Source organism: Papio anubis, chromosome 13 (assembly GCF_008728515.1).
Source record: "Papio anubis isolate 15944 chromosome 13, Panubis1.0, whole genome shotgun sequence".
Classification (NCBI taxonomy): Eukaryota; Metazoa; Chordata; class Mammalia; order Primates; family Cercopithecidae; genus Papio; species Papio anubis.
In genome coordinates, this window is record NC_044988.1 from 101,595,498 (window position 1) to 101,883,855 (window position 288,358).

The 288,358-nt window shown below is 44.9% G+C and overlaps 1 protein-coding gene across 6 annotated transcripts; it reads right to left on the bottom strand.

Annotated features, from left to right (window-relative positions):
* Nucleotides 1-9,906: 9,906 nt before the first annotated feature.
* MED27 (mediator complex subunit 27) lies at nt 9,907-227,884 on the bottom strand. 6 transcript variants are annotated; one of them, XM_003911162.4, is made up of 8 exons: nt 227,634-227,883; nt 225,413-225,557; nt 161,095-161,225; nt 85,905-85,998; nt 43,887-43,994; nt 34,133-34,174; nt 12,847-12,924; nt 9,907-10,492 (listed from the first exon to the last, which is right to left on the bottom strand). In XM_003911162.4, the coding sequence occupies exons 1-8, from the start codon at nt 227,834-227,836 to the stop codon at nt 10,358-10,360; spliced, it is 936 nt and encodes a 311-aa protein (XP_003911211.1). In that variant the 5' UTR covers nt 227,837-227,883; the 3' UTR covers nt 9,907-10,357. The 6 variants fall into 6 exon arrangements, with proteins under 6 accessions (XP_003911211.1, XP_021782790.1, XP_009186230.1 ...); XM_021927098.2 differs by lacking the exon at nt 12,847-12,924 and having other exon boundaries at nt 227,634-227,884; XM_009187966.4 differs by lacking the exons at nt 9,907-10,492; nt 12,847-12,924 and adding an exon at nt 28,966-29,913 and having other exon boundaries at nt 227,634-227,884.
* Nucleotides 227,885-288,358: the final 60,474 nt, after the last annotated feature.

The window sequence follows — 288,358 nt, forward strand, 5'->3', positions numbered from 1 at the left end:
ACAGGCTCACAATTGCCCCTTCTTCTATGGCCCCAGAGTTTGAAAAACTTTAGAACTACCTGTCTGCTTCCGAATGAGATCCCTACTCTTTTATGCTCAGAAGTTTTCCTGAACTTTGCTGGTTTGCAAACTAATGGAATGAAACAGAAAGGAGAGCAAATTAACTATGGCCTTTTGGCGATCATTAATTTGACCAACTACCCTTTGGAAAGGAAAGGCCAGTGCCTATTAGCTTTAGGGGCATCGTGTGCAAAGTCAAATATCAAAAGGCCATGGCAAAAAAGGGACTGCGTTCTAATCAAGGCAGGAAGATGCAACGTGTTCACAGAAATGCAGAGAGGCCCACGAAAACGGGGCAGTGCCATGATTCTACCACCGTCTCAGACACTTGCCTTTTTTTTTTTTTTTTTTTTTTGAGACAGGATCTTGCTCTGACACCCAGGCTGGAGTGCAGTGGTGCGATCTCAGCTCGCTGCATGCAACCTGCACCTCCCAGTGAGACCCCTGCACTTTCTAAGTGGCATTGTAAGGCCCTGTGCTGAGGACAGGTCACGACCCACACCTGAAGATGTCTCGCGTCTGCAGCGAGGAAGCCCTCATGGGATTCCCATACACCTCCTGGACTCCTTTCTTTCTTTTATTTTTTCCTTTTTTTTTTTTTTTTTTTTTTGAGACAGGGTCTCGCTTTGTTGCCCAGGCTGGAGTGCAGTGGTGCAATCATGGCTCACTGTAGCCTCGACCTCCTGGGCTCAAGCGATCCTCCCATCTCAGCCTCCCAAGTAGCTGGGACTGCAGGTGTGTGCCACCATGGCTGTCTAATGTTTAAATTTTTTGTAGAGATGAGGTCTCACTATGTTGTCCAGGCTGGTCTCGAATTCCTGGGCTCAAGAGATTCTCCCACCCTGGCCTCTCTAAGTGCTGGGATTACAGGCGTGAGCCACTGTACCCAGCTTGGATTCCTTTCTCTGAATCCTTTCCTCAGAGTAAGCAGGGAGACATGAGGAGTCTCCCCGTTTCACGGAAGATGGAGCAGGTCCCACGTGAATGAGCACTTCCCTATGGCATCCACACTTCTGCCTGTGCACACAAGGTGGGCTTCGCTCTCTGATCCTCTGCTCGTCTGACACGTGAACTTAACCCCGGCACCCAGCACCTGTACACAGTGGCCGTGCAATACGCATTTGGTGTTCAGGACTTCCACACCAGAGGGCTAGACTCACTGGCCAAATTCACAGCTGTAGAATCCATGCTTAGAGGGATCAAGTTACCGGCCCAAGGCCACCAGTTTAGTAGCGGAGCAGAAACCTGGGCCTGGCATTCTTACTCCATGCCAGTCGGCAGGTATTCATTGAACACCTGCTGTGTGCGAGGGCCTAGAGCAGCATCCAAGACAGATGCTGCCCCTGCCCTGTGGAACCTGACACTTGTGGGGCAGACAGATGACAAGAGAGTTAGCAGCAGTGTGCGGGGAGCTCAGAAGGACGGGGCGGAGCTGGGGGAGGAAGGGACGGGGCGTGCACACTTTTATTCTGAGTGGTCAGGGACAGCCCAGCTAGAAAGGTCGCTTCCTGGAGGAAGTCAGAGAATGAGCCGCGTGGCTTTCTGGAGGCAGAATGTTCCAGGTGGAGAAAGCAGCCCAGAGGCCAGGAGATTGAACACGTGGGGAAGGGCTGGGCGATCTGCTGACTCAGCAGCTTCTTGCACCCGACCATCAAGGTGCCCTCTCCTGCCCTTCCCAGGGCAGATCCAACCGCAGCAGCTGCCCGTGACAGGGCATGGCGAGGCATCCCTGGCACCCTTCACTCCTGACTGAGGCTCTTCCGCTGAGCACCACGACCTGGGCCTGGGGTCAGGTTGTGGAAAGCAGGATGCTGTCGCCAACGTTTTCTTTCCTTCACCTGTGTGGTTGCAGGGTCCACTTCATCTTGACACTGAAGGTCAAGTGTTACCCTGAGACGGTTTTGGGGATGTGAAATCATGTTGACCAAGGGGGGTTTGGTTCTTGCCTTCATGCTGTCACACCCCTGCTGGGTGAGCCAAGCACGTCTCCAGGCCTTGGATATGACTGCTGTCAAATGCACGGATGAACTAGAAGGTATCCAAAGTTCCTGCTGAATGCGTGGGGTGGCGGGGAGGAGAGAGCGACCACGTCCTTCCAGCAGAACACCACTCACCACTCACTGAACCCAACATGCTACACCTGACAGCAAAGCACCAGCCATAAAAGGGAAAATGGATAAACTGGACCTTGTTAGAACTGAACACGTCTGCTCTGTGAAAGACCCTGTTAAGAGGAGGAAAAGGCAAGCCAAGGACTGGAAGAAAATATTTGCAAATCACAAAACTGACAAAGGACTTACATCTCAAAGATGGGAAGCGCTCTCAAAATTCAACACAAAAAAAATCAATTAGAAAATAGGCAAATGGCTGGGCGCAGTGGCTCACGCTGGTAATCCCAGCACTTTGGGAGGCCAAGGTGGGTGGATCACTTGAGGTCAGGAGTTCGAGACCAGCCTGGCGAACATGGTGAAACCCTGTCTCTACTAAAAATATGAAAAATTAGCTGGGCGTGGTGGCGCATGCCTGTAGTCCCAGTTACTTGGAAGGCTGAGGCAGGAGAATCGCTTGAATACGGGAGGCGGAGGTTGCAGTGAGCTGAGATGGCGCCACTGTACTCCAGCCTGGTGACAGAGCGAGACTCCGTCTCAAAAAAAAAAAAAAAAAAAAAAAAAAGGCAAAAGACATGCAGAGACATTTTGCTTAAGACACCAGATGGTAAATAAGCACACAAAAAGATCTTCAACATTATTAGCCAATAGAGAAATGCAAATAAAAGACGCAAGACATCACTACACACCTATCGGAATGGCTAACGTAAGAAATACTGACAACGCCAAACGCTGGTGATGCTGCAGAGAAACTGGATCACTCACACTGCTGGCAGGAACAGAAAGGACTGCAGCCACTCTGGAAAATAGTTTGTTCCTTAAAACTAAAAATGGACTTACCATATACCCAGCAACAAGATTCAAAGGCATATATATAAAGGCACAGAAATGAAACTGATTTTCATGCAGTGCCTTGTACGCAAATGCTCGGAGTAGCTTTGTAATAGCCCCAAGCTGGAAACCACCCAAATGTCCTCCAGTGGGTAAGTGGTTAAGCAAAGTGTGGTACATGTACACCGTGGCACATTACTCAGCCAGGAAAAGGAGTGGACTGTACATACTGGTATGTGGAACAACTTGAATGACTCTTAAGGAAATGATGGTAAGTAAAAAAAGCCAATCTCAGAAGGACACATACTGCGTGATTCCATGTATATAACACTGGTGAACTAAAATAATCACAGAGATAGAGAACAGATGGGTGGCTGCCAGCGGTTGGGGGTGGGAAGAGGGGGCGTGTGTGGCTAGAAAGGGGTACGATGGGGAGTCATAAGGATGGTACCGTTAGTCATCTTGGTTGTGGTGGTGATGGTTTCACAGAGCTACACATGTGATGTAATTGTACAGAGCACCAGCCTGGGCAACATGGCAAGACCTGGTCTCTACAAAAAATGCAAAAATTAGCTGGGCATAGTGGTGTGCGCCTATAGTCCCAGCTATTTGGGAGGCTGAGGTAGGAGGATCACTTGAGACTGGGAGGTTGAGGCTGCAGTCAGCCGTGATTGCACCATTGCACTCCATCCTGGGTGACAGGAGAGCATCTCAAAAAAATAAAAACCACTATATATATATATATATTTTGCATAGAGCCGTACACTCACATACACACACACACACGAGTGCATGTCTAGCTGGTAAAATTGGAATAACCTCTGCATCACCCTGATGTCAGTCCCCTGGTTTTGATACTGTACTTTAGTTACGCAAGATGTTAACACAGGAGGAAGCTGGATGAGGGGTACATGGAGCCTCCCTATATGTTTCTTTGCAACTTCCTGTGAATCTATAATGATTTCAAAATAAAAAGTTAAAAAAAAATCAAATATAAGTATGGCATGCATTATGGTGTGCAACCAAATAGAGGAATTCCCTTGTAACATAAAACCCAAGGATGGACACAACCAAGAAATAAACAAGCTGCTAAGGTCAGCACCACTGATCCACGCTCCCTGAGACTGAAAGAGGCTCAGCACGTGTTGTGCGGTGGGGGCTGCCGTTCATCCATCAGAAAGGGTTCTCCCCTTGGCCAGAGTGAGGGTCGCAGCTGGCTCCACAGCTGCCCAGTTACAGACTGCATTTCCCGGCAGCCCTGGCAGCTGGGAATGCTGCGTGATGAAGTTTCTGCTAATGAAATTCAAGAGGAACTGACGTGGGCCAGTGCTTGGTCCGGGGCTTAACACACTGGCACGTGCTCCCCACGTGCCTTCCCCTTTCTGCAGACTTGGAAGGTGCCTGTGACAATATCCTAAGACAGGAAAGCAGGATCCCCAGATGACTGCATGGAGCACAGCTGTCCACTCCCTGGTGGGGATCTTAAGTGGAGGAGAAACGTGTCTGCTGTCTTTAAGCCACTGTATTTTTGGACCTCTGTGCGATAGAACCTTAGCCTTTGCTAAATGGGAAAAAGATTTCAAAACAGTACAGTCTGATCTCATCTTTGTTCTGAAAAACAAAACAAAACAAAAAACAAAAAAACAAACACATGTCCATAGGAGGGTCTGGAAAGGTGTGCACTGAAGTGCTCCAGGGATGAGCTCCTGCGTGTGGGAATCACAGGTATTATTTGCTTTGCTTATTCGCATTACCTCATTTTCTACAAAAGGAACATATGGATTCCTTTTGTGATTAAGAAAGCAAGCCTATGATGGAGATGAGAGCCAAGGCTGAGATGAGTAACGCATTAAATAACAGTCCATTCTACCCGAGCGCAGGGTGTGAGCACGGCGGGTGCTGACAATCGCTTGCTGCTGTCCCGGGCTGGCTCTCCAGCTTGTGGTCTCAGTTTCCTCTCCCTGTCCCCCTGGCCTCAGCCCCTCCCTTGTCCCTTCTTCCCTGGAGGCACAGGTCATTGTCTCTATCAAGCCTGGGAGGAGCACGCTGCAGATGAAGCCGCTGCCAGCAGGACCTGCCTGTTCCCTTAGCGCCAAACTGCAGCTCACACCGAGGATAGTCAATCTGCAGCTGAAATTTCAAACTCAATTAGCGCCAAGACAGGCTGGAGCTGCTCCCAAGTAACTAATCATCGCAGAGCTGCCAAGTGCTCTACCTGGGATGTGCTGTGAACCTCAAGGTTTACCTCTTCAAGTACTAATAACAGGGCACAGGCAGCCTGCAATTTAAAATTCAACTTGAAAGTGAGTTTCTGAAGTTCCTTTCCCCGGATGTAAGGACCTGGCTGGGAAGGAGAGTGGGGGAGGGATGGCAGAGACTGGGGAAAAAGGGCCCCTGCGTGTCCTAGAGAGTGAAGCCTAATTATCCACTGCCTCTCGTCCACGGTTTCGGACGTGCAGATCATTCGGCCTTGAGTGGACTCAGCAGGTGAGCAGGTGGAATGGGGCCGGCCCACTGTGTCCTGTCAGGCCCAGAACCATGAGGCTCCCCATCATCTGCCACATGCTGCTGGAGATGTGGAGGCTGGGGGCACAGATTAGAAGGGCGCCTTGTCCTTTTCTGTCTTCTACCCACAGACCTGATGGCCGAACAGTGCCTCCCGTCAGGTTTGCAGGGGCTCCAGATCTTGTGAGAATCCTGGTGTCGTCCCTGCCCCTCCCAACTTCAGTGCCCTTAAAAGGCTCTCGATTTAGCAGCAGGCCCACACTCCGACACCCTAAATGCAATGGTGAGTTTGCACATTAACACGGAAAGATCAGCCTGTCGTGCAGTCAGTGGTGTGAAGTGGAAAAACATCACTCCGTACCAAAAGGCCAATTCCCAATTTAGTTCAGAAAAAAAAAAAAAAATCTGGACCACCTTTCATAGACCTCCTCGCTCCATTCTGTCAGTTCCTACTGGGCACCCAGGGGATTCACTGTCACCCGGCCAGCAGACAGCGTGGGGTAACGCCGTCCCGGCCTCTGGTGGCCACGGGAAGCACTGGCAAGACAGAGGAGTCAAGTTCTGGCTCAGGCCACGCCCAATGCAGCACGGCGGGGCCAGTCCCTTGCTGCTGAGGAGCCACGGAGCCCGGCTGTGGCCACCCTGGCAGCCAGCCCCTCCGTGTGCCACTGCGTGAGCCCCTCTGCTTGGTTTCTCATCTATAAAACAGGGAAAACACGCACCCCCCAGCCCGGGGTTAAATTAGCCAACAGTGTAGTGCGCCTGGCAAGCAGAGGTGCTGCACTGTAGGAGCCCTAATTAAGTCACATAAAATACCTTGTAGGTCAGGCCTAGAGGTCATTCTTGGATAGTCTATTTCTAATTGAAAAAAAAAAATTCTTTTGTAGAGATGGGGTCTTGCTATGTTGCCCAGGCTAGTCCTGAACTCCTGGATTCAAGCCGTTCTCCCACCTCAGCCTCCCAGAGTGCTGGGGTTATAGGTGTGAGCTGCTGCACCTGGCCCATCCTTGGACAATCGAGCTCATGTTCTGCTCCTGGTGACCCAGCACCCATCGATGGCCACCTTCCTTTCAGTGACAGGCACCAAAGGATGGCTCTGAGGCCTGGTGACCATCCTCACAGCGGCGGCATCTCTGGCTTCCCTTGCAGTCCACCATCTTGGAACTGACCTCAACCCACCTTGGTCACCATTTGTGTCAACTTCAGGTCAGTGCATTCTGTTTCAGTGGGAGACACACAAAGCCGGCCTCCTTCACGTTCATCTCCCGGAGTACCCAGCCTTTGAGGGTTTGGCAAATGAACCCATCACCCTTCCAGTCCCTCTCTCCTTTCTGGATCTCAAATATACTCCCGTTCATCCTTGATTGAAGGTGGAGAATGTCAGAGATGGGAAGGCCTTAAAGGCTAGCTGCTCAGGCTCTTGTTTTCCTCCAACCTTCCGTTTTTTTGGGGGTGGGGGGCAGGGGATGAGATCTCACTCTGTCACCCAGGCTGGAGTGCAGTGGTGCAATCTTGGCTCACTGCAACCTCCGCCTCCTGGGTTCAAGCAGTTCTCCTGCCTCAGCCTCCTGAATACCTGGGACTACTGGCACAGGCCACCATGCCCGGCTTTTTTTTTTTTTTTTAGTACAGACAGGGTTTCACCATGTTGGTCAGTCTGGCCTCGAACTCCTGATCTTAAGTGATCCACCCACCCTGGCCTTCCAAAGTGCTGGGATTACAGGAGTGAGTGAGCCACCGTGCCCGGCCTCAATCTCCCTCTTTAATTAGGGAGTGTTAAAAAGCAGGAAAACAGAACAGCAGGCAGCATGTGTGCCCCCACTGTGGAGCCTCCCCATGACCAACGCACGGCCGATCTGTTCCATCTCCAAGCCCCCAGCCCCTCCACCATGGCTCAATCACCAGCCTCGCATCTCACAGATGAGGGCATGGGGTTCTCAGATGAAGCCACTTCTCTAGGCTCCTGCCACTGCTAGCAGAAGGCTGGGGTGCAGGCCTGGGCAGTGCGTCCGCCCCCCGCCACCTGCCTACATCCTTCACACTTTCTGTCACAGCCACGCTCTTTCTGTGCTATTATTTAATGTTTTTCTTTAATAGTCACACTTTTTCACCTAAATAAATTTATTTTAAATGGACACTTTGTATCACTCCTGTAAATGGGAAACCGGCATCATTTGCGATAAACAGGTTTCTCTGAGGACGACACAGAGAAGACAAAACCAGTGCCATTTAGTTCCAAGTAGAAACGGCACCTGCCCCTGACTGTGACCTCAAGGCTCTTCTCTCTTTTGAAAACAGAGACTGGCGGGAATTGGAGCGACCTTTAGTGCCAATGGGGACGTTCTCAGACTCGCTGCAAATCGGGAGGATTCAAACAGTTACAAACCCAGATCGCTTTCTCACAATGAGATTTACCAGGACCACAAATCCATCAATCCTCAGATACATGCTTTTCCACATTTGAACGTCTCTGGCGTGTGCCGTCTGCCAGCTGGCAGTCACGACGTGCGTGTCACTATCTGCACATGCTCCAGCTTGGTCATAGCTGGTCATACTGTCGTCACTTCGCATGAGCTATGCACATCGTTCCTACCGCTCGGGGTCAGTTTACTTGCCTTTTAAATGTCTCCGGAAAGATGTGCGGCACTGAGACAAAGTGTTATTGTGTACCCGATATCCTCAATTCCATCTTTTCTTGCAATGCAACAAAGAAACAAGTGTCTTACAAGACCAAAGAAAGGAGGACAGGGCAAGTCAATGAAGCTGTGTGTTGGTCTGTTACTGGGAGTGGTGTAAACGGATCGCCTAAACAACAAGACTGAAGGCAGGAGAAATGACTACTCCCTTGGAATAGATGAAAGAAAACATCAAAGCAATGAAAGGCTGGTGCGACGGATTCACGTGTCACACAGGATTATCATTAAGACCAGGGTTTAATTGGCAGCATGGTTTTATTAGTGGTTCGTAATCATGTATCTTAGGAGCACTGGCATCTTGAATTTGACAAAGTAGGTGTGGGATTTAATCTACGGCCACCCCTGGGATTTAATCCAGCCCTACCCCGTGTGCTCCTCCCACTTCCCCGAGTGCCCCTCCCACTTCCCCAAGTGCCCCCCCACTTCCCCACGTGCCCCTCCCACTTCCCCGTGTGCCCCTCCCACTTCCCCGAGTGCCCCTCCCACTTCCCCGAGTGCCCCTCCCACTTCCCCGAGTGGACCATCAAAGCATGGCCATTTCTCCTGGGCAGAGGCCTTAGGTGCCAGTGCACGTGACAGTCACCTGGAGGTAGATAAAGATCAGGTTGCTGGACCCCACCCTGGAGCATGTGTAATTCTTTCTTTTTTTTTGAGATCGGGTCTTGCTCCGTCTCCCAGGCTGGAGTGTAGAGGGGTAGCCTCGACCTCCCGTGCTCAAGCGATCTTCCCACCTCAGCCTCCCGGGTAGCTGGGGCTACAGTCGCACACCACCACGCCTGGCTAATTTTTTTCGGTATTTTTTGTAGACGTGGGGTTTTGCCATGTTGCCCAGGCTGGTCTTACACTCCTGGGCTCAAGTAATCCACCTGTCTTGGCCTCCCAAGTGCTGGGATTACAGGTGTGAGCCACCGCGCCCCACCTGGGGATGTGTATTTCTAATAAGCTCCCACGGTGGCAGTGCTGCAGGTGGGACGCCATGTGGGCAGGCAGTGTCCTAGAGCCCTCAGCAGTAAACCCTCTCCATTCTCTGGCTCTTTTCGGCTAGGGGTGGGGGGAAGGCTGGGTGGTACCAGAAGCCAAGGAGGACCCACTGGTTTTTCTGGACATCTCAGAAGGCGTCATCTCTCTTGACGCTTTGTTCATGGCAAAGAGAACATTGTTCTAGCATGGGCCTGGCCAGGCGGGCTCTGGGCGATGCCACCACCCTCCTCAAGCCCTTTACCAGGTCAACGATCTTCACAGAAGCAGGCCATGGCTTTAAAAGTTGGCGCTGAAGCACTGAACAAAGTCGGGAGATGGGGCTGGGATCAAGTCACAGTAATATTGAGGACAAAACCTGGCGCCCACAAGCCGACACCCCAGCGAGTGCTGCTCATGCGCGTCTGGCCGGCTAACCCGGGCGGGTTCCTTTCCCTCTGGGGTGTACATGTGACTGGTTTAGTAAAAGAAACTTCTGCATGCTCTTTTTCTCAAAAAGAATCATCCATTTTTCAAGCCATCACAGTGTCTCTGAAATAGAGGATCTGCCAGCACTGCCCTCTCCCCGGCAAGCAGGACACAGGGCAGTACATGCTCAAAAAGAACCACCCTGTGAACATGGAATGTGCTGGTTTCTGTTTCCTCAAAGGGCCCAGGTGCATTATGGGTTCATGAACTGAATGTGTAGTTCTTATAAGGTGCCATAAGAAACAGGAGACAAAGCCTTGTCCAGGGTACAAAAGGTTTATTGCTTATAAAAATAAGTTACCAAACCCAAAACCCCACAAAACACAAGAACCCTGCATGACGATCGCCATGAACACAAGGGCTCATTCCAGTAACAGCTCACGGAAACGACAGACAGGCATGGCGGCCGGAGGTCAGCTCACCAGCACTGCCGACACGCGGACGAGGAGCATGCTGCACAGCTTCCTTCTACGAGCTTCCAGAAAAGTCTTTTTTGCCTTCGGTCTACTGGCTAGTGGCAGTGATCAGTCCCATCGGCCACAGAGGGGGCCTGCTCTTCGAGAGTGGCCTCAGCACACATGGCGCTGTTTTATGAAAGGGAGGAGCGGCGGTACCCATCTGGGCAGTGAGGAACCAGCTGAGCCTTCTGTGGGCTTCCTGCGTGTCTGGGAAGGTGCCGGGTGGGGTCTGAGGCTGGGGCTAGCGTGGGGGCTACTGCCGGCAGGTGTCATGGAAGGCTTCGAGGGTTCGGAAATCCCTCCACGTCGGGGGAAGGCCGTCCTGCAGAAACTTCCCGCAGCGCTGGCACGGGGCCTGGAACAGCTTTATGTAACTTCTTAACCAGGTCTAAAAAGAGAAACGAGGAGAGAAGTGAAAGAATGGGATACGGGTGCTCCCAAAGTCCTCCTTCCTATCAAGCCTAATGGCCCAGACAACTTAAGTTGGCTTTGGCCCCAGAAGACGCCCTGTGATTTCACAGGGAGCAGCAGGCGGAACCCACAAGGTCACCTGACTGCTGATGTTCACTTGTGATGCTTGCTTGCCCCTCCCAACCGAGGGGGTTTTGAAAATAGAAACCCCTACTCTCAAAAGCAGGAAGGCCTCTCTGGAGTCCCCGGGAACCACCGAGCAGCCTGGCGTCTGGGGGCCAGCACCCCGCTTTCACTTTCTGGGTCTCGTGTCTTCTGAATGTCAGTATCCATCCTCTTCTCCTTGCCCACCACTAAGAGCGGGCTGTGGGTGTGTGCTAAGGAAGCCTTGGAACCGAGGACAATTTCAGATTTCTCCGAGGAGGTCAACATGCCTTCTAGCTAATCTGATTTCAGAGGTCGTCACTCACTGTCACAGTGTGGCCTGACACACTGGGGGGGTGGGTGGGGACAGCTCTGGTGCCACTAAATAACATCATAAGCAGCAAATCCACACTTGAGTGGTTCAGAGTGCAGAGCTTTCTTGGGCGTCATACATAAGGATGAGCCTCCCGTAACTCAATTCTCAAACCCAAGGAGATTCACGATCAAAGAAAAAAATACCCAAACCCCAAACGGAAGGCAAGCAAGTTCTCGCTGTGAAAGGGGCACACGAATCTTGTCATTTCATGTCCTCCTGAATTATGTCTATAAGAGAAAACTGTTACTCGAAGAGGTCGGCCAAGCTTATTGATACAAATTCTTCCATCTCCATCTCCACCACAGCTGCCTTTATGGTGACAGGGCATGGCCCATCAGTCCTGTCCCCCTTTCCAAAGGCCAGATGTTTGGGGGTTTTGGCAATAAACACGAGGTCACGAGGTCATTCAGTTAAACTACTTATTCTTCCCTAACTAGCAGAAGTTCTGTCTCTGCCACAAATAGTACTCATGTCTGTGCCTCAAATCAATCAATCAACAGATTGGTATTAATTGGCTGGTGTGGGCTGAGCACAGTGCTGAGTGCTGTGACAGATGAAAAGGGTTCTTTTTTTTTTTTTTTTAAGAGGCCAGACCTCACTCTGACACCCAGGCTGGAGTGCAGTGGTGCAATCGATCATAGCTCACTGTAACCTGGAACTCCTGGGCTCAAGCGATCCTCCTGCTTCAGCCTCCTGAGTGGAGTCACTGGGAATCAAATCTTCCCTGAATCCCAAAGTCAGTTACCAAAGGGAAAGGGGGCATTACAACGTGTTAGGCTCAAAAGCAAGTCTTTGCAGCTATCTGAAATTGGAGCAGGGGAACCGTTCCCTGGACATACAGAAGGACCACTCCGTGAGGAGCTCTGAGCACCTGGCCGTGTTGTGCCCAGTCTGCCACCATCAGGAAGCCAATCAACGCGCCAGGGATGTGTCTTCCGACGAATGAACTCCAGGCTCTCTGAGCAGTGGGACTGTTGATGCCCATGTGATGGGATGAACATTGATTTGGCCTTGCTAACAGGTGAGTCTCTGGAGTCAGTTCTCTAACCGGCAGACTTTCTAGGGAGTCCCGGCAGCGGTGGACGCTGAGGTCTGCCGGCGTAAGAGCATGCGGCCGTGTGAGCATGACGGTGCAACAACTGGCTACGTCTGTCAAGGATGCGGGGGACATGGTGTTAGCCCTGCTTAGGCCAACTGGTGGCCGTGTGATAAATGCTGATCAACTGGCCCTGGGGTCGGGGAAAGTCCTGATTTGCAGTGTTTGCTGATTTCCGTGGGGTCCACACTCCCACCAAGTTTGATTTCAAACTAGTAGTGGCTGAAGAACCAGCTCGCAAGACACTGAACAGGCACTGGCAGGAGCCGGCTGCAGCACACCACAGGAATGGCTGCTTTGCGGCTGCTTCCATCTCCAGCTCCAACTCTGAAAATCGAAGGAGTAAACGTCTTGGAGAACTGCGCGATTTAATTCACTGCGACATGTGCTGTGCCAGCCACAGGGCCTGGCCCAGATTAGGAGCTCAATGAAATATCTGTGGACTAAGTCAATGCTGGGAACTATTTTGGAAGATCATTTCTGAAAACACCGCATTTTCAGCAAGTAGAAGAAAGCACTAGTGAATGAAGCTGGAAGTGGTTTCTCCCAGATCCCTTCCCAGTTTAAGGAAAGTAGCAGTTTTAAACTGGCAGCCCCATCTCCCACTGGGAGGCCCTCAAAGTCTGAAGATGCAACGGCTGCCCTTCAAGCTCCCTGTTCTCACTTGAAGGGAGCCAAGGTTTAAACAAGAGACCTGACTCCTGAAGCCACTTACCATGAAGGATCGGACCACGACATCCGGCATCTGGGGCAGCTGATAGTGGAGCAGGGCAGTGGTGGCGTGGTCTGTTACCTGAGAGTGCGGGACAAAGACTAGTCAGCGACCACTCCCAGCCGGCATGGAGAAAACAAGCAGGACAAAGGCACGCCTTCTGTGTGAAAACAGATCTGAGTATTTCGTGGAGGAAAGGGCATCTAAAATAGAATCTCTGTAGAAAAACTCATTAGGAGAGTTGGGGAGTCAGAGGGGGAGAAGGGGCATGCTGTCGGCAGAAAGGATGCGGGCCTGGAGGCAGGGGGAGTGTGGACGATTCCAGCAACTGAAAGCCTGGCCAGGCTGGAGCACTGGCAGAGGGAGCAGCCAGAGGCCAGTGGGGGCAGATCCGGGAAAGGATCCCAGGCCTCCCTGCTCAGCGAGGCGCGGCACACACAGGACATAGGCCAAGGAGCACTTCCGCCTGGTACACACACTTCCTCTTCCTCCTGGGACGTTTTTCCCAACAGGGCAACTCTTTCTGTTTCCTTGAATTCTCATTCTGTCACCATTTGTAGCCACACAGGATTTATGATGGTGAGCCTGGAAGTTTCTAAGGCTGTTCTGCTGGGCCTCACCACTGCTAGGAGGGCCCTTCGCAGGAGCCGGGCGCGCCTGGTGTGGTACCCTCACCAGCTCCCTGAAGGCTGTGGCCTATGGTCAGCACCCTAGGGGTCTGCACCCACTGTCTCCCGACTCCTCAGGGGAAGTTTATCAGCAAGGCCAAGGGCAAGGCTGCTTGAGGTCCACTGAAGGCATCAGGTGACCAGATGGAAAGAGCACAGGGTTAAGCTCCGGCACCACCCCCTGACCTTGATCCAGCTACTTATCCTCTCTGCGTCTCCATGCTGCTTCCGAGAAGCAAAGGGGCTGGCCTGAGAACCCTGGTGGTTCTGAAACTGTATGACACTGTGAATTGTTAATGCCTGCCATCAATCAGCAAATGAGCAGATTATACCTAATTTGATAGTCATGTTCAAAGTAATGGTTTACATGATTGTCCTCATTAGGGATTCTTGACATCGCACATGTCATCATTAAAAACAAAACAAGCCGGGCGTGGTGTCTCATGCCTGTAATCCCAGACCTTTGGGAGGCTGAGTCGGGGGGATCACTTGAGCCCAGGAGTTCAAGACTAGCCTGGGCAATAGAGCAAGACCCTGCCTCTATAAAAAATACAAAAAATTAGCTGGCTGTGATGCCACACACCTATAGTCCCAGCTACTTATGAGGCTGAGGTGGGAGGATCATTTGAGCCTGGGAAGTTGAAGCTACAGTGAGCTGCGATTGTGCCACTGCACTCCAGCCTGGGCGACAGAGACCCTGTCTCAAACAAAACAAAATGAAAAAACCACACCTAAACCAAAAACCCAAAAAACTCCAGAGAAAGTCCTTAGCTTTGAGAACAAGAATGAACACAGGTCTCACTTGTGCAGACGTGGCCATTTTCTAGCCCCCAATGAACGCTATGTACGCGGCTGAACCCATGCAGGGGTAGAGCAAGCTGGGCAGGTGGAGACCAGGGTCTGGGCCCCGCACGGCAACATGTGTCCACACCTGCAGCTGGAGAGGCTGCCCCACGAAGTGTGAGGACACTGGCTGTGCAGCCAGGCAAGCCGGGGCCTGGCCCCCTGGCCTCTTATGGGGCCTCTCTATAGCCTCAGTTTCCCCCTCCATAAAATGGAGATTGTCTTACATATTGAGTAAGGCTGGTGAGAGAACAGCATGAAGCCAGTCGTGGGAAGCACTCACTCTCTGGCAATGCCACCAGCCCCGCCTGCCTGGTCTCCTCTTCTGTTCTGCCTGGGCCCTGGACTTGCCCTATTTCCCAGTGGACTTTCACAGCCTGCCCGATGGCTGGTGAGCCCCACCAGACAGACGGTCAGCTCCACGGGGCAGGAATCATGTCTGCCTGGTTCATACTGCATCCCCGAGGCCTAGGATATCACCCTGCATACAGCAGGTGCCCAATACATATTTGTTGAATAAAGAAATAAACTTAAAAACGCCCACTCACCAAAGGCCATGGACCATAAACACCTGCACTTTCTCGCAAATCCATCAACAGTTCATGTAGCCAACACTGCTGAGAAATTCTTACCCAAGTGGCTTTCAAGATAAATGGTACTTATTCCTTCGAGTGCCAAGACTGCTTTTATTTTAAGCATTTTTGACAGACAGCTTTCTAAAATGAGCAATGCTTTTTTTTTTTCTTTTAAACAGTAGTAATGATAACTTTGCAAAATGACTGGTGGTAATTGGTGGGGGGAAATTAATGGCTACAAAACACAGCAAAGCAAACTGGGCTCGAACGGTCCGTGAACTTGAACGCTTGGTTCTTGCCCATCTAGCTCCCTTGCTAAGAAAACCCGTGAAAGTGCCATTTTACGGGCTGACAAGATGTTTTTGGCAATTATACTTGCCATTACAGAAGAACCAAAGTTTCTGGAGAATTCTTTCTTCTCACCCCATTTATTTTTAAAATGTCTCCAGTGTAGCTCCTGTTGGAACAGCCGAGGCAGCTGGGCTGGTTTTGTTTGCTCCGGCCCTGCTGTTCTGTAGCTCCGGTGTGACACCTTCCCCGCCATGGGAACGTCGGTCCCTGGGAGGCCCCTGGGGTGAGACCGCCTCTGTCCACTTCGGCCTTGCAACCACGTGCAGGCGGAGAGGCTCTGTCTGGCTGCACTTTTCTTTCTTTTGTTTTCACATTTTTAAACACAAATGACCAACACTTAAAATTCGGGAAACTTCACTTAACCATGGTGCCCAGCTCCTCTTGAAGCATTGGAGAATCTGAGGACTGTCTCACAGGCTACTGTGACGTTTAAACAGGGCCCAGCTTCTCCTCATCTGTGTGTGTGACCCTGGCACTGCCACGTGGCCACCAGCTGCAGCAGCTGAGGGGCGGTGACATGTGCAGTTTGCCTGAGCACTCTAGGGTCTTAGATCCAGCCTGCTCCACTCATCAGGGGACCTGGCTGGCCCCTGTGGCCTTTGGAGTTTACAGCCTCTAACCAAACCAACAAGAGCCTGCACCCCCAGGATTCCCCAAACCCTCCCCAGCCTGCTGTTCCCTGGGCACCTGGCCTGGCTTCCTGATCTTTATTTGAGCTCATCTTCCCTGGCCTGACAGATCTGTGCCCATCTCCTCCTCCCTTCCTCAGCTGACCTCTGGACTTGACCTCCTCTGGCTGAACTTGAGTTCTCCAAGCCAAGTTCCAAGACAACTTAGTTTTGATAACCGCAAGGTGCTCTCTCCAGGCAAGGCATCATGTGAATTACAGGAACATCTTGAGTGGTCTTCCGGACCTGCACCTCCTCCAGCATTTTTGCTAAATGGCCTTTCACCCAGAGGCCCGAGCCAGAAACCTGGGCCCCGCCCTGTCACCTGTCTTCCCCCTGCCTCATACATGGTTCCAAGTTATTTATCTCAAATCCTTCTACTTCTTCCCACCTTGCCTGCCTCATCACGGCTCAGAGGGAATATTCTGTAGCAAAGAGGGAAAGGGCATGGGCTCCATCCATTCCAGCAGTGACGCCTTGGGCGAGGCACTTCATCTTTCTTCGCTGCAGTTTTCCCATCTGGAAAATGGGGATAATGACAAAGAGTGCCTACCACAGGGGATGACTGTGAGGATGAAGTAGTGGGCAGAAGTGTGTGCTGGTCAGAAAACATGAGTGATTGCCATCGTTCAACTAGAAACCCAACTATGTCTATCCCCTAAAACCCTCTTATGGCTTTCCCTGAACTCAGGATGAAATGCGAACTGTGAACGTCCATGTGAAACCCTGCAGCACCCGGTGTCCGCCTCCTTTCCTTGGGTCCCTCAGCTCCTCAAATGCCCATCTCTGTCCTCCCTGAGTCCTCCCCTTGGCGTGGGCCTCTCTCCCTTCCCTCCCCTCCTTCGTGTGTTGAGGGAAGCCCCCCAGGCTCTCCTGATGGGGCTTGTCTCCTTGCCTGGCTCTCTTCTCCCACCTCAGTCCTCATATCTGAACTTGGTATTTTTTGCCATGTATGTTTAGTGTCAATTTCCCTACCTTGAGCCCATGTCCATCTAGTGCCTGACATGGAGGTCCTCAGTACATGTGTGCAGATGGAGAGAAGGGTCCCCATCTAACTCTCTGCGGGGAGAGTGGCTCAGATGAGGTGGGTGGTGCCAGGGGCCTGGAAGGAGTGGGGACTGCAGGACAGGAGCTAGGACCTGGGCTCTGGTCTGCCTCTAAGGTGCTGGGGCATCTTGGACTTGCCCTCTGCGGTCACTCGTCCTTGAGTGACACAGCCCTGTCAAAACTCAGGATGGGGATGTAATGTGAGGAAGAAATGAGCTTGAGGCGTGCAGGACTACAGCAGGTTTGTCCCTTGGCATCCTCCTCCTCTCTCCAGACCAATCTGCCTCCTTGGATATTCACTGCACATCTAGAAAATGGGCCATAGTGTTGGCCAGGCCTCCCGATCCCGTTACAGTGGTGGCACAACAAGTTCAAGCTGCGGCCAAGGAACTTTCCCTTTGAGAATGGTGCTGCTTGAAATGTTTGGGGACCAGCGGCGCTGGCACCATCTGGGAGTTGGTTAGAAATCTGCCTTCTTGGGCCCCTCTCTCGCCACAGCATTGGAATCTCCAGGGTGGGGCCCAGACACTATGTCAGCCCCTCCAGGCTATTCCTAGGGATGCTAAAATGGGTGAGAACGCAAGGCTTGTGAGCGCCCAATCACCAATCACCGGGGGTCTTGTCAGATTTTCATCTAGGAACTTGGGGAGGGGCGGAGCATCGGCACTGCCAGCCGACTCCCAGGGGTGCCCATGCTGCTGGTTAGGGACTGGGCTTTGAGTGGCAAGGCTGGGGCATATCCCAGGCACTACAGGAGAATGGCCCCCAGAGGGTTACGCATTTGATTCTGGGCCATGAAACAAAGAAATACAAATCAGAATGACAGTCTGTCTTTCTCATGAATCAAAATGAATGGCACCCCCCGAGTTTCACGATGGGCACTGTGGGGTGCCAGGGTAGAAGGTTTTCATAACAGGTGCCTGTAGAGTGGGGGGTTTCCTTATTTCTGAAAAGTGCTTTTTTTTAAAGACCCATCAGATATTTTATTAACTTATAGTAGCTATTATTAATAACACCTTATTATGTGCCAAGCCCTGTGTGCCCCTCTCATTTAATTCCCACAGTAACTTGGAGATAGGTGCTTTTCTTTTTCTTTTTTCTTCTGAGACAGAGAGGGTATTGCTCTGTCGCCTAGGCTGGAGGGCAGTGGCACGATCTTAGTTCAGTGCAGCCTTGACCTCCTGGGCTCAAGCAATCTTCCCACCTCAGCCTCCTGAATCGCTGGGACTATAGGCTCATGCCACCCCACCCAGCTAATTTTTTATTTTTGTAGAATCAGGGTCTTGCTATATTGCCCAGGCTGGTCTTGAACTCCTGGCTTACGTCATTAGCCTGACAAAGTGCTGGGGTTACAGGCGTGAGCCACTGCACCTGGCCCACTATTCTTTTTTTTTTTTTTTTTTTTTTTTTTTTTTGAGACAGAGTCTCGCTCTGTCGCCCAGGCTGGAGGGCAGTGGTGCACTCACTGCAAGCTCCACTTCCCGGGTTCACGCCATTCTCCTGCCTCAGCCTCCCACCCCCTATTCTTATTTACATTTGATAGAGGAGGATTGAGGATGTCCAGAAGCTGGGAAGATGCACATAGTGGGTGAGGGTAGCACTGTGGGAGCCCAAACACTGGGAGGCCCAGGCCTCTGCCCACCTCCCACCCACTGACTCCCATCCCTGGCTCTCCCAGTTTGCAGATAAAGGTGCAGGCCCAGGGCTGTGGCCAGCAGCTGCCCACCATCTCCCAGGACGGATAAGTCTTTGGGAAGCTAGAGTTCCGATGCCAGGCACAGGTTGGGAGATTCACAAATGCACCTGCTGTAGCACAGGCTGCTCAAGGGTAGCACGAACTGAATTCACTAGAAAGTGTCCTCTTCAGAGGCGGCGGGAGCCATGCGCCACAGCCCTGCTGGGCGTCTGGCTCACAGGCAAGGCACCTAATTAGTTTTTCCATTGCTGGTCGGCAATCTGGCCAAACTCAGCCTCTTTTTCAAAAGGTCCAGTATAAAGTATTCTCTTCCATTGCCAAGTGGTGGCAGCTTTTTCCAACACTGATGCAATCACTCGATTTCTTCAATTTCCCACCGCCAATTACAGAAATATTTTAACAGAAGGAAACAAAGCTGATTAACTTGGTATGTTTTCCCTCTTGTCCTCCCCAAGTCCTCCACTGCTGGTTTTCGAATTCCTGTGGATGGTTGTGGAACACAGGAGAACTTCACCTACAATGATCTTCCTTCTTGTCAAAGCATTCCACCTTCAACATTTTTTTGTTTTACATTTTTTCAACAACAAAGTTGTTTTTTTGCTCAGCATCCAAGATGTGGAAAAAACAGGCCGGGGGCAAAAAAAAAAAAAAAAAAAATCTGCTATTAGCTAATTTAAATCCACTCTGTGGCAGCCGAGGTTCGGTCCCATTGTGTGGCAAAGCTAATGAGATTCCACTGGGAGATAAAAGCCGCCCTCCCTCTTGGCGGAGGCCAGGAAGGGCACTAATGCTCCCAATGAGAGGGAGGCGACTCACCCCACCAGTGAGTGCTGGTTTGAAAAAAGGCTTGTAAAAAGATCAAAGGGATGCGAGCCCAAGGAAAGGGAGGGAGGAGGAGGCAGGAGGGTAACAATAAGCCAGTAAGATGGGCCCTTGAAGCAAGAGGAACGCGCGGGGATGGGGAGACAGGCCTCACAAAGGGGCAGAGGGCGACACAGGGGAGGGGCTTCGCTGGGAGGTGCCCTGCTCAACCCAAGGCAGAGAAGCCTCAGATGCCTCCTTTGGGGTGTGCCCCCTGTCTCAGTGGTGACCTGCAGTGATTTACTGTGAGAAGGGTGACATCTCCATTGCCTGCCAACAGATCCAGTTCACTTGATCAATGTTCCTTTCAGTTTTCCCTACCCTCTCTCAGCATATCCAAACCCAGAGAGAACGGAACTCAGGGAGGGAGTAGGGACTCTTTCAAGAGACCTTGAAACAGCTGCCAGTCAGCGCGCTGGAAAAGGAGATGCCAGTCAAAACAGTCTCCCAAAGCTCCTCTGCCATATTGTGTGCACGGAGCTCCTGACGGCCCCCCTCCTACAATCAGAGCTGGAGGGTGCTTCGGAGATCATGAGTTATTTTAGCTAAACCCAAAGTGGCACTGCCTGCAATAACAGCAACAACCCACATTGCCATTTACTGAGCACTAACCCTGTGCGAGAGCTGGTCTACACTGCACAGCCCGGGTGTGTGGCTCCTCCAACAGGAGCCCAGCCTCTGGATCTGTCCCTTGTGAGCTGTGTGATCTTGGGCGAGGGTTAAATGGGCCAGTGCAGGGACAGTGCACTGACAAACAGATCTCAAGTGTCCGACGCATGGCAAGTGCCCGCCAAATGTGTCCCCTCGCAGTTTTAGCCCACTGAATCCCCACAACAACCCGACAACCTTATGACAGAGGTACTCTCACATTTGACACTTCTAAGTCAGAGGGTTAAGTCACAGGGAAGTTAAGTGACTTGCCCAAGCCAAGGAGCTGCTAGGTGCAGAGCAGGAGTTTGTTCTGACCTTCTGAACCCCAGCTTGAGTGCCCAGACTCTACGCCTCAAGCCTGATGGGACCCCACTCCAGGCCTCTTGGGGTGGACAGAGGTTGTAGGGCGATGAAGAAAGGTGCCATTTCCAGGCCCTCTCTTCCCCAGAGGGACTGGACCTCAGCACTTTTAGGGTAGAGCTGGGATTGGATAACAAGTCTCCTCACTTACACCCCAGTTCCTGTCACCGATACAATGTTCCTTCCACCTCTCAGCCAGAAGCTTCAACCTGTCTGGCTCCCTGCTATGTGCTGGCCCCAACCCTCCAAACGGTCTGACAGAAACACCAGTGGGCCCTCAAGAAGACCTCCAGATTGAATGAGCCTCCCTGCCGTGGACAAAGAGGGGGAAATGGGGCAAATACAACGCGGCTGCATCAGGTGGGCGCGTACACACATTCACCGAGGAAATGAAAGTGCAGTGGGAGGAAAGGGGCAGGGCGGGGAGAGTGGGATGGCCTTACTGTGGACCCGGGATTCAGTGTGCATCCTACTGTGTGCCTGGGATTCAGTGTGCATCCTACTGTGGACCCCAGATTCAGTGTGCATCCTACTGTGTGCCCGGGATTCGGTGTGCATCCTACTGTGTGCCCGGGATTCGGTGTGCATCCTACTTTGAGCCCTGGATTCAGGTGTGCGTCCTGCTGTATGTATTCAGGTGCGTGTCCTGCTTTACGCCCCGGATTCGGTGCTCACCCCACTGTACATCCCAGATTGGGTATGCAGCACCCACACGCTTTTTCCTACTCAGGCCCTCTCCCGCTGTGGGGGCAGAGATAACAGGTTTAGGCCTAGCAAGCTGATTTCTCGCTGAAGCTTAACCCCCAGAGCCCAGGTTTTATGTTGACCAGATGGAGGTTTGTTCTATGGCAGTAAGGGAAGAATAAAGGACACTGTGATGACACAGAAAGGACTGGGGAGAAAAACCCTCTTAATACACTATTGTTCCTCAGCAGTTTCCTCTTTAAAAAGCAAGGGTCTGTTGGGCTCCTTGATGGGGTAATGTTGAGAAGATGACAATGCTAGTCGCCAGCCTGGCACAGGAACAACAGCGTCATCCACAGCAAGACCCTTGTCCTTTGTTTCAGGGGTGAACTTGTACTTGTCACCCAGGCTGGAGTGCGGTGGTCTGATCACAGTGCACCGCAGCCTCGAACTCCTGGGCTCAAGTGATCCTCCTGCCTCAGTCTCTCAAATAGCTGGGATGACAGACACACACACCCATGCCTGGCTAATTTTTTTATTTTTAGTAAAGATGAGGTCTTGCCACGTTGTCCTAGCTGGTCTTGAACTCCTGGGCTCAAATGATCCTCCCACCTTGCAAAGTGCTGGGGTTATGGGCATGAGCCACCACACCCGACCCAACCTTGCACCTCTTTCCTATCTTTTTTCCTCTGAATTTTCTGAATACTTTCAACTTGGGATATTTGATTTGATTTGATTTCAATGGAAACTTACAGTTTCTGCCAGGAGTTCTAAAACAGGGGCCCTTGTATTTCTCAGTGATCCAGGAATTGAGTGCCCGAAGGTCACGAGCACCAGCTGGCCCCAGGGGGCATGCTTCTGGGCCAGAGTGGAGGCTGCCGGCCGGCATGCAGGTAAGCAACAGACTCTGGAGGCTGACTGTTGGGAACCGTCTTCCAGCTCCTGGTTGGTGGAGCAGGCTGGGGACCAGGACCCAGGAGTTCACAGGCTCCCTCAGATGATTCTGGGTGCAGGTGCAAGGGCCGCTGCGGGCCACTGCCTGCTTCCCACCACCAGGGGACAGGACTGTGGCTGAGTAGCGCCGGGAGAACTAAGCTTGAACAGGGATGCTCTTCCCAATGCACCTGCTGAGGGCATTATCTGCCGGCACACAGCCCACGAAGCCAAGCGAGGAGAGTGGGCGCCTCTCATTATTCCAAGTATTTCCCCACAAGATTAGTAAATAGGGAAAGTTAAGTACTCAAGCGTTTAGAAGTTGCTTATTTAAAAGAAAAGCCTGGTAGGGACCCAGACTGTGGCTCCCCTCCAGCCAATATGGGCTTCTATATACTGTGAAGAGAAGATTCCCTTAGACCTGGGTGAAAGTGACAAAAAGGCAGAGGGGAACCGTCAGGAGACCGGGGTTCGACCCTAGCTTAGTGATGAATGGCCTGGGGGGCCTCTTCCCTGCTGGCCCTTGGTAGAAGAGCGTGGTGAGGCTGGGGTGGGGCTGGGTAATTCTGCAGGCCCCTCGAGGTCTAGGTTTTCAGTGGATGCTGCTGCAGAGCCGGAGCTGCCCTAGTTACCACATGGCAGCATGGACACGCTGTGCCCTGAAGTTCCTGCCCTAATCCAGGAACCCACCTGCTGCCCTGATGTGAAGGCACTCTCAGGTGGGCCTCAGATTCTAGGCCAGTTCAAAGAGCTTGAGAATTCAGCTTGGAACCAGGGAGACCACCTGCACAGCACTGTTCTCTGTGTGGGAAGCCTCTGTGCCACTCAACCAAACTCTGGAGCACTCCAGTAGCAGGCAGCAAAGCCAAACGTGTGCTAGGCACAGGTGCCCAGGCGGTTCCCATGATGCAGAGATCAGAATGGGCTTTCACTGGGTGGATGTATTTTAATGTTACACAAGGAGATTAGCCCAAGAGTTTGGGTCTCCACGAAGAGTTTCGCCAAGGACAGAGCCACCCGTAAGGAGAGGGACAGCAGGAATCTCTTGGAAGGAGAAAACTCTTTGTGGGTCCTGTGGGCAAAGACATGAACCAAGTGTGTTAAATGTTTAAAAAGACAGCAATCCCTGCCAGCAGTGTTGCTCTGAGGATGTGTGCTGGTTTGATGAAGAATATTTAAAACAGTCCCAGAAGTGCTCATTCCATGAAAAGAGGAGCCGTCATTATTTCAAAACTGGAATGCTATGAAGTCAGCCCTGACAGTGATGTTGGGGGGCGATGGGGAGTGCGCAGAGACGAGCTTCTCAAATGGGGATGAAAGTACGGTAGAGCGGAAGCAGGGGATTTATTTTTTATTATGCAGCTCTCGTCTCTAATCTGTACCTCGGATTTGTATGCCACGGGTTCAGCGGGCCTAGCAGCCTGGAGAGGAAACATCGAAGCCCTCAGGGACTTGGGATTACTTGGATGGGATCAATATTTCCTCCTCTGCTTGATGAAGGAGCCATTTTCATGGGCTCTGAAGGGCTTATAACTGTCCACCAGAGCCAGGCATGCTGCTCTGGGATGAGACCAGAGGCAAGGCTGCCTGAGCTGGAACTGGAGAGGTGAAGGCAGACATTGCTGCTCCATCTTGCTGGAAATCCCTGCTGACACTTTGGAGATCAAGCTCTGTGTCTGAGAGGGGCAAGTCTGTGGATGTCCTTGGTAAGATCTCTGGCACACACCAGGGCCTCTACAAATGAGATGTGGTTTGCTTTGGGGGTTCTAACCTCATCCTCTTTGAAGTCCCAGCCAGGGTGCCACTGATGCCTGAGAGGGAAGCCCCCAACTCCTTGGACCCTTGAGTGCAGACTGGTCGCAGACAGCCTTTAGGGGTGATGCGCCCCCGCTGGCCACTCCACAGCCACCTACGGGATCCTTCTGAAAGCCCTGGAGGAGCAAAGGAGGCCTTGCAGACCTGGGTCTCAGCCGCATTTCCCTTCAGTCCCCACCTTCCATGGCAGCAATGCCGGCTCCTGGAGGAATCCGCCTCCCGCCCCAACACGTTTTCCTGGCTGCACATCTGTGCTCAAGTGGCCCCTCTGCCTGGAATGTTCCTGTCAGGTTAAGCCCTTCTCACCCCTCAGGACTCAGCTCAGGGTCTTCCCCATCCCAGCCCACCCCCCCGCTGGGGGAAGGTCCCTTGCCTGTACTCTCAGCAGCATCCTCTGCACACCCCCACCGGGCACTTGCCTGACCTGTGACCAGATGCCCCTGCCCCCCAAGCCATGCTCTCCTTGAGGTCACACCTGCCACATCTCCATCCTCCCTGGGCCTAGCTCAGGGTCTCCAAGAGGACTGTGGCTCAGCACTGGGTGCGGCTCACCTAGCAGGAGCCTGAGTGAATGGGAGAGAAAGTGGACAGGAGTGTACGTATTGATTTTCAGCCACTGGGGAAAGGGGAGTGGAGTGACAGGGAAGGGATGGGGTAGAGAAGCAGAGGTGGGCACTGCTTGGGAGTTGGGGCCTGGGCGAACAGGGGAGCCCCAGGGTACACACGAGGGAACTTTCCAGGGTCCTGACCACCTTCCATGTCTGCCAAAGGCCCTGTGAGAGGCTGCGCTTTCCAGGGTCCTGACCGCCTTCCATGTCTGCCGAAGGCCCTGTGCAAGGCTGCGAGGAGACGCACAGGGTCTTTGACATTTCTCAGGATTAAGGAATTAAGGCTTTTTATTTAGATGAAAAGAAAAAAGTTCAGTGCTTTCCAGATGGCAAAACGTCAGTTTCTGTCCCTGGCTGCCAGGAAAGTCCAAGCCCAAAGACACCTGAATTGTTCTGCACCCACTTGGTGTGATATTATTTTCTGCAGGAACAGCCTTGCAGGCAGAGAAACATCCAAAGACATCTGGGCTCCCAGGAAACACAGACAATACCACCTACTTCTCCATCAAACTTGAGGTAATGACCGAAGAAGAATGCAGACTGCAGAGCTGGGAGAGAGACCTGCCAAGACGCAGCTCAGCCGCCAAGGCGCCGGCCCCCCAGCCACCCCTGCTCAGTGGGGGAAACGGTAAATTGGGGCACAACATCTCAATCTCGGGTGCCTTCCGGAGATCACCGGTTGTGCCACTGGCCCTCCCAGGACCCTAGGGACTGATCCAGGTCCTGGACCCAGGATGTCGTCTACATCAGCATGTCAGGGCTGCACAAAGGGCACTGCTGCGTGGCCGTAACTGTGGTGTCTCACAGGCTCTTCAGCTCACTTTGTGACCAGAAGCACAGATAACATGCCTGAAAAAACGGGAAGGCGGACAATGCTTTGGTGGGAGTGGGTGGGTCTGTCATAGCAGCTGGGTCTTGGGTTGACTTTACACATGACAGCTGGGCGCAAACCCAGGTCTGTCTGACTCCAGCCTATACCCTTAGCCACCGTGTCCACTGCGGAGATATGGGAAGCACAGACGGAAGGGGTGGTCGCTGAGGAAGAGGCCTGTGGGAGGAAGCCTGCCCACAGGGGATGGAGGGATAGCTTTCTCAGGAGAAGAGAGTGTCACCATTGACAGACTCTTCAGAGAAGTCGGCCAGGTGGTGGACAAGAAATTCACCTTACACTTCATACCTATGAATTCAACTTCACGCCAAGTTTGTGGGGCAGGTACTCTCATGGCTCACTGCAGCCTTAACCTCCCACACCCAAACCATCCTCCCACCTCGGCCTCCTGAGTAGCTGGGACCGCAGGCACATGCCACCACACCCAGCTAATTTTTATTTTTGGGGAAGATGGGGTTTTGCCATGTTGCTGTTCTCAAACTCCTAGGCTCGTGATCCCCTGCCTCGGCCTCCCAGAGTGCTGGGATTACAGGCATGACCCACACGCCTAGCTACATCTCTGTTTTACAGATGAGGAAACTGAGGCGAGTGAATCCACACAGGAAATAGGTGGGGGAGCCGGGACCTGATGACATGGCAAATGGCTCTTAGCCACTGTGCTATATGGCCTCTCTCTGGGATGGTCGCTCTGGGGAACATGGTGGGAGGTCAGCCTGGGCTTAGAGAGCAGATGGGCGGGGGCTGTCCTGCTATGCTGGCAGCCCATGCATGGAGTTTACAGCCCTATGGGCTGAGGACGGAGGCCTGGGGAATGGGAAGGTGGGTGTTCTTCCCAGAAGCAGTTTTCAGATTTTGACCTGAGTACACTGCAGCCCTCACAACCCTTCAGGAAGAAATAAGCTATAGAGATGACAGATGACTACTCTGTGACTCCTCTAATGGCGGAAAGCCACAGACCACTTCCAGGGCAACACAGCGCGCCCTAAGAAAGTCAACAGGATGGCCCAGGCTTTTCTGGTTCAATTTTAGCCATAAAACTGGGTCCATGTGAGCTCCCGGGCCATGCCCACACTCAGCAGGGGCTGAGGGAGCCTTGTGCAGGAAAGGTACTGGGGCGGCATAAGAGGAAAACAAATGATCAAATCTGTCCGGGGTTTAGATGCTTATGAATATTCAAACAAGACCATTAAGAGAGAAGGTGGCGGTAAAAGGGTTTTCGGCTGTCGAATTGAGCCTGACGCCCCTCCCTGCAGCTCTCAGCTCCCAGGGCCCCGTGCTAATGCTTCTGCGTGGTGACCTGGTCAATACAGTCCAGCTGTCAGCTGAGGGAACGGCTGCCCTCAGGGACGCCCTGGGACTGTCTGCCGCCGCTCCTTCCCTGAAGCCCGTCGCCAGCCCACTAGCGGGCTCACACACACATCTCTTGGGCACACCACTCATCGGAGTCATGGATAGGACTCTGTCTTGCTACATGAAGCGGCCCATTTCCCTTCGCAAGGGTGAAAGCTGTCCCCTCAGTTCTATCTGTTTGAAACACACTTGTGAGGCAGCAACAGAACGCACAGAAACAGATGAAAATGACACCACATTCTGTCCTTACAACATAAGCTCTCCCTGTTGGAAAAAGTTAATCACCATATAAGAGGCGGGCGGATGGTCAGAGGGCTGAGATCTGTAAAAGGCAGAAGGGCCTTCAACGACTCTGGGAGGCTGCTCCCGGCTGTGGAGTCCCTCTGAGTGTGGGGGTCTCACCTGTGCAGGGTGCTGAACAGGGAACAGGACTGAGATCTGGCCTGAGGTTTTAGAACTTTCATCACAACCATGGCCTCTTCCAGGCCTTCATCTGTGGCATTTGAAGAGAGGCTTTTGGAAGGAAATGCAGAGGAGGCTGGTAGGAGGAAATGTTAGAGATTGAAAATAACGTGGCTGGGCGTAATGGCTCATGCCTGTAATTCCAGCACTTTGGGAGGCTGAGGCAGGTGGATCATTTGAGGTCAGGAGTTCAAGACCAGCCTGTCCAACATGGTAAAAACCTGTCTCTACTAAAAATACCAAAAAAAAAAAAAAAAAAAAAAATTTTAGTTGGGTGTAGTGGTGCACACCTGTAATCTCAGCTACTCGAGAGGCTGAGGCAGGAGAATTGCTTGAACTTGGGAGGTGGAAGTTGCAGTGAGCCAAGACCATGGCACTGCACTCCAGTCTGGACGACAGAGTGGCACCCCGTTTCAAATAAATAAATAAAATAACGTAATGACTGTTGATGGGGCCTCTTAGTGGTGTGAAATGCTGCAGCGGCTCCACACACCCGAGTGAGGTGTGCAGCACAGCCTGACTCAGGGGAGGGTGATGGGTCCCATCCCTGGGGAATGATCCCATGTTGAAACAGTTTCCTTCCCTAGGAGGTGGAATGAGAGATAGGTGAGGACTTTTGAATACTATTGGGGTTGGTAGTCAGCTAGGTTCTCCGTGTACCCACCAATGCAATATCAGGTGTTCACCCACTTTTCAGAGAACTGAGTCTTCTAGGGCTGACTCAATCTCTTTTACTGAAAAGCACCAGGTGGCCACCAAGTAAACAGACCTTGATCAAGTCTGCCTCAGTTAGGGGCTAGTCTTGCATATTAAAAAGAATGAACAAGCCGGGTGTGGTGGCTCATGCCTGTAATCCCAATAGTTTGGGAGGCCGAGGCAGGTGGATTACCTGAGGTCAGGAGTTCAAGACCAGCCTGGCCAACACGGTGAAACCCCGTCTCTACAAAAATACAAAAATTAGCTGGGCATGGTAGCGCATGCCTGTAATCCCAACTACTTAGAGGCTGAGGCAGGAGAATCACTTGAACCTGGGAAGTGGAGGTTGCAGTGAGCTGAGATTACACCACTGCACTCTAGCCTGGCCAACAGCATGAGACTCCATTATAAAAAATAAAATAAAAAAATAAAAAAATAAAAATAATCAACTAATAAATGAACAAAGGAATGAAGAAGCAAATGGCACTCTGCCCAGAACATGACCCACCATGGACAATCCATTTGCTCACAGCTAAAAGTTCAGATGGTGCAGAACTGAAAGGGTTACTCATCTTTCTGCAATGACTGTGGACTGAGAGCTGGACATCTGCGGGCTACTTTCATGCTGTCCCTTACCTCTGATGAGAAAGCTGTAAAGTGTGTGCAGGTCCCTTTGGGCCTCTCTCTCGATGTCCCCTGCCTACCTGGGCGGTACACACACTCTACCTCTCTCTCCAGCCACCCCAGCAGGACTTAATGCAGTGAGTAGCTGTCAGTCTGCTCTCACTCTCCCTAAATTGCTGGATGAAAATGCACACTGTTTTGAAATGAAGGGGTTAAAGATCAAAATAGTGGCTGCCCCTGCAGAGTTTAAATGTCAGAAAAATATGAACACGCCTGAAACCTTTCCTAGCTCTTTGTGATTCTGCCCTTTCAGATGGTCACCCCCCACCCGCCCCACCCATTTCTAAGTCCCATTCTCTGAGTCTACTCTGCTGGAGACTTGCTGGCTATAAAAAGCTTCTTCATCCTAGGACCAAGTGCAAGGAGCCTCCAGGGACCACAGTAAATGATGGGAACCTGTTAGCAGCCACAGACCCACAGCAAGCTGTCCCCAGCCCTCTGCTACTTCCACACTTGGGTAAGGGGTCTAACGAGGAAGAGCGAAAAGGGCTTGCTGACGGCGTGAACATCTGCAGACAAAAGGAAGGCAGAATTTTGCTTCCTGTGGTGGGATTTGCTGCAGAAGCTCAGGTGCTCAGGCTGTAAGCCAGCGGGTCAGGCACGGGCCTGAGAGAATGTGACAGGGACAAGCTTCCATTCTCCTACCTCCTGACATTGTTTGCCAGAAATAAAAAGGTGAGTGTTAGCTTGGTTTGGCTCTGCAAGGCAATCCCCCTCCCCTGTCACATTGAAGGAGGGACCTCGGCGGGGCTTCCTGCTTTCCCAGTTCTGCTTTCCCTCGTTCTGGGCTGGCCACGGCTGCTTCTTGTGGGCAAGAAAACAGACCCAACACAGTGACTGCAACCACATGGTGAAGGCCTAGGAGAGGGAGCTCTCGGGGTTCTACCTCAGCTAGGGCAGGAGGAGAATTCCACCATTCATGCCATGTGAGCTGCTGCTGGTGGCCCAGAACTCCCATCTCAGAGGAGGGCACAGCTCTGGTACCTCCCACCACTGTCAGGACATATCTTCACCCTGAGCAATCTCCTCTTCTTGATGACCAAGGAGCCTCCTCCAGCATGTCACGCCGCTCCCCAGTGCACTTCACGCCACTGCTGCAGGCTGAGCTTTTCTGGATGGTGCTGGGCACTAATGCCACCCTGGCCAGTCGACTTGGCTGGATGTAAACAGGCAGAGCAGGTGGAAGATGTCTGCCGCAGTGCTCCCAAACAGCGTCTTTCTGGGAAACACTAAAAGCAACATCGATCGTGACACCCCATGTATAAGTGGGTGGACAGGAGGAAAATAGAATCTTGAGAAATAGCAAATCCTAAAAAGCGGAGTTTAGAAATGCTGCCACCGAATCCTTCTCTTTTGGTGATTTAGGTTTGAAATACTTAACGTCACCCCATAAACTGTGCCAGGTCTCTGAATCTGCAAAGGACAACGTGGTCCCACCTCTGCATATGGTGCAGGGCCTGGTGGTGGCACAGGGAGGTCTACCTGCTGGCCACTAAGAGGAACACGATGAAACACGCACGGCAGTCACTTCCCTGGGATGGAGACTACACCATGCATGCTTTGTGCTTTCTACCGCCATCTCCCACAAGCTCAGTGATACAGAAAGACATTTTTGTTTTTTACAAGATCCCAACTCATTCCATGTGATGATGATTAGTTGAAGACTTTATTGATAAAGGATTAAGCTTAATTCTGTATATTATTTTCCAATACGCTTCCTTCATTTGACAGCAAATGGAAGACATTTTAGTAGGCAAGAGAGAGGACTCACTAATTTAATTCTTACTTGTCCCTGAAAAAAAAGGCTTCAACGTTATCTGCCTTTAGTTGTAATCAGAAGGCACTACCACCTCTCCCAACTGTGTTTCTTTAATCTGCTACAGGTCAATATCAGAGGTTAAGTCCACTTAGTTAATAATAGGTGAAAAGAGAGATGATAAAGGAATCTCAGAAAGGCTTCTGCACAAATACACATGATATGCCACTCACCAGTGACATAAAATTCCTATTCCTTAGAATTCATCAATTTTTACTACTTGAAACGTGTTACACAGACTGGAAGGAAGGAATTGGCGGATGCTCCTAAATCTCTCCAACTAGACTAATATCAAATTTTAAACACTTCTGCTTCAGAGTGTGTTTGTAATTTTAAACAAATACAAAGAGTGCCTGGCAGGTTATTTTCAAGGGAGGTAGGATAAAAATATAGCACTGTCTTTCTAAATCTGCTTCACGAAATCTGTGTTTCACACATCTTACAACTTCCTAATACACTTTCTGCTTGCATTAAAAAATACAAGAACATTAAAAACAAACAGGCGAAAGTGAGCATGTGCAAGCCCCTCCCTCATTAAGGGTATTGGAATGGAAATGGACCATTGTTAAAGACCAAGTTATGAGCTGCAATGCTGGCGGCCCTCGAGAAGTCATCATTCAGCCCTCGAGAAGTCATCATTCACCTTTTGTGGAGCCAGGAGAGGGAACTCATTGCAATACCACAGAGGACATGAAGATAAGGACCAGGTTGAGGGGAAAAACCAACCATTTTAATGTTCTTCACTATTAAAGCAAAGCAAGATACAGATAATGAGCAGTGTTCTTTCTCCTCAGAATATTTTTCAGCCAGCCACTGGGGGAAAAATGACAAGGACAGTCAGCAGGGAAAATGTTAGCATTGAAGGCTGAGACCTTTTGCATGCGAAACAAGTAAATACCTCCAGTATGGTGACTTAGATAAGAACACTAAGATGAGAAATGTAGTTCCCTGCACTCAAGCCTGTGCATAACCACACCCTTCCTTCTTTTATGTTCCAGATCCAGGGACCAGGGAGGAAGACAGGGTGGGAAGGAGGCAGGAAGGGAGGGAGGCTATTTTCTCCACTACATTTCCAGGGAGCTCAGTTGGGTAAAGGGGTGTTAGAAGAGTAAAGCTATGATTTTCTTTGTTAAAACTTTATTTTAGAGCAGTTTTAGATTTACAGAAAAGCTGCAGAGATGCAACAGACAGTTCCCATGTCCCTCACCCTGTTGCCCCACTGTTAACATCTTCCATTACTATGGCACATCTGTCACGATGAAGAAACCAACACTGGTTACTCACTCATAACTGAACTCCAACCTTTATTTGGATTTCACCAGTTTTTCCATTAGTAACCCCTTCCTCCCTCCCCTACGACTTCTTTTTTTTTTTTTTTTTTTTTTTTTTTATGTAGTCTTGCTCTGTCACCCAGGCTGGAGTACAGTGGCTCACTGCAACCTCCTGCGTAGCTGGGATTACAGGCACCCGCCACCAAGGCTGGCTGATTTTTGTATTTCTAGTAGAGACAGGGTTTCACCATGTTGGCCAGGCTGGTCTCAAACTCCTGACCTCGTAATCCACCCACCTAAGCCTCCCAAAGTGCTGGGATTACAGGCATGAGCCACTGTGTCTGGCCCCAGTAGTAACCTCTTTCTGTTTCAGGATCCAGTCCAGGGTAGTACATTGCATTTAGCTGTGATTAGATCATGAATCTATAACACTAATATAGGTTCCCTAAATGTGTGGTTTTCAGCCTCAGACTACTCCCCTAATCCTAGGCACCCGTCCTCTGCCTAGCCCTTATCACCAAAAAGGGGCCCGGGGGCGCTGTGGATTGACGTACAGTAAACACCACTAGAGGGTGGTCCATGACGCCCCTCTGATACTAAGTCCTATACTGACTGCTTAATGCACACCAGATTTTCTTCCGGGCTGAGGAAATGTTTTAGAACCAGCCAGAGGTAGTGAATGTACACTATTGTGAATGCACTTAAAGCCAAGGAGCACTCACTTTAAAACGGTTAATTTCATGTTATGTGAATTTCACCTCAATCTACAAAAGAGTCCTGTGCTTCCTGGCACATGGTGGACACAACCATTCTCCATCGTGGGGATAACTCGGACCAAGCTTTCAAAATCACGTCCCCCTGTGTCAATCCCGTCAGTGGTTTCTCACTGAATTAAGGATAAAATCCGAATTCTGCACCAGGGCCTAGAGGTACCTCCCTGACCTGAACCCTGCCTTCTACCTCCACTTTGTCCCCCCTTCGCATGGCTGGCTCCTCCTTCTCACACTGCCTGCCTCAGTTTCCCCTACAAAGGCTTCCTCTGACTAGCCTAATCGGAAGGAGGCCCCCCTGTGGTTCCTGGCCACAACCCCCGGTTAATCACCTGGAGTTATTTGTTAGGCTTCCTTGCCTGTTGGGAGTTTCCTCTGTGGCCCTGGCATCTAACAGTGCCTGGCACATGGCAAAGGGGCTCAGTGGATACCGTTTTTTTTTTGTTTTTTTTTTTTTCTGAGACGGAGTCTCACTCTGTCATCCAGGCTGGAGTGCAACGGCACAATCTTGGCTCACTGTAACCTCTGTCTCCCAGGTTTAAGCAATTCTTCTGCCTCAGCCTCCCGAATAGCTAGGATTATAGGTGCCCGCCACCATGCCCGGCTAATTTTATATTTTTAGTACAGACAGGGTTTTGCCATGTTGGCCAGGCTGGTCTTGAACTTCTGACCTCAGGTGATCCGCCCACCTTGGCCTCCCAAAGTGCTGGGGAGTGGATACCTCTTGTTGAGCTGGATGAGGGAACAAATGAGATGATGGCCAACTCTCTTATTTCACTACTGGATGAGACCAGAGACGGAAGATGGATGAGAACAGAAGAAGCGGGCTGCTGCCCTGCAGGGAGCTGGCCCTGAGTACTGTGGGGACTGGTGGGAGTGTGGCGGGGGGCACAGAACCCTCACCAGCCACAGGGCCTGAATTGGTCCAGGGAAGGGGCCCTGCACTGTCAGGAGCTGGGGAAATGAATTTTCTCTGGTCACTTTTCATTTTGTCTGACATTTCCCATAACAGTTTTTCATAAGGAAGCCCAATATCTGAAAAAGATACAGTGTCCCCAGAGCACAAAGTGGGGAAGGGGCTGGGTGAGGGACTGCCAGCCTGCCTCCCTTGGTCCATCCCTTGGGCACCGGTGGAAACCGCTAGGGCTCTGAGAAATCGAGTTTTAAAACTAGGTTTTTCAGAATCCAGTTTTTGGAACATCTCAAAAACCTACGGTTTTCCTAAGGTATAATTTACATACAATAAGACTGCCCCTTTGTAGTAATATAGTTGTGAGTTTTGACAAACATGTACAGTTGTGTAACAACACCACAATTAAGATACAGAATATTCCCACCACCCCACGTTCCCTTGTGCCCCTTTGGGGTCAGTTCCCTGTACCCTCCCCTAGGCAACCACTGATCTGATTTCTGTCCCTAAGGTTTTGTTTTTTCCAGAATGTCATACATATGGAATCAGACAGTGAGCATCCTTTTCTGTCTGGCTTTTTTCACTTTTTCAAAAGCCTCTGTTTTGAGACCAATGTTTAAATCTCAAAGCATTCAGGTTTTCTCAATGCCACTTGAGTAAGAAGCAAAAAATAAAACTTACCTTCTGGAATACTTGATAGTTGGATTTGGACCATATATCAAGCTGAGGGGAAAGGAGAGAAGGATCATCAGCATCGGTCTTAGAATTCGGGACTTCAAGAAATCATATTGTAACTACTGTTAACCCTTCTTAAACTTGAAAAAAAAATATGATTATAGAATAATAGGATCTCAGGGTTGAAAAGGATCTTAACTGTCCAACTTAATTTCTTCTTTATCCATTTGTAGGTAAGTTAAGAAAAGCAAATGGAGGAATACAGGAAGTCACCTTGAGGGACCTGCTGCTTCCAGGGCTCCTGCAGGCTGAGCCCCTGTCTCACTTGCAACTTTGATTCTCACCACGGCTCTTGCATTTCTCAATGCCAAGGTCAATGCTGCTTCAGGCCCTTTGCACTTGCTGTGCCCTCTGCCTGAACTGTTTTTCCCATAAACCCCTGTGTGGCTTTTCTTATACCCCCTTTAGCTCAAATGTCACCTCATCAGAGAGGCATTTCCCAGTTACCCTATCAAAACATTTTTTCTGGTACCTGTTACCTTGATTCTCTTTGTTTTTTTGAGGTGGAGTCTGGCTCTGTCACCCAGGCTGCAGTGCAGTGGTGTGATCTCAGCTCACTGAAACCCGCAGCTCCCAGGTTCAAGCCACCCAAGTGGCTGGGACTATAGGCGTGCGCCACCATGCCTGGTTAATTTTCATATTTTTAGTAGAGCTGGGGTTTCCCTGTGTTGGCTAGGCTGGTCTCAAACTCCTGACCTCAGGTGATCTGCCCTCCTTGGACTCCCAAAGTACTGGGATTACAGGCATGAGCCACTATGCTGGGACCTCTTTACCATTTCAAAATTTAAAGTTTTCGTAACATTTAACTGCCTGAAGCTCGATTATTCCTTTATTTACTTGTTTCCTGCCTGACTTGCCCACAGGATGGAAGTTCGGTGAGGACAGGAGGCTTGCCTTCCTTCCCGCTGCCTCCCCCGGTCCACAAATGGGGTCTGGCATGTTGTGGGCATCAGCAGGTCTTTTCTGAGTGGAGGAAAGCTGGCAGCGTCCAGCTGCTGGGCACCTGTTCCATGCCAGGCACCGCACTAGGCCCTCCACACACACTCGTGTAATTCCCAGAACTGGCCCATGTGGCTGGTCCCATGAACAGTCTTCCTCTCCAGATGGGGAAACAACAGCTCAGAGCCGTTCACGAGCCCAAGACTGTCTGGCGAGGCATCTTACAGATGGCCTCATCTGGTGGTGCTCAAATCCTGGCTGGGCATCAGAAGCCCCTGGGGGAAGGTTTTTGTTTTTTAATATACAGATTGCTCAGTTCCTCCCCTAGAGTATGGAATCAGTGGCTGGAGCGGGCCCAAGAGCCTGTTCCATTGTTTGTTTTGTAGCGCTGCTCCCAAGGGTAACTGACGCCTGGCCGGTCAAGAGCCCTGCTCTAGGGCGCCCCTACTTGACGAATGAAGAAGCTGGAGGAGGTGTGAGTTGGCATGTGGGTAGGGCTCACAGTAAACACAGTCCAGTCCTCCTCTGGCCACACTTGGTCACACACAGGGTACTTCAGTAGCTCATTCTAACCAAAACCATTTTGGTTTTTACTGGTTTGCATGATATACCAGATCAATGCCTTCTGTTTCAAGAGTTTAGAACAAATTAAGTACAGCAAAAATAGAACTACCCACAATACAGTGCTGACAGAGACGGTTCAAGGGCAATGAGGAAATGAGAAAGCCATCACTGTGTCCCATAGGTGCTAAAAAGTTGACTTTAATATATGAGTTCAAGAGCTGAGTGAATGGAACACCTGGTCAATGAGCCTCTGGGAACCTGCCTTTGGGGTTGGCCAGTGGTCAGGTAGAACCCTGGGCCATGGTGTTTTAGGCCTGTGTGGTGTGTGATTGATTTTGGAGCACCAGAAAGCATTGGGAAGCCACTGGACAGAAAAAGTCCTTTAAGAAGACAGGACAGGATGTGCTGCACTTGACCCAGAACACTTAGGAGCCCTGTGTCTATTCTGTGGACGACACTAAAACCTGGCTTTCTGAAAACAGTGCTTGGAAATTAAAAGCAGGGCTGTGAACAGGCATATACATTTAGTTCTCCTGGCTTTTCCCTGTTCACAATTAGTTTCATGAAAATTTCACTGTGTTTGAAGACTTTTAGGACAGCAGAGAAGGTTAAGATGATTCTGAGGAGGCCACTCTACTTCTGCAGGACAGGGCAGAGGTTTAGTTCATCGCACTCCATGACAAATCATGGAGGAGCTTTCACTGATCCAGCATTCATTCATTCAATCGGAAAAATGAACCTCAAGTTCACCCATCTCTCCCTACCCCCACTGCCTGCACCGATCATCTCCTTCTTGGATTGCCACAAAAACCCTCAACAGATCACCCTCTTTCTACTCTGGCTAAACTGCTCTTCAGAAAGGTGGTGTCAATTGCCAGTCAGTGCCCCCAACTTAAACCACTGGATGGAGTAAGAATTTTAAAGATCTTCCAGCGCTGGAATTATAATGTGACAGCTCAACAATTTGCAAGGGGAAAAGTGACATGTTACCTCCAGATAACTCTGAGGGAAACCTCAAAAGAAACATACGAAATTAATTCCCCACGTTATCAATTCTGTTGAAGAAAACTACTGTTGGGCAGCTGGTCATATTTGGGAGGATAAATCAGGTTCGTATTACTTTCTTAGTGCAGCAGTGCAGCCCAGGGCTTAACAAATGCAGCATTTAAAGATGATTCAGGGGTTGCAGGATGAATAAGAATGACTTTTGCATCTTTTAGTTGTACCCAAATCACTGCCAAGATGACAGGGAGAATCCAAAGATGCTAAATCTCAATTTTAGGAAGAGGAACACCGATGTCTGAACTTGGAACTAATACAGTTCTCCTTCCATTTTGAGCCCACAGCTGTTTCTTCTGAACTTCTTCACTGTTTACCCTTCCTGCCTGCTTACATCATACATAAGCAGACCAGGACACAAACACAGAGCCAAGAAAAACAGAAAAGAAGAATCTGCTAGGTTAAAAAGTTATAGCTTTTATCTTAAAGATAAACATATTTAAAAATCCTTCAGTATCTGCAAAATGTTTTAATTTTAAAAAACCTAGAGAAAACTATGCATAGGTTTAGTGAAAACGTGGCTTCTCCAGCCTCATTGTGGATTCTCCACACACACCACATTTATTCAAAGTGAGGATGATGCTCTTTTTAAAAGGTTTAAATATATTATTCAGGACCCTAGGGAAAAGCTCCTACCATCTGGGACAGAAGGACCTTAGACAATACGGTCTATTTACCTGGCGCGCATGGGTGGAAAAGAACCTCTGAACAATAGGGCCCTCTTTTGCTAGGAGTGCACAGCAGGTGGTTCGGACTTGATTTTCTGCTAGATTTATGCCAAAGAAAGCCAATGAAATGAGCATGCTGGAGTCAATGCCCTGCCTCTCCTCAGGGCCAGGAAGATTTCAGAAATTCATTTCAGGGAGCCAGGACTGATCCAAGTGAGTATTTATTAGCTTCAGCTTATTTGCTACAGAGGCAGACATGGCTACCAATTCTTTGCTGGCTGCAATATTCAAAAAAGGAGCATTCTGGAAGCTGCAGACCTTCAGCCTGATGAACAAGAAATTATTCTGAACTATAGTGCCAGGAAAAAGAAAGCAAAGCACCCTTCAGTACTGTGAGCATTAGAAAGATCTGAAAACACAAAAGTCAACCTTGCGGTAATTGGTGGCTGAGTCTGCAGTCTCAGAGCAGCCTCCTGGCCTCTGGGGATTGGAGTAAGTATTTTAAGGGTGGGTGGGGTGTGGTCTGTTCTCAGGTGAAATGAAAACAAACCCTGCAGATGACCAACTGCTTTAGCACAGACACATCTATTCTTAGGGGCAAACACCAAGATATCAAAAGACCTCTTGATACACAGGAAGAACTGGTGAAAATGGTGACAAATCAAATTTATTCACTGACAAGAACAATCAGAGCGACCTGATATCAGCAGGCAGGTGATTCTGTCTGCAATGCTGACCACCACCACCACCACCACCTCCATCACAACCAGCAAGGGCAGATGCCATTTACTGATGAAGATGATGCATTCGGCCTACCCTTTACCTGCATTATCTTTTAAAATTCCTTTGGTGATAACATGAGGTTGATAAAATCCTTTCCGATTCACAGATGAGGACACTGAGGCTCAGAGAAGTTAGGCAACTTGTCCACCATTGCATAGTCAATGCGAGGTGGGGAATTTGAAACCAGGTCTGTGTGCAGAGGCCCAGCTCTTCCCCTGGGAGGAAGAGACTGCCTTCCAGCTAGATGGCAGGCGGGATGCTGGGGCTGCACGCTCCCTAAGCTGTCACTTGCGCAGCTCTTCCGGGAGCACAGTTCTGCTTTGAGGCCTGCTGCTGTGACAACCACTGCCGCTAAAATTCATTTAACAGCACGTGAACATTTTGGCAGCTTATCAGAAAGTTATCAATTCTTTACTTCGTTTCAAAAAACAGTGGAATAGATTCAAAATTATCTAAATAAAACTCATAAGCCACACAAGGTTCCAACTTTTAGAACCTTTATTTAGTAGCTTCATCTTGCAAGGTGAATAGGTGATAGGCCTATCGGTTTGGGTAGAATGCTGTAAACCAGCTATGGTGACGGAGCTCTCCATGGTTACCCACGTTTTCAAAACCATAAACTTCTATGTGGTCACCCTCCCAAATCCGCCCACCCTCCCCAGAGAATACAAGAGTGAACAAGAGCCTCACCCAAGAACACAGTGTTACAGGTCTATTATTCTTCAACTTTTCACTTTCAAGCAGGACATGCATTTGTTACTAAAAAACTGCTGAAAGCTCAATTTCAGGGCATCCTCTGCATATGAATTAAACTGGATTCCCCTTTCCCTGGCTTTCACCCTTCCCCCTAGAAGTAACAAGAGGCCATTTTTCTGAAGGTCGTCTGAACAATTTCAAAGGCTATAACAAATCAAAATGTTCCCTGCATCTGATATCAAACAGGGCTGATGCCAACACTTATTAGAGAAATCAGATTCAGCTCCCCACCCCCTCGACCCACATGCACACACACAGCCAACTTTGAAGTGGGAAGAATGCGGGGATCAGAAATTACCCTGGAGACAGCTCTGGTTGTCTTTGAAGGTTTCCTTTGATACCACCATTTCTTTTCCTCTCTTATGCTTGGAGGCTAAAAGCTGCCTTTTTTTTATTGATATGGGGTAATTAATGAAGCTATAGCATTAACATAACCTAAATCCCCTAATAAGATAAATTCAACCGAGACACATATTTTTTCAGTTAAGTCTGACTGGTATAAAATCAGGACAATGGCCAGGTATTCATCTTCAATCCTGCCTTTTAACATGCTGAGTCATGGCTCTTGCTACTCCCTGATTACAATGAATAAGTGGTTGGTAAGTCCGAAAGCATTTTTGTTTTATTAGAGGAATCAGGCTATTGGTCCTTGGTATCAAAAATATGCATTGCAGGTAAAGAGACAGGAGGCTTGGGTCATGGTGGTGGTTGTTACGCAAAGTAATAGCCTTGCTGGGCTGGATTCTGATGGGGAAAAAACCTGCAAGCTCTGGAAATTAGGGGTGGTGCTGGGCCACTACAGCAGCAATAAGGATAATGAAACTTTCGAATGTGCTGGCTGCTTCGGGCTTGGAGGACACAGACAACCGCAGAGGCAGAAGTTAAGCCCATAGGAGGCTTCCTGAGCCACACCCAGGCCTCTGTGGCTGTGCTCCAGGAGACTGCAGCAAAACAGCCCCCTGCAGCCACCTAGGCACCAACTCAGCAAATGCAGGGCTGCGTCCCGGGAGCAGCGACGTCTCCAGCAACAACGTGCTCTTGCAGAACACATGTCAGGCCCCAGTGGCTCCTTCCAGACACCACATTTCATTTGGGATGTGCCAGACAATTCAACACGTTAATTGCACTAATGCCTAGATTGTATATAAATAAAGTACACACAGAGTACTCAAAATAGAGCACTAATAATGTCTGCATGGTTTATTTTTATCATTTGTGAAGTGCTCTGAAAAAAAGGGGCTAATCAAATTGGCTAGGATGAGATTCTGGGTGGAGCAGTCATTTTGAGAGCTTCTCTGCCAAATATGGTCAGTGTGTCCTTAAAGTACAAAGGGGCCTGGTTCTGTCAGTCTTGCAATTTCCAGTTTTAGGGTCTCTGCTTACTGCTTGGGCCAATGCATACAGTTGTAAAGGGGGACACAAGGCTTCCTGTCCCACCACATTTCTGATGTCAACCAGGGCCCCAAATGCACAGCCATTTTCCTTAGGAGGAAGAGAGAAGCTGGGCTAATCTCTCCTCAGGAGGGCCCGAGGTCTCCCTTTACTCGTGTGTCTGTTTTTATCCTTTGACTTATTTACGACTTCAATTCCTGGCGCTCCTTTTAGTCCCCATTTCTCATTTTTGATTCTCCACTTTGCATTCCAGCTTGAGCATTTTCATATCCCAAGTAGGCTTTTTCATCATCTCCTCCCAGACAGGACTGGGCTCCTACCATGCTCCTGGCACAGAAGTGCACCCTAGGGACAAAGAGTCACACGATGGAGCCTGTGCCCTTGAGGAGCTCCTGGCAGATGCAGGATTGAGATCCAGCCCTGTGTGGCGGTGGGCAACTTTAACATTCTAGGTCTCAGTCTCTCCATGTGTAAAATGAATCTAAGAGCAGCCCCTACGTCATGATGCTGTGAGTAGGATTCAACAGTCACTGTGGGCAAAGTTCGCTTTGTGCAGCGCCTACCTGACCACTGTGTGTTAGTATTGTTAGTACTTTTATTAATTGCAAGATGGACATGCAAATAATCATGATGCACTAATTTTAGTACTAGTAAAAGATTGTTCTGAATTCTGTGGGTGTGTGGATAATGATGATTACTCTGTGCTGTAAGGAGAGGCAAACCAGGTCGGCCATCTCTAGAGCCCATGCTCGTAAGCAAAGAGGCTCTTGGGAAAATGGAGACAGGATGGGAAGGAAGATGGCATTCAGCCAGTGTAAAGGGAAGAGTAAAACTTTGTCAGGTGGACTAGGAGGGATCCCAGGGCAAAAAGCACAGAACGTGCAAATATGTGAAAGAGTCTGGCATGTCCTGGGAGCTACAGGGAGCACATGAGGCTGGAGATAAGATGAGGTGTGTGTAGAGAATGATGCCAGATGAGGTCAGAAAGGAAGGCAGGGGCTACGCCATGAGGCCTTGCAGAGGAGTCTGGATTTTATTCTACAAGCCAGAGTTTTCAGAAGTATGTTCTACAAAATGGCAATGTCACAATATGTTCTAAGAAAAAAGGAAGACAAAAGAATTTGGTGGTCAAATAAGTTAGGAAAATATTGCATACTCTCTACTCCCTTAAGATATTCATAAGGCACATCAGCAAACTGGTTTCCACAGTAAAGAAACCCACTGAACTTTCTCTAACCCAGAGTTTCTCCAACTTGTTTGACCATGCATTGCTTTCTGCCTAACATCTATTAATAGCCTACTTTCCTACTTTGGGGAAGACTGCTTTGGGCAAGGGGGAGATGGCGAAAAGAAAGAGAATCATCCGCTCGCATGTGTATTTTAGGAAGACAGCTCTGGAAGCCAAGTGAAGGACAGACTGTGAGGGAAGCAAGACTGGAGACTAGAAGTGAGGCGGTGCGTGCATTCTTCAGTGCAGAGATAATGAGAACCGGAGAGGAGCGAGAGGGGTGGAGAGGGATGGGGGGCCCAGTTTGAGAGTTACTTAAGAGGGAGAACTGCCAGTAATCACTGACAGCCTAGACCAGCGGGATGAAGGGAAGAAAGGTTTAACCAGTTAGGTGGTGGTACTGTTAAACAAGATAAGGAAAAGAGGAGGGAAACTGAGTTTAGGGAGAGAGATGATGAGTTTTGTTTTGGACAGGCTAAACTTGAGGAACATGGGAAGAAGTCTGATCTAGAAACAAATCATGAGTGATCCTTGTGTGGGTGACATGGATGGGAATGGCCAAAGAGAATGTGCAGAGGGAGAAAAAACTCTGGGAAACTGGGAAGTCAAGGGTGAAGACAAGAAAGAAGGAAGTAACTGGAGCAGCTGAGGAGGGGCGATCAGAGGCATTTTGGAAGCACCATACCTATGAGACTCTATACTCCAAGACCATTGTTTTAAGTGTAGAATAAAAATAATACCAGTTATAATTTACTGAGTATCGACTAGATGGCAAAGTGCCAAGTGCTTTATGTGTATTATTTCGCACACTTTCAGGAAGGGGCAATTAAATAGAATGTGAAAGTCACCATGCAAAGTAGGTAAATTTCCACTCCTCCTTACGATCTCAATTCAGAGCATGCTTCATTTGCACCCTAAGTTTGGTAACTCTAGTAGCACGGTCCTGATTATGACTCACCTTTCTACGTATTTGTTCTCCATCTCTCCAATTCGCTTCTAAGTCCTTGGCAAGCAAGGGTTATGTTTTGTACCAGGCGTGACTATGAAGTTGTCAACTTTGAAAAAACCCAACAAGAATGGCATCTCAAAATGCCACTGCCCATGGTCTCTGCGAGGGTATACACTACCCTCAGTACTGCCTCTGCTGCTGACCGACAGTGTGGAACCTTCTGGAGCAGCTGTCAGAGTTTACAAATCAGACGCACAGACCATACCTGACTGATTACTCACTTTACACGCGTGCTCCAAAGACATTTGGTTTTTCCAAAAAGAAAAAGTAAATCTCCCTTCAATGAATGATATGGTATCAACGAGGAAATTTACGAGAACTGGGCACAGTCCTTGGAGCAGGAGTAGCATCCCATGTAGACAACACTTGTGTGGAATGTGGAAATGCTGGGTTACTTGTTCAAAACACACATCTCATTATATCACGGGCCATGCTTCTTATGGAACACCCTGCTATGTGCTAAGCCACAGTTACCACCTTTTTTTGAAGAACATTCTATTCTCATTATAATGTGGCTGTTGGGTGGTGAGTACCAGTATTCATGCTAACAAACTTTTACGTTTTAATGAGTCATGAGGGAAGGAAAGGCTCCTGATGGGGTGGGGAGACCAGGCTCCGCGCTGAGAGTGGCCTGGCAGAGTGTGGGGCATCTCAGGTGGGGTGCTCATTACACTCCGGTGCAAACACAAATGAAGGCTGTCAGCTCCCATCAGCATCCTCCGACGCTCTCTGTGGAGCCATATGGAGACTGTGCAGTCAAAAGGAATTAGGGGTACACCTGGGTGAACTTTCCATGAAAGAAGTCACCCGTGGAAATAACACGTCTTTTTCAATAGCAGTATTCAATATATGCTGCTGTGCACAGCAACTTCCTAAGGGTGACTTGTTAGTTTTGTGGAAAAAGAGTGTCATCAGGTTGTGTCAAATGAACAGGAATTTTCCTCATGGTTCTAGGAAAAGCAAAATGCTGACCCCTGGGCTATTGAGGAGCTGTTTGACTTGGGGAAAAAAAATTCGTTTCCTCAGAAGACACATTTAATGAGGCAACGGGGGTCTAAGGTGATAAATTAGAAATTCAACTAAGGGCATCAGGCTTAGAGGAAAAAGCAGAAGCTTGGTGAAAAATGCAAGCAGAGAGAACGAAATGTTTTTTCATAAAGTGTTCACCCTCACCCGGACAAATCTACGTTTGTTGATCATTTCCGCTGATTGCTCGTTTTTAATGCCATTCATCTGAGACTCGACTACATTTGTTCTGGGATACAGAACATCAAGGAACACACAAGACTCCAGAATGCTTACCTTGCCATCTTCGGTGTAGACATTCTCGTTATATCCCTTTACTATTGTTCGATCAATGAACAGGCTCCGCATGACGACGATCACTTTCAACACCTTTCCCAAGGTCACCTGCCAAACACATGTAAGTTGACACTTGAGCACGCAAATCACACAACGTTGGGCAGGAGTGTGAGAAGAAATGACCACCTGGCTGATCCAGTGAGACTGGATTCATGGTGCTGGCCCTGTGGATCCTCCAGCACTGGAAAACGAACTCTCAGTAACAGCAAGTTCTTTCTGTAATCACTGAAAAATGTTTTGGGCCTCAACTTGTCTAACTTCCCTAAATTTATTTATATTTTTGGCTTACAAACTCAGGACAAGTTTTACATGTTTACTATCTGCTGGAAAAAGTAAAATCCTTTCCCTTCCCATTTTAAGATTTTCTTTTTCAAAGGTGAGGATCCTACAGTTCTGGCAATTATAGGATTTAGTGAGCGTGTTGTTTCGTACTATGTCGTGGCCCTATGCAGACCTATGCAATATGTACAGAGTACAATATACAGAGCAAAGGCAGGTACCAAATGCCTCTTGGTTGAACTATTTATTTAAAGTAACTGGTAAAAGTGGAAAAGCAATACCAAATAAAGTCAGGAGGTAAAAGGAAAGTAGCTGAATTTTATCTCCAAAAAGGAAACATGATCCTGGAAATACATTTAAAGTGCTTTTACTCTCAGAACCTAAGCACATATTATACATTAAAAAAAAAAAAAAATCCTAAAAAAAGTGCAGTTTCATGTATGCCAGGGTAAAAGGAACCTGCTGTGCTTGCTGGAATAGGCTCAGCACCAAGAATAGAAACAGCACCTTCCTTTCTTTAGGGACACTATGGTGTGGATATGGCTGTTTCCCCCCCACCAAAACTCACGTTGAAATTTTATCCCCAGTGTGGTGCTGGGTGGAGGGGCCTAGTCGGGGGTGTTCGGGTCAAGGAGGTGGATCCCTCAGAAATGGCTGGGTCCCTTCTTGAGGTACTGTGTCCCTGCTCTGGCGAGACTGGATCAGCACCCTAGAGAGTGGGCTGTTATAAAGCCAGGACACCCCTTGGGTTTTGTCCTTCACATGTGTCGCCTCCCCTTAGACCTTCCACCATGTTGTGATGTTTGTGATCAGTGCAACACAAAAGCCCTCACCAGCCGGTGAAGCAGATACGGGCTTCATGCTTCTTAAACTTCCAACCGGCAGAACTGTGAGCTTAATCTCTTTTCTTATAAATTACCCAGCTTCGGGTATTCTATTATAGCAACAATAAACAATATACGGATGAAGACAAGAGGCTCACGTAACTCTTCTAAAACGCTGCTAAAGCTTTTAATGTCGTATATGAGACCCTGGACGCAGACCCCAGCCCGGGACCCTCCCGCCCATAGTCCGAGTTGCTCTGATGAGGCTTTGATGTCACAGAATTTGCTGAAGGAAAGCCCTGCTGAGCTGCACAAGGTAAGAGCCTTAGCCCCAGACAGCAATCCTGATCCTTCAACTCCAACCTGCCATCAGTTTCTGGGGATGCCACCTCCAATCACCCCTTCCTCATGTCCCCATTCCTTGCAGTTTCCAACTGATCGTCCCCAATAACAACCTTCTGCTTTCCTTGATTAGCCCTGGGTATCAGTGAACACCTCCAACATTTGATTCCTTCAATAATTTCAAGTGTTAGGTTGATAGCTCTATTTCTGTATACTTTAAATAGTACTGAATGCAAACGTGGTAAGAAAAAACAGGTATTTACATTTAAGGGAACGCTAATAAAGACATCCCATTTCTGCATAACACTTTTAAATATTGTCACACCATGTAATGTTCAGTGGGTCTCTTTATTTTTTTATCATCCTATGTCCAATCAATGGGTCATTTTTTTGTGGAACTGAAAATCCCTATCTAAGGATGCCAATAAAACATGGAGGTAGAGTGAGTAACTCTTGTCTTTAGTTAACATGGAGCCTATTGGAAGAAAGGGAGGGAGGGAGAGCAACTGAGTTATAGTTTGTGTGTGTGTGTGTGTGTGTGTGTGTGTGTGTGTGTTTTGAGACGAAGTCTTGCTCTTTCACCCAGGCTGGAGTGCAGTGGTATGATCTCGGCTCACTGCAACGTCCATCTCCCGGGTTCAAGCGATTCTCCTGCTTCAGCCTTCCGAGTAGCTGGGATTATAGGCGAACACAACCACGTCTGGCTAATTTTTTTGTATTTTTAGTAGAGACGGGGTTTCACCATGTTGGCCAGGCTGGTCTCAAACTCTTGACCTCAAGTGATCCGTCTGCCTTGGCCTCCCAAAGTGCTAGGATTATAGGCGTGAGCCACCACGCCCGGCCGAGTTTTGTAGTTACAGGCACTGAAATCAGTACCTTCTCACTAGGCTAAAGTGAATGTAGGCCCAACACATTCTCCACAGGTCTCCTCTGGAAGGGCCACTGTTCGCAACTGCACGTTTTAACTTTCTTTGCTAATAAGCCTAGGTGACTAAGCAATTGTTTCCCGAAACACCAAAACCTGGCTGACATTAATTAAATGATAAATTGCCTTTGTAATTTAAGTTTCTTAAGATGGATTTTAGAAATACACACTAGGCCGGGCGCGGTGGCTCAAGCCTGTAATCCCAGCACTTTGGGAGGCCGAGACGGGCGGATCACGAGGTCAGGATATCGAGACTATCCTGGCTGACACACACGGTGAAACCCCCGGCTCTCTACTAAAAAAAATACTTAAAACTTAGTCAAGCAGGTATGGCCTGTAGTCCCAGCTACTTGGGAGGCTGAGGCAGGAGAATGCATGAACCCGGAGGTGGAGCTTGCAGTGAGCCGAGATCTGGCCACTGCACTCCAGCCTGGGCGACAGAGCAAGACTCTGTCTCAAAAAAAAAAAAAAAAAAAATACACACTAATAACACTAGAAATTTTATATGCAACTTTTTTTGTATTAAAAGTTAATTTTGATATTTTAAAGTTAACTAATACTTTAAAAAGTTAAAAATATAAACATTTATTATGGAAAAATCTAAATGTAGAGAACAAAGGTTCTTCCTATCTTCTTGATAGTTGTTTCCGGTCTTGCGATAGAAAGATAATCACTATTAACATTTTGGGGTACTTCCTTTCAATCTTTTTATTATCAAAGGCTTATGGTTTTTGAATTTCTAACATTGTTATAATGAAACTATATATGTATATATATATATTTTTTCTGAAACAGAGTCTCACTCTGTTGCCCAGGCTGGAGTGCAGTGGCGCCATCTCAGCTCACTGCAACTTCTGCCTCCCGGGTTCAAGCGATTCTCCTGCCTCAGCCTCCTGAGTAGCTGGGATTACAGGCGTGTGCCACCACGCCCAGCTAATTTTTGTACTTTTAGTAGAGATGGGATTTCACCATGTTGGCCAGGCTGGTTTTGAACTCCTGACCTCATGATCTGCCCTCCTTAGCCTCCCAAAGTGTTGGGATTACTGGTGCGAGCCACCACGCCCAGCCATGTATATTTTCAAATCAAATTTTCCCTTAAAACTATGACAAGTATTGTTCCATACTGCTATATAGTCTTCAAAATCAGTGTTGCATTGCTGCACGACATTCTATTGAGAGGATATCCTATAATTTCTTTAACCATTCTCTTATTGGTGGACATTCAGGTTATTTCCAAGTTGCCCCTAATATAAATATGGCTGCAGTGTATACTTTTGTTCACAAAGTTTTCACCACATTTGGAATTATTTCCCTAGATGTGCAAAGTCGTAATTACTGTGGCAAACAATACAAATATTTTAAGGCTTTTGATATAATCTGCCAAACTGCTAACCACAAGGGTTATGCCAACCAGAAAGCTATGAACACACCTATTTCATTCTGCTCTTGTCAGCGACGGGCACTACTAAATCAAAACAAAACGAAGTAAAATCCAACAAACCCCTTCCCTGCCCAAAGTACCAACTTAATTGATTTTTAAAAACTTCTTATTATGGAAGATTTAAAAACATATACACGAGTAAATGAAATAGTACAAAGAACCCCATGAACCCATCTCAACTTCAACAATGACCAACTCTTGGCCAGTCTTGTCACCTCCACCTCCACCTCCTTTTCCCTCCCTAAGTTACTCTTCTGAAACAAATAACAGCATGGTACCACTTCATCTGTAAATATTTCAGTACATATTTCTCGAAGGGTTCCAAAAGCACAAAAGCAGAACCATGACACCCACATCTATAGTAACGCTCCAATATTATCAAGCAGCCAGTTCAGTGTTCAGATTTCCAACAGCCTCATAAATGCCACTTTATTACAAGTCTGCTTGTATCAGAATCCAGATATGGCCCACACAGTGTGGCTGCCTGACACATCTCATAAGTCTTTCCCAAACTAAAGAGATGCCCTCCCAACCCCATGCCCCCATTTTATCTGTTGAAGAAACTGGGTTATCTCCTACGGAGTTTTCCACAGTCTGGATTTTGCTGATGGCATCCCAGTGGTATACTTTAACATGCTCCTCCTTCCTCTGTATTGCCTGCAAATTGATAATAAGATGAGGTGAAGGCTTGATTTTTTTTTTTTTTGCAAGATGACTTCTGGGGCTGTAGTAGTTTATGGATAGTCAGTATGAAAAGTCTTGCACTGGCTTACTTTTAGGATCGTCTGAATCCATAAAGCTCTATGAAGTTTGTCAATTCTCATTTATTTATTTATTTTTTTTGAGATGGAGTCTCGCTCTGTCACCCAGGCTGGAGTGCAGTGGCGTGATCTTGGCTCATTGCAACCTCCACCTCCTGGGTTCAAGTGATTCTCCTGCCTCAGCCTCCCAAGTAGCTAGAACTACAGGCACATGCCACCATGCCCGGCTAACTTTTGTATTTTTTTAGGGTTTTGCCATGTTGACCAGGCTGGTCTTGAACTCCTGATCTCAGGTGATCCACCTGCCTCGGCCTCCCAAAGTGCTGGAATTACAGGCATGAGCCATTGCACCCGGCCAATTCTTATTTTTTATAGAGCCAAAAAAGATCCTGGTGCTCATCTAAGTTGAACAGGCATAGAATTATGGCTTGATGGATTTTTTTTTTTTGAGACAGTCTTGCTGTCTCCCAGGTTGAAGTGCAGCGGCACCATCTTGTCTAGTGCAACCTCTGCCTTCCAGGTTCAAGTGATTTCTCCTGCCTCAGCCTCTCTAGTTGCTGGGATTACAGGTGTGTGCCACCATGCCCAGCTAATTTTCGTAGTTTTAGTAGAGATGGAGTTTCACTATGTTGGCCAGGTTGGTTTTGAACTCCTGACCTCAAATGATCCTCCCACCTCGGCCTCCCAAAGTGCTGGGATTATAGGCATGAGCCACTGCGCCTGGCCTGGATTTTTAACATGGTCATAATATACCCAATTTTGGAGCCTAACATTTTGAGGCTTTGGAATCAGGTCTCGGCTCTGCTGTTGGAAAGCCTGGCCTAGCTACCTACCTACTCTGAACATCTAAATGGAGATAATGGCATTCCCATCTCAGATGACTGTGAGGAGTCAGTGAGACAATGCACAGGTGAAGAGGACAGCACAGGGAGTGCTCAGTGGCAGCTACTGTTACTTGGCCCAAACCCCTGTTTGGACTCAATGGAGGTGAAATAGTTTGAAGCCAGTTAACATCAAAGCTGGAACCAGAACTGCTGCTTTAGCCAAGTCAGTGAACTGACTGACCTGGCCCTTATGTTAATTTCCCTTCCTGCTGTCACTCCTGGGGCTACAGCAAGCTGAGAGGGGGTGACAGCTGTGCTGGACTTGAAGGATGAATAAGACTGTGGGGTCTGCTGAGTGACCACTGAGCAGAAAGTGCCTGCAAGCCTGAGGGTCGGGCAGCCAGACCTCCTGGCGGTGGCCATTTGGTGTGCAGGTCAATTGCTCCTCCTCTCCAGCACTGGGCTTCAGGCCCTCATTCTCCACTTGCAGGCAGTGTGACCCAGGGCAACTCAGACAACCTCTGGTGCCTGTTTACTCAGCTGTGAAATGTGGTGGGACCTTTTGAGGAAACTGAAGGAGGCGAGACCATGGAAAACTTGGGCCCTTGGTGCACAGCAAAGCTCAATGGCTGGTAGCATCCTTTCTCTTCGGAGTGTGGTGCGGCAGGAAGGGTAACATAACAGTAGCCCTCCTGGCTCTGCCATCGAGATGGAGCCTGGTGTGCGCTCTCCAGCAGTCCTCCCAGCCCTCACATCGCTCTACGAGGATTCCGATTCTCATGTATCTGGCGTGTGCCGGTTTCTAACGTATCTGGATGCACCAGGTTGTAGTGACCTTGAACTTTTTGATAGACTGATAAGGCGATGCGGCACATACAGGCCGATGGGCATCTTTCCACAAACTAGCCAACGCTGGTCACAGTCAGCAGCAAAACGCCCACCGACGGGGCTACAGGTCGGCTCTTGGCAACTGCTATAGGATACCACTAATAAAAGCTAATGCCATCTGGTAATGAAGCGAGCTTGCTGTTGCCAAGGTAACACTTTTCTATACCAAGCAGCACATTTCCAAAGAGCTTGCTCACTACTCATGGTAGAGAGTCAGGGAGGCACTATGTTTCCTGTGCAGGCATCAAGGTGCACTTGAAGAGGAAGCCCAGCCCGCCTCCCATCTGGCCATCGCCTCCCCGAAGTGTATTTAGAAAAGCTGCCCCTGCCTAGCCCCTCATCAGGTCAGCTGCACTCTGGGCAGCGGGGGCTGAAACTGGTGGTCTTCTCTATCTGCTTTTCCAGCGATCGCCTGCCAAGCTGTATTCCATGAAGAGAATTTCTAGTCCACTGTGGCAAGGCAAGTCACAAGACAGGAAAGGAAAAGTGGGAGGAAAGTAGAAAAAGTATTTAGTTCGGCTCTGCCAACTGATGTCTAACGAAAACCGAACAAATCTGGTGGTGGAAATGATAGCTCTACCGCCTAACCATGTGAGCTGAGAAGGTGAGAGGTCACTTAAAACGTTCTTCCCCTAGAACTCGTGTAGGGGAGCTTTGAAACTGAGTGGTATCTGTGTCTAGTATCAGGGGAGGTGAGCTGACCAAAAGCTTACCTGCACGAGGAACCCGGGCCCAGGTGGCATCCCCAACCTGGCAGAAAGCACGTATGTGGGGGGTGAAGGGGGGTAGTTCAGGGGTTTGTCAGTTAGACAAATGGTGGCATGTCTAAGCCCTGCTTTGGGGAGGGGAGTGTGTTATTAAAATTAAAAAGAAGCCAACTATTTCTGTAAAACCATCCATGAATGTTATTTTCTGTATACAAAATAAAAGTCTGATATGTAAGTGCCCTTAAGGGGTCTGCTGTAATTTAAATGATGTTTTTCCAAGTATAGCAGAAAGAAAGAGGGAGAGGGAGAGAGAGGGAGGGAGAGAAAAAAAGGGTAAGAGAGAAGGAGGGAGGGAGAGAGAAGAGAGACACAGAGGAGGAGAGGGGAGACACAAGGAGAGAGGGGGAGAGAGAGGTGAGAGAGACAGAGGAAGAGATGGGGAGAGATGAGGAGAGACAGGAGAGATGAGGAGAGACAGGAGAGATGGGGAGAGAGAATGGGGGAGGGAAGGAGGGGAGAGAAGGAGGAAGGGTGGAAAGGAGGGGCAGGCGGGCACTCCTAAAGGAGATTTAGGAAGCGTTTTCCTTCATACAGTTTCCTTCTTTGTACTAATTCCAAACAAAGAACAGGCTAAGGTGAGTGAGTGCCATGAGCAGTGTCCTGCTGAAGAAATGTCTGTACTGTGTGCAACACTGGGCAAGGACACTGCTTCACAGAGTCACAGAACTGCAGGGCTGGAAAGGATGTAAACAATCATTATCTCTAGCTCTCCCATTTCTAAAGAAGTAAACTGAGGCCTAGGGAGGTTAAGAAGTATCAAATATGGCTCCTACCTTAAAGAAGGTGACAAAGCCGACATATGCCTGGAGTCACTGGAGGGCACCTGAAGTGCTCTGCCACCTGGAGCTCACAGTGTGCTTGAGGAACGAAGGGAGGAGGGCACTGCCTCACTGAGCTGTCTGGCACAACCAGAAAATGCCTGGTTCAGCGCCTGCCCAGTGCGCTGCACATTTTGAAAGGGTAGAGTTGGCTGTATAGATGAGCAGTTCCCAAATGGGGTTCCAAATGGGGATCTCCTCTAAGGGGTGTTTTTAGATGTGGTCTGTAAAAACTGATCAGTGCCCCTACACTTTTCCTGGGGGTCCTTCCTCCGTATCATGCAGATTTACCCCTTGGCTCTGGAACAAGGGCAGGTGCATGCACACAGGGCAGGCAACTTCCTCCTCTGTCTGCCTAACAACCCCGGGATTCAGCCCAGGCAGGTGTCTCATTCCCATTCTTAATAGAAGGAAGCTGAAGTTTTGAAAGATTTGAGTCCAAGGTCACTGGTTTTCTGTGAAGGGCCAGAAGCTGCCTCTTGCTGTTTCCCTACCTCATGCCTGGCCCATGACCCCACCACATCCGTGTCTATAAATCACAAGCAACGGTGACCAAAGAGCCTTGAGTCATGGACTCCTCCAGCCACCCAGCAATCCTCCTCCAGGGCTCTGTTAAGGGGCTCAAAGCCTTGCCAATCGAGACTCCTGGCTTCCCTCACAAATGACTTCATACACACAAAGCTGACCCCATCTCTAAGACGCTAATAAACTACTTGCTCCTCTAATTTTAGCTTTTTTTAAAAAGCTAGCACTCTGAATTCTGCACAGCTGCTAGGTATGTGTAGCCCTGACAGAGTCGTGCTGGGCGGAATTGTTCTCTTAACAGCAGGCTCGAGAGCTGCAGCAGCAAGGGGGATGAGGGAAACTGGCTGTTGCTTCTTTCTAGGAAAACTGTAAAATTGGATACAGTCAAAAGAAAACAGAGACAGACCAACTCGGAAAGGCTGAAACTCTGGCAGAGCTGGGGCAGACAAGATAAACTGTCATGCCACGGAAGAGGGGGCCACCAGGACTGTATTGTGCAGGACAGTAACTGAATCATAAAAAGAAAACAGAGCGATGTGACTTGGAAACCAAGAGGTCAGACTGAGGGACTGTCAAAGCTAAAATGATGTTCTTCCATGCTGAAGGTCACTCATTTTGCTCTGCAAAACCAAACCAGTTGTGCCTCCAATGATAAAACACAACGCAATATAATGTGATACAGGAAAGGAGAAATGGCCCTGGGGCGGCTGCCACATACGGACTAGACTCCAGATACAAAGTTGTTACAACCCTAAGAGGTGAATTGTATTTTTCCTCTGACAAGGACCCAGCAAAAACGAGGCAGGCAAACTGAATGTAGGGTCTGTTTGCCAACAAGTCAGAAACCAACTTGCCAGCAAGATGGGAGAGCACAGCAGCTACAGTTCTGGGCGCTGGGAGGAAGACAGACCTGCATTTGTGTCTTGGCTCTGCTCCCTCCTGGCTGTGTGACCTTGAGCAAGTCACTTGACCTCTTTAGGCCTCGGTTTTCTTGCCTGTCAACCCTGGAAGGAATGACACCATGCATGTGAAGTGCTCAGCACCACGTCTGAACCATGGCAAGGGCTGGGTCAGTCAGTGGTGGCCACAGGGTGTATTAGTCCATTTTCACAGTGCTGATAAAGACACACCCGACACTGGGCAATGTACAAAAGAAAGAGGTTTGTTGGACTTACAGTTCCACATGGCTGGGGAGGCCTCACAATCATGGCAGAAGGCAAGGAGGAACAAGTCACGTCTTATGTAGATGGCAGCAGGCAAAGAGAGAGCTTGTGCAGAGAAACTCCTGTTTTTAAAACCATCAGATCTTGTGAGACCCACTCACTATCATGAGAATGGCATGGGAAAGACCCGCCCCCATGATTCGATCATCTTCTACCGGGTTCCTCCCACAACACACGGGAATTATGGGAGCTACAAGATGAGATTTGGGTGGGGACACAGTCAAACCATATGACGGGGTTACCCCATTAGTCCCCTCAGCACAGGGATAGGCAGTGTGGGATGAGCGCCAGGGGTTTGGAGCCTGAGACCCAGGTTCAGATACTGCCTCTGCCACGTACAGAGCAGAGTGGCCCTGGGAAAGGCAGCCCACATGCACTTTGACTTTCTTACTTCTAACATGGAGCCCTCTCTAAGGTCTGCACAGCTGATGCTATTGGACGTCCAGGAGAGCTACTGTTGGGACACTGTACTCAGTGGGCACTCCTTGCATCATGGCAAAATATTATCACTGTTGTCATTATTATTTTTGAGACAGGGTCTCACTCTGTTGCCCAGGTTAGAGTGCAGAGGCGTGATCTTAGCTCACTGCAACCTCTATCTCCCAGGCTTAAGTGATCCTCCTGCCTCAGCCTCCCAAGTAGTTGGGACTACAGGCATGTGCCACCAGACACAGCTAATTTTTTTTTTTTAGATGGAGTCTCACTCTGTCGCCTAGGCTGGAGTGCAGTGGCGTGATCTCGGCTCACTGCAACCTCTGCCTCCTGGGTTCAAGTGATTCTCCTGCCTCAGCCTCCTGAGTAGCTGGGATTACAGGCGAGCACCACCACACTGGCTAATTTTTGTATTTTTAGTAGAGACGGGAGTTTCACCATGTTGGTCAGGCTGGTCTCAAACTCCTGACCTCGTGATCTGCCTGCCTTGGCCTCCCAAAGTGCTGGGATTACAGGTGTGAGCTGCTGCGCCCAGCCCAGCTAATTTTTTGTAGAGACGGGGTTTCGCCATGTTGTCCCGGCTGGTCTTGGACTCCTGGACTCAAACAATCCATCTGCCTCGGCCTTCCAAAGTGCTGGGATTACAGGCGTGAGCCACTGCAGCTGATCTGTTATCATTATTTTTAAAAATTATTAAACACCCTGCCTAATAAGACGTGTTTTATTTTTATATTTTTATTATTTTTTAGAGACAGGGTCTTGCTCCGTTACCCAGGCTGGAGAACAGTGGCATGATCATAGCTCACTGCAGCCTGGAACTTCTGGACTAATTTTTCTTTTTTCTTTCTTTTAAATAGAGATGGTGGGCGGGGGGTGTCTCACTATGTTGCCCAGGCTGGCCTTGAACTCCCGGCCTCAAGCAGTCTTCCTGCCTTGACCACCCAAAGTGCTGGGATTATAGGTGTGAGTCATTCCACCTGGCTAACAAGTTTTTATATGAGGTAGCTTATTCCACTCATGAGTGAACTGGGGTCATTTGCTAAAGAGCCATCAATGTTAACAATTTGGGCAGCACTTTCAATTTTCCTTAGCTCTTCTCTATTCCCCTCTCTTCCAAATTCAGAAGTATCCTGGTTGGAGGGGAATTTCAACACAGTGGACTAATCCATTTGCCACGTGTCATAAAAGGTTTTCAGGCCTGGGAAGGGTTATGAAGTAGTGTTCCATCTCATACTGTAAATATAAAATTCTTCATAATCTTCCTATCTCACCTCGTCTCCCCTTCAATAACAACAACACAAGTTCCCATAAAATGTAAAGAAACAAAGATAGAATAGAGAATTGTGCTTTCCAATCTTGGTTTCATGCTACCTCTGGGCTTCCCTTGCAGTCTTGGGAAAAATCCCCCCAAACTATCAAAATTAGCTCATTTAATTTATAAAACATATATTCAAATATATAAAATATAGCCCTTCCAGGGAAAGCGAATACAGAATTAATGCCAATGCCTGTATAAAAATAGGGCCTCCAATCCAAAAAGATTCTATGTGAATCAAGTGGGATACAGGTTACCTGACAAAATGGGAAGCTACCGTTTTCTTGAACATACTGAAAATGTCAAGGTGCTCCTAACAGATGTGAAGAGGAATCCTCGACAGCACACGTCCTTTATCTGTATGTGAAACTGAACATGACAGTAATGAAGCCCGCCTCACACTGTGTTCCTGTCTCACTGAAACTACCTGCCATCCAAGGAAGCTGCTGTTTTCTGTGCGGGGTGGAACCAGCTGGTCCAGGAGGCACCCTACACGGTGGCCTGGTAGAGAAGGCTCTGCCTCATACTGGTTAGGCCAATAAAACTGCCCCTTCCAGGACCAGGCACGGTGGTTCATACCTGTAATCCCAGCACTTTGGGAGGCCAGGGTGGGAGAATTTCTTGACTCCGGGAGGTTGAGGCTACAGTGAACTGTGATCAAGCCATTGCTCTCCAGCTTGGGTGACAGAGCAAGACCTTGTCAAAAAAAAAAAAGAAAAGAAAAAGAAAAAACCAACCTGCCTCCTTCCAGAATATGGACTGCAGAACATGGAGAAGAACCTAGAGCTGCCTTGGATTGCAAATTGCTTGTTCTTCCAGTTCCTTCTTCCTCCTATCTACCCAACAAATATCTGTTAAATACATATTATGTGCAGGCCAGGCATTAGGCACCCAGAGTGAGAAATGAAATAGACGTTCACAAAGCTAAGAGTCTAGTGAAGGAGATAGGCAACGAAGAAGGGTATAAATACAGAAATAGAAATTACGAAGAGTTATGAAAGAAATGAACAAAACGGGGATAGCTTAAAGAGAGATTATTCAGGTAATATCTACATGTGAAAAAATGACATGTAGAACAGATCACTCAATTATTCACTTGCTCATTCATTTGCTCAAATACTTACTAAGTACCCACCAGGTGCCATGCATTGTTCTAAGGACTGGAGACCGAGCAGGGAATGAAACAACATGTGATCTCAGGCTTGTACATCCTTGGATGGGGGAGGGGGTTGTGGGCAGATAACAAACAAAAAATACTTGGTCTGTATGGGGCTATGAAGATAATAAAGCTGGACAAGGGGGTTGGTTCAAGTTTGGTTGAAACCTACTGGGTAAGACAAGGTCATCCATGCCCAGTGCCAGAGCAGAGCGGCACAGGCCGAGAGGGCAGCACCTGCAAACGCCTGGTGTCCTAGGAACAGAAAGGAGGTCAGACAGGTGGGCAAGAGTGTGACTGGCCTTTGACGCTCTGATGAGGAGCTGAGTTTTGTCTGGGTGAAATGGAAAGCAACTGTAGGGCATTCAGCAGAGGAGTGGCATGTCTGGTGTGTGCTTTTAAAGGAACACCTTCCTGCTGCTTTGTGGAGGCATCAAGAGAAGAAATGGAAAGACCAGGAGAGGGAATAATGGTGTTACTGAAAAGGGGTCCGGATCCAGACCCCAAGAGAGGGTTCTTGGATCTTGCTCAAGAAAGAATTTGAGGCAAATCCATAAAGTGACAGCAAATGTATTAGGAAAGTAAAGGAATAAAAGAATGGCTACTCCGTAGACAGGCTGCTCAACTGATCATACTTACAGTTACTTCTTGATTATATGCTAAACAAGGAGCGGATTATTCATGAGTTTTCCAGGAAAGAGGTGGGCATTTCCTAGAACTAAGGGTTCCACTCCTTTTTAGACTATATAGGTTAACTTCCTGACATTGCCAGGGCATTTGTAAACTGTCACGGTGCTGGTGGGACAGGTGCTTTTCAAATGCTAATGCATTATAATGAGCATATGAGTAGTAAGGACGATCAACGGTCACTTTTCCTGCCATCTTGGTTTTGGCTGACTTCTTTACCACAACCTGTTTCATCAGCCAGGTGTTTGTGACCTCTATCTTGTACTGACCTCCTATCTCATCCTGTGACTAAGAATGCCTAACCTCCTGGGAATGCAGCCCAGAAGGTCTCAGCCTCATTTTACCCACCCTCTATTCAAGATGGAGTTGCTCTAGTTCAAATACCTCTGACAATGGCGGCTTCAACTAGGACGGTGGCAGTAGAGAAGTGAGAAGCCAATGGATTTAGGAACTGATATGATTTGCTGTTGGACTGGATATGAGGAGTGAGAAAAAAGGGGAAACTAAGTAAGGAAACCTGCAGGCTTCTGGTTTGAGCACCAGGTAATGACTTTGCTATTTATTGAGAAGAAGAAGGGAAAAAACCTGAAGGGAAATAGCACTTCCTTTTCACCAAGTTTAGGATACTTCAGAAATATGTAAGTGAAGAGATGTCAAATGGGCAGGCCAGGCACAGCTGAGGCCTGAGCTAGAGATAGTTCAATTTTACGAACAATAATAACAGGCCCTCTTTTTCAAGGTGGCCTGGGTGAATCTCAGATGAGCTGATGCTCATCCTAAACCCACTCCTGTGAACAGCATTAGTTTGGACTCTGAGGGGCTCAAGGGGGCTCTTCCCCAAAAGTGGTGGGCCCCGGACTTAAACAGGACTCTCCTCTTGATAAGGCAGATTCAAGTCCAGGTGAAGGTGGTCCCCACACAGACTTGCCACTTGCATTAGAAGGGTACCACAGTGCCCTCTGTGGCAAATTTGGCCCTGTTAAATCTCCGCTTCTTCTGCTGATACCCCGTTAGGCAGCGCTTGGCTTTTTAATATTTTGTCTGTAGGATATATGCCAACTTGACCTTGATGAAGAAAATTTTAATACAAATCAATATGTGGACAAGGTCACTTTAAAAATCCAATTAATATGAATGGAAAAATATGTCCCACAATTCTGTGAGCTGAAAGTGGAACAGCTGCAAGTTAACAACAAAAGAGGCAACCATACAACACTGTTTGGGTTCTTGTGTGTCTGAGAATGCAGCTCTCTGTGTCCTTAGATACATGAGGTAGTTAGAATACTGAAAACTTTTTTATTTTACTTCTATTTAGGGTAGCTTAAAATTAAATTGTAGTTTGTTTGAAGAAAAACATAAGATGTACTGAAAGCTGTGAATTCCTATAACCTAATTTTAAATAAATTAAACTCTGGACTTCAACTCACCCAGGAATCCCTAGAGAAATCTAAGGCTTTTACAAGATTTGAATAGCAGCAGTTTGCATTCACGTAGAATTCATTTACAAAACTGTTTGCAATGATCACCATGATAGAAGGGGAAACCGAGGCGCTGGTATTTAAGAGTCTTGTTTATTCCTACAAGCATTATTCAACCAGAGCTCTAGACACTTCCTTCTCAGATTTACCACCTCTACCCCTACATTTCACTCCTGATTAATGAGAAAATTTTATTTTACGCCAAGAATTACAGAAGCACACAATAAATTATAGGAATGTATTAGGTATTACTATTATTATTGGATTCTTCCATATTGTTCTATTTTCCTTGTTACATTATATCCCATTTGGAATCTCAGCTTTTCTACCCTTAAACCAGGTTATAAGAGAATATAAATGATTAAGCATGTACCTAAAGACAAAACTACCTTGTAACTTCAGGGAACACCAGCAAATTACATAAAATCAGAATGTGATATTAGGGGTGCCAGTGAAATAACATAAACCTGTTTCTCAATTCATTTACGTTTGGATTTTTTTTTTAAAGGGCTACTGAAGGGCCCAGAGCTGAGTGATACAGGAAAGTCCCACACTTTGCATGGCTTTTTCAGCACCCTAGGGAATCCTCACAGATTTGAAGAGCAGATGTCCTGCTATGCAGGGCTGAAAAGAAAGCTTCCATCTAAACAACACCGGCTAAGGTCACAGACAATTGTGTGAGTGTGTCTGCTCACCTCCACAGATTACACTGCAGCAACAAATTGAAAGGCGCCCAACTCTTTGCAGCCAAAGGACAAGCTGCTGCCTTGCATAATGTCTGCTCTGTCCTCCCTCCTGGACCAGTGCGGAGGATAGTTTTGCATGCTCCTTCGCTCGAAAATAATACAAATCAGCAGACTTCCCATCTATCCCTCCCCATCCCCAGCAACCTCCAGTTACCTCATCTGCCACTAGTATTAATGCTCTTCACACACTCATTATTCTTTAATGATGCCTGTTTGTAAATAGCAAGATGGGATGCAATTAAACCATGAGAGGCTAAATAAACACACATACTAATTAGGATCTTTACAAGAGATTTTTTTTTTCATGTATAGACTGGAATTTACCTTTCATTAATCTAACTTAATTGCAATAGTGCACCAATAAAGAGTCAACACAAATTAAGTGCTCTAAATGATTTCCCCATATTAAGGATGAGCAAGTGATCCTTCCTTTGGGTAACAAGCCATAGTGTGCAGGAGGAGGGGACTAAATGGGAAAACAGTACCACTAAACATTAGGAGAAAGATTTTGGCACTAAGATAGGTATTGACACCATTATCAGAATGCTGGTGCTTCAGATGCCTGAAGTTAATGAGGTCAAGGTCACAGGTTCAAACTGCAGCTTCACCCCTCTTGCGAGTCAACTAGCTTTGCTTGGTTCCACGGTAGCAGACATCACCCCTTACATGTGTCAGCTGTCACTGGTTCCAAGAGAGACCAAATAAGGGTTTGGAACAATGGGTTCAAATCCATTCCCACTCCTAGAATAATAATGGCCAGGAACATTTGCTTCGTGGCAAGGCAGTAGATATTTCTGTATGGAAAGAACATCTGTTATTTGCAGGAAAAGAAAAGTTCTCATGTTTTAACCTTTGATTCTAGAAGGTGTGAAAGATTATACACATTTGGCAACTAACTTGAAGCAAGAATATGATGGTATATCAACATTAGATATAGTCTTTTAGCAAAGACGCAGAGTACCTAGCAACGTATTCATTAAACAGGTGCTGACTGAGCCCTGCCTAGATAGCAGGTGCTGTGCACGGTCAGGAATCTAAAAAAATGTCACTCATCCAGAGCACTCTCCATCCTTTACATATTTTACTTTTCCTTCCCTAATCACTGCTGTTAACCATCTATCGCCTTTCTCTCCTGGTCAAACACAGACATGCATGGAGATGCAGTGGCCCCAACTTCCCTCCTGCCCCACAGCTGAGCCAGTGGTACCACTGTCTTAGAACTGGCAAATCTTAAAAAGCCAGGGCCTGAAAAGTCCAGAAAGGCAAGAGGTCTGAGCCAACCACCCCGAGGAACTGAGACTCTACATTAAACTATATGACCAAGAGACCAATTAGATTCCGGAGTTCCTAATTTAAAAAGAAGTATTTGGGAAGCTCTCCTTGACATTTTCCTAAGTCTATTTCATGAAAAGGGGTCTGTGGTCAAGCATGTCCAGGAAACAATATGCTCCTCTTGAAGATTCACAGTGTGTATGAATTAAAGGCTCTGAAAAGGACTGCAGCTAAGGAAAGTGCTTAGCCTTCTTTAACCAGTGAGTGCTTCCTAAACTTACTGCCCACATGAACTTCCTTAAGAATTAGTGTTCCAAGAAACCCACTTTGGGAAACAGTGTTACATTAGTATCAGGAAAAAAATAACTTGCTAGTTAACCAGGCACTGGTAGCCTGGATCCTAGTTTTGCAATTTGATACCACACGTCACTTCACTCACTCCCATGTCACTCCCTGCAGGTAAAAACGCGACAGCAATGCTGCTCCCCACTCCTTTACCCCAGAGTCTGGAACCCACTGAACCTGACTTCACTGTGTAACAGACCAACAGAGGCTCCAAGGATAGGAAATGGCTCCCTGACAGACTGTGGATAAAAATCTATCAACTTGGCTGGGCGTGGTGGCTCACGCCTGTAATCCCAGCACTTTGGGAGGATCACCTGAGGTCAGGAGTTCGAGACCAGCCTCAACACGAAGAAACCCCATCTCTACTAAAAATACAAAATTAGCCAGGTGTGATGCTGCGTGCCTGTAATTCCAGCTACTTGGAAGACTGAGGCAGGTGAATTGCTTGAACCTGGGAGGCGGAGGTTGTGGTGAGCCGAGATCATGCCATTGCACTCTAGCCTGGGCAACAAGAGTGAAACTCTGTCTCGGGGAGGGAAAAAAAATCTATAAACTCTAAGACGTTTAATCGCTCCCAGTTCAAGAACTTTCAAAGATCCACTCTTAAATTCCTTTTTATGGTTACATTATAAGTCTCTGAAAACCCAGTCTTGTAACAGCATCACCAACAGCCCTCACTTAATCACTCTGGTAGATCATATATAAAAACAAAACAGAGCTAAAAAAATCATTCCATGTTAGCGAGCAGATGTCTAGCCCATTTGCAATTAATACGACCCACTTCCATACAATCAGACTGCTTAAAATTCCTGGAACAAGATGTAAAAGTTAAGATGCAAATGTTCTGATTTTAATGAGAATGAATGGAAACTATAAAATCCTCTCTCCCTTTGAGGGTAGGTACAATCTACATATAAGTCCCAACTGCACACTAAATTTATCAACAAAACAATCATTTGATAAAGGCTGTGTGAAGGAAGAAAATAGAACTGGGAAAGTCAGAAGTATTTTCAGAAAGCACTGCCTACCAAAATTACATTTGATCAAAACCATTATTCTTTTAAAAAAAACTTCACTCATTTCAATACATTTCCCCTAGTCACCTACATGCACTAGGAGCTTCCTGTATTTCTTTGAATCTCTGTGACCTTTTCACGGATAGCAGCAGAGGTTGATAAAGAAAGACCAGGACTTGGGCGTTTCATGGATCTCACTTCAAATCCCAGCTGTACCACTTAATGTGACCTTGAACAAGTTACTGAACCTTCTGAGTCTCAGTGTTCTCATCTATAAACCAGTGATAACATCTTTGGCTGAGGAGTGAGTGTGAACATCAAATAAATAATCATAAGCATATAGTAAGGGGTGAAATAGAGTCCTGAGCACACAGTAGGCATATTAAGTGGTAGCAGTGATCAGAATAATATTCACAGTGGCAGGGACATACTCTGTTAGGATCAAAAGGCACATCTCACTGTTGTGAGATAACACTGTAACATGGTGCATTCCTATCATGAATGGTTATTGGGAATTCAGCAAAAGCCAGGTGCTATTGTATATGAGGGATACAACAGCGTTGTACACTGAGGATACAGCAGTGACCAAAACAGTCTCTATCCTCACAGAGCTCTCATTCTAGTGGGGGAGCCTGGAAAAAAGAAACAGAGAACATGGGGAAGAGATGGGTCATGTAGGGACTTAGAGATCACGGTAAGGATGTGTCTTGGTGCAACGGGAAGCCTGTGGAGTCTCCTGAGCAGAACAGTGACACCACACAAGTGGCACTCTAGCTGCTGTACAGATTACATGGGTGCAAGGGTGGAGACAGAGAGGCCAGTTGGGAGAATGTGGAGAAAGATGGCAGCCTGAACTGGGTGGCACTGGGGAAAGGTGAGTAAATTCTGGATATGCTTCTCAGGAAGAACCCATGGAATTTACCAATGGATTGATTGTGAAGTATGGGAGAAAGAAGAGGCAAGGACAACTCCAAGAATTCTGGCCTGGGCAACAGGAAGAATCTCAAGCAGCAAGTATGGAAGTCAAATGGCGACATGAACAGGCAGATGAATCTGAGGCTGAAGTCCAGGGAAAGGCCAAGACTAAGGATGTCAACTTGGGTGCCACCAGCAAATAGAACCATTTAAAGCCATGAGATGCATGAGATTATCTAGGGAGTAGGAGTAGACAGAGAGGGGGCTTGACGAAAAGCTGAGCTCCCAGATACGTCGATGTTTTGGGGAGATGAGCAGCAATCTATAAAGGAGACCAAGAAGGGATAGCCAGTGACAGGGGAGGCAAACCTGAATAAACAGTAGCTAGTATTATGATAGCTTATTCTAAGGCAAAAACTAACAAAACATCTACTCCAAAATTCCATTTGGCAAGCCTCACACATCTTTGTAATTGAAAGAAGTGGACATAGATGGATGTGCAGTGAAATAAGCATGATCAATAATGAGTCACCTTAAAAGCAGACACAAGAACTGCCGCCATGGAATCTTAACTAAAAACGTCACTCAAGGTGGGGAGGGGGAAAGACAAGAATTTTCACTCTAGGTTTGATTGAAGGACCCAGATTATTTACAAAGGATTTTTGAATGGGAACAACGGCACTTTTTAATAATCACAGTGTTTAGGATCAACAGTTGCTGTGGTAATTAAGTGCGTGAACACGGCCTACAACATTTCATGATCTTCAACAAGTGTCTAGTGGAAACCACTGTGCTCCCACTCCCACTCCCACTGCCCACTGGCACAGCTGTGAGCAATGCTATCTGAATTAAACAGGCAATTTTCATGGCAACCCCAAAAATGAAGGCTTCAATTAGCTCCACTTTACAGAGGAGCAAATGATGGCACAGCGACTGACTACTCAAACTCACATGACTAGAAATGGCCAGGCAAGGATTTGAACCCCAAGCTGCCTGGCTCCAGAGGCTGTCTGCTAATTACAATTTGCTTACAAGTCAGGTTAATGATGATGATGATGAGAATGATGACTACTATTCCTGTAACTACATGTAGTACAATTAGTTCAATTAATTTTTATTAAGATCCAATATAATACAATTTATATAATCAATAATACCATAGACCATATTAGTGTAAATGCAGACTAATTTTTTAATTCAATTGCCAACAGAAACGAATTGTGCATGTCGTTTTTATTAAAATCGAGCAACTGTTTTATCTCAATGTATAAACACCATGAAAAGATTAACTGGAGAAAAAAAATCAACTGTGTAGACTGATATTAAGAAACAAAGTAAAATATCAAGATAAACTGCTTTTAAAATCAGTTGAAGATTTAATATAGCCCTGGAAGGTTTCAATTATTTACATGCTTGGTCTATACAGTGTAAATCCAAGTTAATGAGATTCAATTGCTGTATATAAATTTGAATCAGGACAACCCGATTGTCTACAAGAAAATAGCAGCTTGGGCTTCTGTGTTAATAATTCTTCAAAACGAAGCTTACGGGTCAGGAACAGAAACATCATTTTTGCGGCACGTTATTGACTGCAGTGGGTGTGGAGAGAAATGGCTCCATTTGGTAAAATACAAACCCTAAGACAAGTTGCAAGGGATCCACAGTCTATTGATCAATACCATTGTTCTTCTAACAACGAGGCCAACACTAATACTTTACATTGTCTCTTTGTCCTATAGAAATTATGAAGTCCCAAGAGAACCCTTCTTTGTGACGTTCCCTGTATCTAGTACCAAGGGCTCTGGCGTGCTATGTCACAAGGCGGAACACAGCAGACGTTAACAGGGCACTGGCCAGCTCCCAGCACTTCCCTGTTACCCTCTTCCTAAAGGCACTGCACACAGCAATATATGATACTGTGGGCACCATCAAACGGCATTCTACAGCAAAGCGATCCATGTAAGATCAACCCATGATCCCTCTTTGCACACAGCACACCCCTTCAATACAGGCATAAATGGGATTCTAGGGGCATAAAGGAAGGTGAGGCTATCTCGGCCTGGAAATAAGGGTAGGCATTTGAAAGATGACATTAGAACCCAATCTCAAATAATGCACAGTCGTTTTGCCAGAAGGGGCAACAGGTGGAGAAGGGTGCCATGGGCAGAAATGTAGGTACAAAGCTTAAAAGCACCAGGCATGGCAATCTTGTTCCTAAGGAGCCCCTGGAAACGGGAAGGTATTTTTGCTTGTCACAGTATAAGTCGGGGAGCTACTGGCAGTCAGCAGATTGGACCCAGGAATGCTAAACCTTCTGCAATACACTGGCCAGTTCCACACACTGGAACTGAAATTGTTCCATCCCAAATGCCAACCGTGCCTCTACTGAGAAACATTAGAGAATACTGAGGATACCCAGGGAAGGGAGGAGAGAGGGAAGAAGAGGAGAAAGGTCAACTGAGGCCGGGTTATACAGACCATGTACCCTAACTATCCTAGAAAGGGGGGCTTTATCCTGCCAGCGACAGGAGCCAACAGGGTAGCGGACTGGCGTCTCTGGAATCATGAGTCCAGTGTGGAAGATGAGGGGAGGCAGACTGTTTGGAAGCAGGTAGACCAGGAGACCAATGAGACGGCTGGGGCAAGAGTTCAGACGACAGGAGACGAGAGCAGTGCAGATGGGGCTGGGGCTGGTGTGCAGGGACGAGGCATGCTGACAGCACATCAGGAAGAATGCATGTGGCATTGTGGGTGACAATGGAGATGCCACCTGCAATGTAATCAGTGCTAGATATTACAGTTTGGGGTTATCTTTCACACAGTATTTGATCAATAAGCATTTGTTACAAGAATGAAGACAAGTACTGGAACAGAAAAACGTCAAATTGGAGACAAGTTGCAAGGGATCCAAAGGGTGTAGGATAAGCATAAGACAAGTAGTCTGGCCTGAAAACATCCAACATTTATCACTGACTAAAACTAAATTAGACAACCTTAAAAAAAAAAAAATAAATAAAGGTAGTGGTAGTACCATGCATTCACTCAAACCGCTTTTCTAAATTTTAAAAAGAGTTTCACCCTGTCTCAAAAAGGCCAGTGCCACCTCTTTCTACCTGGCATTAATTTCACATATTCAAAATATTTTAAAAGTAAAATCCAACAAAATTCCCTTGGAGGTGGAATTGCCTTCTCCAACATTTAAATTCACTATTGTAAATGCCAGTCATTGAAATATATCTGTTAGGGATGGAGGAATATGCTTTCCACCTCTTTGGGACAAATGCAGTTGAAATGTGTGGAAGGAAACCAGAGATCTGAATTATGGGCTTTCAAACGTTATCTTTAGAAATTATGAGCCTGATGATTTGGGCATATTAGCATTTTTGGAAAAGCGGGACAATCTAGATTGCCTAACTAGGCTATTGCTAATGTAGACTAAATATTTTTGTGGAATCTTAGGGAAACTGTCAGTTACCCTTAAGTCCTAAACATACATTCACTGGACAGATATAAGTGCACCACTGCCTCTGGGAATGACTGTGCTGTAGAAATTAACTAAACAGACAATGTATACCTAGTAAGTAGCATTTGTCAAGCAAACAAACAACTCCCTGAAATTAGTTCTAAGAAAAAAATATTTATCTCTAAATTTGACTTAGTGTGTTTTTGTCACAAAATAAAAACTATGTAACATAAAGTGTTTTCTTTCTGTATGACTTAGCTGTCAGAAAATTGAAAAACAGGTTTAATGCCCAAGCATTTTTTTTCAAGCTGCTCCACTCTGGTGCCTGAAAGCATCAACTCCTTCTGCTTCCTTTACATGGCCATTTTCGTCAACAATAGGATCTCTCCCACTGTGCTTTAATGTGCAAGCCACCAAAAATTCACCCGGAAATGAAACACACATGTTCCAGCGTACCGAGTATGAAACAAGAGTTCAGAGAATAGAAGCTGGACCTGTAGGTCAGCAGAAAGCCTACGAACGGCCTCCGAGCTCTAGCTGAGGTCTACAGCCAGTGTCCTTAACCTGCTTTGGGAATGAGCCTCCCATTCTAATGAAAGTCACAGACCCTCTCCCTCAGGAGGCGGCACAGAAGGACATCCACTCATAGAAAACTGCGGGGTTCAGAGGTTTCCTGAAACCCATCCACTACCTCCCGGGAGTTCATGGACCCAAGGTTAAAAGCCCTGAGATAAAGACAATAGCAATTTCAAATGAGTAGGGAGGAGGAGGATAGGGAACTCCCACAAAATGACATTACTAGATTTTAAACAGAATGCCGTATTTACACGGAACTTGAAATCGTTTGCCTCCAAAAGATAAATAGCCAAGTACAGTTTTGGCATACATATTTAAGATGGAAGCACAGCACATATTTTGCCTAAGAGATCTCAGAATTGAGTGGGCCCAGAACAATTTCTGAGGCAGTTCTCAGCCTCGGTTGCTGGGTCCTGAGTTCACCTCTGGCTACAGGGAGGCTGGAGACTCTAGGGAGCTGAGGGCCAAGTGGGTGGCACCCTGAGCAAGCAGGCACGACATGCGGCAGGCTGGGGAAGACCTGAACATTTGGCTTTGAGTGACTTTTTTTTTTTTTAAAGATGAAAGTTTGAGCTCTCAAGTCAGACTGGGATCCCAATAGTCAATCTGTCACTGAGTACTGTAGCTTTGTGGGCTTGAGCCTCTTCAAGCACGTGTTTTCATTTGGAAAATGGGGACAATGCCACCCACCTCCTGCGGTCCCAAGCAGGGGTGACTGCGATGGTGTGGGTAAAGAGCTGCGCACGGTGCCCAGCACAGGGAGTGCTCACACGAACAAAGACACTGGCTGAGGAGACCTCTAGCATCGGGCCACTATGTATCCCATGAATTTTACACTTGAAAGGAAACTTTATACTACAAAGTTTTTCCTTTGTAAATTTTAATTCTAAGAATAATGCATAATTCTTCTTCTTCTTTGTTTTTTCTTTTTTTTTTTTTGAGATAGGGTCTCGCTGTGTCACCCAGGCTGGAGTGCAGTGGCGTGATCATGGCTCACTGCAACCTCAAACCTCCGGGGCTCAGGTGATCCTCCCATCTCAGCCTCCCGAGTAGCTGGGACTACAGGCATGCATCACCACGCCCAACTAATTTTTTAAATTTTTTGTAGAGATGGGGTTTTCCCATGTTGCCCAGCCTGGTCTTGAACTCTTGCACTCAAGCAATCCACCTGCCTCAGCCTCCCAAAGTGCTGGGATTACAGATGTGAGCCATCACACCTGGCCTTAATGCATGTTTCTAGTAAAAGTGATCAAACAATACTTAGGTGTCTTAAGCAGAAAGTAAAGAAACTAACGATCTTACCCCACCCACCATGAGATAAACACTCCTCTCTAACAGTGCAGTGTACAGATATCCCTTCTAGCCTGTTTACAAGCGCACTTATCAATAGGTATATGTCTGTTTCCCTCAAAACCAGGATTGCACAGTCTGTATTTCAGGCTCATTTAATAATATATCATTCCCTGATCGCTCATCTCAGTATTTGAAAGAAGACATTTAATTTTCATTTCTTTACACATACATGCATGAATCTGAATCAACACTTACTCAACCAATAATTACTGAACACCTACTATGTGCCAGGCACTGTTCTAGCGGGTTGGGACGTATCATTGAACGAAAGAGACAAAGATCTCTCCTGTGTGGAACTTAGGGTCTTTCCAGAGGAAACACAAAAGCAATAAGCATAACAATAAGGAAATCATATCCTACATTAGAAAGTGGTAAGAATAACAAAAGAAAATAAAGGCTGCTAAGGAGATAAGGAGTTGGGGTGTAGTCAGTTGTACATGGTGGTAGAAGGGACAGGAGAGCGGAGCCTTGAAGACTAGGAGGAATGGGGGCTTGGGGAAACCTTTGGCCAAAGGCTTTATGGCAGCACTAGGCCTAGTGGTGGGGGAAAGTGGGGTAGAGTCAGGGGCAGATGATGGGCTGTCACAGGGGACACAGGCTTGCACTGGAGGGAAATGGGGAGCCACTGCAGGTCCTGAAGAGAGAAGATACATGCCTGACTTTCCCTTTAAAAGGCTCTGGCCTCACGTGGAGAACTGACGAGAGGCAGGATGGGAGAGGGGAGGCCGGGTAGGAGGCAGCTATAATAATCCAGGTGAGAGGGACCAGAGGCTTGGAGAGTGGTGGTGGCATTGTGGGGAGCAGAAGCAACAGATTCTGGGCCAAACACATATCGTTTCATCCAATGTGGATATCTAAATATGCATGCTGAGAAATGTTAATTTCTTATTCTGAAATAACTTTAAACAAGTTCAGAGTCACAGAAAGTTCCAACAATAGTACAAAGAATTCCCGTACACCCTTCATCTAGGTGCCGTTAGCACTACCCTGCACCTGCCGCACACTCACATCTGCACTCTCTCTGCACACACACCCGGTCCATCGTCAAACTGTCGCCCATACATTTTAGCACCCATTGATGATTCCTGATTCTTGTCTGAAACAATTACTATGGTGGCTACCCAATTTTCTAATTTCTTTTACATTTCTTAGTTCACATTCTACTGTAAGAAAGAGCGTTCCCAGAGCTATTGCTAAAGAAATGAGCAATATACCATGAGCTATTGTTATACCGATAGCTCTCAACTTTTTACTCATGTATTTACTTAAATCAGTATGGACTCGAAGATTATTACTGTATTCAATGGATTGTAATCCATGGGGTGTTCAATTGTCCTGGGTTTGGTGAGTAGGAGGCTCCTTCCAACTGGCTTCTATGTCTTTTTTTTTTTTTTGAGACACAGTCTCACTCTGCCACCCAGGTTGGAGTGCAGTGGCACGATCTTGCCTCACTGCCACCTTCACCTCCTGGGTTCAAGCGATTCTCCTGCCTTAGCCTCCTGAGTAGCTGGGATCACAGGCAGGCACTGCCACAGGCAGCTAATTTTTGTATTTTCAGTAGAGATGGGGTTTTGCCATGTTGGCCAGGCTGGTCTCAAACTCCTGACCTCAAGTGATCCGCCATTCTCGGCCTCTCAAAGTGCTGGGACGACAGGTGTGAGCCACCACGCCTGGCCTGTGTCCTTTGATGTGTCCCTATCATTCTTTGGGCACTTCCTTACTTTCCGGTACAGCAAGATGCTCCAGGCTCATCTTTTCCTGCTCCCGTTCTGGAATCAGCCACTTCTCCAAGGAGCTCCTATTAGTGAGAATGATTATTTGGAAACTAACACGTGGATGACAGTTGTGCTCACTGTTCCTGGGGTCTCACTGCTTCTAGACCTTCTCAGCAGACAGAACCGGGAAACATGCACTCGTGTGTACAGACACATCTATATCTATTTCTACATCCATACAATAAAAACAATCCATTGATACTGATACTTCCAGTTGCAGTCCAACACACTGAGGGTTGACTTTTGGCATCCTGCTTTCCATCTTTATAATTTCCCTCTCCAAAGGGAAGAAACCTGACTCCCATTATCCACAATTTATTTCCGTATTTGCTCAAACCTAGAATACACATAGTTTCAGAATCACTAATCCAAACCACTGTGAAAAACCAGCCAACCAACTGAAGTTTAATATTAGTTCACAGTTATTATCATCCCCAGCTTAAGGGTTTAGGGTCACAATGTCAAGTTCACAAGTTACTAGTGTTAGTTCTCTATGCCTCTCCTATCCCCTAAGGTGTGGTCACATTATTCAATTGAAATATATTTCAATTTATTTGTTTTGCATTCTTCTTTTTTAAAATCTTGTCCAGTTTATTTATTTTTTCAAGTATGTGAAACATTCACATGTTCTAACAGTCAGAACTACGTAAGAAGGTATACCGGTATACTCAGAGTCAGGCTTCCCCAGCACACACCTCCCTTCCTCTATTCCCCGCTCCTCACCCGGGACATGCCTTTCCCATCTACCCACCCATAACCAATTTCTCTGCTTCGGGTTTATCTTTCCCCACTACAAATGAGCAGATAATGGGTATTTTATATCTCCCTTTTTCCAGAAAAAGTAAGCGTATTAAGGATACTCTTGCATTTTGCTTTTTTTCTATTAACAATATATCTTGGCAATCACTGCATGTGAGTCACAGAGGTCTTTCTCATTCTTTCTGGAAGATGGAGAAAAAAGTGATGTGGCTCCACTGTGCGACTTATCATAATGTATTCACTCACGCTCCTCTGCACAGGCATTTCGGCTATTTCCAATATTCTACAATTACAAACAAGCTTCAGTTAATAATGGTGTATATGTATTTTCATATAGTTGGAAGTGTGATGTACATAGTTTTCTTAGACACTGCCAAAGTCCCTTCAAACAGTTGGATGAATTTGCATTCTCATTAGCAAGGTATGAGAGGGCGTTTCCCCACAGCCTTACCAACAGAACCTGTTGTTACGTTTTTTAATGTTTGCCAATCTGGTAGGTGAGAAATGGTACCTCAGTGCAATTTTAATTTGCATTTTCCTAATTATGGGTAAGGTTGAACATCTTTTCATCTCTTTAAGTATCATATATATTTAAAATTTGGTGAACTGTCTCTTTTCCTCATTTTCTACCCCATTTTTGGTCTTTTACCCTATATTTTTATGATTTAAAAAATAATTTTAGGGATATTAGTCCTGTCTGTAATGTATCTTGCAAATATTTTCTCCCAGCTTGGCTGTCTTTTGATTTTCTAATGATGTTTTTGACCATCTGAAGTTTTTTTTTTTTTTTTTGCTTTTAATGACAGAGGCCCTACTGACTTGAGATGTCACCTGCATCATACTAAATTTCCACATGCACTTGGGTCTATGTCTAGGCTATTTTATTCTACTGGCCTGTTTGTCTACTTATGATCCAGTACTGCACTGTTCTAATGATAGAGGTTTTAGGGTATGTTTTAATGCTTGATGGGGTTAGCTCCTTTGGTAGCTTTTCTTTTTGGTGTTTTCCTATTCTTTAATGCATACTTATTTTTTCACACCAACATCACCTTTAAAAAGCTTTCAATAAGTGTGTTAAATTAATTCATATTCATTGATATGATATATGTGTGGTCTCAACTTGGTCATATCATTTTATAGTTATGTGTGTAATATTTTCAGTGTTTCTTTCTCTAGGTGATACTTCCTTTGCTTGTTTATTTATTTAGGTCTACATTTTTGTTCTCACGCTTACCCAACAGATAACAGGAACATCACTTTCCCCAGGTTGTGACAATTAAAAATATCTCTAGGCCTTGCCAAATGTCTGCTGGGAGGCAAAAATCACTCCCAGTTAAGAACCACTGCTCTAAACCAAGCAATTCCACTCCTAGGAGTAGATCCAAGAAAAATTGTAGCCCATGGGTACCACGGAACATGAACAAGAATGTTCTGAGCAGGACCGTTTGATTATTCGATTCTGATTTTTCTGTGGGTACATGAGAGGTGTACATATTTATGGAATACATAAGACGTTTTGACGCAGGCACGCAATGCGTAATAATCGTATCATGGAGAACGGGGGGGTGGGGGGGCGGGTGTCTTTCCCCTCCAGCATTTACACTTTGTGTTACAAACAATCCAATTACACTCTTCATTATTTTAAAATGTAAGAGCAGGACTCTTTATAATAGAAAAACAGAAACCCAGAAATAAATCGAATGACCATCGATTGAAAAATGGATACATAAATTAGAATAAATTCAGATAATGGAATATTTCCTATCAGTGAAAATGAATAAGCTATAGCTAAACCAACAAATTGAATGAAATTTAGTAAAAAACACAGAATGCTGAGTGAAAAATTAAGTCCCTGAAGACAACATATAATCCCTTTAAAATAAATTAAGTTAAAAACCAGGGAAAATTAAAGAATAAATTTACGAATACACACACATATATGGTGAAGCACCCCCTCCAAAACAGGAGAGAGAATGATAAACACGCAGGGGGATAGCAGCTCCTATGGGGCGGGGGAGTGGTGGGGGATGCGGGGTAGTCCCAGGCAGCACAGGCTGCCAATCATGCTCCAGCTCCTGGTCCAGTGCTATGTTCAAAGGTGTTCACTGCATTATAAACAAATCAATATGAAAGGGCCATGCCTGCGTCAGTGATGACAGCGTGTCATGAGTCAAGGGTCACGATGAATCCAAATTTGTACATCTGAATTTAAAATGACAGGGACACCTCACTAAGCAGGAAGCCCTCCTCCCAGCCTGTGAGGCCCAGTCTGGTGTCTCCTGCTTAGGTGGTGTCAACTTCTCCCTTTCTTCCCCTCACTCCTGCGCTCTGGTCGTGTTGGCCTCCTGGGGTCTCCCCAGGCAAGCCCACTGCCCTCCAGGGAGGGTCTATTCTACCTGTGTGGCCTCTCCTGGACCCTGCCCCCCAGATGGCTCACCTGCAACCTCGCTTCATGCAGGTCTTGATTCACAGAGGGCTGCCCTGCCCCCCAACACCTTCTGCCATGCTGCAGTCCCTTACCCCGCTTCTGTTCCTCTTAGCCTTATCACCATCTGACATCATTTTATGCAAGTTGCTGGTCTCTTGTCCATTTTCTACACTACAGGCAGGCTCCGTGAGGGCAAAAACTTCTTGTGGTCCATGCCGAACAGTGCCTAGAACTATGCCTTTATCTCCAGGGGCTCAGTGAGTATTTACTGAATAAATATGAATGCCTTAGTAGCATATCTCATAAGCCAGTTTGACACTAGAGCTGGGACTTATCAAAAAGGCCAGCCTTTATCAGAACTCCAAGGGCACAAAGGAGTTCTCAAAATGTACTCCACAGATTACCTGAGACTCAGCTGAGATGCCCAAGAAACACAGCAGTGAGAAAAAGTAGAGCTCCAGGACTCCACCGTCCTTCCCCTCGCTCCCTGCACCCTGGCCGTCCTGGCCTCCTGGGTTCCCCAGAGCTGCTGAATTGGAATTTCTGTACTGCTTGTCAAGAATGTGCACTTCCCACAAACTACGCTGGTCACTCTTAGTCCTTTTCAAGCCTGAGCACTATTGAACTCAGTGGAGAAATCAAGGCCCCAAATAATTAAGCAGTCTAGCTACTTAATAGTCTTTCCTATCTCAAAGAACTCAGGGTGGAGTAAAATGAGATAATGTTAGTCTAAATGGTTGAAAACGGGATGTGTCATTCACAAGCAGGGTATGAATACGTTAAGGAAAGTGAAGGTCAGTTAAAATGTGGATTTAGAAAGACTGCTAAATGAGTTTTACCTTTTGCAAATCAAATAACACCTAAATAAAAATGATAAAATATCGAGATATATTTTCAATATCATGGTTGAAGCGTTTTTCTTTTCTTACATTTTTCTACCTAATAGATCAGTCAAAAATTGTAAATTAATATTTTAAATGCCGAGAGAAGCCAGCAGCTTGTTCCAGTCTCTGATTCAGTTAAGCTCTTAAAATATTTTGACTGTTCGAAGAAAATTAATAATGGGATGTTAGGCGGTAGATTAACTGACACTAAATATCAACATAGCTAGATTTATTTTTGGATAACTGTGCTCATCTCTTCAAAGAACGGAAGCAAGATTTATTATATCATGAGTTATTAATTTACACAATACCAAAACAGCCCCGGAACAGAGCAGAGAGCACCACAATGTATTTAAAGATTATGCAAGAGGCTGCAAGTTTAGATCTGACATTAGCTAGGGTGTGGATTGTATAGGCTACAGTCGATTACCTAAGGTGTACAAGGACACCAGAAGTTAAGCCAGTAACCGTCTTGGCGATTTCAGAATCAAATCAGTCACAAGTGTCATTCCTTCTCCCCTGAGTAGCCAAAGAGCAGATCCCCATTTCTGCCAATATGGACAAACGGATACATATGAAAGTCAAAGATGCTTTTATTTCTGCCATTCATGTATTCATTCAGCAAATGCTGAGTGCCCATTTGTCCTTCCTCCTCTCCTCTCACCCCAACTCCTCTCCTAAGAGTACACTCCCTGCGGGTTCACAATTGTGAAGAGGCCTCCAGCATGTGCCCCGTATCAAACACAGTCCTAGGCTAGGAGGTGACTGCTCCTAAGGTTCTGACTGGCCTCGAAGCCCTGGTGCTTCCAGGCCAACAACAAAAAGCTGGTTTGGCTTTCGATAAGCCAAGCTGAAATATATAGAGGGCTCAAAAAGTGCCAGTTTGGTAGTTTCCCTCTCCCTCTTCCTTTTTTATACTCTGAAGAAACTGTCAATGATGGACTGAGACTCCCAATTACAGACCGGACCTGCCAGGAGGGACAAAGGTCAGGGTTGCTCCAGGCATGTCAGGAGCTTCTTGGCAGGGACTGCTTGATGAAGGGGGAAGCCAAAATGGGATCACCAAAACCTGCCTTTTGTCCGCAAATTGCCTGAAGTCCAATGACTTTATGCTGTTTTCCCATGCATATGCACAAACAACCCCCAAGCCTTCTACACTCATATACCAAAAGCAGATGAGATTTAGAACAGCAATCAAATCAGTGGAATGTGTTATTGCAGAACCAAGGCCATTTAACAGGAGCCGCTCTGGACACCCATGTGGGCACTGCAACATCAGGTTTCACAACTCAGGTGGCTCTTAGGAAAACGCCGTCTTTCCCTACTGATCACAACCCCTCCCTGCTCCTCCAGGAAGGAGTCTGCACTGGCTCTGTGGCTTCGGCTAAGGCTTAAAAATGTATCCTGAGGTGGGTGGAGCAAGATGGCTGGACAGAAGCCTCCCCTGACCATCCCCGCTGCAGGAATACCAAGTTTTAACAACTACACACAAAAAAGCAACATAATAAGAACCAAAAATCAGGTGAGCAATCACAGTGCCTGGTTTTAACTTCATTTCGCTGAAAGAGGCATGGAAGAGGGGAGGGGAAAGACAGTCTTCAGTGACACCACCCCTCCTCCTCCTCCAGCAGCTGCCAAATGGCCCAGAGAGGATCTGCACACTTGGGTGAGGGAGGGCACAGCAACTGGGGGACTTGCCATTGAACTCAGTGCTGCCCCGTCACAGCAGAGAGTAAAGCCGTGCTGGGCTCAGCTGCTGCCGTGTCCACGGAGGGAGCATTTGGACCAGTTCTGGCCAGAGGGAAATCACCCCCTCCAATGTGGGAACTTGAGTTTCTCAGCAAGCCTCGCCAGCGGTGCTAAAGTGTTCTGGGGTTCTAGGTAAACTGGAAAAGCAGTCTAGATCACAAGGACCGCAATTCCTAAGCACGTTCTAGTGCTGGGCTGGGCTCAGAGCCAGTGGACTAGGGGGGCATGTGACCTAGGGAGACAGCAGCCCGGGTGGCTAAGGGGGTGCTTGCGCCACCCTTCCCCCAATTCTAGACACCACAGTTTACAGCAATGAAGGTGGCCCTTCCTTCTTCTTGAGGATGGGAGAGCAAGGAGTAAAGAGGACTTTGTCTTCATCTTGGATACCAGCTCAGCCACAACAGGATAGGGCACCAGGCAGTTGTGAGGCCCCCATTCTAGGCCCTAGCTCCCAAATGAAATTTCTCAACACCTTGGGCCAGAAGGGAACTTGCTGCCTTGAAGGGAAGGACCTAGTCCTGGCAGGATCCATCACCTGCTGACTAAAGAGCCCTTGGGCCCTGAATAACCAACAGTGACACCCAGGTAGTATGCCATGGGCCTTGGTGAGACTCTGAGATGTGCTGCCTTCGAGAGAGATCCAGCACATTCCCAGCCATGGTGGCTCTGGGGAGAGGCTCCTTCTGCTGGAGAAAAGCAGTGGGAAAAGTAAAGGGGACTTTGCCTTGCCCCTTAGGTACCAGCTTGGCTACAGGAGGGTAGAGCACCAAATGGGCTCTTGGGGACGTCCCTGAGTCCAGGCCTAGGCTGTTAGATGGCATTTCTGGACCTGCTCTGGCAGAGGGGAGTCCACTGCCATGAAGGGTGAGTCTCAGGCACGGCAGCATTTGCCACGCCTTTATGGTGAGTGTAAATTAGTACAACCACTAAGGACTCTCCACTGACTGAAGAGCCCCTGGGCTTTCAGTGAATGTCGGCAGTGGCCTGGCAGAACGCCCCATGGACCAGTGGTGGTGGTGGTCACTGGGAGAGGCTCTCCTGCCTGTGGAAAGGGGAGGGAAGAGTGGGAAGGACTTTTCTTGTGGTTTGAGGGCCAGCTAGCTGCAGTAGAAGAGAGTACCAGCTAGATTTCTAAGGTTTTTGACTCCCATCCCTGGCTCGCAGACAGCATCTTTGAACCCACCTGGGACCTAGGGGAACTTGCCACCCTGAAGGGAACGACACAAACCTGGCTGGCTTCCCCATCTGTTGACTGTAGAGTCCTAGCACCTTAAGTGAACATAGGCGTAGTGGTTACAGCGAGCCTCAGGCAAGACCCAGTCCTGCGCTGGCCTCAAGTCGGACCCAGCACAGTCTCAGTAGCGGTGGCCACAGCGGTGTTTGCATCACCTCATCTCCAGCTCCAGGTGGCTTAGCACAGAGACAGAGAAGCTTCCTTTGTTTGGGAGAAAGTGAGGGAAGAGAACCGAGTCTCTGCCTGGTAATCCAGATCTAAAAAATAGCCTTAAAGGGCAAATCTAAGTGTCTTAAAGAGGAGGTAGAGAAAAAAGACAGGGGTAGAAAGTTTATTCCAAGGGGTAACATCAGATCACTGTCCAAAACTAGAGAAAGATAACAACATTCAAGTACAAGAAGATTATAGAACACCAAGCAGTTTTAACCTGAAATAGACTACCTCAAGGCATTTAATAATCAAACTCTCAAAGGTCAGGGATAAAGACAGGATCCTAAAAGGAGCAAAGCAACAGAAAAGAAGTAACATAAGAGTGGAGCTCCAATCTGTCTGGCAGCAGACCTCTCAGTGGAAACCTTACAGGCCAGGAGAGAGTGGCATGGCATATTTAAAGTGCTGATGGAAAAAAACTTTTACCCTAGAATAGTATATCCTGTGAAAATATCCTTCAAGCATGAAGGAGAAATAAAGACTTTCTCAGATAAACCCTGTCTCTACCAAAAATACAAAAACTTAGCTGGGTGTGGTGGTACGGATCTGTGGTCCCAGCTACTCGGGAGGCTAAGGAGGGAGGATTACTTGAGCTTACGGGGTGAAGGCTGCAGTGAGCCAAGATTATGCCATTGCACTCCAGTCTGGGTGAGAGAGTGAGACCTTATCTCTGAAATAAATAAATAAAATAAAATATAAATGAATGAATAAATAAAACAACAGGTTATAAGACAGTATTTGCAAACTTCATGGTAGCCTTAAATTAGAAAATATACAATAGATACACAAAAAATAAACAGCAAGAAATTAAATCATAGCACCAGAGAAAATCACCTTCACTAAAAGGAACAAAAGAAGGAAGAGAAAAAGGAAGGAAGACCTCAAAACAACCAGAAAACAACAAAATGGAAGAAGTAAATCCTTACTTATCAACAATAACATCGAATATAAGTGAACTAAACTCTCCAATCAAAAGACACAGAGTAGCTGAATAGACAAAAAAGCAAGACCCATTGATCTGTTGTCTACAAAAACAGCCTTCACCTATAAATATATACATAGACTGAAAATAAAAGGATGGAAAAAGATATTCCATGCCAATGGAAACCAAAAGAGAGCAGGAGTGGCTATACTTATATCAGACAACATAGATTTCAGGACAAAAACTGTAAAAAGAGACAAAGAAGGTCATCATACAATGCTAAAGGGGTCAATTCAGCATGAGGATATCACAATTGTAAATATATATGCAACCAACAATGGAACACCCAGATACACAAAGGAAATATCATTAGCGCTAAAGAGAGACAGGCCACAATACAATAATTTAACACCTCACTTTCAGGATTGGACAGATCTTCCAGACAGAAAACCAACAAAGAAACATCAGACCTAACCTGACCTACAGAACAGATGGACATAATAGATATTTACAGAACATTTCATCCAATGACTGCACATTCTTCTCCTCAGCACACAGATCACTCTCAAGGGTAAGACTACACGGACCACTCTCAAGGACAGACCGTAGGTTAGGTCACAAAACAAGTCTGAAAACATTAAAAAAAACAAAAACAAAAAACTGAAAGAATATCAAGTATCTTCTCTGACCACACTGGAATAAAATTAGAAATCAATAACGTGGGGAATTCTGGAAACTATACAAACACATGGAAATTCAACAATATGCTCCTGAATGACCAGTGGGTCAATTAAGAGATTAAGAAGGAAACTGAAAAGTTTCTTGAAATAAATGATAATGGAAACACAAAATAAAATTGGCAAACCTTTAGCCAGACTGACTAGGAAAAAAAAAAGAGAGAGAGAGAGAAGATACAAATAAAATAAGAGATGAAAAAGGAGACATTACAACTGATACCACGGAAATTAAAAGGATCATTAGTAGCTACTATGAGCAACTACATGCCAATAAATTGGAAAACCTCGAGGAAATGGATAAATTCACAGACACATACAACCTACCGAGATTGAACCATGAGGAAATCTAAAACCTGAACAGACCAATACCAAGTAATGACATTGACGCAGTAATAAAAAAGTCTCCCAGTAAAGAACAGCCCATGATCCAATGACTTCACTGCTGAATTCTACCAAACATTTAAAGAAGAATTAATACTAATCCTACTCAAAGTATTCCAAAAAACAGAAGAGGAAGGAATACTTCCAAACTCAGTTTATGAGGCCAGTATTACCCTGATACCAAAACCAGACAAAGACACAACAAAAAAAATAAAACTATAGGCCAATATTTCTGATGATTATTGATGCAAAAATCCTCAACCAAATACTATCAAACTGAATTCAACAACACATTAAAAAGATCATTCATCATGACGAAGTGGGATTTATTCCAGGGATGTAAAGATGGTTCAACATATGCAAATCAGTTAATGTGAAACATCACATCAACAGAATGAAGGACAAAAACCATGTGATCATTTCAATTGATACTGAAAAACATTTGATAAAAACCAACATCACTTTATTATAAAAACCTTCAAAAATCTGGGTATGGAAGGAACATACTTCAACATAATAAAAGCCATATATGACAGACTTACAGTTAGTATCATACTGAATGGGGAAAAACTGAAAGCCTTTCCTCTACGATTTAGAACTTGACAAGGATGCCCACTTGTATCACTGTTATTTAACATAAGTCCTAGCTAGAGCAATCAGACAAGAGAAAAAAATAGAGGGCATCCAAATTGGAAAGGAAAAGGGTCAAATTATCCTTGTTAGCAGATGATACGATCTTATATTTGGAAAAACCTGGACTCTGCCAAAAAACCATTAGAACTGAGAAACAAATTCAGTAAAGTTGAAGGATACAAAATATACAGAAATCAGTAGCATTTCTATAAGCTAAGAGTGAACAGTCTGAAAAAGAAATAAAAAAGTAATCTGATTTAACAATAGCTACACATAAAATTAAATACCTAGGAATCAACCAAAGAAGAAAAATATCTCTACAATGAAAACTATAAAACATGATAAAAGACATTGGAGAAGACACAAAAAGATGGAAAGATATCCCATGTTCATAGGTTGGAAGAAACAATATTGTTAAAATGTGCATACTACCCAAAGCAATACACATTCAATATAAGCCTTATCTAAATACCAATGATATTTTTCACAGAAATAGAAAAAAAAAAAAAACCCTAAAATTTATATGGAACCACAAAAGATCCAGAATAGCAAAAGCTACCCTGAGCAGAACAAAACTGGAGGAATCACATTACCTGACTTCAAATTATATTACAGAGCTATAATAACCAAACAGCATGGTACTGGCATAAAAAGACACATAGATCAATGGAAGACACTAGAGAGCCTAGAAACAAATCCATACACCTAGAGTGAACTCATTTTTGACAAAGGTGCCAAGAACATACATTGGGGAAAAGATGTCCCTTTAATAAATGTTGCTGGGAAAACTTAATTTCCATATGCAGAAGAATGAAACTAGACCCCTATCTCTCACCATACATAAAAATCAAATACAAATGGATTAAAGACTTAAATCTAAGACCTCAAACTATGAACCTATTACAAGAAAATGTTGGGGAAACTCTCCAGGACATTGGTCTGAGCAAAAATGTCTTGAGTAATATCCCATAAACATAGGCAACCAAAGCAAAAATGGATAAATGGGATCACATCAAGTTAAAAAGCTTCTGTACGGCAAAGGAAACAATCAACAAAGTGAAGAGACAGTCCGTAGACTGGATCTGCAATATTACGGAATTTGCAAACTACCCATCTGACAAAGGATTAATAGCCAGGATATATAAGGAGCTTGAACTCTACAGGAAAAAAAATCTAATGATCCGATTAAAAAATAGGCAAAAGATCTGAATAGATATTTCTCAAAAGAAGACATATAAAATGGCAAAAACCCAGTTACAATAGCTTTTATCCAAAGACAGGCAATAACAAATGCTGGCGAGGATGTGGAGAGAAGAGAACCCTTGTATACTGTTGGTGGGAATGTAAATTAGTACAACCACTATGGAGAACAGTTTTGAGGTTCCTCAGAAAACCTAAAAATAGAGCTACCATATGACCCAGCAATCCCACTGCTGCATATATACCCAAAAGAAAGGAAACCGGTATATCGAAGAGATAGCTGCACCCCCATGTTTGCTGTAGCACTGTTCATAACAGCCAAAATTTGGAAACAACCTAAGTGTCCATCAAGAGATGAGTGGATAAAGAAAATGTGGTACACATACACAACGGAGTACTATTCAGCCATAAAAAAGTACGAGATCTTGTCATCTGCAACAACATGGGTGGAAACGAAGGTTGTTAAGTTACGTGAAATAAGCCAGGCACATAAAGATAAACTTTGTTATGTTCTCATTTATTTGTGGGAGGTAAAAATTAAAGTAATTGAACTCCTGGAGATAGAAGGATGGTTACCAGCAGCTACGAGGGATAGTTGGGGTGTGAGTATGGGGGCAGGATAGTGGGGATGTTTAACAGGTACAAAAAGTAGTTAGTAAAAATAAGTAAGCCTTAGTATTTCATAGTACAACAGGGTGACTACAATCAATAACAATTTAATTGTACAGTAAATAACTAAAAGAGTATAATTGGATACTCTTGAGAATATCCAATTCTCAAGAATAATAACAAAGAATAAATGCTTGAGAGGATGGATATCCATTTACCAGGATGTGATGATTACGCATCACAGGCCTGTATCAAAATGTCTCATGTACCCCATAAATATATACAATATATATACATTTTGTGTACGCACAAAAATTAAAATAAAAACTTTCAAAAAAAAGTATCCTGGTATATGCAAGAGAATGCTCATGCCAACATTAGTTATAAAGCAAAACTGTAAACAACCCCAATGTGCCTTGGCAAGAGAAAGGATAAAGCGTGGACAGTCACAGGATGGTCATTAGATGACAATGATCAAACTGCAAGATACGACCACCATCAGGGATACAGCTCAGAAACAATATACATAGTATGACACTATTTTTACACAGCTCAAAACTCAAGGAGGCATTATTTAGCGATACAGGCACATGTGGCGAACTGCATTTTAAAAATGAGAAGGGGGTGCCTCTCAGGGTAGAGATGACCACGGGTCAGGAGGCAGGGATTGGGGAGGAGCCATATTGGTTATGTTCTATTTCTCAAATTGAGTGATGAGCTCATGGGTTTATCTAAGCTTTATAATTTACATATACATTACATATATTTTTTAGTATATATCAAATTACATAATTTAAAAATTTTAAGAAAAATCTGGCCAGGTACAGTGGCTCATATCTGTAATCCCTGCACTTTGGGAGGCTGAGGCAGACATATCACTTGAGCTGAGGAGTTCGAGACAAGCCTGCCGTCTCTACAAAAAATGCAAAAATTAGCCAGGCATGGTGGCACACACCTGTGGTCCCAGCTATTCAGGAGGCTGAGGTGGGAGGATTGCTTGAGCCCAGGCGGTGGAGGCTGCAATGAGCTGTGATCAGCAGCCACTGCGGTGACAAAAGTGAGAATCTGTCTCAAAAAAAAAAAAAAAAACAACGAAAAAGGAAAAGAAAAAATCAGCCTGGTGACTGGTAGTCCAAATCTTACTTGCCACCAGCATGAACTGTCCTCAGAGACAAGAGAAGGATAGCATCCTGGAGGCTTGGGGAGATAGGGATAGGTGTTCTGACCGCACAAGCCCAGGAAACAACTTCCTCCAGTTCCTACTTGTCAAATGAGCACAGTTGGTGCTACCCTACCTCGAGGACCACAGTGGGGATCAGATGAGACAAGTGCTGCGTAAGCCACAAGCCTCTGTCCACACAGACGTTCACTGTGTCATACAGACAGCTGGTTCCTCTAGGGAATTACTTCCCCTCCACTCCTTGCAGTTCTGTGGGGCTGCCAAGGCCTGACTCCCCCATCCTCGGGGCTCAGGGCAAAGAGCAACGGCAGGCTAGGCCAGCAGGAGTGTTCTTCCCAGATTGTATGCACAGGGATGGAAGGCAGTTCGTATGGAATCATTTGGGCCATGGGGCCCCCTAAAAAACATTGTCCTGATCTTGTTCCTGACATGCCTGGAGCTACTCTGGTTTTTGTCCTGCCTGGCAGGTCAGCTTCATCACTGAGTCTCATGCACCTGGCACCATCAAACAGCAAAACCCAACCAACTCTTTCCTTATGTGAGTCAATCAGTTGCTGTTGACCGCATTCAAGGAAGTCCAGCCAATTCCGGAGGAAATGCCATTTTATTTCAAAAGCACAGGCGCAGTTCGGACATTTGCCAAGGGAGGTAAAGGAAGGCGTTGGCTGAGACTGCTCAAGTGCACCCTGCTTCAAAGGTCTCCTAACTGGTCTTTCCCCATCAGTCTCACTTGCCCCCAACGCCTTCCGGAATACACTGCATTCCCGGTTAATTCAATTTATTCCAGGTTCATCTCCAGAAAACACTTTCAACTCTTGCCAACACCTCCTGCCTACAGTCTAGGCCCCAAAACTTTACCAGTGAAGTCCAGGGAACAGGTGACTAGCAGTAGGTAGTGGGGGAGGAGGCATCTGTTGGTCCTGCTCCCCCTCCAGGTAGGAATTCCCGTCACCCACCTCATGATGGATGTGGGAGGAGTGAATAGCCTAGAGATTTGCCATCTCATAAAATTCCAACTTCTAATAGTAAACGCCAAACGCAGGCATTACGTGAAAAGTACGATTAACCCCGTGGCAATCTGATTCTGAATCAGATCACCTACCACTGCTGCTGTAAGTAAGCACCAGCTTCTGTGAGCTCCTGTGTCGCTGAAGAAAGATAACAAGTAGGCACCTAGATGCACATGTCTGAATTAGCGGGGGTGGATGGGTGTTGGTGGTAGTAAATAAACCGGGGATGTGAAACGTGATTCTTGCCTTGAATTGAGTCCCTAAACTCTCTCATCAGTCTATTAGGACAGAAGCTCCATGGGAAAGCAGGCGAGGTCGACCGTCACTGTGAAATACATGCCTGCCTTCTCAGGTGGAAGCAACTCATCTGTGTAGCCTATTTGCCTGGAATCTTGTTCCCTCTGCTCATTCCCTTCAATGCCAAATCCCACCCTCGTCATGAAATGGGAGCTCAATGACCCAGAAATAATTTGAACAAACCTATTTCACTGAGGACGCATTCATTTCTATCTTCATTAACTCTTTGGGACCCTGTCAGGTATGCCGAGAGCAGGATTTATGTTTCAACTGCTGGGTCTGGGGTATCTTAAAATCTGGGCAATTTGTACATTTAACTGAGAGAGACTTTTTTTTTTGGAGACAGAGTCTCGCTCTTTTGCCCAGGCTGGAGTAAAATGGCACAATCTCAGCTCACTGCAACCTCTGGAAGCAGAAGATATTTTGTGTTCTGTAGACAGATACATTTTATGTGAAGAAAACTGTTTCCCTTTTCTATGAAAAAAAAAGCCCATAGCATTATCTCCTTTTCTTTATGTTTTAACTGAAAGAAATTTTTTAAGTAGCATGTTATCCAGGTGGATGTCACTAATTTTTTTCCCCCACAAATGAAGTAACAAACATTTAACAAGCCCAGATCTTTTCCTGTCTGAAGACCAAAACACACATGCACACACAATGTTCCCCTAAGATGAATGGGCTGGAGTAAATAGTAACTCATCCTGGGTGACTGGCTATTTATAAGATTTCACACAAGTAAAATGCTAAAATACGGGGAGTTCACACTAGGCTCCAAAGCAGCAACAGCAGAATAGATGGAAAAAATACCCAGTCCTGAACCTTACCTCCCTGATGCTCATTGAAACCATCATTCTTATTCAATAAACTCTGCTTTTTTATAAAATGTGGTGGTTCCTCAAAAATCTGTGTTCAGGGAAGTATTCTTCAAGCACATACAAGTGTTATTATACAGACCACTAGAAAAGCTTCTCATCATTGAGGTCTCTATGACTTCCTAATTAATAATATAATCTGGCATTTCTATCCCACTGTATTTCCAAAACACACCTGTCTTTGGTGAATTCATGCAAATACAAACATCCACCAGGAGATTATGAGGTGATGTGTTCAGAGCAAACCATAATCAGAAACAGCAAAACCAGAAGTCATCAGTCACAAGTCTTAGAACACTTTCTTCAAATACATAATATTCTGGTTTTGTATTAAGAGAGTGTTTTCTTTAGCAGGATCTAATAGTTGAGCATCACTATTGTCTACTATACTTCTTTGGGGAAAATAGAAAATAGATTCACCAAAACATTGGGAGGTTGCATGAAGTGACTTAAGGTGAAATGGTCTTACAGTGTCTTTCCTCTCTGGTTAATTCTTACATGAGATCTGCAATTTTGTTCAAAAGCAAGGGTTCAATGTGCAGAATTATTAACCTACAGAATGCCAGTAAAGGAAATACGTTATTCACCATCAAATCGGAATTTAATCCCCATTCTATATAGATCCTACAACACAGGACCAGAGAATTAATTGAGAAGTCCATTTTTTTTTCCCCAACATCCCTACAAATCAGTCAAGCTGATCTTACCAGAAGCATTGCTGATGTTCCATTGGGTCTGGATAAGTGGATGGACATTTCAGGAAACATCCTGTCAATGCGGTTGATCACATCATCAACATATCTAAGTGGGAAAAAAATAAACATGCAGTTAAGAACTACAGATTAATAGTATTCGAAAGACATTGTTTTTAAATGTAATTTTAAATCAACATAACACATTTTTAAGAAGGCAAATAGGATTAGAAACCTTTTTGTCTTTACCTCTGTATGTCCAGATAATGTGTTTTTAATGCTAGTTCTTGATTTTTCATTTTAAGGCACGACTATTAATTTTCTTCTATAGGAGGTCAGAATTTAGCTGTGTCACCTGCTGGGTCACTGGGCTCCAACAACATGGCTCCCTCCCTTTGTCCTTCCAGTCCAGGATGGCAGCAGTGTCCTGCTGTTGCACACCTCTGGGCTGTCTCACTGTCTCATCAGGCTTCTCCTCTGAATCACTGGAATAACCAATTTCCGGGATTAAATTCCTTCTGTTTTTTTTTGACAAAAACTTGGGTGACAATTGCTGTGTCACCCAGGCTGGAGTGCAGTGGCGTGATCTCGGCTTACTGCAACCTCCACCTCCCGGGTTCAAACGATTCTCCTGCTTCAGCCTCCCAAGTAGCTGGGACTACAGGTACATGCCACCACGCCTGGCTAATTTTTGTATTTTTAGTAGAGATGGGATGTCACCACATTGGCCAGGCTGGTCTCAATCTCCTGACATTGTGATCTGCCCGCCTTGGCCTCCCAAAGTGCTGGAATTACAAGTGTGAGCCACCATGCCCGGCCAATTCCTTCTGTTTTTAAATACCTGAAGTCATTCCTGATCTCCTGGTTGTGCTCTGATTCAAGTTATATCACAATTTTTACTTAAATCAGTAGTCTGTGATTATATTCTAAAATCTCTGCATATATTTTTAATAGCTGAGCTACATAGTAGCTCATGACTACATTTATTTACTTATACAGCTTTCTGTTTCCTTGTATTTCTATTTTGCCTTTCCTTTTTTTCCTTTTTTGAGACTGAGTCTTGCTCCATTGCCCAGGCTGGAGTGCAGTGGTGCTATCTCAGCTCATTGCAACCTCCACCTCCCAGGTTCAAGCGATTCTCATGCCTCAGCCTCCTGCGTAGCTGGGATTACAGGCGCCCACCACCACTTCTGGCTAATTTTTGTATTTTTAGTAGAGACGGGGTTTCACCATGTTGGCCAGGCTGGTCTCAAACTCGCCAGCCTCAGTCTCCCAAAGTGCTGGGATTACAGGCGAGAGCCACGGCACCCAGCCCTGTTTTGCCTTTTCATTTGATTAGTTTTCTATGTATCTGTTACAGTTTTATTCCCAAACTCTCTACCTGACTCTTACTCCAAACATATCAGGCAAGCTTTCAGCTTCATGTTTTCCTTGGAGATATCCCACCAAAAGGGAATCCTCTGTTCTTACAGCCCAGATGGAACCTGTATCTCTTAAGGTTTAATAATAATTGAGGTCAGTGACATTAAGGACTGAGCATGAGAACTGGCACATATAAAGGACTCAAAAATTGTAAGTGCCCTGATGGGTAGTTCTACCACTTACACCATGGGCCAATTCTGCAAAAATGCCCTCTCTTACTGGGATAAATTCTTCCCTACAGTGGTAGCGCACTGTGAAGACATCAGCCCATAGCACCGAGTAGGGTCTGGCTCAGGTCCTTTGAGAACAAAATCATACAAGAATTTGTGTTCACCATCCAATCACACTGGACACAAAGAGGATGTATAATGTAACAGCTGACATGTAAAACTATCTATTAAGGATTTTACATTGGATTTCATATCCATTGGCTACGACAAATTAAATTACATGTCCATTAAGTCAGGGACCTATAAAAGGTGTATTCTCTTGGGGTAAGAGGGAGATTAGTTCTCTGTTCACAACATGAAAAGATTTTAGTTTGAACCTGGGGCTCATGAGAGAGAGCAGAAAACATAATGCCATTTGTTAAAAAGCGAACATCACATGCCAGCTCTGAAAGTCAGAAAGCGACCCTACCTATTCTCTAAGGAAAGCCTATCAGGTTTTCCTTAGAGAATGTGATGTTGAGTTTTAAAACTTTCAGCTGAAGAAGGAAGGGGAAAAATGAGAGAGGGCCCAGCGGTAAACAACGACAACAGTAAGCAGACTGCAGCAGAGATGAGCGAGAAGGTCTGGAGGTGCACTGAAGGGTATTTGCTCCTGGAGAAAAGAAGGCCGAGGGAGACTTTGATATTCTTCAAGTACATGAATGGCTTTTATGAACTCAGTACCAAACAGCATCTCCCATCTCTTAAAAGCACCATACTGTGAGGATATGGCACCAAAAAGTGAACTTGCTCAGAAAGAATGAGAGCATTTCTTAAAGGCAAGGCCCCATTCTGCCGAAGTTTTTTTTTTTTTTTTTTTTTTTTTTTTTTTTTTTTTTTTTTGAGATGGAGTCTCCCTCTGTTACCCAGACTGCAGTGCGGTGGCACAATCTCAGCTCACTGCAAGCTCTGCCTCCCGGATTTACGCCATTCTCCTGCCTCAGCCTCCCGAGTAGCTGGGACTACAGGTGTCCACCACCACGCCTGGCTAATTTTTTGTATTTTTAGTAGAGACGGGGTTTCACCGTGTTAGCCAGGATGGTCTCGATCTCCTGACCTCGTGATCCGCCCGCCTCGGCCTCCCAAAGTGCTGGGATTACAGGTGTGAGCCACCGCGCCTGGCCTCTGCTGATTTTTTAATGGTTTAATAAACAATCTTTCCTGGATGGCTAAGACACAGGCTGACCACACATCATGTCCCATGGTTCCTTCTAGATTTATAGCATCATGACACACAACCTTGGATCTAAGCTTAAATGCTACAAAAGGGGTGAGAAGTGAAGAGAAGAGGAAACGAACTCATTTTTCATCATTGCCTGACGTTTCTTGAAATGGTGAAGGCACATGACAAAAATGTCATGCCCAAAGTTTATACCAGGTCATTGGAAACATTCCTGCATGTATATACTTCTTTTCTAAATCTATATGTGTGGTTTAAACCCAGTTTCTTCCGACTCAGCAGGAAGCAAACATCCACTGTCCTGCGTGAATGGAGGTCATTGCTAAGTATATGCTAATGGGGAGGAGGACAGGCGATGTCTTCCGAACTGATCCTCAATCAATAGCCATCATAGCTCTGGACAGCAGAAAGCAGATGAATATGCAGATCTTCAGCACAAAGGTAACATCATAATTTGCTTTCCCTTGTACCTTTCACCTTGAAGGCATCAAGATACATTCTGGAAAACTAGTTTCCTTAGGAGGCTAGAAAAATAAAGAAATGAGGTGGGTTAAGTGATGATCCCGGGTCAAGCAAAAAGCCAGAAACCAAGCTCAGTGTGTAGATTTCTAGAATTCCATGCCAACTACCTAACTTCGCTTGCTTTTAGTAAGGGCCAGAGTTCTAAATGGGCAAACAAAGGTTCCTGGCCATTTCTGATTCCTTTATTGATGAGATTTTTACCTCTAAGAAAAGGCAATGGCAAAAGAAAAATAAGTTCCTAGGGAAAATATCTGCTGTTGGAGCGGGTAAGTGAAGAGATCCAGGTGGGTTTCGTTGTTCTTGTCTTGTTGTTTCTTCCCCAACCCGTGACCTTAGACAAAGCTCAGCAAACTCAAAGACTGTAGGAAGCAAAACTGCATTTTCAGGAGATTGTTTTCCATTCACATGTCTAACACAAAGGAGATGCAAATTTTTTTTCTACAGGTGACATTATGTATTTGCCAAAAAGGGAAAGAGAGAAAGTCAGCTGCATCTTTAGCTGAGGAAAACAATGTCTAAATTCACGAGGCAAAAATCAAAACACTTCATTTTCAAACAGACCCAACCTTCGAAACACAAATCAACCACTAGTGACTTGACAGAAGTAAGGAAAGCTTGGAGGCTCAAATTAAAAATCTAGAGACAAAAATGACACTCTTTTTTTCACTGAGAGAGGGAGTGTTGATACGGGAGGTGGTCTCTGGCAGTACTCTCCGAGTGTTGCCTCCCGAGACAGTGAGCACTGCTAGCGTCTGCAGCGGGCTCTGCAGTGCGGCACCCCACTTTGAGAGCAGGGCTAAGGACAGGTAGGAACAGCGTGCTCCCCTCCTACACTTCCACCATATGTTACACTCTGTTCTGTGGCAGAATCAAATTACTTTAATTTTTACCTTTGGAATATAGGCAAACAAGCAGTAACACAGCAGTGGTGACTAGTTTACACTTGAGCAGACGCGGAGCGGAAAGACATTAATTTAGTGCCAAATTGAGCAGTGAGTCACAATTTGCACATATCTGTCAACCTGTTAACAGGGTAATAACTTGGAAAGACTGCTGTTCCTATTTACATTACAGAAGCCTTTCGAAAATGGAGAGCTGCTTGGTTCTCCTTCTTGAAGTATTTGGTCAATGAGGTGGCTTGATGGTCCAAGAACTGGGCTAGAAACACAAACTTCTAGAAATTACAGATTCAAATCAAGGTATGATCCATAACTTCAGTATGTTCAGATAGAAAACGAACTTTTAAACAACCAGAGCATTCTGTTTCCCTGTCCTTTGCCTTAGCTGCGGTCAGACTCTCAACGGTTTCCAATCCATTTTTTCCCAGCCCAACCCAACCATCTCTTCCTGAAGGACAGCTTCAGTCTCAACTGCCTCAACATCTCCACTGCATCAGAAACAATCCAACCATTCTCAAATGGCTAAAATGGATTTCAAGAGCCCTATACTTTTGTTCACTTCTAATTTTCTTCAAGTAGCCCAGCTTGCTCCTTTCAATGGCCTTAGTCTGAGAACTAAAGAACACCAGGACCTCAGAGGTCCTCTCATCCACTGTCCCCAACAATTTAGGGTTTTAACAGCATCTCCAACAGGTGGTCTGCATAAATATCCCCCATCACCACCTCATGAGGCAACCCCTTGCATTGTTTGACGTCTGATTGTTTCAAATCCACTTACTAGTATCTGCACCCAATCATCCTACTTTAGCCTTTAGAATGGCACACAAATATTTCCTCCAAAACCTAAAGGCTTTCTGGGGTCCATGAATGGACTTTATAAAAGACTGCTGGGTTTTCTGATTTCTTTCATCAGCGGTTTTTAGTCTTTTTTTTTTTGAGACGGAGTCTCGCTCTGTCACCCAGGCTGGAATGCAGTGGCACGATCTCAGCTCACTGCAACCTCTGCCTTCTGGGTTCAAGTGATTCTCCCTCCTGCCTCAGCCTCACAAGTAGCTGGGATAACAGGCACCTGCCATCATGCCCGGCTTATTTTTGTATTTTTAGTAGAGACAGGGTTTCACCATGTTGGCCAGGCTGGTCTCCAACTCCTAACCTCAAGTGATCCGCTTGCCTCTGCCTCCCAAAGTGTTGGGATTACAGGTGTGAGCCACTGCGCCTGACTGGTTCTTAGTCTTTCTTGGGTCACAGATCCCTTGAAGAAGGTATGAAAATTAAAACACATGTCTGTACAACATTTTATCTACAAACTTCTGCAGTTCATAGACCTTTAAAGTCCACAAGCATCCCTGTTTTAGCCCTGTTTTGGAACTGTGGTCCCTGGTTTGCTTTTTTGTTCTTTTCTCAATGGTTAACTTTTGTTTTTCAATAAAGCTATTTTTATTAAAAAAATATATATATTTATATATTTGTTGCAGCCCAGAAGTGAACACAACTGAAATGGCGTAGGGGGTACAAAGAATCTACTAATTCTTATCGTCTTTAAATCATGTTTCTGTGATAGAGCTGTAGGCTAGTTTTTGTTTATTTTTTAATTGACAAATAAAGATTGTATATATTTATCATGTACAGCCTGTTGTTTTGAAATATGCATATATTGTGGAATGGTTAAATCAAGCTAATCAGCACATCCACTGCCTCATATATTTAGCATTTTTTTCATGTGTGTGGTGAGAACACCTAAAATCCACTGTCTTAGCAATTTTCAAGAATATAATACATTGTTATTAACTATAGCTACCGTGTTATACAATAGATCTCTTGAATTTATTCCTCTTACCTAATTGAAATTTTGTATCTTTTGATCAGTATCTCTCCCCAACCCCCACGCTAAGCTCTTGGTAACTACCACTCTACTCTCTACTTCTATGAGTTCAACTTTTTTAGATTCCACATAGAAGCGAGATTGTGGCCAGGTGCGGTGGCTTATGCCTACAATCCCAACACTGGGAGGCCAAGGCAGGAAGATGGCTTGAGCTCAGGAGTTCGAGATCAGCCTGGGCAACACAGCAAGATCCTGTCTCTAAAAAAGATAAAAATAAAAAATAGCTGGGTGTGGTGGTATGTGCCTATAGTCCCAGCTACTTGGGAAGCTGAGATGGGAGGATCGCCTGAGCCCAGGAGTTCAAGGGGGCAGTGAGCGGTGACTGTGCCACTGCATTCCAATCTGGGTGACAAATAAAACCCTACCTCTTAAAAAAAAAAAAAAAAAGAGAGATCATGTAATATTTGTCTTTCTGTCCCTGGCTTATTTCATTTAACACAATGTCCTCTAGGTTCATCCATGTTGTTGTAAACGACAAGATTTCCTTCTTTTTCAGGCTGAATGGTATTCCACTGTGTATATACAACACATTTTCTCCACTCATTCATCCACTAATAGGCAGTTAGGTTGATTCCACATCTTGGCTATTGTGAACAATACTGCAATGAACGTAGAGATGTGGATGTCTCTTTGACACACGGACTTCATTCCTATGGACATATACCCAGTAGCGGAATTGCTGGGTCATATGGTAGTTCTAGTTTTAACACTTTGAGGAACCGCCATACTATTTTCCATAATGGCTGTACTAATTTACAGTTCCTTCAACACTGTGTGAGGGCTCCCTTTTCTCCACGTTCTTGCCAACACGTATCTTTCGTGTTTGTTTTTAAACACCTGCCTCTGACTGTTACTCATCCTTCCAACAAAATCAAAGACCTACCTCCATGACTTTAGAGGTTATCTGATTGGGGTAACCACTTTTGCCCTCTAAAGTCACATTTCTCATGCTTCACACCCATGTCCTTGTTTGTATAAGCAAAGGGCTTCCAACTTTTTATATCACTGTTAAGGCACAGCTCAGTGGTGAACTAAAATCTCAAGTCCTAGGAGGGCCAAGGGGACCCTTCGCTCCAGCTGCAGTGACTATTACAGCCTCATCTAGGCTTCTTCCACGTCCCTGAGCAGGCTCACTCTATCTTAGATACTGTGCACACTCTTTCTGGAAGATTCTTCTCACAAGTATTCTCACCCCCGTGCCTGGGTCATTCCTACTCATGCTTCCGTCTTTGAGTTTCATCTTAAATGATGCTTCCTCAGGGAAGTACCGTCTCACACTTCCCTTGGCACCCCATCAGTCAGTGTATCCCATTTTATCTCTTATGATACTTTTAAATTTGCTTTGTGCTCCTGTCCCCTTTGTCATTAAATAATTTTTTGAGTGACTATTTAACACCTAACTCCCCTACAGAATTCTATGGGAATCTATGACTGTCTTCTTTGATGCTGAATCCCAGCATCTTGCCACAGTGCCTAGCACCCACTAAGCATGCCTTAAATATTTCCTGAATGACTAGACTGCACATTAAAAGTAAGCCACACAGACCCAAATTAGGCCATTATAAAACAACTACAATGCAAAGTTCTCTTTAGCAGAGGAAGATGTGAGGTGTCAGGGGTTCATTACTTAGCCATCAAAAGTCACCACCAACAGCAACCAGAGAACTCCACAAAACCAACCTCAAAGAAAGCCGCAGATATCCTTTATAGTCTTCCAGCTTAATATGCAGCTACAGAATCCCTGCATCTGTTTTAGTGGAAGCTCAGTGCCTCTTAGAAGCAAAACCTTCTAAAGAAGCACACTGTTATTGACATGCCAATTTTAAAATGTTGCTTTTAATGAACTAATTAATTCTGCAAAACATTAGTATAAAGATGCATGCTACCAAATTGGGATTACAATACCAAAATGATAACAAAACAGAATGTGGAAGACATTTCTAAAGATATCGCCTTTGCAAAACATTAATTTTTTACTCCACACATTCAAATACATTGCAAAGTATTTGTTATTAAAACCTTAAAATAATTTACTGGACAGATGGCTTAGTTCTCTAAAGACTGACCCCCTCCTCAAAAGGAAAAAAAAAAAAAACACACACAACAAATCTGGGCCCTAGCCAGTGATCCCATATTAGTGTGATGCTTAGCAGCTCGAGCCGGATTTAAATAGCACTTACCCCACACAATGTGTAAAATACATGCTGTTCATTTTCTCCACCCGTACAAAATCTAAAAGTTAGGAATGCATATATTAATAGACCACCTTTTGGGGAAAGGGTAATGCCCAGTAGATACCAAGAAGGGAATCATTTGCACGATCTGAAAATGATTTAAGATTTCCCTCCATACCTGTCCGCAGTGATGAGACTGAGACGCCTTTGGCAGTGGGTGGAAACAGACGGGGGCTTGTTTAATTACTTCAGGAGATGAGATTGACTGAAACTACGACTATCGATCTCGAGATGCTGGAGAAAGAGATTGGAAGCTTAGTCCAATTTGCTTACTTCTCAGATTTATAAAATGTTTATATCATGGCTGTGAAAAATTTCTGATTATTTGCTCAAGAAAATCAAAAATACTTTCTAAGCTGTGCAACCAGGCCGGGCGCAATGGTTCACGCCTGTAATCCCAGCACTTTGGGAGGCAAAGGCAGGAGGATCACTTGAGGTCAGGAGTTTGAGACCAACATGGCCAATATCGTGAGACCCCGTCTCTACCAAAAATACATAAAAATTAGCAGGACATGGTGGCATGTGCCTGTAATCTCAACTACTCAGGAGGCTGAGGCACGAGAATTGCTTGAACCCAGGAGGCGGAGGTTGCAGTGAGCCAAGATCACACCACTGCACTCCAGCCTGGGCGATAGAGACTCCGTTTCAAACAAACAAACAAACAAAACCAAAAAAATAACAACCAAACAAACAAAAAACAAAACTGTAAACTAAAAGCAAGACTAGATGTACTGCAGGCAGAAATAAACACATTAGCCTAGATTTCCACACCACCTCTCACTACACACCCTTCTCATCCCAACACAACTGGCTACTTAATCTACTGTGTTGTTCTCTTCCAATGAAAGACACTCAAAAACTTCAAGATCTCTTTATGGCAACTCAACACTTAGGCAGGCAGAGCTGGCAAGATAAGGAAGAGCTGCTTCCTGGGAGGGAAATGGTGACCAAGCAGCAGTAGGTGGGGAGCTTGATCCTGTCTTCTCCTTAGTAGCTCTTGAATTTTGAGCCATGTGAATATATTACCTGAAGAAATGTAAGAGAATCACCCAGGCAGGCAAACAAAAGCGACCCCTCCATTTCCAGAAGTCGAAAGCAACATGCAAGGGCCCAGCACACACTGAAACGTATGAACCAACCTGCCCACCTTCTTCCTGCTACAGGGTGTCAAGTTGCCCTTTGAGGTCATGGGTATGTGATGGACTAGAACACGTGACAAATATCATCATAAAATAGAATTATTCTTACACATGATTTAGCATGATTTAGAGAAGAATTGTTTACTAGTCCTACAGTATCTATTAATAAATATTTTTGAGTGCCTACTCCTCAACAACAACTGTGTTCTAGGAATGATACTAAGTACTAAGGATAGAAAACAATTACGGCAGCTGGTTCACAGCAGGCCTTGTGAGAGGGGAGGATGGCCGGAGCCCGAGCTTGGCCTTCCTGCTAGAGGAGGGCGAGTGCCAGAGCAGGCACTGTTTTCCAGTTTTCAAAGCACTTTTGCACCCTGTGCCTCGCTCGATCTCTCACGAACTCTGGGAAGTAAGCAGGGCAAGCAGAAAACTCCTGTTTTACAAATGACAGAAAAAAGAAGTCTAAGTGACTTGCCCAGGAAGACACTGTGGCTGAGAGGCAGAGCTGAGCCCAGAACCCACGTCCCTGGATTCCCCATTCTAGGGCTTTCTTACACACAGCAGTGTTTTTATCAGGTCTGTGAGGATTCCCTGGAAAAAGCAGGTTTCATTTTTGTCATTCTTCAGGCTTCTCATAAAACAATTGAGAAATCTTTTAGCAGCGTAGTAACAAAATGAAATCAATTGATGGTTTTCTTTCTTCCCAGTCATTTGGTAAATATTCATGCAGTGCCTAAGTGAGCTCAGGGATGCAGTGATGACTAAGGCAGTCTCTGCCTTCATGGGGTTTCCAGTTTCTTCAAGGCAGAAGGCTTGTCTCTAGAGAAACAGGACAACCAGGTGAAACTTCCTCAAGTTCTCCTGCTGGGTTTTTGATTTTGTGACTCTCAATTAATGTGCAAAGTTGGCAGGAAACAGGGAGGAGTGAAACAGTGAATACTTGTTTTGCATTTTATTTCGTATTAATAACTAAAAATATTAATATAATTAATAATTTCTAAATTTCTGTTCTTCTTGCATTACAAATTTACTCAGATATCTTGTGGGTCCTGGTTTTCCCTAAAACATTTAAGCAACATATTAAGTTTCGGAAAGAATTTTAATGTCACTCAACATCTACCTGCTCTGCAAGCCCTTACATGTTTACGAGACAGAAAAAAAAAAAAAACTCCTAATAATAAAACACCCACGTTGAGCTTTCCAGCAACATCAATTAACGATAGTTATTAAATCAGCCATTTCTGTCAGATCTGGTGAAATGACGCTTGGAGCTCGGATAGGCAGTGAACTGAGATGCAACAACTCACATGGAGTTAAAGCAAAGCAACCTGTGGGCGGCAGACATTCAACCAGGAGCTGGCGAGGGCAGATGATGCCTGCCTTCCTACATTCCAACGGCTTTCCCTCCCGTGCCCAGGTACGGCTGAGGACTGTCACTGTGGCACCTCTTGGCAATGCTCGGATGTGGTGACTGCTTCCAGTTACTCAGTTTGTTGCACAGGTTAGAACCATTATTTCATTTCCACTTGATTTTTTTAACGTCCCTGAGAATGTACACGGTAGATTTCACAAAAAGAAACGCCAAAGAGAACGATCACAATCACTGAACAACTTCTTCTAGCCATCACCATACATTAAAGCAAATGCACACTCAGAGTCAGAAACAGTCAACACATCTGAGGAAACCGCAGAACCCCTCCTGGGACAAACACGCTATTTGTTTGACAGTAAGTTTGATCTTCATTCATCAGACGATCAGCTCCTTGAGGGGAGAGTCTGAGGCTCACGTCTTTAATTCCTGCAGTAATTCTGCACATAATACATACTCAATAAATGTGGTGAATGGGACTGATTTAAGTAGACTGACACAAAGAGAAATAAAGATCCCAGAGTAAACAGAATTTTGTTCTGTAATTGTTTCTCCTACAAGTAGCAAAAATTTCTGAATCACGAAATGTCACCCAACAAAGTGAATAGACACAGTGAAGTTGTGCCCCTCCTCTCCCCCTTACTGACGGCACCACTGTAGCGCAGCTGGGTTATAAAGTAGGACTGAGATGATGACAAATGGAAAGTAACTCAAACAAAAACAGACCTTCCTGGGTGAGGTGCCTTGGCTGGAGCTCCAGGAATTTTTCCCACCTCAGGACTCATCCCCCAACCTCTTAAGTGAATTGCCTTCAGGTGTCTGCTGAACGGAACCTTCAGTAGAGAAGCCTTCTCCAAGGCCCTCAAATACACACCAGCCAAGTGTCATCAATCACGGTATCCTTCCCCTGTTCTTCACAGTACACATCACAGTCTATCTCACATATCTGGGGGAATGACTGTTTAATGTTTACCTTGCCCACTAGAGTGGTAACTCCACAGGGGGAAGGCACAGGCCATCTTTCTCCCTGCCATCAGCCCCCAGCACACTGTCCAGCACACAGCAGGCTCTCAATAGACAACTGATAAATGAATCATGCACATGGAGTCCTTACAACTATATTTAGCACAACAGAGTCTGAAGCTGGGGCTTAGGAATCACAGGGACCTGGATGTTCAAGTTCTCACAGTGCCCTCATCTTGGACAAGTTACTTTAACCTCTCTAAGCTTTGGCATCCTTATCTGTGAAATAAGGATAACATCACAATCCTATTCACATAATCATTATGAGAAGTAAAGGAGTGAACACAGTACATAAAACACTTAACACAAAATAGACAAATAATGGTATTAGCTGTTCCTTTTATGTGTACAAACACTGTCTTCTTCTGCACGAAAGGTTAGGAACTTCTGTTTGCATCTACAGAAATACAAAGCCTCAAAAAGTTAACTGCAGCCATGAAAACACCTCGAAGCATGAGCTTTAAAAGTAGGGATGCTTTTTCAGGTTTCTGGTTCATTTTACTACATCAATGCATTTCAGTTAGTAAGCACAGTTCTTTTCATTATTTTTCGAAGAAGGCCAATGAGAGAGTGGACAGACTGTCCATATTTGGCATGATCCTGAAACGACCTAGTCGGGAAGCGGGCTGGAGTAAATGGATCTGGCTTCTAGAATAGGGACTATGCTGGAGAGCTTTCGTTTGTCCCTCTGCCATCCCGCACTGTGCCCCAGGAGCCTGGCCTACACACAGATTACATCAGCAAGCCTTTTTGCTCTCTGGCTTCCAGCTGTGTTCTGACCAATACTAGGCACTGGCTGGAGACTCAGAGGGCAGGAGAAGCACGAGGCCAAGGGTCCTTGTCCTTGAGGGCCAGCTGTGACAACTCAGTAACAGCAAAACACCAATGACTCCAATCCCACAGCAGGAAAGGTCTGGTTCATCCCACTATTCAGCAGAGGCACCAGCAGCAAAGAGACATGGACTGGGGGAAGCAGAAGTCACCCATGACCAATGACATCACAGACCTTGTTACTGGTGGCAGCGGGGCAGCAGCAGCTATGTTTCACGTTCACTGTTTCTCCACCCCCTGCACCACTACCTTATGTAAAGAGCACTGGCTGGGAAATGACCAGAGCCTTCACCCTCTCCAGACTCACCCTCTCCGCAGTGGTCTGTGCCCCAAAAAGCTGACCCACGTGGACTGCATCCACGGGCTCCTTCGCCCTCTGGCTGAGTTTGGCCAAAGGGAGATGTGGAAGGTGGAAAAGCAGCGAGGTCAGGGTATTTATCCTGCCTGCAAAGTCCCCAGGAACTGGCTGCATCCCTCATCATAGCTCTGTCAGGATCCCTCTCCACACAGCTCTCTCTCTCACTCTGGGCTCCAGTAACTATGCCCTCCTCTTACCCCTGGGGGAAGGATAGTAACAGCTCCACCCATGGGCACTAGCCCAGGTGCTGCCCTAGTCCCTCATGGGTTCCCTATACCCTGCCCACACCTTTGGAAACAGTCTCTTTATTAAAGTCTCCTCAATCTGGAAATCGGTCCCTTGGACAAATTTCTTCTCAGAACAAAAAGTCCTTCCTAAATAAAACACATGACATTAAAACCAACCCTGCTAGAGTAAGAAACACGACAAATTGAAGACTATTTAAACCAACTGAAGGTAACAGTGATATAAATATTCTAGATTAGTAATGAAACAAAATTTACATGCACTCTGCTTAACTGAACAACATTCATTTAATAATTTTTTCCCCTGGAGTATTTTAACTGTGGATGTGGCTAGTTTAGAAAGGTAACACATCCAAACAGGATAATGGAAGGATTTGCCTCCCTGAGAAACAGGTACCCCAGTCTGGTTTTCTGCTGCCTTTCTTATTTCCTCTTCTTTTTTTTTTTTTTTGAAATGGAGCCTCGCTCTGTCACCCAGGCTGGAGTGCAGTGGCACGATCTCGGTTCACTGCAAGATCTGCCTCCCGGGTTCACACTATTCTCCTGTCTCAGCCTCCTGAGTAGCTGGGACTATAGGCGCCCGCCACCATGCCCAGCTAATTTTTTTTGTGTTTTTAGTAGAGACGGGGTTTCACCGTGTTAGCCAGGATGGTCTCGATCTCCTGACCTCGTGATCTGCCCGCCTCGGCCTCCCAAAGTGCTGGGATTACAGGTGTGAGCCACCGCGCCTGGCCTTCCCCTTCCTTCTTAAAGTGCCCTGGCACCTCCAAACTGCAGCCACAAAGTAGTCCTTCTGAGGCCACTCCAAAGTTTGCTATTCCCTTTAAGTTTACTGTCAAATTCATATTTGCAGGTGTGAATTTGCACAAACTAACAGTTTCCAAAATGTCATACATATAAAAGTGGTTTTAGGTGATATATGGATGAACATTTTTTATTTCAATATCTGTATATAGAGAACAATATACAACTAGCAAATAAAACCTGTGATTTCATAGATATCATTGCTCAGTCATGGTACCATAGAGGCTAGGCTTTAAAAAATTATACAAATATTATACAAATTATAATTAAAATTATATTATTTAATAATATTTAAAATACGATACGAATAATAGAACAGCTGACCAAAGGTTTTTGGCAAAAATCCTACAGTTGGTTTGCAAATGACTGAGTTTAGAAACACTATCTTACAGTAAGGCAGGTAATTACACAGCTTCATTCCAAAAAGGTTTTGCCTTGTTCGTAAATTGTGGGGCTTTTTTTTCCCCACTCTAAATAAATCTTCACTTTTATATCTTTTTTTTTTTTTTTTTGAGATGGAGTATCTCTCTGTCACCCAGGCTAGAGTGCCAGTGGCATGATCTCGGCTCACTGCAACCTCTGCCTCCCAGGTTCAAGCGATTCTTGTGCCTCAGCCTCCTGGGTAGCTAGGATTACAGGCCCCTACCACCACATCTGGTTAATTTTTGACAGGGTTTTGCCATGTTGGCCAGGCTGGTCTCAAACTCCTGACCTCAGGTGATCCACCCACCTCAGTCTCCCAAACTGCTGGGTTTACAGGCGTGAGCCACCGTGCCCAGCCTTTATATCTTTTAAAAAAAGTGTTTATGCATATATTTGGATATATTGAAGGAGGAGAAATGGACAAGCACCGTAGGAGTGGCCAGGGTGTTTAGGTAAGCAGCACCACTAAGCAAGGGCTGCCAGTGATCAATCAGCTGGGAGCTGACCACATTGGGATGTGTGTCTGGGAAAGTGTGATATGAGCACAGGAGGAGGGCGTCCTTGATAGAAAATGTCTTTCCCACAGCCAGCAGCATGCACGCTCAGTGGCTCCAAAATGTCTTCTGCCCCTTTCAAAGCAGTTAAAAACCACGCCAGAACATACTTCTGTCAGTGGAGCCAAATCTAGGATTCTACCTGAGACAGGTAGATGATGCTTGCAACGCCCTGAACAAACTTCGAGAGGGTGCCCTCTACAGGTTTAAGGTGGCCTCATCAAACCATAAACTAGACTCAGCTGTGATCTCCTGTGGCTGAGAAATCTTATGGCAGTCTTTCAAATTCTGGCAGAAATTCTTTTATATTGTACATCAGAGGAGAAAGAAAGTGAATCAACTTGACCCCTCTGCTCATTAATGCTACCACTGCCTCTCCGAGTCCTCCTACCTGTTTCTCTCCCATAGCATGCCACCCCAAAGAAACTCCTCTGCGCAGAGAAAGGGGACAACTTCAGGGGTGAATAAAACCCATCGTTTATAAGCAAGGAAGGTCATAAGAATTCTTATTTTTCAAAAAAGCTTAGAAGGATGAGTTCATCCAGAAGATATAACAATCCTAAATGTGTATGCTCCTAAAAAATAGTCAATACCACGCCTCTCTCAGTAATTGATAGAACAAGTAGACAGAAAGTCAGTAAGAATACAGAAGATTTGAACAGAGTTAACCCAATGACATATATATTCTATATCCTAAAACAGTAGAAGGTACATCCTTTTCATGTGCACTTGGAACATTCACCAAGACAGACCATAAGCTGGGTCTTAAAACAAGTCTCAAAATCATGCAGAATATGTTCTCTGACCGCAACTGAAGTTAAAAATCAATAACAAAAATATAAAGAGCCCCCACATATTCAGAAATTAAACACACTTTTAAACAACTCATGGGTCAAAGAAGAAATCACAAGGGAAATTAGAGAATACCTTGGGCTGAACGATAAAAATATATTAAAACATGTGGGATGTAGCTAAAACCACGCTCAGAGGGAAATTTATAGTTTTTAAAAGCCTATATAAGAAAAGAAAAAAGACTTAAATATCAAATATCTAAGCTTCCATTAAAAAAAGAAAAAGAAGAGCAAATTAAATCCAAGGTAAATACAAGGAGGCAATGTGTGTAAATCAATGAAATAGAAGACAGATAAATATAGAAAAATCACCAAAACCAAGAGCAGGTTATGGAAATAAAAATCAACAAAACTGAGAAGTCGCTAGTTCGACTGATCAGAAAAGGAAAAAGAGTGAAGATAATTTATCAGTACCAGGAATGAATGATGAGACATCATTCAGATTCTAGAGGTATTAGAAGAGAATACTATGAACCAATCGCTTCGACAGCTAGATGAAGTAGATGTCTTTGAAAGATATAAATTATATAACTGACATAAGAAGAAATAAAACTCTAAAAAGCTTTACATCTATTTTGCTAAAAGTGAATTTGTTATTAAAAATCTTCCCATGAAGAAAACTCCAGACCCACACAGATTCCTCAGTTAAATCTATCAACTATCAAGGGAAGAAATAGTATCAATCATATGGAAATTCAGAAAACAGAGAAAAAATATTTCTCAACTCATTTAATGGGTCAAGCATTATCCTGACACTGAAACTAGAGAAAGGCACTACAAAAAAAAGAAAGTTATAGACAATATTCTTCCATGAACAAAGATACAAAATTCCTTAATAAAAATATTAGCAAATAGAATCCAGCAATATATATAAAAAAAGATAATATATCACGATCAAGTATATTTCAGAAATGCAAAATTGGAATAACATTCAAAAATCAACCCATGTGGTCTAGCCATACCATGAAATATTACCTGCTAAAGTTATGAACCTTGGGGAAATTAGGCTAAGTCAGAAAAAAATAAATACTGTCTGATTCCACTTTAAGGATATACTTACAGAGGTCAAATCCATAGAGACAGAAAGTAGAATGGCGGCTGCCAGGGGTTGGTGGAGGGGGAATTGGAAGTTACAGTTTAGTGGGTACAGAGTTTTAGTTTTGCAAGACGAAGAGTTTTGACGATGAATGGTGGTGATGGCTGCACAAAAATATGAATGTACTTTCGGAGTACATTGGGAATGTACTTTGGGAGGCCGAGGCGGGCAGATCACCTCAGGTCAGGAGTTTGAGATCAGCCTGTGGCGAAATCCCGTCTCCACTAAAAATACAAATATTAGCTAGGCATGGTGGCAGGTGCCTGTAATTCCAGCTACTTGGGAGGCTGAGGTACAAGAATTGCTTGAACCCAGGAGGCAGAGGTTGCAGCGAGCCGAGATCACGCCACTGCACTCCAGCTGGTTGACAGAGTGAGACTCCATCTCAAAAAAAAAAAAAAAGTGAATGTACTTAATGCCACTGAATTGTAACATTTAAAAGTGATTAAATTATATGCTATGTATACATAATAAGAATTTTTAAAAAATCAATCCATGCCATGTAACTTACCATATTAAAGGAAAATCATTTGATCACTTCAATAAATGCAGAAAAAACTCTTGACAAAATTCAACACCCAACTGATTTAAAACACACACACACACACACACACACTTTCAGCAGAGTAGGACTAGAAGACGGCAAAAGATCTGAACAGATACTTACTTTGTAACAAGGACAGGCCAATCTTCAGGCCAGTAAGCACCTAAAAGGGGGCTCAACATCAATAATCAAAGGAAAATGCAAAATGTACTTGGCCTGCACTAGAATGGCTAAAATAACAAGGACTGGCAATATGAAATGTCGGTGAGGATGCAGAGCAAGGAGATGTCGCATTCACTGCCAGTAGGAGCACAAAGTGGCAAAACAACTTAGGAAAGCTGTTTGGCAGTTTCTTATAGAGGTAAAGATATACATACAACATAAGATTCAAGAATTCTACTCCTAGGTGTTTGCCCAAGAAAAGTAAAATGCTTTATCCATACAAACACTTGTACATAAATGCTCACAGCAGTTTTTTTATTTTTTTTTGGAGACAGGGTGTTCCTCAGGCTGGAGTGTGCAGTGATGTGATCATAGCTCACTGCAGCCACGATCTCCTAGGCACAAGCAATCCCTCTGCCTCAGCCTCCTGAGTAGTGGGACTACAGGTGTGTGCCACCATGCCCAACCAATTTTTTTTTTATTTTTGATAGAGATAAGGTCTCTCTATGTTGCCCAGGTTGATCTTGAATGCCTGAGCTCAAGCGATCCTCCCACCTTGGCTTCCCAAACCATTCGGATTACAACGTAGCATGAGCTACAGACCATGTTCCTGGCCCAGTTTTATTTTTATTACCCCCAAAACTAAAACAACCCACATGTCTGTAAACAGGTGAAGAGATTAAACACACTGTGGTATAGCCATACAATGAAATACTACTCCATAATAAAAAGAATAGACAATGTATGAACAACTTGAATGAATCTTGAGAATCTATGCTGAGCAAAAGCAGCTGGGCACAAAACATGCTTCCATGCACCGTATATGAACTCTCAAAAGACACATCTGGCTGGGCTCAGTGGTTCATGTCCGGAATCCTAGCACTTTAGGAGGTCAAGGTGGGAGGATTGCTTGAGCCCAGGAATTCAAGACGACCCTGTCTCTATTTAAAAAAAAAAAAAAAAAGAAAGAAAAGACATTTAATCTAGAGTGGCAGAGAGGAGACCAGAGTCTGCCTGGAGGGCAGACTGGGAGGGGGCAGATGACTGGGATGGAACATGAAGAAATTTCTGGGGTGATTCTCCTATCTTATTTGGGGTGATGTTTACACAGATGCATGTATTTGTCAAAACTCATCGAACTGTACATTCATAAACATAGAATACATAAAATTGGCGTATTTTATTTTATATAAGTTATACTTCAATCAAGTTGATTTTTTAAAAATGCTTGGAACACATATGGAATTCTCAGCACTAATCTCAAACATTAATAGGATGAGAGTCAAATTAAGTGTTTTTTTGTTTGTTTGTTTTTTTTTTTTTTTGAGATGGATTCTCGCTCTGTCACCCAGGCTGGAGTGCAGTGGCGCAATCTTGGCTCACTGCACACCTCCGCCTCCCAGGTTCAGGTGATTCTCCTGCCTCAGCCTCCTGAGTAGCTTACAGGCACGCGCCACCATGCCCAGCTAATTTTTCTGTATTTTTAGTAGAGAAGAGGTTTCACTATGTTGGTCAGGCTGGTCTCGAACTCCTGACCTCGTGATCCACCTGCCTCGGTCTCCCAAAGTGTTGGGATTACAGGCATGAGTCACTGCACCCGGCCAAATTAAGTGGTTTTTAATAAATAAGTCTTGGTTAGACAAGGCAAGAGACAGGATCCCCCAGGGACTCAGCCAATGAGAGCTCAGGTTGCTTTGCTCTCCAGACTGTGTCAGTGCTGGGGAGGCCATCAGCTCCCACCGTGGTGCCAAACCAGATGAGGGTCAGCAGCTGCCTCATCACCTGTGCCTGTGAAACTACAGTCCTGAAAGGCTCAGGCACCAAGCTTGGTGTTATAATCATTGCTGCATTCCCATCTGAGCCTGTGACCGGTCTTTACAGCTATAACCTGTATAGGGTGAAAATGGACGTGAACGTGTTCAGAGATAGCTGGAGAGGAGACGCAGACTTCATATGTTGAGCAGAATTTCAGCAGGACAACCTTATCTTGTGAAGGAGCCCTTTGGCTCTTTATTTGCCCGTCTGGACTATTAAGAGTTTCACATGCGTTTGAATAGAGAAAACATTTTTGACATATTTAGACCTGTACATTACTACTGAAGTAAGATATTTCCCTCAAAACAAGTTTTGAATAGAAAATTCTTTTCATGTTGAATGAGAACAGTTAATAGAAGACAGTGCTGTAGTTTAGATCATGAAATCAGGCATCCAACTGCCTCGGCCCAATTCCCCGCTCTATGAAGTGAGGTGAGTTACTGGGCTTCGACTCTCATCTTGAAATGGGGACAATAACAGTATCTTCTTTCATAAGGTGGCTGTGAAGACTAAATGAGTACGGCATGGAAGAGGCCTGGCATATTTCCTAGCACAACACACATGTAGACCCGCACTAAGTAGTCACTTATGTGATGAAGACAGCTCAGTACATTAAACTCTGACCCAGAATCCACGTAGCTGGGTCCTTTGCCACAGTTTTCTCCACCTCCTCACCTTAACCCAAAGCAGATAGGGCAGTGTAATTAGCTGAAAAAATCCTAGTGCCGCTTTGGAAAAGTCTAGATTCCGTGCTGGCTCTCCTCCTTGTACAGCAGGCCACAGTGGGCAAATCATCCAGCCCTCTGGCTTTGGCTTCCTCTTCTTTAGACAAGGTAATCTCTAAGGGTCCTTCCAGCTCTAGTCAACTCGATACACATTTCCTGAGAGCTTACTACATGCACAAAGAAGCAATTACACAGTTATAAAGACTGTCCATCTTTAAATGGTATATATGGTAATTATTCCAGAAAACTCAAATTAATCAGAATAGCCTATTTCTTAACCTCTGGGAATAACTGGAATCTGTTATACTTGATAGATTTTAGTGAAATCTATCAGTATATAGCAGCAGAACAATTCCAAGTACCATTCTGGCATAAAATATGTGGTCTTTGCCACTATCTAGGGGGGCCCATTACTAGAAATTTCTGAAGAAACTTGTAACTAGAAAGAACTATTGCAACTAAGCCTGAGGACTAAGGATGAGTATTTTAACAAGAACCCCAGGAAACAAATTTTGTAATCAAGGAAATTTACAGGAAAGACTCTGCCCACTACAGTTCACAAATGGATATTTACTGTAGCTGAGTAGGCTGCCCTAATGTGGCTGTGTAGGATGTTCACAGGGCATGTGAAATTAAAGGGCACATACCTAACCTGTCTTTCACTTGAGGATCTCAGAATAGAACAGATAAAAACAATTATTTACTTAAATGTCAACGGCTTTAGAAATAGAAGCCAGGAATATAAGCATCCAGGTCTTTGAATTCTTAAATTTCAGACACCCACTCTTGTAAACAGGAGATCTGTTACAATTAACAGATGCAGCTGTAACTCAGATTCAGTTGTGTCATATCAATCACTCCATTTAATGCTCCAAATATCACCATATGCACCTACCCCATGAAGGCTGTAGCCTGACGCTCTGACTCGTGAAGTGGGGTATGTGTGTGCGCTCGTGCACACAAGAAACATTTGAGTGGGTACAGCTCAAGAGCTGGGGACACGGCTCAAAATGATGCAGCAAAGAGTCTTTCTCACTCAGATCTCACCTTTGTCCTGACAGAGACTGGAGTGAATCACACTGTGAATGAGTCAACAATGCAACAGCGTTAAAATCAACTGCTGAAAATTGTGTTAATATAAAGGATTACATGTAAAATGGGAGATAATCATTCCATTTTGGTAAAAACAGGTGTAGTACCAACGTGAATAATAATGAGGGATGACAAATGGGAGCGTATGTACAGAAGATGAATACAGCCAGTAATCCCTTTGAACACAGGTATACAAAGCCTTAACAACAAGGGGAGAGTGTCTACCACAAAATAAGAGAGATGATACAGTTACTCCTAAAACATGCAAATGGAAGTTGCTAAGTGAAGACAGATCAATTATCCTCAGTCGATGAGAATAATAAGACAGAGTGACAGCAGGAAACACCGAGGTTAAATATTAGGCAAAACGAAACAATGGGGACAATGCTAGCAGAGGAGAGGCTGCCAGGAGAGGCCAAGAAATGACCGCCTGTAGAGGCATGCGGGGTTAAAGCTGGACACCTGCCTCATTACGCGTGGAATTATTCCTGCCACAGTGCAGGGGAGCTGGAGAAGAGTGTCATTAGAGAGGCCTCTGCTGATCTAAATGGGTACGAAAACAAGGAGGCTGAACTCTTGCTTATCAACATTTTTAACCCTCCAAAATAAGTGAGGGTTTTGCCCACCGGGCAACAGTCTTGACACTGAAACCCATCATGTGTCTGTAAAAATGGCCCGCATGTGGTATATGTCGCAACAGGCAAGAAGGCAACACAATGGCTGCTTGTTTCAGAGACAGAAGCTCGAAGCTGTCTGGGCGGTGGCTCTGGGTAAACACACCCTGATCACAGAACAGGATTTTTTCCCTGCCTGAAATGCTCTCTGATATTTTTCAGCCTTAATTCAAAGGTTTCTTTCTTTGTTGAGTTCAGAACAGTAGAGCACGTTTTCTGTTGTTAAACAATGTAAAGCATTTCACTTGATGAGCTGTAGTATGAGTATTAGCAGGACTTGGAAACTTTTCATCATCTTTATGAAGGTTCTGAGGGCCCACTGACAGCTCTGGGAAATAGCCTTTTTCCAGATTTCTACTGTAAATAATGATTGACCATTGGCCTCTGTGTTTCAAGGCCTGATGAAGGCAGCAGGGCACAGGACAGAACCGCTGCTTTCACGAACCAGCTAAGGAGCCTCACGCTGGGGACGCACTGCTTTCTACAGTCCCTTCCCACTTAGGGTAGCACAGCCATATCCACAGGGACCCTAAACACTCTACGGCTAAAGAGCCTTCTTCTGCTCTCTCGCTCTGAAAGATGACAATATGTGCTGTGCACCTTTAGCGCTATTTTCTCCATGACGTGAAAGGCACTTCAGTGAATCAATCCATGTTTGGAAATATATTCCAAAAGTTGACAGATTTAAGAATTATAATGATAGTCTCCAAAGGAATCATATAATCCTGGAGACAGAAGACAACTGAGAGATAGCTAGTCCAAATTTGTTACTCCATGGACAGGCTACCACTGACTTCTATCTAGTGGTAGGCAAAGCTGGGATTGGAACTCAGATCCTTCTGAATGTTTTCTTTTCCCCATACACTAGTCTGAGATACAGACATTTAAAATGTGGCTACTGATAAGCATTATGAACCAATAAACTCTTCCAAAAGGCAGATTTAAGAGACTCTTACAGCCACATGTAAAAATGTTTCCGTTGTTATTTATTTATTTATTTTTGAGACGGGGTCTGACTCTGTCGCCCAGGCTGGACTGCAGAGGCACAATCATAGCTCACTGCAACCTCTGCCTTCCAGGCTCAAGTCACCCTCCCACTTCGGCCTCCTGAGTATCTGGCATTACAGGCATGTGCCACCACACCCAGCTAATTTTTGTCTTTTTTTGGTAGAGACAGGGTTTCACCACCTTGTCCAGGTTGGTCTTGAACTCCTGGGCTCAAGTGATCCACCCGCCTCAGCCTCCCAAAGTGTTGGGCCTACAGGTGTGAGCCATTGTGCCTGGTCTGTGATTTTTTTTTTTTTTTTTTTGATAGCAGTATTATATTCTGATCCACTCTTACTTTTCCAGCAATAAATTCTGGTCATAGTTTATATGTAATCGAAATTATCCCACTAGGTTTTGAGAAACCTTCATCTATTTTCAAACACAGACTCAAGAAATCATGAGTTTGTGTTTAAAGTGGATGCTTGGACATACTCAACTCAATCCCGGCTGGGTGCTATTTCACGCTCAATTAGTATCTGTTTTGGCATTTTCTTTAAATCTTTTGGAATAAAACAGTAATCCTGTTAAATAAATTTTTGTAAATATTCTTGGCATTCTCTCCTTTAGTGAAGAGGAAAGCTGGATGAAGTTCATAGTAAGATGGTTTCCTTGTATCTGAATTTTAAGTAACTGGCTAATGATTTTCATTCCGCAGATGTGGATGACATTTCAGCATTGATTCAAATACACTTGATTCATCTATTTTGGTTTGCAAGAAAGTTTCTAATCCAAAAATAAAACTTTGAAAAGCCGAACATATATTTCTAAACCTGTGCCACAATGGCCAGTAAAATATTAAAGCATAATGTTCAGCTAAACTATTTCCAAGTCATACATCATTTTCTGTTTGGGTCCTACCCAACTGTTTCAAAGTTCATTTTTATAGTGTTCAGGGATAATAGCAACCGTATCATTCACAGGAGCCATGGCCAGTCAATTTCTACAGAGAGGAAATGGAATTTTTCCAAATAGATTAAGTTTTAGGGTAGAGAACAAAGACCCCCTGAGGTTAGCATTTCTGAAACAAAATGGCCAGAAATTAAGTTTGGTAATTTCAAGGGATATATTTCAAGTGTGACTAGCTTAAAATGGGAGGCCCCCTAACTTAAACATGAAAATTTTTAAAGCCCCCTGAAGCAGCAAGCAGAAAAAGAAGATGGGAACAAGGCAGGTTCCTATATCACAGCGAAAGTATTTATGACACCAACAGCAGTAAGGAGCCAGGCTCAGTGCCCCAGCCTCCCCTCATTTGTCCACCACTGCGGGAGAATGCGCCCTTTCTCATTAGCAAAGGTTTCAGATCCTTCACGCCTATCTCTTCAAATGCTTACGCTTAATTTTTTCTATTTTTATAATATCTTTTTAAAACAAAGATATACTTACATTTATTCCTAACGAGAAAACAACTTAATTTTTGTGAATGTTATGAGCCTCGGCTCCTGTGCTTCATATTTATAGTTCTGCCCGTCTCCTCTCTTGTTATATAAGCATTGGCTCCTAGCTGTTGTTAGTGTGTGTGCTGCATGTTTCCAAATTCGTTACCCTGACAACCCGGAGAAAATGGGCTTTGTGAGAGGGTCTTTGACAGTATGGGAAACCGACAACAGCACTTTGGGTTAGGCCTCCTCTCATACTTCTTGGTTCTTGACTGTGTTCCAATTTGTTACGGGGGTTAAAAGATGAATAGTGCATAAGTGAGTGTGCCCTTCTATGATGTTGGCTACCCACCCAGAGTGAGTACTGATCTGATTGTGAGGAGAGTGGAGAAGGTGGTATAGAAGCTGAAAGGGTTAAAAATATGGGCTCCAGTGAACCTGGGCAAGTAATTAATCACTCTAAGCTTCAGTTCCCTCATTCATAAAATGAAGATAATAGTTGCACCCAGTTCAGAAGGTTGTTAGGATTAAATAAGGTTAATCAGTGTGAAGTGCTCAGAACAGTGTCTGACAAAGTAATCACTCAATAAATAACAGCCGCCAGCAGTGATGGTGGTGGTTGATAGTGATTGTGGTGGTGGTGGTGCTGGTGATGATGGTGATGGAGGTGATGGTGGTGGTGGAGGTGCTGGAGGTAGAGGTTATGGTGCGGGTGGTGATGGTGGGGGTGGAGGTGGAGATGGTGGAGGTGATGATGGTGGTAGAGATGGTAATGGTGGTTGTGGAGGTGATGGTGGTGGTGGGGGTGGAGATGGTGATGGTAGTGGTGATGGCAGAGGCTATGGTGGTGGTGGTGATGGTGTTGGTAGAGGTGATGGTGATGGAGATGATGGTGGTGGTGGTGGAGGTGATGGTGACAGAGGAGGTGATGGTGATGGTGGAAATGGTGGAGGTGATGGTGATGGTCGTGGTGGTGGTAGTGTTGGTATTATGACTGTGAAGCAATATCCAGGCTCCTTTGTGCCTTCAGTAGCTCCTTCAGTGCCAAGATGGTCAATGAAAATTTCAGCCACTAAGACAAATCACTCTGGCCAAGTATCAGACAGGACCACAAATGCAAAACTGGGTATTTTCAATAACATAAGAACAAGAGGAAGAAGATGGCAAGGAGAATTTGGGTGTTGTGATATTGATACCTAACCCCCATTCCAAATTCTCTTATTTAAACCTTGAACCAAGGACGTGCAATTCTTGTTAAGACAGTGGTCTGTTTTAGAAAGTGGAAAGCATAATGTTTAAGCACAAGGGATCAAACTGGTTGGCTTTGATGAAGTCCTTTCCGATACAAGGACATATTACCCATATTTTAAGCTTTCCCATGGTACTATGCTAATGCATGTTCAACGCTACATCTAAAATCTCACAACCCTTCCAGCAATTCCATACCCAGTTCTTATTTTAAACTCACTGTATTTACATGCTTACACCTTTTCAATAAAGGCTTTTTAAAAGTGAAAGTACAATAAACTTACGTACATTGTGTATGCATTATGACTTTTATTTATCTGGATTTACAGCATTTGTAGGTATTGTCACTTAAGTCAAAACGGTTTGGGAAGGTGAACAAGTTCAGATCCCTTAATCTTTTCTTCTGAAAATAAATTATTCATGAAGCTCTCTTCCTCATTCCCAAATGGTTAAGTTTAAACAATTGCTTAAAGTGCTGAATTTAACTGAAGAACACATTATTCATAAGGCCTACAGCCCAGGAAACACTTACTTGCTAACTGGTCATTTTCATCTGATCAATGACTTCACAGAGTTGAAACATACCACAGTGGAATGTGCTTCCAGCGCAAGGCCATGGCATTAAGTGCCTGACTCTCATAAACAAAGCAAGCTGGTTAATGGTCATTTTATGGTCCACATACTACTCTGAAATCTATTAGAGTGTGGTTTAGTCAACCTTATCAGAGATGATTTGGGGGTACTAAGCACAGTGGGAACCTTCCTGTAACAGGTTAATGGATCAATTTATTTATTTCAAATTTGTTCTTTTCAAGTTGAAAAGCCACTAAAGACCTTCCAAGAGATTCGCTCAATAACCACAAGGAGCGGCAGTGATGCTGGATCTGTTGCTCTTGGTCCTTCTCTGTCACTCATGGTTCAGAGCCACCGGCTCTCTGGTGCCACCACAGCAGAGCTGAGTGAGATGCAAAGCCTGGCTTTGCCTCTTAGGAGTCTACAGGTTGATTAAAGTCTTGGGATACCTTATGTTGCAAGGCATCACTTCACTTTTTCTTGAACAAAAAATAAAGGATTCCACTTAAACAACAGACCCTAGGCTGTTCCCCTTTCTCGATAAATATTGTTTCAAATTTCTGATAAAAAGATGTCACTAGCTTTAGACCTGTATCACCACCACCAACTGCTGGGAATTCTCTTTTTAAATTAACACTTTTTCAAAGTGTTGTTTGGCAAAATATAATGCACCATTGAAAAGTAACCAAGCATCAGCAAGACAGCAGGTGACCTTCAGGGACCCGGGAGTCTTTAGTGCTCCTTAGCAACTATGTGCATCCCAGAGAGGACTTCCACCTTGCAGTATGGTCTGACACCTAAGAATAAAGACTGCATTTTGGCCAGGGGTGGTGACTCACACCTGTAATTCCAGCACTTTGAAAGGCTGAGGCGGGAGGATTGCTTGAGGCCAGGGGTTTGAGATCAGTCTGGAAAACACAGTGAAAGCCTGTTTCTTAAAAAAACAAAACCAAACCAAAACCAAAAGCAACCGATTTGCCAGGCATGGTGGCACTTGCCCGTAGTCCCAGCTACTCAGGAGGCTGGGACAGGAGGATCAGTTCCGCCCAGGAGGTCCAGGCTGCAGTAAGCCGTAATTGTGCCACTGCACTCCAGACCAGGCAAGAGAGCCAGACCCTGTGTTTAAAAAAAAAAAAAAAAAAAAAAGGAAAGGAAAGGAAAAGAAAAAGGAAGTGCATTTCCACTAATGGTCCCCAAACTCGAGATTTCAGAGTCCAGGCAAGAGAAAGTTTTATTTGTGCTGAATTTCAGGTTACATGCTATATGGCTAAAATCCCAATGTTGTCCCTAACATAAAAAAGAACAAGTTTAAAATGCCTTTACTTAGGATCCCTTGTGCTCTTCTAGTACCACTTGTAATGAAATGGTTGAAAGCAAGCACTTTGGAGTCTGTCAGTCACTATACTGATGCTGGGTGGCATGATCTAGTGGACAAGAACCTGGACTCCCAACGCTTAAGTGCCCAAGTTCACGTCCTTGCTCTGACAGGACCTGAGCTAGCTATGTGACCCTGGCCAAGTCACTTAACCTCTCTGTGCTTCAGTTTCCTCCTTTGCAAAAGATACCTAATAATATCAACCTCACAGGAATTCTGGAAGACTCAATGACTAAAAAAAAAATGCAGAGTACTTGGACTCGAGCACGTAGCAAGTACTATCTGGATGCTCACCAGAGCTATGACCATCTTCTCTCTTCACTAGTTGTGTGGCATTGTTTAACTTTCTTGTATCTCAGTTTCTTCATCTGATAAAAAGGAACAATAATATTTCACTCACAGCATCGCTAAATAACCATGTATGTAATGTGCTTGGCACAGGGTCTACCATATAATATGTGCTTGATATACAGTAGCTATCATTAATGTTCTATCAGTAATTGAATAATTTCTTACACTGTTCCTTACTCTGTACAAAAATCTTTGTGCTTGAATAAATATGCCATAAGTTTATTCAAAATATAAACCCTAGGCCATTCCAATTTGTGGGTGTTAATTCAAATTTTTCAGAAATGCATGGTACAATCTGCAGAACTGTACCTTCCCAATAAACCTCTCTTAAATGTATCTCCCATTACACCACCACTGTGAATCAACAAAAAATGCTCAATGGCTACTTGCAAATGGATAATTGTAAAATTAAACTGAAGTATATATTTTAAAGATATTACTTCTGCTTTCATTATCAGGTTGCACTTACAGCAGAGTCTCCAGCTCAGAAAACACTTTCCTCTCATGATTCTTTTTTTTGTTTTTTTTTTTAGTTTTGAGATGGAGTTTCGCTCTTGTTGCCCAGGCTGGAGTGCAATGGCACGATCTCAGCTCACTGCAACCTCTGCCTCCCGGGTTCAAGCAATTTCTCCTGCCTCAGCCTTCTGAGTAGCTGGGATTACAGGCATGCGCCACCATGCCTGGCTAATTTTTTTTTTTTTTTTTTTTTTAGTAGAGATGAAGTTTCTTCATGTTGGTCAGGCTGGTCTCAAACTCCTGATCTCAATTGATCCACCCTCCTCGGCCTCCCAAAGTGCTGGGATTACAGGCGTGAGCCACTGTGCCTGGCCTCTCATGATTTTCTTTTTTTTTTTTTTTTTTTTATGAGATGGAGTCTCGCTCTGTCGCCCAGGCTGGAGGGCAGTGGCGCATCTTGGCTCACTGTAAGCTCCATCTCCCGAGTTCATGCCATTCTCCTGCCTCAGCCTCCTGAGTAGCTGGGACTACAGGTGCCCGGCACCACACCCAGTTAATTTTTTGTATTTCTTTTAGTAGAAACGGGGTTTCACCGTGTTAGCCAGGATGGTCTCAATCTCCTGACCTTGTGATCCACCCACCTCAGCCTCCCAAAGCTTTGTGATTACAGCGGTGAGTCACCGCGTCCGGCCTCATGATTCTTATACTCAGGAATTACAATGGGTCTTAAGCTAAAAGATATTTATGCTTATAAGAATGTTGAGTCCAGGCACGGTGGTGCATGCCTGTAATCCCACCACTCTGCAATGCCAAGGTAGGAGGATTGCTTGAACCCCGAGGTTCGAGACCAGACTGGTCAACATAGTAGTAAGACTTCATCTCTACAAAAAGTACAAAAATAAGCTGGGCATGGTTTTGCATGCCTGTGGTCCCAGCTACCCGGGAGGCTGAGGTGGAAGCATCACTTCAGCCCAGGAGATTGAGGCTGCAGTGAGCCTAGATCACACCACTGCACTCCAGCCTAGGCAAGAGAGACACCCTGTCTCAAAAAAAAAAAAAAATCCTAGTACTACGAGGTGAAAGGGACCCAACCCTCTTCTTTTACTGATAGTAGAAACCCTAGTGCATGAAGAGAGAGGCCCAAGGTTGCATCTTTACTAAGAGGCAGAGATGGGACAAGAATCTTGCTTTGTGGCCGGGCGAGGTGGCTCACGCTTGTAATTCCAGCAATTCGGGAGGCCGAGGTGGGCGGATCACGAGGTCAGGAGATCGAGACCATCCTGGCTAACACGGTGAAACCCCGTCTCTACTAAAAATACAAAAAATTAGCCGGGCGAGGTGGCAGGCGCCTGTAGTCCCAGCTAATCAGGAGGCTGAGGCAGGAGAATGGCGTGAACCCAGGAGGCGGAGCTTGCAGTGAGCCGAGATCCAGCCACTGCACTCCAGCCTGGGTGACAGAGCGAGACTCCGCCTCAAAAAAAAAAGAAAAAAAAGAATCTTGCTTTGTTTCTGCTCTACGTCCATCTTTCTTCCCATTATTTTATAGGACTCCCTAATGGAAACACTTGAAAACACTGTATTTGTGAATCTAGAGCAGGAGTCTCCAACCCCTGTGCCACCGATGGGTACCAGTCTGAGCCTGTTGGGAACTGGGCCGCACAGCAGGAGGCGAGTGGTGGGCGAGCAAAGCTTCATCGGCATTTACAGTCGCTCCTTATTGCCCACATTCCTGAGCTCCACCTCCTGTCAGCTCAGCGGCCGCATTAGATTCTCACAGGAGTGTGAACCTGACTGCGAACTGCGCACGCGAGGGATCGAGCTTGCACGCTCCTTATGAGAATCAAATGCCTGATGAGCTGTCACTGCCTCCCATCACCCCGAGATGGGACCGTCTAGTTGCAGGAAAACAAGCTCAGGCTCCCACTGATTCCACATTATGATAAGTTATATGATTATTTCATTATACATGACAATGTAATGATAACAGAAATAAAGCACACAATGAACGTAAGGTACTTGAATCATCCCAAAACCATCCCCTGCTCCTGCCCCCCGCACCTTCCATCCATGGAAAAATTATCTTTCATGAACCAGCCCCTGGTGCCAAAAAGGTTGGGGACCGCTGATTTAGAGTTTACTCAGTCTTAGGTATGAGGGACTCCATAATGGAAAGACAAGAGACCAAGATATCAGTCCTCTCTGCTGGGACAAGGTGAGCCTGGATTTTTAGTATTTGGTGACGGTTGATTCGGTGTATATTTCATTACTATTTTAAATATCTTCAATGGAGGTTTCCTCTTGCATTTTGTATATTAAGTGCCCTCATAACATTTTAGAAAAAGATTTTTCTTTTACTTCTATTTCAGGGTAACATAATCATAACAAAGAGGTTGAGAGCTTTTGGGGAAAGTTACCAGTTTCTTGGTGGCAAGGGAGGATAAGCCTGTTGTGCCCATCATTTACACTAGGCCGCTGCTATTCCAGCCCAAGAGGGATTGGAGAGGGAGCCAGATGGCCCTGGCAGACTGTGAGGATGAAGAGCAGGTCCAGGGTGACACGCGCCACACGCAGAGCACAGAGGCTTGAGAGGGCAGCGCATGAGAGTGGCTACTTGCAGGTGGTCAGGAAGGCCCTGAGGCAACCTCTCATCTGATGGAGCCAGCATAATTTTGGAATCTCTCTAAATCTCCTCCTGGAAACCAGACAAAGCAGCTATAATAGTGAGAGCTGAATGAACTCTTCAGTAAAGCCAGATTTAAAGAACTCCCCGTGATCCACAGCACACAGGTGGGCAGCACCGCCCAGCATCAGCAGCTGTGAGGCTGGAGGGGTGGGAGGGAGGTGAAAGGCGAAAAATGACCTGCCCTAGTGCCACAAGATCCCAAGATCTCCAGGAGATACTCACCTCCAGAAGAGGGCCCTGCAGCGGGATCCTTGACAAGTGGGTCTGGGAACAGCAAGCAGATTGGGCAAAGTCCTCTGAGTGTTCGCATGCAGACGCCCACAAACCCTTACAAAAGGGTCACTGGGGGCTGCAGAACCACCCAGTGAACCTCCACTCAGAAAAGCAGCTCCTCTTCTGTGGACACGTGGCTGGGAGCCGAACCCAAACGAAGCCGGCGGGACGCCCAGAGTGGAAGGAGGGTGGGCTGCCCAGGGCCTGGCAGGGGCACCAGCACAGCACCTGAAGGCTGGGGTGGCCACAGAGTGCAGGCAGGTACCCAGTGCCTTTATCCTCGCTGAGGCCAGGAGGCCGCCCTGGCTACCATGCTCTCTCCATGGAAGGGCCCTTCATGGGGGCAACACAGAAATACTACAATACCACCTTACCCAGTACTACAGGAGAAAACAAGGTGAACCCGAACAGGACAGTCCACAACACAAAACGGTGACCACAAGCTGGTGAAAACTGCAACCAATTATTTCAAACTGAGCTGAAAGAAATTAAGGAAACAACTAACTGCTGCTTTGAAAAAACAGCACAAATCAGAAATAGACGTTCTCAGAAGCGAGATGGCTGGACAAGAACATGCGAAATGAGAACTGGCAAAACTCAGTAAAATGTGAAGGAAAACAATGTTAGAAATAAAGACCAAATTAAAAGAAACATAAAAGCAAAGAGACATCACAGAAAGCATAGCAAGATAAATGGAGGCTAGGAGGAGAACAGTGGAGAAGACAAACACCAAACAGATCATGTGGAGTTCGTTTGGATCCTGATAAAAAACAAACTGTAACAAGGCATTTTTAGACAAGTAGGGAAATACGAATACAGGCAGAGTATTGATGATATAAAGGAATCGTTAATTCTGTTACATGCGATAATGGCGTTGTGATTATAAAAGTGAATGTCCTTATTTTGCAGAAACAAGTGCTTGGGGGTAGAATGACATGACACAAGGGATTTGCTTTAAAACATTCCAGTAGCAACAACAAAAAAGCAAAAGCAAAAAAGAAAGAAACAAAAGATAGATAAAACACGGCCAAAGGTTGGTGATTTGGGATTTGGGGGATTATCCCATGGGAGTTCATTTTCCCATTCTACTTTTATGGATTTTAAAACTTTAATAATAAAAAAGCGTGTTGGGAAGAAGGACACCCGGCACGCTGTGAAGAGAGCACAGCTGGCAGAAGGAACAGAAAGTGCTGAGGCACAGGTGCTCTCAGACTTGGAGATTTCCCGGAACAGTGAAGAAGCTTAGCAAGGACAGGGTGAGAGAGAGGAGGGTGGAAGGGGATGAGGCAGTGGAACCAGCAGGAGCCAGATCACAGAAGCCTTTGCAGACCAGCAATAAGAGGAGTTTGGAATTTACTGCGAATGTGATGAGAAGCCACTAAGGGACAAATTTAGTGGGACATTTAACCATTAGGGACAAAATTAAATCTGTGTCATGAAATGTTGCTCTGGCTGCTTTATGTAGAGGCCAGAGTGGAAGCAGAGTCCAGTGAGGAGACGTTGGCAGGACCCCAAGTGTGAAAAGAGGGTGACCTGGACCTGGGTCCCATCAGCGGTGACAGGGAGAAGAGCAGGACTTGAGATGTAATCTAGAGATACTGCTTGTGAACTAGACTGGGGGCGGGGGCAGGGAGGTGAGAGAGATTTCTTTTTGGATTCCAGTCTTAATTACCTGTCTGATTTTAATCCTTTTCCCAGAAATGAGAGGAAAACTTCGCCATTTTCTACGGTTTATCTCTATGCAAAGGAGTCTGCATCTCTAAAAGGGAATTTCAAAAGCACTATCAGATTTAAACCATAATCAGAAGTCTGACTTACATGTGTGGCCGCTGAGGTCACTCTTCCATGCAGACATTACAGTGATAAGCTTGCAGACTACGCAGGTAACTGACAGAAGGGATTTTACTGCAAGGCTAACTACTCTCTCAAAAAAAAAAACAAAAAAAAACAAAACTATGTTGGCAATTTCTGCTTCTCTCCCTCTAGCCCTCTTAATTCTAGTACAGATAGCTTCTAATCGGATTTGTTGTGATTAGAACATACAGGTTTCAAATATGAGAGATTTGAACCAATGAATATTTATTTCAGATTCTTCTGGAGGAATGAGTACTAAAATGATCTAGCCCTTTTCCCTACATGGAAAGTGAGGTCAAATTTCATATTCCAATTTACAATTGGAGCAAGTCCCCAGTACAAAACAGTGTCTTTTAGATTTACCAAAAAAAATAATAGCTTGAGCAGGCAGGTTTTGCTCACTTACACCTTCTTACACCAAATGCTATTCTTCAGAAGTTCTGCACTATAAATAGAGACAGACACATGCAGTTGATGGACAAAGCAAAGAAATATCCTAAGGCAGTAGACAGCATATGTAACCTCCAGCAATAAATTCCTCAAAAGCCACACTAAAGTCTCAGGTGGTATGTCCCCCCCACCCAGAATCTAGTACTCAGCCCGGTATACATTCAGGTTTAGTAAATGTCCAATGAACGAATAAATGAGTATTAAATCTTTGACTCCAGTTGTCCTGCTTCTCCCCTGAACTCTCCAAGTCCCTGGGCTGAATGAAGAGAGACTCAGGTAAGGGTAAAGCTTTCGTGGGAACAAGGTCAAGAAGATCCCTGGTAACATTCACAGAAAAGAACTGTTGTACCAAAAATGCTAGTCCCAACACGGAGTAACCTACAGAGTTTGCCCCATCAGTCCTGTTCGGAAAACCAACAACAGGGAGGCTGACACGGGTGGGTCATCTGAGGTCAAGAGTTCGAGACTACCCTGGACAACATGGTGAAACCCTGTCTCGACTAAAAATACAAAAAATTAGCCAGGTGTGATGGTGTGCACCTGTAATCCCAACTATTTCCAAAACTGAATATGTACCTCTCTACATTAAAATATGCAGAAAATAATTACTATCACAGAATTTATAAATGAGGGAAACAATTTAATACAATAAAATTTCAAACACTCAAATGCTCAGAGCAGGAAGATCACTGAAATTAATCATGAACCATCTTCCTGTCACTCCTACCTAGAAAAAACTATCAACTTTCTAGTACACTTTCTTTTTTTTTTTTTCAACTTTCTAGTACACTTTCTTGGTTTAATAGTTCCCTGTCCATTCCCTTCTTCCTTCTTGTGAACAAAACCCTGCCTGTGACAACTATCCCCTTTCAGGGAAGGGCCCATCCCCGGCTGTAGGGATCCTGAGCAGGTTGACACTATCCCCTCTAGGATAACTCTGGGTCCTTGGCAATGACTAGGATGCCAACAAGCATGCATGTGATGTGTGACCATTCTGGCCAATGCGACATGAAGAAATTGGTTGCAGGGCTTCTGGAAGAGGCTTCCCTTTTTTCTTTTTTTTTTTGAGATGTAGTCTCACTCTGTCACCAGGCTGGAGTGCAGTGGCACGATCTTGGCTCACTACAACCTCTGCCTCCCGGGTTCAAGCGATTCTAGAGGCAGAGTTACCTGGGTCTTGGCTTTGTCTTGTCTGACTGGATGGGCTGCAGTCATCTTGCAGCCATCAAGGGAGCAGCTGGAGGAAGAACAGCAGTTTGGAAAGATGACATCCTTGAGCTACTGAATTACTGTATTACTGGATTCCTTTTTTTTTTTTTTTGAGACGGAGTCTCGCTCTGTTGCCTAGGCTGGAGTGCAGTGGCGTGATCTCGGCTCACTGCAAGCTCCGCCCCCCGGGTTCACACCATTCTCCTGCCTCAGCCTCCCAAGTAGCTGGGACTATATGTGCCCGCCACCACACCTAGCTAATTTTTGTTGTTTTTTTTTTTTTTTTAGGAGAGACGGGGTTTTACCGTGTTAGCCAGGATGGTCTCGATCTCCTGACCTCGTGATCCACCTGCCTCAGCCTCCCAAAGCGCTGGGATTACAGGTGTGAGCCACCGCGCCCGGCCTACTGGATTCTAAGATACATTTCCCTCCACATTTATTAATCTCTGAAATCAGACGTGTTTTATAAGCTGTAGCATGTCATCATGTAACTGGCAGAGATTTTTCTTCCTTAGTGGAACGTAATATCAGGGCGCATCTTACAGCTGGTGACATCTCAGAGTTGACTGTAGTTCACCCTAGTGCTGCCCTCACCTTGGAATTTCTTTTTATAATAAACTGTCTTATTATAAATGGACTGCCCTGTTTCGGTTAGTTAAGTTAGTTCTACTGTTAAGTTAGTTTAAGTTAGTCAGTTACAGGGTTTCTGATACTTGTAGAAGAAGGTACCAGGCTTAACGGATATACAGATCAAGCAGGAATCTCTGAGGCTCCTGTGTCAGACTGACCAGCATCCTCGTTACCATTCTCACCACGTGGTTCTATTAGTGGGCTGAGCTTTTAATGATCCCAGGACATTGGGGATGTGTGATCGTATCTGACCATGTAGATAGGGTTTTCAGAGTGAGAAGGGGCCTTGGAGATTGCAAAGTTTAATTCTCTCATTTAAAAAGTGAGGAAACTCAGGCCCAGAGAGAAATGACCTACCCAAAGAAGAGAAGTGGGTCAGTGACAGAGCTGGGGACAGAAATCAGGAGTCTGGACTGTTTTACACTCACAGGGGCCTCCTTCGTTCATTTGCCTGAAATGTGGAACGCGGGAGAGAAGAATGTGGTGGAGGGTTACACTTGACCAACATTTGACTGTAAACTTTCCTCCCAACTCACCTGTTAGGCAGGACTATATCCAAAGTCCTGTGCTCTTGTCACTCGAGCTGTATTCCAGTGAGTATCCTCCATTTGTTGCTTTTACCAGTTACCTCGTTTGCTATCACTTCTTCAGTTTTTTCCTACATCTCCCCCTCCTCTCCCTCAGTTCAGAAGGGCATATACCTTTTTTTAAGACCAGCAAACCCAAAAACTTGGCTGGTAGTGGGTGTTCAATGGAACCTAAGTGATTTTCTACCTGATACGCTCAGTTCTAAGTTTAACTCTCATCTATTTTCATGCTGACCTTTAAGCCAAAGCAAAAAGCCATGAAAAGAAACATAATTACTTTGTAGTCATTTGTAAAACTTGTTTTAGTTGCTGTTATTTATCTCTTTTTCCTTTAAATATGTGATTTGGAGAAGTAATACTCAGATTACACCTTAGAGCCAATCTTTTTCAAAAGGAATGTATCTCCAATTTTTTAATCAAATAAATAGCAGCTTAGCATTGTACCTCCACTATGAGAAGTTCACTACTTCTTAAAAATTGTAAACAGTCAACTCTCTGTGTGATGAAGAACATGTAGGAATTTGGTTAGTGGGTCATCCAGACCAAGTTACTACTCCTTTCATCTTGCTGAACAGTTTGTTGCTTACTCACACCTCAACAGACAAGGGCAGAAGCAAGGACAGTGGGTGAGTCCTGAGTTCTCATCTTGTTTCTGCTGCTAAATGAACAAGCTTCATCAATTTTCAGTGAATATCATCTCTCTGGGTTAGTTTCCTTGTTTTAATTAACGTTTTTTTAAGCAACAGTGGTCCAGTCATTCATTCTTTTGACCACATTCCTATACTGCCAGAAGCGCTGGGGGAGCAAAGATGATGACACAATCCCTGCCCCTTAAAGAGTTAATAGCTTAAGAGAAGCAAAGAGTAACACAAATATATAATAACTGATGAGAAAGGAACGACGGAGAAACACAAAGCATTATGAGGATACAGAAGACGTCGTCAGGATCAACTGGCTGCAAAGAACAGGAACACACTAAACCTAAGCTGAGTAAAAAAGGACGGGGGGTTTCATTGGCACGACACCCAAACGTCCCTCACAGATTCAAATATCAGGAATTCTGCCGGCTCTCCAAGGGAGAGGAACTACAAACTGAGGGACTGTCAGAAATCTAAGCAGCATCTCTCTCTCCTTCTCTGTGAGCTTTGTTTGATTCTCTAGGACGTACTCATTCCCTTTCCTGTCCTCCATTTAGCAGGGTCTGTGACCAAAGGTCACGGAGTGTGAGGTAGGCAGTTTCCCACGAAGGGCTGTGAGGGCACAGAGAGGAGAGAAGGACTGACGGAGGCAACAAGTGTCATCTCCAGGAAAGAGAAGGTTCTGTGTGGACCAGAGCTGTATCATACAGAGGAGTTCAAAGACACCTCGGGACTTGCTTAATCCAACTCCTGGTAACTAAAAGGGAAAAAATGGAGGTGAACTAAAGTCAGGGGAGCCCAAGGTCATCTGGCTAAATCAAGAGAGCCCAGAATGAACCCAGCCTCTGGTCTCTTACTCAATCCAGGCATCTAAGCACACCCCAGCAAAATGCTGCAATGCTGGAGATTCAATTATCCTCTCCATTATCCTCATCAGCTGATAAGTTATGCTCTTAAAATCAAAGGCCAAGAAAATAACAATAAAAACAGTCACTGGGCAGTGGGTATAATATTAGTAGGTTATCTTATTACTGAGATGAGTGATAGGATTATTCCCAGGACCCTGAGTGCAGGTCCTGTAACCAAATAAGAAGAGCAAATGTTATCACTAATCCAATCTCCCATTACAAATAGGCCTTGCTAATAAATTAAAATAAATCCTGCCAGGAAAAGACAGGTAATTTAGGGAAGTTAGCAAAGAAATATCTACAAAGTCTTGTTTCTTCCTTGACAAACTGAACTTCTGAACAATTAGCTTCATCATTTATTTGCTTTAAGAAAATCTGTAAATATAAACTGTTTACAATGATTACGAAAACAGCTACCAAGACACCCAACCAAATAAATGAATACAGCAATAAACTAAGCTGGTTCTGTCTCTAATCTACAACACTATTATCTAATCAGGACAGACTGAAAAACAGATCATTACGCTTTAAGAACACTATAATTAAAAGAGGCCTTCCCTCTTTCCACTCTCCCAAACCCTGATCACAACACAGTTATTTCAAGATTCTACTTGCAGGAGCCCCATTTAAACAGGAAAAGCACTAATTGGGGCTCTAGTAGCAGCTGTACTACTTTGATGTCAGTTACAAGGATGAACTTGAACAGAATTTTTTATGGCCCTGCCAAGCCAGCCAGTCACCAGTCCAGTTAACCCTTCAGCCACTCGTTACTCCAATCATGATTTCTGGAACTGTATTCAAAAGTTGCTTCTTCAGGAACTCCACGTGTGCCACATTCTCTGCCTGGAGCCCCTATGCACAGCAGAATGGTGACCATCACAGAGCAGCCAGGTGTCAGCCAAATAAGGAAGTGGCAGCTCTGGAACCAAAGGCAGTCAGGTCAAAGCCTGGTTTGTGGGAAGTAGTACTGAACTGCAAGTGAGAAAATGTAGGCCCTAGTTACCACTTGTCATTACTACTGCGGCCTTAGACAATATTTCTGGGCCTTATTTTCCTTGTCTGAAGAATAAGTTGGTCTGCATGATTGTTAAGGAGTGTCCGACTCCTTGAAAACCATCGTTAGGGCAATATCTGATTTGATTTCTCCAACACAGCCCTTGTTCCCAGTCAACACTCTGGGTGGCGTGGACCACTCTGCTCTGCGGCTGGCTGTGAAGAGATCTTCCCCTCCCTGAGAGCTGGGTACTGGTCTCTCTGGAGGGGGTTCTGGAATACAGTGCAAACAGCAGCACCCCAATAGCCTGGGGCTGCTCTTGGTTCATGTAAAGGGCCTAGGTCATTGCAAAAATGAACGTTGCTAGCCAAAAATAATTGTTATGTTCATCTCAAGAATAATTAGAAAGGAAGTAAATTGGTCATTGTTGAGGGGTGCTAGAGAACCAGCTCTATTCTGAAGACTAGAACACAAAGAAATGAATCAAGCATTTACTCTGCCTGTCCTGGATAAGTTATACCACAAAGCAACCAAATAGTTTGAGATGGGGAAGTTTGTCTTTGAAGACGTGTTCCAGCTGATAGATGAACAAGGAAGACGGCATGACTGTATCGCCTCTCTGCACCCTGAGGAATCTAGACACTGAGCGTAAGCGGCAGCTAACGTCATCAAAAAGAGAGACAACCAGACATTTTGTGCCTCCTGCTAGAACACAATACCATCGATGAAGCAGCCTTATGAAAACAAACAAGCAAATCAAACACGACTCTGATCAAGCATCTTCACCCAGCCACCAAATCTACAGTATAGACCGAGCACAGACACATGTTTAATGAAACCAAGGAGATGAAGTCAGCAAAATCCAGACTATGGAACACAACTTGGTGTCTTCAGCAACAAAATTTCAGGGGGAAAAAAAGAGAGATGTGGAAGGAAAAATTACATATACATACATTTAAAAAGACACAAAAGACATATCCATCAAGAAGTAGATTTTATTTGGATCCCAATTCAAACAAACTGCTTTAAAAAATCATGACACCTATGAAACAACCGGAAATTCATAAATTGACTAGACAGCTGACATTACAGAACTATAACTAGTTTTATTTTAGGTGGGATAATAGTATTATGGTTTTGTTTCTTGAAAGTCTTTATACTTTATGTATCTTGAAACTTTAGAGGTCCACAGTGAAATGCTCATGGATTAAATGATATGATATCTCAGATTTGCTTTGAAATAGCATAAGGATCTGATGGACGCTGGAGTCCACGTGAGTTCATTTCAGTCTTCTATGTGTGCGGACATTTGAAGTTCTCCATTAAAAAGTTAAAAAAAAAAAAAAAAAACTTTTAAGAAAAATGACTGTCCAAGCATGGTTTCACTCTACCCTGACATTTAACTTTGTACCATTCTGCACTGAATTCAAATGGGCTGAAACATACTGCTCTTCAGAACAACTGCAGAACTGGAGAAACCATTGCAACAGGGCCTTTTATTCAGGTTTCAATTGTGCATGTACAGAACTTGCAGCAAAGAAAATTTCCTTGCTGTCTATAATATGGCTAGATCATCCCTAACCTTTCTCCCACTTTCCGTGCTCTTCCTTTATACTACAAAGCCCTAAAAATTACGTCAGGGAAGAGCCCTTTATGTAAAGAAATGAATTATCTTTACAAACCTAAGATTAGCTACAACTACCTGGTGACAATTTGGTGCACAAGCTTGTACAGGCAAGTGATGAACCGCAGAGATGACGGGTGTCACTTGCATCGCTTGCCTTTTTCTTTTTCCCTCTCACCCATGCCTTGGACCTTGGGAGCTGCCTGGACATTATCTGGCTCTGATGAGGCACAAAGCTGGAGGCAGCAGACCCAATCTAGGTCAAATATGGCACCTAACACCTCCCTCTTTGCCTCACCATTTTAAAGAACAGCATCAGCTCAACCAATGAATTAAATCAGGAAAGATCCAGAGTAACTCTGCAATCTCGTTTTAAGCAGATTAGAGAATGTAACCAATGCTTATGTATCTTCCTTTCTGTATTAGGAGCATATGATAGATCTGAGCAAACATTTTGTTTTTCCAACTAAGTTGCACTACTTATTTGCTACTAAATATTAAAAGCTGTTTAAAAAAAAAAAGAACAACAACAAAAAAAACCCAATCTGGATTTTAGTACTGAAGCTAGACCACCTAGGGAGCCTGGTCTTAATGTTATTTGCCATCCCCCTTGCAGAGGGCCTGGAATATGGTAGGTGCTCAGTGAAATACGGTATTGAATAAAGAACGAAGGAATCACTCTTAAACTCCCCCATTTTAGAAATGGAGAGTTTACGTTTTAGAAATGTGTCATCTCCATAAGGACATCTGCTCAGTGGCAAAGCCACTTACGCCAAAATAGTCCTTACCTTGGACGGGCTCTGTCTACTAGTCCATGCTAACTCCTTGTAGAGTAGCACCTGAAAACAAGATGGCCGGCTAGCTGGCCAGAGAATTCACCCTTGGGATTCTATGAGACTTCTTTCCTCAAAACCTTAGGCTACTTGGTTTGCCTGAATTAACATTTTAACTTTTTATTTAAAGCATAATAAAACTGTATACATTTTCAATTCAGAACTTAAGCTCAAACCTTAACTGTATCCTTAAATGGCTTTTGGTCTATGAATTGCCAAAAGTACAAATATATCACTAACAAGAAAACTGTTATCTCTTGGGGGATGGGGGAAGGTAATATATGATGGGGGAAGGTAATATATGTGTGTGTGTACATGTGTGTGTATATATTATAGTGCCACATACACACACACGTACACACACACACATATGTATAAAAGCTTACAATGGGAAAACGGGAGGGGGGGGGGGGGGGGGAGAGGAAGGAAAATGAGGTGCTATTTAACAAGAGCAGTTGCTCTAAGCACTGAACTGCCTTAAAAATAAGCCAGCCACCAAGTTCATTACATATCAAATGCTGGACCAGGCAAAATTTTTCCTCACATTCAGAACACACCTGATTTTGACCCAAAAACAAAGACTACCGCGCAATCAGCAGAAGGCTTCAATGATTGAGAGATTCTAGTATTCGCGAGAGCTCAAAACAGACTGGCAGGTACCCCTCCTGGACACAGCATGCCATTTCATGTGTCTGCACTTTGTCTTTCCATAAAACAAATGGACCTTAGGGCAAAAAGGTAAGGGGTACAAAATAATACATCGCTCTTCACTTATCAGGAAGCATTTGACCAAAGACAGTTATGCTTCCCAATTAGTTCTTAAAAATAAATGCACAATATTCAATCATTTTATGGATTCTGCCCTTCTTGAAAACTCTTTTAAAATGGGCTTTGACTGTTTGCTGGAAAAACTGTATAGAAACATGAGCCTGACTAGTCCCATTAAAAAAAAAAAAAAAAAAGGTACAAAAATGTCACGCTTTAACCACTTCGCTGCTGCTCCGGAGAACCTTCTTAGTTCAATGAATTCTGACACTTCTCGCAGCAGACAGCAGGCAGCACAGACACAATCGAATTCCTTGTTAGTGAAGAAACAGTTCAATGGAGCAGATTAGGAAATAAAACCCCGGAGGAAGAGTTTCGGTCACCCCAAATTTTTGACAGAATTTGCACATTTTTAAAGCAAGGATTAAACTCCAGGTTAAAAAAAAAAATCAGTATAGTTTTCTTTATCAAGAGCTAAATCTGGATGATGGTATCATTTCTTGAAGCAGCAGGACTCCTAATTGCAACAAAGAACACCACTGAAATTGTTACCCAAAATATAAATCTGATTTCAGAGCTGTTGGCTAGAAGCACATTTTGTGACTATATGAAACTTAATTTCACACCTTGTATAAACATTTGCTCATTCACAGCAATTGTTGCAAGTTTTAAGGAAAACCACTATTTGTCTTGGCTAAATTACAATAAATCATATCCTTCTGATTTTTGCACAGGGTGATGGCTAAAGACGTTTTCCTTCAAAACTGGCGTAAGACATGTGTAAAGCCCCATGGAATCTGGGCCCATGTGCTGAAATGAAACTAAAATACGGTCTCTGATCATGAAGAAGTCACACACATAAGAAAATGCACAGATGATCCAAAATTCCTCTCTCTCAGTTTATTTTAAAATGTGGCCATTTGTGAGAACCAATCCTAACGGAGGCAAGCTGTACAGTTCTTCCTTCCTCAACTATTCCCAGGAGAAGGGGCTGCTAGTCCAAAACAGGAGGAGGAGCAGAAAGGGCTCATATAATTTACAACAGCCTGGGTGGTTGAAGCTGGTGTGCATCCGCAATAGCAGGAAGGCAACTTACTATATCAACACAATTGCAAAGCAAGGCTAGGAAATGGGGCAGGAGGCTACAGCCAGCCCTGTCACCCAGTCATCACAGGCCTAAGGCAGCAAGCAGAGCTCAGGGAGAGGGGGCACATGGCGGCCAAGGAGGCAACACACTCTCTAACAGTCCTCCAATTTCCAACCAGATTTGACAACTGACTCCACTTACTTCCTACTTTATTTTGAAGTGGCAGAGAAGGTAAGGGACTCCAGTCAAGAGGAAAGCACCTAGGGAAAGGCACTTACTACCCCTAGACCCTCCCCTGCCCTCCAGCCCGCCACGTATATGTTTCTATCAGCAGCAGTAGCAGCAGCGGTAGATACCACTTATCATGCACTTCCCATGTCCTTCCACGCTGGTAATCTGTTTCCCTCATGGCTCCCGGTGGAACACTTCCCAGTATTTATGCCCTTGTGTAGTCTCCTCCCCTTGAGTCTAGGACAGTCTTGTGACTTGCTATAAGAATAAAACATGGTAGAATTGACAAGGTGCCAGTTCCAGGCCTAAGCCTCAAGAATGCTTGGCAGCTTTTGCTTTCGCACTCTTAGGAGCCCTGAATTGCCACCTAAGAAGTTCAGCTCTTCTGCTCGAGATCACGTGCAGAGGCCACACGGAGAAGGAGGGGCCGTGAGGCAACAGGGAAAAAGAATCAGCTCCCAACCAACCACGCAACTGAATACAACTCCCTGAATGATCACAGAGAAGACCAGGAGTAGAATCACCTAGGTGGGCCAGACCAGACTACACAATCATGAGTAAATAAAATGTTTTGTTGTAAGTAGCCAAGTTTTGGCATGGTTTGCTATGAAGCAGACAATAAGTGATTCAACGTGTATGGCCTCATTTATTATCATGACTACTGATGAAGCAGATGCTGTTATCCCCATTTTACAGATGGGAAAACAGCAGACAATAACTTGGTCCACAGCTGCTGACGGGGAGGTGGATTTGAACCCAGTCGGTGGGACACTAGAGGTGGTCCTCTAAATTGGGGACCACCAAACATCTTCTTGAAGGCCCAGGGAGTAAATATCGTCAGCTTTTCTGGCTGCAGGATCTGCTGCAATGCCTGACCTCTGTGCATCTCGAGCTGCAGTACAAAAGCAGCCATATGCAATATGGAAATGAATGGGCAAGGCTGTGCTCAATAAAACTTTGTTTACAGAAACAGGTAGTAGGCCAGTGGGCCTTGGTTTGCCAATCACTGCTCTAGTCAGTGTTTTTCCAACTGTAATGATATTCACCACCTGAGGATTTTGTTAAAATATAGATTCGCATTCAGGAGGGTCTGCGACTCTGAGTTTCAGCAAGTTCCCAGGAGACCATGCTGCTGATCCACAGACCACACTTTCTGACTCAGGACACTCAGAAGTGCCTCATGTAATTAACGAGCACTTATTCTGTCCCAGGCATAATACTAACCACTTTCTATGCTTCCTTTAGTGAGAGGAAGCTTACAGTCATGTAAGTTTTATTTTTATCCCCATTTTACAGATGAGGAAAAGGATTAAAGAAGTCACCTGGGCCAGATCTCTTCATGAAGAAAGCTACCACGGATTTTCCCTCACTGCTTGGCTCCTGTTACTGGATTCGATATAACTTACTCTTCACATTTCAAGACCACCACACTTTAGAAGGAAAATTTTAAGACATGCATAAAAAACTTTAACGATGGCTAACCTGCCAAGCAAACTTTCTCAGTGTTTCGTCATTCTGCAAACTTTCCTGTCACTGAATAGGGAAGATGGTCCTTTTATTTCAGCAGCAGCTCCTATTTCAAAGGCTCCTGTAATTCTTTACAAAATTGGCTTTGACTTTGGTGAGAGACAAATGTATGGAAGCCTATTACTATATTAAACCTAGACTTCCCATCCAATCATTAACAATGAATATTTTTAGCATCTAAAAATGTGCATTTCAGACAGATATGTAAATATTTAGCACTATACTTTTGAGACAACCTTTCATTTTCAATTATGCAGAGGAGGTGTTTTCATTAATAGTCTAATTATATCGCATATTTTCATTCTACACAATATTTTGCTTCTATATTTGAAATAACTGAAATCATCTGTGCTAATATCCTAAATGGACATCTTAATAATTGAAATTAGCACATACTGTACCCCTCAAAATAATTTATAAAACAGGAATTACTGTTTACATTACACAACAGGGCAAAACCAGCCATGATCAGTAGCTTGGCTCCAGGTCACATATCAGGTGAAATTCCTCATGCGGCTCCAACTGATCCAGCTGTATTTAATCAGTCACTTTCTGACCTCTCATCTCAAGAGTAAGTCCAAGCCTTGGTGTTCACAGCCCCAACTTGTCTTTACCCCTTTATGTCACTGTTCCCCATCCTCTGGGTTGCTCTGTCTGAGACACCTACCCCAGAGACATACACAGCTAACTCCCTCCCCACATTTGCTCAGACATCACCATTTCAAGGCAGTCTCCCTAACCGTTCTTTTTAAAGTCACTGCCCACCTCCCACAAGCTCAGCCCTCCTGGCTCTTCACATCCCCCCCACTTTCCCCGACAGCACTAATCACCTCCTCACATTCTGTACACGACTTCTGATTGTTTGTCTTCCACACTCTCCGCTAGAATGTAAGTATCACAAGGGCAGGAGTCTGTTCACTCAAGTGCTCAGGGCTCCTAGAACAGTGCCTGCCATTTAGCAGGCACTCAGCTGACTATGAACTCAAGATCGACTTGTTTGCCAGGCACTGTTCTAGGCACTGGGGTTACAGCAGTGACCAGGACAAACAGGGTCCCTCCTTCACAGGGATTTGGGCCAAATAACAAAACAAAACACAAGATAATACACCCATAAGAGAACAGCAGAACAGAGCACTACAGGGATCATGAAAAGGTGTATGATACAAGGTGACTGGGGAAGCTACTTTAGGTTGGGTAGTCAGGGAAGGTCCCTCTGACGAGCTGACATTTCAGCTAAAAACTACAATAACGAGAAAGTATTTAAATCCTCCACATGCTTCTCTGATTTTCCGTCTTGCTGGTCTGCTGTGAACTCCTGAGGTGAGTCACAGTCCCTGTTTCTCTTGGTGCTTCCTGACATTTATACATTTATGCTGGTATTTTGAGCCTGGGACTGACCTGTCACGGCCTCACTGTGGACTTACATTCTGTCCTTATAAAGCTTCTCTTTGCAGTCATTTATACCATACGCCTTGAACTCAGCCTTATCTAGTATTTCTATTACAAGTCCAGTTTTCTTTTAGTTAGAAATACAGGATCTGTCTTTGTCTAATAGCTGTTTTATGTTGTACATAGCAGGGTTTTATTTTGGGGACAATCTGAGTCTTTTTCCTGTAGCAGATATTTATCTCATTGGTATTTATTGATACTACAGGTGTGTGGCCTAATTTGGTGGTCTTATGAGACTGTTTTGTTTTATCTTCTTTTATGTCTTATTTTATTTCATGTGTCCAGCTCCAGATGCTTGCTTTGGTTTGTCTTTTGCTTTGCGGACTCTAAGTCTTTACTGTTGTCTTCAGGGCTTTGGCATCTCCTTTCTTTTTAATGCTTTTAAGGATTTTCTTTCAAATTTTACATAATATACTAAAACCTCTATTTTTTAATGTTTAGATATATCTCTTGCTCCCAAATAAGATGAGAAAATTCATCATCCCAATCTCCTCATTCTATTTGCTTTGTGAATAGTTTTGCATTCCCATGTTTTATAACACAGTCAAGTGTCACATAACAACGTTCTGGTGAAACCGCATATATGACAGTGGTCCCGTAAGATTATAATGAAGCTGGAAAATTCCTATCACATAGTAGCCATGGTAATGTCACAGCACAACACATTACTTGTGTGTTTGTGGTTAAGCTGATGTCAACAAACCTACTGCACTGCCTGTCACATAGAAGCATAGCACATACAATTATGTACAGTACAGAGTGCTTGATAATGATAATAAATGACTGTTACTGGTTTATGGATTTACTGTACTATACTTTTAATTGTTGTTGTTGTTTTTTTTAGCATATACTCTTTCTACTTATTAAAAACAGTTGATTGTAAAACATCGTCAGGCAGGTCCTTCAGGAGGGATCCAGAAGAAGGCATTGTTATCATAGGAGATGACAGCTCTGTGCATCACTGCCCCTGAAGCCCTTCCACTGGGACAAAAAGTGAAGGTGGAAGACACTGATATGGACGATCCTGACCCTGCGTAGGCCTAGGCTAATGTGTGCATTTGTGTCTTTGGTGATAGCAAAAAAGTTTAAAAAGTAAAAAAATAAATAAATAAAATAAAACAAAAATAAAAAATAGAAAAAAGCTTTACAGAAGAAAAATATAAAGAAAATCCTTTTGTACAACTGTACAATGTATTTGTGTTTTAAGCTAAATGTCATTACAAAAGAATCAAAAAGTTAACAAAATGTGAAAGTTTATAAAGCGAAAAAGCAAGGTTAATTTACTAGGGAAGAAAAAATGTTCTTGGAGATTCAGTGTAGCTTAAGTGTACAGTGTCTGTAAAGTCTGCAGCAGTGTAGAGTAATACCCTACACCTTCACGTTCACTCACCAAGGCTCACTGACTCACCCAGAGCAACCTGTAGTCCTGCAAGCTCCATGCATGGTGAAGTCCCTGTTCGGGTGTACCATTTTCTATTTTTCTTTTTGGTTTGTTTGTTATAGAGGCAGAGTCTTGCTAGGTTGCCCAGGCTGGTTTTGAATTCCTGGCCTCAGATTGTAATCTTCCCACCTCAGCCTCTCAAATACTGGGATTACAGGCGTGAGCCACTGCACACAGCTCCATTTTTTACCTTTTACACAGTATTTTTACTATACATTTACTGTGTTTAGGTATGTTTAGATACATAAATACTTACCATTGTCTTACACTGCCTTTAGTACTCAGTACGGTACCATGCTGTAGAGGTTTGTGGCGTAGGAGTAATAGGCTACACCATATAGCCCAGGTGTGCCGTGGGCTCTACCATTTAGGTTTTTGTAAATATATGTTCGCACAATGATAGAAGAGTCTAACGATGCATGACTGTATTTACCTTCTGAAATATCATTCCTGACAATTACGTGGCCTTGGCTGTTTATTTAAACAGACCATTCACTTCACGATTTCTCATCAGAATGTAAGCTAATGAACCGTTACATCCCCAATGTCTCAAACGGGGATTGGCACATAACAGGCAGTCAATAAATATTTGCTGAATGAATGAACTGACTTTGCTGATCCCTTGACTCGCTGCATTTTGTCACTGAGTAGTTTTGAAAGAAAGGCTCGTGGGCCTTTCCTTGAGTTCATGGATTTTTTTTTTTTTTAAAAGAATACTGGCCGGGCGCGGTGGCTGAAGCCTGTAATCCCAGCACTTTGGGAGGCCGAGACGGGAGGATCACGAGGGCGGGAGATCGAGACCATCCTGGCTAACACGGTGAAACCCCGTCTCTACTAAAAAAATACAAAAAACTAGCCGGGCGAGGTGGCGGGCGCCTGTAGTCCCAGCTACTCGGGAGGCTGAGGCAGGAGAATGATGTAAACCTGGGAGATGGAGCTTGCAGTGAGCTGAGATCCGGCCACTGCACTCCAGCCTGGGCGACGGAGCGAGACTCCATCTCAAAAAAAAAAAAAAGAATACTACTGTCTTTCTACATAACAAAACTTGGTTCAGTATAAAATTATTGGGTAGGCCGGGGCGCGGTGGCTCAAGCCTGTAATCCCAGCACTTTGGGAGGCCGAGACGGGCGGATCATGAGGTCAGGAGATCGAGACCATCCTGGCTAACACGGTGAAACCCCGTCTCTACGAAAAAATACAAAAAAAAAAACTAGCCGGGTGAGGTGGCGGGCGCCTGTAGTCCCAGCTACTCGGGAGGCTGAGGCAGGAGAATGGCATGAACCCAGGAGGCGGAGCTTGCAGTGAGCTGAGATCCGGCCACTGCACTCCAGCCTGGGCGACAGAGCAAGACTCCGTCTCATAAAAATAAAAAATAAAAAATAAATAAATAAATAAAATTATTGGGTCAAACTTTCCCCCCAAATTTTGTACTGCTCCACTGCCTCCGGGTATTCAATGACAGCTGTGGAAATAATCTGAGATCATGATTCCTGTAATCTTCTGTGATAACTTCCCTAGATGCACGTTCTCAAAGAAGTTAAGTCCCTTCCTGTGACTAATGCTGTGTGTCTTTTACTAGTTTTAACTTCTTTTTTGTTTCTTTTACTAAGTGTATGGACAGGAAGATTTCAGAGTCTGGGGTAACTCTGCCATCTAACAGAAAGTCTCCAGAGTATCTGTAGATGGTGATGTAGAGTATCTGTAGATGTGGTGGTGAGGAGGGTCAGAAGTCTCATGCGATGTGATGTGTCCTCAAAGTAGCAAAGTGGAGTCATTTACTCAGTGGGGACAGGGGGAATGGTGGGAATGTGGACAAGCAGGATCTTGAGCTCTTTCCAAGGCTGCATAAAACTGAGAGAAACTTCATTCTATGTAGAGTCTGTCTTAAAGAAATCACTCTCTCTCACTAAATAATCACACCTGACAATGCAAGAGATCAAACTGTTATTCAAATGATATTAAGTCAGTCTTTAAGGTATTTCAAAAGGCATTCTTATTTTCTTGCAAATTTCCTCAATTTTCTGTCTCCTCTTGCTTTCTATTTACATTATCTTAGCTGTCAGAAGGACAATATTTTGACACAATAACAGGCAATTAAAATGCTATGGGCAGTCATGAAGAATTATGCGTGAAATTGGTCCTCTCCCTGCTAGAACAGGTACAAGAAAACCTCATTAATTCCACTGGGGCAGTGGGGAAAGCAGTCAACTAGGAACCAGGACACTGGGGATGGTCCCTGGTTCCTCTCTTAGTTGGGGCGGCTGGCCCTCTCTGGGCCTCAGAGTCTCCAGTTCCACAAAGAGAGTATGCTCCAAGGTCCAATGCAGCAAAAACGGTCTGAAAAGGTCACGGTTTGTGTCCATTAAGACAAGGACTGGTTCAGGTGATTTTTAGGTTTATAGCTTTTAAAAATGTGAGCTAGGAAAATCATTTCTGTAAATACAGCAGTCAAAAAGAAAATCATGGTATTAAAAACCGAAAATTGTGAGCTCTTTTGCCTTTTTCAAAATTTGCTACAGCATAGTGGCTACTTAATCTTTTTAATTTCAGAAAACGACATGATATTGAGAAATAGTCTTTGTTAGCTACTTAGCCATGCTTGTCTACAAAGGAATAGTTATTAATGTATCGGTGGTACCTATTCATTAAAGGAGCCATTTATTCTGGCTCTCGCCATTCGAAAAATAAAAAAAAGAAGCCATTTACAGCTGACCCTTGAACAATGCGGGTCTGAACCGCATGGGTCCACTTACACTCAGATTTTCTTCTGCCTCTGCTACCCCAGAGGCAGCAAGACCAACCCCTTCTTCCTCCTCAATATGAAGACAATGGAGATGAAGACTTTTATGAGGATCCATTTCCACTGAATGAATAGTAGATGTATTTCCTCTTCCTTATGATTTTCTTAGTTTTCTTTTCTCTGGCTTACTTTATTGTTAGGAACACAGTATATAATACATAGAACATACAAAACATGTGTTAATCAACTCCTTTGCTTTTTTTTGGGGGGGGGTTGGGAGGGGGACCAGGGTCTTGCTAACTCAGGCTGGTCTCTAACTCCTGGGCTCAACCTTCCCCCTTTGGCCTCCCAAGGAACTGGGATAACAGGCATGCAGTGCTGCACCCAGCTAATTGACTGTTTTTGTTATCAGAAAAGCTTCTGGTCAACAGTAGAACAGTAGACTATTAGCAGTTAAATTTGTGGGGAGTTAAAAGTTATATGTGGATTTTTGGTTGTGCGAGGGTGAGCACCTCCAACCCCTGCATTGTTCAAAGGTCAACTGTACTTTGCAAACCTAGTTCTTTTTTACATTTTACTTTCAGTTCCGGGATACAAGTGCAGAACATGTAGGTGTGTTACACAGGTACACGTCTGCCATGGTGGCTTGCTGCACCTATCAACCTGTCATCTAGGCAAACCCAGTTCTGAAGGAGGATCTTCAGAAGTGTGGAGAGAGAAATGGTGTTAGATGTTAAAATATTCATGATCTCACTTAAACTTTATAACTACTACAAGGTATAAATATTATTATCCCCATTTGTGGATGAAGAAACTAAGGATTATAGCATTATATAAGTAGCTGGCGAATGCTAGAAAAGAACATATTTATAACACTTTGAAAAGATCCCACTATTCAGGCTTCCTCTTAGAAAACAAGCTAGGAAACAGGTCTGGTTCTAACAGTTTGCCTAGAACTTCCCTTTCAGGACCACAGCAGGAGCCTAGGACTTCTCCTAACCTTTTATTCCATGAAAACGTGTCTTGAGAGGCCTCAGCAGTAGGTTCTGCGGCTGCTGGACAGGGTCTGATATTACCGGCTTTGTAGGTAAGATATATGTATTACTTTTTTAATTGTGGTAAAATACCTGTAACATAATATTTACCATTCTAACCGTTTTAAAAAATTGTTTAAAAAACACATAAACCAGTTACCATCTTAACCATTTTTAAACACGCAATTCACTGGTATCAAGTAGATTCATACTGTTGTGAAACCAGTTGTATTATTTTTAATTTAACTCTATTATGGAAATGTTCAAACATATCCGAGTAGAGAGAACCATACAATAAACTTTTGTGAGCCAGCTCTAGCAATTATCCATGTTGCCATCCTGTTTCATGTATCCCTCCCCTCCACATAAACATACTTTAAAAAAAAAAAAAAAGGAACAGTGCAAATCCTGACATCACTATCAATTCGCCTGTAACCTACAGCTATGATATAGCTGTACTCAAACACCTGCCGTTAGGAAGCAATGTATTTACCTGGCAAGTCACTGGGCCAGCAGAGCCTTGCTCAAAATACCATGCTATTGACTATGTACTAGTTAAAATCTAACTTCAGCCTGCAACCAAGGCATTCCAAATTCAGCCACTATCCTCCTATACTGCAGCTTACACACCACCTGGGCTGTTCACTATGGTTCCCCCGCACACAGAACCTGCCCCACTTTAGATCCTTCCCAGACAGTGCTTCCCTGGCCCACCCCACCACTGCTTCCCCACAGCTTCTCTGTTTACTGAAAGTCTTTGCTTCCTTCAAAGTCCAGCTCCCATCTTGTCTGTGAAGGGTCAGGGCCCTTAACAATGGTTTTTCTTCCCATGACTGAGCCCACAGATGCCATGTAATAAATACCTGAGGCTCATCTCCATCAATTTAGTGACGCTCCGAGGAGTCAACCCCTCTGGAACGTTCCTTCATTTTCTGTTTTATCTATGAGCTCTACCCGAATTGTCTCTCTCTCACCAACTCTGAGGTCCTTGCCCTGGGGTCCTGAAATTGCACGTGCTATTTCTATGTTCACAAAAACTATCACTGCCATGAGGGCAGAGATTTGTTTTGTTGTGCAGGCCCAGATCCCTAGTGCCTGGAAGAGTACTCAGAACACTCATTCTGCAATCATCCCAGAGTGTTTATGGAGCATCCTCAAATACGATGTTCAGAACCACTGATCCAGTCCTTTTGAACTTGTGCGTGGCTTGCACAGCCCATCTGGCCAATGATTTCAGTGTCACCCCAGGAGAATGTGGTCTCTCAGTTTGCCCTTGACTCCATGCTCCGCATCCTGAAAACCAGTCTTGTCCCAGGAATGTGGGTTCTGACCAGATCTAGGATTCCCATTAGTGCAGCAGCTCTGGCTGAATCGCACCTCCTGGAGGACTGCAGCTCGCAATAATCTCATGGCCCACCTCTATGCAAATCACCAGGAACAGTATTCTCTCCTCATAGTCAAGGGCACATAACACTGTGCATTAATCAGACATGCAACGGGAAATCCATAACACTTGTAATCAATTCATTAATCAATGTAATTGGCATTACAGGGGTAGGGTACAATGAGAAATCTGGGGGGTTCTTGCTAAAAGACAGGACTAGCTATGCTAAAGAGTGGAACATAGTGAGTCCCATCTTTTAAAGCATAACCGAGAGCACTAAAACAAGAGACTGTTTTCCCTTCCAAGACAACCTTGACGGTTTCTCATAGCTGCTGCTTATACCCATGTATCTTTGAGGCAGCCATACAAAACAACAGACACTTGCTATGTTAAAGTACAGCTGTGTTTCAAAAAATGCAAGTGCCATCAGGGACCTAAATGCACCAGTTGACAGAGAAATACCCTCAGATACAACTGCTCAGAACTTAATTTTAAAGCAGAGTTATTATTTCTATATTCTCTAACCAAGCCAGGAATCCCTTAGAAAATAGATAGGAACATTCTAATTTCATTAGTTGCTGTAGAAATTCAAAGCCTCTATTTTTCATCCCACTATTAGAAGCAAGAAAAACACCTTTAGCAATTATCCCTGCCCACATCCTACAAAGATCTGAACCAAACTCAGTCACAGTAACAGGCAAATCTTTACTGAGCGCTGTAAATGATCCATCCTCTCATAAAGTTGTGATATTTTTAATCTAATTTCCTGTTTTAAGGCACCACACTTAACATACATAAATTAACAATTTTTCAAAATTAAAATACTATAAAACACAAAACAAAATATATAGCATGAAATTTAATTTTTCTTCGAAGGTTCAGGAAGGAACTAATAGTTTTTGGTGTCTTGGAGACATCAACTATTTGTTTATTTGTTCATTTATTTATTTTAGATGGAGTCTTGCTCTGTCGCCCAGGCTGGAGTGCAGTGGCACAATCTCAGCTCATCGCAATCTCCACCCCCAAGGTTCAAGCGGTTCTCCTGCCTCGGCCTCACGAGTAGCTGGGACTACAGGCGCCCGCCACCACATCCAGCTAAGTTTTTGTATTTTTAGTAGAGATGGGATTTTACCATGTTAGCCAGGATGGTCTCCATTTCCTGACCTCGTGATTCGCCTGCCTCAGCCTCCCAAAGTGCTGGGATTACAGGTGTGAGCCACCGCGCTCAGCCACATCAATTATTAATAACTAAGACATTTACCCAAAATGACTGTCAACTGACCTTTGTGTAAGTTCATCTAGTGACATCTGTTAGGACATTTCATTATCTTTCAATGCTCAATTCCCATATTATTTGGAAAGAAAACAATGTCCTTCCATGTGTAAGAAATATGAGAGCATGTGTGCACAGTGGAAAATATCCATGTTGATTAGAGGCGACATAATTTTATCTCAGTTTGAACCAATGAGAAAAAAAGGAAAGGAAAGCCTTGTTATCATTTCTATCACCATTAACAGAATCTTTCTTTCGAGATGTGGACACGGAAAACATCTCAATGCAAACAGGGATAAAAATCTACAAAATTCTCATCTGTCGATATTGCATCTCTTTTGGTACCTTCATTCATTTATTCGTTGAGTTGGGAGTCTCACTCTGTTGCCCAGGCGGGAGTGTAGTGGCGTGATCACAGCTCACTGCAACCTCGACCTCCTGGGCTCAAAGGATCCTCCCTCCTCAGGCTCCTGAGAGGCTGGGACTAGAGGCACGTGCCACAACATCCTGCTATTTTAAAAAAAATTTTTGTAGAGATGGGGATCTAACTATATTGACCCGGCTACTTTTGAATTCCTGGCCTCAAGCAATCCTCCCGCTGTGGCCTCTCAAAGAGCTGGGTTACAGGTATGAGCCACTGCACCTGGCCCAGTACCTACTTTTAAAGAGGAATGCACACATTCATATAAAAGATAACTCTTCAGAGCCCATCTGCCCCATAAGCCTTCCTTCTTGCCCCTTGCTGGAATCACTGAGAAACTCACCACCCGCAATATTCAACTGGGACATACTACTGCCACTCTAAACAACAATAATTATAATACACAAGCAGCTAGCACCTACTGAGTGATCGCCGTATCATAAATACGGTACTCTCATTCCATTATTATCCCCATTTGACAAATGAGAACATTAAGGGTGAGAGGGTTTGAGTAAGATGCCCCGAGGCACACAGATGGCGTATGGGTGACCCGGATTCAAGCCCTGAAATCTCACTCCAGAACCTGCTCGTTTAGCCTATACATCTTTATTTTCATACGCAGGATGTTCCAAATCCCCAGCTTGACTATAAATTCCTGAGAACAAGGGCTCTCTGTATTTCTAATCTACCACTGTGCCTTACCTAAATCTGCTGGATAAATAACACCATAGTTTAACATCAGTTGTTATTCATATATATATTTTTTTAATTCAAGTTTTTCCTTACAGACCCTTATTTACCATGTTGAAAGGTTGTACCAAAAAGAATACTAGGGGAAGGGGGAGAACTGAATACAAGTATTCTTGATCTTAGCCATCCAACAACAGTATCGCAGCCGAGGACGAAAGAGGGTGGGAGACACAGAGACGTCTGCTCAGCTCCCCTCAGGAATGCTGCCCAGCTGTGGGAGGACAGTCAACACGTGGGCGCCAGCTGTTGGCTCACACAGGGTCAGCGTCAGCTGCAGAGAGCCACTTCTTAGAGTTAACACCAATTCTCAGAGACCTGAGGCTTAATCATGTCCCCGTTCTGAGTAGGGGCACATGGGGAGCAGGTAATAAATGGAGCCCTGGCCAAGGTCTAGTTTACGGTGGGTCCATCCGCTGGGTCCGCAGACCCATCTCATCATGTCTAATTGAGACCGACATACAGCAGGTCCTCGAACAATGCTTTGTTCAACACATTTCGTTAACATCGATGAGAGGAAAAAAATCCATTCCCAGCTGGGGCCACTGTCTGTGTGGGGTCTGCAGGCTCTCCCCATATCTGTGTGGGTCTTCTCTGTGCACTCTGATTTCCTCCTACATCCCGAAGACACGCACGTTAGGTGAACTGGTGTATTTAAATTGTCCCAGTCTGAGTGGGTGTGTGTGAGTGTGCCCTGTGATGGGATGGCGTCCTATCCACGGTTAGTTTCTGCCTGGCACCCTAAGCTGCTGGGATAGCTGCCAGCCATCCAAGGCCCTAAAATGGAATAAGTAGGTAAATAATTATCTTGTTTCTATTAATCTTTCTTAAAGGTATGTATAGCTCACATTTACTTCAATGTTTAATATCAGAAGTATTTTGGTCTTTATTTAGAAGTTTGGTGATGTTTTGCTGTAGGAACTTAACTCTTGTTACTTCAATTAGCCTAGGGTAAAATTAGTTTTGTTATACATTGTTTTGCTTCAAGTCGCAATTCCCAGGAACCTATCGATGATGCTAAATGAGAACTTACTGTATTTGACAATTTCTACAACCACCACATTAGGTCCTTGGTCAATGGGGTAAGATCCACCAGAGTAGGGAAGGCCGAATGGAAGTCTCTGATACACCCTGCTTCTGCACTGCCTCCTCTACCCCCAATAGTGCATTAAAGACCAATATTGCATCCCAGGGCAATGGCAGAGATTAGTGCCACCTTGAAGGGTCTGAAGGACACAGGGGGCAGTGGTCCCACTTTATGTCTGTTTCATTTACCAGCCTGACCCATGCAGAAACCTGATGAATCCCAGAGGACTGCAGACCTCTGCGAGCTCAATCAGGCAGGGAGCCCTGATCGCCACCACAGTGTCAGATGTGGCATCTTTGCTAGAGCAGAACAATATGGCCTCAGGTCATACAAAGCCACTGATTTAGTGAAAGCCTTTTTTTATATCCCAGTCAAAAACAAGACTCAGGAACAGTTCATATTTCCATGAAATAGACATAGACAACAATATACACTTAGAGTTCTGACTTAGGGCAAGTTCTCCTGCCCTCTGTTATAATATATAATACCCATCTCAGTAGTCCCAGTGGCCTTCCCCTAGCTCATGCCTGTGGTTGCCTGGGGGAATCCTACATGAGCATAAGGAGGAAGCGGGAAATGTCCAAGCTTGGTTTACAGACCAGTCACTCTGGCATGTGAATAAAAGCCAAAAATCCATGGCAGCTGCATTACAAACTCACTTGGGGTGACAGAAAAGACAGCTGTGAGGGGAAAGCCTCCCAAAGAGTAGGGCTTCAAGCAGTGCCCTTTATATGGGAAAAGCATCAGCTCAAGGTCAGACTACAGGAAGACTCAAGGGCAGCAGTGAGTGGTCTGCTCAGATTGTCAAGGTCCTAGAAGGAAAAAGATTGGAAAATCAGGACAAGAAAGTATGAGGTATGGATATGTACGTGGGCATTTGGGGAGGGGACACGAAGGGTAGAAAAGCTTTGTGCCATGTGTCATCACCCACCATGGAAAAGGCATTAAACAACCAAGCAGAAAAGCGACCCAAGCATTTGCAATCGGCCATCCCATTGTTAGCATGATAGACCCATGAATAAAGTGGCCACAGTGACAGAGATGGACCCAACAGCATGGACTTGCACTTATTAAAGCTGATCTAGTTGCTAATGTCAAAAAAATATCCCATCTACCAATGACAGAGACCATATCAAGTTCCCAAAATGGCACTATTCCTCAAGGAGCCCAACCATCGACTAGGTGCAAGTTAATGGACTCCTTCTATCTTGGAAGGCCAGATATTTGTCCAACAGAAATAGATATGCCTTCCAACTGAGGGTTTGCCCTTCTGACTCACGGGGCCTGAGTCAGCACCACCATCCAAGGGCTTAGTGACAATCTTTGAACCTCCAGCACTGGATCCCACACCATATTATATCAAAGCAAGGAACCCACTTTCTGTAGCAGGCCCTTGATCATGGAATCCACTGATCACATCACATACTACCACCCAGCAGACGTGGTCTACCTGCTGAAGGCACAGCTGAAGCACCAGCTTGGAGGCACTGCTCTGCAAAGATGGGGCACCATCCTGCAGGATGCAGTATATGCATTGAATCAAAGACCTTTCTATGGTGCTCTCCCCTAATAGGAAGAATACTTGGGTCTGGGAGTCAAGCGGAGGAAGCAGGAGTGTCCTCTACACTCCATAATTCCTGATATCCCATGGTAGACTTCAAGCATCCCCTTTCCAGAACTCCGGGCTTTGCAGAGTTAAGGATCCTGGTCTGCAAAGCCCAAGTCTAGATCCCCACATTTTTGCCTGGGAATGGCAGGAATCTCACTGCATTATAAGCTATGGCTGCCACCTGGGCACTTTGGGCTCCAGGTCCAGGGACCAGTAGTCAAAAAGAAGAGTCATCATCCATCTTGCCAAACTGGTTCTGCTCATAAGAAGCAGGGGTTGCTGTTATAGAATGAAAGCAGAGACAAATATTGTGGAGCCGGGGTACCCCTGGATACTCGCTTGCTCAATTTTGACCATGAATGAAGACATAGCAACCCTGGCCTGAGAAGGGCACTGTGATGAGGGGCTCAGACCTGCCAGGGATGAAGTGCTGGGTCTTGCCACTGGGGGAGCCACTGGAGCCAGCAGAGGTCCCAGCTAAGGGTGAGCCAAATCTGGAATGGATGTCCAAGGAGAGAGAGAACGAGACTAACTGCAGAGGTGGAGGATATAGTTGATCTTGATCCCACGAAGCTTCTAAGCTCTCCCTCAGGAAGGGAGGCCCCATTGGACTCCTGGAGGAGCAGCTCCTCAAATGTACATAGCAGAATTGTAGAAGTAGAACTGAGCAACACAGGGTAGCTGAGAAGACACGGAGATGCAGTGATACAGAAGTGTCTGGCAGCGAAGAACACAGCACAGTTGGCTCTTGAACAACATGAGTTTGAACCACACAGGTCCATTTAAATATTGAGATTTTCTTCCACCTCTGCTACCCCTGAGACAGCAAGACCAACCTCCTCCTCCGTACTCTACTCAGCATGAAGACAATGAGGATGAAGACCTTTATGGGGATCCACTCCCACCTAATGAACAGTAAATACATTTTCACTTCCTTATGATTTTCCTCATAACATATTCTTTTCTCTAAAGTATTTTATTGTAAGAATACAGTATATAATACATACAACCTACAAAATATGTGTTAGCTATGCTATCGGTAAGGCTGTTAGTAGTTAAGCTTTTGGGGAGTCAAAAGTCATGCTCATTTTTGACTATGGTGGGGGGTGGGTACCCCTAACGCTGTGTTGTTTAAGGGTCAGCTGTAGTTTAATAGTTGGTATTCATTGTAAACAATAAAATTAAAATTAAAAGCCAAGATTTTCTCCTCTGTAAGCCCTTATCTTATCATGTTGAAAGGTTGTACAAATCTGCCACTTCAGGAGAATAAAGAATTAGCTTCCAGCATGCTGGAGCTTAGCCAGCTAGTAATAGTATCACAGCTGATAAAGATCAGGGTAGACAAGGAGATGCAATGGCAGATCCTCTCCCAGGAAGAACCTGCGGCCTGGCTACGGGACAGCGATCGGCATACAGCCTCCAGCTATCGACACGTTCAGGATCAGCCTGTGCTGCAGACAGCTATCTCACCGAGGTCACAGCCTTCCTGGAGCCACCTGCCTATGGTGACTGAGTGAGGCAGGGGTACAAAGGCCCAGTCTTTCAGCCAACACAGGACAAGGCAGGTAACCCTGCTGCAGAGATCCCCTGAGTGGACCGAGGCATTGCCAGCCCTGCACTGCAGGCTGCCATCTCCCCCAGCAGTCCTGCTTCCTCCCACTTTCTTTCACAGGGGGTGATCCCAAATAAATATACTGCAGCCCAACTCCAACTCAACCTCGGCTTCCTGAGAACCGAATTCTCTGCCTTGTACTACAGCTGAGACATGCAGATGCCGGGTTCTCTGTAGCCGGGTTTGAATCCCAGTCCCAGCACTTCCCAGCCAGGAGGCTCCAGACAAGGTGGGAGCTTCGGTGTTGGCCTCTGTAAAGCTGAGGAGAGTAACGGTACCTCTCAAAGGACAGGGTTCAAACTACATGAGTGCCCTGTGCGGTGGCTTTCATTATTAACCAGTCCGATGGTGTTCCTTCCCTCACTGTAGAATGCTTTGGTTGGTGATCTCTCATCTAATTTCTTTGAACTCTGAGTCTATAAATCTGGGCTCATTTGTAGAACAGAAATATCCGTTCCCATTGGCTGATCAAGTCTTGCTGCTCTGCCAAGAAGCACTGCTAACAGGGCAGAGTTCCAGGGCCACAGGAGCACCGAAGCAGAAAGCTCTAATTCTTAGCACACAAGTGCTGAAACCATCCCCTCCATTTGCAAAGAACCAGAAGGAATGGGCAAGGTTCACACGCAAGTCTCAGAAACAAAAAGGGAAGCAGCGCACTTGGGGAGAGCTACGAACAGCAAAATGGGGTAGTGATTCCATAATACCACTCAAAAGCATCCTCTTAAAAAAAAAAAGACACAGTTTTTATATCTTGCTTTTTTTTTTCCCTTCCTCCTGCATTGGCCCCTCCCTCTCCTCCAAGAAGAGAAGACAGCGGTAGATTATCAGTGGGAGCGTCACAGGAGCCGGGAAACTAAGAGGCTCCAGGCCTGGATCTGTTACTAAAAAGTCTCAGAACTCGTTGGAGAAAAACGCTTCACTTATCTGCATCCTTATTTCCTTCACCATGAAATGAGGGTGGAAAGGCGATACCTTCTGGCTTTTCCAGGTCTGGGTTTTCACGACGCTGTAAATACTATCCAACGATATCAGAGGTTCCTTAGGGGTGAGGGCAATGCCATCTACTGTCTAAATGCCTACTCAATAAACTACACTGAATTAATTAGTCATAGGAGACCTTTAAATTCTAAGTGTTCCTTTGTTTACAATTAAAAAGTGTAAGAAGTATTAATAAGGAAAAAGAATGGTGGAGGGAGATCTGTACAAATCAATCCTAGCCCCACATTTGATGTGTAAAGTCAGGTCCTGGTCAAGCCATACTTGGGAGGCACATCCATGTTAACTGACAGGAAGAAGGAGGGAAAAGGAAATTGATGGCTTTGATTTACTTAATGTATTTACTTAATTTCAATTGTTTTATTTTTTCCACAGTGCCCAAGTCCACCAAAAAAAAAAAAACAAAACAAAAAACTAAATCTATTTTGTTACCTGTCAAATAGGAAAATGACAGCTTTCTAGAGCAATTGTGCCTGGGATTCATGCTAGCTTAAGGAGCTGATAAAATATGAAACAAAAATTTGAGACTGTGAGAGACTTCTAAGGAAAGCTTTGGAACACTGTGATGCCCCAACGTTTCTTCTCTGGGGACATTAAGTACCCAGCAAATCGAACTCCCTCTGTGGGGACCTGGGGAAGCTGCAAAGAAACAGTTCCATTCCTTTAAAAGATATACCTGGGGAATATCTTTGCCGGAGCCCCAAAACAGCAGGGTAAAAGACAGTTGGAGGATGACGAGAAGTTTCAGCTCAACAATCCATAATGAACTCTATCTATGGGCTGGGTCCACTAAAAAATTCCCAAAGCTGGTCCTGTCCTATCATGATGTGTCCATCAATATCAGAGACTAGAGTCTTTTGTAAGTTTCACGTGAGACCCAAGTCTGGTAAAGTCTCTTGGTGTGGTTACTGAAGGGTTAAAGACAAGGTTTCTAAGGGACAAAGATGAATGGGAAAATGGGGATCATCTTGGCATTGACCCCAGAAGAAGGGCCTTCTTCTGGATCCAAAAGGCCTCTTTGCTGGTCTCCAAGGTACACTGCAAGCTCCTTAAGGGAAGGTTATTCATCACTGAATACCAGCACCAAACACTGTAGACATTAGATTTTATTTACTGAATTGCAAAAATGAATAAAAAGCATAGTGCAAATAAAATAACAATTACAGATAAAGAAGAGCAAGAATCTAGACTTCAATGCTTCAAAGATAAGTTTTTCTACCAAAAGAAAATAAAAAATCAGGACAAACTAATTAAAAGCCTGTCAAAAGCACCAACTCCAGTTCCACAGCTATCACATCTGTACAGGAAAGGAGGTGACAAGGTTAAGAAACACTATGAAACTCTCAAGCAAAACTTGGAGTGTTTGGACTCCTTGGTGTTCCAGCCCACAACTACTGTTTTCTCTGAATTCCCCACAGCAACTGGTGGAATGATGAACAGACAGTGGCTATCCAAAGGACACTCACCAATCAATCAATACAAAATTGATCTAAGAGAGGCTCTATATTAAGGCATTTTCAAAGCCATGAAAAGAAATTCTGAAAACCTGTATTTCTCAAAAGTAAAATCACTTTTGATCAAAAGTAAAATCACTTTTGAGAAATACAGGTTTTCAGAATTTCCTTTCACGGAAATAAAGCCTTAGCCTTTTTCTGCACTTCACCAAAGATACACGGATGGCAAATAAGCACATGAGAACATGCTCACCACCATTACTCATTACGGAAATGCATGTGAAACCACAATGAGATACCACTGCATACCTGTTAGAATGTCTAAACATTAAAAAGACGGACAATGTCAAGTGTTGGTGGAAGCGCAGCAACTGGAACTCTCATACCCTGCTGGTGGGAAGGTAAAAATGACACAACCTTTTGAAAAACAACTTGGCAGTATCTTTAAAAAAGTTAAACACACACCTACCATATGACCTAGCTATTGTACTCCTCAATATTTACCCAAGAGAAAAGAAAGCACGTGTCCACACAAAGACTAGTACATGAATGTTCATACTGGCTTTATTAATGGCCAAAGCAACCCAGTTGTCCATCAACAGATAAATGGATAAACAAACTGCCGTATATCCAAGCGGTGGAATACTATACAGCAGTAATAAGAAATAATCTACTGATCCACGCAACGATATGGATGAATCTCAAAATGACTATGCTGAGTAGAAAAGTCAGATTAAAAAAAAAAAATTTTATTTTAGAGATAGGGTCTCACTATGTTGTCTTGAACTCCTGGGCTCAAAAGATCCTTCTGCCTCTGCCTCCCAAAGTGCTTAGATTACAGGCGTGAGCTACCACACCTAGCCAAAGCAGATAAACAAACAAACAAAAAAACAGTATATGCTAGGCCATCTCTACAAAAAACTTAAAAATTAGTCAGGTGTGGTGACACACACCTGTAGTCTCAGCTACTTGGGAGGCCGAGGCAGGAGGATCACTTGAGCCCAGGAGTTTGCAGCTGCAGTGAGCTATGATCACACCACTGCACTCCAGTCGGGGCGACAAAGCAAGATCCTGCCTCAAAGAAAAAAAAAGAAAAAAAAAAGTATATGCTGTAGAGTTCCTCTAATACGACTTCTAGAAAACGCAAACTAATCTATAGTGACAAAAAGCAGATCACTGGTTGCCTGGGGTGAGGGTAAATGATAAAAAGGAATGATAAAAGGGCATGAGGAAATTTTCAGGGTAAGAAATATGTTCATTGTCTTGATTATGTTGAGTAAGGTGATCGTTTCAAAGGTATATACATGTGTCACAATTTGTACACTTTAAACAGGTATAATTGATTATATTTTTGTAGCCTCAAATAAAGCTGAAAAAATATAGCTATAAAGGAAAAAAGAATATACATCAGATCACAATAAACTGTATACTTCTGATTTACATAAATGACAATGCAATATGCTTAGTCACAGATACCAATTTAACTAGAAGGATCAAACCACTATTATAATATGAAATAATATATTCAAAAGAAAAAAAGCAAAAAATCACCAGCCTATCTTTTTCTGTGGATCTGAGCATCATACGCTAAAACAGGTCAGGAAAACGATTGGTATTGATAATACCAGATACATTCCCAGAGCTGATGAGGAAGTAACAAAGTTAGGATCCACCTTCTTCTAAGTTCCAAATTCCAGCAGGTTCCCATCTGTGGCCTTGAACAAGTCAGCTCTGCCAACATTCCCCCTATAATGCTCGTTTCCCTTGTGGTATAGATGCTCTGACAACTCTTGGCCCAGAGACCTCCATCTCTGGAGCATTCCTTGCACCCCTTCTGGAGCAGTGATTCTGAGTCTCAGCTGCATGTGGGAATCATCCTGGGAGCTGCTTAAAAATATGGATGACTTGGGCCTCTTCCCGAAAACAATTCCCCCTAAGATTCTAATGTGTAGCTAGGGCTGGGAGTCCCTGTTCCAAAGTCCCCCTTACCTCTAGAGCAAAGCTGTGGCCCCGCATCAGCTGGCTGGTCCCCGCATCAGCTGGCCGGTCCCCGCATTAGCTGGCTGGTCCCTTTAATTGGCAGCCCATTATAGTCTACTACTACTACTCAGCTGTCAGATGTATCTACAGTGAGGCCTGGCCCTGACCACTTCTCCAAAGGGCCAGCAGGCCCTGAGCTCAGAGATTAATTGAGGTTTACAAACACATTTGGTACCCATCCCCCTCACCACTGCCTCCAAACACAAAGAATGTCCAGTTCTTTCCACACTAACCAAAATCAGAGAGATATTTAATGTCTCAGCAAGCTAGAAATGAGTATAATCTGCACTGAAAACAGGTTTTTCGTGTTATTATTAAGAATTCCTGCGTATCTATTTTAAATGAGTACTCTCAGAGTGACTGGTATGACTAGAATAAAATCCATTCTGCCCTAAAAGACTCAAGCTAGGAGACAAAGCCACTTCCCACGCATGCCTATTCTCATGTTACTGAGGTCACTGTGCCTGTGAGAGCTGGCGCAATCTTCAACACAGGTGAACAGAGAAACTGGCTTACTGCTTCTTGATGACTTATAACCCTAACCAGGGACTTGCTTTCTGGGCCAAAATCTATATGGCAGAGAGAGAGAAAGAAAAAGGCATCAAGAAACCATCAAAATTGGCCAGGCGCGGTGGCTCTCGCCTGTAATCCCAGCACTTCGGGAGGCTGAGGCAAGGATCACTTGAGGTCAGGAGTTCAAGAGCAGCCTGACCAACATGGTGAAACCCCGTCTCTACTAAAAATAACAAAAAAATTGTCCTGGCTTGGTGGTGCACGCCTGTAATCCCAGCAACTCCAGAGGCTGATGCAGGAGAACCGTTTGAACCCGAGAGGTGGAGGTTGCAGTGAGCCGAGATCACGCCACTGACTGCATCCCAGCCTGGGGGACAGAGTGAGTGACACTCTGTCTCAAAAAAAAAAAAAAAGAAAAAAGAAAAAGAAAAAAAGAAATCATTAAAATTACTTTCCATTCCAAGAAAGAACAGAAAGATCTGAAACAAAAGAGTTTCACTTACAACCAGCATTAGTTGCGGATGGCATGGTGTGAAATATTAACAATCCTGAAGCTCTTTGTTATGCAAAGAGAGATTTTAAAAAAAAGGATCCAGCTTCTATGAGATGAGCTGTACTACACAACCACCCATTTCTTTTCTTCCTTTGCCCAATAATGGCCAGTGATGTAATAACCACACCAGACAGCTGTCTTCCTGGATAAAATCACCTTGTAAAGGAGAAATGCAATTAGAGGATGCAATGAAATATAATTTTTAAACTGCTTCTGCAGGCTGCCACATTCAACTTAGTGCTTAATGGCCAGGTTCTTTATTACAGTTTTCTATTTTATGCAATTTCTCTTTGACTCAGTATCTATGGAAGACACTGGGTTTTAAATTTTAGTCTATGTCACAATGGGTCTGAGACAAATATAGGTCAGGTGAGCTGAGAGTGAGGCCAGGATCCGAACCAGATAGTTAGGGCTGCAAGGGGCACGACAGGTGGGCCTGAAGGGTTGGCTAGAGCAAGGCTAGACAGGGGGAGGCAGGGATAGGCGGGATGGGGTGGCAGGGCTGTGCCACCAACTCCTCTGCCTGCTCTTCTGGTCTCCCTCCACAATCACTGGCAGAACATATCCACTCTGAGACTTCTACCCTCCCTATGCTCATGAACAGTATCACGCTCTCATCACGCAGTTTCAACCAACCAGCAACTATTTGTCCACACTCCCCTTCCGCATCCCACCGTCCAGCACTTTTGGGAAGGGGGGATTGGAGTATTTTAAAGTGAATCTGGTTCATCGAATCATTTCACCCAAGATTTAAGGGTACCTCAAACTTCATGTGCTTCAAATGAAACCCATTAATTTTCTGTTTAAATGCAGTAGTCCTTTCTGCACCTTCAGATTCCCGGCGTGGTCAAACATATACCTGGCCTGTGGAAAGTACATAAAGGCTTTCAGAGTGAACACACACACACACAAATTCTCTCTCTCACTCTGTCTCTCTCTTCTCTCCCCCTCCCCCTCCAGGACTTCCTCCTAGCTTTCTGCCACAGGCCAGTGCTTCTGAAGAGGAGGAAACCAAGGAAACCCCCGGGATGCAGCAGGGGAGCGAATCAGTTCTCCTGGCCACCTAAAGTGTTCCATCCGTGACAGGCTACAGATTTCAGTCTGTGGCTTCTTGAACTGAGTACGGTTCTCTCAAGGGGAGAAAAATAACTTTTACAACATATATGCTAATGAAGCATAATGACAGAGAGCATTTAAAACAAAATGTCCCTATATTTATTCTCCATAGACAGATTTTTGCATTAATATTTATGAGGGATTCCTCGTTTATTTCTCCCAGAGATTTTTCTCTTGCCCAAAGAGAGGGAATAAAAGATAAGTAACATGAACCAATTATCTTTTAAACAGTTACAAAGGACTATCTTATTTATCTGCATCCCGCTACTTGATTAATCTTCCTAATATACCACTTTCCACATATCAGCCCCTGCTCACAAGCCCCGGGGGCCTGCTCTCCCTGCAGCAGTGCACTGCAAGGCCTCTGCCTGGCTCTGGGGCCCTGCTCGCTGCCAGAACCTCTAGATTCAACCCTATCCATCCTCACTCAGCAGGAAGGGTCGCCACTGCCACTGGGGACAGACCTGCAGCTACAGAGCCCTACCCATAGGCATTTCTGTCTGTCCAAATGGCACCTGGTTCCCGGCCATTCAAATACCCAACGCTCACACTTCCAATCCACTAAGAGCCACGGGCAGTAGGAACACACGTCCAGAACATGCTGTGAAAAGATGTTTTGAGCCTCATCAGCCAGGTGAGCAGCACAGAGAAGAATGAGCCTTCAGGACTCATTCATTCAGCCAATAGTGCACAGTGAAGACTAGGCCGTAAAAGAGACACGGGCAGCGCCAGTCCTCAAGGAGTTAAAGTCTCACAACACAGGGCAGAAAGTGGCAACTGCCCTGGAAGAGACAAAACCGAAACCTTATAGGAGTAAGAAGCTGAAGGTTTCTTTCTGCCCAATCACTGAATCGCATTTTCCCTTCCCTCATCAAAGACAGACTCAGAGAGACACTTTCCTCTTCTACCTGCCAATAACAGGAGTACACAAAATAAACACATAAAAAAGGACATTTCAGCAACTATTACTGGGTGTGACTTCTCTGACGCCTCAGATGAGCAACTCTAAAGAGCGATGAGGACAAGGCAACACTGGAGATGGGACACATAAGGAAGATGATCCCATATGCTTGGCCTCAAAATGCCTTCTCAGTCTACTTCAAGACAAACGGAACAAAAAGGCAGACGGAGAAAGAAACAGGGCTTGGGCAGTTAAACGTTTACAATCCAACCAGGCAAGGCCTTTCTCTGTTCCTGAGTGAGTCTGAGAGTGTAACTGGCTTCCAGGAGCTCTGAATGCCAGGTATCTGACCACGAAGGGTTTCTTTCTGTCACCGTGTCAAGGTGGTCTGGTAATGTCTATAGTGCTCCTGACCCTTCATGAGCCACAATATAAAACCTTGGCAGGTATGCTAGTTCCAACCCATCTTTTAACTTTTGCACAAAAACTGACCAAAATTGGGATCTTAAATCTTGAAATTCGTTGTATCCCTCTCTTTTGGCAACTGAATAATTTTCCATCTAAGATCCTAATACGGGTAACCCTTGCTGTCTAAAACATTCCTATTCACACCCGGGACATGGAATCGATATGGACAAATGTCTGGGATAAGAGTGGCATCCCTCACCATTCCTGGAGACAGCTCCAGTCTTGTAGGAAAAAGGCAAAAGCAGCTGTCTGAGTCAGACAGCTTAAACATGACTGATATTAATAAATGAGCTTAGGTAGTGTCAGTTATTGGCAACTGATCTCCTCCTTATTAATATGGTCCCGCAATGGAGAGAAAAGATTTCTCCATGTTCTAGAATGCAAACAATGTTTTAATCTTTAATTATATTCTCAATTTCAACTCTTCTAGAGAGTTATAGCCACCTAGGCCTAGGATTATTTCTTTATTACACAGCCTCTCTGTGGTATTTAATGAATATTGTTACTTAATACTTGCCAGTGGGGGAAAGAATGACTTAGCAAATTTCTACCCAAGTTTTGATGACTTTTTCCAAAACTCAGGAAACTTACAGCTGCAAAGTTCTCTGTTTCCTTTGCAGGACATTAAGCCAGGCGACACCTCTGCCCACCAGCCCAAGCTCAGGGTGAGCCAGTCTGGTAATAACCTGTTCCCTTTGTACAGTGTCCCTGGAAAAGGAGGCTGAGGAAATGCTCTGCATTTGCAAGGCTTGTGGCAATGGACCAGTTCGCATCACATTCATGGTTTACTCACTGTTCCTTTGCTCAGAGGCAAACTAAACTCCAATAAAAAAAGATGCCAGATATTCTTGTTCAAGGTTCCTGTCCCATCAAAGTTGAAGAATTTAATATAAATTAATCAGCATATAACCAAATTCTGCCCTCAACAAAATACCAGGAGTCCAGGAACAAAACAAAGCCCAGGTAATCAGGAAGAAAATCAAGTCCCTGCAAGGACACATGTTCACAGTCACTATGCAAATGGCATCTAGAGCCAGGTTTTTGTAATCGAACTGCAGAAACCTGGAGTTTCATACCTGTATGGCAAAGGGGGGAAAAAAAAAGAGAAAAAAAAACCCTTAAAAAAGGTCTCAAAATGAGCAACAGAAGAGATAATGATGTAATAGCTAGGAAGCTATGAGAAGAGACTTGTTTCAGGAGCTTCATCCTGGCAAGTGTTTGCCTTGCTCGGTTTAAACAGCAATGACAACGATCACCCCCACTTCATGCATCACTATTGCCAAAGACAGATTCAAGTTGCTGCTTTGCTCTCTGTGATTCCCACTGGTTTTACATCAAGCAAAAGACAACATGAGCCTCTGCCTTTCAGGAACAGAAACAGCATCTACCACACATCTTGGAAAGGATCCAATCATCTGGATAAGCACCATGTGTAATTTCAAGTCAACGATCTTCTTGGGAATTAATGTGCAAGGCAGTGGCAGAAAATGAGCCTCTTTCAGTTAAATTCCCAGAGCCAAATCAGTGGCCGTACCAAAGGCAATCTGTTGTTCAAACACTGGAAGCCCTAGGTGTGAGTGCTGTGTCATTATCCCTGTTACCTCCTGAACGGGTGGCACTTCCTTCCAGCAACACTTGTCACTGCATGCTGTTTTTGTGGTGGTGTTGTTACTCAAACCTGAGAGGCAAGTCATCCAAGAATCGAAACGGAAAGTGAGGACTCTGCTCTCTTGAAAGTATGACAAGATACTGAAACAGATGCAAACGCTGAGGAAATGGCACCAGTAAGCTCCAAAGAACATCAAAAAAATACTATTCAGCAATAAAATGGAACCAACCGCTGATACATGCAACATAAAGAATCTCAAAAACATCATGTTGAGTAGAAGAAATCAGAAGGAAAATATTATGTTCTGCATGAGTCCACTAATACGGAAGTTCTAGAAGAGGCAAAGCTAAGATATAAGTATAGAGATCAGAACAGTAGTTGCCTGGGGTGGGAGAGAAACTGGAGACAAGTATAATGCACTCTTTGGAGGAGTTCTGCTATAAAGAGAGACATGAGGTGGGAGCTGGGAGGCAGAATGGTGTCATGGGCGTGTGTTGTTACAGGGAACGGTTTTCAGGGTAAGCATGTTTTATCTATGAATGAGAATAATCAGGAGAAAAGGGAAAAATGATGGTGTAGGACGGAAAAAGGAGACCAATGGAGACACGGCCCGGAGTAGGTGAGAGGGATCCATCAACAAGTAGAAGGGCTGTTCTTAGCTTGGAGCATGAATAGCTCACCCCCAGGGACCGCACAGAATGAAGCCCAGGAAACAAGTGCGCCCTTAATCAAGCAGGCAGAATCTTTTCATGGAAGATAATATAATACAAGAGAAATTGCCTGTCCCCACAACTTCCAGGGCATGGAAGTAATAGTTTTCAAAGTAAGCTTTCTGAAAAACTATTTGTTTTCCCTCAAACCTAAATAAGATCTAGGTTTGCTGGATAAGAACACAGTCACCTCTGCCGTCACTGAAAACCGGCACTTCATCAGGCCAAGTTGTTGAAACTCAGAGGAGTCCTAGGCCATTCAGCCTGGCCATACTGATTAAAAGCAATATTCCATGTTAACACAAAAGCACACAACACTGGATTAGAAAATCGAGGCTGCTAAGACAGAACACAGGTAAACATAGCTACATCTCTCAAATAATAAATACATAGATATCACAATATATAACTTATAGATCAGTTAAATAAGATAGCCACTGTCCAGGCTGATCTCAATCCTACGAGGCTCAAAAAGCCCAACAATGTTTACACAGCAACAGTGGACACAGCCTCTTTATGGAAACGATAGTGCCCCTTGTGCAAAAAACTTAATCTGAGCACTTGGAAATCCTAGAAGTGAGGTCACTTCATTAGTGCCCGCTGAACGCTAACACGTGATAAAATACATTTCATCGTGAACAAGATCTTCATCTTCTATCAAGCTTCTCTGGAAGGGGAGAAAGATATGAATCACTGATCCCATGAATCACTCATCCTATGGGAGCTCAGGGAGGAATCTGAGTCTTCAGAGACTACTACTGTTGGAGCCCTGGATTTTGAAAACAAACACATCGTACACATCTCCTTCATTCTTGCCATGCCTGTGCTCTCGGCACAGCTGGGCAGAACTAGTAGTTCTGCTGTGGCAGCCTTAGTGCCATCCAACTGCTAACACAAGCCATGCAGAAACCTACCCGTCACTGCACTAACACGCACGGGGCTGCAGAGAAAGGTGTGTGAGGAACCCAGACGTGAGCCTTTCACTGCTTTCCTCCACTGTTTTAAAAAAAGCCTTTCCTTAGAATCCTGTAAGCCTATGCAAGAAAGCATCTAGCACTCTCAAGGAAATAAACCCTCCATCCTTCACAGCCAGTAGCAGAGAAATGTGGTGAAGGGCGGCTGGGCTTCCCCAAGTGGACCTCCCTCCCCACTCTGCCCGTGGCCTTCTCAGGCACTGGAAGAAGGTCATGTCAGTCAACTTGGCCCATGTCGCTATGATGCTCTGCTCCTTGTTTGCTCCTGTCTCTACTCAGAGCTTCCCAAAAGCCAAGATTATATCGTATTCATCTCCGAATCCCCAGCACAGTGTATAGAACCAAGCATTTGTAGGCCCTGAGTAAATATTTACTGAATAAATAAGTGAATTGGGTTTACAGGCTCAGCCATTGTTCCTGTGTGCAATGTGATGGTTTTAAAATATGTCCACAAATTCTTTGACACGTCTTTCTTCAAAAGGGAGAGCCTTATCCCCTCCCCTTGAATGTCAGTCAAACTTCGTGACTCATTGCAAATGAAGAGAATGGGATAGAACTGACGCTATGTGTCTTCTGAGATTAGGTCATAAAAAGGATGGCTGCTGCCTGGCTCTCATTCTCCTATATTGCTGGCTCTGGAGGAGCCAGAAGCCTTGTCATGAGGATATTCAAGCAGTCTGTGGTGAGGCCTAGGTGGAGAGGAACCAAGATTTCCTGCCAATGGCCAGCGCCAACCTCCCTGCCATGTGAGTGAGCCACCTTGCAAGTGGAGCTCCTAACCTCAGCCAAACCTCAGGTGACTGCGGCCTTACAACAGGCTCTGGGTCAGACCCACCCAAACGAGCCACTCCTAGATTCCTAACCCACAGAAACCGTGAGAGACAATGCTCATGGCTGTTAAAGCACTAAGTTTTAAAGCAATCTGTTATGAAGCAATAGATAATTAACTAACATAGCAACCTTGGTGGATTTCGGTGTTTTATAAGGGGGTTGAAAGGATTTTCTTAATGACAAAAAGTTAGTTTATAGTTACGTTGTGCTTATAATAAAAATTTTGTAATAAGGAGTCTTCTATAGAATACAACCATAAGATGAGTATTGATATGCAAATTTGAATATTCCATAGATCAAATTACGCTCCCTTAAATTTCACAACTATAGTCAATAAAATGTTGAGATATGAAATAGAAAAATACTATAATATACTCCTTTTTTGAGATTTTTTTGCTTTTAAAACCTATTTATTGCTTTAAAAAACTATAGCTTTTAAAAACTATATATGATATATTCATAGAAAAAGTCTAGAACAATATCCATCCTAATCTTAATAATTTTTTTCAAAATCTACATTATGTATATACTATTATTGTTCTATTTCCTAGCTTAAAAAAGAAAAACAAAACTTTTTAGGGTGGCAGCCATGTTGCATTTCCAGCCAACATCAAGCATAATGAGTGGCACATAGTAGGTGCTCAGTGGAAGTGCAATAGGGTGGGGTGCAGCGGCTCACATCTATAATCCCAGCACTTTCGAAGGCCAAGGTGAAAGGATCATTTAAGCTCAGGAGTTGGAGGCTGCAATGAGCTGTGATCACGCCACTGCACTCCAGCCTGGGCGACACAGGGAGAACCTGCCTCTAAAAAGAAACAAAAAGGGGAGTGGGGGAGGCAACTGATGTCTTTTAGATATAGATTCTGCCTACTGGACAGTAGTTCTATAATGGGATTCCAGGATAATGTAAGCCCAAAAAGCTCAATGATGTGAAAAGGTAGCAGTCAATTTTCACAGGAAATAGGCTACTAAGTATAGGAAATCATTTTTATGTTGTATTCTTAGGACATAGTAACCACTTTTCTCTTTGAAACTATTTTGAGTGATTTATTATAAATTTATAATGGCAGTTGTGAATACCTCTTGCTCTGTCTTTTTTTTTTTTTTTTTTGGCATGAGAACAGAGTCTGTTGATTGCCCTGATGCTTAAAATAGTTTCTAAGTGTCCTCATAATAGCATGTCACCTGTAAACAGGTTTCAAGCCAATGCAAATTAACAAATGGTGAACAGATGGACTAAGAACTGACTTTTGTCAAGAGAGAGTTAGCAACAAACACTTTTTGGCTCCAGTCTTATGGGACCATTAGAAAGTCTTTTACTTCTCGCCAAACATCTTGCCTCAGTAGACGATCCATGCAGGGAAAATGACAAGTTACAAGGCCCGTCAGACTTTAGAGAGCTGAAAGTTGAGATTTGCAGAATCACCAAATCAACACATGAGAAACAACAGATAGAATAACAGCCCTTAAGAAGCATTCTGCCAAATAGTAAAAACTCTGGCTTGCATCACTAAAAGCAGCTGTCCCTGTAGTGAGCTTCTTTTTGAAAAACATGGCCCCTGTGCGTGCAAGCAGCAGACACAAGCTACTTGTCGAGGCTGGCTGGTTACATTCCTCCTATCCTGGAAGCAAGTGTGAACTGTGAAGAACGCCTGAAAATCACGGAAGTGGTGGCAGCTAGAGAAAGGATCCCCAGAGCAGTCACCCCTCGGGATCCCACCGGCTCTTCACTGGCCTTTCTCCTCCTCATTCGTCCAGCCTCTGCCTCACGTTGGCTCCCCAGGGAAGCCTTCTTTGATCACCCTGTTTAAGCAGTATCCCCCACTCCCATACCTTCCCCCACTCTGTAGTCCCTTCCTAGCACTAAGCATAACTACAAATTAAGGCATTAATTTATTAATTTGTTAAGGGGTGCTTTTTTGGTCTCCTCCCGCCCCCAAAATAAAAAGCTTAACAAAGATGGGACAATGTCTGTCCTGCCCATGTTTATATCCCTAGGGCCTAGAAACATGCCTGACACATAGTAGGTACAATAAATATTTGCTAACCAAACAAAATGAGACCTTGAGCAAAGGTAAACAATCAAGTCATATATGCAAACACTCCCTTGGACTGGAAAAGAATGCTGTTTGTAACTGAGGATGTAAACAGAGGAAGGTACACGAAGTGAGCAGGACAGGCGAGGGAATGCCTCTCAGGCGTCTGGCCCTCCCAGAGGAGTGTGCACACTGACAAAACAGGGACTGATGTGCCCACATTTCTCATTCCACATCATCGAGTGAGCCTTTGCACTCACCTACTAGGGATTCTAATCAAAAGGACCCAACAGGTTGAATGAACCAAGTGGATGAATCAAGTGTGGCATATTCAAAGGAAGACTACACTGCAACAGAAAAGGACAACTGGATGAATCTAACACATATGATGTTAAGTGAAAAAAAGCTCATACAAAAAAATGACACTGCATGATTCCACTTATATGAAGTTCAAGGACAGGCAATATTAACTGTTTAAAGAAGTCAGAATGGTGTTAAACTTGGGAAGGAGGGCAGCACGGGTATAGACAGAGAACAAAGAGGAGGAACCCTTATGGGATTCTGGAAGTGGTGGCTACATGGATGTACACAAGTGTGAGAAAATCATTAAACTGTATGCTCTGTGAAGCTTACTATATCCGTTATCCTTCCTAATGGGAAAAAGAAGAGCACATATATTACTATTTTTAAACATGAACAAATGAACCTAGCATTTATTCTAATCTCAGCTCTAGCAGGTTCTCTAGGTGGACTGCAGCTTAACCAAAGGTGCTCCTCAGCTGTCTCATTTATAAAATAAGGATAACTGTACTCATATTCTACCACCTTTGGGAATGTGACAAGGAAACAAATAATAAGCCATGAGGTCTCTTAAAATCCTAGGTGGAAAAGTCACATACAAAATATGTAAAATAAACTGCATTATAGCTGTTTCACAAAGATCTATGCAAATTATGTTACCATCATGCTTGGTTTCTAATCCTAACAGATGCCCTTTTAAAAGAAAGAAATAATTCAGGGCCGGGTGTGGTAGCTTATACCTGTAATCCCAGCACTTTGGGAGGCCAAGGCAGGTGGATCACCTGAGGTTAGGAGTTCGAAACCAGCCTAGTCAACATAGTGAAACCCCATCTCTACTAAAAATACAAAAATTAGCTGGGCATGATGGTGTGTGCTTGCAATCCCAGCTATTTGAGAAGCCGAGACACGAGAATTGCTTGAACCTGACGGGGCAGGGGAGGGCAGAGGTTGCAGTGAGCCGAGATCATACCACTGCACTCCAGCCTGGGTGAAAAAGCGAAACTCTGTCTCAAAAACAGGAAGGGAGAGAGGGAGGGAATTCTGAAGAAAACAATAACTTTCCACTACCCCGAAACAAGTATAAAGTAAAGAAGTTCACCCAGTACTAAAGTAGTTTTTCAAACCCGTCACTCACTGAGGTGGTAGAACAAGAGTTGTGGGCTGAGCCTTTGGTCTACGTTTGGCAGATACTCCCATCTGATTAGCGGAGCGCTTCAACGACTGCTGATTCAAAAGGCCAGATGCTAGTCCTGCATGGTACTGCAACTGCAGAGAAAAACAAAACAAAAGGGAAAGAAAAATAGCATTTGGTAAAAGCAGGACAAATGGTATTAAACTAGCAATGCTTGATAATCTTATCCCCTTAGAACATTTTAAGTAACTTCAAATACAACTGCTCACATTCTGCTTCAAGGAATTTATCCATAAAAAGATAATCAGACAAACAGGAAACGAAACAAGAACAAGACTGTTCATCACAGCATTACCTCATGATGAAAAACTGGAAGCAGTCAAAATGTCCAACAAATGACTGTGAAATTGATTAGAGAAAGAACTTCACAATATCATTTTGTTGAAAAGAAAAGAAGGTTCCATTGTAAACAGAGAGGCACTTAAAAAAATGTTCTCTAAAACGCTGACTGTATTTTTCAGTAGCAGAATTTGAGTGATTTTTACTTTATTTTTCACTACTATTCATACACTTTTTGTAAATGGTTTTAAAGCCTATGTAATTTTTTAATAAGAAAATCCAGAGGTTTTCCTTAGAGACAAAGTTAGTTCTGGGAAGTCTTGCTACTGTCATATCTTGCTTATAATAAAAACCATAGAATTTGTAGTCTACTGCAGCACACCATGACCACGACATGGCTTATCATACATAGATTCAAACATACTATGAGTCTGCATTCAGAACCACTGAGCTATCTTTTAAATGGTTAAATTACAAATATCAATCATAAGAAAAAGCTCATGACTATATCTTAGAACAATGTATACAAATGGATATAAGCTCATTGGAGAGAACAGAGTGGAGAAGCCAATTTCAAGTCCATGGACGTGCAACTGGAACAATGTCTAAAGCAGCAGCATGCTTTAAATGTGTCTGGTGCCAGCATCCTTTGCTTGATCCCTGGACAAACTGCTGAGCTTCACAGTGACTTAGGATAGATAACTTTATTTCTCTATACTTCAATTTATTATTGGGAAAGATAAATGATAGTACCCAGTTCTAAACCAAACAAGACTTTGAATTATAATTTATGTAAAATATAATACACACATTTTAAGTGAACAGTTTAATGAGTTTTGACAAATGTATATACCTGTATAACTACCACCCCAATCAAGATAAAGAAACTTTCCATCACCACAGAAAGCTCATTTGTGCCCTAACGCAGTCAATCCCCTTAACACCTACCATCAGGAAATTCTGATTTAAAATATAACTCATCATTCTCACTCCTTGCTAAATGAAGCTTATAACCAATTTGACGTATGACAATAACTTTTAGCTTCCCTTTCTAATCCCATACTTTTGTATTTTAGATCATAAGAGTTGTCATCAATATCGCTATAATAAAATTATCCTTGAAAGGTATCCCAATTTTGAGCAGATGTAAATAAAAGATTCACATGTGAAAATGCCAAGCTAAGAACTTGGATAGAGACCATTTATAACATCCAATGTGTTCCTTCCTCTCTTCTCAAATTAAGAAAGGTCTTTCAAACATTTATTTAGAATTATCTAAACATACAAATAGTAATTCATTCTAAAGCTCTGAATCAATTTCTTCTCAAAACGCTCTTCCAAGGCACAGATTTTCTTTGCCAAGTCAGCTGCATTACAGCTCACAGTAATGAAACTGGCGACCACCATATAAAAGGGGCTGGGCCTTGGATGCAAAGGGCAATAACGCTCTGAAAAATAAACAGCCTCACCTAAAGCCACAGGGCCGCCTGCAAATAGAGAGCAGAGAAAACAAAACCAACTGAAATGATCTGCTGCTGGAACATGGCTATAAAAACGAGGATATCCAGTGATCCAGCAAGACTGTGTTTGGCACATCCATACCGCTTTTTAACAGGCTCTTGACTTACTTGGTCGATTTGCTGTGGGAGCCTACGGGTGCCCAACACAAGACAAACATACATCACATTCATAATAAAGATGGAGCTCTTTTCAGGGTGGAAAAGGGGCGGGGGGATCATAATTTGGCTCTAACAACTCATCTTAGACCAACGAATTTTGCTCAAATTTGTTTTTTTCCTACAGATTTCTTAAATGGGAAATCAATGGAGGCAAGGGACAGTACAAGTTTGAAAGACAATGTTTCAAAATGTCAGCTACTTGCCTTTCGATCTTCCCTGCCAGAATTTGCAATGAGTGCAATATGCATGGGGCTTTACGGAATTACAGGGAAAGACAGCTTGGCAGGGGCCTCCTCCTGGCTCAAGGAATCGTCTCTCCTTTTGGCTCTCCTCCTTTGTATTTATTAGGGTCCATGCAAGCTCAGCCGTTCCAGCCCTGCTGACTCTTTGAGTGGAAGAGTCCTGCTAACTATGCAGAGTCGCAGGGTGATTTTGCCCACCTGGCATCATTTTGATCATTTGCTCAAACAAACAAACAAAAAACCCAAAACAGCAGAAATGTATGCTAACTGCTATCTGTCTTTTAAAGGGTTCCTTTGAAACCTCAACCATCTTGGATGCTCTCAATGTACAGTGCACCTCTAATAGCACATATAGGTGGAAGGACTCTTCTTCCCCCAAAACAAAATCTGCCCTTGAGAGCTGACTCATAATGATTAAGCAGCACTTGTTAATCATATATATGTATCCCGGTTTCCAGGAACACGGCTCTGACTGTCAAGATCTATAGGGGCCCATTAAATATTTACTGAACCACCTTTATAATGGGAGAAAAGGTCAAAGTTAATAAAACTGACAGGCAGCTCCTGTCCAACTGGATTATACATTATTTAAGCACCAATACTCCATTCCATGGAACACAGTTTAGATCTGAAGAGGCTCTTGGAAAATGTTCACTCAGCCAATGGTTCTAAAACAGAAGAAGGGAGTTCAGAGTGAATCTACAAATTAACATTAGAAACATATAACTCCCCAAAATACTGCCATAAGTTCTCAATTACAGGTTCTGTAATATTTTCTATAAAAATATATTTCAAGAAACATACTTATCTCCAAATGTCTGCAGCATGGAAACAACTCTATTTCAAAAAGCAACTTATTAAAAGTCCTGGCCGGGCGCGGTGGCTCAAGCCTGTAATCCCAGCACTTTGGGAGGCCGAGGCGGGTGGATCACAAGGTCAGGAGATCGAGACTATCCTGGCTAACATGGTGAAACCCCGTCTCTACTAAAAATACAAAAAACTAGCCGGGCGCTGTAGCGGGCGCCTGTAGTCCCAGCTACTTGGGAGGCTGAGGCGGGAGAATGGCGTGAACCTGGGGGGCGGAGCTTGCAGTGAGCCGAGATCGCGCCACTGCACTCCAGCCTGGGAGACACAGTGAGACTCCGTCTCAAAAAAAAAAAAAAAGTTCTAATGTGATTTTTCTATCGAAGATCGTTTCTCCACTAACCAGCAGGAATAAAAATGAAAGAAGGAGAGAAATGATCTATTCTTTTAACTTCCATATCTGACAAGTGCGGGGAATGGGAGTGTTGATGTGGTTGGTGAGTTGGAAGGGAAGGTTCGTGACTTACTGTTAAGTTACCGCTCCACAGGAATAGCCATTTCCGTGTTGCAGTGTTCTCTGAATTTTTTAGAGTATTTCTCTCAGTTACAATTTTGCTATCTATTAATTTCCACTTTCTATTTTCTATGAATGACCTGGGATTTTTCTATCAGTTCTCAACCTGAAGCCCTCTCTAACCAATTATATCTACTAATTACCTCTATACCTGAGAAAGTTTTAGCGATTAATAATGATCTGAGGAAAGACCAATTAAAATGAGGAAAACTTTGATTTACTGAATCGTTTTAAAATAACGCTGTTTTAGTCATATTGAATACATAAGAGGCTCCAAGTTGTCAGGCAGGGTCCTGATGAATGTAAGTGGGAGAGGAAGGGCCTCTGCAATCAGCAGCCTCTCTGGAAATGTGCTCCTGGGCTTTGCTACTACCACACTGGGTGACCTTACGTATCTCCTGTCCCTCTTTAGAAAATATGCATGACATTTTCTCTGAGGACCCACCGAACTCTAAAATTTGATTCCTTTGTATTTCTAAAGGTAGAAAGGTATTTGACATGAAGGAATATCCCTGCAATATTAATACAAGAGACTTAACAAACCTTTTTCTGTTGGATAGCCAAGGTCTTTATAGAATCCTCTTTTGAAGAGTCCAAACTATTGGGAGTCAAAATTCAATTAGCTTTAAAATATGCTCAAATTACAAATAACATATACTGGAAGGAAATGATATAAAAGGCAATGATAAAAACAGGATTCAAATGCGGTTTCTTTTTTTTTTTTTTTTTTTTTTGAGACGGAGTCTCGCTCTGTCACCCAGGCTGGAGTGCAGAGGCCGCATCTCTGCTCACTGCAAGCTCCGCCTCCCGGGTTTACGCCATTCTCCTGCCTCAGCCTCCCGAGTAGCTGGGACTACAGGCGCCCGCCACCTCGCCCGGCCAGTTTTTTTGTATTTTTTAGTAGAGACGGGGTTTCACCGTGTTAGCCAGGATGGCCTCCATCTCCTGACCTCGTGAACCGCCCATCTCGGCCTCCCAAAGTGCTGGGATTACAGGCTTGAGCCACCGTGCACGGCCTCAAACACAAAGTTTCTGACTTAAATCTTGGGTTCAGGAAATGAGATGAGCAATGACCCCTCCCCCATTCACTCTCCACTTGCTTGATGTCTTCTGCAGTGTTCTGAATGCTTCTACCCGCCCCAAAATATTCATAGGTAAATGTTTTGCACTGGACCAAAGTTTGAAAAGAGAATAGAAGGAAATTCATCAAACCGATCATGTTCAATATACTAATTAAGCCAGTGGCATTCAATTAGACCTAGTACTTAAAAGCTGAAGTGTATGCTGGAACCTCCCCGGGGTCCATGCTACAGCATCCCATCGTATGCAGCATTGCTCTACCCTTGCCATCTGGCCCAAATTCCACTTTAAGAGAACCTGACATTTGACAATCTCAAAATGTATAAGCCAGATCAATCAAGATTTGATTCTTCTCACTATGAAAATCACTATTTCTTTCTCAAGATTCACCAAAGGCTTTTTTAAGGATGAAGGGGAAAAAAAGAGCTCTCCTGGGCATAAGTTATGATTCACTTTATTTTTTTAAATAACTTTGCATATAATCACATATAAGGGCAAAGAATGGCACAGAACTAAGTTATAACAAACTCTGTCTGGCTTAGACCGGAGGACCCACAGGAGGGCAGAAGAGATCAAGGGGGTAGGGAGCCCCACCATCTCCTCTGCCAGTCACTCTAGGCCAATTTCCTTCTCCAAGCACAAAGCTCCTGTCCGTACCAGGAAATGCAGCCTTGTGTTATTCCTGGGTCTGGGAGTGAAGCTGCCACCCAGGGATTCTTATCTCTAGGGCACAGACCTTGTTATTGATGACTCTATTCTGTACAATGTCCAGGATAGTGCATTGAATACAGGTGATGCTAATGAATTTGTCAGCTAACAAGTAGACTGGCAGATTCGTGGGAATGCTGGCTTGGCTTGGCACTGCAACCAATCTAGAACAGACTGCCTCCATCTGACAGTCCTCTTATGGCTGGCCTCTTATGAAAGCAAATACACTGCTTTCTAGGTGCCCACTGTCATGACAGAACCACAAAAGAAACCTTTTTTCCTCTTATTCCAATTGCCCAAAAGTGGGTATGTTCACAGGCTTGAGTTCAGAAAAAGGGGTCCATAGGGACTGCCCCTGGACGACTTCAAATCACAGAATTTAACAATAGAGAAAAACCATAGCAGATGCCAATCTTCCCCCTACCCACAACCCCATTTCACATGAGAGGAGATGCCAGTCTTAAAGAGGTCACTGACCCCAGGTCACACCATTCGCAGGAGGACGGTGGGCCATACAGGGTTTGCCTTAATAACTCTGTCCAGCGGAGACTCTTTCTAACTGGAGGTACTGACGTTTATCTCCCCGTCGGCAACGGAACACAGCAGTCCCTCCTGGACGGGAGCTGGCCCATGCCAAGGAGGCAGCCACGTTCCTGTCACCGGCCTCTCCTGGCTCCTGCTTGTCATGATAGAACTCTTCACTCTGCCCTCCTGCAGGCGCTGAGACGTTGCATGCTTTTCCCTCCCACTGACTCCAGTCATGTGTTAGGTGGTGAGTTTGAAGAAGTTTTCAACTCTATTGTCTTCAAGTTTTAATATTCAGGGTTAAATACTTTAGAGAAAAGAAATCAAGAAACCATAGTTTCATCAGAAAATCTAAATTCCAGATGCACAGTGGCACGTTGAACCTTCCTAGCAGTTTTGATACGGCTCTGTCATAGAGCAGTTGTGCTTCTGTCTAATGGGTTTCCAGGAGATTCCACATGTATCCTCTGTTTCTACTGAAGAATTCTCTTTGCGAATGTATGTTATAAATAATGATAGCAAGAAAGGATACTAGTGCCACTTCCCCTGTAGATCACTGACCAAAACAGCCAGAGCTGGCTGACATAAGTGCACTGAAAATCCTTCCAATGTACAACAGAACACGCCAAAGCCCACAGCCACAACCTGAGGACACATGACACCTGGAAAAATTCATACCACATACACCTGGATCAAGTCACACCCCATACAGCTGGGATGTGCGTTGCAGCACTGGGAGGTAGGGTGCTAATCTGAGAGTCTCCCACAGTCAGGTTTCCCCAGACCATTAAGCTTTCAACTAGAACTAAGAACTGTGCAAAATCAGGAAACTTTGTCACCACTGTGAGTTGCAAGGACCTTTGCCCCTCATTACTGAAATAAGTTTTGTTTCCAGCTAATGAGAAAGAATCATGTATTACAATAGAGCTCTGGTTCTTCTTTTGAACGTAACTCTAAGCAAAAAACAGGCAAGCTCGTCTGGTATTATCTGTGCCAAGGAAAACAGCTACAGAAAAATATCATAAATCTAATTGTTTTGCTTGGGTTTTAATCTAAATATCAGATAATGATATTAGCTTCTTTCCTCCTTTTATCTCCTAATGCTTCTTTCAAATAGCCAATAGTTTAGAAAAAACACCTTAGACTTCAGCTTTTATGGGTAAATAATCTTTTTACTTGGTCAAAACAGCATCAGTAAACCATAAGAAGGAAGCCTTCAATTTACTTGCCTATTTGTTCTCTCCTGGAAGCTCGGTTTCAGCTCCTTCAATTACTAGGAAAGCAGGACAGCAAATGAGAGCTGCGCTTCCTGCTCCACTGTGGCATTATTTACATGCTAAATGCCATCTGAGTTTCCTTCTTCCCTGCATATTAGTGTTCAAATGTCCAAACTTCAAAAGCTATCCAAGAAGTAAACAGAGACGATGGATAGCAGCCCTTTTCCCTCTTAAATATCTGTAATGGTTAGGGTTGTTTAGATGGTTCTACTGCAACTCCCCAGAATTTCCACCTTTATTAATAGGCCTTTCTCCGCGACTGCTCCTGTTTACGCTACAGCTGTATGCATGTTACCATCCTTCAAAGATGCCAGTCTGACAGAAGGAGAATGACTCACATATCTGAATGAATTCACTAACAAAGCAAACTAAAATGTGGCTAACAATGGAAGAAACAACCATCATAGGGATTATTTGTAAAGGGAAAGAGAAAGACAACTGAAGAAAGGGAAAAAATGGGAAGATGAGCAGCTAAGAAAAGACAGACAAGGGTATATAAAAATTGGTGTTTTCCCGTCTCCCAGGAGCCCCCTCTCACTTCACACCAGGCGCTCACCCTATATGCCTTGCATGGTCTCAGAGACCAATGGACAGGGTCATAAAGATCACGTTGGAGAGTCACCTGGTGTCAGGGGTTGAATGTTTTTGTCTCCCCAAAATTCTTCTGTTTCAATACACATTGGCCTAATTCCCAATGTGATGGTATTTGAAGCTGGACCCTTTGGGAGATAATCAGGTTTAGATAAGGCCATGAGGGTGATGCCCCCATTGTGGGATTAATGCCCTTAAAGAAGAGGAAGAGATCAGATTTCTCTCTCTCCACCATGAGAGGATATAGCAAGAAGGTGGCCATCTGCAAACCAGGAAGAGAGCTCTCACCAGACACCAAATCTGCCAGCACCTTGACCTTGGCCTTTCCGGCCTTCTGAACTGGGAGAAATAAATGCTTGTTGTTTACCCCAGTCTATGGTATTTTATTACGCAGCCTAAATTAAGACACATGGCCACTTAAGGAGATGCAGGCCAAAAATATAAATAGGATCAACGCAAAATTTGACAACACAGTAATGAGAGCATCATAACAGATTATTGACAGGCCGTGACGATGAATGAGAATATGCCCTCTGAAGAGGGACAACATGGTGGGCTATCTTGTTTGCCCATGTTTCTATTGGAGGAAGAAGGCCATGTCAGATGCACCATCATGTTCTTGTCACCAGCTAAGGATGAACCACCCCGGAATCCTTATCCATTTGCATATTACACTTCTGGACTCAAGAAAAACAGATTGTGCATCTGATCTTTCAGTTATTAACCAAAGACAGAAGTAACAGGGAAGAAAGACACATCTCAGGATTATCTTTATATTTCTACCAGAAATGTAGGACATTAGTTTTTAAACACGTACTTAAGGCCTGAATCAAAAGTCTACAAACTAAGGCTAGAATTATGACTGAGGTCCTAACAATGAAATTCTGTATTTAAATGTTACTCTGAGCAGTCTGCGCTTGACTTCCTAGTACAAAAATCAACATCAGTGAAATTTAAATATGGAATGCAAACATTTTACTAGTCACCAAAAGTCTCCAGTTAAGGCAGCTAGTGACGGGGGGCTGGTGTATTAGTCCATTTTCACACTGCTATAAAGATACTTCGAGACTGGGTAATTTATAAAGGAAAGAGGTTTAATTGAGTCACAGTGCCACATGACTGGAGAGGCCTCAGGAAACTTATAATCATGGCAGAAGGCATAAGGGAAGCAAGGGCCTTCTTCACATGGCGGCAGGAGAAAGAAGCAAGCGAAGGAGGAACTTGCCAAACATAAAACCATCAGATCTCATGAGCACTCACGATCATGAGAACAGCATGGGGAAAACCGCCCCACGATCCAGTTGCCTCCCACCAGGTTCCTCCCTCAACACCCGGGGATTACAATTAGAGATGAGATTTGGGTGGGGACACAGAGCCAAATCATATCAGTTGGGAAAGGGCTCCTTGAGGTGTCTTATGCCTAGTAAAAGTTGAAATCAAATGCAATGCTACAGCCCTAACAGGCACTTAAGCATTTACTGACATACAATATTTATTGGTTTTTCTTCCCAAACATTCACAGGTGAGGCATGGGGGAAGAACGAAATATTCCCATATAAGAAATATGCCCCTGAATATTTCTCTTTCCCCTGCCCCAAAAGAAAACAGACGTTTTTCAACTAAACAATGAGTACAGTGAGAACCACCAATGGACATTTCAAGTTCTAAACACTGAATTCTAAGCATTAGTCACTCATTGCCAAGGTATCTAGTCAGTAAACTAATAAACCTGATTTTTTGAAAATTGCCAATCTGATATTTTATAAACTTCTTCTTTTATGGGTAGTGTGAAGAAGGGATGGCTTCTCAGAAAAGAAAAATGAGTTTCTGTGCACCTCCCAGTTCATTTAGATTTAGTTGGAGAGTTTATTTAGCTCTTCTTTATTCCAGTATCATGAAATGCCTGTTGCTGCTTTAAGCACCATTTTCATTATGGTCAGATGCAGCCCCAATAGTCTCCTCGGCTTTCCTCCATAAACCAATAGTCTGCTGGGAGACACCTGGCTACAAATCAGGGATTTGATCAGCCATCCCCCTACTCCCTGCTTACTGGGGATATATATACAGTCAGAAGAGGCAAGGAAGAAGGATAGGCAGTGAAGAGAAAACTCAGATGGAAGGAGACAGGAAAATAGGGAGCCATATAATCACTGACTGGAAAAAGATATACGACAATGATGTCAGAAAAACAAAAAAGTATAGGAGTGGAAGTGAGACAGCTGCTTAGTTAGGAGGCATGCAAGAAGAGAAATCAGGAAACAGGAGAGAGCTCTTAAGAAGGAATTTTTTTTTTTTATTGGTCATTTTAACAACTGCATTGTCCTTTTAGGAATAGGAAGAACAAGGCGTGGTGGCTCAGGACTATGAGGAGGCAACAGGTCCAAGGAGGCACCTGCTTTCCTTTGTACTTGGCCATGAAGCAGCAAAGGCTGACACTCTGGAGGCAGTGTGGCCCAATGCACAGAAGATGCAGCCTCGCAGTGAGATAGCCCTGAGTTCAAACCCCAGTCCAACATGAGTGATTCTGGGTGTTTTCCCTCCCTTCTGAGCCACTTTCTTTATCAGCTCAATAAGAAAAGGCAACGTTCAATCTCATAAGGAGAGCGCTGTTTTTGTGTTTATTGGGAACACTCCCCTAAGGCAGGCTTTAAAAGTGCCTTTTCCCTATCTCACAACAAACCCATGGAGGGCAGTATCGTCAGCCTCCTTTTACAGATGACGAATGGTTGTTGTTGGAATTAGGCGGTATAATGTGTGTAAAAGCCTTAAGCATACTGCCCAGTACACTGCAAACAGACAAAGAAAGAGCTGTTCTTGTGATTTTCACAAGTGACCATACCTAGAAATTCGCTTCCTCCAATAACACCAGGAATGACTGAATTTTCACAAAATTGATTAGAATGATCACCTTTTAAATCAAATCCTGTCACCCTAAGCATGTCAGATAATAAATTGATAAATGTAATGAGAAAAAAGGAAAAATGTACCCACTAGGTCATTCTAAATGAGTAGCTATATTGAGAAGGAAACCCAACTCAGAATTCTTCTCATACAATTGAGGAAGACAATCTATTACAAGATGATGCCTCTTGGTCAAATCCTAAGGACAATTGTATAAGGCCTGCAGAAACAAGGTGAGCACTCTAATTGAAAGGCAATCCCGAGGATTAGTTGGGCAGCTCCTTCTAATATACTGTAGAGGTTGTTCTTTTTAATCTACACACAACCTAAATGCCCAGAGAGTTGACTCAAGCTTGATGCATGAAACAATCAGGTTAAGGAGTGCTTCTTATGCATCTATCTAAGAATTCGGTACTAGAAGATGAAAGTTTCTCCCCAGACTCCCACAGCACTCTTTGTAGGACTGCTAAAGGATTTCTGTCGGTCTGTTCAAGTTCTGATTGTGATTATCTACACACAGGAAGTATGAGAAAAGGTAATGCAGGTGGAAGCCTGTGTGTCAGGATTTTCCCATATAAATACAGGACAATGGTTTTTCCCCTTGGAAGAAAAAAAAAAAAAGGCAAAGTCATACATATTAACAACGGGCATGTTTTTGGTTTAAAACAAACAGATTAGAGTGAATTTTTTTTTTTTTTTTTTTGAGACGGAATTTCACTCTAGTTGCCCAGGCTGGAGTGTAATGGCGCGATCTCGTCTCACGGCAACCTCCGCCTCCTGGGTTTTCAAGAGATTCTCCTGCTTCAGTCTCGCGAGTTGCTGGGATTACAGGCATGCGCCACCATGCCCGGCTAATTTTGTATTTTTAGTAGAGACAGGGTTTCTCCTTGTTAGTAAGGCTGGTCTCGAACTCCGAACCTCAGGTGATCTGCCCGCCTCGACCTCTCAAAGTGTTGGGATTACAGGTGTGAGCCACTGCGCCCGGCCCAGAGTGAATTTTCTACTGATCAACAAGACCTAGGCAGAGAAAGAGTTCTACTACTCTTAATCTAATTAAGAATGTGGGTTCATGGTCAACCATCTGGATATACAGCAGAGGGCCTCTCCTGAACCAACTCTATGACCTTGGGAGAGTTCTTCAATTTTCTGAAGCCTTTGCTCTCTTCTACTGTTGGGGATAACACTGCTACTCAATACTATTTGATTACTCTAGAAACAATCTCAGGTTTCACTGAGCAAAATTACACTCTGGTTCTTGGAGTTAGTGGGGGTTAAGAACATGAAAAGGGCCAAGCAAAGTGGCTGGCACAAAGCACACATTCAATAAATATTATTATGATTAGTGTTAATAGGCTGAGATTGTTGAGCCATTAACACTTAAGCTAAGTCTTAGGAGTGACTGTGCCAATAACTGGAAGAACTTGCGTCTGATGAAAAAAGCCTTAGGAAAGATAGACAAGTCAAAAACAAGTACGTTCCTGGTGGATTTGGGGAAGGGGAATGCACAGGGATGGCTGAGCCATAAGACAGTTGAGTCCAACACGAGAAGGGCTACTCCAATGTGCATGTTCCCTACTCTAACTCCAATGATGCTCAGCAGCCTTACTCAAACTTTCCAAAATCTGCTGTGAAGAACAAGCCGAGCAACCAAAGTGAGGAGCAGCAGCAGCCAGCTGGGAATGTCCAAGAAGGAATATTCACACGTCCATCACCAACCACGTCCATCCAGAGGAAGAGCCCAGATGGGGAAAGTAGCCTGCTTTGGGACCAGGAGTGAGAAAATAAGAACAGGCAACTTGTGCGACATCTCATGTGTCCTCTTGGTCCCCAGTACCCAAGAAATAGGCTGCCTTTCCCTTTAAGTACCTGGCATGCAGAGAGTGGTGAAGAACTGAAATTGCTCAAGCCACACCAGAAGCCTTTCTGAAACACCTTTCCCACGGCTGACCAATGTACATGATAGTGTGGGGGTTTCTGTGTAAATACTTTACTCTTTGCCCAAAGTGTATGCCACAAGAGTGCCAGAACTGTCTCTAAAACCCCATTTTAGAAGCCTCCCTGCCTAGCATAAGGGTCTACATGAGCATTCAATAAAAATGTGCTGAGAATGGGATGGCCTGATGGATGCAGAGCACAGTGCTGCACATGAATGGACATACAAAGAAACGCTCTGCTTTTAGAAGGTCAAGATCTGCCTAGAATGTAAGCCCCGTAGGAGTAGATACCTCCCCTAGTCCTCACAGCTACATCCCCAGTGTCCGGAACAGTGCTTGGCCTATCAACAAAAAAAAAATAACATCAGCTAATGTGTATACAGGACTATGAACCAGGTGCTATTCTAATTCATTTAATTAATCTGTACAACCACCCTGTGAGGCAGGTACTATTAGTATCATCTCTGTTTCACAAATGAGAAAACTGAGGCACAGACGTTAAGCGGCAGGGTCAGGACTGGTATCCGGAGAGCCTGGCTCTGGGGCCCCTGCTATGTAACCACTACACTCAACTGCCTCTCCAGGACTTAGCATGCTCTCAGTAAGTATTTTTAAAATAAATGAGTAAATGAATTCATTAGCTGGCAGGAGATAGCCAGAGAGGATGTAAGTAAACTTCAAAGTATGGTAGATATTTGAATTCTGAATCAACGGAGTGAGGATGATGGGTATCTAATGACTCCTCTTATTATCCAGTTAGGTCTGCAGGTTACCACGAGCACAGTTGTGCTCTGGTTGCCCAGTTAGTAAGGGTCTGCTCTGTGGGAAAGAAGAAACCACAGGAGCCGTATCCACAAACAGGCCTCTTAAGAGACCGGAACGCAGCCCACCGCAGCCCAACTGCTCCAGCAGCTTCCGGCCATTTGTCCTACTCAGCTTCTGGGATTTGGATTCTTCTGGGCTGCTTCTTCCAACTCCACCACAATCAACGTCTCCTGACTCGCCTCTGCTCTCTCCTGGGACTCTGCCTGCTGCCGCCTGAGCAGGCACACTCGTGTGCACACACCTTTTCACCCACTCACTGCCTTCTGATGTTTCACACCCAGAACAGAGGATGGGCCAAGAATCTGCCAGTACACAGCCATAATTCCCTTGCACAGTATAAAATGTATAAACAGTTCTGAACATCTAAAGCCTTCTCGTCGGTGTAGGTGCCAAAACTCATGTGGCAGCAACACCTGCCATGAACTGATGTGAGTCTATTGAAATCTTCATTTATCTCACTTAGTGTGAACAGTCACACATTTTGCTGCACAGAATTTGATTACCCAGACCCTGCTGGAGAAATTAATGGTATAGGAGCCATGCTACCATTCTATAATATAAAATGTTATAAAATCCAAAACAGACTCAGATGCCCAAAGCTTTGATAAGGAGCTGTGAATCTGTGCCAGGCCGTGGAGGGTGAGTGTGCTGGGCACAGCACCCATGCTGGCTGGGACCTCATCAACTGCTGGCAGCCACTGGCCTAGGTGCCCGTCTGTGATCTGAGCAACCACAGCCACAGTAGAGTCACAGGGCACACACACACAGCAGGACAACCTATGTGCTCTGGCCCCACCTCCTCCTTCCACCTGCCTCACCAGCATTCCACCACCCTGGCTGGCTTCCTTTCCGTTCCTGTTTTGAGGCCTCTTGCACTAGCTGTCCCCTCTACCTGGAATGCTCTTCAATCTGATCTTCGCATACCTGACTTCTTGTTGTACAAGTCTCAACTTGAACTCTCAGAGAGTCTTTTCTGGCCACCGAAAGGAGCTGGCAGGTGCTTTCCATCACAGCAGTTTTATCTTAATCACAGTAGTAAAGCCAGCGAGGTATTACTTACAGATCGTTTGTTTGTTTAGTTTCTACTTCTCCCACTCACCCTCTCCCTATCTCCCATACCTTAGAATATAAGCTCCAATAGGACAGAGACTTCTTAGTCATGACTGTAGCTGCAACATCTACGACAGTGCTTGGCACATAGTCGTGGCTGAATGAACAAATAGATTTAAAAAAAAAAAATCCAAAGAGGTCTGTAGGCATTGCATAACTGCACAGCCAGACCTATATACCCTGCCTACACAAATGACAAGTCCCAATGCTCCCAAGTAATATGGAATTTTTACATCTTCTTTGGACTTCATATAGTAGACAATTGGGCGAGGGGTGTCACTGGAGATACCGAATAGGGGAGTGGTATAATCAAGGACATTATAGCCTTCAAATCATTTTCAAAGGATAGCCAGAGATCATCTGCAACAGAATCATCTACAGAGTGTTTGCCAAAAGTGCAGATTCCAGGGGCCCACCTCCAATCTGTGAGATCAGAACTTCTACTGAGGAACCCAGGAATTCACACCGTTAACAGGCACCCCCGGGCAGCTCCGAGACATGCTAAAATCTGAGTACAGAATTAACATTTGCAGATTCACCGGTAGCTTCAGGAGGTCAGTCTCTTGAGACCTGGAAGCCATCAGAGATAAGCCACGGAGAAAGAAGCCTCAGACAAGTCACGGTCAACTAAGAGAAGGACACAGCTCTTGCTGGTTCACCAGAAAGATTCAGCACTATACTTCCAGCATTGAGAGGATTCCTTCTTTCTAACTCCTATCAAAAATCGGGCCATTTCATGCATGTATTGTTGAAGAGTCAGGGAGGGAGGAGGATAGGAACAAATAGTAGAGAATGAAAGCTTTTAGAATTCTGAAACCCTACTCTAGTACCAAGTTACTTGATTAAGCAAATACAGAACATGCATTGCACAAGTCTTCAAATAGTTAAATTTTCAATCTTTATAAAAAAGAAAATCCATCAAATTTGATTGATAAGTATACTTTTTAAAACTAAGAGTAAAAAAGTAAAGATTGGCAACATTTTTTTGCCATATAATTTGCTTTCTTTGCCTTTTTCCACAGCACTGCACATAAATCAAAGAAATGTTAAAGAGGCCCATATATCACCAACTGGCATTTCAAAACTATTTACAAAGTCTTTAACAGACACAGGACAGAGTATGAAAAACCATGGCCAGGGAGGCTAAAATGAAAGGGAGAAAATTAACTCAAACACTGACAGAGAGTTAATTAAGTTTACAAATAACTCTCCAATGAGCAAATTATGATATTTAATAAGAGTGGCCTCGGTGAAGCGAGGTTACAAAACATGGAAGGAGGTGGGGAGGAAGACAAGCCAAGAGTTTTCCAAGCAAGAATAATGTATATTTGAACAAGCTGGCTTTCTATGATTAAGCACAGAAATCTGGGAACAAGGCAGGGGAAATGATGTTTTAATAAAGTCTGAAATAGGCCTGTGAGCTGCATTTTGTATTACCCTTGCAAACAAAAGTGTCGGGGTGTGGGGGGTGGGGGAGCCGGTGCAGAGTATGGTCCAAAAATTGCAAATCAAGGTACACAGGCTATGGCACGTGAACTGCTGCTAGAGTGGCAGGAGGTAGAAAAGGGTGGAGTGACATGGGCTGGCTGTGCTTCCCATACAGAAAATGTGAGGATTTCCCAAAGGCAGAAGACAACAAACTGGCGACTTATGTCCTGGTTTTCAAAGACAGGGAGGGATGTGAAAAGGTGTTACCGGTCCATCTGTTGGAGGAGGCACAAGCCTGACCAGTGTTAGGGGATTCGGGCCTCTGCCCTGTCTTCAGCGGAGTGTCCACTGGTGCCAGAGCCACGTGGTCTCAAAGACAGCGGCGCCCCTCATGACAGTGCTGCCTGGCTCTCCGTGGCCCTGACCCAAGGGAGTGGCTCTAAGTCTAGTGGAGTCTCTGCTTCTCTGAAAAATTCAGCTTCTAACACTGCCATCAAACACCAGGTACGCTTGCCCTCAACTATTCCACTCTAGAAAAGCTAATTGCTGGGAGCCAAAATCGTAAGAGCACCGCTGAGAAAGAGGTTTTTAAAACCAGCGTGCACCTAAAAGAGGGGAAGAAAGGCCAGTCCTTTCTTTTCAGGAGCTTCGCGTTTTATCATTTCTCCCTCCCGCTACGTGATGAAATACTAGCATCCGACGGATCTTCTTACAAAGCATACTAGAGATCCAGAGACATTATTACTCTATTTCAAAGTAGCAATGTGCTTGTCTGCACACATTTCTTAGAATCATGTGATGAAAAAAAGACCCTTCATGAAAAATATAGGCCCATTAAATCAAAATGTGCTTTTGAAATTCAAAGACGCTGTAGACCTATGTGTAAAACAAAGCAAAACGTATCAAAAACAGAAGCCAGAGACCTTCCTGTTGAACATGGCAGAATGAAGTCATGTTCACCTGCATTCTCTCCCCAAACCACTAAAATGACAGCAAATGAATAAACTCACGGTATGAGCCTACAAGGACAAAGAGAAGAGGAGACAGCAATAGAAAGAGAGGTCAACTACATTTCAGAACACAGGAAGTAAGTGGACCAGCACTACCTTCGCAGAATGAAGTACACTAAACACCTACCCTGAACAGAAGGGAAGGCTGGGAGGGTGGGAGAAGTCTATTTTTAAACAGCAAGCTGAACTACACTGCAGAATTTCCAAAGACTGAGGAAGTGGGGGCACTCAGTGGCCTGGAAGGCCAGGGGTCAAGTAGGCATAAAACAGGTGGACTGGTTAAATCTTTCTTGAACACCCAGATCCCTGCTCCATCAGAAGCCAGGTGGTGTCCTCTCTGGAGAGGCTGTCCTAGAGGCTCAGGGTTTAGGGACAGCTGAAGACAGGGGGATAAATCTGCACACTAAATGGTGAGCTACCTTCTACTTCAGCATTCACCAAAAGAAATAGCAATCACAGTATCCTACATGTGTCCACTATAAAAAATATTTCATAGTCATAATAATGTAAAAACCAAGTATCAATTAAAGCAATGCAATGGGAAGATGGTGGTCTATGAAAGTCAAATCTTCATCTTCCATGGCAGAGGCAAGAGATAACATCTAAAACAGCAGTCTAAGCAGGTTATTTAGGAAAATGTGGGCAAGTATCCAAGGAAAGAGCTAAAAGAGTTAACAGCAGCCAGGCGAGGTGGAGCGCACCTGAGTCCCAGCTATTCGAGAGGTTGAAGTGGGAGATCACTTGAGCCCAGGAGTTACGAGTCCAGCCTGACCGCTCCTCTAAAACAAATAAACAATAAAATAAAGAGTTAAAAGGAGTTGCCTCTGAAGAGTGGCATAGCATAGTTGGGCAAGACCAACACATCTGGTATAAATCTTGTAGTATTATTTATTTGCCTTTTAAACTACATGCTTGAATTCCTTGGATGAAAATAAAAACTATACCGGGGAAGAGGGGGCAGAAAGAGCCTCAAAGTTAAAGAGATCCTGAAAACGGAAGCCCCTACACACTACAAAATGTGCTTCATCACCTGGGGACTATTAGTTTACTAGAGTAACACTTAATTTTATTTCACATTTTACTGCCACAGTTAAAGGTTTTTACAATAGCAGATGCCTTCCCTCCCACACATCAATTAATTTGCAAATTCACTCAGGTTGTAGAAATAATGAGGTGTGGAGAGAGCTTGTTCCACTGGCGAGCACTGCCATCAGAAGGTGGATGTGGTAGGCGAGGCGCGAAGCTTGGCCGCTGCTAGCTGCGTGCCATGGGAGCCTGGGCATGGGGGATGGCTCTGCCACAAGCCCACGGGCCGAGCCCACCTTGGCTGCAAATAAAGATAAAGAACGTAATGCTCACCACTTTGAAAGCTGAAAAACCATGGAAAAAGTAGACAAGAAGGCATTTGAAGTCTCATGAAATAAAATCATGTTTTTAGGCTCCTTTTTGTAGGTTCTTCTTTGGTGTTTACCGAGAAAGTGAACTTTCTGAAAAGAAATGATGTGGCACTCCGAATGCAACTTTTGGTCTGTACTTTGGCAAAACCACCTATCAAGCCCACACATTCGATTTTTTTTTTTCTTCTTTCTGAAAGAGCTGAACTGAAGTAACCAATGTTGTTTCAAAACACAGGGGTTGAAAATAGTTACACAGTTTCTGCTCTGCCAAAGAACTGTCTCTTTTCTCATTTTCACTTAAATCTTGTTCTTTAATGACCTAAATGATAAGAGGAACAAGAAGACACTTTTTCATTTGCACCTAAGCAAATACGATTTTGTAACAGAATGTGTTCCCAAATGGAGCTCTTAACTAACTTGAGGGGTTGACAGGTCCCAGGAGGCAGAGCCGGTCAGGAGGGAATGCAGAACGCCACCCATCACCAGGGCCCACTTCCCACTTCCACTGGCTTTAGGTGATGGCTCTTGTCACCTAGCCACTCTCTTGGCCTCCTCTGCCCCTCCTCTCACAACCTTGTGCCCAAGCCACTCTTCTCATGGGGAGCACCTAGTCCCGCACTCCACACTAAGCCTCTCTCTAGTTCTATAATAAATTGTCTGAGTGTGAATAAGCATTTCAAAAGGCTTCCTGCTTTGAGAATTCACCTTTCCAACAAATTAAATAGGTGTCTACAACAGCCTGACATGTAGCTACATTTTTTCTTAACCACAGTGGGTCTGAACCAGAAGTAAAATATCACTTAAATATTTTTCCTTCCCCACCAGCTAAAAGCAGTCCCATGCATGCTGTTTGTGTCTCTGAACATATCACTCTCTTAAGAATGCCTGTCATAGTCTTTGGATTTTGAGGACAATAATTTTCTTTACACGATTATGAAGGCAATCCAAAGTTCCCCTGACATTTTCTGACCTGGCATTGTCTGTAAAGGGCACAGGTTAACAATGTTTAAGAAAAGATCACATACCATATATAAATCACGAAGCTTCCTGGGATATTGTATGGTCCAAGGCTTTGGATTCAATACCATATTACCAAGAAAGAAACTGCTTTTCTTTTCACTTACACTCCATACTGGGCTCAAAAAGCACCATTAAAATGCCAACAAAGGCATTTTTGGATCTACAATCATTTGACATTTTTTTCTAAGAAAATTTAAATTTGAAAAACTTTGGTAAATTTAGAGTCCTGTGAAGTACCACCCGCCTCCCCTTTCACTCCCCTAAAAAGGGCAAGAAAATTCATCATCAAAGGTTACCTCTCCATCGAATGTCATCAGAGTGTGGCATTTCAGCACATACATTTGTGTACATAAACTTCCAACTGTTCTGAGATCTCTGCCATTATTGGCCTTGCTGGATGAGTTAATGATGGAATGCCGCCTTCCTAAACTCCGGTTTGGATCTGGGCTTTTTGTTTTGGTTTTTGTCAGTGTAACTTAGATCTTTGGTGTTCTGTGTGTCTCCAGATTCTATTTGGCATAAAGGCAAAAGGAAGCCACTTTCTTTCCTTTCTCCACCTCCCTAACCCAAGAATCCAAGGACATTCATAACTTGGTTATTAAAAATACACTATTTGTATTTTGAAAGTTCAATCATAATGCATTCCCTGCTCTAAAAATTTTATAGTATCTACACTTTCAATTTGAGATTTTTCATTCATGCTAGGTGAGCCTCTTATGTTCTGTATTAAATGCAAGGCATGTGTGATCAGTACTATTAATAATATAACAGTGCCAATCTCAGAAGCGGCAACACAGCACCAATACAGCCCCGTATGAATAGACGAGAAGTCATGAGTACTGCTGCAATCTTTATTAAACACATGGGAATAAAGAATGCGGCTTACGGCTCTCCCCCTCCCCCAGCTCAAGAATCAAGACGAACTTTTCCTCTCTTCCCCAAAGGCATAACATAATATATCATTAGTTCTCATAAATATAAACAGATCTGAAGCAGAAAACAAGGGATTACCTTTATTAGATTCAAGGGAGCAAAGAAAGAGGAGTTTAAAAGTGTCCTGGACAAATCAAGATCATAAATTCATCAAAGTACGTCAGACTCAAGGACTGCAGGTCACTAAAGTCACCTATTATCACAACAAGACAATATCTGGTTCTCACCTCTCCAAGAACTATAACCCTAACAAAGCCTGCCCTTTGCTTTGGTGCCCTTGCAGCACTCTGTCCAAGGGCAAAGGGCAACTTAAGAAATGTTCTGGAAAGATGTCTGCAGAAGAATCACAAGGTACATCTCACTTTTAGGTCGAAAGGTAGCTAGAACTGAGCACGTGATGGAGAAGGGAACCTCAGCGTGACAGCTTGGGTTTCTGACAAGGTACCAGAAAGCCACGCCCTTCTGTCTCCTCAGCAATCTCATGTAACTCAGGGACAGCCCCTCCCCCGGCACCCAGGGGGTTCAGGAAGAGCACCAGACTATGCGCTGACTGTGGCCTTCACCTTCTCCTGTCTGGCTATGAGCATAGGTCAACCAGAAAGAAACTCAAGGTAGGGGGACGTGACACATAGGTCTTCATTATCAAATATCAAATTGTTATGTGCAAAAAGTGGGGACCGTTTGTGCCGAGACTTCAGCTCTGAAAACTATCTGTGAAAGTGGCCTAGTTTATTCACTGATTACCACAATCGGTTCACCAGACCATACACACACATGTGCACACAAACAGACATGCCCCTCAAATGAGTAGTATGTAAACAGAAACAACCAATCAAGACTCCTAGGCTATGCAGCTTCTGAAACGATGATAATAGCCTCCAAGTGTTCACTGCGGGGCAGGCATGAAATCCCTGCAACTCAATAAAGGGGAAGGTGTCCCTACAACCCACACCATCAATCAGGAAGGAGGCTTAGAGAAGCTGTCAGTTGCCCAAAGTCACACAGTTGATCCCAGGTCCAAATGAGCCCAATACCTGCAGGTTGAATTACAAAGCTAACTTGTCTAGCCAAATAGCATTTCATTCATTCAATAATGAATAATAAATATTAATACATCCTATGAGTCAAATGTGCCTGGCACTGCTCTAAGGACAGTACTGGGAATAAGCAACAAACAAAACAGACAGAGACATCCATGCTTTTGGAGAGCACACTCTAGAGGAGGGATACAACAGACAAGAAACAAAGGAATAGGTACAACATGAAGGATGTTCAGTGACAAAAAGGAGGACCGTGAAAAACGCGCAGGGAAGCAGATGGGGGTGGCAACGAGAGGGCCGCAACAGTAAATAGTGTGGTCAAGGAAGGCTTTCCTGCAAAGGGGTCACTTGAGCTAAAACCTGAAGGATGCAAGTGCATCTTAGAGGCAGTCAAGGAAACCTTCTGACAGAGGAAAAAAATGCAAATGATCATCTCAACAGTGAAAACTCCAAGGCCTGGCCAGGCATGGTGGCTCATGCCCGTAATCCCAGCACTTTTGGAGGCCAAGGCAGGAGAACTCCTTGAGCCCAAGAGTTCAAGACCAGCCTAGACAACATAGCAAGACCCCATTTCTACCAAAAAACTTTTTTTAATTAGCTGGGCGTGATGGCAGACACCTTTAGTTCCAGCGACTTGGGAGGCCGAGATGGTAGGATCACTTGAGCCCAGGAAGTGGAGGCTGCAGTGAGCTCTGATCGCACCACTGCACCCCAGCCTGGGCAACAGAGCAAGACCCTGTCTCTAAAAAAAGCAAAAACACAAAAAAATTCCAAGACCACAGAGAATGGGACCTTTGTAGGATTCAATCCCATTCTTGTAATGGGTTGTTTAAAGCAGAGAAACAGACATTTTAGACACATGAAAAAGCTAGAAAACAAAAATATTCCCTGGCTAACGTTTATTAAGTAAGAACATCTCTCTCTCCTAACCATTTTGATGTACTCAGAATGCAGGTTTATGTATTACTGTCTCAGTTTTTTGTTTTTATAGACAGGGTCTCTCTGTTGCCTATGCTGGAGCGCAGTGGTGAGATGACAGCTCACTGCAGCCTTTAACTCCTGGGCTCAAGCTATCCTCCCGCCTCAGCCTCCTGAGTAGCTAGGACCACAGGCACATATTACCACACCCAGCTAGCTGTTTCTATTTTCTTGTAGAGAGGAGGTCTTACTATGTTGCACAGATTGGTCTCAAACTCCTGGCCTCAAGACGTCTTCCCACCTTGGCCTCCCAAAGTGCTGGGATTACATGTGTGAGCCACTGCGTCTGGTTGTTACTGCTTTTTGACTATCTTAGTCACTCACAGGTCACTCATGCCAGCATGCACTGCTTCTTAAGAAGAGCAGAGGAAAGAGCATGGCTCTACCACTTACCAGCTGGATGATTTGGGCAAGTGATTTAACCTCTCTCTATCCCAGTCTCCTCATGTGTAAAACAGAAGTTATACTATGCATACATTTCATAGGGTTGTCTGTGAAAACACAACATTTATTACAGAAATATGACTCAGTCTATTTCCAGGTAGTGTTAGGTGCTAATAAAGCTTGGAACCTCACAGAACTTACAGTCTATAAGTACAGACAGACAATAAACAGGTAACCCCCAAACTAAAGATTAATGACCTTTGTGTCAAATGCCACAAAGGAAAGACACAAGTGCTAAAAGCCTATGCCAGAAGGACAGTTCAGGCTGAAGGAACAACATGTAAAAGCAGAGGCACTGCCTGTAAAATTTGTGACCACATAAAGTGACTGAGACAGAGGGAAAGAGACAGCCCAAAGAGCAGAGCAAGGAGAGCTTGGCATGTTAAAGAAAATGAAAGAAGCTGTGGGTGGAAGACGAAATGCTGAAGCACTGCGCTGGGTACAGGTGAATGCTCAGTAAAGGATGGTAGTAACAACAGACGCTGCTGCTAGGACTGAGAAGCGCGCCACACACAATCATGCTCACAGACCCCTCCGTTTATCACAGAGAATAGTAAGCTGAAGTCACAACGCGAATAAACACGCTTGAAGTGTAATCCTAATCCATGAGCTTACTATATTTAGGGTTACTATATACTGGTATCTTTCTCAAACAACTTTCTGATTTAATGTTCCCTATCAGGATGAAAGCACGGACAGTAATAGTCGCATATGGTGGTTTTCAAGCCTAGGGTTCAGTTAGATACCTAGGTACTAGTTCATTCAGTCACAATGACTGCCCAACGCGCCTACACCACAGAAGAGTAATCTAGGCTTTTAAAACGGTGATGCTGACAGTTGAAAGACTAGTTACTGGCATACAAAACAAACAGTAAGCCATTGAAATCCTTGGAGTGGTTGGTAATTCATATTTCAAAATCTAAAGCTTGGATGGTAAAGAGAACAGATGGCTGTGCAATATGCAAACAAATCCACAGCAACAATGGGCTTGGGCTGGCTTCGGTGGCACTGACAGAAAACTGGAGCCACCCTGCTGGTGATGGGAAATGACAATGGCACTGCAAAGAGGCTCTGGAAACATCACCAGAAGAAAGTGGGCAAAACGGGCAGGCTCTCACTGGGCAGCTGTAGGCTGGGCAAAGTGCTGTGTTTCTGACACATGAGCTTTGGCTGACACACAACATGTCCCGACCCCAGATAGGAGCTGAACGTAGATCTCTAGATCCAGCAATGCAGGATATGTCATCTGCCTCCCCAACACCAGCTGAATTCTGTCTGCTCTGCGAATCTCACATCCTGCGGTGGGTGAGGGTGGATTTGTGATGCATTGACACAACCAAGATGCAAAGAATCAACAGAAGTTACAATTGGGAGGATGTATGTCATCTACAGCAGTACAAGCTGCTATTCTACCTTTCTTTTTTTTTAAGGCCCCAAAGAGAAAGTGGCTTCACCAAGGCTACATTCTCATTCATTCATTCATTCATTCAACAAATATTTATGGGCCAATCCCTAAAATGTGCCAGGTATCCTTCTAAGCACTTGAGAAATATCACTGAAATAAACAAAGAAAGGCTACTTCCCAAGAAGCACTCTTTTTAAAAGTAAAATATATAGTATATTAGAAGATAGAACATGTTATGGTTTTTAAAATGTGCAGGGTGTGGGAGTGGGCTGCAATGTTAAACACGGTGCTTACTGAGAAGATGGCACCTGCAATGTGATCTGAAAATGAGGATTTAGGTATTTGGGATATTTGGGGGCAGAGCAGTTAGCACAGAAGCTCTAAGGTGGAGAAGGGAGTGTGCCTGGAATGACTTTGAATCAGCAGGAGACAGAGAAGGAGGAAGGAGCTGAGGTGGGTGGGGGCGGCCATTGCAAGTTTTCATCTGGATATGATGGGTGCCGTGGCAGGGCTTCGAACAGAGTAACAGGACTCAACTGTCCTTGCTAAAAAACACTCGGCCTGCTGATAGAGAACAGGCAGTAGAGCGGAGAAGCCAGCCAATCCATGGCAGGGCCACAACAAGAACATGGAGGTCAATCTGGTTTCATCATGTCTTCAAATGCAATTAAACAGTATGATTTTGGTCTCTTTGCCTTGAACTTGGACTTCAAAATTGCAAGGAATCCCATAAACCAAAATGACTCCCAATGGAATAAAGAGTTAATGATTTCTAGATGGAGAGGTTCTCAAGCTTGAAAGCAAAGAAACCACAAAGAACACTATTAAGAGATTTGCCATACAAACAGTTTAACTTTATTGTCAAACCTGTCACTTACCACGTGAGTGCTATGTGTCAGGTACTCTGCTGAGAGGCGGGAGAACTCAGGGGCTAGTGAAGAGGAAGCTGTGTAACTGAAGCTCTGTGCACCTCAGTTTCCTCGGCTCTCAAGTGAGAATGATAATAATAATAGTACACACGCCTCCAGGCTCTTGTGGGGACTAGATGTGTTAATTCATGCAAAGTACCTAGCACGGTGCCCCACACATGGCAAGTGCTCAATAAACACTGGCCATTGTCATTACGAGTCGTAACAGTGCAGTTCCAGTACTGACTCCATCCCGAGGTACTGAGGGAAGAGAAGGCTGGGTCTCACAGCAAGTGGTCACTGAGCTAAATTCACCGCCAGTCTGTCTGCCATCAAAGGCCACACTGGATCCAACGTACACTTCAAGGAGGGGAGCCCTACTTCAAAGGACAGTGAGTGAACACCCTGTGTCACAAGGACGAGTGGAAGAGGACCCAGGAAGCCGGAGTCCACGTGCTCGGCAATCCCTCCTGCCCGTCAACCGCCACTGTGTGCTCCGTTCAGTGCTGGCCCTGGGGAGAAAAAGGCACTCAAGACAGGGTCCTGCCTCTAGGACTTTCACTGGCTACAAAGGACACCACTCGCCTCTGTGACGGCAGGTCCCTGAATTATAATAAAAGATAGTAGTTCTGTGGCCTCTCTGCTAATTTTGAGATTTCATGATTCCCAGCTTTGTTTTGTTGTCTTGTTTCATAAGACCATAGAAGGGTGAAAAGCATCAATAAAAAAGTGGGACATTTTGATAAAGAAAAAATATACAATATTCCCCTTTCACATACACTTTATGATATGATAAATTTCACTCATACCACTATACCAATATCAGCTCCTTACACATCACTTTTCAAAATGCTGTCAGCTACAAATTGATGACCTGTGAGATTTCACCTTGTCGTGCTCAGCATCAGTCCTCGCACATGGGCTGCCCAGCACTAAACAAAGCTGCCACCAGCCACCGGGGGCCTCAGTCTCTTCCCTGCGGCAGGGAAATGAATTATTAAAAGATTAAAAAGCAAATGCCGTCACCTTTTTGCTTTATTTCCCTGTGGGAGAATACTTTAAACCAAACTAGGTAAGAAACTGCATGGCAGGTTGCTTAAGAGCAGCCATTTATACACAGAGAAATCTAAGTCGGGATGAGAGGTGGGGCCATGGAGAGGGGCTGGCTGGGCTTAGGCGGCTCCACACGCAGATAAGGCATCCCTGACGAGAGACTGCCCGTACAAATGTCACGAGAAAGCTATAAATAGGGCTTTAGATCTATACATTGGGCAAAAGTGTGGTGTGGAAAACAAATACTAAGGCAGCATGTTTACTTTTAGCTGGGAGCAGACGGCAGAGCTTAACTACACCCAGACCTTCCAGCCCATCAGGCTTCAATCTGGTCAAGGACATGAAGGTCCCAATAAGAAGCACTCAAGGTGACAAAGTGCTCGGCTCCACCAGCACATCTCTGCTTCTGCCGGTGCGCCCTGTGCACTTGCACACACTCCGCACACTCAAGCACCAGCACGCACGACAGGATATTCTAGGAAGGCGCAGGCAACGGTTTGATTTCCTCCCGTATGCTTTGTCAAACAACTGGGTGCTTCCATCATTTTCTCTCATGTTAAGATTAGGGGAGGGGAGGGGGCCACAGCCTGGTTCCAAAGAATTAAGCTGTACCTGCAGCCAGGGCCCAGAGCCACTGCCATCTCACCACCCCAGAGGCAAGGTGTACGATTTATCTGGAAGCAGTGTAACACAGCGGCCCTGCTGGCAGCTGTCATCAGACCACACCACGGGCAGCAGAGAAGAAGAGAAGAAGGGAAAAACAAGAAGGAGGAAATAAAGTAGAAGAAGAGGGGTAGAGAGAAGAAACAAAAAGAACAAAGGGAAAAAGAGGGTCGCCAACAACTGCCTCTGTGTCCCTCAGCACCTAATGTGGGCTGCAAGGGAGATGACGAGCTCGCTAACAGAGCAGAGAGGATGGCAGTGAAGGGCCAAAGTGGGAGAGGAGACAGTCATGCTGAGAGTCCAGACCTGAGTGGACTGAACTGAGCACGCACATGTGACTAAAGAGTCTGCATATTTTTATGGCTCATACATCCACTCTCACACCATCAGCTCTGTGATTTCAATGCAAGGAAACGTTCTGTAGACACCAAGCTTTGGGAAGAACCAGGTATGGCACGTAGGGGCAGCACCGAATGCACATTTAACGTAGGTGACTGCAGCTCTGCCAGACAGGAACCATCATGCTACCGACTGCAGCGTCCACAGAGCTCAGTCGCTCCCCATCTTCCTGTCGGGCACTGCAAGCACAGCCTCACGTGGCGTCAGAAGGCCCGCGGTGCCCATGTGTGCTGTGACAAAGCTCGACTGAAAGATGGACAGCCACAGGATTTATGGAACAAAATGAAAGAGATTACTTTTTAAATTTTTAAATAGTCGAATATTCAGTGTGCTGAAAAACTTGTTCTTAAGGGCCAAAGTCCAAATCAGTACGGTATGGCAAAGAAAAAAAGGGAGAAGCAATTACGTGCAAGCACGTTCGTGGGGCCTGGCCTACGGTGGCAGCTGCCACTGACTTTCTTCTTCTCAAGAATGCAAATGATTAAGATAGATTAAATACCTACTTTGCTTAAATACTCTTGATAATGAGTTTCTTCCCTTCTTTTAAGGGTGTTTGATGTTGGCAGTTGATGGATCTTGAGTTAAATTGTTTTAATTCAAAACAGAACCATCTGTTGTTAGGATCTGCCGGCACTGCAGAGAACCAGGGGAGGTGACAAAGTACGTGATCTAGAGATATGTGGAGACAGGCAGGTGGCGAGGTGGAAAGAGCACTGCACGGGAAGCCCAGACGCTGCCAGTCTTGTCCCAGCTTGGCTGCTGAGTGGCCACAGGACCTGGGACTCAGTTTCTTCCTCTACAAATGAGGAGGCTGGCTTAAGGAAAACAACGATGACGGTGACGGCCATCACTACTGGCAGCTACAGTTCTTAACGCATGCTGTGTGCCAGGCACCGAGAAAAGGGTTCACAGAAACAGTCTCATGTATACCCTATTTATAAATTGTTTAAACTCATTATGCTCAAAAGTGTGTATGCTGATGTTGCCCCCATCTTACAGATGAGAAAACAGGCTTCACGAGGTAAAGTCACTTGCTGCAGGTCACAAGGTAAAGAGGGCGTGCCAAGAGGTATGAGACTTCAACGTCTGCACTTATAACCGCAATGCCATACTGCCCAGGGACCTCTGGGACTGAAGAGCCCACAATTCCTGCCCCTCCTTTATCCACAGTCTAGTGGCCACAATCTGCATTCACCGTGAGTCAGCACTGAAGCAAATGCCAAGAAGAAGACTAAGCATTTCTGATGCAGGAAACTGAGGTCTATGAGTGGACCCTGCTGCACACACCACCACTGCAAGACAGATCTTATTTCACTGGGCTTCACTTTTAATCCACATCTGTGACCTGAATGTTGATGTGAGTTACAAAAATTAGCAAAAACTGAACTAGAGCCAGTGGAAAATCCCCAGCATTTGACTTTTTGAAAGGCTAGCCATTTTTCAAGATAGGTTTATTCATTTGGAACCATGGTATTGATTGTATAAAAGGGGTGATCACATACCCACTAATCATGTGTACATTACCTTTGCCAACTCTAGCTATGGGAACAAATTAGAGAGGCTAATACACAGATATCCCACAGACCATTGGTACTTTTGTTTTTGAGGGACAAGGTAAGTTTTCTAGTAACATCTGGAGCAGGCAAATGTAAAACTCTCAGTAATAAGAGCACTACTTCCAAAAAATTTTAATTTACTCTTCAGAAATCTGTATTGTTAAAACCGATAAAGTTAAATCTATATAGGGTGAGGGTCAAAAAAAACCCATAATACTATGAACAAAATGAGGAGGTATTACAGTGTTTCAGAAGAGAAAGGAAAAGTCACACTTATACTACAAGGCCGAGATTTAGGTGCCAGCATCACAGTTATTTTCACTGCCAGACCCTGGGCAACTTACTTGACCTTTTAAGGCTTCTATTTTTTTTTTCTTAAAAAAATAAAAAAAAGGAATAAAGATGTCTGTCTTCAGGAAATAATAAACTCAAAATTCAGTCAGGTGGGGCACATTGGAGGAACTAGAAGGAGAGAGGGAGAATGAGGAGGGGCTCATAAGATATGCACAGGAACGGCTGCCTGCTCTGTTTCATAAGCTGGGAGCAGGTACATAAGCAATTATTATACATCTGCATTTCACATATATGATACACGTATATAGTTTCATACATAAAATCTTTTATAATTTAAAAAAGAAAAAACCTTCTAATTCCACTATTACAAAGATTAAATGAAAATACATGCTATCAGAAAAGAGTAAACCGAAAAAAATAATTTTCAATTAAAACTTACATTAACAGATTTAATAAGGAATTCCTAATGGTAATGGATCCAGGAAAAAGGTTCTTAGGGCAAAAGAACCAAAGCTCTACAGTATAGTAGAAGTGGAAGGAGCATGGATGTCAATTAAAAAAAAAAAAAAAAATGCCACACCAAGCAATGCAGAAAGGGCAAAGGCATGAACTTGCAATGTGCAAAAGACGACATGCAGGTCCCACCTTCCTTCAGGGCAACTGGCAAAGACTGTCTTCTCATCTCCATACCCAGTGCTGACAAACCGTGAAGGGAAATGAGACTCACACACCGTAGTCAAGTGTGTCAACTGGCGGGGATGTCTTCTTGCTGATCTTTGCTATATACTCCAAAATTTCTATAATAAATGTGTTACTCTGATAATCTGAGATGTTGTTTTTTAAAGTCCCTCGTGAGATAACAAAGGAAAAGACAAAAAAGGTCACAGAGGGACAAAGGATAGATGGGAAAGAAATAGGGAGGGCAGGAGGGAAGGGAGAAGTACTCTAAAGTTTGGGGGCAAACAAGCCTGGCTGCACTGCCTGGTAGCTGAGGGACCCGGCATGGGCCACCTAACTCTCTAGACTGTTCTCTCCTCGTTAAAGGAGGAGCAATAATGCATACACCATGGAGTTGCTTCTAGGTTCAGCAATTGTATCAAGCACCTTGCACAGTATTTGCTCATTTATAAATGCATGACAAACTTTCTCTTACGCTTCTTACTTCTCACTCCCAGCACTTTTTCAGTGATCTTGCATCAGAAACTCCCAGAGGGAGAGGGAGGAGGAGACAGAAATGGAGACGGTAACCATGAGATGGTCTGTCCTGAGGGGCAACACGAACAGAGGGTGAAGACAAGGCTGACTTCACCTCTTCCCCAGGCGGGTGCTCTACCGGCAGCCAGGCCGCCCACTGCACCCGATTTTCAGTGTGTAAGCTAACTTTGTTTATCTTTAACTGCTTTGCAGTTGGATCTGCTGACCTCACATGTGAAGGACAATTCTGTATCTGCTTAAATGATCAAAAGCAGTCCACATTTCACCCTCAAATTCCATGGCTGGAAAATTACCTGTAGAAGCCAATCAAATGAAGACACTCTAATTTTTTTTTTTTTTTTCCATTTCTGGTCAGTTTTCATTTAATGAGATCTCTATCATTACCAAGTCAAAAATAAAATTTACTTAATTCAGTGGAAATACATTAAAAACAGGAAAAAGTTTTAATTTGGAGTGCCACTTCACACCATACACCAGAAGTAATTTTAGATCAATTAGAGTTAAAAGTATGAAATCAAATCACAGAAAAACATAGGAGGAAAAAAAGATGTGAACATCTCACAACCACTAAGTTTCAAAGAGACAGGTGAAAAGAAAAAGACCAACAGATTTGGCTATAAAATTTTAAATATGTATATGTTTTTAAAAAAGAAAATGTAACAAAATGTAAGGCAGACAACAAATTGGGGAGATACTTTAAAAAACAAAAATGTTGGCCGGGCACAGTGGCTCAAGCCTGTAATCCCAGCACTTTGGGAGGCCGAGACGGGCGGATCACGAGGTCAGGAGATCGAGACCATCCTGGCTAACACGGTGAAACCCCGTCTCTACTGAAAAATACAAAAAAACTAGCCGGGCGAGGTGGCGGGCGCCTGTAGTCCCGGCTACTCGGGAGGCTGAGGCAGGAGAATGGCGTAAACCTGGGAGGCGGAGCTTGCAGTGAGCTGAGATCTGGCCACTGCACTCCAGCCTGGGCGACAGAGCCAGACTCCGTCTCAAAAAAAAAAAAAAAAAAAGTCTACAATTAATAGATATAAGGAAAACAATGACAAATATATGTACCAAGTATGCCAAGATAGATACTCAAGACTGTTCCCTGCAGGCGTATTTGTAAACATAAAATAACTAGGCAACATGTCTGTCGATACAAGAAAAGTAAGTTACAGTACATTCATATAATAGAATATTGTATGCATGCTGCACATACACATGATTTGTACGTCTATTATTGAATGAAAGAAAACTCTAAGTACTGTCTAAGAAGAGGAAATTACACACACACACACACCTTTTACATGCATAACAAAAGGTCCTAAAAAACTATTTGCCAGCCATTAACAGCAGTTATATTTGAGTGGTAAAGGGAAAGGATAGGAAGGAAATCCCAACCCAGCCATTCACCTTTGACTTTTTAGGCCTCTATTACGTTTGTTTGCTTGTTTTACAACAAATAGATATAATTCCAAAGGAACTAACACCATGGCAGCCACTTCTGACTGCATGTCAGTATTTATTCTCCATTACTTTTTGCGTTACAGAACTCCAGTTTTTTAAACAGGTTCTTTGCTGCCCCGCTAAACACTGTTTCTCAACAACCCTTGCAGTAAGGTAGCCAAGTGTCTAAGTTCTGACCAGTAAGAATTGAACAAAATGTTATCTGTAGGTTCTGGGAAACCTCCTTAAAGCTCATGAGAGTTCTTTGTTCCTCCCACTTCACTACTTCCTCCAGGTTGCTGCTACGAAAGAAAGTGTGATGGCTGGAGCTCCAGCAGCCATACCGGACAACTTGGGAATAAAAGCTACATGTGGCAAAGCAATAGGATAATGGAACCTTGGTCCCTGGAAATACAGAGCTCCCATACCAGCCCTGTGATATTTTGAGAGGTTTATGTTATTTTATAGTTAAAAATGACCATGTATAAATATGAAGACTAAATTTAGCAAATAGGCAATGGATCAGAACTGACGATTCAAGAGAAGAAAAGAGATACACTAAGTTAATAAATACAAAGGCAAAAGTTAAACCACACCACTAATTAAGGAAATAAACTAACACAGTAAGCTGCAGTGGTTCGCCTATCAACTAAGTAAAGATGAAAGTATTTTTATTTTGTTATTTTGTTTTGATTGTTTTGACAATTTTTTCTAATGCTCACAAAAGTAAACTGAAACAGGTCAGCTAATATTGCTATGGAATACAAACTGGTATAGTTATTGTGAAAAGCAATTTAGTAATAGGTACCAAGAATCTTTAAAGAAAAAAAAAAGCCATATCTTATTCTGGATGTAAGTAAGTCAGAGGGAGTACTCTCCACCCTGACTTTCTCTGAATGCAGCTATAAAAGCTGAACAGAATATATGGAGCAGTTATTTGAGGACTATGAAAAGTAAATAGTAGTGGGTGAAATCACCTGTTGGGTTTTTCCCTTCTCTCCATTCTCTCACGTCCCAGCCCCCAAGCAATTGTAGCGGTGGTGACGACACCGGCATTAGCAGCTGCAACGGGAACCCGGAAGAGCCTCAAATGTTGAGTGAGGGTAGAGAAACTTCCTTTCCAGTCAAAGGAACAGTAGTCCCAAGAGAGTGAAGGAATCTGTCCCCCGCACATACACACACACACAACCCTTGCTTTTATTCTCTCTCTGCCCTGCTACCGTTTTGTCCCAAATGCAACGTGAAAGTAGCCAGCAGAGCAGGGCAAATAAAGCCCCAGTTTTCCAGCCAAGGAATCAAAAAGGAGAGCCTCAAGAAAAGTGTAAGAGAGATTACAGAAAAGGAGGCACTTGGAAAAATGACCTCATAAAGTTGATGAACTCCTGGCTTCATCCTTAAGCTGAACATGCATAGGTTTCACCTTAGAGAGCATGTGTGTGTGTGTATATACATGCAATCTTAAAGATACGTATGTAAATGATCATATACGTATATCTATCTTTAAGATTGTACTTGTTTCAGGGATCTCGCTGTCTTTACAGCTTTGCACCTCGGTTCAGTATTACTCAGAGAGAAAACAACCACGTGGAATGTGAACGTGTACTGAGCAACAAAGACAGTTAGAGGCAGAGCATGAGATGAGGGGAGGAGGAGCAAGAGTAAAGGACGTAAGAGATCGATAATCACGAGGAAGAGTAACAAATACAGTTGGGGTCCCATTTGCAAAATGGCAGAAAAAAACCACCCATATATAGGTAACCTTACAGTTTAAGGCCAAACTGCTTGGCAATTTTAAAATGCTTCATTTTATACATGTTTTAGAAACACACACACACACACACACACACACACACACACGTGTCTTAGTCCACTTGGCACCTTTATAGTGGTTCAAATGGTGACCTATAGTTTTGTAATAAAGCTTGTCCAAATCCTGGGAAAAAAAAAAAATCCATACTCTTTGACCCAATAATTCTTCCAAGACTCTATCTTTAGGAAATACTCCTAAGCAAAAGATATTTATGCCATCAATATTTATATCAGTGGTAAACAAAATTTCCAACAACAAGAAATGGTTTGAGAAATTATGGTGCATGCCCTCAATGGAATATTACACAGTTTTTAAAATCCAAATTTTCTGAATACTATATAATAATATTACCATATAACATCATAAAAAATTTGTAGGCTATGGTGGGAAACAGAGTGAGGCTAGTTTTCGTTGCATATAAAGAATGAACATAACAAAGCTAAAAATGAAAACATTTACCTAGAAAAAAAGGCTAGAAGGAGGTATAAAAATGCTGATGGTGTTTAAAGCTCATTTATGCCTAGTGTTCCATTATTGGAACACTAAGCATGTGGGAGTTATTTATATCCTACTGCTCAAGATCATTGCCAAGGTCTGATTGCAAAAATTAAAAAAAACTGCCACCTCAGGTATACATCGGTCAGGTGGTGAGATTACAGATAACTTTTTTCTTCGTTCTGCTTTTCTGTTTTTCAGGTTGGGATAATGAGCACATATTACTCTGAAAACAATAGTTAACCATCCCCTACAAAATAATAATTTTTCTCCTATCTTGCAAACATCCTCGACATTATGACACTAAGTCATGTTACAGATTTTCCAAACACAATTTTTCTCTCAGGAATGGAAAAAAAAAATGCTTCTGGAATGCAGGAATCTCAATTACTCGTTTCCAGTCCTCCAGTCAACCACCATAGAGAGGAAAAGCATTCCTGCAGCTGACAGTTAATAAATAATGTGAAATTACTCAGAACTTTCAAATCAGACCATTCCTCCTTATTAGCGAAAAAATTAGATGACACATTTTCAAGAACACCATTCCAAAGTAGTTGGGTCTCTGTGGACAATTACAGAATGTCAAGCTGTCACACAGAACGCCGCTAGTAACTAAACTGTTCTTTTGATTCATCGTAACTTAAGGTCCCCACCCTCCCAAACTGTCAAGAAGGCCCCTTCCCTTCCATCTGTTCTACAGCCCCATGCTTAACATGAAAGGCCAACAGCAGAACCCCTCTGGACCTGTCAGCTTGGTTCATCAACTGCTCAGATAAGCCAAACCCACTCCGCGGCCACGGCCCGTCCTTCACCCGACACCTGAATCACGGGGGTGGCGGGCAGGGCTTTGGCAGCATGCTGGGGTGTCATGCCATTCATGTTAGGACTTCCATGGGCAAAACAGACCATTTCTGAACCACAGACAACTGGCTGTGACCAATTTTCAGGATAAAAAACGCAGCTTGGGTTTCTGTCCTTTAAGCACAGGTATAACTGCTGAGTAAATGAGAGCTGTGCTGTCAAGAACAAACAGCACCAAAGGACAACACAAAGCCAACTATGCAACTTGGGCAATTCGGAATTTTCTTCAATCTTCCTGAAATGTGATTAAGCATGACCTTTAGAGTAGTGGAGCAACCAATTTTGGTGAAACAACCTTGCACAAGACGAGCGAGCACATGGCACGGAGGGAGGAGCCCACCATGGCAGCAGCAGAGCCTAACCACCTCACTGTGCAGGAAAAGTTACTGAGATTTATCTCCATTGATTTTACTTGCAAGAAAAACACATCAGAAAACTGCAACCTCAGCAGGACACCAAAGGTCGGTCTTGGCTTCTGGAGGGAATGAACTTGATATCAATAGTTATTAGGACACATTCATACAAGATACACAAGAGAGATGGAGAGAAGATGCTGGTAATCTTACTTAATCCTGGTGCGGCCCTAAATCAGGCTCTGCAGACTGTGGGAAAAATCAAGGAAAAACTTCAATATTCCTGAGATGAGCTTCTGCAGGCATGCGCTCAAAGTGGAGCCAGAGGGAGAGTGGCAGTCAAGTGGTCATTCTAGAGCCCAGTGGGGAGATGGCCAGCACGGATGCCACACTCTCCTCCCAGCTCTCCCGGACAGGCTGCCAAGGTCTGGTGAATGTCCAGCAGGGTACGGTCAGCCCAGCCAGGAAACCAGCAAAGAGAATCATAGAGAACCTGGGCCTGGACAGGACCTTCCAACCAGAAAGGGCTGAGAACAAAACAAAGCAATGTGAGCCCTCCGAAGCTGCACACATAATCTCTGGCCCACCGACTGTCAGCGAGACTGGCTCCCAGAACCCTACATCATCCTAACCACACATTCAGCTCTCAGAAATAGGAGAAAACTGAAAACACTGCCAAAGAAAAATGGGGGAAATCCAAAGAACCCCAAAAAAGGGAAAATTTATTCTAAAGAATCCAGAATTGGAGTGTCTGTATGTTTTACAGTATTTTAAATTAAAGTATTTTTTTTCCTCAAACCTGACACTACAAAGAGTCTTTGAGTTCAACGCCAAGAAATGGGAGAAATAAAACATGGGATGGGCCTGATCATATTTATTACCAACTCAACAAATATCAGGGCATTGCTTGTGATGTAATCCAAACAATCCCTCACCACAAATCAGGAAATAAGGGTTCCGGCCACAGCTGGGTGGGTGTGGTCAAGTGTCCCAGGAGAAGGGATAGTAAGCGGATGGGAAAGATCAGGGAAGAACTGAGGAGAAAAGTTTGTTTCAGAAAAGAGGCACCACATGAACAAAAGGGAAATAAGAAAAGTACCAGCTCTGTTCCAAGGACAGAAAATGGAACAGTCTTGACTACAGAAGGCAACGTGCAGGGCTTCAGATGGGAGATGAGGGGCAGTCGAGGTGCCGGGCTAAGGAGCACGCTTGCCCATGGGATCACCACGGAAGATGCTGACACAGCCCGTGAGAAGACAGCCCTCCGCATGTGGCAATTAACAACCTGATTTTGGCTGAAGGTGCCCAACGAAGACAGTCGCTCTGTAAAAGACAGGGTCCAGGCCTGATTACGTTCACAGGGAAAAAAAGAGTGAGAAATCAATATAAGTTCCAGATATCAAGAGCCCCTTCTGTGACAGCAAGAAATACTAACAGCTTCAACTGCAGCAGACTGCCTTCCGAAGACTCCAAGGCTGGCCTTGCTGTTTCCTCTGCTGGAAGACTCTCACCAGACACCATATGCAGGCCTCTGCTCAGACTCTGCTCTCCACACAGGCCGGCCCCCAACCCCATCAAAGGGACTCACCCCAGTCTTTCTGTAGCTCTTATCCTGCATGATTTATCACCACCTGCCATTGCTTTTATAGTTTTGTCTCCCCCGGCAGAATGTAAGCTCCATGAGGGAGGGTAAGGGCTGTGAGACCTTGACTTTTAAATTACTACGTTGTCAACATCTCAGCATATGAATGGCACTCAATAACTACTGAATGGCTGAAAAGACTCAATGATGGCCTTATTTGTGTTTCTCCAATCATCACTTGTCCAGGAAACCCTAGGTTCAACACATGCATCTATACAACTGCACATTCACCCCCACACACTGCAGCCAATGTTCTAATGGATCTATCCTTTTTCAAATGAAGTGTCAAGACACAGCAGTTTTTGTAATCAATTATGAGATGTGTCCCAAATAACATGTTCCCGATAACAGTTAAAGTACACGAGATTGTCAATTATTTACTGATAAATTAGATCAGATTCAAGGTTATCCCTAATAACATTTCTATCACTCATTTGCATTCCAGTAAGCTTTCCTGAGTGGGAAAGAAAGGGGTAGAATTACAGCTAGCTAGTACACGGATTTCTGAAAGGATTAACCCAAATGCCAAATGTACTTTGTTCTAAAATCTAACTACGTTGGGGAAAAAAGAGGGCTTGTCTTGGCCACAGAGTTCGAGGCTCCCTGTCTCAGAGGCTCTGCGTTCTTTCTCACCCCATCACTAGAACTGATGCTTTTCAAAGCCCTATCCCATCCCCTGCCCCTCCTTAGCTAGACAGAAAGACTGTGGAAATAAGCACAGTGAAGCAAAAAACGGTTAAGTTAAGCACTCATCTACATGGCCCAAGGTTCCTTCTAGCCTCCAGATCTGTGACGTCCAACATAGTGGCCACTGGCTACAGGTGGCTATTTAAGTTTCATTATAATTAAGTAAAATAAAAAACTTATTTCCTCAGTAACACTAGCCACATTTCAAGCGCTCAACAGTTACATGTGGCTAGCGGCTACCATGTGGGATAATGTGGATATAGAACATTTCCATCATCACATAAAGTTCTATTGGCAAGCACTGCCCTGATCCCAGAAAATATGTCACATATCACATTAAAACCAGAAGAATGCCGATGGACGAGACTGAGGTGCCAAAGCAGGTCCCTTTCCTTGCCATTTTAACTATGATGAGAGAGTTTAGCTTATAATAGTTGATCAAAAGATGAATAAAACAAAACAACTGTGTTCCAGGAAAAAGGGCAATAGGAGAAAATAACATGGCTTCATTCAATCCGTGACTTGCTTCATCCAGCCCAAGCATGAGATTTTGCGAGACAGGGGTGGGCAGCAGCGCAGCTCTGACAAGCAGAGATGGATGGCGACACAGAAAAGGAACACGAAGGGGGGAAAACGGCACCAGCAGGCCCTGGGTCTCCTGGCTCTGACAAGGTCGCCTCAAGACAACTTTATTCTTGTACATTTCCTTTAAGAGGGATCAGTTATTTGTCTACAAACTTCCGCTTCAGAAGCAAAATCAAAACACTGTGGACAAGAGCAGACATTTAAACTGCAAACAGTCCCTATTTTGAGGTTGAATAATGAAGGTTAAATCCACACAGTAGTGATCTAGTAGTTATACAATATATAGGTTTTTGAAGTATGTAATAGCTATCAGGATAAAGCCTAATAACTCTTTGTAGAGGTCACATTTCAAAGCTAAGATTTAAATACATACACAGGGAAAAAAAATCTCTCTGCAGCAAAGCCCAACCAAACACAGGTGCAGTGAGAGTTTCCACACCACATTCCAAGTCAGCTGAAATTACCTGTCCATACCATTCTCTCTCTTTTTTTTAAAAAAAAATAGTGGTTTCAGGGTAACCATCACCTGAATAGTATACATTGTTGCCATTAGGCAATTTCTCATCCCTCTCACCGCTCCCACGACATGCACACACGACACCTTCTCTATCCAATCGTCTGTTAATCCACCTTAAACATAATTTCATTTTTCATGACTGGGTAGTATTCCATGGCATGCACACACTACACCTCTATCCAATCGTCTGTTAATCCACCTTAAATATAATTTCATTTTTCATGACTGAGTAGTATTCCATGGCATGCACACAGGACACCTTCTCTATCCAATTGTCTGTTAATCCACCTTCCATTATTTATGAGGGTGTCCTTTAAGGTTCCCATGAAAGGGCCACTCAGACACTTGTGAGTTTTAGGCTGGCTGCTGAGAAAACATGGTAAGGGAAAAAAATAATGGGGTACAGAGGTGCTCATTTCGTTAGGAAGAGCACCAAAGATCTGAATACAGTATACCAGAGAGAAAGAGACTTGGGTACCCAGCAGAAATGCTTACCTCTTGTAACAAAAAAAAAAAAGGAAAATCTATTGAGGGGCTTACTATGTCCCAAACTCTGTCGTGAATAATTTACAGACATTACCACATCTTCACAATAACCCTATAAGGTGGACACTCTCATTTCACAAGAGAAAATTGAGGCACGGAGACATGAAACAACATGCCTGAAGTCACACAGCTGGGAAACAGCAGAAGCAGGCTATGGACCCAGGCTGCCTGGTTCCAGATCCAGCTGGTAACTCTGGGCCACACTCCCCATCTTCCTGCTCTGCTTCTCCTGCTCTCCAAGTTTTCAGGCAAAATAGTTGAGCCTCTTAGCCAAATACAGAGTTCCCCAAAGCGTGTGAGGCGTACCACTGGTGAATACCAGGTGATTCCTGGGTAGATCCCAGGGGAACACTGTTTCTCATTTTAGTGTTTATATATTTATTGTAATCTCTATTAGGAAAAATATATATATTATATATAATATGTAAATTATAAATAAAATAGATTAAGTGACAAAATTTCCTTCTTAAAGCAAATGTATTCAGAAAAAAAAAATTGCTGAAAAAGATGTCAAGTAATCAAAACTAAAGATAATACGGGAGTATGGCATCAACAACAAAAACCCAAGAAGGTAGCATGCTGATACAGCTTGGATATTCATTCCTGCCCAAATCTCATGTTGAAATGTGATCCCCAGTGCTAGAGGTGGGGCCTGGTGGGAGGTTTTTGGGTGAGGGGGGCGGATCCCTCATGGCTTAGTGCTGTACTGGTGATACTGACGTCTCCTTTAAAAGTGTGCAGCACGGCCCCCCTCCTCCCAGTGCTCCTGCTGTGACCATGTGAGGTGTCTGCTCCCACCTCACTTTCTGCCATAAGTAAAAGCTCCCTGAGGCCTCCCCAGAAGCCCAGAAGCTCAGCAGATGTCCCGCCACGCTTGTGCAGCCTGCAGAACAGTGAACCAATTAAACCTCTTTTCTTTTATTTGAGACAGAGTCTCACTCTATTACCCAGGCTGGAGTGCAGTGGCGGGATTTCTGTGCACTGTAATTTCCACTTCCTGGGCTCAAGCCATCCTCTCGCCTTCCACGCAGCTGGGACTACAGAGGCACGACCACACCCAGCTAAATTTTTTGTATTGTTTGTAGAGATGGAGTTTTGCCATGTTGCCAGATCTCAAACTCCTGGGATCAAGAGATCCGCTTGCCTCAGCCTCCCAAAGTGCTAAGATTACAGGCATGAGCCATCATGTCCCACTACCTCTTTTCTTCATAAATTACCCAGCCTCGGGTACTTCTTTATTGCAACCCAAGAACAGCCTAACACACCTGCAAATCCAATTTCTTAGATTAAGAAATTTAGGAACCTAGTTGTTTTGTTTACCTTTGCTCAAACTGTCCTTTCCACCTGGAATACTCTCCTGCCCTCCCCTCTACCCTCCACGTCTGCCTGTTAGAAGCAGACACCCTTTGGGGCAGGCCAACGCTCTCCTCCGGACTTCTTTAGGGTACCCTCACCAGTGCTGCCTCCTCCTCAAGCCTCTCAGAAGGGCACTTTCTTTGACCATCCCAGCCTCACTGCTCCCTCCTGCCCTGTACCCTGTGGATCTGCTTCCTTGCTGTCCCCCTCACTACCCTGGAAGTGCAGTGAAAGCAGGGCCTTCAGTTGAGCATACATCCCTGCACATAGTGGGCCCTCAAGAAGCATTTCCTAAATGACCAAGCATTCTCAGGATGCTGGATTAGGTACTCCTAATCCAGTACCTAATTAGGAGACAGGATTAGGTACTCCTCATTTCTGCCAGCAAATAGGAAAAGGTACAAAATAGTTATGCCCCCAATATTTCCTGAAACAAGGGACCCAAGCAGGAATCTCCCAGACCAAAACTGTAGAGTTGGAAATTCTTTTTCATTAACACTCACCAAGTTTTATTGCAAGTCTGCAGGCCTAAACCCAGATGGAGCTTTTGTAAGTCCTCCACAATGGGCCTAGCCATCTATGAGTACTTTATAAACAAAACACAGTAATTAACCTTGGGACCACTGAAAACCACATGAACAACCAGATTAAATTAATATTTACAAGATCAAACAGGACAGCAAAGACGATTAGATCAAGGAAGATTTAGATGTGGGTCAACTCACACTGCAAACCACAAATGAAATCTGCTATTAAGATGCCTTATACTCACTCATAGCACTGATAAGCCACCTCTAAGACAGAACATTAGGACAGGTAAAGCATCTGGACTAATAACAGTATTGAGAAGACTCCCCATTATCCATCCGTTCACTGGAACCAAGAGAGCAGCCGAGACCATTAAATCCACAGATAACACAAAAGCCTCATTTTAGTCAAACCTCCACCACAGTCCAATTGTAATGATTAACAACGCTAAGAAAAGTAGCCATTTATTGAGTCCTTATGATGTGCCAGATGCCACTTTAAGTACTTCAGGGGATTTAATTCATTGAAGCCTTACAACAACCCACAGAGGCAGCTGCCATGCTTAGGCCCATTTTTCAGATTAGGAAGCAAAAGGAGATCAGTGCGCCCCCCAGGACAGCCAGCAAGGCAGTGGTAAAAGCAGGGTCTGAACCTGGCATCAGAGAGGGCTCATGTGCTTCATCATCATGTCATACTTCTGTGCACCTAAAATTGCAATTTTATCCTCAAATATAACAGGCCTAACATTTGCTCACATTTCCATCAAAATAACTATGGCATATTTGCTTGTTTCATGCCTTCATTATGGTGACTTCATTAAGTCGGACAAATACTAGCATTTTTTATACCTCATTATTAGTTCTACAACAGACGTTGCTTATGCAAGGAACACAAAGATTAATCCTCTTTCTAAATCTTAGCGGAGTCCTAGCTGATGCAGTCATGACAGGGAAAAGCAGCAGCAAACTTCAAATGTATAAGGCTGATGCCCTAGTAAATAATTACACAGTAGCCAGCCTCCCATCCCAATGATAAAATGAGAATTGCTGGGTGAAAATACCACCAACTTCCAAGCAGGTACAAATTGAGCATCCCAAATCTCAAAATCCAAAATCCCAAATTTTTTCAGTGCCAACATGATATTCAAAGAAAATGCATATTGGAACATTTTGGATTTCAGATTTTTGGATTCAGGACACTCAACTGGTAAGTGTAATGCAAAATTCGAAAAACCTCTGGTCCCAAGCATTTTAAAAAAGGGATACTCAACCTGTATGAGCTATTTCAGAAAAGTAACTTCCCGACTTTCACAGATTAGGGAAGGTATAGACACCATGACAGAGGGCTCACACCTTGCAGAGGATGACTCGGGTCTAGTCCAGCATAACCCCTCTGTCTCTCAGAACTGTACACCCCAACTCCATGGACACATTCAGTGGACCAGAACAAAGAGCTGGCTTCAGATGCTCTCTCAAAAAATGGAACTAAAGATTCTTCATTCGGCTCATATGGCTCACCGATGCTGAGGTAATGTAAACTCAGAGGCCACGAGGCCATCGTGCCCTGACAAGTACACCCATCTGCTGACAGCAAAGCCTGATAGAGACTCATGAGGAAGCAGAGACAAGGGACCATGGGGCCCCACAGCACCAAGACTCACAAAGGAGTTGCACTACCCCTTGGTGCCAGGCCCTTGCAAGGTCTGGCTATATTGTTTGCCCTCTGGTTCCACAAAACACCCAAATAATGCCTCCTTTTTGTTCACATGAATTCAAGCGAACCTTTCCCTCTTAATCACAAGAGCCTAGACAAAACCACACCACCCGAGGTAATCCTCTGCCAGTCCCACCAAACAGGATGATCTACAGCGCTTGGCCATCCAGTGCTGTTTGTGTCCTCCCGGAGGCTCAGCATCCTCATCTGGCAAACCAATCTAGTCTAGATTCACAAGTTACTGGGGACCAAATGAGAAACAAATGGAATCTGGGCTGTGCTCTGCTGTGAGCAGTTATTTCTATGGGGAATCACATATGGAGGCAGCACCAGCAAAGGTCTGCCAGTGGTTGGTGTGCCTTCAAGAGGCAACAGAGCTGGGCTGCGTGGGCCACAGGTCACATCCATATGGCGTTTAAACATTCTCTTGCATCTGTAGCTAGTTTACAGACTGAAATAATCAGGAATAACTTAGTGGGACCTCCTTAAACTTCATTTGCTCTAGGATAAACATAAGCCGATATGATGGCAATTAAATCAGTTTCCCAGATACTCATCTAGGGAGTGACTAGAAAATTCTGCCTGTACGTTGGATTTCCTAACAGGTGATCCCAAACATTACTCACGAAAGTGAAAAGACCTCCTGAGTTTACCTTTCTTCCAGACTCCCAAATTGTCAATGCCCACTCCACTTCCTCAGCCCTCCCTGGTGACAACAAAGGAGACATCAGGACTGTGTTGCCCAGTGAGTGGAGCCCGGTGCCATGGCATGTGCCAACAATCCCAGTTACTTGGGAGAATGAGGCAGGAGGAGCACCGGAGTCCAGGAGTTTGAATCTAACCTAGGCAGTATAGTAAAACCTAATTTCTAAAAAATAAACGAAATAATAAATTAACACACTGGAATGTTCTATCCTCAAGAAAAAAAACGTGTCAAGCGATAATCCTATTTTTTTAAAGTTAAGAATTATATGAGGCTTGGCCACCAATTTTAAAAGTGAAAACTTTAAGCTGACTGAAAATATGTAGAATGTGATCATCTGAAAGTCACACATAAAAAGCACAACATTCCAATCTTTCTGTGCATAACTAGGGATGCTGGTCTCCCTCTTCCTACCTCATAGAGAGATGGGTACATTACTTTTTTAGCAACTTGGAAGATGGTACAATTTGGCTGTGTCCCCACCCAAACCTCATCTTGAACTGTAGTTCCCATAATCCCCACATGACGTGGGAGGGACCTGGTGGGAGGTAACTGAATCACGGGGTGGTTACCCCCATGCTGTTCTCGTGACAGTGAGTTCATTCTCACAAGATCTGATAGTATTATAAGGGGCTTTTCCCCCTTTGCTCAGCACTTCCCTCTCCTGCCGCCATATGAAGAAGGACGTGTTTGCTCCCCCTTCCAGTGCAACTGTAAGTTTCTCGGGGCCTTCCCAGCCATGCGGAACTGTGAGTCAATTAAACCTCTTTTCTTTATAAATTACCTAGTCTCGGGTATTTCTTCATAGCAGCATGAGAACAGACTACTATAGAAGGTCATGTGAAGGTCACTGGATGACACAAATATCTGGGTCCTCCAAATCCACATCTCCACAACTTCAGTGAAACCGTATCAAAAGCTAAGGATTTTATAACCAGCCTCATTATCAACATATCATATTTCACTTATTCTAAAACCTGAAATAATGATGCATCTTACGATCACAGTGTCTGAAAATTACCTGTGGCGGTGCTTTATCTTTCTTAGTGGTACAAAGAATGAAGCGTCTTACACTTTGTTTACATTCAATAAAACAGAAGCGATTTGGTGAGTGTCACCCTTCCCCCCGCCCCATGCATACCTCCTTCCCATCCCTGAAGGAACTTCTAAGCCCACTCGGGCCCCATTCTGAAAATCCCACTTGACTTGAAAGCAGCAGCAGCAGCAGTCAGCTACAGACTCACACTACTTAGCGGAAAAATGAAATTTAACTCACATGCAAAGATAAAAGGGGACAGTTCTCCGCAAGCGAGACACAACATACGGGACCAGAATCCAAACAAGTCCTTTCTTCAAAGCTTCTAACTTGAACTTCGGAGAAAGTCTGGTATCTCAGAGAGGGCAAGAGGAACAGAATCACTCTTAGAAAGACTCTGGTGGAGCACTACAGACCAGCCTGGGGGCTTAGTGAAAGGGAGGCCAGCTTCAAGTTTCAACAGTGATTTGTGCATAATGATCCTCTCAGGTTGACACAAGATAGTTAGATTAACTAAATTAATCAAAGTACAAATTGTGCTGGCAAGCTCTAGTGCCTAGCTTCTCCTAAGACACGCCTGCCAGCAATGCCAAGGCCGCGCCTCACAGCCACCAGCTCAGAGCTGGCAGGTGATGGGGCCGAGAGATGCAGTCACGCTCCGAGCCAGAGGCAGCAATCTGAGGGGCGGGTCGAGGGAGGGCTCTGTTGAGCCGTGACAGTAGAAGCCTTAAACACAAGATCCATTACAGCCTCAACACCCACAGCCATTTGTACATCATGGCTGGAAATAAATCCTCAGGAAAGCAGCCATTAATGCGCCTTGCCCAAAACCCAGCTGAAGATCCCTGTCTGCTGAGATGTGATACAGGGACACACGACTTCCTCAACTTCCTCGCTTGGTATTACCAGTCTGAAGAGCAGCTCAGGTGACTGTCGTTATATTTAGTACCAATGCTCACTAATACATTTCGTTATCATACCCCTCAGAGCTGACACTAAGGGAGCCCTGAGCTAAGTTCTTTACCAGGGTTAGCTCACTGAGTCTTCACAGACATCCTAGAAGGTAAGAACCATGATTCTCTCCACTTAAAGATGTGGAAACTGAGACTCAGGGGAGGTCAAGTAACCTGCCCAAGGACACAGTAAAGAAACTGCAGAGCCGGGCGCGGTGGCTCAAGCCTGTAATCCCAGCACTTCGGGAGGCAGAGGCGGGTGGATCACGAGGTCAGGGGATCGAGACCATCCTGGCTAACACAGTGAAACCCCGTCTCTACTAAAAAATACAAAAAACTAGCCGGGCGAGGTGGTAGCGCCTGTAGTTCCAGCTACTTGGGAGGCTGAGGCAGGAGAATGGTGTGAACCTGGGAAGTGGAGCTTGCAGTGAGCTGAGATCCGGCCACTGCACTCCAGCCTGGGCGACAGAGCGAGACTCCGTCTCAAAAAAAAAAAACAAAACAAAACAAAAAACCAAGAAACTGCAGAGCTTGGACTTGAGCTAGTTACCTAACGCTGCTAGGAAGTTGGTTTCAAGGTAAAAAAACATGAACAAATTAACAAAATTTCAGTTTCCATTTCTTTCGTAGAAGAATCACCGACTAGCATAGGTATGACCCCCATGTATAGAGATTAATGGGAGAATGAGGAAGTGGGTGGCCCCCTGCTTTGGGGGAGGCAGTGACACACCATCTTGTCGAAATGCAGACGCATCACCACTGGCAGACAGACACAGCGGAAGAAGATGAATGTTGACAAAAAGCGGTAGACACAAGCTTGACCTCTTTGGCTGCCAGTTCCACGTACAGCCGTGAGATACAGATATCCCTGTCATAAGGCAAATTTGATGCAGGCCAACTCTCAAAGGCTTTTCTCATCCGTTGGACAAATGTGCACAGGGACGGCAAAAATCACTACTCCCCCTCCCACCCGACTGACTACTGCACGGTTCCACATGATGGCTCCATTTCTATAGAAGCTTCCTCTAAGGGCCGCCCTTTCCAAGCTTCTACAGGAAACCCTTTACGGTCCCCACCAAGCACAGTGTGTTGCTCAACTTCAAAATTCAGTTTTCAGATAAAGTGTTTTAAACATTTCCCAGCTGGGCACAGTGGCTTATGCCTATAATCCCAGCACACTGGGAGGCTGGGATGGGCAGATCACTGAAGGTCAGGAGTTCGAGACCAGCCTGGCCAACACGGTGAGACCCCATCTCTACTAAAAATACAAAAATTAGCCGGGCATGGTGGCGGATGCCTGTAATCTCAGCTACTCGGGAGGCTGAGGCAGGAGAATTGCTTGAACCTGGGAGGCGGAGGCTGCAGTGAGTGGAGATCACACCACTGAACTCCAGCCTGGGTGACAGAGAAAGACTCCATCTCAAAAAAAAAAAAAAAAATCCCTTTTTTCTTTCAGAGGACAGTGTCTACAAGTTTTAACTTTCTTTTCATCTGCTGTTACCCTACAAGTAGCTCTTTCTTCATTAACTAATGGACTGATACAAGAGCATTTCTGCATCTACAACCATTTCTCCAACACTAAAGGACACTTAAGGACAGAAAGGGGGGCAGCAAAAGGATGTGGGTAAAACCTTGAGGGATGGAGGCTGAACCTTAACTTCAGACATAAGTTCTCCAAATCAAAAGTAAGTCAGAGCTAAAAGGACCAACGGTGCCTTATTCACAGCACATTCCTGCAGGCCCTGTCCCTTGAGGGCCAACGAGTGGCTATGGGAGGGTATGTCTCACCCAGCAAAGTTAGAATTGGAGGTGATGCTAAGGTATAAAAACAACCGTACTTTAGATCTTTTGATTTTGGTTGTGGGATCTTGCTTTTTATACTGACACTGCTAGTAGTTTGTAAGTGAAGTTGATGTGGCATACTTTCAAATTGTATTGTTTTAGCTTGAATGGTCTATAATAAACTTTTATAGAGCATAACATGTTAATCACTATAAAATTTGTTGTATTTTAAGAAGGGTCTAAACATTTTATTAATAAAATGCCTTGTTTACAAATCACTCCTGCCATCAACCTCATTTTACAGATCAGGAAACAGGAGTGAGCTGAACAACGTCACCAGTTACTAAAGGGCGGCAGCAGGGCTGGCACCCAGGCCACCCACTGGGCCCCAGAGCCCAGGCTTTGACCCCATACATCGCAGCTGCTCCTGGCTTGATGCAATGACAGGCATGTCCATGCTTCAGAAACTGTAAAGGCCTAAAATAAACATAAGGTGTCTCTATGACTTTCGCTGTATCCTTTCTTTGCCCTTTTCATAACTGCCTCAAAATAATCAGGATAATTTACCTTCTGTTTGTATCCCCAAACTAGTTTAAAAAAAGAAAAAAACAAGCCTTAATATGCATGCTCCTTCAGCAAGCCGAGCTGTGAGCGGAATGCATAAGCCCAATACAGACATCACAGCAGCTGTGTGCTCTGGAGACACACGGGTTAGCAGTCATCTCCCACCAACCTCCAGAAAGTGGGCCTGGAATCCCACCTATGCTCCTACCTCCTCTCAAAAATATGCTCAATTAAAGTTATCATATTGTCTTCAAAGATAATTAAGCTACTCATCTGACTGAAAGTGTTTTGTTAGTTTGTTTTCTTCTGCTAGAATTGCTAGATGTTGGAAATGAAATGGGGAACAGGCCGATCTGGCCCCAGGCCCTGTCCAGGCAATCAGTACTTACAGTCCAGCATGAATCAGGCCATGATGTGGGCAACATGGGAGTGGGAAAGTGGTCTGCGGAAGCACACGGGAGGACTGCCTCACCCCAACTTGGGGAGTTAGAAAAGACTCTCAAGTAACAAATACAGAAAAATGAAAACGTATTCACCACGCATAAAGTGAGGTGGGCCCATCTGAACACAGCAACAGCTCAGCCAGTAGCATGGGCCAGCAGGTCGAGTATGGTGACTCAAGGTGACTAAGTACCAGAGCTGGGGCGCTATGGGAGCCAGACCTGGACCATAGCAAGCTACATTATGCAGTCCGTCTTCATCCTGAGCATGAGAAGGAGTCATCAATACTTTTTTTTTTTTTTTTTTTTTTTTTGAGACAGGGTCTCACTCTGTCAGGCTGGAGTACAGTGGGGTGATCACAGCTCACTACAGCCTCGAACTCCTGGGCTCAAGTGATCCTCCCACCTCAGCCTTCTGAGTAGCTGGGACTTAGGATTATCGCATACCACCACACTTGGCTGATTTTTTCATTTCTTTGTAGAGACAGAGTCTCATGATGTTGCCCAGATTGGTCTTGAACTCCTGGGCTCAGGCTGTCCTCAGCATCAGCTTCCCAAAGTGCTGGGATTGCAGGTGTGAGCCACTGCACCCAGCCATCAGTATATTTTCAGCAACACAGTTATGTGATCAAACTTGCATTTTGAAAGGTCACTCTGACTATGTGGGAAAAGGACTAGGTGTAAGACAGGGCCGCCTGTGAGGAAGCTGTTGCAAGTGTCCTAGTGACAGAAGATGGCCTGAAACAGGGTGGGAGTATTTGTTCATTCAGTTAGCAGCAAATTCATCAGTATCATCTGAGGAGATGGGAGATGTAGTCACTGGGAAGTGCCTTCCAGAGCACTCCAGGCTGCAGACAGTGACAATGTTCCATCTGGGTTGCTTATGGGAAGCCTATAATAGGCCTTTTCCATTTTGCAACTCATAAGAATAAAGCAGTTCCCCCAGAAACCCCCTCAGCTAGCCAAGAGCTTTGAAACCCTCCTTGAAAGCAATATGAACCTACCACTACGTGATGGAGGACAACACTTCACTATCTGGAGGAAGTCTCAACAGGAAAAGCAACATTCCCCACAAGACATCTCGCTAGGAAATTACCACGTTCCGGCTTTTTGAGCTGAGGTCCCCAAGTACAACGTTTTGGCCGAGGATTCCAACCAACTGCCAGCAGGATAATGTGGTTATGCTGTCTGAGCTACTGTGAAAATGCATTAAAATCTCAATGTTTGAGCTCATCCAAGCAATTAAAATTAACACGGACTGTTCTGTTTTAGACTGGGAAAAACAAGGGATAGAGGAATGTTGGCCTCCATAATCCTCTGCTAGTTTCTTAAACATTTTAAAGGCATTTGGAGCTGGTATGTATGCTATCCAAGCCGAGTCTGAAGGGAATCTAGTTAGGCAGGAACACCTCCACCGCTCAAGTGTTCAGGGGCAGGGGGAATGGCGGATGGGAGCTTGGGGTAATGAGAGAAAAACTTAGACCTACTGGGCGCCTACTATATGCCAGCCCGATCTAGGTGCATTCACCACCTGGAAAAAGGAGTGTCTTCAAAGCCATTTGGCAGGTGAAGTGGAAGAAACTTGTAGAGGATCTAAAGCACACAGAAACTATCATGGAGACACTGGAAGGAAAACGTACTTCCGCCTTGTCGCTAAACAAAGCTCCTCAACGGTCACTTCGTCATTTTCTGCTCACTAAGACATCAAGAATTCAGTCTATCTTGAAACTCGGGTGATTCCAATTCTCATCACAGACAACATGGATGATGTAGTATTTTGAATCAATGCATTCAATTCTGGGAAACATGCCGAATACCAAGTGTGATTTTAAATGGCGAGGTAGATAAATCTTGCTATGATTGGATGACTGGATGAAGAGCAGGTGGGTGGTCGGACATACCAAGAGAATACAGAGCATCCGGGAACCCAGCATGCAGGGAGGAGGTGCTGAAGTCAAGGAATAAGGCCTGTCTCACACACGGCCAAAATCAGCCTTTGGGGATCTAGAGGAGATGTAAACAGACCCAGTCCGAAATACAAGGAGTAACAAATGTGTAGCTTCTTTGCTACAGAGTCACCAATACATATCTCAAAGAACATGTAGAAAGTTATCTCATGACAGAAACAGACCAACTGAGTCAGGTCTGACGTTGATGGAACCCTAAAGCTGATTGAGTGGTTGCTTTTCCTCGATGGGCCATAAATATAAGATATATAGTGTTCTCTTCCAATCAATGAGAATCCCTTAAAGTGAGCACAGCCTTAGGCTAGAAAAGGATAAAGGCAAACTGGTACCAAGCCAAGGGCAAATAAGCCAGAAAGGGTATATCGCTAATAATACATCTGCATTTGCATTAAGTGTGGAGCAGAATTAAAATGCACCATGCTATAAAAACTGGGCGATATTTAAGATACCAGGATAGCAAGACAAAATTTCCTTCATGTTCAGACACTGCTTTAGATAAGTTACATTTGCCAATTTAAGTCACCCGGCACTCTGTCATGTTCCGTTCTGACAGTAAGGACTGGTAAGCTGAGGCATTTAAGGCTACTGGTTAAGGGAAAAAAAAAAAAAAAGACAAGCAGTAGGGCCAGAAATTATTACTAAAACCAGGTGCTTTGGGCACTTTACTCCTCTGTCCACCAGGAAGGTGGGAACTTACGGGCTTCATTCACTGTGTTAGAACAGCACCTGGAATGTAGGAGGTGCTCAATAAATGCATATCGACTGGATGCACTGGATATTTCCTAGCAAAAAGCACACTATCCAAAAGCACAGTTTGGAAATGATTAAGAATCAGCACATTGGCAGCAAGTGCGACCATCTTCTCACACGTTAATGCATATACACATTCAAAACCTACAGACTCTCACCCTTCAAAAGTTAACACATTTAGCGGCATCCAGAGAGAGCCAAGACCAGAACACACAGTGGTGGGAACTACTGATAAGTAATCAATAATCAGAGAAGCCTACTGACTAAAAATAACAGTGGTCTACCATAACCCTCCAGTGCTAAAACACACAGACACACACAAACAGGGAAAGGAGAAGAGCGGCGGGTATCTCATCTTATGAACCCAACGGGCGACCGAGTACAATCCCTGTTTAAAACAAACAAAAAGGTGCAGGGGTGGTGCCTGTCTTGACACAGCCATTCTTTGGTGCCCCCTTCCACCCCGGTAAGGGGCTCCTGGGCAGTACCTTTCTCTTTCATGAGACGCCCTGCAAAGATGCCAGTGAGTTGCTCAGATCCCAACTTATCATAGCTAGAGCTTAACGCACACAAGGGTGCCTGCCGCTCCCGAATCTGAGAGGCCTGCAGCTGCCTTCCTCATAAAGGTCAGGGCAATTCCTCTAAGCTGTGTCCATGCCCAGGCTGGGCCCCACATGGCTGTCTGTGGATCACACCTGTCCCCAATGATTCCCTTTGGTATGTCACATGGACAGACCACTGGTCCTGCTGTACTGATGGGGGCCACCCAGGGGAAAAGTCAGTATCTTAATGGGCCTCAATGGTAGAAGAAACCTCTCTGCTTTTCTGGACATTCTACTGACATTCCCTCTTATAGCTGCCAAATACTGCTGGTTCCAGTTAGAGGGCTAGCAGCATGGCCTTGGACAAGTCACTCTCTATCAAATGAGATGTGATGCCCAACCTCGTCACCAAGGTCCCCTAACAGTCCAAAGAAGTACAGTCCTTGGAGTGTGCTTGGAAAGATGGCAGAGGTGCTGCTCAATTACGGCATGCCTGCTCTGTACTCAGAGCCAGGCACTCCAAGATGACTCCAGTCCCCACCATGGAGAACAGGGCCGGACCCAGAGAGCAGGCAGCCACAGTGTGGTCAGCGTGACTGCTCAGAGGCTGTGGGGCAAAGCCGGCTGAGCTAAGCTCCGCTTGGTCTTCATCGAAGAGACACTTTAAGAGGGCTGGAGGAGAAAATGCATTCGCAAAAGTGCAAGGCATTCCAGGCGGAGGCACGGCGAGCAGCAGGGCACAGCTGACCTCTGCAGGCTCCTTGCAGCTGACCCGGGGTGCATCTCGCAGAGCAGCCACAGATGAGGCTGGAGGAGCCTTCAGAAACAGCCTTCAACCCCAGGGTTGAAACAGGTTTGGCAATGTGACAAAAAGACAACAAAGTTCTTGACTTCCCAGCAAGTACTAGATGAGCAAACCGTCCCCTGTGTGATGGGAGGGTCTTAGGGAGTTCTCTTCAGCTGGAGAGGTCAGCAAGGAAAAGCAGAAGCTGGGCCAAGACCCTGGGCAGGGACTGGCCCCAACAACAAGCCTCACCATGCCCAAGACACTGTGGTGAGCTGGTGCCTCCCAAAACAAGTAAGTGACTGCAGCAAAGGAAATGCAGAGAGCAAGTTCCAGAAGCCAAAGAAAAGTGCAGTGAACAGGAGGCAAAACAGATGCCCCAGCTCCCCTCCCGCACACAGGCCAGAAGTCCTGAGCCAGTGCAGAGAATCCCTAAGATTAGCACAGAGTGTAGTTTGGGAATCTTCTATTGCTAGAAAGAAAATGAAAAAAATAATAAAAATAAAAATAAAAGCACATAGCAGCCAAAGATGGAGAGGAAGCCTCCTGGCACTCACTCCCAGGCCTCCTGCCTCTCAGTGCTCCTGCACCTGACAACAGCCACAACCAAAATCTGAAAAAGTTAAGGTGATGCAAACGGAGGCAGATGCAGAAGGAAAAGAAACCACAATCTAAAAATGACAGAGGAAGAGATTCAGAGGCTCCATTTTAATGCCATTCAAATACTGTTTTATTGCACACTTGGAAATCACTAATACCAATAATTACCATTTATTAAATGCCACTGTGTGTCCAACCCTGAACTAGAAACTTGACATACATTTTCCAGTTAGATGCTTAGAACAGCCCTGTGAGATCAGCGCCATGCCCATTTCACAGTCCAGCAGGTGTTAGGTAACTGGCCCAAAGCCTCAGTGCTAATACAGGAGAAGCCTTCATCTTGCAGGGAAAACAGACAAGTAAAGGCAATCATGGGGTAAACACAGGGAACACCTAATTTGGATGCATCTCAAAGCCTGGCTTCCCAGAGGTGGTAACAACTAAGCTGAGACTTGAATGACTCAGAGTTTTCCACAGAAAGAAAGGAGGAGGAAGAACAAGTGCTAAGGCCCCAAGACGAAGAGATGATGGCCCCTTGGGGAACCGCAATTAATTCTGTAGACTAGAAGTGGCAATAAGAAGAAGAGCAGGGAAAGTGGGGAGAGAGGAAGCTGTGCACTAAAGTCTCCATAGACGAAATGCAGGATGTCTGGGCTCCATTTTCACATATGGACTCCAGTCCTCGCCTCCCCCAACCAAAAAAGCAAGCAAGGAAGCGTGGGGAGAGATGGGGAAATATATGCAACAAGTTTAGTAAAATGTTCTTTTTTTATTTTTATTTTTTTGAGACAGAGTCTCGCTCTCTGTCACCCAGGCTGGAGGGCAATGGTGCGATCTCAGCTCACTGCAAGCTCCGCCTCCCGGGTTCACACCACTCTTTTGCCTCAGCCTCCCCAGTAGCTGGGACTACAGGCGCCCACCACCACGCCCGGCTAATTTTTTGTATTTTTTAGTAGAGACAGGGTTTCACCGTGTTAGCCAGGATGGCCTCGATCTCCTGACCTCATGATCCGCCCACCTCGGCCTCCCAAGTGCTGGGATTACAGGCGTGAGCCACCGCGCCCGGCCCAAAATGTTCTTAATGGTTGAAGCTAGGTCATTATTCTCTCACTTTTGTGTATATTTGAAATTTTGCATAATAAAAAGTTTTCATAATAAAAAGGGTTTCTTCCCTCCGCAAGAAGGGAGGGAGGAAACAAGCTAGAAGAACAAGTGGTGCCAGACCATGATGACAACAACAGACCATGATGACAACAGACCACGACAACGATAACAGACCACAACGATGACAACAGACCACGACAACAGACCACGACGACAACTGACCACGACGACAACTGACCACGACGACGACAACAGACCACAACAACAGACCACAACGACGACAACTGACCACGACAACAGACCACGACGACGACAACTGACCACAACGACGACAGGCCTGCACTGGGACTGCTAACTGTCAACAGGTCATGTAGAGACACTCCCCCTGGGCCACACACTCGCATGCAATATTCACGTCATCCTCACTGCTACCCTAAGAGGCAGGACTATTTGTGGCATTTTACAGATGAGGAAACTGAGGCGAGGGAAGCCGGCCAAAGGACTTGGGCTCCCGTGTATTATTACTAGAAAGCCTCCAAGCGCCAGCAAGGGAGCTGGAATTCATCCTAAGAGAGAGGGAGGAAATCACTGAAGAGTGACAAAATCAGATCTCTACGTTTTAAAGATCCCTCGAGAGCTGCAGAGTGGAAAATAGATTAGAAAGGGTAGACTACAGGCCAGAAACCAGTGGGGAGGCTGCGGCATTGCCCCGAGCAATAATGGAGGCCCGGGGAGAGGCAGCAGCAGTCAAGATGGAGAGGAAAGACCTGAGAGGCTGTGAAGAGGGGGAATGAATAGATCTGTCAGAGGGTGTGAGGTACAGGCAGAAGCGACGGATGACACCCAGGGATCTGGGCAGGTGGCTGGCTAAGGCATCCCACCACGAGAAGTGGGTTGGTGGTGGGGGTGAGGATTTCAGTTCTGGACTGCTTCAGTCTGAGAGGCCTGTGAGTCTCCAAGGGCAGCTGTCCAGCTGGGCCCTTTGATACATGGGTCTGGATGTTGGGGGAGGGAGCCAGCCTGGTGATGGAGTTAGATGTCACTGTGTGTGGCTGGCAAGCGCAGCCACAGAACAGATGAGATGGCCCAGAAAAGGGAGAGAAGCACTAATAACCTGGCGGCCTTCTCCCAGCCCAAACCACCATGAAGAGAGAAGACAAGAAAATGGGAGGCTTCTGTACATGTAATGATATGCTTCCTTCCCACCACCAATGTGCAATTTTGCATAAGGACAAATGACAGGAGACAATTTCCTTTCTACTTAACATTCCTGGAAGAGAAGAGAAAATGCCCTTTATAGGCTCTGGTTACAATCTACAGAAGGCTCTGGACAAACCACACAAACCTGATCATCCCACAAAAGGCTGATAGAAGAGAGTCAAGCAGGGAATCAATGTGAGTCTCCACGGCCAGTGGCTCCCAGCGGGCAGGCTGACACACGTCCAGCAGCCTCTGCAGCCTCCCTGGGGCCAGCCAGTGAGCCTCCCAAAGACAGTTCCTGCTCTTTTACAGAAAAGAATGAGGGAGTCACAAACCTGATTCCAGGCAACAATAAAGTGACTATTTTCAGAAACCACAACTAATAAGTAGAACATACAGACATGGAATCGGGCCAAAGCCTTGGGATAGAAACCGTTTCGAACGATAGGGGTATGGCTTGATTTTCAGTAACATTTACCCACGGTGTGTTACAAGAGGCGAATGCTGTCTGCAGAACCTCTGCAAGGTAATTTTCCACTCAAGTCCCTGGGGGCTGCTGCTCCACTCCGCACTCGGGGATATTCTGAGATGCTCTGGAGCGTACACAAAGGCTGTGTGGACTTCAGAAACATCACTGGACGAGAGCTGAAGAGGTGGAAATAACTCTCCCTTCCTCGGATTACACTTTTGTTTCCATGACCACAGAAATGCACTGATGACTCCGATGAACCTCTCCAGGGCAGAGCTGGAAGGGACTGAAGAGATCACCCAGCCCAACCCTTCATCCTACCGACGAGGAAGCTGCAACCCAGGCAGGGAAAGCCACTGGCATGAGGCCACAGAGCAGGACAGTGGACGGCCAAGACTGAACAGTGCTCTCTAGAATGCTCCGTCCAGGGTTCTCCTGACTGCACACCGCCAGGTGCAGCGTTACCTTTCATATTAAAATGAGCAAGAATAAAGGACAGTTGCTGCAAGCGCGCCACACTGGGCACCGGCCTAGGTCCCTCAAATGTGCTCAATGCCTTAGTCCCCACAACAGCCCCGGAAGGTGGAAGCTACTGTTATCCACACTGAACTGATGAGGAGGCTGAGGCAAAGGCACGTTCTTCCAAATGAGAAAGCTGGGAAAAGGGGGATGAGGATTGAGACCCAATGAAGTCTGACTCCAGAGCCCTGCTGATAACAAGCACCCAATTTACAACCTGGAGAGAATCCAAATGTTCTTTTTTTTTTTTTTTTTTTTTTTTTTTGAGACGGAGTCTCGCGCTGTGTCACCCAGGCTGGAGTGCAGTGGCGCGATCTCGGCTCACTGCAAGCTCCGCCTCCCAGGTTCAGGCCATTCTCCTGCCTCAGCCTCCGAGTAGCTGGGACTACAGGCGCCCGCCACCACGCCCGGCTAGTTTTTTGTATTTTTAGTAGAGACGCGGTTTCACCATGTTAGCCAGGATGGTCTCGATCTCCTGACCTCGTGATCCGCCCGCCTCGGCCTCCCAAAGTGCTGGGATTACAGGCTTGAGCCACCGCGCCCGGCGAGAATCCAAATGTTCTAAATTAGCCTTTGTGTTCCGATATTGTCCTCAAGAAGCAGGGCTTGCTGAGTGTGGTGGCTCACGCCTGTAATCCCAGCACTTTGGGAGGCCAAGGCAGGAGGATGACTTGAACCTAGGAATTTGAAACCAGCCTGGACAACATAGTGAGACCCCGTCTCTATAAAAAATTTAAAAATTAGCTGGGGCGTGGGTGTGCATGCTTGTAGTCCCTGCTACCTGGGAGGCTGACGCAGGAAGATCTCTTGAGCCCATAAGGCTGAAGCTGCAGTGAACCATGATTGTGCCACTGTACTTCAGCCTGGGCAACAGAGCAAGACCCTGTCTCAAAAAAAAGGCTAAAAATCCCAGACTGGCCCACAAGACCTTTCCCACCAGGTGAGAAGACTATAAAACAGATCTGATTTCCTAGGTCTCACTGAGTCCCAAGGTGGGAAGAGTCCCCTTTGGTGTGCACAAATGTCCGCCTGGGGCCAAACATGCCCTTCTCACCTCCTCTCCACAGTCCTCTCACTACTCCTGTGGTTTGTCCCCAGGACTCTCACCCTGCCTTTACTGCCCCTCGATTCCCATACCCCCCACCAAATCCCCAATCCCTTACCTCCACCCCCAGGTTCTGTGAGGAAAGAACTGCCCCCCAACACATTAATTCATATTAATGTGTGAATTGTTGTCTCAGTGGAAAAGGTGCTGATTATCCAACAGAATCTCCAATGTGAAGAACTTCAGGAGAATACCAAAGTCAGGTGTGGGAGGCCTGGTGAGGGAGCTGAAGCCACTGGAAGATGGGCCACCACTGCCTGGAATCTGTCCTCAGCATTGTCTTAAGACAGTAATAGCAGCCACTGGAGAGTACTGACTCTGTGCTAGGTTAAGTACTTTACTTGTATCACCTCATTTAGTCCTCACAACACCTTTCTGAGGTGGGTACAATGATCATTCCCATCTTAGAGAATACAGCACTGAAGCACAGAGAGGTTAGCCTCACGGCTATTAGGTAACACAGCATGTGAGCCAGCGTGGTCAGGCTCTGGAGCCTACGCTCTGAACCACTGAGCAACACTACCACTCGATAAACGAGTACACACGCATGTAAGTAACACACGCCCCATAAACAAGCACACACACGAGAAACAGGTGCCCCACGAATGAGCACACACACATATGTGTAACATGCACCCCATAAATGAGCACACACGCATATGAGTAACGAACACCCCATGAACGAGCACACACACAAGTAACACACACCCCATAAGTACAAACGCATATGAGTAACACTCCATGAGCACACACACATGCGAGTAACGCACACCCCATGGACGAGCACGCCAAGCAGACGAGTAACCCACGCCCCATGAACAAGTACACACGCATACAAGTAACCCGCACCGCATGAACAAACATGCACATGAGTAACCCGCGCCCCTGAATGAGCACATATGCATACGAGTAACACGTGTCCAGGAATGAGCACACATGCATACAAGTAAAGCACGCCCCATGGTGAGTACACACATACACACACCCCATCAACAAGCACGCACACACACGCACACATAACACGCACCCCATGGACAAGCACACACATACGAGTAGCACACACCCCATAAATGAGTACACAGGCATATGAGTAACACGCAATCCATGAGTACACGGGCCCAGAAGTAACACACGCCCCATAAATGAGCACACACGCGTATGCATAACATGTACCCCGTGAACAAGCACACAGGCATATGCGTAACACACACCCCATAAATGAGTACACAGGCATATGAGTGACATGCAATCCATGAGTACACATGCATACAAGTAACACACGTTCTATAAATGAGTACATATGCATGAGTAACATGCATTCCATAAATGAGAACACACATGTGTACTATCACTATGCCTGGTCATTATAACTACCATTTACTTAGCACTTACTATGTGTGAGTTATCCTAAGACATTTGATGTGCATTATCTCAATCTTCGCTTCAACCCTATGACACAAATACTAGTATTATCCCCATTCTACAGATGAGAAAACTGATACTCAAAAAGAATTTTTTCCCTTGTATCAAGGGTTGTGAGCTCAAGTATAAGCACAGAGCTGGATCAGAACTCAGGTAGTCTTGACTCCAGAACTCACATCTAGGTTTTTATATTTTTGATATACCTTCTTGACTTCTGAATCCTACCATATATCTAGCTGTCCAGGAGACTGGCTGAATTTCATTGTTTTCTCTGGTTGGCTGTTCTTTTCATAATGGCTCCCATGGTATCCAGGGTTTGCAGGTGGGGAGGGAGGAGGAGGGTGCAGGGTTCAAGGCTAACCAGAGCAGTCTATACTACAGCCCAACCCACTATGCTAGCAAGTTCATTTTGAGTGATGGGGCGCTACACAGGTTAGATTTAGGTGAAAGAACACCTTCGCTAATAAAAGGACAATCCAGAAGGGTGCTCAATCCTAAAGTCATGATGATTAAACTTTGAGGGGCATTTAAGTCATTTTCTTTCCTATTATATTCTGAATGAATCTGTATTCCCTGAACATGTAGCAGCTATATAGAGAGAAGAATGAGCCAGGGTGGGCCTGGTGGGAAGGAAAACACGAGCAGAAATTGGTTATAGGTAACTCACAAAGTAGGATAACCCTAAGAGGCTGGTGGAGCTGACTTTTCTCTTCCTAGACAGTTTCCACATTGCTGCCAAAATGACAGCTGCCACAGAACACCTGACATCAGGTGCAGTAGCTCAAATTAGCCTGACTCAGGCAACTCCAAAAAACTTCCACCAAGTCCCATTAGAAGGGCACACCAGGTGACAGATGATATGGATAAAAATGCTACAATCAGCCTTCAAAGAGCTTATCATTGGTTCACCCAATGACCTCACCCTGGCCTTCCAAATGACCCCCAGCCCTGGCCTCCATCATAAGATCTCCGAATTTCCTCCCATCTGCAAGCACCACAACTGGCTTTCTCAGTAATGGCTGAAAATGGAAATGCCCTCATTGTACTTCATCAAAAATACAAGCAAGCAAACCACAAAAGGGTTGTAAATTAAAAATTCAACAGAAAATGCTTCGATTCATTTATTCTGTCATTCACTGAGCTAGTCTTCACTGAATGATTACAGTGTACCAGGCATCTTGCTAGGTGCTGGGGACTCCCAGCAAGGAACAAGATGGACATGTTTTCTCTCCCCTGGGCCTTAGAGTTTACCCTTAAAAGAGGACGGAGTCCGTAAAGGAAAGGCTCTGCGTTGCAACGTAAAACGATTCCAACCCTGTTAGTTCCGTGATGCAAAAACAGAAAAGAGCACCTTCAGAGATAGATGTAAGAAGTGAACTTTGCAGTAACTTAGTTATTAAGCAACTGGATTCTGATAAGAACAGTTCAGGAGGGCAGGACGGAGGAAACGTCTTCAGACTTTCCAATGGAATATTCTTGGAATAGAAAGTTGCTCTTTCTATAATAAAAAATCAAACATTAAAAAAAAAAAAAAAAAAGGTAGCAGCAGCACCTCGCTCTGGGCCCATTTCCCAAGCCCAGTAAAAAGTGACACTTCTGGGGTCTTTGCAGCTTCAGATGTCACCAGGGAAAGGCGGACGTCTTAGTCTGCTTTTCCAGGCAAATATACAAGTAGCCTTCTGCCATAAACAAATGAAAAAAAAATAAAAGCCAGAAATAAAAGCCTGGTGACAGGATGCCAGAAACCTTCAAAAGGGGACCTTCAGAATAAGTTCAGGTTAACTCTCAGCATCTCTGAACATAATAAGCACTATCAAGTCTACATTCACTATTTTATAGCAAGGACAGCGTTGATGCCAATTATTTTTTGCCCTAGTCAAGAGAGCTTGTCATCCTTCTCAGAACAATTATCTATAGGTGCATAATAGTGAAAAGCTAAATTCTTCCCCCAGTTCAGTATGGGAAAAGTGCTGCTCACAGCAATTTGACATCATTCCATTAGATGAGATTAATTTTTAAACGTGTTATTCTAACAATTATGCCAAGTACCAGGTAATTAATATTCCAACTGACTTTACAAAAATTACAAAATCCCCTAAAGAAAATAATTAGTCATTAGGCATGAACGAGACTTTTCTATAGCCAACAGCACATAAAACAGAAAGTTCATCTCATAATGGGTGGGTATCAAAGCCTTTCTCATATGTCCTTCAATTCTTAGCCAATAGTGCATACAGCTGACATTGGCAAGTTACCCCAAACTTCACTTAACATATTAACGCACTTACTGGTTTAAACTCTTTGAGGGTAAAATGATGAACGACGAAAGCTTTAGCAATTAAAAAGCTCTTTTCATTTGTAGGAAAGGCAAGATAAACATATATAATTAATTGTTTGCTCTTCCATGTCCCCAGCTGGAAATTAGAGTGCTGGCTTATTTCTTGAGGCTACTTCTTGTGTTTATTAAAGAAATGTATATAGGCATCCTCATCCTTGTTTTCCCTCTTTTCTTTCAGGGTTTTGTGTATTCTTATAATCTATTTTAAATCCCTTGTAGAAAAAGGTAAGGTATAAATAAGTAATAGTCGCACAGGACGTCATATGCTATAACAGAAATAAAAAACATGTTTTCCCTGCCACCCTCTTCTGAATAATTGGCAGTCACTGCCTAGTGCCAGAACAGAGAGTTGCAAGGATTCTAAGCCAATATACACACAGCCTCAGCAGGAAAGAATGCAATGGTTGATTAGTGATGTCTGCCCTAGAAAGAGCAATAGGTTAAGAATCCAGGTACCATGTATTTGCCATCTCCACCCTTTGATAAATCACTAAAAATTAGAAAAATACATACAGATTCACAAATAAAATATAATGTGAATTGTTTCCAGGATGCAAGTAAACGGGGAAAAAAATGTTTTCTACAGTTGAAAACCTTAAGCAAAACCGGACTAAAACATCAACTTTTGAGGAAAGAATATTGAACCAGGTCAGGAAACCCAAATTCTGGTCTAGCTTGGGGAGCTGTAAACAGGTCAGTTCACTGGGCCTCAGTTTGCTCACCTCTAAAATAAGGGGCTGAGTCTCTTAACTGTTCTCTCGTGCTGGTGAAAGAACATAGTTCCTTTACAGGAGCCGAACCTCAGCAGGCCGGGGACATGTCTGCAGCCTCGACACCCCCTCACATTGCTCATAGGAGATTTATAATCTGGGATAAATGCATACAGATATTTTTAACCTGTAGCATTTCCAGCACAAGAAGTTCCACATACATAATACATAACATTTCTTTTCCTTAATACAACCTATTTTCCACTGTGGGGCAAGGGTAGGCGTTGATGTAGGAACTTCTTTTTTTTTTTTTTTTGAGACGGAGTCTCGCTCTGTCGCCCAGGCTGGAGTGCAGTGGTGTGATCTCGGCTCACTGCAAGCTCCGCCTCCCGGTTCACGCCATTCTCCTGCCTCAGCCTCCTGAGTAGCTGGGACTACAGGTGCCCGCCACCACGTCTGGCTAATTTTTTTTATATTTTTAGTAGAGACAGGGTTTCACCGTGGTCTCGATCTCCTGACCTGATGATCTGCCCGTCTTGGCCTCCCAAAGTGCTGGGATTACAGGCGTGAGTCACCGCGCCCAGCCGAAGTAGGAACTTCTAATAGCAGAACAATTCAGTGATTAAACTACCTTCATTCAAATATTCAGTGTCATCACTTCAACGTAAGACTAGTCATTTCCATGAAGTGTCCCACTCACTCATGGTTTTGAGATCAGCCTGAATCTTCCCACCACTGAACAGTCCTTGTCACTGTACCCTATTTCAAGAACTTGACCCACAGGATACATCAACATAGCTTCCTTTTCCAAACACCTATCTGTGTAGAGCTGGAACAGTCCCACGTCTGGCCTAAAAAAACTGCAACAGACATCTGTGATTTCTTTATCTGCCCTGCATCCATCCCTTCTGGGAACTCCCTCTGTCCCAACTCCAAGGAGCCCCATTTCCTGTGTTTCAGGTGCTCTGAGCTGAGGATCCCACCCATGGATGCAATGAACCATCTCAGAGGGCACCTATCAAGTTTGGGCCAGAACCCTTTTTCAGAGCCTGACATGGACACTGGGAGGTCACCAGGTATGAGAACTATGTATACCCACAACTGCTGAGCCATGTTTTTTTACCCCTTGGAGAGCATCAGGCCAAGAAAGGAAAGCAGTCCTAGATAGGGCAGGAGAGTGACGTTCCTGCCACACTACCCAAGCACCCTGATGCTCCTGAGCTCAGTCACAGACAAGTAACTCCCTGAACATTTTAGTTCCTTGAACCACTGAAGGCCCCCCATGCCTTTTTTTTTTTTTTTTTGGCTAAATCTAGACCCAGTTGGGTTTCTGTCACTGGCAGCCCAGAGTTTTGGGGAAAGGCCTTCTAGGCTATATGTATGCATTCAAGGTTCAAGTTCTTTCTTTAGTAACCCATGATAAATCACCTTCCTAAATCACAAATGAAGCTCCCAGGGTTCCCCTTCAAACCAAAGAATACTAAAACACCCTCAAAGAGAAATTCAAAGAAAAAATTCTGCACACCAGGAAAACTCTCAAGGTTTATCTCTTATCTAAGACCTAAGGGGAAAAAAACCACCGAAAAGAAGAAAATGCCAATGGATTACTGGAGGGGGCACCACCCTGCATACAGTTAAACAACTAACAATTCTAACAACAATTATTCAAAGAGGCAGCACAGTATAATAAAAAAGCTTCCAAAATCATTCCTAAAGTATATATATATTCTAGTTCCCTATCAACATAAAAAGCCCGTACACACATGCACGCCACAACACATAGCACCCAAACAAAAGGAACTTGTTCGTAAACAAACGAACCGTTTCCAGATTCATGAGCCTAACTGTTTCTGTTATTTTTCAACTACAGTTTAGTTTTCCACTTACAGCTGTCCTAGGGTCTCTGCCACAGGCCTGCCTGCTGAAAGAAATCATGAATATCAAACTCTACAGAGCATGTTAAGAAAAATCTCCCTTAGGTGGCATCTAAGTAATTAGAGAGTCATCTAACAAACGGTATTGTAGTGATGCTCATCCATCTGTGACAGAGGAAAAGACAATACAAGAACATAATGTTTGCAGCTAAACATTTAGACACCTCCTGGGGGCCACAGATTCCTCTGTGAACCTGATGAAAGCTACGAAGCCTTCCCCAGATACACATGCACATACCACAACATGCTGCATATAATTTTAAGGGGTTCATAAGAGTTGCTCCCTATACCCGGTCTCCAGGTTAAATACACCTGAGTTAGAATTTTTAATATGTAATCACCTGAGCATCATGAATCCCCAAAGACTTCAAAGGACTACAAAACAGATTACAGAAAAATTCTACAACTTCCAACTCTATAACCCCATGCTGAATCAAGAACATAGCAAGCAATCCAAACTTACTCTTGCTTTCTGCATTTATGGAATATAAGAAAACTTGGCTTTCCATCTATTAGCTCCATTTATTACATCTCCCTTACCTTGTTTGACCATTTATATGCTTGAAGGAGTTGACTATAGAGAGGAGTTTTGTCCTGCACAGGATCCAGGCTTAACAGCCCACTGTTATGAAGAGGATGGTTCTCAGATGGCTTGCCTACCAGATTGCTCAGACGTTCCAGCTCACTGAAAAGCAAAGAGATAAGGCAAATAAACCTAAGCCCACTTACACTCCAAGGTAAAGCCAACCCCCAGGATCAAAGACTGCTCTTCAAACCATCCATCAGAAGTCCCTTAAGAAGAAACACTTTTTGAAAGGTTAAAAAATATTTGGGACACTTAAAAAAAACAAAAACAAACAAACAAACAAAACCCTAAATGAGAGCTTATCTGACTTTAAAACAGAGCTTCCTGGTGCCATTCCAAAGGAGGAAAAAAACGTATGGGCACTAGAATCAATAAGACTCCCACCATCAGAATTGAACAACTCAAATTCATCTCTGCAGTGGGGACGAGACTTTCTGGAATTTTGAAATGTGGCATAACACGGCCTCTCACTAAGAGTTTTCAGACCCACGTGCAGATCATTACACTTGGCAGAACAGCAAGTACCTGAATAAATGATTATTTCTCATTCACATAGGGATAGATTTGTACGTGATGCTTCACAGATGGCAAAACTTAACAAAACAAAGAAGAGATAAAATAAACAAATGGAATGGGAAGACACCACGGAGGGGGCTGTGTCAAACACACTTCAGTCTAGCAGGAAAACCCTCGAGAAGCTTGGGAAAGCGAGCCAACAAGAGCACATTCCAGGAGTACGTTCTGAGGGGCCAGTCCCAAACTGCCAACAAAAGACTCTCTAGGAACAGCTTCTTATGCCACATTCATTTTGGAATCATCAGCCACCTTCTTCTTGGCACTACTGTACAAAGATTTAAGACGGCACAGGGATAATGTCAGCACTCTTAAAGTTTCTATTTAAAATGGTGAAGGGTTATAATATCCTGAACATTACAAAGGAAAGTAACTCGGAGAGAAAATGGAAAGAAAATAGAAGATAGGGAAGAAGAGCCAGTGCATCCCCTGAAGCAGGGAAAGTATTAACTGGTGCTCGGCGCTGTGCCAGAGAATAGCAAGCGGATGTGGGCGTTGAGAGGGGTGTGTGATTTATGGCAACTACTTAGGGGGAAAACAAAAAGGCACCCATCATTTGGCCACCTCCTCCACCTCCTCCTCCATCCTATCTCCTCTTTCCATCTGGTTACTAAGGAGACCAAGTTGAAAAAACAAAAATTCAACCAGTCCAGAAATCAAAGGATGACTAGCTCACCAAATGCTTTCCCCTACTCAGGTCAGTTCTGAGAAGTAAAAGGCAAAAATCCTGAAATTCTAATCTTCCTGGGAAGGGCTGACTCTCTCATAAAAGAGAAGGCAAGTTCAGGACCTAAGCAATCAAGAAGCGCCGACTATGTGCCAGGCCCTTTACAAACATCCTCTCATTTAATTCTTACAACACTTGTAAAGTATAAGTGAAGAAGGTGCTTTGTAAGAAAGACTAGGAAAAGTGGAATCCTTAACCCTAAAAGACTACAAATTAAGAAGCAGGGGCGTTAAGCATAAGTAAGTAAACTGGTTAGGAGCTTGAAAATTAGGTCTCTACTGCGGAAGGAACTGAACAGGAGCAGTGAGAGTGGGAGTGAGGAAACTGATCAGGTGGTTTGGGAGAGGGTAGGGGAAACAGAGAAGATAGCTCAAGGCCTGGCCTGTTTCGTCGTGGTTGCCGGTGGGTGGTGGTGGAACTGATGAAGTCCAAGTTCAGGGCCAGGCAATTGGGGCTAATCAGATTGGGTGCACTTGGGTTTGGAGCGGACTGATCAGGTCCTGTCTGTACTATCACTACATTCGGATCAGACGTGATGGGGCACAGAGGGCCTACAGGTGAGAAACCTGCCAACCTCAGAGAAGCGGAACTTCATAGGAAGAGCATGCCTCCTTGTCAGGAATGGAACCGCCACAGAAGAGGTCGAGGATGGCGGGAGACAAACAGGACCAGGAGGCCAGGAGAAGCGAGACGAGAAAGCAGGCATGGTGATAAGGTGTCCCTGAGAGGTAGGCAGAGGCTTGGAGAGCACGAAGAGAAAGAACGGGGATCAAAGGAAATGGAGAACAGCCCCTGCCTGGGAAGACTCGAGCGACGTAGGCGCAGGGTCGGAGCGGGGCCGGTCCCCGACCCCGGCCCCTTCAGCCGGTACCTACTTGAGGTCCCGGTTGACCGAATGTAAGTTGTCCTGGAAGTGCGCAATGAAGGCCTTCTCCCGGCCCTCCAGCGTCTCCTTGTTCCGCATCCCATCCTTCAGGCAGTCGAACACCCTGCTCACGCTGGAGCGCAGCGCCTGGATGGCACTAATGGCCTGGGAAAAGGCCTCCAGGTTCACACTGACATTTATCACGTCCGCCATGTTGCCGCCGCCACAGCAGCTCTCCAAAGCCGGCTTCGCCAGCAAAAAGCCGCGCTCGCTGATGACGTAACTCCGAAGACCTCTGGGAAATGCAGTTCGCGCGGGGCTGCCCAGAAAGCACTTTCGAAAAAGGGTTTCCCCTTGAGCTAAACTAATGCGTGGGCAGGAAAATGATTTTTCTCAACTTGGGGAAGTCAGGTTGCACTCTCAGTTTGTTTAATGGTAACAAAGAAATACAGAAAGTTCTCGCATTTCCCCAAACTTGCATTCTGGGGAATCATAGGGAAAAGAATTGCTCAGAGCAATAGTGTAAAAAGGAAAGGAGCGTAGCCCATTCAATAAAATGAGTCCATATTCATAAATAAAGGGGGGAGAAGGGAAGTTTCTTCTTTCTAGTAGAATGCCAACTCATCAACGCAGAAAGAGTGACGGAATTAGAAAATTGCCATTTGACAACCATTAGAATAATTGATTCAGATAGAAATCGATGGATGCTAACACTAGTGGGTGAAAGTGTCAGAAAAATAACAGGTTTTTCAGGTAATCTCAAAGTATTGTCCCCCAACATGCTTATTAATTAAGAAGAGGAAAATAATGATCCAGAGGTTCCACTTCTGGGCGCATACCCAAAAGAAGTAAAAGCAGGGACTCAATACTTGTACACATGTTCATAACAGCATTATTCACCAAATAGCCAAAAGACAGGGGCAACCCAAGTGTCCATAAACTGATGAATAAGCAAAGTGTGATACTGGCATACAATGAAATATTCTTCAGGCTTAAGCAAGAAAATTCTGACATATGCTATCTGGAGGAAACTTGAAGACATTATGCTAAGTGAAATGTCAGTCACAAAAAGACAAAATTCTGCTTAGAGTAGTCAAAATGTTAGAGACAGAAAGTAGAATGGTGGCTGGTTTACAATGAAGCACACACCTCCGAAAATAACATACATAGCACAGAGGTTGTGGAAGAAAGAGAAGGTTTGGGATTTAAACAAAACCATTTTGGCCAAATCTGGCTTTATGAAAAAATTCAATGTCTCTTTGTCCTGTTGGCTATAGACAGGTTTCTGAAAATTTATTATCTTTTTATCAAAGGGAACCTGCCCAAGTCCTCATGTTCTTTCCTTAGAGGAGCTGGGGTTGCATAGCTTGGAGCAGAGAAGAGTAGAGCAGGAGGTAGGTCATGATTGTCACCTTCAACTCACCTTCATGTCAACCCAAGACAAGAGTCGTCCTTGGTTAACTAGTGGCAATAACAAGAACCAGTTGTAGGAAAGGTGTAGAGAGGAAGATTTCAGCATAATATTGCAAACGGCCACCTTTAAGTCTGTACTTAAAGAGTACAGACTTGGAAAAGTTTTACAGCTGGATGGTGGTGATGGCTGTTCAACAATGTGATTGTACTTAATGCCACAGAACTGGACACTTAAAAACAGTGAAAATGGTTGATTTTATGTCATGCATATTTTACCAAAAATTTTAAACAATTCATTAATGTAAAAATAAGGGGGGATGGATAGTGACTTAAGAGTGACTTCACAGTGGAGAAATATGGCAGACACAAGCTTAACCAAAAGGCCAAGGTCAACATCACCAGTGATGGGACATGTTGTGCACCTCCTGGTACAATGCACTGGAAAGAGCACAACATGACCTCCGTGATATTCTTGCCAGCAGTGCATAACCTGAATCTAATCAGGACATCAGTAGAGCTCAAACTGAAAAACATGACAAAAGTAACTGACTGATCTGTACTTTTTCAAGAAATATCTGTGTCAGGCCAGACACAGTGGCTCACGCTTGTAATCCCAGCACTTTGGGAGGCCAAGGTGGGTGGATCATTTGAAGTCAGGAGTTCGAGACCAGCCTGGCCAACATGGTGAAACCCCATCTCTACTAAAAATACAAAAAATTAACTGGGCTTGGTGGTGGGCGCCTGTAATCCCAACTACTCGGGAGGCTAAGGCAGGAAAATTGCTTGAACCTAGGAGGTGGAGATTTCAGTGAGCCAAGATTGTTGTGTCATTGCACTCCAGCCTGGGTAATAAGAGCGAGACTCAGTCTCAACCAAAAAAAAAAAAAAAAATTATATATATATATATATGTATATATCTGTGTCCTGAAAGACAAAGAAGGCTGAGAAATTCTTCCGGATTAGGCCGCGCACGGTGGCTCACGCCTGTAATCCCAGCACTTTGGGAGGCCGAGACGGGCGGATCACGAGGTCAGGAGATCGAGACCATCCTGGCTAACACGGTGAAACACCGTCTCTACTAAAAATATAAAAAATTAGCCGGGCGCCGTGGCGGGCTCCTGTAGTCCCAGCTACTCGGGAGCCTGAGGCAGAAGAATGGCGTGAACCTGGGAGGCAGAGCTTGCCGTGAGCCGAGATAGTGCCACTGCAGTCCGGCCTGGGCGAAAGAGCGAGACTTCCATCTCAAAAAAAAAAAAAAGAAAGAAAGAAATTCTTCCGGATTAAAAGACACCAAAGAGATGTGACAGCTGAGAGCAATGTGTGAGCTAGGATTTTCTTTTGCTGATACGATCGGGACAATTGGTGAAATACGAGTAAGATCTGTAGATGAGTTAATAGTATTTTTATCAATCATTGCATTGGTCTGTTCTTAAACTGCTATAAAGAAATACCTGAGACTAGGCAATTTATAAAGAAAACAGGTTTAACTGACTCATGGTTCTGCAGGTTGTACAGATACCATGGCTGGAGAGGCCCCAGGATGCTTTCAATTATGGCTGAAGGTGACGGGGAACAGGCGCATCTTACATGAGTAGGAGTGAACAAGGAGGAAGTGCCACACAGTTTTAAACAACCAGATCTCGTGAGAACTAAACAACCAGGTCTCCTGAGAACTCACTCACTATGGCTAGAACAGCAAGGGGGAAATCTGCCGCCATGATCCATCTGCCTCCATGATCCAATTACCTCCTATCAGGCCCCTCCTCCAACACTGGGGACTACAATTTGACATGAGATTTGGGTGGGACACAGAGCTAAACCACATCATTGATAATTTCATGATTTTGTTCATTGTATTGTGGTTACGGAAGAGGATATCTTTGTTTTAGGGGAAATATACCCTGAAGAGAAAAAAGAGCATCATTATGTCTACATGAAAAAGAAAATAAAATGAATATGTTTATTTAGAGAGAGAAGGAAAAAGCAGATGTGGTAAAATGTCAACAGAGACAGAATCTGGGTAAAAGGTATACAGGAATACTTTGTATTATTCTTGCAAGTATGGTATATCAAAATAAGTTGCTTTAAATGGCCATCCAGGCCGGGAGCAGTGGCTCACACCTGTAATGCCAGCACTTTTGGAGGCTGAGGCAGGAGGATCACCTGAAGTTGGGAGTTTGAGACCAGCCTGACCAACATGGAGAAACCCCATCTCTACTAAAAATACAAAATTCGCCAGGTGTGGTGGTGCATGCCTGTAATCCCAGCTACTCAGAAGGCTGAGACAGGAGAGTCGCTTGAACCCTGGAGGCAGAGGTTGCTGTGAGCCGAGATCATGCCGTTGCACTCCAACCTGGGCAACAAGAGTGAAACTCTGTCTCAAAAAAAAAAAAAAAAAAAGCCATCGTTAAGATGCAGGGAAAGTCTAAACCACCATCTAGATGGTAAGAAAAATCTTCGGTTCAGCCAGGCTGTGCTGACAAGGATTTTGAAATTGGGTAGTTCACCTCAATTCCACCTCCTTAATAACTCCCCACTTCCTGGCCAAGTACGGTGGCTCACGCTTGTAATCCCAGCACTTTGGGAGGCTAAGGAGAGCGGATCACTTGAGGTCAGGAGTTCGAGACCAGGCTGGCCAGCATGGTGAAACCCTGTCTTTACTAAAACATACAAAACTTAGCCGGGCGTGCACAAAACTTAGTCAGATGTGGTGGCATGTGCCTGTAATCCCAGCTACTCGGAAGGCTGAGGCAGGAGAATCGCTTGAACCCAGGAGATGGAGGTTGCAGAGAGCCGAGATTGTGCCATTGCACTCCAGTCTGGGCAACAGAGCGAGACTCTGTCTCAAAAAAATTCACCACTTCCTCCTAACCTGACCTCACCACCTCAGTTCAATTCCTGTAGTTCTGGAAACACAAAGATGAATTCTGCTAAGAAACTGGACCCTGACAAACCAACTGTTAAACACTATTTAAATTAATTAATTGTCTCATGCAAGAAAGCTGTTTTGTCTTGAGATTGTATAGTTGCTTCTATATCCTGACATCTAGCTCACCTTTACGGTGTGGTCATTTATAGCTTTTCTTAAGGGAAAGGATGAAGATAGCAGGAAACTTCTAGCTGTGGAGTTTAACAAGTTATTGAACCTCCCTGAATCTGTTCCCTTGTCTGTAAAACAGGACTGGTAATAATACATATCTTCATAAAATAGCTGTGAGGTTTAATAACACCTTGCAGGTAAAGCTTTTGAAATAATGCTTGGTAAATAACAAATACTCAGAAAAGCATAGCTGTTAGGAGAAGATGTCTGTGACTTATGCTTCTCATCCCACTGAGAATTCTTTACATAGACTCAAGCAAAGATTAGCAATCGGATTATTAGTTCGAATTATCTCTAATGACATGACCTTGTTGCTAATAGCTTGTCAATGAATTGTATCCCATAATTCACTGTATTCGGTGGGGTTTTTTTCTTTTTCTTTCTTTTTTTTTTTTTTTGAGATGAGTCTCGCTCTGTCACCCAGGCTGGAGTACAGTGACGCGATCTCAGCTCACTGCAACCTCCGCCTCCCAGGTTCAATCAATTCTTCTGCTCAGCCTCCCAAGTAGCTGGGATTACAGAGGCATGCCACCATGCCGGGCTAGTTTTTGTATTTTTAGAGAAATGGGATTTCACCATGTTGGCCAGGCTTGTCTCGAACTACCAGCCCCAGGTGATCTGTTCGCCTCTGCCTCCCAAAGTGGTGGGATTACAGTTGTGAGCCACCGCCCCTGGCCTTGGTGGCCTTTTTATTGCCTTTGGAATGTAGGGGTAAAGCTTTTTTCTAAGGTTTGGTAGAAAATATTTTTTAACTTTACAAAAGTAAAGGAAGTAAAAATAAATAAAAATATCTTTGTTCATTGACTTGTTTTGGCTTTTGCTTCGGTTTGTTCATTCTCTCTAGGGAAAGAGTAGAGGAGGCAAATTCTACTATCATAGTTACTTACCTTTTGGGGGTTCAAAAGGTATCATAGTTACTTACCTTTTGAAGGATTAGAAAATGTGGCTCATGCTGTATATTTTGTCCCCAGGAAAAAAAGAAAAGAAAAAAAGTACCAGTCTGTTTCTACCCTCACCCACATGTGCCCATAAACATAAGATTTTACATACAATTTCAGGAGGTTCATAGCACCACCTCCCCAAGCCCAGACGTGAACCTCTCATTAAGGATCACACTCCGGCACTAACACCGTTGGGTCTCCAATGCCTGGGACTCAATAAGTACTCAGTATAAGTTGGTGGAAGCAATTAATTAATGCAATATGTTATATTTGCTTTTTTGGATCCTCTCTCCAAATTATTCCATCTCTTTGTATATGCAGATCCCATCTCTCCTTCATGCTCAGTCTCACACATACAATAAGATTTTTCTTTGTCTCACTCTCCGATTCAGTGGTTTAGACTCTGATTGGTGCAATAAAGTACAAATAGACTTTGCTCCTGCAGCCATTCGTTTTCAGGATTTCTCTGTGGCTCCCCTCTTCTGGGAAACTCAGAAATTGATCAGTGGAAATACACATTTCCCCTGAACCTAGTAAGGAGTCTTTTATCACGTCAACAGAAAACTTTTCATTTTGGAAAGAAATGGACAGAGTTTCTCTAAGGGGTTGTAAATTCTTGGGAATGTTGGCACTTACATGGCTGCATCTATGTGTGTTTGTGGGATATAAATTACTTTAAAGGAGTTTGTTTCGAGCAATATCAGATTTTAATTATTATGATCTTATGTTTGGGTAAAAGGCAGTGCCCCGCTGTTAATATCTTCCAAAACGAACAAGCCATTAGCTTGGTGCTATTAGCTCAGGAGTATTAGAATGAGCAATCAGAATTAAAGTTGTCAGTATTTAATTAAAATATGCTGCAACTCCCATCATACTCAGAGAGCATGTGGTTTAAGCATTCAGACTGAGAAGGCACCCTCATTAATTAATAATTATTAAGGATTCACTGGATGCAGAGCAATGCATTCGATGGTTGGAATGTCACCAGAGAGATTTAAAATCAAATCTGCCTCAGATAAGCCACAACATAACTAAGCCACATGTTGTAATCAGTGTGGCATAACACTTAAGACCTTGCAGGTTGCTCTGAGGATTAAATTAAGAAAGCATCCAGTTCTGGGGACATAGTAGGCATTCGTTTGAGTCACTCAACAAATACATATTGAATGTGCCCAACATTTTGCTAAACCTCTGGGGAGTCAATGGTACAGCCCAATAAATATCACCGAAAATATCTCAAGTGGGTTTTGTGTTCTTCCATGTTTACCTGGTTAAGGCTCAGAACAACCATCATTTTTAGATTGCTTAGAATCAGGTTTATTATAACTAATCTAAAACAAGTATGGTAGAGAATCCTCTTTTAGTCCTTTCTGAACTTTTCCTCTTATTTCCTTCCTATCATTATTTTGACATGATGCTGATGCTGACGATGATTACCATGAGGACAATGACCCACATGCTCCCAGGGACAAAGCGGACCCTGGAAGTCAGGAAACCCTTGTAGACTAGGGCCTGTGGCTCCACTGGTATCTCTCAGGTGAATAAGTTAACCCTTCTGGACCTCAGCTCTTGCAGCTAGAGAATAAGAAAGCGGGCCGGGCGCGGTGCCTCAAGCCTGTAATCCCAGCACTTTGGGAGGCAGAGACGGGAGGATCACGAGGTCAGGAGATCGAGACCATCCTGGCTAACACGGTGAAACCCCGTATCTACTAAAAAATACAAAAAACTAGCCAGGCGAGGTGGCGGGCGCCTGTAGTCCCAGCTACTCGGGAGGCTGAGGCAGGAGAATGGCGTAAACCCGGGAGGCGGAGCTTGCAGTGAGCTGAGATCCTGCCACTGCACTCCAGCCCGGGTGACAGAGCGAGACTCCGTCTCAAAAAAAAAAAAAAAAAAAAAGAGAATAAGAAAGCGAATCCCCTCTGTAGCTAACAATCCAAGGGTAGGTGATTCAGAGGAACTTGTTAATTCAAGAAGGACAGGGAGAGAATCCTTAACCACCAACCCTGATCATAACCACCATGCCAGGATTCCTGCATTCCTGATTCATTTGTTTATTAGGGAGTATCCACCCAACGAAAGGATTAAATAAAGATCCAGGTGGAACGTGTTCCTGTTCTCATGACACCCACCCGCAGCTTGGTAGGGGAGGCAGACATGATCAGAACATGCAACACAGTGAAGTTCAAGTGCAAGGTAAAAGATATACATGGAGAACTGTGGGGTCCTTAGAGAGGATGGTCAGAGCATCCTCCTGGAGAGGGGAAGCTTGAGCCACACCTGCCGAGGTACATAGGGGCTGACCAGGTGAAGTGGGGGTAGAGGAAAGGGAGAACCATCCGGCCAATTCAAAGTCTCCAGAGTGAGAAGCCGCTTAGAGTGTGGAGGGGCAGAGCCTGCAGCAAGAAACCAGAAAGGCCTTGGATGGCATTTAATAAATAAATGGAATAACTGTAGTGTATCCTGAGCTTCCCTCTGAAGGTAGGGTTGGGGCAAGTGCAATAGATGGTTAAAACAAGGATGTCATGTGATCAGATCTCTTTTTGCAAGTCCACTGTCCACCTCTGGAGAAAGTGGGCAGATGTGCCCAAGCTCAGAAGCAGAGAGACCAGAAAGGCAGTGGAGACCTCCACCTGCCGAACAGCCAATGAAGGACACACAGGAGCCATACTCTTCCCATCACAGGAAGCCAGGAGGCATTTTAAATATTTTAGTAAATTATTGATTGCCCATTTGGATGCTCACTTAATCAACCACTGGCCATGTTGTTAGGGTCCTCCACTCTCTGCTATGTTCATACGTAATTAAGTACAAGACATCTCAGGAACGGACCCTTTTACCAACACATTAGGCCAAATCAAAGTGGAACAAAACACGCGCTGTTTGTGCAGCCTCAACCGCAGCCCATTTGAGGGAGGAATTGCCTTCTAATTCTATTACTGAGTTATGTGGATGGTGCATTTTAATCAAGAGGGTCAGTGGTCTGCCAGCATCAGAAGCTACTAAATCTGGAGTCTTCACCCAGCACCTGGGTGCAAAGGGCAGATGCCTGGCTTCCAGGGCCCCAGGGAAGGCCAGGGCACATGGGGCACCAGCAGCTCTAGGATTTTTGTCTCAGAAGCTCCCATTCAGCTCCCCCTACCCCTCCCAACACCCTCTCTAGCTTTCCCTCCCCCAACTCTCCGTAAGACAATAAAGGGGGCGTGTGAGATTCCAGACAAAGCAACAGTCCATTCAGGAGCCTTATTTTTCTTAATGCGTTGCTTTCTATCTTCCTGATTAGAAAATACAAGCTTACTTTGCAATCTGGGAAGCCAAAAAAGAGTCTACATAAGAAAATTAAGGCCGGATGAGGTGGCTCACACCTGTAATCCCAGCATTTTGGGAGGCGAAGGTGGGAAATCACTTGAGCTGAGAAGTTTAGACCAGCCTGGGCAACATGGTGAAACTGTGTCTCTATAAAAAAATACAAAAATTAGCTGGATGCAGTGGTGCCTGCCTATAGTTCCAGCTACTCAGGAGGCTGAGGTGGAAAGTTCGCTTGAGCCAGGGAGGCAGAGGTTGCAGTGAGCCAAGATGGCACCACTGCACTCCAGCCTGGGCAACAGAGTGAGATTCTGTCTCAAAAAAAAAATGGCCAGGCGTGTTGGCTCATGCCTATAATCCCAACACTTTGGGAGGCCGAGATGGGTGGATCACCTGAAGTCAGGAGTTCAAGACCAGCCTGGCCAACATGGTGAAACTCCATCTCTACTGAAAATACAAAAATTACCTGGGTGTGGTGGTATGAGCCTGTAATCCCAGCTACTTGGGAGGCTGAGGCAGAAGAATCACTTGAGCCCAGAAGGCAGACGTTGCTGTGAGCCGAGACCAAGTCACTGCACTCCAGCCTGGGTAACAGAAAGAGATTTCATCTCAAAAAAACAAAGAAAAAAATTAAGTTTTGCGTGATCCTACCACTCCACATTTTGATTATATCCAAATATACATTCTTTTACAAAATTAGAATCATACTATTTTGAGACCTCTATCTTTCATAATATAGATTAAATACTGTATCATAAAATAGTCTTCCAAAACATCATTTTAATAACCATCAAAGATTCTATTCAATGGCTTTGCAGAATTTATTGAATTCCCTATTGCTGATGGCTTAAGTTTCCTACATTAAACAATACAGCGGTGGACATCCTTATTTGTAAATCTATGTGTGTGTAAAGTAGACACATTCCCTGCAATTGATGCGTGGTCACCGTTTGGTTAGAAAACGCCTTTCCTGTTTGGGAGTAATCATGCAGAGGACAGCCAAGAGCCTGGTTTTCACCTCACTGGTATCACCAGTCCATTATTGGGAGACAGTGGGTGATAGAGGTGGAGAGATGATGATTTGGTTTGGCTGTGTCCCCACCCAAATCTCATAATTATAGCTCCCATAATTCCCACATGTTGTGGGAGGGACCTGGTGGGAGATAAATGAATCATGGGGGTGGTTTCCTCCATACCGTTCTCATGGTAGTGAATAAGTCTCACGAGATCTGATGGTTTTGTAAGAGGTTTCTCCTTTCACTTGGGTACCATTCTCTCATTCTTCTTGCCTGCCACCATGTAAGAAGTGCCTTTCACCTTCCACCATGATTGTGAAGCCTCCCCAGACACATGGAACTGTGAGTCCATTAAAATTCTTTTTCTTTTTCTTTTCTTTTCTTTTCTTTTCTGTTTTTTGAGATGGAGTCTCACTCTGTCGCCAGGCTGGGGTACAGTAGCACGATTTCAGCTCACTGCAACCTCCGCCTCCCGGGTTCAAGCAATTCTCCTGCCTCAGCCTCCTGAGTACCTGGGACTACAGTAGTGCACCACCACGCCCAGCTAATTTTTGTCTTTTTAGTAGAGACGGGGTTTCACCATGTTGGCCAGGATGGCCTCGATCTATTGACCTCTTGATCCACCTGCCTTGGCCTCCCGAAGTGCTGGGATTACAGGTGTGAACCACCGCGCCCAGCCCCAAACCTCTTTTTCTTTATAAATTACCCAGTCTTGGGTATGTCTTTATCAGAAGTATGAAGAGAGACTAATACAGATGGAGAGGCTTTAGGAGACAGACAGACATGTGCTCAAGTCCCAGCTCTGCCACTTTAGGAGTGATCCCATTATAGAAGTGTGGCCACACTAACAAACGCATAAAAAGCTACAGGTGGTCTGAAGGGAGAAGAGCTTATGGTCTTGCATGATGAGTGGTGTGGGGCTACATAATGAGAGGCCGATGCCAGGGTTCACCAGCAAGTCTCCTCTTTCATCAGTCTGCCCCACCACACTTAACCTCATCCTCATTTCTGTCACTTCATGGTTGCAGGATGCATTATAGGCAGGAAGAAGGAGGAAGCAGAAGAGGTGGCACCAGCAGATATGCTCATGCCTCACTGACCAGAGCAATGTCACATGGCCGCCTCTATCTGCACAGGAGGCCAGGAAATCAAGTTTTCTCTTTCTTTTCCAGCCTCCGTTAGCACTGCTGGCAAGAAGAAATAGAATGTGAGCTACATGTTTTCTAGTAGTCATGTTTAAAAAGGTAAAGAGCCTCATACCCACTAGGCTGGTTATGATCAAAGACAAAAACAGCTGGGCATTGTGGCTTATGCCTCTAATCCCAACACTTTGGGAGGCTGGGGCGGGTGGATCACCTGAGGTCAGGAGCTTGAGACTAGCCCGGCCAACATGGTGAAAACCCATCTCTACTAAAAAATATATATATATATAAAATATATATATATAAATATATATATAAATATATAATATATATAATATATAAATATATATATAATATATAAAAATATATTTTTTATATATATATATAAAAGCCGGGCATGGTGGAAAATTAGCTAGGTGTGGTGGCACACACCTATAGTCCCAGCTACTCAGGAGGCTGAGGCAGGAGAATTGCTTGAACCCGGGAGGCGGAGGTTACAGTGAGCCAAGATCATGCTACTGCACTCCAGCCAGGGTGACAGAGTGAGACTTCATCTCAAAAAACAAAAACAGAAACGGACAGAAAGTAGCAAGTGTTAGCAAGGATGTGGAGGAATTGGAACTGTGTGCACTATTGATGGGAATGTATAATGGTACAGCCACTGTGGAAAACAGTATGGCAGTTCTTCAAAAACTTAAAAATAGAATTGCCATATGATTTAGCAATTCCACTTCTGGATATATACCCAAAGAATTGAAAGCAGGGTCTCAAAGAGATATTTGTATGCCGATGTTCACAGCAGTGTCATTCACAGCAGCCAAAAAGTCTAAACCACCCAAGTGCCCAGCGAATGGGTAAACAAAATGTGGTCTAGTCACACAATGAAGTATTATTCAATCTTGAGGATAAAGGAAATCTGACACATGCTACAGCATGGATGGACCTTGAAGACATTATGCTAAGTGACTCTTGCTTCCTGCCATGTAAGATGTGACTTTGGTCTTCCTTCACCTTCCGCCATGATTGTGAGGCCTCCCCAGCCATGTGGAACTGTGAGTCTATTAAACCTCTTTCCTTTATAAATTACCCAGTCTTGGGTATGTCTTTATTAGCAGCATGAGAACGGACTAATACACATGATAATTAATTTTAATAATATATTTTATTTAAGCTAATATATCCAAAAGTTATTTTAATCTGCAATCAATATAAAAATTACTAATGAGATAGTTTACATTCTTTTTTTATGCTAAGTCTTTGAATTCTCTGTGGATCTTACAGCACATCTCAAATTGGACATTAGCTACCCTTTAACTACTGTGTCACACGTAACTAGTATCTAGACTATTGGACAGCTCAGCCCTGTAGTAAAGACGGGCATGGGAGAACCAAGAGTGGGAAACAGAGATTAGGTGAGCCAGCCTGACCTGTCTTTGAACCTTGGCTGGGACACTCAAACTCCTTGAGTTGGGAGATGGTGGATGGGTGGGTGATAATGACCAACTTCTATGGTTGACACAAGGATTTTATTGGGCAATATGTGGAAAGCCCCCAGTAAACTGTCTGGCACACAATAGCTGCTTTTGTAAATAGTGGCAATTGCTATTCATGTTTCCATGGAGAATAGAGATAATAATAAAAAGGACATTCTATAAACTTTTTTTTAAAGTTTGTAAGATAATAAGGAAAATTTGAATACGTTTTGTACGTGTGTGGGTTTTTTTTGTTTTTGAGACAGGGTCTCATTCTGCCACCCAGGCTGGAGTGCGGTGGCTTGATCACGGCTCACTGCAATCTCTGTCTCGCAGGCTCAAGTGATCCTCCCACCTCAGCTTCCCAAGTAGCTGGGAGTACAGGCGCATGCCACCACACCAGGATAATTTTTGTATTTTTTGTAGAGACAGGGTTTTGCACTGTTGCCCAGTCTGGTCTCAAACTTCTGAGATCAAGCAATCTACCTGCCTCAGCTTCCTATGCCTAGGATTACCATGCCCAGCCATGTGTGTGTTTTTTGGAGTCCTCTTTCAGAAGTACATACTGAGATATTGACGGGTAAGATTATGTGTTATATGGAGGAGCAAAGGTAGATGGGGGAAGGTGAAACCAGATTGGCTATCAGCTGAGAATTATTGAAACAGGGATTCATTCTACTATTCACTCTACTTAGGTTTGATAGTTGGATAGCTTCCATAATGAGGTTAGATTTTTTTTATTCTTTGTTTTTGTTTTTAGGGACATTATTTAGGTACTCACATGCCTTGAGTTTTTGCGATTCTAAGTTGTTATTTTGGGAATTTGTTGGTTCTATATTTTGTTGTTAGAAATGAGGTCTCCCTCTGTTGCCCAGGAGTGCAGTGGCATGATCATAGCTCACTACAACCTCGACCTCCTGGGCTCAAGTGATCCTCCCAACTCAGCCCCCAAGTTGCTGGGACACAGGTGTGTGCCACCATGCCCCGCTCAGGAATTTGTTGGTTATGGTGACTGCCTGGTAGAAACAAACAGGCTATGTGGACTCTTGGACACCAACTTGTCCACTATCCACTGTGATGGTCATTGCTGGAAGGGATGAAGATAACATGATACTACCAGCAGTCACTTTACTTCCTCTGCATAATATCAACCAGAAAATGACTTCTGTTTTAATCTTTGCCCAAAACATTGGTGTCTTGTGTTATTAGTACTGGGAGGAGATAGTTGAAGTCTGTCAAAATGGTAGTTGATTCTATTCAACTGCTTGATGTGTGTGTGTGTGTGTGTGTGTGTGTGTTTTCATAATAGATGCAAATAGGTGAAAGCTACCTATGGTAATCACTTTTATCAGTTGTTTAATTACTCAAAGGTGAAGACTAATGTTTTAGAAAAATAAGAGCTACATTGAGCTATAATTTGCATACCATAAAATTTACCCTTTTAAAATGTGCATGCTTTATATATCCACAAAGTTGAGCAACCATCACCATTATCCAATTCCAGAACACTTTCTATCCCTCTCAGTCTGTGGAAACCACTTTCGGTCTCTATGGATTTGCCCATTCTGCAAAATTCATATACATGGAATCATACAATATGTGGTCTTCTGTGTCTGGCTTCTTTTACTTAAAATAATGGGTTTTTAAAAGTTTCATCCAGGTTGTAACATATATCAGAGCTTCATTCCTTTTTGTGGACGAAAGGAGTAGATGGACCACATTTTGTTTTTCCATTCAACAGTTGATAGGCATTTGGGTTGTTTCCAATTTTTTGACTATTATGAATAATGCTGCTATGAACATTTGTGTATAAGTTATTGTGTGGACATATGTTTCCAATTCTCTTGGATATTTATCTAGGAGTGGAATTGTTGGGTCATGTGGTAACTCTGCTTACATTTCTGAGAAACTGCCAAACTGTTTTGCACAGTGGCTGCACCATTTTTCATTCCCACCAGCAATGTATGAGGGTTCTTATTTCCCCAAATCCTCATAGACACTTTTTATCATCTGCCTTTTTGGTTATAGCCATCCTTGTGTGTATGCGTACTGGAATCTCATTGTGGTTTTGATTTGCATTTCTCTAATGACTAATGTATCAGTCAGTGTTCTCTAGAGGGACAGAACTAATAGGATAGCTGTATATATGAAAGGGAGTTTATTAAGGAGAATTGACTCACATGATCACAAGGTGAAGTCCCACGATAGGCCATCTGCAAACTGAGGAGCAAGAATGCCAGTAGTGGCTCAGCCCAAGTCCCGAAACCTTAAAAGTAGGGAAGCCAAAAGTGCAGCATTCATTCTGTGGCTGAAGACCAGAGAGCCCCTGGCAAACCACGGCCGTAAGTCCAACAGCCCAAAAGGTGAAGAACTTTGAGTCTGATGTTGGAGGGTAGGAAGCACCCAGCATGGGAGAAAGATGAAGGCCAGAAGACTCAGCAAGTCTGCTCATTCCACCTTCTTCTACCTGCTTTCTTTTTTAAAAATGTTTTATTTCCACAGGGTTTTGGGGAACAGGTGGTATTTGGTTATATGAGTAAGTTCTTTAGTGGTGATTTGTGAGATTTTGGTGCACCCATCACCGGAGCAGTATACACTGAACCCAATTTGTAGTTTGTTTTTGTTTTTGTTTTTGAGACGGAGTCTTGCTCTGTCGCCCAGGCTGGAGTGCAGTGGTGCGATCTCGGCTCACTGCAAGCTCCCCTTCCTGGGTTCACGCCATTCTTCTGCCTCAGCCTCCCAAGTAGCTGGGACTACAGGCGCCCGCCACCATATCTGGCTAATTTTTTGTATTTTTAGTAGAGACGGGTTTCACCATGTTAGCCAGGATGATCTGGATCTCCTGACCTCGTGATTCACCCACGTTGGCCTCCCAAAGTGCTGAAATTACAGGCGTGAGCCACTGCGCCTGGCCCCCAATTTGTAGTTTTTTATCCCTCACTCCCCTCCCATCCTTTTCCCCAAGTCCCCAAACCCACTGTGTCATTCTTATGCATTTGGATCCTCATAGCTTAGCTCCCACTTTGGAGCGAGAACATACGATGTTTGGTTTTTCCATTCCTGAGTTACTTCACTTAGAATAATAGTTTCTAGTTCCATCCAGGTTGCTGCAAATGCCATTAAGTCATTCCTTTTTATGGCTGAGTAGTATTTCATCACAATTTTATATGTATGTATTTAGCAATATAACAATATATAACAATTTCTTTATCCACTCACTGATTGATGGGCATTTGGGCTAGTTCCATATCCTGGCAATTGCGAATTGTGCTGCTATAAACGTGTGTGTGCAAGTATCTTTTTCATATAATGACTTATTTTCCTCTGGGTAGATACCCAGTAGTGGGATTGCTGGATAAAAAGGTAGTTCTACTTTCAGTTCTTTAAGGAATCTTCACACTGTTTTCCACAGTGGTTGTACTAGTTTAGGTTCCCATCAGCAGTGCGGAAGTATTCCCTTTTCACCACATCCACACCAACATCTATTTTTTTAAAAATTTTTTTATTATGGCCATTCTTGCAGGAGTAAGGTGGTATCACATTGTGGTTTTGATTTGCATTTCTCTGTTCATTAGTGATGTTGAGCACTTTTTCATATGTTTGTTGGCCATTTGCATATCTTCTTTTGAGAACTATCTATTCATGTCCTGAGCCCACTTTTTGATGGGACTGTTTGTTTTCTTCTTGCCAATTTGTTTGAGCTCCTTGTAGATTCTGGATATTAGTCCTTTGTTGGAGGTATAGATTGTGAAGATTTTCTCCCACTCTGTGGGTTGTCTGTTTACTCTGCTGACTGTGCAGGGGCTCTTTAGTTTAATTAAGTCCCACCTATTTATCTTTGTTCTTGTTGCATTTGCTTTTGGGTTCTTGGTCATGAAGTCTTTGCCTAAGCCAAAGTCTAAAAGGGTTTTTCCAATGTTATCTTCTAGAATTTTTATAGTTTCAGGTCTTAGATTTAAGCCCTTGATCCATCTTGAGTTGATTTTTGTATAAAGTGAGAGATGAGGATCCAGTTTTACTCTCCCCCATGTGGCTTTGCCAATTATCCCAGCACCATTTGTTGGATGTGGTGTCTTTCCTCACTTTATGTTTTTGTTTGCTTTGTTGAAGATCAGTTGGCTGTACGTTTTTGGGTTTATTTCTGGGTTCTCTATTCTGTTCTGCCTGCTTTTTCTAGCCATGCTGGCAGCCAGTTGGATGGTACCCACCCAGTTTGAGGGTGGATCTGCCTCTCCCAGTCCACTGACTCAAGTGTTAATCTCCTCTGGCAATACCCAGAAACAATACTTTGCATCCTTCAATTCAATTCAATCAAGTTGACACTTAATATTAACCATCACAACTAATGATGCCAAGTATCTTTTCTTGTGCTTATTGGCCATTTATGTATCTTCTTTGGAGAAATGTCTTTTCAAATCCTTTGTCTGTTTTTAATTGGGTTATTCATCTTTTTGGGTTATTCATCTGTTGAGTTGTAAGGGGACTTTTAAAAAAATGAATTCTAAATGACACCTGACAGAGTGGACATAATTGAGCAGATAGTAAAAGTTCTTTGAGATATTAATCACACTGCACCTCAACCCCACTGCTCACCAGCACTCCCAATTGACTAGGTATGAAAAGTTTTCATCATGAAAAAAAAAGATATTTCAACCTAAATATTTCCAAAACCTTTCCATTAAAGAGAACAGAGGGAGGAGGAGGACGTCATTTATTTTTATACCTTGTGTTTCATGAGCACCTGCTGGCATCTGGGTGACTGATTGCTCTCTGGGAATTGTTCCTAACAAGAAATACGAATACAAGTTACTAAAACTTAAGTTGCTGTAGGTTAAGGCCACCTCAATAGTGACCGCTGGGTCTGAGGAGAACACAAAGAAAGGAGAGTCACTTTATCTAAAGGGTTAGAGAGGGCTCAGGAAGGACATAGCATGAAAGCTAACCCAGTCATTCTCAAGTCTGTCTGCAGGACGTTCTGAGAGTCCACAAACTGATCTGCAAACATAAGAAATAGAGCAAACATTGATTAATGGAATACTCCATGCCAGGCACAATCTAGGCCTAGGGAACACAGCAGGATACATAGTGAGATAAAGTTCCTGCTTTATGAAACTGACATTTTAGTTATGGAAAGTGGTGAGATGCGTTAAGAAGAGAATGAAGCAGGATGAATGGACAGAGTGATGCAGAGGTGCCATTTTGATAGATAAGGAGATCTTTGAGTAGTCACCTGTGTGCAATCAGGAATCGACGCTGCTGTGAGGATATCCGTGGGAAGGACATTCCAAAAAGGAAGAACAGCAGGTGCAAAGTCCTGGGGGATGCTAGGCATGGCGGCTCATGCCTGTAATCCCAGCATGTTGGGAAGCTGAGGCAGGAGGATTGCTTGAACCCAGGAGTTCAAGACCAGCCTGGACACCCGTCTCTACAAAAAATAAAAAATTAGCTGGGCATGGTGGTGTGTACCTGTAGTCCTGGCTGCTAGGGAGGCTGAGGTGGGAGGATTGCTTGACCCCAGGAGGTCAACGCTGCAGTGAGCTGTGATCGCACCACTGCACTCCAGCCTGGGCAACAGAGCGAGACCCTGACCCCCTACCAAAAAAAAAAAAAGCCCAAAACACAAAAACCCAAAGTCCTTGTGGGGAGTAGCGAGGAGACCAGAGTGGCTGGAACACAAAAGGAAATGGAGAAGGTGGATGGGAGCTGAGATCAGAGAGGTGAGGGAGGCGGGGTCTCATTGGACCTTTCAGTTGACCTTCAACGTCTACTGCAGAGCAAAAGAACCCTTGGGCCACATATCGAGGATGTGCGTGCTCATTCCAAAAAGTCTTTGTTGGAGTCAGCTCAGGTTGGGTCTCCCAGTCTTGTTGGCGTGTCTTCTTCTCATGGCAGAAGAATGTCTGAGGGACCTCTTGACAGGATGGTGTGTTCTGTAGGCCATTCCCTTTGAGAACATCTCTACTAATCAGAATCTGGTTTTCCACAAAGTCCACGCCTCCGAGGAACATACATAGAGGTTGCAGAAGGAAGAGAAGGCTTGGGATTCAAACAAAAACAAAAACAAAGAAATACGTTGGCCAAATCTGGCTTTATGGAGGCTCAAGACATCCCCTTTGTCTCTCTGTCCTATCCACTATGGACAAGTTTCCCAAAAAGTTATCATCCTTGCTACTGGAGAGATCCTGCCAAGTCTTCATGTTCCTGCCTTAGAGGTGCTGGGTGTGCTTAGCTTGGAGCAGGAGAAAGATCATGGTGGTGACCTTCAACTCACCTTCCTGTCAGCCCAAGAGAAGATTCCTTCTAGATTATCTTGTGGCAATAACAAGAACCCGTTGCAGGAAAGCTGTAGGGAGGAAGATTTCAGCCTAATATTGCAGAGGACTTCCTACAGTTGGGAAGGTAGTGAGTTCCCTATGACTAAAGGTATCCAAGTAGACATTAAAAGGAACGTTCATCTGGGATTCTAGGCAGGAGATCCCTGCATTGGTTGGTAAGTGGTACCAGAACCCCCTCAGAGCTAAGATTCTGTGATCATATTGTGGTGTCTTTCTTCTGGGCAAAAATCAAGACCGTTCTTGTGACTTTGGGAATCTCGTCGGGGAAGGAGAACCCTGTGGAATGAGTTGAAGGTCGTGTATAGTACACCCTGAGTGTTCTTCCTGGAGCTGTGTGCTGTTAAGGGGGTTTTAATTAAGCTTTCCCCTCCGGGCACAACCAGCTTGTTTTGGTGAGTGCAATATGCCATCCCAGAATATGTCAAACTTCATTTGCAAAATATCAGACTGCTGTTTTTTTCCCCAGAGCCAATCTGCAGAGTAATACGTTCAATAACTTTTGCTCTTTTCGCTCTCAAAGACAGGTCTTTTTGGAGTCGATAGCGCAATAAATGCGGATGTGGTGCAAATTCCAATGGAAAGAAAAGATATTGTTATTTAAAGGCCAAATAACGGCTTAAAATTAGAGTTGTGAAGGCATTGAAAAACACCAGACTTCCCAGATGGCTTGGAGATAATTCACTTTGCACTCAGTCCACTCACACGCTAAAAAAAAATACTTTTGACTCTGTTTCTCCTCAGATTGAAAGTTGGTGCCTGCTTTAAACATATGTGCTTCTCTCTTTAAATTTAGCTCTGAGTCATGTTGTATTACATTAGGAATTCAGCAGGCAGGCACTTGGAAAATGTACATCAATGCGTTTATTTTTAAATTATATAAAAATAAAAATATATATGTTTAAATATATTAGGCTATATTTTTGCCCAATTTCAAAATGGTTGTTCTCCAGAACAGATTAGATAAAACAATAATAACGATGATGACACTATGGTTCTGGAACACTGCCCGTTCCCAAGGATCCCAAACCTACTTGACAGATCCTGTCGCTTCTAGCCCCCAGCCCAGCTACGCGCGGGACTTGTCACAGAAACCTCCGCCTCCATGGGGGACCAGGCAGCTCCCCGAACAGCTGCAGGGTGGCCTAATTAAGATGCTCCTTCCTCCAGAGTGTCAGGTCTCTGGGCAGAAGTCAGCAAAGGCTGGGGGCTGGGGACAGTCAGGGAGGCAGAGGCAGACAGTCTGGAGGGACATCTTTAGCATAGCAGCTAAGCTCATGGACTGAAGGCCCCAGCAAACAATGCTGGGCGCAAATCCTGGCTCTACTCCTTCTAATCTGTGCATCCTTAGAGAAGTGATGGGGCCTCATTTGTGTCTCAGTTCCTCACCTGTGAAATGAGTAATGGGTCCTACTTCCCGGGGTTGCTGTGAGGACTACCAGGGATAATCCCTTTGATTCACTTACTCATTCACCCACCACATGTTTATTAACATCCATAGGACAAAGTGGTGAATAAAACGAACAAACCCATAATCGCAGGCCTCATAGAGCCCGTGGTCTAGTGGGTAGAGAGACATGAATGAATAAAAATCCCTGATGATTTAATCAGAATTGTGGTGAGCGCAAGGAGGGTGAATTTGCAAAGTGAGGCTCATCCAGATCAGAAGGCTCCAGAAAGTTTCAGCAAAGAAGGAATGTAGACTGTGGTCTGGTGCCTGTCACACAGTAGGTGCCTGTTCGTTCCTGTATGCATTTCCTATGGTTGCTGTCACAAATTGCTGCAAACTTAGTGACTTAAAATAACATATACAGGTCGGGTGCAGTGGCTCATGCCTGTAATCCTAACACTTTGGGAGGCCATGGTTGGCGGATCACCTGAAGTCAGGAGTTCGAGACCAGCCTGGCCAACATGGCAAAACCCCGTCTCTACTAAAAACACAAAAAGTAGCTGGGCATCTCACACCAGTTAGAATGGCGATCATTAAAAAGTCAGGAAACAACAGATGCTGGAGAGGATGTGGAGAAATAGGAACACTTTTACACTGTTGGTGGGACTGTAAACTAGTTCAACCATTGTGGAAGACAGTGTGGCGATTCCTCAAGGATCTAGAACTAGAAATACCATTTGACCCAGCGGTCTCATTACTAGATATATACCCAAAGGATTATAAATCATGCTACTATAAAGACACATGCACACATATGTTTATTGTGGCACTATTCACAATAGCAAAGACTTGGAACCAACCCAAATGTCCATCAATGATAGACTGGATTAAGAAAATGTGGCACGTATACACCATGGAATACTATGCAGCCATAAAAAAGGATGAGTTCATGTCCTTTGCAGGGATGTAGATGAAGCTGGAAACCATCATTCTGAGAAAACTATCACAAGGACAGAAAACCAAATACCACATGTTCTCACTCATAGGTGGGAACTGAACAATGAGAACACTTGGACACAGGGTGGGGAACGTCACACACCAGGGCCTGTCGTGGGGTGAGGGGAGTGGGGGAGGGATAGCATTAGGAGAAATACCCAATGTAAATGATGAGTTAATGGGTGCAGCAAACCAACATGGCACATGTATACCTATGTAACAAACCTGCATGTTGTGCACATGTACCCTAGAACTTAAAGCACAGTTAAAAAAAATTAGCCAGGCATGGTGGCGCTTGCATGTAATCCCAGCCACTCAGGAGGCTGAAGCAGGAGAATCACTTGAACCCAGAAGGTGGAAGTTGCAATGAGCTGAGGTCATGCCACTGCACTCCAGCCTGGGTGACAGAGCAAGACTCTGTCTCAAATAATAATAATAATAATAACAATATTAATAATAACATTAATACTATCTTGCAGTTCTGGAGGTAATAAGTCTGAAATGAGTCTAATTTGGCAAAGAGCAAGGTATTGGCAGGGCTGGGTTGCTTTTTGGAGACTCAAAGCAAGAATCTGTTTCCTCACCTTTACCAGCTTCTAGAGGCTACCAGAATTCCTTGGCTTGCGGCCCCTTCCTCCACCTTCAAAGCACATCACTCCAACATCTGCTTTCATGGTCATACCTCCTTTTTCTGACTTTGACCCTCCTGATTTCCTTTTATAAGAATGCTTGCAGCCAGAAACAGTGGTCCACACCTGTAATCCCAGCACTTTGGGAGGCTGAGGTGGGAGGATCACATGATGCCAGGAGTTCAAGAGAACCCTGGGCAACATGACAAGACCCCATCTCTATAAAAAATTTAAAATTAGGCTGGTGTGGTGGCATACATTGGTGGTCCCAACTACCCTGGAGTCTGAGGCTGCAGTGAGCTATGATTGCACTACTGCACTCCAGCTTGGGTGACAAAGCAAGACTCTGTCTCAAAAAAAAAAAAAAAAATCCTCGCTGTTTCATTAAGCCCAGCTTAATCTCCTCTCTTCTTCTTAAGATCCTTAATGAAATCATGTCTGCCAAGTTCCTTTCACCTGTCAGGTAACATATTCACAGGTTCTGGGGATTAGGATGTGGTAATCTGTAGGGGGGCATTATTCTCTCTACAACAGTCTGGGAAGTTCAATATCCGAAAGGAGGAATTTCAGGAAAAAAAAAAAAAGAGAGAAAATAGAGGGGCAGAAATTATCAAAGAAAATAATACATGGCAATTTCCCAAAACTTTAGGGCAAACATTTTCAGATTTAAAGAGCCTTCAGAGTGCCCAGTGCAAAAGCATGTCAAAAACTTCCAAAGACAGAATGTCATACACAAATGGCATACACAAAGGATCAAGGATCAGGCACTGGGCTTTTTTTTTTTTTTTTTTTTTTTGAGATGGAGTCTCGCTCTGTCGCCCAAACTGGAGTGCAGTGGTGCAATCTCGGCTCACTGCAACCTCCGCCTCTCAAGTTCAAGTAATTCTCCTGTCTCAGCTTCCCAAGTAGCTAGGACTACAGGCATGCGCCACCATGCCCAGCTAATTTTTGTATTTTTAGTAGAGATGATGTTTTGCCTTGTTGGCCAAGCTGGTCTTGAACTCTTGACCTCAGGTGATCTGCCTGCAGGCATTGGACTTTTTAACATCATCACTGGAAACTGCAAGAAGGCACAGGCCTTCACAATCTTGAAAAATATTTCCAACCTAGAACTTATTGATAATCTTATTCCTTTTTTAGAAACAGGGCCTTGCTGTTACCAAGGCTGGAGTGCAGTGACTCTTTACAGGCACGACTGTAGTGCACTAGTCAGGCTTGAGCTCCCGGCCTCAAGTTATCCTTCCACCATAGCCTCTCAAGTAGCTGGGACTAAAAGCATGCATCACCGTGCCCAGCTGATAATTTTTTTCTTTTAGAGATAGGGTCTCGCTATGTTGCCCAGGCTAGACTTGAACTCCTGGACTCAAGTAATCCTCCCATCTTAGCCTCTCAAAGTTCTGGGATTACAGGTGTGAGCCATTGCACCTAGCCTCCAGCTGATAATTTTATCAATCAAGTGTAAGTGTGGACTAAACACATTTCAAACATGCCTGGTCTCACTGAATTTTCCTTCCATGCCTCCTTTCTCAAGAAGCTACTAGAGGATGTGCTCCATGAATATGAGAGAGTAAACCAAGAAAGTGGAAAACAGAGAATCCAGGAAACAGGGGATGCAACAGAAGAGAGAGGCAAACATCATCAGAGAGATCCCAGACCACAGGTGTGCACAGGGCCCAGCACAGCAACCAGCCTGATTGCAGCCCAGGATGGAGGGCTCAAAGCAAGACAGAGAACTGATAGGTTCTGAAGTTTTAATTATATTTTACAAGAGCTTTAGAGTTGTGACAGAGATAAATTAGCAACCACATTGAAAATATAAAAACCCACCAAAATTACTAACTCAGAGAAAAATGAAATTGTACCAAAAAATGCAATCACAGTGCATTGGGTAGTCTGTGGCATACAATATTTTCCCAAGTCATAGGACAGTAAACACTGAATATTGATTTAAACAGAACCTGTGATCTTGGGGTGGTGAGACGAGAAGTTAAGTGTGTGTGTGCCTGTGTTTAAGAGCTAAATCCTCATTTTCTATAGTGGGTAGTCAATTATATGATGCTTAAAGCTGAAACATCAAGATAAAGCTGAAAGAGTTGAAGGTGGTTGCCTCTGGGACAAGGGGATCAGCACTAGTGAGTAGGGCTATTTTTAGACTAAACCTTATAGGGCTACATGATTTTTAAAACTATGTACATGCATTTCTTTAATTAAAAAATATATATATATATATATATTAAAGGGGAAGAGAAGGGAAGGATGTTAATCCTCCCTGAAAAAGGAGGCATTGGTAGGTTTGGGGAAGAGGCAGCCCCTCTGGCGTATTTGGGTTTTCTCTGACTTCAGCCTCATTAAATCACAGGAGGGAGATGACCTCAGCAAAGGACATCAAACCTGTGGGAGCACCTGCGGGGCCAGAAGCCCTCTGCCCTCTACCCTCCACCCTCCCCAGCCATCACAGTATGGTGGCAGACAGGGCCCTGTGAGCGGCAGGTACCTCTCAGCACCAGAGTCCTCCCAGCAGACCTGGTGGCCCTGGTGAAGGAGTCAGCTTGGAAGAGACAAAGCTGGAATGGAGCTGGGTGGGAGAGGTAGAGAGGAAGACTTCAGGGCTACATAGTACATTATAATCATACCTGTAAATAGTCACTGCACTCCAGCCTTGGAGGGAGATGGGGTGGGAGTGATGGAGAAACTTCCTTGCAGTATGGACCTGAGTGGATCCCACACTTCTGACACCCACTGGGAATGTTAATGTGACTCAGCTTGCTCTGGCAGCCAGAGACACCCTCTGTGCCTTGAGGTCCTCAACTCTCTGCTTCAGTCTCCAACTCAGAGGAAATCTCAAGAGAGGGGCATGGGTCCTGGCAGGGGGTTTGGGGAACAAAAGAAAATGTCATCTCCCATCAACAATGGGTATATGGCCCCTGAGAGGGCTGACTCCTGGCACACCCCCACCCCAGGTCATGTAGGGTCACTTCAGGTGGGCCTGCTGGGTTCCTAGAGGCAGGAGGGATTTGAGCAAGACCCCAGGCAGAACTCAAGCTCTGCAGCTCTGACACCCTGGAGCTCAGCACAGTCACAAAGAAGAGTGGTGAAGACTTCAAAGAACATGGATCACTTCTGGCCTGAGAACAAGAGAATGGCAGGTGACCCTAGATGGCATTCCTCTCTTTTAGGCTATTTAGAGCCGCAGTGGCCACCTGTAATCCCAACACTTTGGGGAGGCCAAGGTGGAGCCACGACCTGGCGAGGTCAGGTTTGAGACCAGCCTATGTATGGTGAAACAGCTCTACAAAGAACAAAAAATGACTAGGGCAGTGGCATCTGTCCAGCTACTCAGGAGGCTGGTGGTAGGAGCCAGCCAGACACACCTGGGGCGGAGGCTGCAGTCAGGCAGGAGATCCACCATTGCACTTCCACCTGAAGTGACTGGCCCGAGACTCCGTTTCAAAAAAAAAAAAAAAAAAAGATGGTCACCATCAAATTGTGCTAGACTTTCAAAGTGAAAAAAAAAAGCATTTGAGATGTACTATCAGAAACACTGAAGAATGAGCTTCAAGGCGGTGTGGCTCCAAGCCTGTAATCCCAGCACTTTGGGAGGCGAGGCGGGTGGATCCGCGAGGTCAGATGAGACATCACAAGCTGCTGCGGTGAAACCCGTCTCTACTAAAATAAAAAATTAGCGAGGCCGAGGTGGCAAGCCCGTAGTCCAACTACTCAGGAGTACAGGCAGGAGAATGGCATAAAACCGGGCCGGGCTTGCAGTGAGCGAGATCTGGCCACCAGCCTGGGTGGCGACAAGACTCCGTCTCAAAAAAAAAAAAAAAGAATAGACTTCAAGTGATGAACATTCTCAAAGGGAGAAGAAAATTCAGTGTGGAGCTCCTTCAACAGTGGACATCTCTAATTTGAACCCAAGAAGGAATAAGCTTATTCCCCAGATTCTCCACAGAATCAAAATCCACTTTGTAGGGAACCAACTAGCAGTGGTGGATGGTAACATGTTAAAGAGTAGGTGTGGGGACAGGATGTGTCTGGGGTCAAATGTTTGGAAAATGCTGGCTTAAACAAAGTAAATGGGCAAGCATGCTGAAAACATTAATTTTCATTGTAAACATCCCAAAGAAGTTTATATCTTTTGACAGTTGCACCTGTCTTTAAGAAGCAATGGATGGAACAGTTCCGTGGAACACATTTTGGGAAACACTGGCCAAGTATCTCAAGTCCTTGAGAGCTTGGCCATCCCTAGCACCTGTCTGCAATATGTTTGACAAGAACACACATCTGTGGGCTTCTTTGCTCCCCAAACCCCCACCTAGCTAGGAAGTTCTGAAACATTTGCGGGATGGACTCCATCTTTTTGTCATGCACCAGTCATGTGGTTTATGGTTTTCACAAAAAGGTATCTATCAGGGGAACCCGCCCCCAATACTTCAACGTAGGTTCTTTCTATTTTCCATGTTTTCCAGCCGAGAAATAAAGAGAAAGAGTACAAAGAGAGGAATTTTACAGGTGGGCCTCTGGGGGTGACATCACATATCAGTAGGACCGTGATGCCCACCTGAGCCACAAAACCAGTAAGTTTTATTAAGGATTTCAAAAGCGGAGGGGGTGCAAGAACAGGGAGTAGGTCACAAGATCACATGCCTCAAAGGGCGAAAAGGAGAACAAAGATCACATGCTTCTGAGGAAACAGGACAAAAGGCAAAACAGAACTACTGATAAGGGTCTATGTTCAGCTGTGCACATATTGTCTTGATAAACATCTTAAACAACAGAAAACAGGGTTCAAGAGCAGAGAACTGGTCTGACCTCAAATTTACCAGGGCTGGGTTTTTTCCCCACTCTAATAAGCCTGAGGGTACTGCAGGAGACCAGGGCGTATTTCAGTCCTTATCTCAACTGCATAAGACAGACACTCCCAGAGCAGCCATTTATAGACCTCCCCGCAGGAATGCAATTCTTTTCCTAGCATCTTAAAATTAATATTTCTTGCTAGGAAAAGAGTTTAGCAATATCTCTCCTACTTGCATGTCCGTTTGTAGGCTCTCTGCAAGAAGAAAAATATAGCTCTTTTTGCCTGACCCAGCAGGCAGTTAAGACCTTATGGTTGTCTTCCCTTGTACCCTAAAAATCACTGTTATTCTGTTCTTTTTCAAGGTGCACTGATTTCATATTGTTCAAACACACGTTTTACAATGAATTTGTACAGTTAACACAATTATAGTGGTCCTGAGGTGACGTACATCCTCAGCTTACAAAGATAACAGGATTAAGAGATTGAAGTAAGACAGGTGTAATAAATTATAACAGTATTACTAGGGAAGTGATTTATGTCTATATCAAAATTAAATCTTCACAATTTATGTTCCTCTGCTGCGGTTCCAGCCGGTCCCTCCATTCAGGGTCCCTGACTTCCCACAACAGATGTCTGTCTTTCATTAATTTTCTTAGACATGGGGAAGAGCCTCAGAAAATAGGACCTTAGCTGACTCGATTCTTCTAGTTCTCACTTCTTGTGGTTGTTGTTTTGAGATGCAGTCTCACTCTGTCACCCAGACTTGAGGGCAGTGGTGCAATCTTGGCTCCTACAACCTCCATCTCCCAGGATGAAGCTATTCTCCTGCCTCAGCCTCCTGAGTAGCTGGGATTACAGGTGCCCACCACCACTCCTGGTTAATTTTTGTTTTTGTTTTTGTTTTTTGTTTTAGTTTTCACCATGTTGACCAGGGTGGTCTTGAACTCCCGCTGTCAGGTGATCTGCCTGCCCCAGCTTCCCAAAGTGCTGGGATTACAGGCATGAGCCACCAAGCCTGGCCTGGTTCTTCCTTTCTTGATTCCTTGGTTCTCTCTTCAACCCCACACGAAATTCTCATGAGAATTTTTAGTACACATCACCCTGAGAATCACTTGTTTTCATGCCTTTGTTCCAAGAGCTGTTTGTCAAGCCTTAAATGACTTATGCTTCTGTTAAGGGTCTCTTTACCTTTTTAAAAGGTGGAATGCCACAGGCCCACTTGCAACAGGGGCTTCTCACGCAGTATTGGTGCCCTTGAGGGTGTGGAAATGTGTAGGTGACAAAAATGTGCTCTGCAGTCCATCCACCAAGAGTCTCAGTTGATTAATGCTACTATGATACCAGAGACTGGGTATCTCATAAATAACAGAGATTCATTTTCTTGTAGTTCTGGAGGCTGGGAAGTTCAAGATCAAGGAGCTGTCAGGTTCTGTTGTTTGGTAAGGGCTGGTCTTTGTGTCTAAGATGGCACCTTATTGTTGCTTTCTCTGAGCAGGGCAGGGGGCAATGCTGTGTCCTCACATGGCAAAGGCAGAAGAGCAAGGGAGCCGAAGGCTGTGTGAAGCCTCTTTTGTAAGGGCCTTAATCCCATTCACACGGGAGGACCCCTCATGGCCTAATCACCTCTTAAAGGCCTCATCTCTCTTAATTCTATCACACTGGCAACACCTGAATTTTAGAGGGAATGCATTCGAACCATAGCACTAACTCAAACAACATGGTTTGGGGCTGCATCTACCTGAGTGGGGGGTGTGGGGGGTGAGGAGCACCTTTTCCTAACTGGCACAAAGGTGCTGCTGAGTGGGCCGGTGGCAGCTCTGACTTCCTGTAAGGTTGTAGGGTTTACAGACTTCACCAGATTAGCATAACCTGAGAGTAGCCTCGTGTCAATTATTTCTGCATTGATTAATGGTGTCTTTGAACTCCAGAATTGAGCTGAGCAGTTGTTAGATCCACACAAAGCCAGCAGCTCTGCACTGGCTCCTCTGAGAAGGGAGGGGGAAAAGGAAGTTTGACCAATTATATTAAAATTGCAGGCGGGGCACAGTGGCTCATGCCTGTAATCCCAGCACTTTGGGAGGCTGAATTGGGAGGATTGCTTGCAGCCAGGAGCTCGAGATGAGCCTGGGTAACATAGTGAGGCCCTGTCTCTAAAAAAAAATTAAAAATTAGCCAGGTGCGGTGGTGTACACCTGTGGTCCTAGCTACTTGGGAACTTGAAGTGGGAGGACCACTTGAGTCCAGGAGGTTGAGGCTACAGTGAGCTGTGATCACACCATTGCACTCAGCTTGGGCAACCAAGTGAGACCTTGTTTCAGGAGGAAAAAAAAAAAGAACTGCTGCCACTCACTTTCTAAAAACAGGCCCCCTCTGCCTTCCGCTGTGGAACTGAGCGTTCAGTCTCAGCCACCAACTTTGTAAATACAAATTTCCCCTTCCCCTTACACACTACCCCTCAAATCTCTAACCAGCCTGAATAGCACATGAGGGGTATCGCCAGGGCCTCAGCGCTACCTAAAACGACGGCCGGCAATTTTTCATTTTTTTTTGAGAGTCTCACTGTCACACCCAGGCTGGATTGCGGTGGCCGATCTCAGCTCACTGTCTAACTGAGTTCCATATTCCTCCAGCAACCTCCGGTAGCTGGGACCTGGTGACATCACCTCCAGCCCGGCTAGTTTTTTGTATTTTTGGTAGAGAGCGAGGGGTTTCACCCGAGTTAGCCAGGATGGTCTCGATCTCTGACCTTGTGATCACTAAATCTAGAGCCTCCCAAAGTGCTGGGATTACAGGCTTGAGAGCCACCATGCCGACGAATTTTTAAATTTTTTTAAATTTTATTTTTTTTTTGAGATGGAGTTTTTCCCCTCTCTTGTTGCCCCGAGGCTAGAGAGCAGTGGTGTGGTCTCTGCAGCCAGTTCATGGTCTCCTGTACCTCTTGAGCAAGTGGGATTACCCAGGTGGCGCCACCATGCCTGGCTAGTACGTATTTTTTAGTGAGCGCGGGGTTTTCATGTTGGCCAGGCTGGTCTCAGACTCATGACCTCGGGTGATCTGCCTGCCTAGGCCCCAAGATGCTGAGTATTACCAGGCATGAGCCACCATGCCCAGCCCAACCTTGCCTTTTTAATTTTTGCCGCTGATGTTTCCTACTCTGGGTGGGAGGGAATCTTGTGTATTATAGCATTTGAGAAACGCTCTTGAAGACAGGATGGAGACATGTAATGAATCTTTTTGATTTCCAAGGTATGTCCTGTGTTTGTGAGTGAGATTGTTTGGGTGTATGAGTTCCCTGGCTCAGTGCTTCTCAAATTTTAATGTGTAAATGAATCACCTCAATACTTATTAAACATGCAAATCATAATTCAGCAGGTGTCTTTCTAACAAGCAGCCAAGTAATGTTGATGTGGCCAGTCCACTGGAGGTGCAAAGCATGGCAATGGTGCTACCCGTGCTTTGGGATTAGAGACCCCCATTTACAATTCTGCTTCTGCCTTTTACTCACTGCATGACCTTGAGTAAGTTATTGACCTTTGTGGAGCCTTAGCTTTTTCCTCTGGAAGAGACAGAAAAATGGATATCCACTTCCAAACATTCTTGTTAGAATCGCATGAGACCATCTACCTCTTAACATTCTTGTTAGAATTACATAAGCAGCATGGCTTCTGACACATTGGAGGCTCTCAATCAATGGTGGGAATTCCATATTTTTTCCTCTGCCTTGTAAGAAACAAGTATCAGAAAAAGGGAGAAAACGTCGTTAAACAAAACCTCAGTAGTAACGTTGACCTGGTCTTTGCCACCGAGTTTAGACCACAAGGGCTCCCAATGTTTTTGTCTCGTCCCAGTCCACCTGAGGGCCAGGACTGTGCCTGCACGTGGTTAACGCTCAGTAACTGGTTGCTGAATGAATGACTAATGCACTTCCGCCAATAATAGTAGCTGTTGCTGGCAGTGGGGCCCACTTCTCCCTAAGGCAGCAAAATTAGAATGTGTGGGAGGTGGGGATAGAAAGTAGATGAGAAAAGCTCTCTCCAAGACTCTAATACTCCCCCAAGGGGGCATCCCTTCTTCCCATTTAGGAATCAATAGTCCAAAGGAACTTCCAGAAAACTTAATTTTACCTCTTCTAAAATCATACATTGTTTGGTTCTCTTGTTTCCTGTGAGCCCCTAGAGAGGAACAAAAAACCCAAACTGCAAGAGCGGCCAGGGAACCATTGTCAGCTGTGCTGGGGAGGAGGGTGGCTCTCCCCGGGTGCTCAGCCTTGGAGGCCCCGTGCTGCCTCATCTCTTCCCTGGGGGTTAGCACAGCACTCTTTGTTGAGTTGGCAGGTCTTTGGCTAAGGATTTGCACATCGTCAGTGTTACAACCTGCTGCCACTGTTGTATCTCGTGGCCGCTCTGCCCTCTGTGCAGCCCGAGAACTCTTGGCATCCCTCTGCCCAGGCATGAAGCTTCCAAGTCTTCGCCCCACTCTCCAAGCCAAATTGAGCTGTCTCTGCCTTGCCTTTCATTTTCTTTCTCTGTGGGTATAATTGTGTTGACAGCCACAAGAAACCAAATGTTTCCCTACATCATTTAGAGTTGTGTGGCCCATGAAATTCCTTTCCATTTTGTTGTTTTCACCATGACTGCAATGAGCACAGTTGTCAGGAGAAAAACCTCAAAACATTTTGGGGAAATAGAGAAAACTTAGCATCCTAGCAATGTGTTGCCATTAGACTAATGAATCACTCAGCCAGCCAGATCACAGTGACTGCCTGAACAGAATGCACCTAGCTCCATGCAGGTGTAGGCTGAGATGCCACAGCCATGGCCTGTCCAATGCATCCCAGGGCTGAGGGAAACCCAGACCCAGCTGGGAGCTGAGAGGAAGGATGGGGTGAATAACCAAGGCGGGTCACAGGTCAGATGATGAGTAGGTAAATTACGGAAAGCTGCAGTTAAGAACTGAGACTGGGAGTTAGAAAGACAGCAAAGGTGGCAAGAGACACAAACATGGGATCTCCCTAAATCCATCACATGGATTTATTTTTTATCTTAAAGGGATATTTTCCCCTGATTATGAGAGTTCTATTGACCTATTAAAGACAATGTCGAAAATATAAAAGTAGTTGGATGCAGTGCCTCATGCCCATAATCCCAGCCCTTTGGGAGGCTGAGATGGGTGGACAGGTTGAGCCCAGGAGCTGGAGACCAGCCTGGGAAACATGGCAAAACCTCATCTCTACAAGAGTCAAAGAATGGATTAAGAACAGGTGGTGTACGGGAGGCCAGGCGAGGTTCGTTGAGGCCAGCAGACGAGGCGGATTCGCGGTGGAGAGTCTTTGCGCCAGACGCTGCATGAGGTGAGACCATCAAAAATAAAGAAAGGGGAAGGAAGGAAGGAAGGAAAAGGGAAGGAAGAAGGAAGGAAGAGGAAGGAAGGAAGGACAATGGAAGGAAGGAAGGGAGAGAGAGAGAGAAAGGAAGGAAAGGGAAGACCAGCTGGGTGCAGTGGCTGGGAGCTGAGAACGAGGCAGATCGAAGGTCGAAGTTCAGACCAGCCTGCAACATGGTGAGAACTTGTTTTCTGCCAAAATAAAGTGAAGCGTGATGGCAAGTGCAAAAAGAATAAAATCAGACCGGAAAATGAAGGATCAAAAATCATCCGATCTCAATCGATCGATCCACCGCTGCAGCCCATAATAATAAAATATATGAGGTGCGTAAAGTAGTTGCCCACAATTCCCACTTTTGGTTAAGTATACTCTTTGTATATATCCCATTAATTTCTATTTACATCCACACTAGCCAGCCTATCTTGCATGGTTCAGAAGAGCCTTGGACAATTGTAAAATAAAGTACATCCCTGCTGCTCTTTACCCAGAGCAAGCTTCCTGAGGTTGTCCACCTGAGAGCTTGGCAAAATTCAGCTTGTGATAGCATTCTGAACATCACCCTCATGACCTTTAAGGCTGGAATTAAAATTTGCTCTTCGTTTTCTACATTGGCGGTGTCTTAGCATGTCTGGCATGTCATCTTATCAGTCATCAAGTCCTGATTGTTCCACCATCAAAATGTATTTTGAGGCCGGTATGATTGGCTCCGCCTGTCCTGCCATGCCCCAGGAGGCTGAGGTAGGTGGATCGCTTGAGCTCAGGAGTTCAAGACCAGCCTGGGCAACAAAGTGAGACCCCTCTGTCTCTACCAAAACAAACAAACAAACAAAACTAGCCAGGTGTGATGTTGTATGCCTGTGGTCCATTAAACCTCTTTTTCTTTATAAATTACCCAGACTCGGGTATGTCTTTACCAGCAGCGTGAAAACAAATGAATGCAATCTTAAACTACAGACTTTCAGAATATGAAAATCATAAAATATTCGAATCCAGATTTTACAGTCATTGGGGATTCCAGAAACCAGTCTAATAACTCCACTGTATAGATGGAGAAACTGGGCCCTGTGGGACTCAATGACTTCTTCCAGGCCCAAGAGAGTTAGGGGCGGAAATTTAAGATCTCCCCATGTCCAGGAATGAACCCCTCGCTTCGCAGCAGTGGTTTCTCAAATTGACTACTCTACCAAGGTTCCGCCCAGGCGTATCATAAAGGTTCTGCCTGCAAGTCATTGAATCCCACTTAGCCCAGTTTCTCCATCTATACAGTGGAGTTATTAGACTGGTTTCTGGAATCCTCCATGACTGTAAAATTTGGATTCCAAAATTTTAGGATGAAGGTAGGGATGAGGAAGGGATGAGCAGAGACTGGAGCCTCAAGTCTATAATTAAACAGTTCTACTTTCACCCCATTTATCGTGAGACCTGAGTAGTTGTCTTTTTTAAAAAGGGGTTTTCTTCCCCCCAAAAGTTTCAAAAACTCATGCACTGTATACTGTGTTTAACAAATAATCATGAGCAGCAACAAAAAAATAAACCAAAACCAGAAAAACGAAACCCCATACATGATCACAATGGTAATACAAATGAAATCTTTAAAGATATTTGTTAGGAACGCTCAGGTTGATACAAACATCCTAATTTTATTTCCTACAGGTAGTGTTTGGGGGTTAGAATGACAGCTGTCTACAACAGAGTATGGCCTAGATATCTGCATCAGAGCTCACATCTCAAATAGAGCTGGGCAATTTCGGATTCTGGGTACAGAGAGGAAGGGAAAAGACTGTCCTAAAATGTTCCTCTGGCATCACGTCAGGAATAGCATGTATTTATAAAGAAGGCACTCACTCCCGAAAGACCGTGGTTGATAATGATATGCTTGGAGGATTGGGTCCTAATTCTGATTAAGACTTTCAGTTACACAAATGAAATATTTTCATTGATCAGGACTGAATCTTCCACTTTTACTCCCCAAAATGCATGTTTTCTATCCTGGGGAAGTAACACCCCCAAACTTTAAAAAAAAATAACCAGATCAGGATTCAGTCAGCAGCAATCAACAAGGAGAAATGGATTAATGACTGGCTGTGAAAAGACATTTGTCCAGGTCTACAACGTTAAATATAGATAGATAGATAGATAGATAGATAGATAGATAGATAGATAGATGGATGGATGGATAGATAGAGATATAGATATAGATACAGATACAGATATAGATATATATTTAGAGATGGGATCTCACTGTGTTGCCTAGGTGAGTCTTGAACTCCTGATCTCAAGTGACCCTCCAGCCTCGACCTCCCAAAGTGCTGGGATTACAGGTGTGAGCCACCGCACTTGGTTTACGATGTCAATTTTTAAAATTTACAGCATCAGCCAGGTGCGGTGGCTCATGCCTGTAATCCCAGCACTTTGGGAACCTGAGGCTGGTGGATCACTTGAGGTCAGGAATTTGAGACCAGCCTGGCCAATGTAGTGAAACCCTATCCCTACTAAAAACACAAAAATTAGCCAGGCGTGGTAGCATATGCCTGTAATCCCAGCTACTCAGGAGGTTGAGGCAGGGGAATCGCTTGAACCTGGGAGGTGGAGGTTGCAGTGAGCCGAGATCCTGCCACTGTACTCCAGTCTGGGTGACACAGTGAGACTCCATGTCAAAAAAAAAAAAAACAAAAACAAAAAAACAAAAAAACAAAAACCTTGCAGCATCTTGATAAGTAAACTGCTTCCACTCTAGGACACTTTGAATGGAGGATAAAGGGTGCCAGGGGAGCACACTGTTTTAGCCCCTAGCTTTACCTTTGTGCCCTGGTTCCCAGTGCAACACTCTGCAATAGGTTGATTAGAAAGACACTCATGTATTTTTTGTTATGTATTTATGTATTTATTTATTTATTTTGATGGAGTCTCACTCTGTTACCCAGGCTGGAATGCAGTGGTGTAATCTCCACTCACTGCAACCCCCCACCTCCTGGGTTCAAGCGATTCTCCTGCCTCAGCCTCCTGAGTAGCTGGGACTACAGGTGCGTGCCACCATGCTCGGCTAATTTTTGTATTTTTTAGTAGAGATGGGGTTTCACTATGTTGGCCAGGCTAGTCTCAAACTTCTGACCTCGTGATCTGCCCGCCTTGGCCTCCCAAAGTGCTGGGATTACAGGCGTGAGCCACCGTGCCCAGCCACTCACTTATTATATAACGTGTATATAAAGCACCTAGATCCCCTCAAGATAGGCAACCTCACTTTCACTTTGCCTGGATCAAGGTTTAACTTCACCACGGTTCAGTATTTCCAGGACTGTTGAAAGATTACAGACAAGAGAGATGTTCTATGAGAAGCTACCCAAAGCAGCAGGGACCCTCATGAGGGGTAAGACCCTGCTCTCTTGCTTTCTAGCGGATTTTAAGGCAACTCTTTGTTTACTTTGTGTTTTTCACACTTGTTTTTCTACTTGTTTGTTTTTCACACACGTTCAACCCAAGGATCATAAAAAAGCTTGGCACTCAAGGCAGCGACAACACCCTTTTATTTCGTTCAGTGTGTTTTATTGTTTTCATAACTCAAGTAACGATGTAACTTACGATCCAAATGAGACTATGAGAGAAAAAGAGAATATTAAGAAATCTTGTGTGTGCATTGACTTTCCTGCATATGTTCAGTTTCCATCAACCCAGCATCCAAGCTCCACGAGGGCAGACTCAACCCAGCCCACCACAACGTCCTGAGAACCATGGACAGCGCCCAGCAGAGCGCAGGCGAGTGGAGGCTGGGCAGTGCAGTCCGCTCCTGGGAAGCAGCTGATGGGACAGGCCGGAACGTCTGCTGTGAGGCCTAAAGGATCAGTGCGGGTTTTCTAGATGAACATCGGGGAAGAGACTGTGTCAGGCTTCTGTACAAACTCTGAACAGAGAAAGACAAAGATTTGCTTGAAGAGCTGCCAAAATGCCAACATGGCTACAGTGGGAAGTGGAAATATGCAGAGGGGTGACACACACGAGGCAGGGATTCTGGAGGCCTGGACTTTATCCCAAGGGAGCTGGAAAGCCACTGAAGTATATTAAGAGGAATGACGACTCTTGGTTGCTTTTTTTTTTTTTTTTTTTTGACGGAGTCTCGCTCTGTCGCCAGGCTGGAGTGCAGTGGCAGGACCTTGGCTTACTGCAACCTCTGTCTCCCGGGTTCCAGTGATTCTCCTGCCTCAGCCTCCCGAGCAGCTGGGACCACAGGCGCGTGCCACCACACCCAGCTAATTTTTGTATTTTTAGTAGAGACGGGATTTCGCCATGTTGGCCATGATGGTCTAGATCTCTTGACCTCGTGATTCACCCGCCTTGGCATCCCAAGGTGCTGGGATTACAGGCGTGAGCCACGGTGCCCAGCTTTTTAAGTTCATCCACATTTAATGATATCAATATACTACAGGGTATTTTTCTTTTACTTTTTAATAGGTAATATTTTTACATGATTCAGAATTTGAAAGGATTCAGTGATAAGTCTATCTGTCCCCTCTATTTTTCCCTGGAGTCATCAGTAAACATTATTAATTTCATATTTATGTGTCCAGGGATGTCTTGCAGCTATATGAGCAAATATTTTCAAAAACAATATGCTTTAATATATTTTTGCACCCCTTTTGTTAAAAGTAATGAATGCATGCTTTACACACTCTTCCGCACCTAGCTTTTTTTCGTCTAATGCAATACGCCGAGGGGAATCTTCCACATCAGTTGTATATCTTAGTTTAGCATTTAAGGCATTTCATCTGCTCAAAATCGTTTCCTGCTGTTTCTCATTATCGTTTTCTGTGAGGCCAATTCTTGCCTCTGGTCTCGATCTTTAGAGTATTATTTTCTAAATTGTGTTTTATATTTACAGACATTCCTCACCCTACCCTACTCCCAAATAAGTTTGGGAAGTGCCAGGTTACACAAGGTTCAGCGTGTCTCTTTTCCGCAGCACTTCTCTGGACTGCAGTAGATTTACTGTCCTAGTCCTCACACTGGTTCTCACAGAGAGGACTTGGTGTGCCACCTTCCCCATCTGCATTTGTTCCCGGACACTTCTCCCCAAGCATCTCCGGGAGCTGTTGTGCTGTAGAAGGGATGTAGGAAAATGCTGCTTCAGACAGCGTTTCTCTCCCTAGTCCAATACAATAAAAACTGACCAGTTCCTGCAGTCTATCTATCTTTTGTGCTTGATGCTGACCAGTACTTTTCTGTTAATAATTCCTCTCCAGACAGGTTAGAGCAAAATCAATGAGGTTACCACTTTCTAAGTCAGTGACCAGATATACCCGGGTCACTTTGATTAGATTTGAGTGTTTCCCAAGTCAAGGAGGTGTCCACAGGCTGCTTCTCAGAGAGAGCAAATGTCTGTGTTTACGTGTCCTGTGCTGATTCTAACTAGGTCTGCATTGTCAAAGGTACTTCTGCTCTGAAGTTGGAGCGCCTTACCCTAGCTCCCTAATGACCAGCCATAGACCAGAGGACTTTGGGCTCCATCTCCAGGCGTCTCTCTCCTGTCCCACGGCCTCCTCAGCCCCTCTTCCCATACTCAGTTGTATAGGATATTATATTGAGCACCAATCACTTTTCTCCAGCAGAAATTGCAAAATTTTTCAAGTCAGAAACTTTGTTTTCTTCTTAGTGCGTTCTATATCAACCTCCCCGCCCTCCCCCAGGGCCAGGCACCCTAGAGCTCATTATTTTTGAGATAACTTTATGGGAAAAATAGGTACCTGATATGGTTTGGCTGTGTCTCCACCCAAATCTCATCTTGAGCTGTAGACCCCATAATCCCCACGTGTCGTGGGAGGGACCCGGTGACGGGTAATTGAATCATGGGGGCGGTTGCCTCCATGCTGTTCTCATGATAGTGAGTGAGTTCTCATGGGATCTGATGGTTTTATAAGGGGCTCTTTCCTCCACTTCACTCTACACTTCTCCTTCCTGCTGCCAGGTGAAGAAGGACGTGTTTGCTTCCCCTTCCACCATGATTGTAAGTTTCCTGAAACCTCTCTACCCATGCTGAACTGTGGGTCAATTAAACCTCTTTCCTTTATAAATTACCCAGTCTCAGGTATGTCTTTATGAGCAGCATGAGAATACAGTAATACAGTACCTATAATCTCTCTCTCCATTTGTCAAGCAAAAAAAATGTATTGCTCAATAGAGCTCTGCAAACCAGTGGACTTGTGAGTGGGGATGCATTCTCTCTGCACCTGCCCTCCGTGTCCTCACCTGCCCCGGCTTGCAACAGATACTCAGTGAATGCTGGGGGTGGGGGCCACAGTCCGCCCATTATTTGAATATACACAGAACCAATGATGATAAAGGCTGAGGGTCCTTGAGGATCATGGAGTCTGACTCCCCTCATTTTGCTTATGAGGGGCCAAAGATGGCTCTGGCTTGCCCCAGGACACACAGAGCTGGGACTCAAGCCCAGGTCTTCTGCCTGCCCTGGCTCTGCCACTGGCAACATTGTCTCCTTGGTAAAATGGGGTTAATGATGTCCACCTTGCGGGACTACCAAGGCTCACTCAGCCGAGAGGGTGCATGTAGAGCTCTTGGCACAGTGTCTGGTGCTGTTACTGCTCAATGCATAGTGGTTATTATAGCTAAGCAAATATCCTTCACCCCATGCCTTAAAAGCTCAAATGTATAAGGCTGATTTCTCTACATTTCTAATGTCTATCAGTCTCTTGCAGTTAATAGAGCCCAGCAAGCATTTGATGATGATACCCAATTATCTGGTTGCTTATGTAACTTTTACCTTATAGCCCCAAGAGAAACTGGCCCTGTCCCCTTCTGAAGGACGATAGGTGTTCACTCTGGTAGAAAACTGAGTTCCTATGTGACTTTGGTTAGACAAGACTTCCCCTTGCCTCAATTTCCCCCATCAACTCACTAAGCTTGACCTGAGGAATAAGATGCAGTAAACCTTGATTTATGGATTCATTAGGGCTTGGAAAGGGTCCCTAGTCCTCAGAGCCAAGCACTGTTATTTAAAGAACACTGATGGAAGAGTGGAGTTAGGTACTCAAATCGTCCTCAGAGGACCGACAAGGCGGCCAGTCATTGTAGGGCATTTAGAGAGCTAATTCCTTGTTTCAGTATTTAAGGCCTTTGAAAAAGCTACATCCATCTTCCATGAAGAAAAAGAAAATGTTCTTGCATCTTCCTGCTATCTAGAGATTATTTAGTACTCTGATATTGACACCACTTCTGTAGAAAGATTTAAAGATAAAAATGCAATGTATTCAAGTGCTGATCATTTTTCATCGTCACTTAGTGACAGTACAGCCTGGAGTCAATTGCAGCAGATTTATCTTTTGTGGTATTGATTATGTGCATGTGTGCTGAAGCTGTTTGCAAATACCTGGCTCCATCTATGAGGGGTCACTGCAAGCGCTGGGGGTGGGAGGCTTGGACAAAGAGACAGGGCTCGGTGAGGACCCTGCCTCTAGCTTTTTACACTACAGGAGAGCCTGGATGGGCACTGCTGAGAAAGACCTGGACCAGGAGTCCCAGGGCGGGCTGATCATTAAATGTCTGGGGAGGAACCTACTGTTTAGTCATCGTGCAAAGTCCCTGAGGTGTTAGAAGCAAAATGGTCAGGAGTCATTTGTGTCCTGAGGCTTATAATAAACATACAGAGCTGGAGTTCCAGCCTTCTTTGAAATTTGTGTCTCTTTCCTAAAGTGTATGGGTCAACAGCTCCCCAGTTGGGGGGATGTGATCCCAGTCAAGTCATTCAAACTCCCTGGTCCTCAGTCTCCTCATCTGTCAACAGCTCCCCAGTTTGGGAGACAACTAAGCCCTAGAATGAGACCCTCTTCTCTTCGTAACCACAGGGCTACCATTTGCAGCCACTGCACTGGCCATTTTCCACGCTCCCTTATGAAGAGCAGCCCTGGGAGCAGGGGAGGGAGGCTTCTGAAGTCAGGGTGGGTGGTGGTGATCAGTATCCTTCATTTCAGAGGACACAGCTGAACTTTAAGGAGTTAAAGGCCTTGCCCTCAAACCACCTGCCTTTCTCAGAGTCATTTCCTTCCATCTTATCCCCACTGGTGGCCACTTCCTGGGTTATTTTCCTTCAAAGCCAGCTTCAAATCCTACACTGTCTCCCTATTAGGGACTGGTTCTCACCAGATCTCAAGTCCCCATTTTAAAAAATGACAATAGAGTATGATTCAAGAAAAAAAAAATAAAAAAGAAAAGCAATGGGTTAGAAAATAGGAGTAGAATTCTGGGCTTGACTCTACTACTAGCTTGTTTGGTGACCTTGCTACTTATCCTCCAGAGACCTCAGTTTCCTCACCTGTAAAATGGCTTAAAATGAAAGCATATTGAGGTAAAGGCCTCAAGAGTTATTTCTTAGTTCATGTAATAAATATTTGTTGAGACGGGATTCAGGTTGGGGCACCTGCTTTGTTCTGTACAGCATTGATATGCCTTCTAAGGCAGTAGAAAGTTATTGGCTTCAGGGTCAGAGACCTGGGTTTGAATCCTGCTTTAGCCTCTTGCTCATTGTGTGATTCCAGGCAAGTCATTCAAACTCCCTGGCCCTCGGTCTTCTCATCTGTAGTATTGAGATGGTGATACGGTTTGGCTCTGTGTCCCCACCCAAATCCCATGTTGAGTTGTAATTCCAAATGTTGGAAGTGGGACCTGGCGGGAGGTGATTGGATCACAGGAGTGTTTCTAATGGTTTAGCACCATTCCCTCAGTGCTGTGTTGTGATACAGTTCTCATGAAATCTGGTTGTTTAAAAGTGTGTAGCACCTCCCGCTTCGCTCTTTCAGTCTCTCTCTCTCTCTCTCTCCCCCACCTGCTAGCCATGTGAATATGTGCCTGCTTCCCCTTCACCTTCTGCCATGATTTTAAGTTTCCTGAGGCCTCCCCAGAAGCAGAAGCCTGTACAGCTTGCAGGACCATGAGCTGATTAAACCTCTTTTCTTTATAAACTACCCAGTCTCAGGTATGTTTTTATAGCAGCGTGAGAATGGACGAATACAGACAGTTACTCCTGCCCCACAGGGCAGTTATGGGGACAGGAGAGCACTCATATAAAGATTCTCAGAGATGCCTGGCCCAGCAAGGTGTACATTGGAAACAAGCACAGTGGATACCAGTTACTCAAATGACTTTCGGTGCATGTCTGAGGTCTCAGCTCTCTTCTCACCCATGCCTACCACTTGCTGGTGGAAATGGGGGCTCCCAAGCACCCCTTCCCAAGCTCTCACACTGAAAGCCATCATGGGCTTTAAGCACTTTGTAGAAGCCCAAGCCCCAACCAACAAGGGTCTATTTGAGCCCCACTTCAGGATGGCTGGTCATCCTGGTTGTAAATGCCAAGAATTTCTAAGAAGGCCAATCTCTCACTGTCAGGGAGCTTTTCCTTGATATTTAGTCTACACTGACTATTCCTAAATTTCATCAATCATGCCTCCTCAGACCCAGCTAAATCATTCCTCCGCTCCTCCTCATGACTCTACACTTTTTAATACTGTTCTACTTTTTCCACCTGATATCTATTTTGATGCTTCAAAGACATCAAAATAGGGATAGGACCAGGAAACAAGGTTCCCATTCCCTGCTCTGCCCCAGCCATGGACACCCAGACCTTTGGAGATGGGAAGGACCTTAGAGATTACTAAGAATTTACCCTCTTACTGTTCAGGTAGGAAAACCGAGGCCCAGAGAGAAAATAACCTGGACAAGGTCACAAGCCCACGCTTTCAAGATAGTAGCCCTTTGAAAATAAATAAATATAAAATTAAACAAAAATGAAATCAGTCCCTGAATTTTATTGGATAAAAGAATGCATATTACTGTCATGGGCAAGGGTCATTTGCCGAGAGCTATTAGCTTGATCACAACTTAATACTGTTTACTGAGCACTTCTCTGCCGGTCAGGAAATGGACTTCCCAAGGCAGGTGATTTATCTCATTCAGTCCTTGCAGCAGTCGTTGGATGTGGATGCTATGACTCCCAGTTCCCAGCTGAGAACACTGAGGCTCAGAAAGGTTAAGTCACTTCTCCATGGGTCACACAGCAAGCTGGTGGCAGAGTTGAGTTTCAACTCCAGGCCTTCCCAACTCAACGTCCATCACCTCTCTCTCAATAACACTTGAGATCGGAAGTCAAGAAAGTGTCAATAAAGCATCAAGAGGTTCAAATTCCAAAGATGGGGAAAGGAAAGGGAAAGTGCTACCTCTAGGAACCAAGCCACTTGGCCCAGGACCTAAGGAAATAAAGGGCAGGACATTTTACTGAGTTGCTTCTTCTGCACTAGGAGCATCCAGTGAGCAGACGGGGGCTTATTTATCTCTGAATCCACAGCACCTGGCACAGAGAAGGTGCTCAATAAGTGTTTGGTGAATAATAATTGAAGAGTGTGGAAAATGACCTTACCAAAGGGAAGTCCAGGAGGGAAAAAGTGCACACAGAAAGAATATTACTGACTATGCCTCTCCAATATTACACACCTGGGAGAATGAGAGTGTTGACATCACCCCTGACAGGAAGTACTAACAACTAGCTGAGATTCTACCCCAAGACATTCAGAAAATACCAGTTTGTTGCCAATGGTCTTGTGTATAGTAATAAGGTCATAAGAGTTACCATTTACTGAATACTTACCCAAGGTCAGACATAACACTAAATGCTTTAAATGTATCATTTCATTTAAACCTCATACCAGCTCCCAAGAGGTAGGTGTTGGTGTTCCCATTTTGCAGAGGAGAAAACTGAGTCACAGAGAGGTTAAATGACTTGCCCAAGGTCACACAGCTAGTGAATATTGAAGCTTGAACTCAAAGCTCAGTCTGCTAACACCAAAAGTCCGCTAACTCAAAGTTAACCAGTTAACTTGAAGTCAACGGCTAGTTGTCCCTATCACTGAATTGTGGACTTGAGACTCCAAATAGCCACCAGCCTGGAAGCCATCACTTAAAAATACTGTTCTAGCATCAGAGTATTGGAACATGGTGGTGATCCACATGTTACTTTCTTGTTCTTATTATTTATCTTCATCATTCTAGGTCCTCTCCCAAGTTCTTTAACCACTGCCTGTCATCGGCTGACCTCCTGTTTATTTTTTCTATGTACTGTGTTTTGGATTTGTGCAATTGTCTGAAGGATATCTTCCTAGAAAGGAATTTAATCATGTTCCCACCCTGCTTTCTGTTCCTGGAGAGGCAGGTGACCACCAAGGCCCAGTATCGATCCTAGCATGTACACTCCAAGAGGGCAGGCACCTGTCAGATTGGATGCCTGGCACTGTAGTGGGTGCTCACAAAATGTGTTTTGAGCAAATGGATTTCATATCTCTGTTCAGCAGAAATGGTATTGGCATCTCCAAGCAAGGTAAGGTAATTTCTACCATGCAGAGCATCAAATCTCCCTCATCTCATAGGCTCTGGGAAATCTTTGCAGAAGCTGCTATTTCTCTTTCTCTGGTCCAGAAAACTGCAAAGCATCTGCTTATTGGGCCAGCCCGACTGGCCAGAGTCTAGTGGCCTTCCAGGGGGCCATCCTTTCCTTGCCCACAGTGCCCTCCCCAAGCATAAAGTTTCTGGGAATTGTACATCTAACCTCCGAGGAGCCAGGATGACCTCACCAAGGAAATTCCCTTTAGGGACACTTTTCCAGGCAGAGGCTCTGGGCCCTAGTGACCTGTATGACCCAAGGCGGAGCCTCTGGAGTTTATGACGTGGGTGAGGAGCCAGGACAGGGATCCTAGCATTGGATCGTATATCTCCTTTTCAAATGTCCTCCACAATCTTGGCCATTTTCACCACATCACACCTCCAGCTAAGATCGCTGCCTGCCTGAACCTCTTTCCGCATTATTTTTGCATTGTTCTTCTCTCCAGGGAATATCCTGTTTTAGACTTTCCTCCCAGTTGAATTTGTCTTTCTCCCCTCTGAGTCAAATCCTATTTTGTTATTTTCCATTGATATCTTTAACCCCTCTTTGAGACATCTGCATTACCTCTCTGCCCTTCTTGGTGATAGCAACACCTCCCAATTAAGGATCTTATGCAAATTTCATTAGCGTGCTGTTGACTCATCTTCCAGACCATTATTAAGGATGTTAAATAAGAGCAGAACAAACATCAGTTTCCACGCACCTTCAGGGAGGCCGTGCTCTGTCATTTTTCTTGGGTTTGGATGTGTGCACCATTTCATCTGCAAAGTGAGTTCTTTTCCATTCCGGTTTGAATTTATTTCATAAGGAAAGTTTCATAATATATTAGAACCAATGTTTACATAAAAATCTTATGGCTCTTCATGGTACCCCTGCATATGTGGTCCCAGCAGATGCCTGAATGAGCTTAGGTGACCTGCTTGCTTTCAGTAGAAACTTACCTTGCTGGGGAGCCCCCAGTCTTCAGGGTGCCCTCTGAGTTTCCTTGAATATCTCTGTATTCCTTGCTGGGCTGGCCAAGAACATAGATTAAATACCTACTAGATTCAGGCTTCCACCTGTGCTGGAAGAGATGCCAAAATGGAAAAAGGGGCCCTTGTCCTCAAGAATCTTGTATCTGACCGAGCAGAAGGAACATTCCCACACACACACCCTCCACACACAAGGAAGTGAGCAGAGCAGGATTCTGAGGAAAGCAACGTTTAATCAGGTACAGGCTACAGTTCAAAATGCACAAGCATGGCATGCATTTTAAAACTTTAACTTTTTATTATGGAATATTTCAAACATACACGAAATGGAACGAGTCCCTATGCACCCATTATCCAGTTCGAACAGTTGCAACATTTTGCCATTTTTATTTTGTATCCCCACCCCCCTTTCTCTCTCTCTCTCTCTCTCTCTCTCTCTCTTTTGTTGGAACACTTTAAAGAAAATCCCAGGCATCATATATATCATTGCACCAGTAATTACTTCAGAATGCAACTTTAACAGATAGGCTTTTTTTTTTTTTCTAACATAATCACAATGCAACTAATACATCTAGCGTTATTAAGGATAACTCCTTATGACATATCATCTCTTAACTGGATCTTGTTCAACTTTTCCCCTGATTGTCTGAAAAATGTCTTTTTACAGTTGGTTCATTTGAATCAGGACCCAAACGAGGACCACACATTCTAGTCCTTATTTGAGGCATCTGGTGGACCTGCCTCTTAAGTCTCTTAACCTGTAAAACATCCTTTCTAAAATGGCATTTATTTGTTGAAGACACTAAGTCATTTGTCCTGTAGAATTCTAAGTGTAGTTCATTTTAAAGGACATTTGTTACATGAAATATAAACATAGAAAGATAAACCAGGAGATAAAGTAAGATAAACTATGCATGCCAAAACATTTGAAACATGGACCCTTCAAGTTGGAAGGAAGCCTAGAATTTCTTCACACAAACCCCGCCCCCACCCCTTTCCCTATCTTTGCCCCAGACACAAAATCCTCGTCAGCAATAACGTGACAGATGCACATTCTCTTCACTTTGTGGAAGAACCCACTTTGGGATTCTTTTCTATACCAAATCCTTCCCATGGAGATAAAAAAAAAATGCTATTCAACTTAGCAACAATTACAAAATCTATTCATACAAATCTATAGTAAAACTCTATTGCCCCAAATGTGCTACACCTGGGAAGAGCCCTGAAATTAGAAAGAGAGAAAAAAGAGAAGGAAAGGAAGAGAAAAGAAAGAAAAGGAAAGAAAAAAAAAGAAAGAATGGCTGGGCACAGTGGCTCAAGCCTGTAATCCCAGCACTTTGGAAGGCTGAGGTGAAAGGATTGCTTGAACCCAGGAGGTCAAAACTGAAGTAAGCTGTGATTGTGCCACTGCACTCCAGCCTGGGTAACAGAGTGAGATCCAGTCTGGAAAGAAGGAAGGAAGGAAGGAAGGAAGGGCAAAAATAAAACAAAACAAAATAAAGGGCCGTAGATACAAGAAATTCCAGCTAGAGTTAGAGATGTTTAGGAGGCTAAAGGTGGATGATAGTTAAGAGCAACAGATGGCTGGGCACGGTGGCCCATGCCTGTAATCCCAGCACATGGGAGGCCAAGGTGGGCTTATCCCTTGAGCCCAGGAGATCGAGACCAGCCTGGCTAACCTGGTGAAAATCCATCTCTACAAAAAATGCAAAAATTAGCCAGTCGTGGTGGTGTGCACCTGTGGTTCCAGCTACTTGGGAGGCTGAAGTGGAAGGATCGATTGAGCCTGGGAGGTCAAGGCTGCTGTGAGCCATGATCACACACCACTGTACACCCTCTTGGGCAACAGGGTGAGACCCTGTCTCAAAAATAAGGAGCAAAAGATGATGGAAGTTTGTTGGACTAGAACATGACCCTACCCCCTTCTACTCTTTTGTCTAAGACTTGATGGCTCACTGAGGTGGAGACAGAGGCAAAGCTAAGTTTTGGAGGGGAATGTTGTCTCTGTTTTGAGGGAAGCTTTTAATTTTCTGAGCCCGAGTACCCATCTCAGTGACTTGGGATGATAATTCTCACTTCCAGGTTTTGTGCATGAAGCCAATAATGTGGGAACGGGGCAGGCCACCCAGTGTCTGGCACGTGGCCGGAGCTCAATGGGGCAGGGTGCTTGCTGTGTACATGGCAGGGCTAAGCTCCACCTGTAACGCTCCAGACAGACAACCTGTTCATTCTGCCTGACGACAGGTCATTGCACTGGGGAAATCTATCACATTGATTGGCTCTCCTAACAGGTTGATTGGGGGAAAATAAAACATTCGACATAAGTGAAAAAACAGGAGTAGGTGAATCCGTGAACCCAGCAGGGAGGTGGCCCTACCGTGGGCATTCCAAGTGCAGGTGAGTGAATTTGAGAACAGCTCTTCTGTTTTTTTCTGAGGTATTTGTACCACATTCAGATCATTTTGCATTTCTGGTCTCAGCTTTATCCTTTATAATTTTCCCAAAATACCAAGTAGGTTATACAATTCCTCCAGGGCTCTTGGACGCTGGCCGCCCTGATGTGCTGATGGTGCATTTGTTTACCCAGCGGGATCCAGGTGAGGGGAGAGCCTCAGCCCCTTTCAGCCCGCCTCCTGCCTCCCTGCACCTCCTGGAAAGCCTGAACCGCTTGCATTCACAGTCAGCAGGTGCTCCCTTCATCACACGACAGGAGAAGGACCTCAGCCTGCACCTTCAGCCCCTTCTGGCCCCTCCACAAGGGATTTCCAGGGGAAAGTTTAAAGCTCACATAAGGATCTGAGCCTCTCCCAAGAGAATGGCGAAATAAACACAAGCTGTTATCGGCATCATCTCAATATTGATCAGGGCTCATAACTGCTTAATTCTTCACTTTTATCAAGTCTTCCCAAACTCCCAACCGTCTTCAGTGCTTGAGCATTTCGGCTTCATGTTGAAATGAGGTCGGTGCAGCAGCCGTTTCTGCATCAGGGGCTGTGTCTCCCCACTCCCTTGGTTATGAGCAGACTCCCAGCCCCTCCTGTCTTCTCTTCTCCACGGCCAATCTTCAGCTGATGGTTTGGTTTCCAGAGATACAACAGAGCTTTTCCAAGTCCATTAGAAACCCATTATTTAGGGCGGTCGCCCCTACTTCCTTCCAGACCCCTCACTCCCCTGACCACAAAGATCCCTTATCAGGAAAGTCGGTGTTTGGTTTCCTGAGGGGGGAAAAGCCTATCTGCAGACAGAAATGACTCCATGTGCCACCCTCGGAAGGAAGGTCTTCCTGTTAGGATGCAGGAGGGCAATGTCGCTCCTTGCGTGAGGCCCTGTCTCAACTCCAAACTCACCTGTCAATCAACAGAGCTCTCCAAGTCTGGCAGGGAAAGCAAGAGGCAAAAAAAAAAAAAAAAAAAAAAAAAAAAAAAAAAAAAAAAAATTATCTGAGTCCTTCAAAGACAGAGCTCCTCTACGACTACGATTTCCAGCAATCGATCACTTCTTTTCAATAAGCAAGCCCCTTATTCCACCCTTCTATGCACGAGCCCCCGAAATAAACTGAGCTAGTCATTAATGCCCCCCCCTTCTTGTTCTCATCTTTTCCAGTGCTGACTTGAGTTTCTTTTTTAACAAGGGGATTTCCTCCACCCCTGCCTGCGACCCCCCTGTTAGGAAATGTAAAATCGAAAGCAACAATACAGCTGCGGTCTTCACGATGAGTAAAATGAGTGACTGCCAACCTGGCCCACAGCCTCCCGAAGCAAGGCTCACTGACGACTCATTCTAGCTGTTCCAATCACATTGTGATTTTAATAGTTTAGCCCCAGGTGGGGTTGTCTCGGCTGGTGAGTGGCTTCCGGACCTCAAGTTCTCGAAATGTTAATGCTACTGATTTGTCATCCCTCACTGATGGAGCGTCAGAAGCTTCTGGTAGTTGTAGGGGAGGCAGACTTGCAATAACAGAGATGACGCTGGCCAAATGGGAATCTCTGAGTGAGGAAACACAGGCGAGCGTGTCCTCTGCTACTGGCTGTCCTGGGACCCCAAGGGGAAGACTGTGGCTCAGACCTTGCAGTCCGTTAGACCCTCCAGGGATCAAGGGCGAAAGGGTGATGGATGGTGTAGCAAACCTGGTGATTTAGATTTTTGAAATCTGGCATAGGGACCCCCAGTGGAGTCTCCTTATGGATTATTTTGCTGTCTGCCAACACGTGGGTCGCGTGGCCCTGGTGGTAAGTGGAAGGGCTTGAGTGGAATTGGGCATGGTGTTGAATAATGTTAAATCACATCGTGAGAATAACTTCCTTTTCCAATTATCTTTCAACCTTCACATTGCTTAAAGGGAAATTTCAGGTTCTCCGGAGTCTCTAACGCCTCCCTAATACTTTGCGAATCTTCTTCCTTAACAAGGAGAGCTGTCCTCAGGCTCCCAGCCTCTAGTGGGAATGCAGCTCTAGAAATTGACAGCATCATTTGGTTTTCATTATATTTATTTGTATAGTTACCTTATGTTTGTAGCAAGTTGTACCGATTTTCCATTTACCGTGGTGATATAAAGTTTCCTTTTGTTTAAGTTAATGTTTAAGTTAAACATTAGATAATTCCAAATAAAACTATTAAGAAGTAAGAGTTAGGATGGGCACGGTTGCTCACGCCTATAATCCCAGCACTTTGGGAGGCTGAGGTGAGTGGATCACCAGAGATCAGGGGTTCGAGACCAGCCTGGCCAACGTGGTGAAACCTTGTCTCTATTAAAAATACAAAAAGAGCCAGGCATGGTGGTGCATGCCTGTAAGCCCAGTTACTCAGGAGGCTGAGGTGGGAGAATCGCTTGAACCCAGGAGGCAGAGGCTGCAGTGAGCCAGGATCCTGCCACTGCACTCCAGCCTGGGTGACAGAGCAAGACTGCAACTCAAAAAAGAAAAAAGAAATAAGAGTCTGGGTGGTATGTGGATAGAGCAGTACATCTGAAAGTGAGTATGGGGTGAAGGGTCTATGGTCGGCGGGGAAAGCAGCTCTCTACAAGCAGGGAGCTGAGCTCTCACAGGGCTCATCTCATGATAGTCCTCAGGAAACACTCACGGCCCACACATGTCTCAGGGGCTGATGTGAGCCAAGGCCAGGTGAGGCAGGGGAAGCCGAGGCTGGGGAGCCAGGGGGATGCACAGTTTGCCTCTCAGGGCCTCTGCTTCCCTGCTTGCACATGGGAATATTTAGGTTACTTCAAAAATAAATGAGAAAAGTCTGGGGAGAGTTCCAGTAAATGGGGAAAGTACTACTAAAGGTATGTAATGGACACGTTTAACAATATCACATAGGCCGGGCGCGGTGGCTCACGCCTGTAATCCCAGCACCTTGGGAGGCCGAGACGGGCGGATCACGAGGTCAGGAGATCAAGACCATCCTGGCTAACACGGTGAAACCCCGTCTTTACTAAAACGACAAAAAAAAAAAAAAAAAAATTAGCCGGGCGAGGTGGTGGGCGCCTGTAGTCCTAGCTACACAGGAGGCTGAGGCAGGAGAATGGCGTCAACCTGCGGGGCGGAGCTTGCAGTGAGCAGAGATCGAGCCACTGCACTCCAGCCGGGGAGACAGAGCCAGCTCCGTCTCAAAAAAAAAAAAAAACCATGTCACATACTGGATCCCCAACTGCTGACTGGCCTCGAGTCCCCCAGACCCAGCTCCCTCCCGAATAGAGCAAAAGCTTCAGGCTCAGAAGCCAGAGTGGGTTCCCATTTGTGCCACTATGGAAAATGTCCTTGCACACTCACTCGCCTTCCAGCAACCCGGAAGAGGGTGGGGTCTGCCTTAGCCTCAGGGGGAGTGGAGGCCTAGCAAGGGGAGATCCCTCCACCAGGGATCATGGCCACCATGTCACTCAGCCCAGGAGTCTGACATCAAACTCCGCCCTCCTCCCTCCTCTGCCCTCCTGCCTGATCTTTTAACAGCAGTAATTACATGGTTCAGAAATCAGACTAGATAGGAAGGTGCTCACTGTGAAGGCCAGCTTCCACCCTCCATCCTCCACTACAAGGAAGCACGTTACTACCTTCTGATTTAGCCTTCCAGGTTCCATACGCAAACACACACTAACAAACAGGGTGCATGTGGAGTTTTATGTATGTATATCCTTATTCCACCCTTCTTCTTTTTAACTCTTTTTTACTGTGATAAAATCACATATATCTTTTTTATTTTTTTACCATTTTAAGTGTACAGTTAAGTGATATTAAATATATTGTAATGTTGAGTTCCATCTCCAGAACTTTTTTTTTTTTTTTTTTTTGAGCCAGAGTCTCACTCTGTCACCCAGGCACCCAGGCTGGAGTGCAGTGGCGCGATCTTGGCTCACCACAACCTCCACCTCCCGGGTTCAAGTGATTCTTGTGCCTCAGCCTCACAAATATCTGGGATTACAGGTGCCCGCCACCATGTCCAGCTAATTTTTGTATTTGTGGTAGAGACCAGGTTTCACCATGTTGGCCAGGCTGGTCTCGAACTCCTGACTTCAGGTGATCCACCCGCCTCGGCCTCCCAAAGTGCTGGGATTACAGGCGTGAGCCACTGTGCCCGGCCTCCAGAACTCTTTTCATCTTGTAAAACTGGAGCTCAGTACCCATGAAACAGTAACTCCACATTCCCCTCTCCCTCCAGCCCCTGACAACCACCGTTCTACTTTTTTGTTTCTATGAATTTGACTATTCTAGGTACCGCATATATATGGAATCATACAGTCTTTGTCCTTTCGTGGCTGGTTTATTTCACTTAGCATAATGTCCTCCAGGTTCATTCACGTTGTAGCCTGTCAGATCGTCCTTCCTTTTTAAGGCTGCATAACATCAACATCCAAAGTGTGATGCAGTGGTGCTAATTAGAGCACGGCTTACTCTGCCTGTGACCTCAGTGTGACTTAGCTGTGGTCGACCCTTTTCTGGGAAGTCACAGTGTCCACTGCTGTGGCTAGAGCTGGAGGGAGGCCAGAGAGGTGGGTGGGAAGGAAGGCGGGTGGGCTGCAGGCTCACTGAAGGTGCCTGCTGTAGGGCTCCTGGTAGACCAGGTGTCTAGGCACACTTCACAGACTGGGGGCAGGTCCTCAAAGGGCCTCAACCAGAAAGTAGTGAGTGCCGCCTGGTGCCTATGTGACAGGCACCATGACAGTGCAAAATGCAACTCACGCCTGGAAATCTCACATTAGGTAAAGTGGATGTCGGGACATGACTGCATATCTGTTCAAACATGCTCAGCATCCTGTTAGGGACCATCACAAGGGGGGAGACAGGCATGAGGACAGGGGCCTTTGACTCAGCGTGGCGTGAACAGGGTGTACCTGCAAGCACTGGTCACTTCCGAGATGCCTGACACAGCCTGCCCAGTGGGACAGCCCTGTCCTGCACCTGGGCAGGAATACGCCCCTTCGGCAGCCACCCCTACCTCGGGGCCTCAGAGCCTGCTAGTGATGTCAAGGAGCAGAAGGAGTCCGTTGGTCCTGATAGGGGCTGAATTCATCTGTTGGAGTCCTAGCTCTAAGTACTCAAAATATGACTGTGTTTGGGGAGAGGGACGTTAAAAGGGGAATTAAGTTAAAATGAAGTCATTAGGGTGGGCCCTAATCCAATATAACTGGTGTCCTTAAAAGTAGAGGAGAGTGGGGCCAGGCATGGTGGCTCATGCCTGTAATCCCAGCACTTTGGGAGGCCAAGGCAGGTGGATCACCTGAGGTCAGGAGCTCAAGACCAGCCTGACCAACATGGTGAAACCCTGTCTCTACTAAAAATACAAACATTAGCTGGGCGTGGTGGCGTGTGCCTGTAATTCCAGCTACTCAGGAGACTGAGGAAGGACAATCACTTGAACCCAGGAGGTGGAGGTTGCAGTGAGCTGAGATCACACCACTGCACTCCAGCCTGGGCAACAAAGCGAGACTCCATTTAAAAAAAAAAAAAAAGGTGGGGGAGAGGAGAGTGGGACACACAGATGCACGCAGAGGAACGACCCTGTGAGGATGCAGGGAGAAGATACCATCCACCAGCCAAGGAGAGAGGCTCCAGGAGAAACCAGCCCTGCCAACACCTTGATCTCTGGCTTCCATCTTCCAGAACCATGAGGCAATACATCTCTGTTGTTTAAGCCACTCAGTCCCTGGTCCTTTCTTGCAGGAGAATAATACTGGTCTGGCCTGCTGTGTGATGCCATGAGCTGCGAGAGAGAAGCCTTGCTTCCTGCTCTGCCACCTTCTCTGTGCCTCACCCCACCTTCTTCCTAGAGTGTGCCTGGGAAGCCCCAGCTCCATCCTTCCCCTGCTCTGAGTATTTTCAATCTGCCTTTGGACGTCAAGATGCATATTTCTGGCACCCACGGCCTCAGCTGTAGAGTAAGGCCAGCCCCACATCACTGGAGAGTGCAATTGCTCAGGCCTGGATTTTAATCCTGCTAGAAGGATTAAATCCTCCACAGCTGGCCGCAGATGAGCTTCTTGTCCTCTCTGAGTCTCTGTTTCCTCGTCTGGAAAGTGGGGGGAAATGCGGGGTTACTGTGGGGATCACACAAAAGGTGAATGTGAGATGCAGTGCAGTGTCCGGCACATGCTTCAGTAAATGGCCATTCACTCTTCTCTCTCTTTTATCTGCCAGTATTTACTGAGCTCTTACGATGTGCACAGTCCCAGGCACTGGGATACAGCTGGGAAGAACACAGGCAAAACCCCCTCAGGAACATCCTAGGCGAGGGAGACAGACAATAAATACAGTAAGTGACCTGTAAGGTCTTTAGATGTTCAGTGCAATGGAAGTAAAGTTCAGCAGGAGGAGGGATGGGGAGCAGGGAGGAGTCTGGGTTTGGGCTGCTCCACTCCCTGACCCACAGAGCCATTTGGGGTTATGGTCCAGGATCGAAGGATGCATCCCTGCTTCCCTGAGCTGCTGAAGCAGCTGATTTGGTCAGGGATAAAGGCAGTACAAGATGAGTCGACCGTCTCATGGTGGGCAGTTGTGGGGAGCATTGGTGGAGGAAGGGTGGGGCTCTCCTCAGGCTCACAATAGCTTCTTTCTCCCCTACAGACGGTGAGGTGACGGCTGAGGAAAGGAGGTCTCATTGGTGCACACCACATTCCTGTATTCTCTCCTTAGTGGTTGTTTGTGTTGGTAATAGTAGAAACAGTAATAGGAGCAACAGCAGTGGTGGTAAATGTAAAATGAATGTTAAGGAGATTCCTCTAGGTGCCTTCTGGCTCCAAGTTCCTGAGCAGGGCTGGGCCACATGGAGCAACCAGAGCTGTCTTCCTGGACAGCTGACATCTCTTTTGTTTTTCTGTTTGCTCACATGTCTGGTTAATTTCTGCATGGGAATATCAAATCCGGAGCTCCCGACACCCTTCTAGAATGTTCTGTCCTGCACTTAGCAGATCTCCTTTCCCTTGACAAATGGACTCCATCTCCTCTCTTTAGACTGGATTTCGCTGATTTGTGTAAATTTGGCATTATAAAGTATTTATATGGCTCAGTGCTGGCAGTGGCCTCTCTCCAGCCTCCTGGCTCCATTCCTTCCTAGGAAGATGAGTGACTGGGCTGGACAGTGACTGGCCACGACTGTGGACACTGCCCTGAGTAGCTCCTGCCACCTCCACCCTTTCAGTCCAATTCCACGAGCGTTTACCGAACGCTCCCTCTGTGCTCCGAGTTTGCTCCGTGAGAAATTCCGACACGAACAAAAGGCAGTCCCGCCACGGACGGGCTGGCACCTGGCAGGTGAGGCAGGGAGGGAAACAGCTCCACCTGGGCTGGCGGCGGTAAGTCGTAAGAAAGGGACACGTAGAGCCCCTCAGAGTCCCAGCTTCAGGAGGGGCAGGGAGGGCTTTCTGGAGGCCGTGGCATGTGACCCCAGGTAGAATGGGGCCACGTGGAGGGGAGGGAGGGGGACGCGGAGTGAAGGGAACAGCACAGGGAACAGCAGGGGCAAGTGTGCAGGCAGCAGAATGGGCGCCACAGGGCTGTGTGCTTAAGCAAAGCCTCCGCCCGTGAGACAACGTGGAGGGGCAGATGAAGGCCCCAGGCTGCGGGGTTTTCTTTTGATTCTGAAGCCAACAGAGGGATGAGGGATGGGGATGGGTGAGCCCAGACTGGAAGTGACAAGAATCAGGGGGTGCTTCAAGTGGATCATTCCAGGAGCAAGAGATGGAAACCAGCTCCTACGAAGCGTCTATTCTGCGCCTCTGTATTCGTTTCCTGTTGCCACTGTAGTTTGCTATGGGGTAGCAAACTACCCCACACACTTAGTGACTTAAAACAACACACATTGGTCAGGTGCGGTGGCTCATGCCTGTAATCCCAGCACTTTGGGAGGCTGGGGGGCAGGTGGATCACCTGAGGTCAGCAGTTCAAGACCAGCCTGGCTGACATGGTGAAACCCCATCTCTACTAAAAATACAAAACTTAGCCGAGCGTGGTGGGGCATGCTTGTAATCCCAGCTATTTGGGAAACTGAGGCACGAGAATCACTTGAACCCAGGAGGCAGAGGTTACAGTGAACCGTGATTGCACCACTGCACTTCAGCCTGGGTGATAGAGCAAGACTCCATCTCAAAACAAAATAAAACAAAACAAAAAAATCAACACACATTTATTATCTTACAGTTCTGAAGGTCACAAGTCCAAGAGCAGTCTCTGTGAACTAAAATTAGGTGTCAGCAAAGCCAAATTCCTTCTGGAGGTGCCAGAGGAAAGTCGGGAGCCACCAAATCAGACTGAATCAGGTCTAAGCTCCAGGCCCTCAGTGATGGAGAATTAACAGAGCTGACAAAATAAGTGAGAAGATGAGGTTGAGGATAGGGGGAAGGCTAATGACTGCATTTGGGGCCAGATGGAAGGGCCCAGCTGGAAGCTTACACCAAGGGAGGGGTTGGGCTGGGAACAGTTCTGAAGGTCAAGCATAGACTTGGAGGAGTCCCTGAGATGGGGTTAAGGGAGAAAAGGGTTGGGCATAGAACCAGAGCTGGGAACAGAGCCAGGATGCAGTGGAAAGGCTCCCAGGTGTCATAAGGAGGAGAGAGGGAAGGAGTGGCCAGTAAGGCTGGTAGTGTCTAGGAATGTAGTGTCAGACGCCAAAGGGAGTGAACAGAAAGATGGTCAAATGCCAAGCAAAGCTCTTGGGTTCAGCAACTTGCAAGTGTCTGGCAGCAAAAATGCAACGGTTCCCACCATCACCAGCTCTCAGGTGGCTTTGAGAAGGGCTGTGTTTGGTGCTGTCCAGGCTAGGCTGGCTGTAAAGACTGCAAGACCTTTGTGAGATGCTTAAGCTCCTGAAAGATCCTTCTCAACCCAAAGCAAGAACCTCCTGGCTGAGCTCAGTTCGCCCCCACACTGTGAGAGATAGCAATAAGACTCTGATGCTATTTAAGGCACTAGGCCATGGGGCAGTTTGTTATGCAGCATTAATAGCATGGGTCAAGGATAACATTGGTAGTTTCAGGTGGAAATTTGGCAGGAAAATCAGAGGTCTGTTGGCAGATATTTTAGTTCCAAATTGTCCACGGGTACTCTAATTGGAGATGGTATTGGGAAGAAGAGAATTTTTATCTCCAGAGCTGCCTCTTCCTCCCACTAACACACCAGCCCCCCCTTTCCCAAAGCATTCTGCTCTTGTACCCTCATCATTCAAGTCTACTTTGGGGGAATCAGTGTGTTTTTCTTTCCAGGGCCATTGATGCCTTTAACCCGAGCTCTTCCTCTGAAAGGAAAGACTTGACTCCCCAGTTTCAGTGGCTAAGGGTTGGGTCGGCACTGTACTGAAGCTAGGTCACAGTTAAGGGTTGGTTCAGCACTGTACTGACGCTAGGTCACAGCTAAGGGTTGGTTCAGCACTGTACTGAGGCTAGGTCACAGCTAAGGGTTGGTTCAGCACTGTACTGATGCTAGGTCACAGCTAAGGGTTGGGTCGGCACTGTACTGAAGCTATGTCACAGCTAAGGGTTGGTTCAGCACTGTACTGACGCTAGGTCACAGCTAAGAGTTGGTTCAGCACTGTACTGACGCTAGGTCACAGCTAAGAGTTGGTTCAGCACTGTACTGACGCTAGGTCACAGCTAAGATTTGGTTCAGCACTGTACTGACGCTAGGTCACAGCTAAGAGTTGGTTCAGCACTGTACTGACGCTAGGTCACAGCTAAGAGTTGGTCCAGCACTGTACTGATGCTAGGTCACAGCTAAGGGTTGGGTCGGCACTGTACTGAAGCTAGGTCACAGCTAAGGGTTGGGTTGGCACTGTAGTGACGCTATGTCACAGCTAAGGGTTGGGTTGGCACTGTACTGAGGCCAGGTCATAGCGGCTTGAGAGAGCCAATTGTTACATTTTAAAGAATTTAGTGAGATGGTTATTGTGATGGTTAATTTTAAGTGTTTAGGTGTTTTGACTAGATTAAAGGATACCCAGAGAGCTGGTAAAGCACTGTTGCTGGGTATGCCTGTGAAGGTGTTTCCAGAAGAGACTGGCATTTGAAGCCATGGACTGAGTAAGGGAGACTCAGCTTCACCCAGTGGGGGTGGGCACCTTCCAGTCGGCCGAAAGCCCAGGTAGAACAAAAAGGCAGAATAAAGCTGAATTCATTCTCTCTTCTGGAGCTGGGACACCCTTCTTCTCTTGTCGTTGGACATCAAACTCCAGGTTCTCTGGCCTTTGGACTCTGGGACTTGCATCAGCAACCCTGCTGGATTCTCAAGACTTTGTCCTTGAACTGAGAGTTACACCATTGGCTTCTCTGGTTCTGAGGCTTTCAGACTTGGACTGAGCCCAGCTTCCCTGGGTCTCCAGCTTGCAGACGGCTTATCATGGGACTTCTCAGCCTCCATAATCATGTGCACCAGTTCCCCTGAATAACCCCCTCTCAGATCTCTGTATATACCCTATTGGTTCTGTCTCTCTTGAGAACCTAGACTAATATAATCATTAAACACAACCATTATTAAAAATTAAATTATGGCTGGGCATCATGGTCCATGCCTATAATCCCAGCACTTTAGGGGGCCGAGGTGGGGGCAGATTACTTAAGCCCAAGAGTTCAAGACCAGCCTGTGCAACATGGCAAAAACCTGTCTCTACAAAAAATTCGCTGGGTGTGGTGGTACATACCTGTAATCCCAGCTACTTGGGAGGCTGAGGCACAAGAATTGCTTGAACCCGGGATGCAGAGGTTGCAGTGAGCTGAGATCATGCCCCTGCACTCCAGCCTGGGTGATGGAGCGAGACCCTGTCTCGGAAAACAAAAAAAACAACAAAAAACTTTTACCAACATGCCACTTCAACTTTGGGAGAAGTTTGAGAGAGCCAGAATGGCCACCTTAGCCAGATCCTTGTAGACTTTGGAACTTATGATGTCGTACTGTTCTCACCAAGGCTTGCAGTATCTATTTGTCACCAACAAAGCTGATTTTTTTTTTTTTTTTTTTAAAGGCCGGGGCTTTTTTTTTGTGTTGCCCACTCTGGTGTCCAGGTGCACGATCTCGGCCCACTTGCAATCTCCACCTCCTGGATTCAAGAAATTCTCCTGCCTTAGCCTCCTGAGTAGCTGGGATTACAGGTATGCACCACCACACCCGGCTAATTTTTGTATTGTTAGTAGAGATGGGGTTTCACCATGTTGACCATGGCTGGCCTCGAACTCCTGACCTCAGTGATCTGCCCACCTCAGCCTCCCAAAGTGCTGGGATTACAGGCATGAGCCACTGCGTCTGGCCCCTTGGTCTTCTCATTTAAACCTTTAACTCTTCACTGCCCCACCCTGCCTTCAACAGTGCCAGGGGTACCACGACAGCAACAAAGCCCACAGCTGCTCTTTCCAGAGGACTTTGAGAGCAGAAAATTTTCTGCAATCACATGAATCTGGGTCCTGCCATTTCCAAGTGTGAAACCCTGGGCTCTTTTGTTGAACTCTTTGGGCCTCAGTCTGGTCCTCCGTAAAATGGGAACGACAACGGAACGTATGCCTTAGGGTGGTAGGGAGCGTTCAGTGAGATCCTACGCAAGTTCTTCGTCCTGGGCTTGGTCCATGATGATCCCTTCACCATTGTGTTCAGACGACAGTAATGACAACTGGCCAAAACTTACAGCTGGAAGGACTTGGAAGATGATCTTGTCCAATGGGGACACAGAGGCCTGGAGAAGGGGAGGTTATGCACCAGCTGCTGCACAGGCTTCAGTTGTGCTGCTTTCCCAGTGGCCTTGACTCTGAAGGGCCTCTGGCCAGGAAGAGCTGGTGATGCTGGTAAGAGCACCTCCCTCCTCTGCTGGCTCCAGGAACCCTATGAGGTGGGTGCGCCTCCCAGGCAACAGTCACAGGAGAGGCAGCCTAGAACTGATGCCGCGAAGCAGAGGCCACAGGCAGAACTGAAGAGGGGCCTTCTCCTTGCCTGGCCCTCCTGCTGGTCTCATCTCAACTGGACATTGACCCCCAAGGGCAACACCATGTACAGCATTTAGGAACCACCCTGGACTCCCTCGGCTCTGGAATCCAAGAGACAGAATTTCACCCCAAGTAGGCGTGACCTTGGGTGGGAACCGGAACCTCTTGAGTATCCATTTCCTCCTCTGCAAAATGGGTAGATAGGACCGTCTTCATGGTGCCTGCATGGCTCAGTCTTCCTCGCCTTCACGTTGACTCCCATGATTCCCACGAGACTGTGAGCACACCGCCCAGCCTCAGCACACACCCAGTTCATGCAGGTCTTCATCAATTCGTTGGAGATTTTTTTCTTTTTTTTTTCCTGAGACCCTCTTGCTCTGTTGCCCAAGCTGGAATACAGTGGCATGATTTCGGCTGACTGCAGCGTCCACCTCCCAGGTTCAAGCAATTCCTCCACCTCAGCCTCCCGAGTAGCTGGGGTTACAGCCACCCCGCAACACACCCAGCTAGTTTTTGTATTTTTAGTACAGACTGGGTTTCACCATGTTGGCCAGGCTGGTCTTGAACTCCTGAGCTCAAGAGATCCGCCCGCCTTGGCCTCCCAAAGTGCTGGGATAACAGGTGTGAGCCACTGCACCCAGCCCATTGTAGGTTTTAAAATCACTGGTATCATCCATAGTAAAAAGAGAGAGGGATGGTCATGTTCATAGACCTTAAAGTGGAAAGTCACCTACACCGGGAGGCAGAGACCTGGAACCTTCCAGCCATATGACCTCAGGAAAGTCCTTTCCCTTGTTACGTCTCAGTATCCCCAATTGTAAAGCAGGAGGGAGGACCCTGATGTCGAAGACCCCTCTGGTGCAGGACTGTGAAGTGCCTAGGATGGGCTCCCATGGACCGGCTGGCGTCCCCGGATCCCCAGGGCTCCACCAACCCTGCCCAAGAAGCCCACCCTGCGGGCTGCAACTCCCTCCCCTGCCCAAGGGAGTGCTTCTCAGGGAAGGGTCCAAATAGCTCTCCTGCCGCTCCTCCTGCCTTGACAGGCAGCAGGCTGTGTGGAGAGGCTTTTAAACCTGCCTGGCTGCTGTGAGTATTGATCAGCTTTGTTCCTTAATGGGATTCTTGTGTGCTCGCTGCCGGCCACCCCTCCTCCAGCCCCCATTATTCTGGGCCATCGCTGCTTCAGGCCTCCTTCCCTCAGCTGAACGACACCAAAGACTGGAAGAGCTGAGAGTGGCGCTCCTCTAAGGGGGGGAACGAGGGGACAAGCAAGCCACAGTGCTTTCTGCGGGGTAGGGGCTGAGCCACTGCCTGTCACAAAGGATGGCCGACTGCCAAGCACCTGTCCTAGGAGCTACAGGCTATTTGGTGGCTCCCACGCCGGGGTCAAGCCCTGGAGCCCTCTCTTGAGCCCAGCTGGGCCTGGGCCCTGCGGGGAGCCCTGCAGCCTTTCTTTCCTCTCTCATGGGTCCAAGCAAGTGTGGCCCTCGGGTGTGGGTGGCCGTATCCCAGCCTCCCTCTCCCTGTTGTTGCCAAAGAACCCCCAAAAATGTCACCTAGGAAAGTTCTGGTTTTCCTTGACTTTGGGAAATGGCGGTATTCAGGCTGGTCTGTTGCTATGGAATTCAAATTCATGGCAACTTTGTGCCATTGTGTTGGCCGCCTGCCTTAGTTCCTCTGACTTCCTTTACAATCAAGTCAATAAAAGTGTCACCTCGCCCTCATCTTTTTAGTATTTATATTTCAGATCAATGTGAGGCCTGAAGCCCGTCGATTACCCTCCGATGAGTTGCAAAAAAGTGCAGTATTAAAAAGGGCCGGTTCTGAGATGGAGCCAGGGAAGTTGCTGGTCATATGAGTCAAGTCTTTTTCACATACAGCGACATCTTTTATTTCTACGATTGCAATGGCTACCTCTGTTGTAGCTGTTCCTGCCTTTCCTGTGACATCGGGGGCTGCAGTTCCACGCCCCAACAAGTTGCCCGGTTGTCACAAGCCCTCCACAGTGGCTGGGAAACCAACCCTGAAGAGC

Excerpts from the sequence above, each read along its gene's own strand:
- MED27 (XM_003911162.4), bottom strand. The coding sequence starts at position 227,836 with ATGGCGGACGTGATAAATGTCAGTGTGAACCTGGAGGCCTTTTCCCAG. Across the intron at positions 43,995-85,904 it reads GAACATCAGCAATGCTTCTG|GTGACCTTGGGAAAGGTGTT; the intron begins GTAAGATCAGCT and ends TGTGTTTGGCAG. Across the intron at positions 12,925-34,132 it reads ACTATCAAGTATTCCAGAAG|GTAACAGACCACGCCACCAC; the intron begins GTAAGTTTTATT and ends CCGCACTCTCAG.